Source organism: Candoia aspera, chromosome 8 (assembly GCF_035149785.1).
Source record: "Candoia aspera isolate rCanAsp1 chromosome 8, rCanAsp1.hap2, whole genome shotgun sequence".
NCBI classification, from domain to species: Eukaryota; Metazoa; Chordata; class Lepidosauria; order Squamata; family Boidae; genus Candoia; species Candoia aspera.
The window spans coordinates 41,679,680-41,968,037 of NC_086160.1; the positions used below are offsets into that span (position 1 = coordinate 41,679,680).

General features: G+C 38.7%; 7 protein-coding genes and 1 long non-coding RNA gene across 20 annotated transcripts; 5 read left to right on the forward strand and 3 right to left on the reverse strand.

The window, feature by feature from the left end:
* Positions 1-17,397: 17,397 nt before the first annotated feature.
* Positions 17,398-36,806, forward strand: SETD7 (SET domain containing 7, histone lysine methyltransferase). Its single transcript, XM_063310170.1, has 8 exons — positions 17,398-17,742; positions 24,612-24,741; positions 25,999-26,200; positions 28,458-28,647; positions 30,242-30,323; positions 31,311-31,428; positions 33,758-33,915; positions 34,614-36,806. Exons 1-8 carry the CDS (start codon positions 17,703-17,705, stop codon positions 34,792-34,794), a joined length of 1,101 nt encoding a protein of 366 aa, XP_063166240.1. The 5' UTR covers positions 17,398-17,702; the 3' UTR covers positions 34,795-36,806.
* A 12,352-nt stretch (positions 36,807-49,158) lies between these two features.
* Positions 49,159-210,618, forward strand: LOC134502095 (uncharacterized). 2 transcript variants are annotated; one of them, XM_063310257.1, is made up of 7 exons: positions 49,159-49,349; positions 52,223-52,282; positions 53,174-53,308; positions 54,847-54,999; positions 55,972-56,032; positions 56,147-56,280; positions 210,609-210,618. In XM_063310257.1, the coding sequence occupies exons 1-6, from the start codon at positions 49,161-49,163 to the stop codon at positions 56,248-56,250; spliced, it is 702 nt and encodes a 233-aa protein (XP_063166327.1). In that variant the 5' UTR covers positions 49,159-49,160; the 3' UTR covers positions 56,251-56,280; positions 210,609-210,618. The 2 variants fall into 2 exon arrangements, with proteins under 2 accessions (XP_063166327.1, XP_063166329.1); XM_063310259.1 differs by having other exon boundaries at positions 54,853-54,999.
* On the reverse strand, positions 63,468-71,236 carry RAB33B (RAB33B, member RAS oncogene family). The gene is made up of 3 exons (XM_063310260.1): positions 70,868-71,236; positions 64,377-68,583; positions 63,468-64,032 (listed from the first exon to the last, which is right to left on the reverse strand). The coding sequence occupies exons 1-2, from the start codon at positions 71,105-71,107 to the stop codon at positions 68,143-68,145; spliced, it is 681 nt and encodes a 226-aa protein (XP_063166330.1). The 5' UTR covers positions 71,108-71,236; the 3' UTR covers positions 63,468-64,032; positions 64,377-68,142.
* Positions 74,235-123,425, reverse strand: NAA15 (N-alpha-acetyltransferase 15, NatA auxiliary subunit). The gene is made up of 20 exons (XM_063310538.1): positions 123,042-123,425; positions 114,398-114,482; positions 113,136-113,240; positions 110,771-110,928; positions 108,322-108,456; positions 107,749-107,902; positions 105,287-105,406; positions 99,833-99,928; positions 99,461-99,567; positions 95,290-95,362; positions 94,495-94,664; positions 93,915-94,067; positions 92,669-92,797; positions 87,390-87,603; positions 85,088-85,281; positions 80,706-80,814; positions 79,717-79,815; positions 78,465-78,608; positions 75,899-75,996; positions 74,235-75,662 (listed from the first exon to the last, which is right to left on the reverse strand). The coding sequence occupies exons 1-20, from the start codon at positions 123,093-123,095 to the stop codon at positions 75,462-75,464; spliced, it is 2,598 nt and encodes an 865-aa protein (XP_063166608.1). The 5' UTR covers positions 123,096-123,425; the 3' UTR covers positions 74,235-75,461.
* On the forward strand, positions 125,101-217,495 carry NDUFC1 (NADH:ubiquinone oxidoreductase subunit C1). 4 transcript variants are annotated; one of them, XM_063310265.1, is made up of 4 exons: positions 125,101-125,226; positions 126,214-126,317; positions 127,717-127,801; positions 129,467-129,620. In XM_063310265.1, the coding sequence occupies exons 1-3, from the start codon at positions 125,166-125,168 to the stop codon at positions 127,780-127,782; spliced, it is 231 nt and encodes a 76-aa protein (XP_063166335.1). In that variant the 5' UTR covers positions 125,101-125,165; the 3' UTR covers positions 127,783-127,801; positions 129,467-129,620. The 4 variants fall into 4 exon arrangements, with proteins under 4 accessions (XP_063166335.1, XP_063166331.1, XP_063166334.1 ...); XM_063310261.1 differs by having other exon boundaries at positions 127,717-127,797; XM_063310264.1 differs by having other exon boundaries at positions 127,717-127,792.
* Positions 144,911-183,626, forward strand: ELF2 (E74 like ETS transcription factor 2). Of its 7 annotated transcripts, none has more exons than XM_063310662.1 (9): positions 144,911-145,206; positions 155,484-155,707; positions 156,516-156,681; positions 176,280-176,393; positions 177,429-177,599; positions 178,100-178,189; positions 180,315-180,507; positions 180,798-181,139; positions 181,913-183,626. In XM_063310662.1, exons 2-9 carry the CDS (start codon positions 155,633-155,635, stop codon positions 182,538-182,540), a joined length of 1,779 nt encoding a protein of 592 aa, XP_063166732.1. In that variant the 5' UTR covers positions 144,911-145,206; positions 155,484-155,632; the 3' UTR covers positions 182,541-183,626. The 7 variants fall into 7 exon arrangements, with proteins under 7 accessions (XP_063166732.1, XP_063166733.1, XP_063166731.1 ...); XM_063310663.1 differs by having other exon boundaries at positions 177,462-177,599; XM_063310661.1 differs by having other exon boundaries at positions 144,914-145,206; positions 177,426-177,599.
* Positions 160,132-161,445, forward strand: LOC134502345 (uncharacterized). Its single transcript, XR_010068440.1, has 2 exons — positions 160,132-161,147; positions 161,262-161,445. It is a non-coding gene; the product is annotated as an uncharacterized LOC134502345 (long non-coding RNA).
* NOCT (nocturnin) lies at positions 187,663-200,311 on the reverse strand. 3 transcript variants are annotated; one of them, XM_063310256.1, is made up of 4 exons: positions 200,129-200,304; positions 199,813-199,926; positions 190,181-190,450; positions 187,663-189,036 (listed from the first exon to the last, which is right to left on the reverse strand). In XM_063310256.1, exons 3-4 carry the CDS (start codon positions 190,440-190,442, stop codon positions 188,186-188,188), a joined length of 1,113 nt encoding a protein of 370 aa, XP_063166326.1. In that variant the 5' UTR covers positions 190,443-190,450; positions 199,813-199,926; positions 200,129-200,304; the 3' UTR covers positions 187,663-188,185. The 3 variants fall into 3 exon arrangements, with proteins under 3 accessions (XP_063166326.1, XP_063166324.1, XP_063166325.1); XM_063310254.1 differs by having other exon boundaries at positions 199,813-200,311; XM_063310255.1 differs by lacking the exons at positions 199,813-199,926; positions 200,129-200,304 and adding an exon at positions 191,433-191,560.
* Positions 217,496-288,358: the final 70,863 nt, after the last annotated feature.

Below are 288,358 nucleotides of genomic sequence, written 5' to 3' on the forward strand. Positions count from 1 at the left end.
CCTTTTACTTCTTAGCCTAATATGTCTAAGCATATAATTCTATATGTTTGGGAGGGCTAAGAGTGCAAGATCCATAACCTGTATTTCTCTGGCATGCTCATTGAAACTATTTTAAGATAATTCTTTTTCTGTGCCAGCTTCTCAGCTGTGTTATAAGCTCTGCTCCATTTCAGTGGTTCTAGCAGGCCACTAAATTGGCTTCAAGGAGGAGCTGGGATGGGCATCTGTCAGGAATGGTTCAATGGATTCCTGCAATGAGCAAGAGTTGAACTCACTGACCTATAAGATGCCCTCTAACTTCTATGATTCTAAGGAGGTCTTTTTCCCCTTCCAAAGATATGTGAATAGCATTTAACCTGATTTTTCCTCATCACCATTTTTTCTGTAGCAAATGTATGCATGCTTCATCAGAAGTAAATCCCTCTTAATTCAACAGTATTTACTCTCAAATTAAGACTGAATAGGATTACAGCCTTTAAATTGGAGAAAACCACAGGACATACAATGCTGACTCTGTCCCACTGATAGGGTCTGTTAATGCAGTATGTTTCTCCATGAAGCAGCTTGCTCCAGCAGAACCACGCATTACACAGTTCACTGAAGCAGCCACTAGGACAGGATCCTTTGTGCATCACTTCCATTAGTTCTGCCTCAGACTGTACCTATAATTGTGTAAATGGTACTTTCAGCTATCTTAATTTAAAGCATCCTAAGAAGCATTCTTTCTTCTTTTGGAAGATTTCTTCTAACCACACATTCTTTCTAATCACACAGCAAAACACAGGATACAACGGTCTACAGCATGGGAAAGCAATTTTTTTATAATTAGTGGGAACTCATATGATAAAAGATCATCAGCCAAGTGACATAACAATGCTAACAGGGAAAAGGCAAGGCAAGACTTTCAGCCTGATTATTTCTTTTGTGGGTGGATTTTAGTCTCTGGGTGCATATGTAAGTGTGGGCATGCATGCCTGTTTAAATTTGTACACTATATTATGCCTACCACCTATTTGGTGTGCCTTATCTACTGAGTTTCCCCGGAACAAGTCAGTGAAGACCTACAGCAATTATTCATTGTTGTGCAGATGACTTTTAGTGGCATAACAGAAAAGGCTACGGTTCTGGTGCTGCACCATGGCTGGGGACCCTCGTCCAGCTTAAAGGCTTTGTGTTTCCCTCTTCCACTGATCTAGGCCCAGCCAGCCTTCTGTGGTGCTTATTTCTAAGAAAAAAGGCATTGGACTGATCTGTTAAATTATTAATAGTTTTCATAGCCTTTTTCATTTCATCTATATTTTCCTTTCTCTAGCTTTGTGTCCCTTCTTCTGTTTTTTCTTATTTTTGCCAGTCATCTAGTAAGTCTACACCCTTCCTACAACATTTTCTCTTGTACAGTATCATTGCCTACTAACACTCCCTTCTCTGTGAATAATACTCACCCTTCTGGTCTCTGCTGCCTTATAAAATTATTGCATGTTTAAAATCTAGAGACCTGCCAAGCATGTCAGCTTTATGACATGGAGCAAGGCTGCTGGGTTGCCTAGCAACCATTTCTCACTTCTCTGATGAGTCATTTGCCTGTTGCAAAGCCTTGCTGAGGTAAGCAGAATCAGTAAGGGAAAAACTGCAGCAGCAGTGGCTCTTCTTGGTTTGTTAATTATTGGCCCCAGTAAGAGGCTGGAAGTGCAGGATACCTGGGAACGAAGGACTCTGAAAAGGTGGTGGAGGAATAGAGAAGAATTCTGTCCAAGCCAATTTTCTAAGGAAGTAGGCTTTTTTGTACCATGATATTCTTCTGTCTGCTAGACTGAAAAATCTCATGTTCTCCAATGGCCTAGAAAATAGGTTTCCATTGGGCTGTCTTCAAATATTATTTCTGCACTGTGAGTTTTAATATGCTATTATATTTTGGAATTATCTTTTTCATGTGAATGACATTTTTACATGACAATAACAACAATCCATTTGTCAACTGCCCAGTGTCTTTTCAGAGTCAGGAAGTTCTAAAAATCCAATAAATTAATAAATAATAATAATTTTTAAAAGAAATTTTAAAAGAAAGCTAGATATTATACTTGGATTCTCATTCAAGGTGGAAAAAATACTGCCTCAGGGTAGTCCTCTTGCAGTTTACAAGTTTTCTCCATTCTTTCCCTTGCTTCTTTTCTTAAACCAAAGAAGTACAACATGAATTTTATTGCTTCCTTTGCAGTGACATATTTAGGAAGACAACCTTTAAAAAATAATGTAGCCTGAAATAGAGGGAAAATGCATAGGTAATTATGACCTTAATGTTAAGCTGTTGCTTAAGAATTTTCACAGAGGCAATTGTGACAAAGAGTAATAAGTTATTTACTGTATTTTCATTAGTACTCATTTAATTTATTTTTTCTTTTGTCTGGAAATAGTCTGTTCATGAAATAGGGCAGCTTCCAATAATCATTCATACATAACTTGTTAAATAGAGTTCCTCTATTCTTTTGTTCACTGTGTGTTTTAAAAAACAAATGAATCACAATAAACTTTGTCTGGTTGCTATTTCCTACTCCCATACTATTTAAGAAAGAAAAAGGCTATTTAAACAAAATATAATTTAGACCTACATACAGGTAGTCCTCGACTTATGACAGCAGTTGGGATCAGAATTTTGGTTGTTAAGCGATGTGGTCGTAAAGCTTTGTTCACTCAACTTTTTCATGAAGTATCTACATGACGTATCTATATTATTTTCCTATATTCTATGCTTTGCCCATTTTTTCAGGTGCATAAAATACACCCTTTCGAAGGGAAAAAACACAAATGAGTGCATTTGTGCAATTAGCCATTTTTCATCATTTAAAAAAGTGTAGGCTTTAGTGTGTATGTGAAGTTAAATAGTGGTTCTATTGTCAAATACTTTCTTCTCTGAATTTGAACTACTATCTTTTCCTGTCAACATCTTGTTTGCTTTTCAATTTATGCTAAAACATATTATTATACATTATTTTCATTATTAAATATTGACAAAATAACAAATGCCATTTCATTATGAATTAAAAACATTTATTCTAAACGCAAACTTTTTCAGTGAATTTCCTATTTGTTTCTGTACTTTGTAGTTTGCTCAGAACACTTAAAACAATTTAATGTTACTGCAGCAATTGGGCAATGATTACCACAAGAACTGGAACACATCAGGTTTGGCACTACTCTTGCAATGTTACCATATCCATCCTTTCATCTACTGGCATCTTACCTTTGGGCAATTGAAGCAATTTTCTTCCTGCTTTTCTTTCCAAAGTCTCAACAGAAACAAAAATCTGTTTTAGAATATGCGGCACTTCTGTTCTGCAGGGCTTGGACAACTCTCTCTTGGTAAGGGAACTTCTACCAAAGCCTTCCTTCCAGGTCCAGGGTTCCCCTTTCTCCCCACAGTTGCACAGACCCCATAGCACCAGACCCTCATTTCTCTGAGATTTGTAAAGACAGAATTGTTTTCCTACACATATGTGCCCCATACAAAAACTGTGTGGCTGGTTTTTTAATAGATAATTTAATAGCATCTGGGATAAAATTCCTTCCCTGTCTCTGACAGAACATTAGAATTGCTGTTGTACTCTTAGGGATACAGAAGAGGCATAATTAGCTTGGGCTGCTTTGCTTCTAGCCTACTGAGGAAACAATATCTAGGTATTTAAACAAATTAATTTGTTCCAATGGTTTGATTATCTATATACAATTTATGAAACTGGTGGTATTGGAAAATACTATGACTTTGGTTTTTTGATGGCTGATAACAAGCTGCTGTTCCTTATGGTGGTGAGTAAAAGCCTTAAGACCCTTCATAAAACCAAGCTGGGTTAGTGACCAAGTAACACCATAATCTGCATAAAGCAGAACAGGCAGTTAGTTGTCCATTAATTTCAGAGTGTGTAGATCTAGATTTTGTAAATGCTTGATGAACATGTTTATGTAAATATTAAACAAGAATGGGGCCAAGATGCACCCCTTGGCATTTATGATTGACGAGCTGTCCAGCACAGTTGTATCTAACTCAGTTTTATATTAGCATAGAGCTTATATATGTAACAACAAGCATTTGTCAGCGGTAGAATTCTTAAGGTTCTCCCATAAATAGTGTCTTGAAACATGAAGTAAGTTATATTCACTGTGCCTCTTAGCTAAGACTTCTCAAGGAATCATCACAATAAAAACTCAATACATGTTTTTTTTATTAGAGATACCAGCAGGTGGAGATGTTGCACACAGTTTTCTATGTTTCAGCAGGCAACTGTTCTCTCTCTGAAAGTATACCACATGGTATATGGTCTGACAAGTAAAGTAAAAATGTCAGGCCTACTAGCAACTTTGTGAGTCCCTCTTTTCTATAGTATATCTAAATTCCTAGATGACTTTCATAAGTTATAAGCACCACTTCATAAGCACAAATCATAATTTAAATGTCTTACAATTGTGATTCTGTAATCTAAAAACTATATAGTGTAGGCTTTGTGTTCACACAATTTTCTTAGTCATGTCACTTGCAAACATAATATTTGTACAACAGATTAAACTTATTTTTAATCTTATTTAGGATTGGTGTGTGTGTGTCTGTGCACGCACGCCTTAACATGTTGCATGAATACAGGCCAACAGATTAGTTTATGATTTGGTGCATTGAGTCAATGCACTTTATGATTCAATGCATATTTAGAAATTGGGTTAACCCAATTACCAAGTTGCATATGTTATATTAAAAGAACAAATTTCTCCCTGTAACCCAGTAGACAATTTCCATTTTTTTCACACTTACAGTTTTAATAGCTGTTTAAAAGTCCTTTCATTATTGTTAAGAGACTGGCAGATCACGAGATCTGCAGCAAAACCATTTTTTAAAAAAATCCTTGATCTATGTGGCCTAGATAAAACTTCAGAATTTGTAAATACTTTGGTCTATAAATCACATGCAATGCCATAGTTGGACTTAGTGTTTTGTGTTAGTGGCTACTTTTGTTTTCTTAGAAATGTATTACACAAAATTGTCTCCAGTGCTTTGTGGATTTGTTCTTTGGAGTAAGTTTTAGGCTACCTTCAACTGGGTCCACATATAATGTGTAGTATGCTGAACCAACTATACAGTAAATTCACATGCAGTGCCATAGTTGGACTTAGTGTTAAAGCTACCAGATCTAGGTTGCAAATATCTGGAGGATCTTCATTCACTCACTCACTCACTCACTCACTCACTCACTCACTCACTCACTCACTCAGTTTATATGGCCACCCATCCCTCAACAGTGACCCTGGACAGCTAACAATGTTGAAAGTTCAATAAGACAATCAAGAACAGTAAAAATATACATATAATGGCAGTCAAGGACCATAACAGTCATCAATTACACCCATCTCATGGGCCCATTAACCTCCACACCCAGAAAACAGCCCTGCTTTTAACACCTTAAGGAATGCCAGCAGAGTTAAGCCTGCCAGATCTCGGGGGATATGATGCTCCAAAAGGCAGGTATTGCAACTAATGAGAGTGTGGAGTTTTCTGTGTCTCTTTTCTGACATCTATTGGTTGTCCGGATCTTGCAGCTCAAATTTGGTAGCTCTACCTAGTGTGCCATTGGAATGCAGATCACAGATGAGGTTAGCTGTAATCACAACCTAAACCCACTGTTTGTACTGCCTGATCTGGTTTGGCCCTAGCTATTAATATAACTAAACAATAAGATAGGATGTGGGAGTGGCAGTGCTTCAACCACCACCACCACCACCAGCAGCACATCTCCTTTTCTTTGAAAATGATTTTTGGTGTTTCCAGAACATGGTCAATCTCTGCTTTAGAAAGAAAATATTTTGCTTTACAAGTTGTAGAATGGCAACCTTAATACTCACTGACATTCCAGAGGAGGTAATGGGGCATTTCTACAGAGAGGAGGAGAGGTAAGAAGCAATCAGATGTGGGGAAATGGACAGTTCCACCCAGCCAAGCCACACAAATATGGCTGAATATCAGGCAGTAAGAAAGGCCTGGCAAACTGCTGATTGTCTAGGTTATGGACTATGAGTAAGCTTTGTATTTAATGAATTAGCATGACATGTAACCATATTTATACTAACCTGGTTCACATTCTTGTATGGGTTTTGTCCTCAGGAGTAAGCTCTGGATTCTTGGCATCAAAAGACTATTCCCTTCTGTATGCCCCGTATTTCTATCCAAAGCATTGTTTTTGTCCAAGTGATGAGATATAACAAAAAATAGAACTTCTATACTTTTGTTAGATAAAAGAAGAAACTTTCACATCTGTAGGTAGTTATGTTAGCTGTAGCTGCTGAAATTTTGTTCTGTGCATTCAAGGTGCTGCTTCCTGCAGTTCTGTTTTCTTTATCCTAAAGTACAAGTGCTGGATCCAGAGCATCAAGCAAAGCACCATAAGCCTACTTCAAAGGTTATCAGCCAGCATTTGTTAAACAAGCAGATCAAATCATGTTCTCAGTGCAAGCTTGTAAGTTTATTAGTTCTTCAACCAGAAGCTAGGGTTAATCTTCTAGAAGTGACATAATTATCATAACCAGCCATTACAGCTGGTCATAGTCTTTCCAGGAATATTTGATAAATGAGTCAGTAAATGGATGAGTCATACTTGTCAATTACCAGATGCCCTTGTCAGCTTTGAGTAAAGTTTGAATTTGGAAAGGTATGTCTCCAAAATGTGAGGTTATACTGTATAGATAGAATATTCTGAACTACAAATCTTGTCTTATAATGAAAAAACAACAGCAGAATTCTTAAGGCATGTAAGAAAATGATTCTATGCATGTAAGAGAATGATTATTGCAAAAATGGTAAAAGAAAGGTATTATATAACATGTATACAAAGAAAAGATTCTTGTGAAGAATACAGTCAAAGAGAGCAAGAAACTGTTAAGATTAAACAAGCAGAGAAAGTGCACAGCAATATTGATGGAAATTAAAAATTGTTTTGAAATGGGTAAAGAGGGCTAAACCAAGAGACTCCACCAGAAAGTCATGTAGTGATATAAGATGATACTGAAGTGAGAAAATGATGGAAGATTTTAGGGAGCTGTGTGAGAATGATAGTAATATGACAAAGGATGGAATTGAAAGAAATACTGCAAATGTTAGTGTCCAATAACATTGCAAAAAAGTCATTAAAGCTGTGAAAACATTGAAGAATGTTCTAGGTATTGAAGTATAAAGTATAGATATTATTAGGATTATTATTAAAGCTGTACAACACCCAATTCCCAGTGACTCTGAGGGGTTCACAAAGTATGGTTTGATAATGGACAGGCTGTGAGAAGATTTTGGCTTTATTTTTATAAAATGAATAATGACACAGTGTAATATGTCATGTGTTGTTGTTCATTTCAGGTTGTATTTGTTGGCAGATGCTGGGAAAGCCTTTAGCCCAGGAGAGGTCAAAAAAGTCACACACCAAGCATTTCTATAAAAATAATTTATTTACAGAAAGCAAAAACAAAAGCAAAACATTTAAAGGACTTAGCCCCCTTTGGAGCAAGCCTTACTCGCTACATATCGGCAGTGAGAAAAAAAGGAAGTGAGAAGACAAGTCCGGGCAGCTCCTCCCCTCCCCCCAGGCTATTTGCATGAAGCACGTGAGAGGAGACAATCTAATACAACCCCTTCACCTGGCCAAAATGATTTGATACAACAGCAGTCTTAATCTATTAGTAGGAAAACCTCAACACTCCCCTTTTTACACTACAGATTAAGATGCAAACCAATCTTCTCTGACTTTATATGTCTTTCCATTCACATTACCATTATCTCCCCTTTGGTTTAACAGAAAGCTACCATTCTTCTTCCTGTGTTTTTCCAAACCTAGGTAATTGGTCACAACTCCAAGGCTTTTTTAATATGAAATGGCTTTTCATGCAGGCTTCAAAATCAAGCCTTTGTTTTTCTGTTGATGTGAATAGCAGCAAATCAACATAAATGCACAGATACATACAGCCTTGTTTGTCCTTCTTCATATATACACAGGGATCTGCTTTTCCTTTTTCAAAACCAAAATTCTGCAGTTTTTCATCTACTTTTTGGTTCCAGGATCTAGCAGCTTGTTTTAACCCATAGATTGACTTCTGCAGTTCACAGACTAGATTCTCCCCTTTTTCATAGCCAGGGGGTTGCTGCATGTATAATCTGTGGTCTAAATCACCATAGAGAAATGCAGTCTGAATGTCATAGTGGTTAACTGACATTCCTTTTAGTGCAGCAACTTTTAACAGTAATCTAATTGATTCACCTTTAGTAACTGGTGCAAAAGTCTTGTCAAAGTCTAAATCTTTCCTTTGAGTGAACCCTTTTGCAACCAACCTTGCTTTATATTTTTGGATTTTGCCATCAGCATCCCTTTTCAGTTTGAAAACCCACCTACAACCCAGACAGCGTTCATTGGGAGGTAGATTTACCAGTTTCCATGTTTTATTTTCTTTCAAGGATGCTAATTCCTGTTGCATGGCAGAATGCCAATTTTGTGCAATCTCAGGTGGTAAAGCATTCACTTGTTCTAAAGACTCAGGTTCTGTGAATATGTGAAAAGCCTTTACTGTTTCAGCCTGAAAACGTGATGGAGGAACGCCTTTATTACTCCTCTGAGATCTGCGAGGTAATACAGGGCTTAAATTTTGACTCCTATCACTTTCCTGAGAAGCATCTATCTCATCAGACAGATCTTCAGTTTGCTTTTCTGGTTTAATGTCCTCATCAGGCAAAAGATCACCATCAGCAAGTCCTTGCTGTTCTCTTGTGGTGGTCAGTTCAACTGGAGAGCTAGAATTTAATCTCCCCCAGTTTTGTTCAGCAAAAGAAGCGCTTTTGCTAATTATTAATTTCTCTCCCATTATGAACCTGTAGCTCCTCTGGCTTTGTTCATAGCCAACAAAGATGGCTTTCTTTGTTGTGGGGCCTCCTTTCCTTCTCTGCTGTTTTGGAATGTGAACCCATGCAGTGCTACCAAACACTCTAAGATGGCTTACCTTTGGTTTCACACCATAAAACAAATGGAATGGAGTGTCCTGAATCATAGAGTTATACAACCTGTTCTGAACATAAGTGGCAGTCGATATAGCCTCTCCCCAGAACTTAAAACATAATCGTGAATCTTTTAACATGCATTCCATCGCATTTTGCAAGGTTCTGCCCTTTCTTTCAGCAACACCATTTTGCTGTGGGGTGTACGGGTTAGAAAGAATTTGTTCTATCCCTTTTTCCACTAGGAACCTTCTGAATTTGTGAGAAAGGTATTCTCCTCCTCTATCACATTGGAGTGCAGATACAGGCCTAGGGAATTTTCCATTTGCCCATGTCACAAAACTTTTAAATTTCTCAAATGCCTCATCTTTATGTTTTAAGATGTAGATAAATGTGTATCTTGAGAAATCATCAATGATGGTCATTGCATACCTTGCTTGTCCAAGACTTGGAGCAAAAGGACCAATAATGTCAGAGTGTACAATTTCCAAAGGTCTAGTTGTAACTCTGTCACTGTGCTTACTCACAGGAGCTTTTAGTGTTTTGCATTCTTTGCAAACTACACAGTCTAAGTATTTATCACAGGATTTTATCTTTAGGTCAGCACACAGCTGTGGCATTTGTGCTATATACTTGAAATTAGCATGACCAAATCTCCTGTGCATCAGGTGTACACATTGGTCATGATATGGTGTGTTGCCAACTGCAGCCTTGCAGCTTGGCTTCCTTGCATTTTGCACAATGTACAAGGAGTCTTTTAACATACCAGTAGCACACAATTTCCCATTTTTACGTATCTCACAACCATTTTTCTTAAATGTTATGATATACCCTGTTGCAGCCAATTTTGCCACAGATAAAAGGTTTGATTGTAAATTTGGCACATACAACACACCTTTTACAGTTTCTCCTAAGCAGGATAAATACAAGTCACCTTGTCCCATAATTTTGGTCACAGACCCATCAGCCAAAGATACACTTTGTCTTTCAGTTTTAGACAGTGACACAAAACAGCTTTTACAATTACATAAATGACAACTGGCCCCAGAATCTAACACCCATACATCAGAATTACCCTTCTCAGCAACCTGTGCAATTCGGCTTGTCTGAAGAGCCTTCTTCTGTGTTGCCCTTGTGTTCTTCTGCTCTGTCTTTCTACTCTTGGGTCTCATGGCACAGTCTCTTTGCAAATGTCCAGCTGAACCACAAGTGAAGCATCGCTGGCTTGCTAGCGCTGTGGCCTCAGGTTCCTTTCCCTTCTTTTCCCTCATTTTCTGGTCTTGCAGCTTTCCTGAAGAGATGGGGGGGGATCTTTCCTCTCTCTTCTCCCATTCAGCGAGTAAGCGCTGTGTAACATACGATGGGGTGAGGTCTGTTTCAGGCATAGCCTCCAGGGTACAAATCAGTGTGTCCCATGTTGCATTCAGTGAGGACAGGAGGATATAGGATTTTGTGAGAGGTGTAAATTCCATTCCTCTCTCCTGCAACTCAATGAACAGCTGCTGAATATAATGCAGGTGCTCAGGAAGGCTTTCTCCTTCTGCAAGGTAGGCTCTGTACAGCTTTTTCATCAGAGTAACTTTACTCCCTGCTGTTGCCTTTACATATAAGTCTCTCAAAGCGTCCCAAAGTTGCTTTGCAGACTGCATGCCTCGCACGTGGACTAGCTGATTGTCCTCAACTCCCAAGATAATGGTGGCTCTAGCCCGCTCATCCTTTCTCAGCCATTCAGCACTGGGATTTTGGGGGGTTTGCTCACCAATTGGCAGCCAAAGATCCTCTCTGCGAAGATACATCTCCATCTTCAGGGCCCAATTCAAATAGTTGGTCTCTGATAGGCGCTCCAGAGGCATCGCTGAGGGCTGGGAGGTAGCCATGGCTTCTTCCTTCTTTTGCAAGTCACCTCAGCTAGCTTCTAAGTCCTGCAGACCGGCAGTTGCTGGAAAATCTCCAGGTGGCTCCAAAGAAAATCTTCACAGGTCTTTGCTACCTGCCTTTAAATTGTGCACGAGGTGTGGAGCTGACCTCTCTTTTCTCTCTGGGTTTTACTGCGTTGTTTACTGGGCCCATAACCTGTTGGCAGATGCTGGGAAAGCCTTTAGCCCAGGAGAGGTCAAAAAAGTCACACACCAAGCATTTCTATAAAAATAATTTATTTACAGAAAGCAAAAACAAAAGCAAAACATTTAAAGGACTTAGCCCCCTTTGGAGCAAGCCTTACTCGCTACATATCGGCAGTGAGAAAAAAAGGAAGTGAGAAGACAAGTCCGGGCAGCTCCTCCCCTCCCCCCAGGCTATTTGCATGAAGCACGTGAGAGGAGACAATCTAATACAACCCCTTCACCTGGCCAAAATGATTTGATACAACAGCAGTCTTAATCTATTAGTAGGAAAACCTCAACAGTATTTACCTAATTTTAAGACCTGCTAAGGACCAGATTATTTCTATTATGTCCTGATACGTAAAACCATAGAACTCAAAGAGGGTGTACTTTCTTTTTCACACGACTGTATAGTATATTATGCTGAGCCAAGACCAAACAGATCACATAGGTGCAAGATAAGTATCTCGAATCAGAAATCTATTTTTTAACCAACCCAAATGTGAAGCAGGATTAAATTAATAAGAGATGGTTTTTGGGAGCCAGGCCAATCCTTCTGCCCTCCCTAGTACTGTTATGGCAACAATATTTTCACAATATATCAGAGACTTTGCTTCTCATTTGCTGATATCAGTCTATTAATCCCATAAGTTGCACAGAATGTTTTGCCACTGAAATAAAAGCATCAGGAGTGAGCAGTAAAATCCCTTTCCTGTTAGCTCATAGCTGGAATAGCATATGAAATGCTGACATACGCAACAAATACACCATATCATTATGCTTACATATTTATTGCACTGCTGCTGGCAAAAGAGTACATCCAAATGGTCATTGTTATTCAGTCATTTCTGACTACTTATGATTTGAAGGACATCATTTTGAAAGGATTGTCTATTATAAACTGTTTCTTTAAGCTTTTGTAAGCTTCTATTTGTGTCATAAGTGACAGCATCTAGCCACTTTATTTTTATTTATTTATTTGTTTGTTTGTTTGTTTGATCAATTTATACACCTCCCCAGTTGCCAAAGTGACTCTAGATGACATTACAAAAAGCAAAAACAAAAACAAGAGAACCAGTAACAAAAATATTTGGGGGAGATGGGCAGTAATAAAATTTGAATAATAAATAAATAAATAAAAAACCATGTTGGGGAAAATGCCATAAGCACCTAGGATTAAAATATCTAAATCACTGTGCCCCAGGACCTGCTGAAAAAGGCACATTTTTAAGAGTTTCCTAAAAGACAGCAGGGTCAGGGCCATGTGGACTTCAGGGTAATACTGTTTCAAAGGACAGGGTAGCCATGGAGAAGGTACATCTCCAAGACCTACAAGATGACATTGTTTTAGCAATGGGACTTGGAGTATGCCAACCTATTACATCTAATATGAAGGGCAGCCACAACTGAAGTCCTGCAGCTATCCAGACTGTGAGCTGTGAATGGCTTCAGAGGTGACAACCAGAACCTTGAATTATACCTAGGATCTGACTGGTAACCAATGTGGCTTGTGGAATATTAAGTGTCACCCAGGTAAACCAAAGTATACCCATTATTATTTGCCCTGCCACATTCTGGACCAGCTGTAGCTTCCAAGTGGTCTTCAAGGTCACCCAGACTGCACTGCAAAAGTCCAAATGCAAGGTAACTATATCATGAGTGACCATGACAAGGGCCTCCCAGTCCAGGAAAGAGTATAATTGGCATAACACATGAATCTGTGCAAAGACCCTCCTGGCTATTGCTGCCACTTGTTCTTTGATCAAGAAACATGAATTTAAGGGAGTCTCCAAAATTACATGCCAGTTCTGCCTTGGGAATTGCAACCCCATCAATAACTAAAGCTGGAAAATTTCTGGAAATGGAGAGCCCTTGAATCCACAGTACTTGGGCTTGCTCAGCTTGAGCTCAAGTCTATTCCTCCACATCTGAACCCTAACAACTTCCATTCACCAGGAAGAGCCTCGACAGGATCACTTGGTCAGCCAGGATGGGGATATTCAACTTGGTACCATCTGCATATTGATGATACCTGATGCCATGCTGGCTGTGAAGGAATGTAGACTTGGCCTTGGGAGTGGGGAAGGAATGAGTGAACCATTAAGTGTGGGGGTGGGGTGGGGGGCTTTTAGAAAAGATTACTCAGTTTGAGAAAGGAAAGTATGAGAAAGAAAATCAAATAGCCCCACCTTGATTTTGTTTTATAGAAGATGGGGCAGACAGAAACTGACAGGCTTTCAAGATTCTATTGTTCTACCCTGCAACAGTAAAGAGCTTCTGTACCAAGCCTGTTTCTCAACCTTACCTACCTCAAAGGGCTGATGCTGGCAGAGGACTCACCTAGCGCACCTAGCAGCCTCGTGTCGATAATGAACAGGAGCAAGAGAAGCATCAAGATTCGAGGAAATCTGCAAAGCCTAGGCTTGATCTCTCTACCCCCCAAAAACAGATCCAATCTTGGCTTCTGTCACCTGTTTTTGCTTTTTCCAGGGATGAGATCTTTTTCTGATTCTTGCCTTCACATTATGTGTCAAAAATTAGTGCTTCCAGTAAGCAGTCTGGTTTTACTTTGTCTAATATTGAATTGTTTGCTGTTCTTATGGTTCGAAGTAGTCTCATCATTTTTCTCCAGCACCACAATTCGAAGACATCATTTTAATTTATTCAGTGTTCCTGATGGTGCACTTTCAGTCATATGTTATAACTGGGAAAACCATAGCCTTAACAAGGCATATCTTTGTTGACAGTATGATGTCTCTGCACTTTAATCCAAATTCTTGCATGAAAGCACCTAGAGCTGTCCCTAGAACTCTTAAGTGAAAAAGTAAAAAGAAAAGAATATTTTTTGCTAAATACTATCAAATCCCTCCTTTGAATAAGTTCAGACATAGGGCTTCCAGATCTGGGTTACCATAAGTGGATGAGTAGAGCAAAGAGATATAGAGAACTCTTCTTAATCACCACCTAGTAGTCATCTGGATTTTTGCAACCCAGATCTGGTGGCCCTAATCAAATTGGAAGCTCACTGACAGTATTTGATGTTGCAAAGCAGAGTCCTCAAAGCATGACTCTGTGCTGAAGCTGACTAAGAGATATATGATCAGTGCTGCTGTGATATCATAATGGGACAGAGAAATTTAAATGATAAATCTATCCAGGAATGCTCCTTTTAGCTTTTCAAGCCAGGGAGAGTCAGGTTCTAGTCTGCCTTGAGCCATGGAAGTTCATGGAGGTGACTTTGAGCAGTCGTTTTCTTTCAGCCCAGCCTACCTCACTGGGTTGCTGTTGCACTGTGGTTAATTATAAGCGCAGACTACATTTTAAATACAACCACTAAGCATCTGTCTGCTGAGGGGAAATACGTTATTTTGGTGTATTTTTAGTATAAAATATTTTTTCTAATGCCTTAGAAAGAAAGCATCAATAAAAATCATTGCGCTATTTGACTCATCCCATTTGTTCAAGTGCTGGGAAATTCCAGAGGGCAGCATTTATTTAGATTCAGTTTCTTTTGAAAGAATGTAATTCATACCTTATAAAAAATAAAACAGATGAAGACTCCCTTGAGTCAGGGTAGCCTCATGGCAACTGCAGGGACACATGCATTAAGGAACACGTGCATCCTTGTTTTTTTTCAATTTCCCAGTCTCACCTCAAGTCCTGACTTTCCTAGTGGTTTCTCATCCAAATACTGGCCAAGTCTGTTTAGTTTTTTCAAGATCACCCAAGGTCAGTTAGTGCTGTAACCTGCTTAGCCAAAGTTTATTAGCATTTGGTAATATCTGAATGTAGCTACAAATATACTACTACATTTGCAGAGACTTAATGACCCCATTTTGGTACCAAACAAGGAAAAGGAAAATCATGTTGGAAAATCAATGTTTTTTGTTCTTAATATTCAGTGATATAATGTGGGGAAGTTCTGGGGTGGAGCCAGTGACTGTCTATACTAATGCAACACAAGCAAAACTCTGTTTTCTTGATTGCTCAGTTTTATATTTGATAGGAAATCGTTGTACTACTGAAAAGAAAATGAAGTAATATTATTAACTGGCACCTAGAGGTTTCCTTGTATTCAGCATGTGTCATACCTGACTCCTTCAAGGGTATAACTGAAAACTGCTGGATAACTGAAGGATATCAGAAAAATATTTGCTGTGCATTCTTCTGAACCCAGGTATATGTTATGCATTAATTTTATTATTGTAGTTGTATGACTACCTATCAAGTAGCCTATTATTTCATGTGAACTGGCAAATTATGTTTGTAAATCATCATATCCAGTTTTGATTGGCAGGATAAGCCAACATAAAATTAAAGTTCTGAGAGTCAGGTAAACTGGCAAACTAATTTTTGCCTCAAACCAGGAATGAAGAAAGGGAGAATCACTGCATGTCATAGAGGAGGAAGGGAAACTCCATACTTCTGGCTTATGGGAGGCTCATAAAAATTGAGAATGGCCAGAGGAATGCTGCTACCATTTTAAAATTTTTCTGGAGGCAAATATCAGCAGGCAAATATCTAACAGCAAAACTTCCATTTTACAGACCAGTTGGGGAGAGGGATGTCCATTATTCCCAGTTGTCCGTTAAATCACAAATTATAAATTTGAGGCATATGTCATTTTCTTAATTATATCACTTGCATAACATGCAAATCACTGCAAATTACATAAATTGCATCATTTGCATAATGATGTCACTACACAAAAGACATAAATTAATGCAACTAACTTAACTTTATTGTACATGTAACTTCTTCTTTTCGACTACTTCATTATTTGCGGAGGAAGTCTGGACAAAAAAATTGTATCTGTTAAATTGCTAAATGGGAGTCACATTGGGATTTTATTATACTGGCAGTTCTTAACCTATTTGGTCAATTAATTGATTCAACATGTTATAGAGATCAGCTAGGACCTTTCTCTTTGTCCTTCTGGAGCACACTCAATCTAAGATTTTTAGTGCTGTTTTTCAAGTGCTGTGTCTCAAATGCTGGACTATAATTAGAGATAGGAATGGTGAAGGAAAAGGCAAGGGAATGGCTGTCCATACTTAAATGTTTCGGTTAAGACTACTATTTCTCTTTCCAACAGGATTAGGCTCCTTATGCAACTGATATAATTAAGAAAATGACATAAATTACCTCAAATTTATAATTTATGATTTAATGGACAACTGGGAATAATGGATATCGCTCTCCCCAACTGGTCTGTAAAATCGAAGTTTTGCTGTTAGATTTTGCCTGTCAGTAGTTATCAAACTTTATGGAAACAAGTCATGGTTTGCTTAATCACAGCATATTAAACCACAATACACTGACTTTACACATGCTTAGCCAAATCAAGCAAGCCATATTGGGTTTGCACAAGACTATAGTGTATAAATCCAGCCTATGTAGTTAATTTATAGTTCAGCTTGTTATGTGAACCAGGACCAATGGCTAATTGAGTGAATCATGGGTGAACATGCCCAATGAATAAGCCTTCTATTCTACAAGTTAAATGTGGCAGAACAGTTCAGATTTCATTCTGTTTGTTGGTATGTATGATTTAACAAATTAGTGAAGGCATTAAATATATCTGTTGGCACTCTTAATTATAGAACTATTTCCTGACAAACCTTTTATAGTACGATTGTACAATAGTTCCTTTTTCTATAATCTCTTTGCTAAACTTTGACTATTCTATTAAGACTTACCATCAGAGTTCTTAAATTACTGATTTACGTATTTATATAAAAGTTAATAACCAGGATACCTGATACAAATGTCATCATCAAAAATCCTACCTACTAGCTTGCATATAAACTTATACATCAGTGATTCACCAACACTGCTAAATGTCCCTATAGAAGAGAAGGGGGGGAGTTAGAAAGTGGGGGCAATAAGTATGTGTGACCCAGAGTTTATACCTGTAAACCTGACAGTTCCCCCGCCCCCAGCACACACTCATTGAATAGGGCTTATTTATTATTTATTGCATTGGGAGCTGGGGAGTTATAAGGAGTAAAACGAATGTCTTAAACCTTGCAGATACTTACGGCGCTCATTCCACTATTTAAAACCCTGAACCCCCTTCCAAAACTGCGCGCGTTCCAACGCGATCTGTGTATGCAATCCAGCCCGAGTTGGAAAGCTTTTCAAGTCCGCTACGTTCGTCGTTCTCCACGTTTGCTCATGGGACTCCACAAGGCGCACAAGGGCTTGATCGGAGAACTGAGTCGTCTTCGCGCCGGAAAAGACCCGGACAAGCGCGCCGGGAAAGCAATGGGCCCGGCGGCGTTGGGACTCAGGGTAGCCACGACATCGGTGGGAAGCTTCCGCTTTCGGGGCTGCGCGAGGAGCTGTCAGTCAGGGAACAGCCCCATCCCAGGGTGATGTCAGCGGATCAGCTGCTCTATAACAAAGCGGGGAGAAGCGGAGCGTGCGAGTGGCCCAGACCCTTGGGCACAGCGTGGTCTAAGGGGAGACTGCGTGAACCGGGCGGCTCTCTTCGGGCTGGGGGAGGCGGGAGCGTGGCTGGCTCCCGGCGCACCTAGCCACGCCAAGGCGCCGCAGCCAAGCAAGTGGCTGCTTTGCGATCGGCGAGCTGAGCCATGGATAGCGACGAGGAGACGCTGGAAGAGACCATCGAGGGTAATTGCGTCGATTGGGCCTGAGCCAGGGAGGGAGGAGTTATGCGAGTCGCTCGTGGGCGCCGTGCTGGGGGACGTTCAGAGCCCGAGGCGGGGAGAGTCTTAGGTGCTTCTCTGCACTCAAGTTCTGCACATCTCCACGTTGCGACTATGGAGGAAGGGCTCCTCCTCCTCCGAGAACTGAGGGAACAAACGGGGCCCTTTCTTTCCGCCTTGTAGCTTTCCGGGAGGTCCCCCTGATCGGGGTGTGCTTAAAAGATCAAAAAAGCGAACCGGAAGTTTCTATTCTTCTGTGGAATCGGTATTTAGAAGCTGGTTTGGGGCGCATGGCCCCGCTTGGACTGCACTTTGGGGGAAAGTCGCTTGGGGTGAAGAAGCCTGAAACAACCTTAAACAAAAGCGAAAGGGATCGCGGCTTCCGTCCGCAGGGACGACGGCGCTCCAAAGCTACTGCGGGCCTTTCGTCCTCCTTGTTCTCTTCCCGGGCAGAAGCGTGGCGTGGATGCGAGTGTAGAAGCGTTTCTGTGCGCTTAAAGCGTGCTACGTGGTTAGCCTGAAATCTGCTCGCTGAAATTTCCGCTACAGTCTGGTACTTCCCGCTCCAGAGCAATGTATTCTGAAGTTGAGAGTCCGAAGGGGTGTTCAGCCCTCCGAGTGGGTTTTAAAAATATATCGTTTGCACCTTTGTGCCTTAGTTTCTCGCTGCGCTGCTCTTACGAGGTTCAGAACAATACTTTTGTCAAAAATGTTTTCAGGGACCATGAAGGCTGTGAGAAATTTGATATAATTTGAGACTCTCATCATTTCATTATTGCTTGAATAATCTGGAGAAGTCAGAGATTGAAAAGTGTGGCTAAAATTGAAAATCTTGACATAATTTGAGTGCTGGGCTGCTTTAATTTCCTGCATTGCTGTTGTTTAAAGATACTGAAGTCCATGCCCCACAAACTTTCTCCAGTAATTTTTAATGTGAATGTATATTTCTGATGAAAAATATTAAAATGTGTAGTACTTGGTTAAAGTGAAGATTTGGTCTTAAAAATATTCTGAAACAACGGCATAGGGTTTTCACCCCAATCTTAAATATTCATTTTTTACTATTGCTGCTGGAAATTTCTAGCAAGATTTATAGAATTGGCACATGTTGAATTGGTTAATTCTGGTCTGTAAAATAATAGCTACATTGCAATCCTGGCACCATATAATTTGGAAACAATAACTGTTGTCAGGTGAAGATTCTGCCGTTTGAACTAATGTGAATTATGCTTGATTGCTGACTTAATGTTTAAAACCTGAAATATATTTCAAGTAGTAATTCATTAAATATGGAATTCTGTTCCTTGTTATATACAAATTGAGCTGTGTGAGCTTAGTTGTGGGCAGGATTATTTATTTGTTAGACTTAAATCCACACCAGTACTACACAATCATCATTTTCCTTCAAAATAAAGAAAAGTCAAACGTAATTGAGTAATTCGAATGTGGGGAGAGGGCTACTCTTTAAAATCAGTTCAGCTCATCTGTGTGTAATCTGTAAAAGAATGGCACATACACAGAGGAGAAACAGAGACAAGCTAGAGGAAATATTTTACTAGTACTGTGCAACTGAAAACTTAAACTGAGCTCTGATTCTCACTGAATCATTAGGGCACATCACTGCTTATTTTACTATTTATGCATTCATTCTAGCTTATATTAGGTAATTATAGTGTATACTAAGTTATAATGGGAGCTTATCAGTAGTTTTAATGAGTAAGGTCACCAAAGTAAACAGTCAAACCCATACGGTACAAATGTCATCAAGTTATGAATCCTCTTGGTATTGATGTATTACTAATACCATCAAGAAAGGCCCAAATAATTTTTTTAAAATTTTTGTTGGATTCTTAAATTCAACAGCTCAAATGGAGGAAAAAAAGAACTGTTAAAGCCACAGCCCATGTTTTGCCTTTTCTGAAAGTTAAATTCATACAAATATTGTTGCAAAGTTTAACTGGGAGCACGTACATACTTATGTAAACATATCCTTCCAATCTTCCAGCAAGCAATGAAGAAATAAACATAGTGAGCAAACCCTATTTTCAGCCTTTCTGGAGTAAAATGAAAGCTAATAAAATAATTAAAACACCTGTGTGCAAAATATTTAACTACAGTGTGCAACTGAGCAGAGATACACCCTTCCAATGACTGCAGACATGTGCAAAGAACTTCCTGCAAGAGGAGGTATGTTATGTGTCTGGGCATATCCAGCACAAGTACTCTGGGTGTGTGCAAAGCATGTCCTACAGGAGGAGGTTGTTACGTGTCCGGACACGCACAGAGCATACTGTCACTTGATAAAGGGGATGTTGGTTCCATGTCCTAGCACGTGAGGGCAGAAGCAGCAGCCTTTGTCAGGCAGCCAGGAAGCAGATTTGTTTGATCTAAAATTGACCCTTGAGCCTCCAAAATGAAAGGCTAGGAGAAGAAAGAGACACTGCAATCCTGAACCATAAGGACTTTTTGAGAATGTGCAGGATGAAATTACACTGCCTTTTCACTTTAGCTTCTACAATACAGCAAACAGTTAAGTATAAAGATTAAGAAAAAATAGTACTTCAGGTTAGTTCTGTACCCAATACCCTAATTTTATTTTATTTTGTATTAATTTTAGAAACTAAGATCTCAAGATATTAGTATGACATAGATTCTGAAAGTCTGTATCATAAACATCCATCGTTCTCTAATGGGTGGTCTACATGACCAAGAAAACAAGTTTATGGTTGCATTAAAACAGAGCTCATAAAATGCTTTTGTTGTAGACTTTCCAAACCTGAGTCTCTTTGGATCATCATAAATATTTCCAGAAAGTTGGATAAATTATATTTCGCATAGGATACTTTTGTTGAAATGGCAACCTTCATATATTGCATTGAGGAGGACATTAATCCACTTTTAATAATGTTAGTTACTGGGGCTGAATCGCCTATTAGTCTGAAAAGGCTGGTATGTCAAAATTGCTCCTGTCAACTATCACATGTTGGCATTCTCCCATTGAATTTTATAATAAAATATATTTACATACAAAGCAAAAGCAGTTTTATTTCTGTTTAGCAATGTCAGACTATTAAACAGATACAATTTAATCAAAGCAGAGTATTCAGATCAGGCTTCTTGGTCTGACTGGTTTTGCAAAGATGTTAAGAATTTAGGTGTAATGCAGTTAGTTTGTGACATTAACATGAGGCATAAAGGCAGGAACGTACATGACTGTTGAAGTATGAGGTTTTTTGTCTTATCCAATGAATTGTACCATTTCATAGCCAAGAAGACCTTTTTTGAGAATGGACACAACTAAATGGATATTACTTTTTTTTTTTTTGAGAAGTAGCCTTGTTAGAGGCAAAATAGTATTTGTGAACTTTCTCTTTTTTCCTTTAAAGAATGAAATATCAGACACACAATGTCAGGCTATGAATTACCAATTTTCACATAAATATTGATAGAATTTCAGATTCCTTTTGAGCATTCCTGCAGCAATTCTGACCTCTGTTATGTCACTTTTTTCTTTAGATTTCTTGGATGATCAAATCTTTGTAGCAGAGTATAATCTCAGTCACCAGTGGGTGGACTGATGCCTGACTTGGCTCTTGAATAGCCATGGGTATGCATCTGGTTGCCTGGATTTGAGAGGGATGTTTCTGGCTTTGAAAGAGAGGAATGTTTCTGGCTTTGAAAGAGGTAATAGTGGACCCTCCCTTGAAGAGGCCATCTCTTGATCCAGCAATGCTGGACAATTTTCACCAAATTTCTAAGCATCCTTTTAGGGAAGGTTGTTGCTATGATCTACACTTGAATGGCCAGTTCTAGTCAGTAGTCATGGGGGAAGAGTGTTGAGTCCATGGTTGTTTCAGTGCAGATTACCACAGAGCCTGGTCTTCTCCCCAATGTCATTTAAGATCTATTTGAAACTCTGGGAGTTTCAATTGGTTTGGGGAAAAGTATCATTGGTATGCTAATTATATTGAGCTGTACATCACCACTCAGGCCAGGCCAGGGATGCTGTGAAGGTGTTAAGTAGGTGACAGGGACTGGATGAGGAGAAACAAGTTCTGACTAAACCCTAGTAAGACAGAGTTGTTGTTCATCCATAAACATCTTGGCCTTCCTGAAACATTGGTTACAGCTGTGGCTCGGGATGAGGTCCACCTGGACTTGTGCCTAGGGTGGTCTTTTCCCAGCTTCAGCTGATATGGACTACTGCAATATCTTCTACTTTGAAGATAATATAGAAGTATGCACTGATTGGTAGTAGGCATTTGGTCCCAATTCAGAATTCTGGCTATTACCTGTGAAGCCCTACAGGACAAAGCACTGGGTTACCTTAGCAACTATCTTGTCCAAAAATTTTTGGACAAAGGCTTTTGCCCATCCATAATTGAGAGTGCCCTGGTTAGGATCCTGCCCTGATGTGAGGTGAGGTGGGCATGGGCCCCAGTAGGCCTTCTGAGTAGTGGCCCTGATTTTGTGGAATATAATGGCCCTGGAAGTACACTTAGCCATCTTGTTTGTGGCATTTAGGAAGCTTCTTAAAACCTTCATTTTTAAACAGGCCTTTAAGGATGTTGATAAGTGGAAGGAGGGTGGCCATCTTATTTTTTATTATTTTGTTATGATTATTGTTTGTACTTAGAGACGTTCAGCTTACATTCTCTGTATACTACCCAGAGTCATTAGATTGGTGTGGGATAGAAATTTTGTTAATACATAAATAACCAACTCATGAACTAGTGTATGCTTGTGTGTGACTACACATATGCATATATACATATACTTTTACATAGTACAAATTAACTGGCTACTATTAAATGGGCCATAGACATATTAAAAATGTATTTCAGTACATACATTACCAAGCCTAGACAGATTCATTCTCCTCTAGCTTAAGAGAACTGATCAGCTATTTCATTGATTCACTGATTCACTAATTCACTGATTGAGCATCAGTCTTTATATGGTTAAATGAAATTGGTTATCAGTTTACATATCTCTAATTAGTCATTGCTAAATTAAAAGGTTGGTGCATACATGAAATTCTTGTATTCAAACAACAAAAGCAAATTACAGTCACACATCTGTGGATTTTAACACATTTCCCTGGAACTGGAGGTCTTGGAGGATGGGGATTTCTTGCTTGTCTTGAGGTCACCTTCTCCTGAATGACACTGTTACACGAAAAATGATATATTTGAATATCCCATTCACCACATTTTCATATTGCTACAAACAGAATTCTGTTACTCAAGGAGAAAATATGCTGTTATGGGACTGTGTGTGTACACGATGTGTGCATTTTGACCTTTAGTCTTCTTATTAGAAGAGGTGAGATAAAACAGATACCTGCTTGTTTTGTTCAGCTTTACTTCTGTGCAGTTCGTTTCATTTGTACAATCTCTACATTTATTCACACTGAAAGAACTTTCCATAATCTCTAGCCTCCTTTGTTCTGATCAATCCAAGTATTGCCAGTGTTTCTACATCTTTTTCATATCCAATAATATTATGAATGTTGGAAGTTTAGCAAAATGTGATCATCCTTTGAATGTGCTCCTCAGTTAAAAGGCTGATTCCAAGCATTGAAGTAAAGTTATAAGATCAATAGTCCATGATCAAAATCTATAGAGAAGCTGTGGAAAAGTGTCAACTATAGTTAATGATGCAGTCTGATACAGCTCAGCTTTGTCTGAAAACTGACAGTAATAAAATCTGTGTTTTCTTGGGTAGCTGATGCAGTTCTCATTCTTGCAGATAACCAGGTAAGTGGCAGTATCTGCAGGCTGCTTTTTTTTTTAAAGCCAGTTCGTTTGATCTGAGTCAAAAATCTGAGGACAAATGTTTCAGATGATTAAATATTTTATTGTCAAGAAATAAAACATTGGAAACAATTTAACTTAAGAACTGCTGCAAGTGCATCATGAGATACAGTATAGGATACATTTGAATCAAAATACTTTTCTTGTATATCTAAAAACTTCTGGCTGCTATGGATTGAGTCAGAATCTCTGACTTTGTATGCCTAGGTGTGTAGAGAATGGAGCAAAATAAAACCTACAGCTCCATACAATGTATGCATCTAGTATGCATTACATTTGCTGCAATATTCCTGCTGTCAAAATGGTGTATGAATTTAGAATATAATGAAATAAACTATGAGTGGTGTTGACTCATCTGATTTGGTCATATTTATTTATCTCTCTGAGTCATGCTTCAAAATGTTTTCACTTTTTTACTTCATATATCAAAAACGTGCAGGTTTGTCCATGGGATAAAGAGTTTTTGGGAACATGCAGATATAAAATAACAAAGTTTTAAAATATAACTGCTTAATTTCTTTAGCACCCATGACCTATTATGGATGATTATGTGTTTGAGTTCTTTTATCTGTTCAGCATAAAGGTCATTTTACATCAGAGAACTGGATCAGTAGCACTTGTCTGGCAACTATGTTTGCACAGTTGATTCATTCTTAGATCTCTGCATGCATACAAGTAAAACTTCCCTAATAGAATGTGATCTCTCCAATAAAATGAATTTTGCAGAATGCTGTTTATTTGGTCCTTATGCAACTTTCATTCTCCACTCAGAACCATGTTTCAGGCTCTGAAAGAGGAGAGAAATTCATTATTTATTGGGGTCTTAAATAATAACTTAAGTGGATAAATACTAAATTTCCCTCAAGCAAGAGGGGGGCAATTTGCTAGAGGAATTTGAGTTAGTTTTTGGGACTGGAGAGAATCAGAGTCCACTGCCATTTCATGTAAGAAGAACATACTGTTTGTGTTAGTTCCTCTGGTTTTCAAAATAGTTTTTTTTTTATTATTATTTTTTTAGGAACACTTGATGATGATGATATGCCCCATGGGTTTTGTATAGTCACATATTCTTCCACAGACAGATTTGAAGGGAACTTTGTGCATGGAGAAAAGAATGGTCATGGAAAGTTCTTCTTCTTTGATGGAAGGTAGACATTACTGTGTCCATGGTTTCTTTCAGAAATTCAGAATTCATATTTAGCTATAGTGTATTTAGCCACAGTTTATTTGATATACCAAAATTAGTGGGCATGCATAACATACTAAACTAGTTGCCACGATTTACAAGCTACAATGATTGGGATCATACAACATGCTGAGCTATAAATAAAAAAATCAACAATATGGCTTGTTGATATATGAACCAGGCCTGGCTATTTATTTGTTGTACTGATTTTTTAAAATACAGTCAAGTATAATGACAAGTTACAAGCTCCATTGGCCTTATACCCTTATTTATCATTCTTTTAAAATTAATGTTTTCATAAAGTAACAAATTATTTGTACTTTAGAACATATGATTGGCACTGCATTCTTTGACTACTGTTCTATACATTGCTATATGGAACAAAATTAATTATTAAGTTCTTAGCAAAAGTAGACAAGTTATAAGTAGTAGATATGTTCTTAGTCTTCTCTAAGTTCTCTAGTTCATGTTCTTTGCTGTGAAGTCATTTCAATGCCTTAATAGTGTATTTATGATTTGCAGCCACAATTGTTGTAGTCTCTTTAAGATGATCGACCCAAACTGCTGAAACTGATAAATGGGACTAGGACTTAGTCCCTTCCCCTTTTGTCACATCTTTGCAATAGTTGTCCCATTCCTTTAATGGAAAACAGCAATACTATATCAATACAGAGTCCCCTTTTCAGGAGAGATGGGCGGTGATAGAAATTTGAAATATAAATAAATATAAATAAATAAATAAGGTTGGAAAGTATAAGATATATTACAAAGTACAGCCCTTCACCACACACGTTTTATCAGAAAAACAAGACAGATTTTTAAGAACATTCTTTAAATAAACTAAAATGGTGATTTATATCATAAAAAACAAAAACAAATTGGTCACAGTAAAATCTTGGACATGAATAGCCTGTCAGATAGGACAGGTTTTCCATTTATGCTGAAAGAAAGCCAAAGAAGAAAGAAGAAACATCTACAGGACTAATACTGCAGAACCATGGTGCAAGCACTAAGTAGTCCATCTTTCTTGTGGTCACTCAGTTTGTTGCCCACCTGAAGTATGAAGAGTGAGGTCTTTGAAGTGGATATTAAGAACATCTGTTGGAAGGAGGCCATATTTATGTGATCAGATCCTAAACAAATTTGGAAGGGCATCAAGATTTTTTTTCTGTAAATTAAGTAAAATAACATTTTTGCACTATTTGTTTTTCTTTGCCAGCACGCTAGAAGGCTTTTATGTTGATGATGGTCTGCAAGGCCAGGGAATATATACCTATGAGGATGGAGGGGCACTTCATGGCACTTACATTGATGGTGAACTGAATGGGCCAGCCCAGGAATATGATGCTGATGGGCGATTAATATTCAAAGGACAGTACAAAGATAATATTCGGCATGGATTTTGTTGGATTTACTATCCGGTAAGTTGGATAATTTTCTCAGATATTTCAGTATGTAACACTAATTGTTATACTGAGGAGTCTGCAGGGATCAAGGGAGGGCATCACATCAACACAGTGCAGGCTCTACCTCCTTTGTACATATGTGTGACGTAAAATGCATTACAAAAGGGGCAGATCTTACCACACAACAACACAATGCTGTTTTCATTATTTTAACTTCTTCACAGCTAAATGGAGATAGCTTGTTACATGCAAATTATTATTTATTTTATTTTATTATTTTATTTTATTATTACAGTTGTGTATTGACAAATCTGGAGTGACTCATGGAAGTTCACAACAAGAATAAATATGCGTAACAAAGTATACAAGTATACATGTATAATATACAACTAAAGCTAGAAAGAGTATCAAAGAGTAAAATAAGAAAAACAGAGATCAGTGAAGTTGTTCCTAGCAGCCTTTTAGAGTGACTCCAGGGTTATGTTGCAAGTAACACAACATAAATAGTGTTTGCTGCCATGTGTCAATGTTGTGTGTGTGACTAAATGCATGGACTACCTTGTATGGCTTGGATAGGGGTTTTAATAAATACTGTTGTGACCATCCTTACCAACTGTGTTGTAGAAGAATTACAGCAGAATTGCTCTTGTTTTCATAAATGAATAGCTCTATTCAGGATGTTCAAGCTAGTGACACTTTGCCTTGATAAATACTGAACTGGTTCTGTAGTGACTCTGTCCTTCCTGAATACACCCCTCCATTGGTAACAAAATGTTCTCAGTTAGGAAACTTGAAGAACAAAGCATGCTATTAGATTCCAATACTTTTTTCCTGACTTCCCTCAAAACAGGTTTGAAGGCAATGTTAAGCTATTGAAGAAGACCTAATAATAGCCTTTTGCACTCTGTTCTGAATAATCCTTAGGAAAGTAAGAAAAAAATATACCTTGCTTTGCAGCCGTAACTAGGGATGCAAATAGCTGTAATAGTAAAGTGTTTTATATGCAACATTCCTCACCATGACACCCTTTACATGTACTGGGACTACAGTTCCTAGATTTATTTGTCAACGTGGAAGTAGCATTTGCATCACATCTGAAGATTGCCAAACTGGAAAAAGCTGAAGGAGCATTTGGCAAAATTAATAAACTCAATTATTGCATAATCCTTTCTCAAAGTTATGCTAGCTGAGAAACACAGGATGGAGCATGTAACACGTGCCCACAGAAAGAACTTTCTGTCGTCTGAAGGTTGACATAAGTATATTTTAATAATTTGAAATTATGAGCTGTCCTAGGAAAACTCTCTTTTGAAAACCAAATAAACCCACCAGCAGAACTGTTCTGTTGGTTAAGATACACTGAGCTGAAAATAAGATAGAGAAAAACTGGGGAATGGGAGGAGCTGAGTTAGACTGCATCCAAATGAGAATAATGCCAATATAGGCTAATGATAGAGTTAGATCTGTTCTAATTGACAACGTATGAATTCCAATGAGAGCAAAATTTTAGTCCTTTGCATCCTAATCCACCGTTTCAGTCATAACCACCCTGAAGTTTAGATACAGCATAGTTTCAAAACTCAGTGTTGGCTTCTGACTGTTTGAATCAGTTAGGATTGAGCTGTTGGGTTTGGAACAGAACACAGTAAAATTTGATTATTTTTTCTCTTTTATGCATCTTGTAAATGGGACCTGTCACTCAAATAATTTTCAGAGCTAGACTGTTTGGGAATCCCTATTGAGAGAGCTTTCTTTTTCCATAGATATCACCTCTTTTAAATTTCTTTTTAAAATGTATATGCTGCCTTCCTCTTAACAGGACCAGCATTTTATATTAATAGGACTGAAATGGTGAGTGGGGAGGTGCAAAAAACAGGGTAACTGAGGTAGTAGGAAATGAAAGAATAAAGTTCTGATTGATACCTGTTAAGCCAAAATATTATCCAGATCAGGGTTTTTCACACTTTGTTCCATGGAACTCTAAGGTTCCATGAGAGATTAAGGACCATTAAAAAAAAAAGCTCATTCAGACAAAGCCAATTGCCTATCCCTAGAACTGTGCCTCTTGATCAGGGTACTGGGAATTTAATTCAATTTAATTTTTTAACAGTGACCATGGGTTGAAACAGTTTGAAAACCCCTGATCTCAATATTGAGATGAAGATATTGGTTAACAATAATCATTATTAAATTAAAAGATAGAGAACACATAGTATTTCCCCTTAAAATATATCCATAATTTTCAGAAACACTGTTATTGCTTCTTTTTCAGGATGGTGGGTATCTGGTTGGAGAAGTTAATGAAGAAGGAGAGATGACTGGAGAGAAGTTAGCCTATGTATACCCTGATGGGAAGATGGCATATTATGGGCACTTTATAGATGGTGAAATGATAGAAGCAAAACTGGCAAACATTATACTGGCAGAGGAAAAAAAACTACAATTTGATATACTACCAGGCAGTAAGTTTTCTTTGATGTACAGTGTTACATCTCACAATATGTAAATGTCTGCGTCCTCTTAAAGGTTTGAAAACTTTATTAAAGTATTGTATTTATAGGCTGCCTTTAACCCTATGAATTCAAGGCAAAATTCTTCCAGTGTCTAATTGGGTGTGTTTTACTTAGTAATGTAGTGACGTGAACCTACAGTATATTTAACATTAGTAATTAGGTTGGGTTCCTGTATTTTGAATGTGGATCCCCATTTACAAAAGCCAAATATATAAAAGAAAGAAAGGACTCTCAAAACCATATATAAGCTAGTGTTCCTAGTGTTTCTTTTTTCAGGCAAGCTAATGATTTGAATCTTCATATGGACAGTTTACAAAATAAATACAAATGTTGGAGTCCATACTTTCACTTACAGATTAAGAAATACAGCAGTATTTCTCAACCCTTTTTGAATTCTGGTTACCCTTCTAAATTTTGTCTGTTTTCTGGGGTCTACCGAACAGTCAACCTCCTGTCTTGCAGCCATGTGTTGAGCCCTTGCTTAGAATATTGCTTTTGAATTCCAGATTATAAACTCCCTTAATCCACTTCTGTGTATCTACTACATAGTAGTGGAAGGAACAGAGAAAAGAATAACAAAAAAAGAAAAAAAATATCCTGTGCTTTCGTTGGGCAGGTGGACATTGCTACTACCAAGGATTACCTTATCTAAAGCTATCTGGTATTCTTTCAGGGAGCACAGTTATGCAAACAGGCTAAAAAACACGAAGAAATGTAATCTGTTTGTTGAAAAAAATTAGATGTGATATGGTGGCTGCTGCTGATGCCTTTAGAACAAAATTTAGGTTGTAATTTATGCTTTGAAAGTAGGATATACTGTAACTCTGTAAGGTGATAGCATTCACAGACAGATCCATTTTTAGAATTTGGTTACCAAGGAAAATATTTCTTAATAGATTCTAGACATCTAATATTCTTAGCTGTCTGTTTGACATGTAATTTTTAAGTTTTTAGGATGTATGCCAAAATACTCCTGCTTAAGAATAAAGCACACAAAAATAGACAGTATTTTGTGTTCCACACTAATGTTATTAAAAAATTAAAGGGATAAATTGTTATTTCTTGGGTATGAAGTTCCATTGCGAGAAGTAAATTATCTTTCTTTGATGAATTACCTATGGAAGACTTGAAAAACTATTAGCATTTTAGGGGCTTGCAGCACATTTACTTGCTGAAAAACTGTTAGGGTAAGTCCCATCAACTTCAGTGATACATAAATATTGATTTAAAAAAGAATTTAATTATAGAAGGAAGGAAAATATGCATTTGTGCCATTTTAAAAAGAGACCCATTTGTAAAGTATATACAGATAGACCTCTTTTCAGAATTGATTAACAGTAAGTCAAGAAGCATTATTTTTAACTTGGGTGAAACTAAACTCCTGTAAGACTACTTACATGTGGAAAGAAAATTGAAAATGTTTATGCAAAATGCTGTATTAATTGATCTTAAAACAGCTATATTTTTTAAAATATTAAATTTTCCTAACACCTACTGGATGCATTTTATGCTATACATTATTTTCTGCACTGATTTATTATAGGCCCAGTTTACAGTTTTGATAAATCTACTTCATCCTGCATTTCTGCAAATCCACTTCTTCCTGACCCTTATGAATCAGAGAGGTAAAATACTTTATTATAGCTTTGCCTTTCTGTTGAAATATATGCAAAGAATATTGGGTTGGATTACACATGTCAGCACATAATTCAGCATCCATTTCCACCCCTGATACCACATTTGACATCAGTCTGGTCATGTGGTCCCCAGCTGTGCACTGAGCTGCCCAAGGCTGCCACAGTGAACTCACAAGGCTGCAGTGGGATCGTGAGCTGCTCGGTGGAGGTACTTCACAGTTTTGTTTAGGAGCACCATGAAAAAATTTCCGAGATACTCCGGGTGCTGTGAGCTGAGAAACGTTGGGAACCTCTGGCCTAGCCTGTTTTCCCTTGAGTTGGTTTTGCTTCCAGTCTGTTTACTGGTTTGAGTGTGGGGGGGACTGTTTACTGGGGTGGAGGGGCAGGCAGGGAGATCAAAAATTGATGATGTCAGTCATGACCACACAACCAAAGCACTGCTGCTTTTTACATGTGTGCAACACATACTAAAAATGGGTAGAAGTTTGATCACACTGTCAGAACTGTCACCTTGAATTTTTTTACCACCCCTGCAGATTTCCCTGACATTACAGCATAGTTTCATACAGTTATACTCAGAAATTTGTGCTGTGTATTAAATAGGACTAATTCCAAGGCAGGTTTCAAAGTATTGCAGTCGTGATTAACTTTAAAAACCTTTTTAAAATAAATTGTATATTTGTACCCATTTTTAATTATCCAAAGATCTCCAGAACTTAGGCTAATATGGAATGGGTAATGTTAGTCTTTTTAAAACATGTAATTGATGTGAATTACTAGCCTTTTCCTTTAAAAGTTTTTTAAACTATTTGTTTATTTTGACATATTCCAAAATTAACACTTAGCAATCTGAGTTTTGCTTCTAGATTCTCATGTGTGCTCTAATAAGATCTGTCCTAGAAACCTCAGTGTTTGAATGTATGAATGTATGAAGTTGTAAATAAGATGCTATTTTTATTCATTGCTTTAATTTAGGGTGTATGTAGAGGCATCTCTTATTTCCAATGCTGGAGAAGGTTTATTTACTAAAATAGCTGCTGAAGCTGGCACAGTTCTATCATTTTACAATGGCGTACGACTTACACATCAAGAGGTAAAGTACAAAGAAACCTTTTCATTGCTGTTTCTGAAACAACTTCCATATTGCTTATTAATATTACCATACCAGTTGCATAACTTTCATTATATAGAAGGATGGGATATACATGCATGCCTTTTATATTAATAGCTTTTGTGCTAATTCATATCTGCTATTTCAGATGTATAAAGATCTCCTAGTAGCCATACAGCATTTATTCTTGGAAATATCAAATCCTTCTTGGTTTCATGATGTAATTTCATTAAATACTAAGAATAAATTTATACTTTCTCTAGTGACAGAAAATGTGTAACTAGTCTGATTTTTTTTTTAGCTAGTTTGGTGTAGTGGTTAATGCCTCAGGCTAGAAACTGGGAAACCCTGAGTTCTAGTCCCGCCTTAGGCACAAAGCCAGTTGGGTGACCTTGGGCCAGTCACTCTCTCTCAGCCCTAGGAATGAGGCAATGGCAAACCACTTCTGAAAAACTTTGCCAAGAAAACTGCAAGGACTTGTCCAGGCAGTCACCAGGAGGCAACGATGTCTGCTTTTGCATAAAAAAAGTCTGCTTTTGCATAAAATTAATGAAGGAGAAATGTGAAATATTTATCTATCTATCTATCTATCTATCTATCTATCTATCTATCTATCTATCTATCTATCTATTTCAAATTTCTGTCACCGCCCATCTCCCCCCAAGGGAGGACTCTGGGTGGTTTACAAACAAAATAACCAATTAAAACCATAAAGCATAAATTACGATACAAAGCATCATTATCAATAAATAAATATAAGATCCTTGTGGCGAAAAGTTCTCATTCAATGGGGAGGTCACTACAGTACCAGCCACCCCCAGGAAGAGCTGTTGCCCTTCCCATCCCAAGTAAGGCGGCAGAACCAAGTTTTCAAACTCTTCCAGAAAGCCGGGAGCGAAGTTGCCTGCCTCACCTCTGGGGGCAGACTATTGCAAAGGGCGGGCGCCACTGCAGAGAAGGCTCGCCTCCTGGACCCCGCTAGATGGAATTCCTTCGCCAACAGGGTCCATAGCATGCCCTCTCTGCATGACCGGATGGGACGGGACGATGTAATGGGGATGAGACAGTCACTCAGGTACCCTGGTCCCATGCCATGTAGGGCTTTGAAGGTGATAACCAACACCTTGAATTGGACCCGGAAGCAAACTGGCACCCAGTGCAGATTGTGCAGGAGTGGTGTCTCATGTGCTGATCTTGAGGCACCAGTAACTACTCGTGCAGCCACATTCTGGACCAGTTGAAGCTTCCAGATACTCTTCAAGGGTAGCCCCATGTACAGCGCATTGCAATAGTCTATATGGGAGATGACAAAGGCATGAGTGACTGTCTGGAGGGCATCTCGAAAGGGCATAACTGACACACAACATGAAGTTGTGCAAAGGCCTTCCTGGCCATGACTGCCACCTGTTTTTCGAGCAGGAGTTGTGAATCCAGAAGGACCCCCAAGTTACGCTCTAGTTCTGAATGGGGCAGTGCAACCCCATCCAGAACTAAAGATGGCAATTTCCCAGATACAGAGGAGCCATCAACCCACAGCTACTCCATCTTACCAGGGTTCAGCTGAAGCCTGTTGTTCCCCATCCAGACCCCCACAGCCCCCAGGCAGACACTGCATCACTAACCTCACCCGGGATGGAGATATATAATTGAGTATCATCAGCATACTGAAGATACCTCATCCCAAGGTGACGGATGATCTCACCCAGCGGTTTCATGTAGATGTTGAATAGGAGAGGAGAGAGAACCAAACCCTGTGGTACCCCACAATGGAGGGGTTGAGGGTCAGATCTCTCATCCCCTATCACCACCGATTGGGACTGGCCCTGGAGGAAGGAGGTGAACCAGCGCAAAACCATGCCACCCACCCCCAAATCCCTCAGCTGTCCCAAAAGGATACCATGGTCAATGGTATTGAAAGCCGCTGAGAGGTCAAGAAGACCCAGGATGGATGTACTCTCCCCATCCCGCTCCTGCCAGAGATCATCCATAAGCACAACCAATGCAGTCTCTGTTCCGTATCCTGGCCTGAAACCTGACTGAAAGGGGTCTAGATAATCCGTTTCATCCAGAATCCAAAATGCGTGCCTAGGATTGCAGGTACAAAAATTTTCATGAACAGTTACATTGGAGTGGAAAAAAAAAAATCTACCCCCCCCCCCGACCCCACTTTCTTCTCTGACCTGATGTGGCATATTTGCTAAATAGTTTGTATATCAGTTACTTTCTAACAATATGTAACACAAAAAGTGCATGTCAGTTTTAATTTGATAAAAATAAATATTTGTCATAGCAGTACTGTTTTGAATGCCAGGTAGACAGCAGGGACTGGTCTTTGAATGGAAATACGATATCCCTTGATGATGAAACAGTCATAGATGTTCCAGAACCCTACAGCCGTGTAACCAAATACTGTGCCTCTTTGGGGCACAAGGCAAACCACTCATTCACCCCAAATTCTGTTTATGACTCGTAAGTATTTAACTTTTGCTTGTTGCTTGAACTGTCAGGATTATACATAGTAATGCACTGGCGGAGGGGGTGGTGTATACAGACCCTGAGGACGCAGCACTAAATCAAATACATGAAAAATTGCCTTAGTTAAAAATGGAACTAAGGAAAACATTTCTAGAAAAAGGTGCCAGCTTGATAGAATAGCCACCTTTAAATGAAACACAAGCATTAACCCAAATGCTAGCCCACTCTGTGTAACTTCATTGGTTTTACGTACTAGTTTTTTTATGGTTGATATCTGAAGGAATATTATGGGTAGCCTAGCATTGCAAAAGTGTTGTTATATAGCACAATACAGGAAGAGATCTATGCTAGACTCAAACAAGTTAATTGTACTTTACTGGGTTCCAGAGAATTGAGTTACTTATGTCTAGGGGAGTTTGCAACTTGCAGCTCTTGAACCAAAGTTCTCATTGGAATGGAGCAGACCTTTAAAACCAGGTTGTAATTAGTCATGGAAATCCTCTTTTAAATGAAACCCAGAAATATACTCTAAAATAAGCCTTTTAATGCTATTTCTTGTGTGTAAGCATAAAAGATCTTAAAGTAAGTGTAATACCTTAGTGATTTAGTGCATTATTGATTCAGATGTAGAAATAAATAGTTTGCATTTCTATTTTTGTTTTCTTGAAGCTGTATGCCTATTTATTTTCTAGGTTTGTTCACCCTCGCTTTGGACTGATTAAATGTATTCGCACAATTCGAGCGGTGGAGAAGGATGAAGAACTAACAGTGGCTTATGGATATGATCATGGTTCCACTGGACAAAATGGGCCAGAAGCACCAGAATGGTATCTGGCAGAACTAAAAGCCTTCCAGGCTTCCCTGAAAAAATGAAATGCAAGCAGTTTCCCTGTTCAGAAAATTGAATCTATGCACTATCTTTAAAACTGGAATTAGAACAGCCAATGGTTGATCAGGCTGTTGTTCTTCAACACTTTATCCTATATTAGAAAGAGTGGGAGATTTTTTTGTTTTTGTTCATTGCAGACTAATATAGTTTAGCCATTACCTTAAAATAATCTTTACATTTTAACTAATATTGCAAAATGATTTGTTTAATATGCTACACAAGGTAGTGTGATTTTTTTTTTTTTGGCAACTACTCTGTATCAGCAGCTGTCAAAATATAGAAGGAGAGCCTTTTTAAAACCAAGGTTTTATCCATATTGTGGTTTCACTGATACTGTGCAACTACATTTTGTATTTGTCATATCGTGATGATAATAGAACTGTGCTAGCGTTAGCATTCTAGAAAAACAGTATAGTTTCTATTCTTAAAGCTTTTCAGAATACTGCTTTAGGGTGTTTTCTGTTTTGGTGCACAAGAGACCTCTCTTTACATTATCATCTTCTTAGATAAAGACAGCACAAAAGTTTAAACTACAGTGTTACTAGTCAGTTTTTATGGCTCTGGGGATAAAAAAAAATGTGTCTGAAAGACCAGAGTTGCTTTAACTTTAATCATGATAATCACATTTGAATGACTTTAGTTGTGCATATGTGCATTTGCTGTTGACTGTTTTTGGCTTTTTACACAAATGCTGGAGAGCATAATTGCAGTCTGTGTAAAAGAAATGAATCAAGGATATACCAAGAAATTCCGTGTGTGCTAAATTTCTACCTTTTCCTACCTTTAAATGGTGACTTGCAGGATTATGAGAGCTACCAATATTTATCAAAGGCAGATTTCTGAAGAGTCAGGATAGTAACCAGAGGAATCCTATACCGCAACCTTTTAAAAAAATTTGCAGAGTAATTCATAGGGTTACAGGGGAAACTCAGAATTTCTACTCTGAAGCAAATTATATTTACGATTGTCAAACAGATTTATGGGAATTATGAAAGCACATTTTACTAATTCTAACAAATATTTAGTAAAACAATATCATTACAAAAAAGTAAACTTTCAGGGGTCTGGTAGCCAGTTACTGGCATTTTTTAAATAGATTTTCAAATAAGTGCAATACATATTTGCAGAAACTTTGTTCTGTAATGATTGTAATAGTAGAAGTGTGTATTTGCAATGTGCCTATTTATTTAAAAACAAACACCATTGAATTCAGTGGGACCTTCTTCAAATGTAGAGGATTTCATTGCTAGTTCTTATGTAGAAAAAGGACTCTGCATATGATCCTTATCAGCAGGCTGAGGATCAAGTTGAAGAGAATTTTCTTCAAGTTTTGGATTGGCTTTTCAATATAGTAAAATGTATAGATGAGAAATCAGCTACGCTTTGACTCTGAAACAGGGGTATCCACAGGAAGCATGTGTGTCAACAAAGTCAAGATGGTGGCTGCAACCAAGTGATTGAAGCTCTCCCTGGTTTTGATGTGTGATACACATAAAAAAGCAGCAGTGCTTCAGTTATGTACTGTAGTCATGGCCACCATTTTGACTTTTCTAACCTACCTGATACTCCTGCTCTGAAATGACACAATGCGCCTTATCCACAAACATTTAATTATACCTATTACTGTAGGGTCATGATACCAATACCTATTGATCTATTATTTAGGTCTATTGAAATTACTCAGTAGCCAATAATGTCCTTTCTGGAATTGCCTATTTTCAGTTTTATGATGAAGTATTTAGATGAGTATCTGACATGATAATGAATAATAATAATGTCTTACTGTTTTTCTTTCTAGTAGTAGACAAATATATCAATATATGCTGCCAACTTCAGGTAAAAACTCCAGCAGATTCTAGACTCTCCATGCTGATAGGCTATTTATTTTCTCTGGAATCAGTTATCATTTTTTGTTCAGCTGCCTTTCAGAGACTGGCAGTTTTTTTTTATAATGAACAGTATTAATACTCATCTTTTTAATAAAGAAGTTTCTTACCAGAGATTGCAGCATTTATTTAGGCTGAAATATACCAACATCGATTTTGTCTCCATGCAGTGCCATTGTAATATATTTTTAAAAAGTGTGCATAAGATAGTTAAGACACCTTAGAAACATCTGCTGATATAGTAGCAATGTCCCCCTTTTAGGGGGAGATGGGCGGTGATAGAAATGTGAATAATAAATGTAATTCTATAGACTAAAAGCAGTAGGAAACACTGCAATTCTCCTACCAGCTTGTTCCCTGACTGTTTTTAAGAAGTAGGAAGTTTACCGCTAACTGAACTAAACCTGTTTGCTGCAGATTGAACCACTATTCTTCCGTATGAAGTATTATTTTTCTGGTTTTTGAGAAACTTTTAGATACAGTATGTGATAACTGCAGTAAGTCTTTCTTCTACTGCTACCGGTTTGAATCTTTTGCCTAAAGCAATATTATTGTCTATGTAGGAGAGCTCTTTATCTTTAGATACGTGCAGTTTTCCTTTTCTTTCAACAAAATGCTGAGATTTACTAATGACTAGCAACATGTAGGCTAGAAACCAGGACACCATGAGTTCTAGTCCCACCTTAGGCATGAAGGCAGCTGGGTGACCTTGGGCCAGTCACTCTCTCTCAGCCCTAGGAAGCAGGCAATGGCAAACCACTTCCAAAATCTTACCAAATAAACTGCAGGGACCTATCCAGGCAGTTGAAAACTGACTCAAAGGCACCAAAAACAAACAAAAAGTGTCCAAGAAGGCAGAAGTGGTTTATTTAATATTTGCCTTTTAAAAGTAAAGAAGTAAGACAAAACACTTAAGTGCAACTTTATTCTGATATATTGTTTTGTGGCAGTAGGATCTTTTCCTAAATAGGAGGTAAAGATTTTGCATTGCTGATCTTTCTATGATTGTTACTACAATCTGTGTAGTCTAGTATTCTTCAGCAATGGCTGGTTAGAAACCTCTAAAAGTCAACAAAAAACAGTGAAAGTAAGGCCATTTACTCAAAATCTCCAAGGCTTCTAAACGCAAGTGTTTAATTTATCTGCAGCTGCTATACCTATTGATACATCAACCTTCCATGACAAAGTGTTTTAAGACTAGTTACAATCAAGGGGAGAAAGTGACCAAGGACTATGGCAGGGAAAAAGCCAGCTATCACTAAAAATATGATGAGAAGTCTATATGAGCAATTATATATTTTATGGAAAGGAAGCTTCTCTTTGCTTTCAACCAAAATTTGCTGTGGAAAAGCTTTAGAGATCCCAGGATTAATTAGATTTGTCGATATAGGCTCCAAAACTATTTTTCTTGTATTAATTTCTGATTCTCAGTAATAGTATATTTGAAAAATGGGAATAATTTTTTTTATTATTTTCAGCAATTCTTACAAAGTGACAATTGCTGTCATGACTGAACTTGTGAAAATTAATGTAAAAAAGCAAAGCTGGCGAGTCAATAGAAGTGCTTTGACAAACAAGTCAGTGGCTATGTAAATAAATTACAGTATAAAATAATCTTCCTCTTCTACAGATTTTTGACTGCTAAGTGAGCAGTAATTGAGTATACACTTTTTAAAAGGTCACTGTAGACCTTGCTTTGAGTAAGTTATACGTACAGTAGCTACCTCCACTTTCTGGAATGTCAGTGGCAATTAACAGAGACTTTGGTATTTTCTGAATTCAGTTGTAACTGGCAATACTATAGCACTATGCCAAGTAATTTCTGGAAATTACTGTGATGTGAGATCAATCATAGACATCTATTTATAGCAGTGAAGATGCCAAAATGAAGAAACACATATCATATGTCATGACACAAATTCTGCTGTTTCGTACTTGCATTGCAACATGTGCATATATGTAAGGAGTAGAGTTTATGTTGCAAAATGCGACACATGTTTAGTCACCTCACCAGCCCCCTGCAGATTTCTCTGAGACTAGATGTATATTTTTAGGAGAGAAAATAGAACATCTGAATAGTTGATTTAATATGGAATATTGAGGAAGGTATACCACAAGATAGATAGATAGATAGAGATGATAGAGATGATAATAAATCTATTTCCAGCTCCATCCCAAATCTTATGGTCCATATTTTTCTCTGTGCATAAATACAGGAATTACAGTTATTCCCTTGGTTAAAAAAAAATCATTTTTAGGTTTAGGAGCCTCTTTCTCAACACTTTACATGATCAGTTTCTATATCCCTTCTACTCTATGCAGTATCCTAGATTTAAATCCTTATGTGACTGTAGTATGTAAGTTCCAGCTTTGTAACTAACAGTAAAACAGTTTATTAATGCTAATTTAGTCTGAAGAATAGAATAGCTTCAAAACTGTTACATAAATTACACAAATTCTTTTTGCAGTAAAATTGCTCTTTTTTTAAACTGAAAATTAAAATATGCATGTTATAAAGACTGAAATTAGGGACTACAGTATTACCTATTTAGTGAAATAAGCAAGTCATAGTTTCATCAACAACGGTGTTTTCTGTTTCAATCTATGTGTAAAAAAAGATTCTAGTTGTATAGCAATTATTTTTATGGAAAATAGAAGATATAAAATATATTTAAAATTGAAAAAAAAACTTTTTTCCAAATTTTCAAAGGCAGTGATATAGGCCAAAACAAGTAGATGGAACATTTTAAACTACAGAGATTAAATAATGTCATCAACAAGGAAAAAATCAGACAGGTGAGAGAGATGATCTAGCTTTGGCATTTTGTTACTGAACGTATTTTATATGTATGGATTACATATGGGCATTGTATCATACGTCTAAGTGCCAGTGCCAAATAGTTATTGGTAAAGGCAAAATGCATTATAGGAACATCAGGATTTACAAACTCAGATCGCTTTACAGACTTCATGTATGGATTCATTTTTGAAAATATATAAATACTAATATGGCAGACATAAAATTCCTAGCATTTTTTTTGTTTTTGAAGTTTTTCATATCATATAGAGTGCATATGATGTTTGTGTTGTTGACATAAGTTAATTCATTTGTGGACATTAAGGTTACTTTTAAAATGAATATCTTATGATTTGGTAATATATGCCTATTGCTACAATTATCTGAGATTATGAGAATTTTTACAGAACTCATAAAATTTCTTTAAGCTACTCTGGCAACTCTATCAAGAAACAGATATGTAGATGTCTATAGTAGTAATAGTGTGAAATGTTAACATATCGCAGGATAATCGAGAGGGAAGTGGTCATTATTCAATAAACTTGCAATCCAAATATACATTTTATTTCTTCTACTAGTCAATTGAGAAATCAGAGTGAGAATTCACACCTAAAAATGCATGAAGGATAGTAGTAATTGGCATGCTAGCTTTTTACAAATACTTTTTCATCATTTTAAACCTGTGGAATGGTAGGTTATGATGTTGGATTAGGGCTGGGTAGACCCAACTTCAAAAACTGGGTCTGGACTGGGTTTTCAGCCCAATGTACCCCAGAGGGTGGCTGTGGGGATAACATGAAAGGAGAACCACCTTGAGCTCCTGAAGGTAAGTCAGGATAGAAACATAAACACATTTTAAAGAAAGGGTAACATAATAGTAATAATAATAATAAAGTTTATAATAATAAAGTTTACAATAATAATAATGAAATTTATATGCCACTAACTATCCTCATCAAATCCTATGACTTTTGTTAGCTTCCTTTTAATGTAGCTGACTGATATAGAGTGTCTAAACTTGTTTGTCAAATGTAAGGAAACACAGACAAGCAATTTTTAAAAATGGACATAATGAGTTAAATAACTTGGAACTCCTTACTTGAGCCATCTGTAAATATATAGCAACTGCACATGTTACCTTGGACCTCAGTGTTATATATCAGGTTTTGATTAAATTTCCCATTGAAGAGAGCTAAATTTAGAGTTTATTATTAAGGATTCAGTCCTTTATATGCTTATTCGAAGGCAAGTTTTACTGGCATAATTTTTACAGAACTGCATATAATTAAACTATATACGGTTCTGTGTTTGCCTCCATTCAGGTATTCTGAATGTTTGCACGTCTATCACTGAATGCAATGTAATCCTAGCTTCCTATGAGTTCTATTGATATATCAAGGGAATTTGAGTGAAAAGATAACGCCAGAGTTTGGGGCTTGTTTCAGTTATTAATAAACACATTTTCCAAGGTAAAAGAAACGCACACATGCATACATGCACAAACACACACACATTTAATCAGGTCACAAGGGATACATTGGGCCAGTTGTATACTTTATTAAACAATTGGACTGATTTGAAGCAACCCTGCACCATGTAAATCTTTTAGTGAAGTTCTTACCATGCAGTTTCTAGACCTACATTATGCTCCATTTAAAATAAATTTCTTAAGATCTCCGTAATCTGGAAAAGATTTCTTAATAATCAGTCAGAGGTAGTCTTTAAATGATTCTGGGAAAATACATGGCTGCTTTGAAGATTTGTACACAGATGCTATGTATGACCTCATGGGCTTCAAAGCACCTTTTCAGAATCAAATCTGCACAACTCTAATATTTAACTATAATATTCAAAACAAGGATTTCAAGTATTCCACAGAAATTAACTATTTCAAGCTACTTGGGATTTAGCTGTGAATGATCTTAGCCAAGTTTAAACTGTAACTACTGTGGCAATAATTTCAAGATAAAAGTAATAATAATGCACAAGATTTACAAGATCAGGTGATGAGTCAGAGGACCAAATCATTTCCTCATGCAAGAGACATTAATAAAAAGACAGTTTTCAAAATGCAATCTTACCATACGAAGTAATACTGTTATATCAGTATTCTATTTGTTCATAATGGGTCTACATATATTGTAGATAACCTTTAGAATAAATAGGAGTCAGGATGACTAAAGCTCAAGAAGGTATAAATGGGAACTTTGAGAAGATTCTGTGCATTCACAAAGTGTAATAAATGTTTCAGATTTCTATGTCAAGAGAATAATTATGGAAATTTTAAATGGACATTGATAACAGCACTTTCATATCCAAGAGTTCAGTCTGCAGTAATGCCTTCTTTTTTGTTCTAAAACAGTGTTTCTCAACCTCAGCAACTTTAAGACATGTGGACTTCAACTCCCAGAATTCCCCAGCCAGCCAATTCTGGAGTTGAAGTCCACATGTCTTAAAGTTGCTGACGTTGAGAAACACTGTTCTAAAATGTTTCATATCCTAAATGCAACCTTTATAGTACTGATGAAGCCAGGCAATTAACCCAAAAACTGTATGCCCAACATTTGCCACCTGTAGACTGTTTTATATGCAGCACAACACAGCCATTATTTGAGATTGTTGACAAATATAGTTTCCATGAATTGAGTAGTATTTGGGAACTAATTCATGGGAACTGATATGATCACTACCTTCATGAATGATAGCATGTTGACATCCATGTGTCATGCTTATGCTGTGTTGCTTGCAAGAGAGTGCACAATGGAATCCAATCCCAACAGGCAATCACAATTATTGTACACTGTGAACCACTGAAACTACAATGGATGGTAGTGAAATGAATCTGTCATTTTTACAAGACTTCGTACATGATCAACACTTTTGGAATGCATTATAATGGTTTCACCTTTTTAATGTAGATATTTGCTATTGTACATTATATTCTAATTCAGATTTCAACATGTTCATTATATTCTAATTCACATAGCTCTTGCAGTGATTTATAGTGATTCAAATTATTTAGTGTATAATCATCTATCTACTGTCCCACTGAGTTCAATGGAAGTTATTTGCAATTGAATCTTCCCAGACCTGTAGTCATACTCGTTTGAAATGCATATCTCAGCTTGAATGACTGCTAGTGATGCTAAATGGAAATCCTAGGTATTTAGTATAAAAATTTTGGAAGGCATCAACTGGTGAATCTGGTGTATTGTGAGTTTATTTATGTGAGAATTGCATCTATTTGTAGTGAAGGTACTGTGTTTCCCTTCAGTTTTATTCAGTCTGTTTTAAGATGGGCATACCATTTTTAAATTTCAAATTACAAAATTACACCCAGAATATTTGCATATACAATATAGAAATATTTAGCTATCATCTAGAAACAAGCTGCTACTTTTACATAACTGTCACATGGAAGTCTGTACAGTTTTCAGAGAGACCCCATATTTTAACTGAATATTTAATAAAATGGGCATATCATCATGTTTCATTTCAATTAAAGATCTGACTAGGTTTATCTTCGGAAATTTGTATTCTCTCCACTGTCTTTCCCTCTTTGGTACTTCCTGTGAAACTTCCATATTGTAACTTATGTAAGCTTCTTGCAGACAGCTACTTCCTTGAGTTAGAAAAAAATCCCCTTAGCCTAGTGGAGTGACCCATTTTGTTCTTCAGATGTGACTGTATGTTGTGTTGCACTAGGTCTGTGTATTTACAAACCATTCAACAATATGTTAAATATTACTCAGTGACCTCAAACTTCTACTTTACTAGGATGATGAGCCTTATTGACATCTATAGGTGTTACTTATGATTTCTAAAACTCTGGATAAAGTTTACATGAAACATAATTGCACTTTATTTATAGAGTTTGTTTTACTGTATACTGAACACACTGAACACACAGTGAAAGAAGTAGAAAAATGTTTCTGAGGGAAAAATCGCTTTATCCTGCATTATGAAAATAAAGCATTATGTGAATTACTTGCCTTGACACAATTTAGTTGCATTTCTTAAATTGTCCATGATAGTAAGCATTAAATTAATAACCTGGTTTATATCTGGTCAAACTTGGACACGGATGGAAAGCAAAAAAAGGCCCATGATAGTGAAAAACAGATTTTTCATGGTTTTTCAATCTCCAGTTCATTTCAATGTGTGTCTAATATTGTATTATTTTGTAACAGCTTTGCAGTTTCCTGCCCTTTTAAAATCCTTGTAAATTATTTATTTTATAAATTTATAAATTTATTCACCGCCCATCTCTCCCCTATTTATTAGCTGTGTGTTATTAGCAAATAACTGATTTTGAGCAAAATAAGGCTAGAAGACTTACACAGAATCTTCAGTTTTTTACAAGCTACTGGCAATGCATCATGCAGAACTAATTATATTAGGAAATTTAAAAGGGCAGAACCTCTACTGTATATACATTGTTTTACTTTTCTAACTATTGTTTTGTACTGTCGCTGTATGTGTCATTCATACATCTTTATACATGGTGGGGGGGAAACTGATAATGAGCACAAAGCTCATTGTTCATATGAATCCACCCAAGAAAAACTATTAATTTAAAATAGTGCAGTTATGATTATGAAAATATTTACCTTGACCTACATGGTGGGGAAAGAGATATTAAGTTAAACTGTCATGCTGGAAAAGTAGACTGACATGCATCCATGCTATGGTGAACTAGTCTAATGATGATGAGAGAGTTGCTAAATGATGCAGAGCTTATGAACTGAAATACGTTTCGGTCACTCAAAGCTGGCTAATACAAAATATAGTTTTCTTCTGTGCTGCCAGTTATGATCCACTGAGCATTCCAGTTCTGTTTTCTCCAAACACTGAACATGATTTCTGCAGCTTTGGTTTCATTTCCTGAGGAAGGAAATCATGGAGTGTTTATTGGTGATAGATAATATTAGCATTTATTTGCAAACGGACAGGCTAAGCAGCAGAAGGAGGGGTGCAGCATCAACAGCAGACCACTGAAGTTCACTGCTCTCCTATTTTAGTGAGATCACTAACGTCCTAAGAGGCAAATTCAGTTCTGTTTTGCTCTGTTTCTCAGATATAAATTTGCTATTTTTACAAATGTCTTAATTATCTAACCTTTGCCTGCATGATGTTATATCACTGGAGTTTTGTGGACAAAACGATTTACAAAACTGTTGCTAAAATAAATCTTAATCATAAACTCCACTGAACTATAACAGAGACAGAATCAGTTCGGCAAAATCCCCCAAATATCTACAGATAATGTAGTCAGCATAGCTGACACTTAACCAGGGCCAGACACTTATTCATGGTGAATTCTTCCGATCATAGGGTGGGAAAGGCCAAGCCCCTGACCAGAACAGGAATCCTCATACCATCCCAAACAAGGTCCCAGAAGATTCCCAGATGATGTGGCATACTATTGAGGTCAGCAGTTTTCTAGTCTTTTATCTTTTGTGATGCAAAGGATCCATCGGGGCAGGTGATCTTAATATGATTGGAGCCACTATATGGAACAGGTGGTAGGGAGGCCAATAACTCTCCCAACCCCCAATTTCTAAAAAGAACACCATGGAATGCAAACTGGAGAAGCAGAGGTACTGCTCCAAACAAGATATTTTGTGGCTATACCTGCCTCTTGCCTCTGTTTCCAGCTTACCTGCTATGGGAAGCTAAGCTAGTAAGCCAGCCACAGGCTATGGCCACAGACAGTGGTTAAGGCTTTAGCTTCAACCTCATCATAGCTCTGTCCCCATATCTGCACATAGTTGCACATCACACTCTCAAATTGCATCCTGCATAGTTGAGGCTACCCCATCCTCCATTTATACCTTTCTCATTTTTTCCCACTACTTTTATCAGAATAGCTATACAGTATGTTTAACTATACCAGTGGCTTCTACTATTTCCAGAAGGCAGCTCCTGCTCTCTCCCCTATTTATTAGCTGTGTGTTATTAGCTCCTGCTGCTACCAATCTCCAAGTTCCTTCTTCAGATAGCAAATATATTTTCACTACTCTTGACTCAAAACAGAGCTCACACTGCCAGTTTCAATTTTTGTGAAAATGTTTTCATGTCTTTAGCACTGCCATAATAGCTCTCTATACCAGTGTTTCTCTACCTTGGCCACCTTAAGCTGTGTGGACTTCAACTCCCAGAATTCCCCAGTGAGCATGGCTGGCTGGGGAATTCTGGGAGTTGAAGTCCACACATCTTAAAGATGCCAAGGTGGAGAAACACTGCTCTATACAGTTATTTCCCTCCAAATTATGGAAGAACATATACATCCATTCATCTTTATACTTTTACAAACCAGAGGTTCTTGAATCCTATGATGTGCAAATTACTTCTCATTTGTATTTCCACACCTCTTTTTTCTTCCCCTGCTTGTTATGTTTACATTAAACAACAAATTGCCAAAGGCCTGCATTTCCTGCATAAATGTCCTGCATGAATGTCCTGAATAAATGTTGCCTCAGGGCAAGATTTTGCATCCTAACTCTGATGGAAAACATCGCAATACAAACCATTTGCATGAAATGAGAAAAAATTGTATTTCTGGCTGAGTCTTTTAAAATATCAAGCTGAAATATTAAGATGTAATAAACATCGTTTTCCTGTATGTGACTCTAAAGCAGAGTTGGGCAGTCTTGTATTGTAAAATAAGTTTCAGAGCACAGCTTCCATTATCCTTTATCACTACAGTAGTTGTGCTGCCTAGAATGATGGGAGTTGTATGCCGACTTAACTGGAGGGCACAAGGATCAGGAAGGCCGTGTCTCTTCTCCACGTGCAAAATGTGAGAATTAATTCTTTGTGGGAAGCCCTGGTAGCTGTGCACTCAGCAACTGTGTTTGTATAGTTAAATAGCTATAGGCTGGGAGATGGAGAGTTACCAAATACTTCTTAACAGGTTAAACTCCAAACTGATACAGGGACTTGGTATTTCTTTTGTATTGCTTTTGTACTGCATGCAGTGGGTTAAATCCAGAGGTGAAAGGAAGGGCAGTACTACCTGTAAAAGGGAAGGGCAAGTAGACATGTTATGTGGGTGGAGCAAGGCCTTATTCTGATTGCAGGGAGAAAAGAGTGGGGCTCGGCTGCCAGAGCCAGTCCGTGGATAACCAAGTCATTCACCAGACTGCACCTGCTGGCCCAGGCTGGCGAACCTCACAAGCTTCGTTTGAGCAAGGAGGTTAAGCCTGGCTTAATGCCAGGCACACACACCACACTCCCACCCATTGGGTTTGGCTGTGTTTCTCTTTCTCTTTGACGGGCAGGACGTGCAAACACTGCCTGTTTTTCTCCAACTTCCTGCTCATTGCTCCTTCTCTTTATTGGCACAGAGTGGAGGAAAGGAGAACGTTCAGAGGTGAGTTCTGCTTTGAATATTGCCTACCACAAGCAAAAAGGTACTTGAGAGACTGAAAGTATCTTTCTCTGCTTTTCCAGCATTAAAATCTTTTGCCCTTTCCTTCTCACGTGCTTTTGTTTGATCTTTTTCCCTACACAGGTTCTGATTACCTGGTTATTTTAACCTTCCCAAATTGTTTTAGCAAATGTTCCATGGCTGACAGCAGAAGAATTATCTGACTACTTGGAAAGGTTTCACACACTAATGACATACAGCATCACAGGCATGGAATTGCAGCCATGGTTTTCCATGAGTGGGACATTCTGGAACAATAGAGTGCTAATAAGACGTGGACCATGAGAATGTAGACCCAGGACGCTCAGTCTGATAAGTGTGGATTGGACAAAGTCAATGACTGTGAATAAGTGGCAAGGAAGTTGCTTGCTGCTAGCCAGGTTTTAAAAAATAGGCCGTGATGGTAAAGCAGAGAAGAGTAAAAGACAGCCATGTTAAGAGGGCTTGTCATAGAAGCCACTTGATTATTGCTCTGGAAATTTCAAATAAATACTAAATATACTTTATAAAGAGGCACACAAAGCATAAGTGGAAATAAGATTCCAGGTTTTGTATATTATTTTTGCGTATATTTCTTTACTTCATTTTTATACATGAAACATTTGGATGGCTGCTCTTTGTGAGTAAATAAACAGCAGAAACAGAAGTTTTTGCAGTCGGCTCAGGAGTCAAGTAGCCAGGAGTCACAGGATTCCTTCTATGCTCACAACCATAATGTAGCCTATATGGACAAAAAGTCTACCCATCCTCATTTCTTAACCACTTTTGGAAGTAATTAATCTACAGATAGAGATTTCCTTTGCGGCAAAGATAAGATTCCTTTCAGTAAATTTAACCTTTTTTCTGGATTACAAAATTAAAAAGACACTTTAAGGATTGAATTCTTTGCAAAAAGCTTAACAAAGATGGTTTAAGAAAGTTTTAAATGGATAAAGGGAACAGTTACTTTTCTATTTTTATTTTTATTTTTGATGAAAGTGCTTTTGCATAAACTTGAACTAAACTAAAAACAAAGGGACCAGACCTTCCTGGGAATGCCTTGTGTTTACTATTAAAGAGTGCATGTAATTGGCGGATTTTACAGAACAAAAGATAAAGGTAATATGACCCAGGCTGTGATGCTTTGTTGCTAAAGTGATGCAGATTATGTTGTAACTTGACACTACAGAGTGCCATTAGAGACAGAAGTGTCAAAGGCACAGAAAGACAAAAGAAGGGGGAAATGGTGTGGGGGGGAAAGCTTGCCTTTTACTTTTCTGTTGTTTTAGACAGTTTCATTTTTGGATTATAATATCATAATGGCAACCACTAGAAAAGCCGCAAGAGAGGAGATTGTTAGAGCAAACTGCAGAGAGAACAATTACACCAGATTTGCTTCAGAAACTATTTGAACAATTGGGCAACACATTAGAAACTTTTGAAAAAAGAATGGATGAAAGAATTGTGAAGATGAAAGAAGAGACGAAAGAAGAAATTAAAAAGATGGAAAACTCTATAAAACATGTCTGGAGAAGTAAAACAAATTAATGACAAAGTGGAAATTTTAGACAGAAGTTATTGACAGTTGGAAAGAGAATTTGATAGCCTGGCTCTACTGGAATTGAGAGAGAAGGAATTTTGTTTTTCCTTGATTAGAGAAAAGTCAATATCTATGTTTATTGCTGACTGGAAACTCCTTATAGACTTTTTGCATGAAACAGAAGAAAACAAACTTATGATTTATGGCTCTGATGATTAGAAAAAGTAGATAATAGAAAAAGCTGTTTGTTTTGAAAGCAAAAAGTAAGAGATAATTTTGTAACTGTACTGATATTTGGGGCAAAGAAAATCAGAAGCTATTTCTTTTTGTTTCTTTTTATTCTCCTTTTGCACTTTTTGTCTTTTTCTTTTTTCTTTTCTTTATATTAGTTCTTGTTAGTTTTTAACTTCTTTTCAAAACTCTTAATAAAAAATTATACAGAAACCCCCCCCACAAAATGTCCATTAGCACTTCTTTAAACTTTAGCTGACACACTGACATTTCTAATGGTAACCTCATGATCTCGGAGAGATTTCGCTGGCCAGCATCCACCCTCCAGCTGGCATTCTCTGCTCCCCCAGAGATGTCAGTCAGTCCTAATCCTCACTGGAAGCTCGCAGAAGTGCTAATGGGCATTTTGCAGGCATTTTCTGTTCAGGACATTTACAGGGGCTGATTCTTTCAACAATCTCTGTGCTTCTTTCTGACTTGAATATATGTGTGTATTTGTATACAGTGGAATGGATCGCTACAGATATTTCATCTTCAACCAGAGAAACATGGTGGTATTGGGGCTATTCCAGATAGTTTGTGCTACAGTTTGTACCATCAGTGGATTAATAGAAGGTGCTTTCAGAAAGGAATCAGCATTGAGTAAATCTAAGATACCCATTTGGGCTGGAGTGGTAAGTTACATTTTCAATCCTCCCTCCCAGAATTTATTAAGAACTTGTGGTCAGTTCCAGGGAACTTGCTGTTTCTTACTCCACATTCAAGCAAATAAGCCCTAGATTTCATAGTAAGGTGTATAGCTAAGTACATAGTGTTTCAAATGACAATTATAAAGAAGAAAGTTTCAGTTATAATTTTTCCACTTGCTTTAGAATGGCAGGTTGTTGCTTTCTAGGCTCCATGATGTACTAGTTGATTTGTAGGGTTTCTTATATAATACATATATCATAGATATATAATAAACATCTTGCTCAGTGGGTTTCTGGGGTTTCTGAACATTGGATGTTTCTACCAGCATCTCACTGATAACCTTGCTGTCTAGACTACTTAATTCACCCATCTAATATATGCAACTATTTGCCTTGGTAGCAGTTGATACAAAGAAAGAATGCAAATGTATGAAAAGCTCTACTGAATCCAGCTATAGGACCATCTAGTCCAGCATTCTGTGTCATACAGTGGCCAACTGAATACATTTGGGGAGCTTGCACAGGACAGTGAATGATCCCGTCCAGTACTGCTTGCCAACAATCAGGATTTAAGCCATGTTGCTTATGATACAGGGGGGAGTAAACAATGATAAAAAATAGTAGCTAATGATGGCCTGATCCTCCATGAGTCCCAATTGTCTGCTATTAGCACAACTCTGACAGCAAGTTCTAACGTGGGGTGTGGTATCTGCCATATTTCAGCTGTTGGAACTGCCTATTTAAATAACCTTCTAGTTTTGATTTCTGAGTCCTATATGAAATTTGACCTCTGAATGAGCATAGAGAAACTGATTCTTTAAAAAAGTGTTAGTTCTTGGGATCAGCAGAAGATAATTTAATTTAATTCAATATAATTTAACCTTAATGGGGATTGATTTGTGGGAATTTGTGTTTGAGCTCACTGCCTACCTCTGGCCTGGTCTTGAAATATTTCCTTGTCTCCATTTAGCTCATCATTTTTTCCAGCTCTCTAAATGTCAAAGGGCAGTTTAAAATTAGGACAGGAGAGTAACAAAACTTGCTGCAGTTTGTCACTAGTATCTGATTTTTTTAAATAGTATCTTGTATATAAATTCTTGGTTTTTGTTTTTCTTTGAGATGTATTTTGTTGCCACCTCCTGAACAATGTTGTGAACTTCTGTCCAAAGTTCTTCCAGGACCCTATCTACTAAATCCAGCCCCTTAAATCTATTCTTCACCTCCACTGCATATTCACTGAGTTAGAGCCAGACATCCTGAAGAGTGAGGTTGATTGGGTCTTAAGAAGCATTGCTAATAACAAGGCAGCAGGAGATGAAGGTATCCCAGCTGAACTGTTTAAAAACTTCTCTTAGTGGTTTGGGGATACCAAGTCATCTTGTCTGCCTCCTGAGGAATCTGTATAATGACCAAGCGGCAATGGTAAGAACAGACCACGGAACAACGGACTGGTTTAAGATTGAGAAAGGAGTGTGGCGGGGTTGTATATTCTCACCCTACCTATTCAACTTGTACACAGAACACATCATGCAACGTGCTGGGCTGGATGAATCCAAGGCTGGGGTTAAGATCACTGGAAGAAACATTAACAATCTCAGATATGCAGATGATACCACTTTGATGGCTGAAAGCGAGGAGGAACTGAGGAGCCTTATGATGAAGGTGAAAGAAGAAAGTGCAAAAGCTGGCTTGCAGTTAAACCTCAAAAAAACCAAGATTATGGCAACCAGCTTGATTGATAACTGGCAAATAGAGGGAGAAAATGTAGAGGCAGTGACAGACTTTGTATTTCTAGGTGCGAAGATTACTGCAGATACTGACTGCAGCCAGGAAATCAGAAGACATTTAATTCTTGAGAGGAGAGCAATGACAAATCTTGATAAAATAGTTAAGAGCAGAGACATCACACTGACAACAAAGGTCCACATAGTTAAAGCAATGGTATTCCCCGTAGTAACATATGGCTGTGAGAGCTGGACCATAAGGAAGATAGATGCTTTGGAACTGTGGTGTTGGAGGAAAATTCTGAGAGTGTCTTGGACTGCAAGAAGATCAAACCAGTCCATACTCCAGGAAATAAAGCCGGACTGCTCACTTGAGGGAATGATATTAAAGGCAAAACTGAAGTACTTTGGACACATAATGAGAGGACAGGATACCCTGGAGAAGACGCTGATGCTAGGGAGAATGGAAGGCAAAAGGAAGAGGGGCCGACCAAGGATGAGATGGATGGATGATATTCTAGAGGTGACAGATTTGACCTTGGGGGAGCTGAGGGTGACGACAACCAACAGGAAGCTCTGGCATGGGCTGTTCCATGAAGTCATGAAGAGTCAGAAATGACTGAACGAATAAACAACAAACATCCTGTATATAAAACTAAAGTCTCTTTTGAGTCAAGCTGGACTCCTAGAGACTTCATAAACATGTCCATGAAGTTTTCTTGGCAACAGTAAGGAAATGATTTTTGTTACCTTATCCCACAGATGTTTTTTTCAGCTTCCAGTCCAGTCTGCAGCCCTCCCATCCAACCAGACGACTAACCAGACATGACCCTCCTTAACTTCCAAGCCCAATCAGCCAACAGGGCTATAGATAATTCTAAATATGGAGATTGGCTGTAGTTCCCTGTGTGGATAAAGTAGCTTCCATGGGTGAGGAAGAGCTTTGAGGGTCTGCTAAGTAAGAAAATTAGGACTTTTCATTACAGTATAAGAGTGTCTCTGGTTGACGTACTGTATATCTTTGTGGAACTAAAGATTCTGACTTTATGTGTGCTAAAATTAACCATAGTACAACTTTATATTCATGATTTTTCACTTTGTCCGTCTGCCCCCCTCCCCCCTTCTGTTTCATAGTTTATGAGCATTCCTGGAATTATGGCTTTATATTCATCTCAAAAAAAGAATCCAGTTCTGGTGAGTTTCTATACTGTTTATTTGTTTAAGAGCAGATTTCAAAAGACAATGAATTTAATGTGTTATAATTTCAATAATAATGTTATTTATTTATTTATTTGTTTGTTTGTTTATTTATTTTTCACATTTATATGGTCGCCCATCTCATACAAGGTGACTGTGGGCAGTATACAACGATGAGATAAAAACAATGAATACATAAGAACAATCATTATAAAAAGTAAAATTATTTAAAATATTATTGCAAAATTATAAAATCACTATAAAACATACCAACCCCAAAGAGAGAGCAAGAATGTCAGTCATAGTGGAGCCATCTAAGAATGTCTCCTGTTCCCAAAGACCCCCAGGCCTCACAACTCAACCACTTCCTAAACAATAGCAGGGAAGGAGCAAGCCTAATTTCAGGGGGGAGAATGGTCCACAAGGAGGGGCTCACAGCAGAGAAATAATAATAATAATAATGATGATGATAATAATAATAATAATAATAATAATTTATTAAACTTGTATGCCACCCAACTCTCAACGATTCTGGGTGGTTCACAACCATCAACGCAAGAAATTACAATCAAATCAATACAGTGTAAAAGATAAAGATAAGAGATAGCATGCCTGATGAAGTGATGGGTCACCCTCTCCCTTGCCAAAGGCCTGGGTGAGCAGCCATTTAGCTTTTATTTTTACCATGTGTTTTAGTGGTTTACATTCCCTAAACAACTTTCTATTTGATTCCTTCAGTGCACTTCACAGAGAATCAAATTCATCCATATCGTGGCCGGTTCATTTTCAGATATTCAGATATGGTGTGAAGAAACATTTCATTTGTCTTCCTTGAGGAAAATAAATAAATCAAATCAATTTTTTTTGTTTTCTGTATCCCTTGTATAGGTGAATGCCATGATAACTGCGTCTGTATTTACCTGTTTCACCACTTTAACTGTAATAATTTATGCTTCTATGACATTAGAGTATGGTGAAAAATATGAGGGGTTCAGTGATGTGTCCTCTAATCACCCAGCCATCGTAAGTAGTATACTTTGTGTCAAATATTCTCCATTAAAGTCCTGTTCTTTCACAAACATTGCACATTATTCTAGTTCATGCTCCTAGTGCCAATCTGAGTACAAAAGTTATAGTCCAGTCTTACTCTGGTTCCTTTAGATTATTAGGACTATTGGTCCTGTAATCACCACCAGTGCATGATAGACGCTGAACTCTAACCTATTTGGAAGGCATCGGTTTGAAAGATCTCCTTTAAACTCTGTGGTGTACAATGCAAATCCAAGGATTAGCATCATCCTATGCTACCAAATGGTATAAAATAGTTATAATGTGGTTTTCTCCACTATTAATTGCATAAGAAATAAGAAGAAAGCAGTATCTAATTGCCTCTATCCATCAAGAGTGATCTAGAAAGCATTAAATGTAAAGCTTGCAGGATGTGAATTCTGAAAATTCAGGTACATAGAGCACAACTGAAAGCAATGCATCTATGTAGTCTAGTGACCAAATATATATGATGTGAATTTTAAGTTCTATGTCATTGTAGATCACTTTCTTATTTGTTTGATTTATATCCCCATATTCATTAGGAGCTCAAGGCAGCATCCATAGGTCTCCCTCTACCTATTTTCTCTTGAACTATCTTTGCACAGTGGCACTTTGGATCAGTGTCCTAGCATTAGGTCTTGCAATTTTGACAAGCTTCTTTTTCCCTTGGAAAAAGAAGACCGTTCGTGTTAAGTATCATGCTAATTACACTTTTATAACTTATATTAATTACACTTTATATTCTGAAAGCTGTTTTTTTGTGGTTGGTTTGGGGCAGAAAATATTTGTGTGTATGCAATAACGTGTGTGTGTGTGTGGGTGGGTGGGTGTGAGAAGAGATTTTGAAAACAAAACATTTCTAAGATTTACATTTAAGTTAGAGGTGGAAGAAAATGGAGAAGAGAAGAGTGAAAAGGAGAGAAAGGACAAAGACACCCTTCCCATTCATTGTTGTGAAAAGAAAAGCTAAGTAGCTTTGTAACATCATTAGCTTTTCATTAACTATAACACAAAGTTCTGTAAGCCATAGCAGTAATTTACCATATGTACTTCCATAATTCTCTCACAAATTGTATGCTGGTACATCATAATTTCTAAAGTTACTGTGATGATCTGTTACCATTTTAAAAAAATATTATATTGCTGAAAATAGCATCATAGAAGTGTAGAGTTGGAAGGGACCTCAGAGGTCATCTAATCCAAACCCCTGCACACTGCAGGACTCACTATCCTATCCAACCTGTTTGAAAACCTGTAGTAGTTTTACTATATTTTTTTAAAAAGCAACTAAGAATTTCAGGTATATCTATTCCAATCATTCTGCAGCTTTCACACCATCAGTGGAAAAGATTCCCCCTCTCCACACATTCCCAAATCTACCCAAGAGTGCTGAGAAACCTCTGAGAGTTTGAGGAAGGAACATGAAGATGTCCCAGTGCATAAATAAACATCCAGTTGCATTGTTTGCTTTTATTTTGATAAAACATATATGTGCATTTCTGTATTTTGAGCTGCAGGTATTGGTGCTGGGTAAACTGGTTCAAGGAGCTAACATTACAATGATGATTTCATCAATTTTTAGTATATTTATTGTACTGATGATTGTGTATGTCAGCTGCCGAAGTCTTCCATGTTGTTCGTGCTATGACAGTATCACTGGACTTGTAAGTAGCAACAACATCAAGCACAGTGTGTTCAATCATGAATGCATCACATTGTAACACCACTCAAATTAAACAATTGTGGATGTCAATCAGTCCCTAGATGGAAATAGCTTGCATCCCTATAAATTATTGTAGACTTTCCAAGGAATGGGTTATTCATATATAAAACGTGGGATTTGTTTTCCTTTGCATGCTCTAGATATACTTTTCTTGGGCTACTTATGTATAGAAAAAAACTAACTACAATTCTGAATTCAAGGTTTGATGATTAAAAAGGCTTAATTCAATTTCAAGGATGCCTTTTTGTGGGATATATGCAGTTTCCTATAAATACGGGAGTGTGTACATGATTCAAAAGATATTGCCTATTGTTTCATTATTCATCCCTCTTCTGGAAGGGATTCTTTTGCGCAGCTTGTTACCAGGTTATTCATGTGAATGATTTAGAAAAATGCTCTTTTGAATAATTGCATTAGTATGCTATCTATAAAGTAGTTAAATATGATATGATACATAAAATTGATGTCTGTTGTATGATAGTTAAATATATGCAACATCACCATCACATTTTAGGACTGTGTACAACAAAAGTAGCAATGGTATAACTAAATACATATATTTAAAATGCCTGTGCAAATAAGAACATCTTTCCCTGAAAAGCTTTTAAACAAAAGTTCCACATGCTCTTACAATATATTCCAAAACCCAAGTGCTACCACAGAACATTTCTTCACATTGACTAATTTTATTAGGCACCATGTTTAAGATCTTCAAAGATTAGCAATAGCTTCCAAATATGTGATTCCTATGTTGCTATTTTATTTTGAACCTTAGTTTTATTACAGAAGTATAACCACTTTTTGTTAAGTGAAGTGTGCAATATAATGAAATCCTAGGTTTGTGTCTAAATTCTGGTTATCAGTTTGATCCTCATGCAAGCCTGCTTTAGTATTTTCACATTCTCATTCTTAGGAGCAACTAAAAAGTAATGAAGACCAGTTACAAACTACAGAATTAGTCTGCCTTTCACCTGGTATGTAGGGTCTTCTCATTTTTAGAACTTCATTGTTAAATTATATTAAATATGCAAGAAATGTTTGAGCTTTGCTATATGTGACATGTTTATTATATCCAATTTCCATTATAGATCAAGAGGACAAAATTTTTAATTCTCCAGTAAAACTTGCACAACTAAATGCAGAAACAGATAATGAAATAAGTGAACCTCCTCCATACATCAGGCTCACTTAGAAACAAATGCGAGAAGGATGTCATGTAAGAGACCCTTGATAGTTTTTAAAAATTATTAAATCTATGTAAATAAATAAATACATAAACAGTTTAAAGAAGTTGAAAAACTACTGACTTTCTTGAACAGATCCTGAAAATAGAGGCATTAACATTATTGTTTATCCATCCACACATCCGTCCACACATCTGTCCACATATACACATTCAAATATATGAATGAATGTAGTTTCATGATTATGTACAAAAATATTTTACTACAAAAATAAATAAAAATTATATTTAAATACCTTGAATTAGAAATACAGATAGTGTGAAGATGTCTCCCAGATATATTCCTTTTCTATATTGAAAATTGGGTGCATAACCAGAAAGCAGATTCTATGGTAAGCTTAATTTCCTTTTCAGCAGAGAAAGCTACAAAAGAGGGAAGCTGTCATGAGTAAGGATGGCGAGCAGGGGGCTCCCATCTAGGCTGTAAAGCGCATGCGTAGTACTGAGGAATTAAGTAGCCATTCAAAGAGACACAGATCGGGCCCGCCTTAGCCTTTGGGGTTTATGTGTCTGGGTTTTTCCCACGCTTCTTCAGTTTGTTAGGATTTTCTGTCATGTAGCAGTAATAAAACACTAGAGACATATTCTTGTCTCAGCATGGTTCCTGGCTGTTAGGACAGAAGCAGTACCATGCCCTGAGACCATCCTGGTTATATCACCAGTTTTCCAGATCAGCATCTGGATTTTATTCTTGTACAGAATTCAAGAGATTAGTTTATTGCACTCATGACCTCGTGACCTCCCGTCTGGATTACTGCAATGCGCTTTACATGGGGCTGCCTTTGAAGAGCATTCAGAAGCTTCAGCTGGTACAGAATGCAGCTGCATGGGTAGTGAGTGGAGTCGGATATTCGACACACGTAACACTACTGCTATGGGAGCTGTATTGGTTGCTGGTGTGCTTCCTGGTGCAATTCAAGGTGCTGGTTGTCACCTTTAAAGCCCTTCATGGCTTGGGACCGGGTTGCCTAAGGGACCACCTTCTCCCAGTTGTTTCTACCTGTCCAATTCGATCTGGTAGATTGGGCATGCTACGGATCCTGTCAGCTAAAGAATGTCAGTTGGCGGGGACTAGAAGTCATGCCTTTTCAGCCGTAGTGCCTGCTCTCTGGAATATTCTCCCCTCAGAGATTAGGATGTCCCCAACCCTGTTGGACCTTCATAAGGCCATGAAGACCTGGTTATGTGCCTGGTCCTGGTCCCGTTTCTTGGTTGTATTAACATCTTACATTGTTTACTTGGCAGCCATGTATATTTATTTTTTATTGTAATTGTTTTATTGTTTTATGGTTTTTATTGTTGTAAGCTACCCAGAGTCACTGGTTGAGATGGGTGGCTATAGAAATTGAATAAATAAATAAATAAATAAAATGTTTTAAACTTGGTTTAAGAAAACTACTGTGTATCTCATATTCACTTCTACTGACTTCTAAAAAGCTAATTTCCAAACCAGAGAAAAAGTTTTCATGTAACCTTATGTACTATCACTGAGGACAAATTAAATTCTTCTGGTAACTAGATAGGTTAGTGCTTTATTGTGAAGTTTTAAAGGCAAGAGGGTACCAAGAAAAAAGTTCTGCTGTGTGAATGGTTTCCAATCACATAAAGTTGGGTTTCCAGGTTTTTCTTCCCTTTTGTGTTTAATTCTTTGGATGAAACATGACTGTCATATATATTTAAAATAAAAGGGACTACCATTAAAAGTGGTGTCCTCCTCCATATACCCTTTTGGCACATATTCTTTATCTGCTGAACACCGGAAGGCTTTTTTAGATATCACACATATCTAAGTCACATCTGCATCCAATGAGACCAACCCTTCCAATTTCAGTTTTTCTGAATATATATCTAATATTACATGAGTGTTATTGTCCTTGTATGAAATTAGACTGACACAGTATCTATGGTGATATCATCTATAACTGACACACCAAGGTTGCTATCAAAAATTTTGCTTTACATAGTTCATTTTTATTTCCATTTCTCTTACTGTTAACATAGGTAACTTGTTGTAAAAGCTTAATTTGTTGAGAAATACTTAACTTCTCTGGCAATTTATTTAATTCTTCTTTCCTCTTTATCTCATCCAAAATTGCTTGTGTTTTCTCTTGCCTCTTCTTTTTTAGTTCACTGTTATTTATTTATTTATTTGATTTTTATCCTGCCTTTATTATTTTTATAAACAACTCAGCGCGGCGAACATACCTAATACTCCTTCCTCCTCCTATTTTCCCCACAACAACAACCCTGTGAGGTGAGTTGGGCTGAGAGAGTGTGACTGGCCCAAGGTCACCCAGCTGGCTTTTGTGCCTAAGGCAGGACTAGAACTCTCAGTCTCCTGGTTTCTAGCCCAGCACCTTAACCACTAGACCAAACTGGCTCTGATAAAGCTTTAATTGCATCCCAAACCATTCTTAAATCAGTACCTTTGTTTAAATTATTTTCAAAAAGTTCTTTTAATTTCTTTTTACAATCCTCCTCTATTGCTTCTTTCTGTAACATTTCAGTTAGTCTCCATATAAAAGAACTGGATTTCCTTTTATAAACGAAACTCACAGGATTATGATCTGAAAAAGCCTTTGGTACTATCTCAACTTTAGAAACCTTAGTAGCCAAATTCTTTGAAATCCATATACTGTATATCTATTCTTGAAAAGGATCTATGTCTTTCAGAAAAGCAGTGTACTCCCTTGAATTGCCATTTTTCTGTCTCCATGTGTCCTCAAGCCCTAAACTGTCCATCAAATCAAAGAAAACTTTTGGTAATTTGCCTTGAGTGATTTTAATATTTTTCTCAGAAGTTCTGTCCAGTTGCGGGGAGATCACTCCATTCCAGTCTCTCATCAAATACCAATATTTCATAAGAGAAAAGAAAGTCTATAAGTCTCCCCATAAGTCCTTTATGAAACAGTCCTTTATCCTCATTTGGGGCATAAATTCCCAATATCAGAGTCCCATGCACCCCAACAAATCTACCATGGTCATCAGTTAATACAAGTTCTGGTTTTAGTTGGGGATTTACATAAAAAACAACTCAATGTCTTTTTTCAGTTCCTGCTGAAATAAATTATTCACCCAAATTTTTATTAATTAAATATTTTATGTCCTTTTTTTAAAATGTGTATTTTGTAGGCAAATTATATCTTGTTTTAATTTTTTCAAATAAGAAACTTTTTCTTTTGAGGAGCATTTGCTCCATCTATATTCCACATATTAAGCATTTCTAATCCATAATCAAGCCAAAATTTAGAAAAGTCGATACCTGTATACTGTATGAACAGATACCTATTCATCATCGGTACAATTTTGTACCGATGATGAACATATAATTGCTAAAATGTATAAACTTTTGTTGAAATTTGAAATGGAAGAACAGGTTAAATAATGTATGATTAAGTGGGCTAATTAAGTGTATGATTTGGTTGTAATATACAGATGGATCAGTGGGAAAATATGTGGTCAAAGGGTTGAAATTTACATTTTGTCATGATCTTAAACAGAATTTTTATAAAATGATGTATCATGGTACATGATGCCAGAGAAATTATCTAGAAATGCATAAAGGCATTTCAAATGTATGTTGGAAATATGAACAACATGAAGAGACATTTTATCACGCTTGGTGGACATGTAAAAAAGCTAAAAAAAATTGGATTCAAATACACACATTGATACAGAGGATTTAAAGATTAATATTCAATTGAAGCTAGAACTTTTCCTTTTAGGACTGATGGATACACAGTTAGAAAAGAGTCATGGAAGATTATTTCAGTATATGATTACTGTGGCAAGATTATTATATGCACAAAGATGGAAAGTTTCAGCACTACCCACCATGGAGGAACAGTTGATGAAATGGACAGAACTTGCTGTGGTGGCCAAACTAACTACTTTGATTCGAGGCAGGTCATTATTGGCATTTATGAAGAACTGGAAACCCCTTATGAACTTTTTGCATAAAAAAGAAAATGATTTTGTGACTTATGGTTTTGATGATTAGAAATAGGTTATAGAAAGAAGGGAATTATGATGTAATCTTAGAGAGAGAGGTTTGATTAAAATTGTATGTATAACTGCTGAGGAAGATTGGAAGCGACTTTATATATTTTTTTCATGTTTTCTGTTCTTTTATTTTCTTGTTCTATCTCCTTTTTTCTTTGTCTCTTCTTTTCTTTTCTTTTCCTTTCCTTTTTTTTCTTTTTCATTTACTAGATTTTTTCTTTGAATGTATTTATTATATATGCAAAATCTTTTAATAAAAACTTTTTTTAAAAAAAAGAAATCTCTGTTTGAAAGTAAAAATCACACCTTCTAATTGATCCCATCAAAATGGCATATTTTTCTCTTCTAATCTATCAGTCAAAAAAGAATACTCTTTTCCCTTATGTAAGATTCTAATAGGAATTTCTTTAAGAACAATTACTGAACAATTACTGTATTATCAACCTTCAGTCTTCTATTAAAATGCTGCTGCAAAATTTGATCTCTTGTCATCTTCCTGACAAAGTGCACCAAGACATTCCATGCAACATTTCTTATTCTTGCAAATATTGTATTTATTCTATATACGTTATCAGTTTCTGCCTCTTCTAGTGAATAAAACATTCTAAGTGTCCCCTCCTGCATCTAGAATCCAGAATACATTCTACTTCATATTCCTCTTTTCCATCCACTAGAACCTGGTGGGGTGGGGTAGGAACTGGTGCAGAATGCAAGAGACAGGGTGGCTGTTGTCAAACAAGGAGCAGCCAGTGGAACACTGGATGAACCTTCATTGAGGCAGGAAACTGTAAACAGAAGCCACTGATCTAAATTGATGTATAACAGGGAAAAAGCCAATAAACTTAGAGTTCTGTGCTGGTCTATGACCATAATCAACAAATCCATTTATTCATTCCACTTAAGAGTCTAGCTTAAGTGGAAGGGAGGCAAAAATTGAGTGGAAACCCAAACCAAATCCCCCACAGCAATCTTGGTGCCTATGTGCATCTGCTGCACACTTGTACCCACCCTTGGCCAAATCTGTTTCTTGAAGTGGACCTGGAGGCAAGATTGGGGTTGGTAGCTATAGACTAGGAATGCAGCAAGTTGTTATAGGCAAATTCTGCAAGAGGCAGCCATTTGGTTGACAGGTAGTCCTCGGGTTATGACTAATTGGGACCGGAATTACATAAAGCACATCACATGACCACATCACTTAGTGATGGCAATCCTGGCAGTCACCATTGCCATTGTTAACCAAATCCCACTGGTCATTAGGTGAGGACCCACCAAGCCATTTCTTGATCCCTTCCAGCCCTGAGCCTTGGTAAGGTAAGGAACTGACTCCTCTTGAATTCCTCCCACCTGCCTATCTCTGTTCTGTTTCAAGACCAGAGTAGAGGGAGATGGCCAGGCTTGCATGACAGCACATCTGGCAGTAGGAACTAGATATTAGTCCCTCGCTTGTTACTCTGGCATAACAAGAGCAGATGGAACAGCAGTCCATGCTGATTGTTACCAGCCAGCCAACTTGTATAAAAACCACCCAAAGATTATTTTTAAAACATTTTAGAATTTTTTTTTTAAATCCTCATAGGATAGAACTGGTGCATTTCAAATCAGAATCTCCTGCACCCCTTGTTCCATGGTTCTCAGCACTGAGATTATTTTTAGTTAGAAATAAACCTCTTGAGGTTCTTAGCTAAGCCACAGAAATCAAAGTCACTAATCTCTAATTCTTTTCAATTGGTGCCTGCTTAGAAGTTAAAACAGGCATTGACCTCTGTCACAAAAGCAGGGCATAAAGCCCTTAGAAGAAGAAAAACCTACCCAGCCAGTACAAATTATACTCTTCACTATTAACCCTTTTTTGTTGTTATACTTGATGAAGAATTGTCAACATTTCTGTGCAGTAAAAAATTGTGGAAAAAATAATCAATGAAATGAAAACCCTTGCTCTACAATCAGAACAGAAAATGTATTCTGAAAAGCTCACAGCAGGCCAAGAAAAATCACATGCTGTATGTACACACACAGCTTCAGTCAGCAAATACATGCTCACCAGCATAAGATGAGCAGCTCACTAACATGCAAAGCAATATAGTCTTAAATTCTGTTATTTTAACCTGTACTCTGAAAACTCAACTCAAAGTCAAATGATGCACTACTGAGCACCTCCAAGCCTCAACCTGCCACCAGCTCCAGGGCTGCCACTGTTGTGCTGGCCGCCAAACTGTTGATCAGCATGCTGGGTATTCCTTTGTGGCCCACAAGCTTTTTCAATTTATCGTGTGGCCCTTCCCCATCTACAAATTTTAAAGGCCTAGTCTAAATGTAGAGCAGCAGAGATGTAATTGATTCTTGCTGCTTTATACTGAATAGGCTGGAAAGTCTGATTTTTAAAAAAAAACCCAATTAAGGGTTTGAAACAACTAAGTTTTCTTCCAAGCATAAAACAAAGCCCTTAAAACACACATATCATTCACAGGTTGAAAGATCTAAGACAGTCGTTTCAAGGATGGGAGGTTCAAGATAAAAACATTTTGTCTATCTTTAACCTCTAATATTTACTAGTAGAGTACCCATGTCTGTTTGTTTGCAATAAAATGCAGTGAAAAAGGAAACCACGGCAGAGGAATTTTATTTGCCAGCATTTATTCATTTAAAATACTGTACTTAGTTTGACAGATGACAATCCTTCATTTGAAGGGGAAGGTAAAGCAAATTATGTTAAAGAAAAAACTGAAAACATTTTAGATTAACAACCGAATCTGTATGGTAATCCTATCAAAATAAATGGTGCTGAAACAATGTTATAAAGCTGAACTTTATGAAGTATTATGATACTGTTATTTATACTAGTTCAAAGTAACAATTTCAGAGGTTCTTGCTATTAAATGAATGACATTCTTACATTCTACAATTTTTTAAAAAAATGATTATGCATATGAAGAAAGCAGGTAAATTCTCTAAAGGAAAGTGTAATCCCATTTGAAAAATATTTTTAAGAACATTTCATTAAATAATTGAGGATACAGCTTTTAAAAAATATTATTCCTGGATGGTATGTAAATCAAAACTATAATTAAGGCTTAAAGTGATTATCTCAAAAATCCCTTATTTCAAGCAGAAAAAGTATTTCATATTTGTTATGCAAATAAACAGTACACAAAGACTGAAAAAAAAAAAATCTAAAAATCGTGAACACAATCCATTTACACATTTGGCCATGCAAATGAATTGTATTTTTTGTACTTTATTCTATTTAAGGTGCAATCAATATATTTCCTAATCCGAAATGCTACATTTTTATACATTAGTATATTAACTTGCAATAGAATACATATAATTTGACAATTACCTAATAGTATAATAATTACATTTAACTTCTGCAGTTATCTTAATATGACTATAGAAGGTAAACACTTTTAAAGACAATTTTCATTTTTCAGGAACAACACACAGTACAAGCAAGCGATAATTAGGCCATTGCTCTTTTAAGCATTAATGAGTAACACTGATATTATTTCCTTTCATTAAAATCCCATAATCCCATGGCTTATTTTCCCAAAACATAAATCTAACCCAAAACTGAACACACAGGACAAGTGGAACATCAGTTCTATGAAGTTGAAGAATGATACCCATTTAAACATATTGAAGAAACAGGAATGAACCTCTATGCAATTCACTTACGCATGAACTAATTAATAAAAATGTTAAAAAATATTAATAAAAATAAAATCCTAACTAATTAATCACCAAGGGACGCGGTGGCGCTGCGGGTTAAACCTCTGAGCTGCTGAGCTTGCCGATCGGAAGGTTGGCGGTTCAAATCCACGTGACGGGGTGAGCTCCCGTTGCTAGTCCCAGCTCCTGCCAACCTAGCAGTTCGAAAACATGCAAATGTGAGTAGATTAATAGGTACCGCTTTGGCAGGCAGGTAACGGCGTTCCGTGTAGTCATGCCGGCCACATGACCACGGAACTGTCTACGGACTAATGACGACTCTTCAGCTTTGAAACGGAGATGAGCACCGCCCCCGAGAGTTGGACATGACTGGACTTAATGTCAAGGGAAACCTTTACCTTTACCTAATCACCAACATTTTGGTTAAAAAGATACTCCTACCCCTTGAGCCTAATTTCTAATGCTGTACTTGTAAAAAGTTCAGACAATAAGCACTACTCCAATTATTGTTAGCTGCTTTGGCTTTCCTCTTGAATTAAAAAAAAAAATACAGATGCAAAATGAAATACAATGGTTTTCCCAAGAGTTAAATACAGTGTATTAGTGGGGCATCATAAAAAAACAAACAGTAAGATCCAATGGTATGTTTCTGCAGAGAGCAGCAGTGTCTACTGAAGGCGTTCGGATGGATTGGACCTTTCACCTTTGCCCAACATGTCCTGCAGAAGATATGACAAGGCTATTGAAAGTATAGGAGCAGCTGCAGAAGCAACTGCCTGGGCATTGCTGGATTTCATCCAAAAGAGAGTATATGCCTTTTTCCCAGAACAGTTTTATGGCTGCACAAATATATACAGAAGTAAGTCTAGCTAACCAGTTAAAAATCATACAAATGGCTACTTTTAACAGAAAGGTGTGTGTATATAGTGATGGCCTATATAAAAATCTAGAGCTCCACTTGAGCAATGAACTGAAGGTAGGCACCATGATCTCTGCCTGCCAAAAGCAAAGACCTTAAAGTTGTGCAACTTACGCAATGATCATAAGATGGCCTGCTCCTCTCTTCAATCTTTGCTATGAAGAGTGCTTATCTGCAAAACCATCAAGCCAATCATCTGTCATATGCTGGATCCTAGCCACTTAAAATTAAGAATGTAAAGGTTTAAAGAGCCCTTTCAGCTATTATTAAACACTAATTTTACATACACAGAATAGCTTTCTTTTTTCCCTGCCATTTTATAGTATCCAACTATATATGCTGTCCCCTCCATATTTTAACTGCTAAAGGATATAAGCAGCGGTATCTTTGTACAATGTTCCTATTTCAACTATTTTAAAACAAATTGAAGGAAACCACTAAGCAATATTGGCTAGCATTTGTTTATCTGTGATTCATTAATGTGCCATGGATTCTGCAGTATAAAATCCTTCAATTTGGAAGTCTATCTTGACTTCCATTTTCCATCTCCAAAGCAAGTCTCATGTTTTGGCTTATTAGGAAGCTGTACACAGTATGACTACCACTAGTAATACTGCAAAAATCTTTTCAAAAAACAGTGTAATAAATAGACAAATGATAGTGACTTAAGGCTTTTTCAATATGCGGATTGTGAAGATTACGCACCTTTCTCTTCATTCTTCTAGCTCCCAGTTTTGCCCCACAAAATGTATAGAAAAGGCAAAAGGTCCAGCAAAGCAAAGTAGAATGATTGAATTAAACCCTTTGTCGCACCTGATGGAATCACTACTAGTGACTGCACCTCCAGAGCAACGTAACCATCTTACAAATGTAGAATACAAGCCAATAAACTACAATTTTAAGTATTATTTCCAATAATACGCAGTAGATTCACATTCTTTTCCTCTTATCATGTAAAATATAACAATTGTATGGAACAATATGGGAATAAACATCACTTCTGTCTCTTGTTCAGACATACAGTCAGAACCAGAAATATTGGAACAAGGATAACTGTTTTGGCACTTGGCCTCTGTACACCACAACATTGAAGTTGAAAGGAAACACACCCAGATGGGAGCGAAGTCAGGACTTTCAGTGTCATTCAAGAGGTTTGACAAAAGTGGGGCACTAACCATTCAGGAAGCACAGCCAGTGGCATTCACCCCCCCCCCATCGTTGGTGGCGCATAAAAATGGAACAAATGGCTGACAAGCAGTGTGTGGCCAGGTGTGGCCTGTTTCCTGGGTACCCCATGACCAATCAAGCAGATAAAAGGCCTGGAGGTGGTTCTGAGTGTTACTTTTGCATTTGGTAGCTGTTCACTGGAACTCTCAACATGAGGTCCAAAGAGGTGTCCATGAGAGTGAAGGAGGCCATCATTAGGCTGAGAAAACAAAATAAACCCATCAGAGAGAAAGCAAAAACATTGGGAATACAAGAGTTTGGAACATCCTGAAAAAGAAGGAACTAACTGGCAAGCTCAGCAACAGCAAAAGGCCTGGAAGACCATGGAAGACAACTAAAGGGGATGACCGCAGAATTTTGTTCATGGTGAAGAGGAACCCTTTCACAACATCTAGCCAGGTCGAGAATGCTCTTGAGGAGGTAGGCATGTCATTGTCAACATCTACAGTCAAGAGACAGCTTTATGAATGTAAATACAGAGGCTTCACAACAAGGTGCAAACCACTGTAACGCTCAAGAACAGAAAGGCCAGATTAGACTTGGCCAGCAAACACCTAAAAAAGCCTGCCCAGTTCTGGAATAAGATTCTTTGGACTGATGAAACCAAGATTAACTTGCACCAGAATGATGGGAAGAGAAAAGTATGGGGAAGGAAAGGAACAGCTCATGATCCAAAGCATACCACATCATCTGTCAAACATGGTGGAGGCAGTGTTCTGGCATGGGCTGCCAATGGAACTGGGTCACTGGTGTTTATTGATGACCTGACTGCTGGTAAAAGCAGCAGGATGAACTCTGAAGTGTATAGGGCTATACTTTCTGCTCAGATTCAGTCGAATGCTGCCAAACTGATAGGACGCTGCTTCATCTTGCAGATGGATAATGACCCAAAACATACAGCAAAAGCTACCCAAGAGTTTCTCAAGGCAAAGAAGTGGCATGTTCTTCAATGGCCAAGTCAGTCCCCTGCTCTCAACCCAATAGAGCATGCTTTTCACTTACTGAAGACAAGACTGAAGGCAGAAAGACCCACAAACAAGCAGCATCTGAAGGCAGCTGCAGTAAAAGCCTGGCAAGGCATTTCAAGGGAGGAAACTCAGCATTTGGTCATGTCCATGGGTTCCAGACTTCAGGCAGTCATTGCCTGCAAAGGATTTTCATCCAGGTATTAAAGGCAATTCTTGTTTGTAATGGTGTTGGTTTGTTCCATTACTTATGAGCCACCAACGATGGGTGTGTGTGTATGCCATTGGCTGTACTTCCTGAATGGTTAGTGCCCCACTTTTGTCAAACCCCTTGAATGACAGCTGAAAGTCCTGACTCTGCTCCCATCTGGGTATGTTTCCTTTCAACTTCAATGTGGTGGTGTACAGAGGCCAAATGCCAAAACAGTTATCCTTGTTCCAATATTTCTGGTCCTGACTGTATACAGAACTGAAAACCTTAAAAACATTCAATAAAAGCAATACAACAGATCAAAATGAAAAAATGTAACTGTGTACATAATTTATTTCTAAAATTAATGAACTTAAAAATTTAAATGGAAAGTGATGAAGGGAAGAGGTTTCTAACCCTCCATTCATATTGAACCTTTCTTCCATTGCACTGATAAAATCATGAAGTGCACTTTCATAAATCCAAATAACTAGGATTATAATTTTATATTGAGTTTTGGGCTTCTATAGAAAGATAGTAATCTCAAATTGAACAGTAAAGGCAGAGATTTGACTTAACACACTTTTTAATATCTATACTGTAATGAAGAAACCTCTCAAAACTAAGAGACCAATCTTCTGTAACACAATATATTTTTACAGATTAAAAATTTCCTTAAAAATAATCTATTTTTCAGCTAAACCTTTTCATTTAGATGCCACAGTTTACTAAGTGCACATACAAAATCTCTAAATGGGAAAATATTGAATAAAGTGCCCAGAAGGTAATTCCTATTAAATCAAACACTGCACATTCTTAAAGCACTGGCAAAGAGAATAACACAACTTTAAATACAAAAATACTGCAAGTTAACACCAACATGTCATAGTAGGTTTTGATGCTGGTTCCAAGTGAACTGTATTATCTGGTAACTGACAAAGCATGAGTGGCTTGTGGCTCTTTAGCTTATGAGCCAGTGTCATAAATATGGCTTCCACATGATCACTGTCATTTGGGGTTTTAGCAGAAGTTTCAAACAGCGGCATACCATGAGTGTCAGCAAATTTCTGAGCCATGTCTGTAGGCACCTGAATTGCATTCCTCAGATCGCATTTGTTTCCAACCAAAATCCGGGGTATATCACTGGTGAGCAAGTGTTGTTTGCACTCTTCAATCCACAGTGGCAAACTCTGAAAGCTGGCAATATTTGTCATATCATATACAAACACAACTGCATGTACGTTCCTGTAATAATGCTGCACCATGCTCTTCCTAAATCGTTCCTGTCCTGCTGTATCCCAGAGCTGGATCTAGAGGTTGGAAATGAAGGAAAGGGCATAAGACAATAAAACAAACAAACAAACAAACAAATGCAAGCTTCAAAAGGACAACACATTATGGTATATTTATACAGCAGTACCTGCCTAAATAAAAATAACATATTTTCACGATAATTTATTTTAAATGCCCTTCTTTAGTTTTTAATGTTTTTCTAAAGGTCTGGAGTGATGAAGCTGTCTAGATTTCTGGAAAGAAGCTGTTCTACAGGACATTTATTTATTTCTCAAATTTTTGCTACTGTCCATCTCCCGCCTCCCCCAAGAGGGACTCTGGGTGGTTTACAATAAGTTAATCAATTAAACATTAAAAATAGTAATCATAAATAATGCATAAAATATAATACAATAGAAAAATAGAAAAACAAAAATCCAGATGGCTACAAAAGATCGTAAAAATGAGGGGAGCACTACTCTAAGGTGCCAGCCATCCCCAGGAATGGCCACCCCCTTCCCCACCCCAAGCATGGTGGCAGACCCAGGTCTTCAGGGACTTCCAGAAGGTCAGGATGGATGGGGCTTGCTTCTGGACCAGCTGTAGCTTCCTGTGGCACAGGAAACTTCAGCATCCCAGTCTAAGATAGGCCCATTGAATGGGTAGTATCTAATTGCAAGGACCAGAATATAAAGCAAATCAAAGCCAAATTAAAGATCAAAACTAACATTCTGAATTTTACCCAGAAGTCTGTCTGTAGCCAATGCAGAGCTTGCAGCACTGGGTTTATATTAGAATTGCAACTTCTTCCTGACAACAAACAACCTGCTGCATTTTGGACCAACTAGAGTTTTGAGTAGTTTTCAAGGCAATTCCATTAGAGCGCATTTCAGTAATTTAACCAGGAATTGACAAGGCCACTGTTGCTAGAGCCTTCTTTTCTAAGAACGGGTACAACTGGCACATCAGCCAAAGCTCAACAAAAGCACCCCTTTCCTGGTCTTGTTTATCCAACACCAAGTTGCAGATGTGCTTCTTCTGGGGGAGAGCTACCCCTTTCAGTGTTACTACTGGAGAGTGTGCAATATGGTTTCTGCAAATTAACAACTCCTGGTTACTCCTCTGTGGCATGGCTCATGGGTAGATCGCCCTCAACCCACTACCCCTGACTAGAACTCTTCTCTCAGAAAGGAGTACAAATGCTGCAAACACTGCACACAGCTCCCAAACCTCAGATATTTTGACAACTTATCTCTGGGAGTTGGGATTTTCTCCACTCACAAGTATAAAAGCTGCAAAAAGAAATCGAATACATAATAGCTGAAGAACAAAGAAAGGTGTTTTTGCCCAGTACTCTGCCTAATATCAAAAAGCTGAGTAGATCTCATCACACCCAAATATCCTTCTAGGTGACAAAAGAAAAAAACAAATCTCAGGAAGATTGTTTGTTTGGCAGTTTCACAGTAACAGCTGTTGGTTGGTACTCTCTCACATTTTACGTTTTACGATTGTTTTTAATTTATTTAATTTGTTTTTAATGGCTTTTGTTATTATTTTTGTTGTTTATGTATTTATATATTTTTGGGGGGGGTTGTTTTTTAACTCCGTGAGCCACCCAGGGTCAGCTATATGAGATGGGCAGCTATATAAATTAAATAAATAAAAAACAAATAAAACATAATACATTTTAAAAATTGGAAATTACTGATTTATTTACATCTTTGACTTAAGTTGTAATTGCAACAAGTTGTCTTTTGAAAAGAAACACTTTTCTTAGGCTTGGCTGTAGGTCCTTATACATTCCCTTTTATCCAGTAATTCGACTCGTAGCTGCTTTGTGCATTCTTGGGGCAAATACAGTGGTAGACAATAGAAAAGGAGTCCCACAGATTATGGTAACTTTAGGGTGCTATCAGTGAAAACAGACTGAGAGCCACTGCACTAGATGATTTTGCCCATGTCACCGTATCAGTTTTCGCTTCCCAGTAATACAAAATTTCTCATCTCTGTTGAAGAAAGCACAACATTCTTCATGGAAAAAGGTGAGAACACCATTAGAACCAGTTGCCTTTATTTTTCCATCATATGACATAAACTTGTGTCATCCCTACATAGCACAATAAGGGCTATCAGTGGAATCATTGACTCCCATTTCAAGGTTTATGATCTTCGTCACCCTGAGCCAAACCGGGGGTCCCCGGACCACCGGAACTTTTCCAACTCCAAGTCTCATCAGCCCTACCGAACCCGGCCGACGGCGAGGCAGGACGGGGACCGTAGTCCACCGAGAGAGAAACAGAGGCGGCCACAGCATTTGCTCACCTTGATTCTCTCCTCGTCGATGTCGACGGCTCGCTCGCGGAAGTCTACCCCGATGGTCGCTTCCGTGCGCTCGGGAAAGCGCCCCGCGCAGAAGCGGTACGTGAGGCACGTTTTCCCCACGTTGGAGTCCCCGATCACGATGATCTTGAAGATGCGGGAGCGCGCGGGCGGCAAGGACCCGGGGCCCGCGTGGCTGCTCGACAGACTCAGCTCCAGCGATGACTCCACGTCGGCCGCCATCGGCGGACACTGCCTCCTCCCTCTGCAAGGTCCTCAGGCCCGCCCGGCAGAGGAGGAAGGCGGGCGGCGAGAGAAACTCGGCCCGTGGTTCAAAGCTTCCCTCTCCGCCCACGGCCGGACGAGGTCGCCGCCAACACCGCCATCCGTACAGCCGCGCAAGGGCGGGAGTGCAGGGGCGGCCCGCACCGGGCCACTACGCTCCTGGCAAGGACAACAATCGGCGTAAGAGCGGCGTCCCTTTCCCCCTCCTTACTGGAAAAACGAGCGCGATTCAGCCTAAGATACCGCGAGAAGTGGGGGATGGGGTTGAGATGCCCTTCGCCCGGAAGATGGTGGCGTTGTGGCGATCCGGGGTAAATGCCTGGCGGAGAGATGCGGGTTGCAGAGAGGTTTGGCTCCCTTCTCCCATCTGCTGCTATAGAGCAGCATTGCTACCCGTGTGCTGTTGAGCTCGAGCGCCGCCAGAAAGAGAAAGCGTTAACTTTGGGGAGGTAATATATGGGTAGAAGGAAATAAATCAATACTTCAGTAGTATTTAGGCGTAGGTTCAGGTGACCTTGGAGAGGTGACTAATGCTAAGGGACTGTATTTTTAGTAGGCAGTGGTTCGTAGTGGTTACATCTAGCCTCGAAATCAGTTGTGGCCAGCAGCGACTGCAATGCCTTCGTGGCTTTTCGGCAAATACCGAAATCACAAAATTAATCCACAAAATTTACTGTGAAAAGTATTATACAGAATTTAACACAGTATGTAGCCTATTGCACACCAACACCGGATCTGTGATAGACTCATGGTAGCACAAAGGTCTGGCAATTTACTATCAAGGACCCTAATCAGCCCTTACAACAGCCTTTCTCAACCTTTTGATCCTGGAGGAACCCTTGAAATATTTTTCAGGCCTCTGGGAACCCCTGCACATCCAGGCTCAAATATAGGCTGGAAGTTACAAAATTGTATTTGTTTCATATGTAGGCCTGTATATAAGCATTAACAGTGTTCTTAAACAAAAAATAAGGAATGAAACTTACCTCTTTAATGTGAAGTTGCCCGAATTCAAAATAATTTTTTAAATAAACCATGATCTCCCAGGGAACCCGTGACTCTTGCAGAACCCTGGCATTCCAGAGAACCCTAGTTGAGAAACCCTGCCTAATAGTGATGTATTAGTCCTTGAGCAGGAACAGTTTTCCTCCTCATTCCACTTTTCTTTCACTGCAGAAAGAGCGAAAAAAAGAGCCTTCCTTCCAAACAGAGCATGTAACTTTAATGTAAAATAGTAAATCCTTAAATAAAAAATGGACTTCCTTCGTTAAGCTCAAGTCCTGGTGACTTACTGAACATGCTTACGTTGTTTTCTTGGCAACATCATGCTTTGCCATTTCTTTCTGGGATGCTCTTCTCAATACAGAATTTACAGTACTTCACAGGGATATTCTGATGGTCTTTATTGGAACCAGCTCTGACCCTGCGTAGCTTTCTGAGATCAGCCAAGATTGGTTAAGTACTGCCACCTGGCTGGACAGTAAACCTGTTTCACTACTCAAATCTTAAAAAGTGTAACAATCCAAAATCTTAATCTTTTAATCATGATTTGCACATAGCCACAATGACAATATTTGTACTTATCAGAGCCGTAGTGCAGGAATCTAAAACTTAAAAAGGATTTTATACTTGAGCACCAAAACCTTCCACTACAACTTTAACACATCCATTCTTATCAGTTGTATATGAAAAAAAGTTAACTTTTAAACTAGGGTTTATTTTCCCTATGAAAGTGACTAAATATCATACAAGTGTTATCAAGAACGGAATTCTTCCTATATATACCATATTTATCTGACGAGATAACTTTGAATTTAATTCAACCCCCTGCTTCCCAGGAATATTAGATAATAACACAAGATGATCATGTCGTTTTAAATTACTTTGGGAAATCTAGTCTTCCTTTCAAATAAATAATAGTATTACAAACATTCAGTATTTGTTTGTGCAGTCATGGAAAGAAATATAGCATAATTTTTCATCTGCCCCTTTTCTTTCTGCAGTTTTAGAAAAAAATGTTATGAAGCCTTAAGGACTATTAAAAAAATCTAAGGCATTTATAGTGGATAGTTTGAAACTCATTGATAAATTTGTCTGTCTTGATGAAATTGCAGGCTATAAAAAGTCTAGGCTATAATACACCCCACTGTTCTTAGTATAAAGAAAATGACAACTTGAAAAGAGTTATTACAGAATTTCTGATATCTGATCATTTTTTGGTTACTAACTACCATTGGAGGAAGAAAAAGAAAGGCTTCAGATTAACTCTGATGTAAAACCTCACCTGTTGTCAGAATGGTTTTTAGCTAAAAAAATGCAGAATGGTTGCAGTGTAGTTTCATGGCCACAGGCAGTATTTGTTACTGTGCAATAACAGTTAAGAACAAAATTGTATCACCAACCAATCATAATAATAAAGTTACCAAGATTTTTGAATGGATAGGCTTTACCTTTGAATCTCATTTTGTATTAATGCAGTTAATACAGCATCTTTTGGCTAATCACAGAAAAGATTTTCTCAGATATAATGGGCCCATGAAAATGAGGGAGTGATTAATCCCAGGGTCCACACAATTTTTGTTAGATGCACATATATCAAAAGATGAAGGTTCTAGAATGATCAGTCAATACTTATCTTTTAAATTGTTCTTATCACAGAAAGAGTAATGATATCTCTAAAGAGATGTACAACAATGAAAACCACAAAGTGTTAGCTGTTCTTTTTTTTCAGACTGGCAGTAGTTTTAAACACTTCCTACACTATACTTTAGATTTCTGATTGCAAATTTGATAATCTGTATAAATTCTTGTTACCCTTGTAGGGATATATTTCACCGAGGTATTTATTACTAATTTGAGCACCCATGATTGCCAAGTTGCAAGTTATTGTTCACAACGGCAGCCATTGTGGTTAGCTTTATCGGAGAAGGAGCGCAAGAAGGGGAGTAGTGTCTCCAAACACTGTCGCATTATGCATTGTGGGATTTCACCAACACTAATATAAATCTTTTATGATAATAATATATTACACTGAACTTGTACTACATCTCCTGACAGCAGTTTTCAAATTCTATAATCACACAACTCTTTTTCAAAACATTTTATTGCATTATATTTGGTACCTTATGTTTGACAAAGGAAATTACATCTGTAACTGCAGGGATAAGAAGCTGGTCTGTTATTGAAAAAAAAATCTTGGGCCCGTTAAAAGTTACAAAGTCATGTGCTTGCCTGAAACAACTGAGCAAGAAATATATTCTTAGAAATGTAGGGCTTCAAGTATTACAAACTTGTGACACTGTGGAAAAGTTCCAGAGGTATCTAAACTGCAGCACTTTTTTTTTCCTGCATAACGTGAACAAGGCCTGCTGAGGTTTTAAACAATTAGTCTCTCAATCAGTCAAATTGGTAGTCAGGAGTTCCTCTCTTAAAAATTTCAAGCCATAGTTAAATTCTTTTATATTTTCACTGTACGTGAAAACTACATGCTGTCTTTCTAATGAGTTGGTGCCACATCACAGTGCATAATTTCATTTGTTCTTGCATTACAGTTTTTTTAAAAATTAGCCAACAATGTTGTCATGCTCATCTCCTAAACAGCAATTTATTTATTTTTTCAAAACTGAATTAAAAGAAAATATATTCTAACCAGTTCCTTCATTTAAAAACTGTGGTGCAAGAACACCAAACTGATCACGTGCAGTGAATTTCGGAGACACAACAAGCTTATTGAACACCTTATGTTTCGTTATTTTGCTTCATATTTTAAGTCCCAGTCTCTACAACAACATGAAATATGTGTTGCAGGTTTGCTTGCAAATATTGATTCACATTGCATACTTCGAAAGGGTAGAATCATCTCTGTATCAAAATCAGTCAGATGCTAAAGCCCCAACAACTTTTTGTGCTCAGTGAAAAGAATCCAGTGCTAAAACAGCATTTCTGCTGTCTGAGATACTTATCTCAACAAGACAAATTTAAAGTAATATTTCTGCCACACACCTGCTCCAATGGGGTGTTAAGCCTTCAGATTCCATATAAATTAGTTTAAAAATGGGGTATGTAGATAAGGGTACTTTTCAATTTTAGCAGTGCTTAGCTTTTCTTTAATTTTCTTTAATTGAGCCATCTATTTCCAGCAATATGTTACTTTATATTATATACTTTCGTCAGCAGGATAAAAAAAGTAAAACTTTGAAGGCAACTTTTTTTTTCTTCTTCCATTCTCTGTAGGTTAGAACAATTCAGCAGGTGCGTGACAAAAATATTATACACCAGATACAGTCCAAAATCATTCCACTCCTTTTAAAGTTCATATTTCATTGGCCAGTTCTTCAGTTTCTGCAGATATATCTCCATTAACTGTGATCTTCATATCCTCTTCATATCCAGGGGGCATAAAAGCCAAAGCATATGGGAAAAGCTTATGACAATTTGCTCTGTACATTTCAGCTGCTTCTTTACAGTCTCCAAGGCTACCATCATTCAATGCTTCCAATACTTCCATGCATGTCTAAAGGAAGAAAAATGTGTGTTTTAAAAGATCCTGTATTTCAACAATTGAAATAATTGCTAGTTCTGTTTTCATAAAGATGTTTTTGCATACTGTTATCTAAGGCTTAGATAACATTGTGCTCCCTAGAAAATTACTAAATGTTTACTAGTTCTCTGGGCTATTTTATTTGAAATTTGAAAAAGCTGAAGCTGAAAGCAAGATAATAAATAATTGTTTATATCAAACAAATTTACCTGAAGATTTCTGTTTGCTAGAGATTCATCAAGTGAAGTTGCCAGTTCCACAGCTCTTTTCTGGCTTGTAGGATCCAAATAGTACACCATTTTGGCAGCTAAAAGCAGAAACAAAAATACCCGTCCACACACACATTTAGATAAGTATAATATTGAAACAGTATGTATTGAATTTACTTTTACATTCAGCTATTCTAAGCCTTCTGCAAGAAAAGCTCTCCTTTGTCCATGTTCTCACCAACTATAGACTCTTAAGCATGTAGTCATTCCTCAAAGCAAACCTGTTTAAGATCAAAATAGGAATCACATTACTTGACCTTACACAAGAAAAGGAGTGCTGACTAATTTTTTATTTCACCTCTATCTATAAAGGCTTAAGCTTAGATAATAAATGTCCTTTTCTGAGAAGGACTTTAATTTGTTGCAGCTCCCATTGCTAGAGCGGAGGCAGAGAGTGTTTGTTCAACTACCACCTCCATGTTATTCCAGGAGATACTCCAACCATCCAGAGCAGATTTAGAGTGCAGGGTGCTGCAGCATTAAGGAAGAACAGATCAAGAATGACTCTCACTTTTGCCAGCAAAACTATCCTGTGAACAGAGCCCCACTGAAAATACTTTGGGATAATACACAATACTCACCCTTCCACATAATGCATATATCATCATGATAGATTACAAACCAAAATGTAGCTGTTTTATTAGTCTTGGGCACCAAATTCTCTTAGCAGTTTACAATAAATACATAAAACCAAGATTTAAAACACATTTACAATATTTAATTAAATGCCTAGTCAAACAGATGCATTTTTATGGCCTCTTACAGCTGAAGAAGAGATCAATACCATCAACATGAAGTACTTCCAAAAACATGGACTGGTTACAGAGAAGGCTGAACCAGTGGTGTTCCTGGGGGTGGGGGGCAAGATGGTAGGACTAGCAGAATGATCAGTACCCCATCTGTTTTGTATGTGCACGTGACATGGACTTGTCAGAAAGCACATGGAAGCTCTGTGTTGCTGCAAACTTCAAATAACCTCAATGACCAGAATGGCAAATTATATAGAATGAGACATTATCTCAGGTAATCTAAAATCAAGTCTGTACAGGGCTTCAAGACAGCAGTTTGGAAAATGTTCTGAGCAGAAAACTGTAGGGTTACAAGATCTGGGCTGTAAAAAATCCAAGCAATCACTAGATGGCCGCAAAGAGATAAAAGTTTTGCGTAGCTCTTTATGGCCATCTAGTGATTGTGATTTTGCAGCTCAATCTGGTCCTATCTTATCTCAAAAGCTGGAAAAAGGTTCTATACACATGCAAAACCTACACAGAAGCTTCTCAGGGCTTTGGCAAATGCTTAGAACCCTTTTCTGATTTTTTGCAAGAATACAAGGATGCCTTGCACCATCTCCTTGCTTTGATGAAAAGAAGGAGATGGTCATTCTTGCACTAAGAATCTCTTTCCTGTGATAAATTTAAATCACCTTGCACAAGCCAATGTATACCTCTACTTAAAAAATAATAAATCACTTTGTATATTATCAGAAATGCAAATTGACAGAAATCGATTTCATTTATAACATGACTGTGAAATGATGTCTAATTTATTATTAGTACTACATAGCTGGGAGCACAAAGCACAGTTGCTCACTGTTTCTTTGGTAATGAGTATATTTTCAACCTCCACTAATTACAAAAATGTCACATAATTTGTTACTCTGAGCTTCATTTATGGGTTTCTTACAGCCTCTTTGGAAAGTTAACTATGAGGAAAGATGATTACAAATGATTTAATGGAAGTATTGTTTTTAATACTTCAACTGAAACTTCACATTTCTGACTTCAGAATACCTCTCTCAGTATCCAGCTGTGTTCAAATTATTAAGGGTACCTATTGCATTATAAGATCTTGCTAACTATTTTCATTCTATTTTTGCCAAACCTATGTGTGTTGTATCATTTGACTGGCTACTTCTCAAAAACAGGTCTTTAATTTTACTGTTTTTGCATCAAGTTATAATGCTACATGTCTTTTATGATTTTGAAGAATCAATACATTTCAATTCTAATATTACAAATAAATATGTGAACTAAACACTGGGTAATTTCTTTGCAGAGAAATATGTTTAAATTTGAGACAGCATTCAAACATCTGATTCTTCATTTGCACCTGAAAGAATACTTACTGAACAGAATATTAATATGATACTAATTAAAAGTAACAAAAGAGCCAGCATGGTCCTGGATTAGGAGTGGAGAAACCCAGGTTTTAGCCCTCCCTCAGGCATGGAAGCCAGCAGACCTTGGGCCAGTCACTCCTTCTCCAGCCCAAATCAGTGTCAGGCTCTGCAACAAACCTTCAGATAAGCGAAACCCCTCATTACATCACACCCTGATAGCACTGCTATCAGAACTAGATGAGCACAGTACAAAAACAAGCACACCCTGCAACCATGTGGGACAGACACTAGGAAGAACAACAACTGATTAAAAAACTGGTGTGTAGGATGAGGGCAAATCATCCTAAAAATCCCAAGGCAGACTTAAATACAGAGTAAAGTACATACCAGACAATCTGTGTGGTAGTGAATCATAGTGCTGTTTAAGGAAAGTTTCATTGAAGTTCTTTGGATTAGTTGCCCCAAAAAGTCGGTTCATTTCTTGATTCAACACCGTCCTGACTGTTTCTGGTAGATCTTTACTTTCAGAAACTATAATATTACGAACATAGAATTAATTTCAGGAGAATCTATTAGGCTTTAATAGCTTAAGATTTGGTACGTTAAGCTGAACAAACTTCAGATTGTTTTGTGGTGTCTAACAGAATACAAGAAACCTATTTACTCCATTATTAAGTAGGCTGGTTTTATTTTTATCATTAAAAATAATGATATCAACAAAGAACTAGCTTATAATGAGGCAGATCATTCATCTAGCTAGCCCAGTATTGTTTATTCTAAAAGGCACTGGCTCCCCTGAATGTTATGTTTGCTTGCAACTCAAGATACCTTAAAACAGAAGACAGCAAGGAATGGACATGGTGCCTTCTGAATGATAAGCACAGGCTTTATTGTTCAGCAATGGTTCCACACCCAGCAAAAATATACCAACTTACCTACATAATTTTAAATTCAGATACCATTTGATTTCTGTATAATTTGTTGCTGAATACAAATTTCATAGGGATTGTGATAGATGTTTTTGTAATTTGTAAATGCTGGTAAGAACTGCATGTTTAGTGAGGACAAAAAATATTTATACATAACTGAGCAAAGAAACTGGATTTGAGAGAACTCTGACAAACATTTGGGATTAGTTAGATTCTTTTAAATCGAGATCTCAAAAGGTGTAGTAAAGAGCTTTCCAGCAATCTATCCTTGCAACTAAGCTCAGTCCAATTGTTCTTTCTGTTAATATTCCTGTATTTTATCAAATACTCTGGTTCAGTAAACTGCTAAGCACTGTGTAAACTGTATTTATTAAATGAATTTGCAGATATAAAATTGAATTATTTTTTAAAATTACTACTTAGTACTTCATTTAAAGGATAAATTGAGTAATAGAGGCAATAGAAATATACATAGCACTATTTTTAAACTGAGTTTGTTACACTAAGTTATACAGTCATACACATTTCTAACTGCCTAAAGTATATTTTATCACACTATGCAAATCCTCCTGTCATTTTAAATAACTCAATAATTAGTAAAAAAACCCCATATGTATCTGAATAAATTCATTATTCATTTCCTCATTAGCAACAGATGATTACATCTGTCCCAGATGTTGACTGCTAGATCACAAAAGATAGATTCATACCACTGCTGAAGAGGTGTATCATACACTCATGAAGCCATGGATGACTAGGATCAATAGCAAATGCTCTCTTCACAGACTGTAGCATAAGAAGAAATTTTTCTGTATGAGACAAAATTACAAAATATTCTCTGTAATCAGGAATACAAACAGAACATCCAATTATGTTTTACAGTGTAAATACAATTTGAAATTATAATCGTTAGAATAAACACACACATCCTGAATGTGTTGTCAGTGCAAATCATATATCTCGTAGCTGGTGAAATATGGGCAATTGTAGGTTGGCTTACAACGTTGTCTCTGCACAGGTCTTGGCTTGCACAGAATAAGGTAAACATGCATATGGTAAAAGTGGACTTTGCTTATGGCATACTGGCCAAAACGTACCTAAACTGACAGGTACCCTCTTAGTATTACCACCGAATACTGCTTGTGGCACAGCTTTAACCAAGACAAGGTTAAGGGGATTCTTTACTCAGATACACAGCACCCACCAATATCTCAGGTGGAGTCAATAAAACTATATTTAAATGTAAAATCATTATCATTAAATGTTTTGAAAATTAACAAGATCTTAAAGAATCTATCAAATGTTACAAGAACTTAGGTGTTATTTGGCTAGTCAGACCCTAATTTTCCTATTCGATTTTCCTATTTTGATTTTTTACTTGTGAGAGTTGCTGACATCTGCTTAAGCTGTGGTGATTAATATATACAAAATAATACTTAAACAGTAATATAAGAAAAAATACTGCAGATTTTATTTAATTACCATAATATTTTTAAATTGAAGATAATTTTTAAATAGTTGGGAAAGGTTTGATACTGTACACATACACATTTATATTCTACTAATTCAAGGCAAACCAAAAAAGTACGGCGTAAAGAAAATGGGTAGATACATATTCTTTCCAAGTTCTGCATGAATCTCTTTAGAAAGATGAAAACACACCACTGTTCATTCTTATGCTACAGTATTTTCCATTTACCTTTCCTGAAGTAAATTTCAAAGGCAAAAAGATGGGTTTCTATTTTGTTCTTCACCAAATTCTTCAATGGAGTTAAAAACTTAATAGCTTCTTCCAAAGGTGCTTCAACCTAAAAACGGGGGTGGGGGGTGGGGGTGGTGTTTCGCAAAAATTAAAAAAAAATCAAGGAGATCAAAATACCTATTGGATATGAATGGTCATTCTATCTATCTATCAATCAATCAAAAAAAACTAGAGCCTCTTAGTTCTTAAAGTTCTTAATACCTAATGTCACCAAGTTGAAGACACACACAGAGTCATGACCCAAATCTAGTCCTTCTTCCTTGTTAAGTGATAGCTGCCATTCATTGCTATTGGGGAAAAGTAGTGTGGTGGGAGAAAATGTGTAAATCCTTTAGAACTATCTTTGACCCTGCAGTACACTGACTTACAATGGGACCAGAGTTTTGTTTTATTTTATTTTATTAATCAAATTTATCACCGCCCATCTCCTACAAAAGGGACTCTGGGCAGTTTACAATAAAACATAAGTAAAAAGCATATAAAACTATAAAATAATATAATGCATAATAAAATATATAAATATAGTGGGAACCCGATGGCTAAAAGTTCTCTATAATTCGCAAGCAGAGCAGGGTCCTTCTAAGAGACTAGCCATCCCCAGCAATTTAACTCCTACTACCAAATAGATCAGGTGAAACAAAGAACACATAAAATACAATGTACTGTATCATGTCTTTATTGAATACCTTGAGCCAACATGCACTATGTATTGGGAAAAAAATTATAAAACCCCAAGATAATCAACTCTTTTAAGGGTGTAAGTTGTGTCAAATGTTCCAATCAGTGAGCTGACATCTGACATCAGGTGTGAATTTGAGAGGCCCTTATTTAAAAAAAAAAAGTTGGTTGCTACCATCACGTCTACTCTTCAGTGGAAGCAAATCATGACCTAATCAAAAGAGTTTTTGTTTCTCATAAGACTGGAAAGTATATTATCAGGCAGATAATTGAGGAAAATGAATTCCATTATATGCTAAAGATCACCTGGATGATCTAGCAGGCTAGAGGACAATTCTCTGTGGACAGATGAGATGAGAGAGGACCTTTGGACATTAATAAGAAACTTTATGTTTGCAGAAAATGAAAAAGGGCATTCCAATAAAACTCATCCTGGTAGTGAAGCACAGCAGAGGGAATATCACTGTTTGGAGCTGCTTTGGAATCTCAGGATCTGGACAGTTCATAGTAATCAAGGGAACAACAGATTCTGGAACTGTACCAGCAAATTCGATCTTAGGATATCCATCTGTGAGCCAAAGTTTAAACATATGTGGCTTGTGTAACCTGACAATGATCCTAAACACACATGTGAATCTATGGCACAATGGCTGAGGTGAGACTAATTTCACATTTTAGAATAGCCAAATAAAAATCCCAACCTTCACCCAACTAAAATTGGGGCAACAGTTCATGCAAGACATTCCCAAAGGATCAACAGGTTGAAGCAGTTCATGACCCAAACACCTTTAAATAGATGGGCAGGATTGATGAAAAGGTACTGGAAACGGTTGAAGTCATTCTGCTAAAGGAGGTGACACCAATTACAAAATTACCATACATTTTGTAATAAAGGCAGTGAATGTTAGCTTAATAAAAACACGACACAGCACAGTATTTTGTGTTTTGTTTGTTTAACCAGAATCTTTTTAACTATTAACTCTTAGATGAAGTTCACATCACAAGTTAGAATATGGCACAATTACAGAACCTTTTAAAGGGTTTACAAACTTTCACCACTATAAGGTGCTGTTTAATTCTTATGTTGTGGTGAGAGAAAAATCTAGTCTCCTGATACTGTTCTTCAATTACAGGGGTTTCTACAGGTGAGGAGATTTATAATATATACTACTTCTATATTTTATAATTTATATGCATTGTCCATATACTGTAAAAACATTTGTGCTTATTTCACCAGCAGATGATAGCTGTAGGAATACTGCTTATTTTATAAAAATTAAGAAAATCACAAAGGTGTTACAGTACTATGTTCATATCCCAGGGGAGAACCAGAGTTTGGTTGGGAAAGTGTTAGCTGCTTGAGTAATCAGACAATGAACATCTACCTTGCCAGTTCACAGTGAGGCCATTAATACAAAACTGAAAAAAGTCTGTGTCTTAAACTGAAAGAGGTAGGAAAGTGAAAGGAATCCTGTTGAGATTTCTATTCTCCTTCAACTGTCTTAAGTTTTTTTTAAAACGTGGCCCCCACCCTGTGGAACAGCTTTACCCTCACCCCTGATATTCAGCAAGCCCCCACCCTTCTAGTCTTCCAGAAGGCTGGCTCTTCTCCCAAGCATTACGGTGAAGCTGGAGCCCTGTGATTGTGATGGTTTATGTACTGGGGAATGTTGTTTTAGGGTGTTATTTTTTTTATATGTTGGTTTTTACTACTTCTTTAATGTTTTTATTGTTCTTGTTCTGAGCTGCCCAGAGTAATGATACATAAAATGGGCAGCCATATAAGATTCATAAATAAATAAATTAGTTAGCTGCCAAGAGCTTGATAGGTGTTGTCAAAGTTCTCACTTGGTTGTAATAATTCAACACATTGGTATCTTTCTTCTTCCATGTTATTTCAAAAAAAGCAAAATCTGACTCAGAAGTTTGATTATTACATTATTTTCACTCCCATATCAAATATATATATATATATATATTTCAAATTTCTGTCACCGCCCATCTCCCCCCAAAGGGGGACTGGGCAGTTTACAACAAAATAAACAATTTAAAATCATAAAACTAAATTTACAATGCAAACTATCATTATAAATAGATAGATATAAGATCCATTGTGGCAAAAAGCTCTCATTCAATGGGGAGGGCACTACAGTGCCAACCACACCCAGGAAGAGCCGTTGCCCTTCCCATCCCAGGCAAGGCAGCAGAACCAGGTTTTCAAACTCTTCTGGAAGGCTGGGAGCGAAGTTACCTGCCTCACCTCTGGGGTCAGACTATTCCAAAGGGCGGGTGCCACTGCAGAGAAGGCTCGCCTCCTGGGCCCTGCTAGATGAAATTCCTTTGTTGATGGGGTCCATAGCATGCCATCTCTGCATGACTGGGTGAGACAGGATGATATGATGGGGATGAGACGGTCCCTCAAGTACCCTGGACCCATGCCATGTAGGGCTTTAAAGGTGATAACCAAAACCTTGAATTGAACCTGGAAGCAGACCTGCACCCAGTGCAGCTCGCGGAGTGGTGTCACATGTGCCAATCTAGAGGCACCAATAACTACCCGCATGGCCGCATTCTGGACCAATTGAAGCTTCCGGATACTCTTCAAGGGTAGCCCCATGTAGAGCGCATTGCAATAGTCTATATGGGAGATGACCAGAGCATGAGTGACTGTTTGGTGGGCCTCTCACTCCAGGAAAGGGCGTATTATAGTAAGAAGCCTCTAGCTTCAAATGTTTCACCATACTATCAAATATTGATCTGTCTTTGGAAGCTAACATTCTAGTGCAGGATTATCGATCTCCAAGATCAGTGTCTTTTTTCTAAACAAGAAAAATTTCTTAACTCTCCAGAATTAAGTATGTGATTACAAATTTCTTCCTGATATCGTTGTTTTAAAAATAAGCAAGTTTTTTAAAAAGTTGCATAAATCTAATGATTCTTCTAACAATTCAAATAAATGATTCTGCTTGAACCATTATTCAAGGAAGCTCAATTACAGTAGTTTCTGTTACATATATCATGCTATAAGAAGGTAAGTATACCTTCTTTTTTGTTTTGTTTTCAGGGTTTCCTAGGTCCCACATAGTCCCTCATTTCTGCCTCAATATAAAGATACAAAAAACTACAAAGGACAAACTTTGTGGCCTATTCTTATACTGGCCTTACTTTTCTATATAAATATTCAGAACTGCCACTCCTCAGTTAATGATCTAACTTATTAAGTATCTCAATAATACCAGAAAACTATATCAGGTTCTGTAAGATCTGTGACATGCCTTGTTGCAAAAGTATGTGTCCAGATGTGGACTGAAATCATTATTTCTAGCTGAGTGGCCAAGCAAAGGATTATTGAATAGTCACTCTCAAAGTGATATACTACAAAATATTTTTAATACAGTGAAACCTCAATTTAGCAGATATTAACAGAACAAATTTCTACAGCAATGTACAGCATTTGCCTCAACACGTCATTTGCATAATGAAGTCATTATGTAAATGATGTACTGGAAATCACTGCAATGATATACTTTCATATTTAACAGACATCTGTGAATAATCCACAATTACAGCATTAAAATGAGATTTCAATGGAGTTCTGTAGAAATGTATGTGAAGCCATTTAACATACTGTAATTTGGTACCTTTGCCAATTTCTCAGGAATAAGCTCTTCTTTTGGCCCTCCAATCTCTTCATCATCATCATCTTTTTTCTTTTTCTGGTTTCGTTGCTGCTTCTCTTTTTCAGCATTCTTTTTCTCCTCTTCTAGTTGAGCTTTTTTCTGAGCTCTCCTCTGCTTATTACGTAGCTTCTTTAACTCTTTATCAGACATATTTGCTTTATAAGAAAAACACATTTGATTGTATATTAAAAAATCCACTTTTTATCTAGTTTTCAAATTTTGCATCTATTAAGTTTTCTAGTCCAAGTCTTTCAAGCTCAAAATTAAGTGACTTGAAAGTACATGTAACAAACTACCTAATTGTTTTATAATAACTTTATTAAATTTTAAAACAAAGAGATAAAATCTAGCAGACACTAATAAAGGAGAACAGAAGTGCAGGAAAAAAAGGACAGAAATAGAAAAAGGAATAACTCCTGACTTCTTTTACAATAGATATAAGTAAAACTTACATTAAACTCTTACTCTAAGGTTACAACATAGCACCCATTTTTTCTATTGTCAATTACCTAATTTGATCTTCTCCAAAGTACTTGTACTGTTACCCTTTAGTATCAGCCTTTTTGAGGGAGGGGGTGGTTCTGCCTGTCTTGAAGGAGGCAGAAGTACACACCTTTCTCAAGAAGCCATTATAGGACTCAACAGTCCTGGGCAATGTTTTACCTTTCCTTTTAAGGTTGTTAAAAGTCCCTGGATTATCTAGACCTCTTCAGTCAGGTTTAAGTACTGAGGCAGCATTTGATTGTGCTTGTTCATGATCTCTGGAAGAGTCATGACAAGGGTGGTGCAACCTTCATCTTACTTCCCAAGAGGACCGGAGGGGGGCATTGTGTTATAGTGGTTCTCCTCCTATCTCTGTGATTAGTTCCAGGCAGGTTTTTTTGGGGGGGTGGTGTTACAGCTTGAGCCGAAGGCCTCAGATGTGTGGAGTTCCATGGAGCACTTGACCCTCCTATTTAACATTTACATGATACCTGTGGGTGAGGTTATCAATGTTTCGGGTCAGGTTTCATGAGTATGATGATGATACTCAGTTATATAATCTGACCCAAGCCAACCAGCTGATATCAAGGTCTTGCCCCAGTGTGCGGAAGCTGTGGAGGTCTGGATAGGAGGTAAGACTCTGGTAAGATCAAGTGGCTGTGAATATTTGGACACCAAGTCCCAGAGATTTTCAATTTTTAGTCCTGAATGGGGCTGTGTTTCCTTATTAGAGACTGGTGCACAATTTGGGTTTTCTTCTGGACTTGCAGCTCCTATTCAAGGAGCAGGTAGCAGCTGTAGCCAGGATAGTGTTTGCACAGATTCATCTTGTATACCAGGTGTGCCTGTTTCTGGACTGGTAGTGAGTAGACAGTTACTCACACTTGATCAATTCACTTGTGGATTATTGCAATATATTCTACATGGGGTTTCTCTTGAAGACCATTTGGAAGCTGCAACTGGTCCAGAATGCAATAGCCCAAGCATATATGCTACAATATGCCTATATAACACATCTATTTCATGAGCTGTACTGATTACCAGTTGGCTTCCAGGTGCAATTCAAGATGCTTATATTACTTATAAAGCCTTTCATGGCATAGCTATCTGGGGCACCATTTGTAGTTTTTGCCTATCCTATACAACTGGATAAAGATGGCATGCTTTGGGTCTTGACTCTGATTAAACAGCATAATCTGATGGGACACAGGAAGACAGCCTTCTCTGTCACAAAGAAGGAACAGCAACCCCCCCCCCACCCGCGAAGATTTGTATGGCCCCTACCCTGACCTCATTTAAAAGGCCCCTAAAAACCTGGCTCTTCGTCCAGGCCTTGGGATAGGATACATGGCAAGCCTCTTAAAGAAATATTTTATGTCCAGATTATGTGTTTTATTGCTCTTTCTGGGCATTTAAAAACATTTTACATTGTTCTGAATCTGTTTTTAATACTGTATGAATTCCAGGGTCATTATGAAGTTGGATGACTTTAGAAATTTGATAAATTTATCAAAGTGCCTCCATTTTTATACTTTATGCTTTCACATCAACCAAAGTGCCATTCATCTTTATGAATTTTTGCTCTGAGCTGACCAGTATATTGTACTGTAATTCCTAAAAATGTTAAACATATACAGTTTTTGACAGATTGTAGCTATTTGAAAAATAGTGAAGTATACATTTGTTAATTTTAGGACAACTGCATCCAACAATTTTGCCTCTTAAAACAGCAAAGAAAAGTTACATAGCACACATACAAAACAGGCTGTATGTTTTATACCTGTATCAGTTTCATGTTCTTTATTTTCATCCGTCAGAGGGTTATCATGGAGCTTCAAGTATATTTCTATGGCAATTCTTGCAGCTTTAAAATAAAATGGGTGCTGTCGAAGTACATCTTCTAGTTTTAACAAGTCTACATATGACCGAAGTGTAATTTTCCTCATACAGTATGTGTGGAAGTCAAACTGGTCATCTGTGATTTCTACAAAATGCTAACACAATATGTAATTATCTAGCAAGCATCCAATATTACAATGATACAAACTTATTTTAGAAATGACTGAGGTTCTAAAACTGACCTCAGCACTATGAGGAGAAATGCTGCTAATACAAGCAACACATAAGAAACAGTATCCCAAGTTTAGCATTTAAGACAGACAACAATTTAACATCAAATGCAGTCCTGTCAGGTAACATGGCAGAACAGAAGTCTCTGCCTGAGGATCATGACAGTGATGTCATGGTGGCAAAGACTAGGTTTTAAAAATTGGAATGACAGTTATGACTGGGTACAGGTAGTCCTTGCTTACTGACCATTCATTCAGTGACAGTTTGAAGTTATGACGGTACTGAAAATCTTTACAGCCCATTTGTGGCCATTTACGACCTTTGCAGCATCCCTCAATATGATCACCATTACAGTCGTATGCATTGTCCTGTGCCCAATCTACGTTTTTTTCTTTTCCCCCCCTTGCAGAGCAGTTTGATTAGAGAGAAAGGGATTGCAAGAAAGTAAGCTGTTTGCTTTTCTACACATTGAAAGCAATGTAACTGCGCCAGCAGCTGGGAGCCGCAGGTGCTACACAAACAGCTTACCGTACTCTCTTGTAATCTTTTTCTCTCCATTCTCTCAGCTCGGGAGGGGGGGGGGAAGGGAAAAAGGAAAAAAGCAAGTGATTTTTGTAGGCAGTCTTTCCTTTGCCTGACCCTTTCCCACTGCCTGCACGATCATACTTATTTATTTATTAATCACATTTATATGTCTGCCCATTTCACAAAAAGTGACTTTGGGTGGCGTACAACAATTGAATACATGCAAGTATATGCAAATACAAATACATAAAAACAGTCATTATAAAAATACAAAAATCCATTATTAAAAATGAAATATTAAATATTTCATTAAAATATTATAAAAAATTTAAAATATACAAACCACATGGAGAGAGTAAAAATATCAACCACATTGGAGCCATCTAAGAGTGTCTGCAGTTCCCTGGGACCCCCAGGCCTGGTGACATAACCAGGTCTTGAGGGACTTCTGGAACGATAGCAGGGATGGAGCTAACCTAACTTCGATGGGGGGGGGGGGGGGGAGAATGTTCCATAAGGCGGTGCCACACAGAGAAGGCCCACCTCCTGGGACCCACTAAATAAAAGTCCCTGGTGGATCGTACCCACAACATGCCTTCTCTGCCAGATCTAATGGAATGGGCTGATGTTATCACTCTTGATTTGTAGAAGACCAAAGAGCTTACTCTCTTGAAATTTCTTTCTCTCCAATCTCTCTGCTCTGCAGGGGGTGGAGTGTGTCAGGCAAAGGAGATTGCTTATAGAAATCATTTGCTTTTTTTCTTCCCACCCCCCTCGCAGAGCAGAGAGTTTGTTGAGAATTTCAAGAGAGATTTCAAGAGAGTACTATAAGCTGTTTGCATAGTCCACCCACAGCTCCCAGCCCCTGGATGTGGTGTGATCGCATTCCTTTCAATGTGTACAAGACAGTGGGCAGGCACTCAAGCAGTCCAAAGGGCGGGGGGGGGGGGGGGAGGCGGTTAGGAGGCAAACAACTGAAAGTGTGAAACTGACTAGTCTTGTCTCTTTTCAGTTGCAAAGCACAATCATGATCACTTTGCTTAACAGCAGAGATGCCAGTCCCAATTAGGGTTGTTAAATGAGGACTACCTACCTGTATGAACATACGCAGAAAAACTAATAGCCTGCAAAGGACATTAAACCTGGCTTCTATATCACCATCCAAACAAAACTCCTCACTTTTTAGTATGGGAGTTAGCAGAAGTTACTACGTGAACCTCTGATGTTTGGACAGCTCTTTATGACTACCAAGAACAATCTATCACCTCACTACATTATAAAGCACTGAAATCATGGACACTTTCCCTGCACATACAGTCAGGACCAGAAATATTGGAACAAGGATAACTGTTTTGGCATGTGGCTTCTGAACACCACCACACTGAAGCTGAAAGGAAACACACCCAGATGGGAGCAAAGTCAGGACTTTCAGCTGTCATTCAAGGGGTTTGACAAAAGTGGGGCACTAACCATTCAGGAAGTACAGCCAGTGGCATACAAAGACGCCCATCGGTGGCTCATAAGTAATGGAATAAACCAACACCATTACAAACATAAGGATTGCCTTTAATACCTGGATGAAAATCCTTTGCAGGCAATGACTGCCTGAAGTCTGGAACCCATGGACATGACCAAATGCTGAGTTTCCTCCCTTGAAATGCCTTGCCAGGCTTTTACTGCAGCTGCCTTCAGATGCTGCTTGTTTGTGGGTCTTTCTGCCTTCAGTCTTGTCTTCAGTAAGTGAAAAGCATGCTCTATTGGGTTGAGAGCAGGGGACTGACTTGGCCATTGAAGAACATGCCACTTCTTTGCCTTGAGAAACTCTTGGGTAGCTTTTGCTGTATGTTTTGGGTCATTATCCATCTGCAAGATGAAGCAGCGTCCTATCAGTTTGGCAGCATTCGACTGAATCTGAGCAGAAAGTATAGCCCTATACACTTCAGAGTTCATCCTGCTGCTTTTACCAGCAGTCAGGTCATCAATAAACACCAGTGACTCAGTTCCATTGGCAGCCCATGCCAGAACACTGCCTCCACCATGTTTGACAGATGATGTGGTATGCTTTGGATCATGAGCTGTTCCTTTCTTTCTCCATACTTTTCTCTTCCCATCATTCTGGTGCAAGTTAATCTTGGTTTCATCAGTCCGAAGAATCTTATTCTAGAACTGGGCAGGCTTTTTTAGGTGTTTGCTGGCCAAGTCTAATCTGGCCTTTCTGTTCTTGAGCGTTACAGTGGTTTGCACCTTGTTGTGAAGCCTCTGTATTTACATTCATAAAGCTGTCTCTTGACTGTAGATGTTGACAATGACATGCCTACCTCCTCAAGAGCATTCTCGACCTGGCTAGATGTTGTGAAAGGGTTCCTCTTCACCATGAGCAAAATTCTGCGGTCATCCCCTTTAGTTGTCTTCCATGGTCTTCCAGGCCTTTTGCTGTTGCTGAGCTTGCCAGTTAATTCCTTCTTTTTCAGGATGTTCCAAACTCTTGTATTCCCAATGTTTTTGCTGTCTCTCTGATGGGTTTATTTTGTTTTCTCAGCCTAATGATGGCCTCCTTCACTCGCATGGACACCTCTTTGGACCTCATGTTGAGAGTTCCAGTGAACAGCTACCAAATGCAAAAGTAACACTCAGAACCACCTCCAGGCCTTTTATCTGCTTGATTGGTCATGGGGTACCCAGGAAACAGGCCGCTCCTGGCCATGCAGCCGCTTGTCAGCCATTTGTTCCATTACTTATGAGTCACCAACGATGGGTGTGTGTGTATGCCACTGGCTGTACTTCCTGAATGGTTAGTGCCCCACTTTTGTCAAACCCCTTGAATGACATTGAAAGTCCTGACTTCGCTCCCATCTGGGTGTGTTTCCTTTCATCTTCAGTGTGGTGGTGTAGAGAGGCCAAATGCCAAAACAGTTATCCTTGTTGCAATATTTCTGGTTTTTATTTCCTGTAGTTCTTTTGTGAAATAGGTAGGCCTGAAGGACATAAAACTGTTGATGGCCACAGTTCAGTGCTATGGTTAGAAATTATGAATATACACAATTATAAAAATAAGCTGGGGATATAGGAAGCATTTCTGGTGGCAACTGTAAAGTAAGGAGCAGTCTTACCAGTTTGCCTTCTGGTAAATGAGATCTTTATTACTGGCCACACTATAACCATGACAATTATTTTGTGAACACACAAAAAACCCACCATGAGAGCAATTTTTAGAAGCATGAATGATGTTTTCAAAATGTTATATGGCCCTAAAAGTTTAGGAACTTCAGAAAAGGGTACTTGCGTGGCCAAAGAAATGACACCAATGTGTCAATAGTTTTGAAATCCATTTAATTGGGACAGTTAATCTCTCTCAGGTCCACTTTCTTCACCTGGTTGTTGTAGGGAAAAATGGGACGTGGAGAAACTAAATACATAATTTTAAGCTCCTGAATGAAGGCAGGATGTACACTGAATTAATAACTGCATCTCAAAGAAAAACTAAGAGTTCCTCTGGCAACCATTCCTACTGGAAATACTTTCACAGTCTATTCTTAAAGTTAATGATGCTTCAGAAACACATGTTTGCCAAAGGCAATTTCTGGGATATATAACTAAAGTGTGGTTTGGGGAGGATTATTTTTCAGTGTATTTGCAGTATGCTACTGGAAAGAAAAGCGTCAGACTTTATGTGAAGTATGGCCCACCACACATTTACACAATTTCATAAACTTCAGTCTACATCCAATGCTGCCTTTATAATGCATGGCAAAATATAACATGTAGGAACAAAAATTATGGTAGGGGCAGGTTAGGTAGGAATGTGTTTAAAATAAAAAGCAGTGTGTCAATGTAAAGGTAAGATCAAACTAGTTTGGGAAACGGAAACAAACATGGAAGATTAATTTGTTCCTTTTTCTCTTGGTTAAAATCTCTTCTACCTTATGGGTTTGCTAACAGTAACTTGCCATTGCATTTGATCTGAGAAACTATAGTTAGTATCTTGGTTCCAATTCATGTCTAAAGTGGATATGTAAAATATAGTTTAGAAATAAAGCACACAGTCTGCTAAGTCAGATATCATGGCAAGCTATAGTTTCCTAAATCACAAAGTGGACAAAGAAAGGTATGTGACAGGGAAAGAGTAAGGGTACATTAAGCTTTAGAATTCTCAAATATCATAAAACATGGTTTTATGCTATGTCTGAACTGAGCTGTGCATGTCACAATGTGTAACTTTAAAGTTACATGTAGTTTTTCTTATGTTACTTTAAATAGGAAAACAAAGAAATATGTCATCTTACAAAGAATATATATATTCTTTGTATAAATATAAAGATCTTCCCATTATTAAATAACAATATGAATGAAAAGAAAAATGTACCATGCAACACCTACAAGCCCTTATAACCAAAATACTAATACTTTCTCAAACCTTATCCTTGAAAAATAAGAAGTATTAATGTGAAGTCATTAAATACATACTCTCTCAATTTCATGGCATTTTTTAAGTGCTTCTCCAAATTTATTCATCGTTTTATAAGCTTGGGCATATTCTGTCTGGAACCACATACACTGCATTTCATTCAAGTTTTCCACTGCTGATGTTCCTTCCTAGAAAGAAAAAAAATTAGAAATGTCAGGCATGACCCTTTGCCACAACCATTTGCTTATATAAAAAAGGAAACTCAGAAGATTAGGAGTTATTTTTATTCTGAAGTTTATTTTTTAATAACGATCAGCTCTTAGAGCAAGAAAAATATGCTACTATGAACCAGCTATTTTTCATCAATACAAATGGAGCCATATAGATCCAAATGCAAAAGACTCCGAAGTGTATGTGTTCCATTCTATTTTAGCAGCTGGGAGGAGAGGAAGTACAATATAAAGACATACATTGATGGGGTAAGAACTGGTGGTAACTGACCAAGAATGTTGCTTTGTGAAAATGAAACATGTAACAGCTGTTAAAAAACTCCAATTCCATACTGGAATAGAAAATAGAAAGGCAAATAACATAATGTCACACGCAACCAAAACTCAGAAGTGACTGCAGCAACCTCTTAAGTGAAAAAATTACATCTGGGATTCTTTAGCTTAGGAAAACATAAGGGGAAAATGATAGTTATAATATGATCCAAGAACCCAAAAAATGGATTAGTCTCTCCCAGATCCTGGACCATGTGGAAAAGTCACAAGAGGTAAGAAAATTACTTTTTTTTTTTTTTTTTTCAAAGCATGGAAGATATGATATGCGTTATCACAAGTTGTATTGATATGTAAGTAGCCTGAATGACTTTAAACGTGGATTAAACAAGCTCATGGAGATAAAATGCTATGTATGAAGTCATCAGGAGTCAAGCTCAGTCCGAAGAAAGACTTCTGCCTTTTTTAATCTCTAGTATGAGAAACATACACTTCTCAGTACTTACTGCTGAGGAATAAGAGCAGAAGGCTTTTAAGGGGTTCATGTTTTGCCTGTGTACTTCCATAGGCATTTAATTGACTGCTGTAGAAACAGAAGTTGGGACTAGATAGCCCTTTGGCTCTTATATTAAACTAAAATAATGTTGGACAAACTAGGACAGCCCTCTTCATGCTTATCTCATGTTTTATCATCCAAAAAGCACTTTAAAAGGCAATGACTGAATAATACACAGTATTTCCCAAGCAATGGTTAACATTCTAATTGCCATGTATAATACTAAAAAGTATAATGAGCTAAACAAACCCGTGTAAATTTAGAACACATTTCTTCAGCTTCTTTTATCAAGTTGGCTTTTAACATGTACTTCGCACATTTAGAGTTGATAAACCTATCTGCTGTGTCCAGTGCCTGAGCCTCATCCATCCACCTTGCAGCTTCTTTTATGTTTCCAGCATGCTTAAATGACAGAAGAGAAGGTAGTTAGATACATAACATTAACTACAGTTTGGCACATCATTATTTGGTATGTTATAAGAATGCCAGGATAAGATAAGAAAGATAAAGGTGACAATATTATGTTGTCCCCTAAATTAATCTTTCAAAAATTAACCATGGAAACATAAAGCGTATTTACTCAAAAGCAAGTCCGATATTTTAACATGATTTACTCCCAAGCAAATGTACATAAATTGCAACCTAAATAATTTAAGAAATATTTTCTTTATAATTTTGTGATTCTTTAAAAATTCTGTCTAAATTCTCTAAAATGGAAAGGAAAATCTAAAACAAAACAAAAAAAAATACAATATACAGTTGGCCAATACAACAAAGCCCCACAAAGACAGCTGGTGTCCAACACAGTGCTATAACAATGAAAAGTTACCTTATAGATTTTAGCTTTCACAAGGAACAGTTCTATCAACGTGGGTGTGCTTTCTATTGCAGCATTTATATAGTCTAGAGCTATGGATGGCTGTCCAACTTTGTCATAATGCTGTGCCAAGTAGTACTGGACCCAGAGTAAAGTTGTTGGAGGTTCTTCTTTACCATCATCTATTTAGACAAAATGTTACACAGTTTTTTTTTTACTTAGCTATATAAATGAACAGTGGCATTACTTGTGATCACTAATCAGGTATTTTGGTGAGGATGGATTAACTGGCAAAGGTGATTAGATAGAGTTAAACTAGACATACCCCATTTTCTCTTTTAAGAATATAAATGCTGCATATTTCTGCTGCCTTTATATTTCAGGAAAAGCATAGATCAAAACTTGTTTTAATAATGATTTGGGAAAACACCTCTGGGCTGCACCTATCACAATAAAATGAAAAAGAAGGCCAGATCCAAGCATACACAATAGCTACAATACTTATTTAAATCACTGCAATGTTTGACCATATGAGTGATTAGCTCATCTTCTGCTAAAATGATATTGACAATCCAAACTTGCCCCAACCATCTTATACAAAGCTAGCAGTTAGAACATATCCTGAGTTCAAGTTAACCCTGCGCCTGGATATGTCTTCAACTTATGGGAATGAGTAATGGAAATGGGAAGACCAAAATTACACATTATAACTGCAAGAACTGCTGGATGATCCACATCTGCATGACTATTTTCTTCATAAAATACTGATTACTGTCAATAAGAATACCACAGTGCTGTAGTACTCACCATTTGGATTAAATAGCCTGCAACTTTTCAGGGAAGTTTCATAACCCACCACCAGTTCCTCTATGATTGCCACCTATGTATAAAAAACAAATGTATAAATTTAAGTTCAATGGATTATAGAAAACAAACATTTTATTCATCAGAAGTATAAAAACAATTACGATTCTTAAGGTATCTGTGTCACAGTGTTACGGGGGTCATTTTTGAATGGAGGTGTATTATGAAGCAAAGGTAGCAATGGACACAGTAACATCTGCCCAGAGTCCCCCTGGTGGGAGGAGATGGGCGGTGACAAATTTGATAGACAGACAGACAGACAGACAAACACACGACAGTGGAGGCTTTTAAACTTTTTTTTTTAAACTATATACCGAAGGTATTTACAACAGGGTGAATAACACAGTGCTCCTGTCAGGTTACTTCTCACGTCTCCCTACCAGCAACTTTCCCCCCATACTTCTCCTGCTCCTTTTTCTCTCCATCTCCCTCCTTCCTTTTTGGGCTTCAGAAGTGAGAGAAAAGAAAAAGGAAATGACTGGGATTACTGGAGTGTTGTCATCGTTGCTTGACTTTCTTCCCAGCTCAGCCGAAACACTGTCTGCTTCTGCGTTAGGGGAAGATCCTCTTTCCAGGTCTTCTGCCCTGTTTTCCCCCAAAACCAGGAGTTCCATTCTGGCAGCCGATCCCCTTCTCTGCCCTTTCCGGGACCTAGGGTGAAGCTGCCACCTGCAACCAGCTGGTTCCATTCTAGCCTTCCAGGGTCTGGGGTGGAGTTTTTCCCTCTGGGTCTTCTCCTCACTCCGAACAGGAACTGACACTTACCCTGTACACCTCTCTTCACTCTCTTCTCCAGCCTTTTCTCTCCAGTGTCTCCTTCCACTCCAGCAGCAAACTTTCACTCTCCACTCCTTCTCTCTCTCTCCCCAATTTTGGGTTACTCTGGCAGCATGTACCGCAGCTATAAAGGAGGTGGGTGTCCCCCCAGGCTCTAGTCCCCAACGCTTATATATCTCAGTCTACCAAGGGGACTGCTCACTCAGAATCCCCCCACACCAGCCCTGGCTAGCAGCCAGGTCAGCTCATCAGGCCTCATGGCAGCGCAGCTGCCCTTCAAGGCCACAACTGAGCTGGCCCTTTTTCTCCTTTTCCTTCACTCCATGTCTGGCTCCCACCAGCAAAACCACAGCCATGATAGGCCTCAAAATCCATAACCTACAATCTGTTCATATTTTGCATATATATCAGTCAGTCAGCAATTACAGGTAGTCCTAGTTTAGTGATTACAATGGGTTCCAATGGCTTCGTTGTTAAGTGAAATGGTCACTAAGTGAACATGTGACAGAGAGAGAGAGAGAGACTGAAAATCACTGGTTGTTGCCTTCTCATTCAGATAAAGTTCTCTCATACAATGTCCTGTACCCGACTATTTTTCCCTTCTTTTTTTGCCCTCTGGCAGGGCAGGGAGATTGCTTAAACAATCTATCTCTTCCTGAACTTCTCTAAAAGTGCTAACCCCAAGTTAACAAGCTTAGCTCTGTGATCTTAATTAGTGATTAAAACCAGCTGGCAGCTGCTGCCTGAACTGACCAGACCTTAATCAGTTTCACACTGAAGTCTTTTGTTGTCCTATGTGCATGCATTGGTCGGAAAATGAATTATTACCATTTATTTCCATTGTATTTGCAAACACTCACTATCGGAGCCAGTTGCTAAATGAGGACTACCTGTACTCTTACTGGAGGATCACATTCTATCCTTCTTCGATAGCAGATTAGAATTAGCCTTGTTGCCATAGCCATAGTTCTGTTCTCTTGTCTACACTCACATTTCTTTAAATTCTCTTGCTTTTAAGCTAACACTGACATAGGTACCTCTGGGTGCTGATCATTTTTCTAGAAAATACATAACAGGAAGTTATTTTGTACTTCATTAACTTATCTTTTGTTTTAAGATAACTTAAGCACTAGTAGAGAGGTTTAACTTGGCACGTGGGAGTTATAAACCTAGGGAAGCATCCCCTTGCCCCCCAGCTTTGAAAAACTAATCTTTTCATAGAGAATCAACTTTTTGTTCCAGAAAAATATTCAGGTCTCATTTTTTACTTCCCTATAAATCCTAAGTTTTATACAGAGCACAGTTATCTCTCAGGGTCTTCATAATACAAATACATTAAATATGTTTCTTTATTAAAGCCTGGAATCTGTAGCCAACTACTTTAAAGTCATCTGGTAAAGCTCAAACCACATAGACAGAAAAGAGATTTCTACCTAGGAAGCATTACAGAACTCCAAACATTTACTCATGCACATACATACAGTCAGGACCAGAAATATTGAAACAAGGATAACTATTTTGGCATGTGGCTTCTGAACACCACCACACTGAAGCTGAAAGGAAACACACCCAGATGGGAGCAAAGTCAGGACTTTCAGCTGTCATTCAAGGGGTTTGACAAAAGTGGGGCACTAACCATTCAGGAAGTACAGCCAGTGGCATACAAAGACGCCCATCGTTGGTGGCTCATAAGTAATGGAATAAACCAACACCATTACAAACATAAGGATTGCCTTTAATACCTGGATGAAAATCCTTTGCAGGCAATGACTGCCTGAAGTCTGGAACCCATGGACATAACCAAATGCTGAGTTTCCTCCCTCGAGATGCTTTGCCAGGCCTTGACTGTAGTTGCCTTCAGCTGCTGCTTGTTTGTGGGTCTTTCTGCCTTCAGTCTTGTCTTCAGTAAGTGAAAAGCATGCTCTATTGGGTTGAGAGCAGGGGACTGACTTGGCCATTGAAGACATGTCACTTCTTTGCCTTGAGAAACTCTTGGGTAGCTTTTGCTGTATGTTTTGGGTCATTATCCATCTGCAAGATGAAGCAGCGTCCTATCAGTTTGGCAGCATTCGGCTGAATCTGAGCAGAAAGTATAGCCCTATACACTTCAGAATTCATCCTGCTGCTTTTACCAGCAGTCAGGTCATCAATAAACACCAGTGACCCGGTTCCGTTGGCAGCCATACCTGCCCATGCCAGAACACCACCTCCACCATGTTTGACAGATGATGTGGTATGCTTTGGATCATGAGCTGTTCCTTTCCTTCTCCATACTTTTCTCTTCCCATCATTCTGGTGCAAGTTAATCTTGGTTTCGTCAGTCCAAAGAATCTTATTCCAGAACTGGGCAGGCTTTTTTAGGTGTTTGCTGGCCAAGTATAATCTGGCCTTTCTGTTCTTGAGTGTTACAGTGGTTTGCACCTTGTTGTGAAGCCTCTGTATTTACATTCATAAAGCTGTCTCTTGACTGTAGAGGTTGACAATGACATGCCTACCTCCTCAAGAGTGTTCTCGACCTGGCTAGATGTTGTGAAAGGGTTCCTCTTCACCATGAGCAGAATTCTGCGGTCATCCCTTTAATTGTCTTCCGTGGTCTTTCAGGCCTTTTGCTGTTGCTGAGCTTGCCAGTTAATTCCTTCTTTTTCAGGATGTTCCAGACTGTTGTACTGGCCACTCCCAATGTTTTTGCTGTCTCTCTGATGGGTTTATTTTGTTTTCTCAGCCTAATGATGGCCTCCTTCACTCGGCTGGACACCTCTTTGGACCTCATGTTGAGAGTTCCAGTGAACAGCTACCAAATGCAAAAGTAACACTCAGAACCACCTCCAGGCCTTTTATCTGCTTGATTGGTCATGGGGTACCCAGGAAACAGGCCACACCTGGCCACACACTGCTTGTCAGCCATTTGTTCCATTTTTATGCGCCACCAACGATGGGGGGGGTGAATGCCACTGGCTGTACTTCCTGAATGGTTAGTACCCCACTTTTGCCAAACCCCTTGAATGACACTGAAAGTCCTGACTTCGCTCCCATCTGGGTGTGTTTCCTTTCATCTTCAGTGTGGTGGTGTAGAGAGGCCAAATGCCAAAACTGTTATCCTTGTTCCACTATTTCTGTTCCTGACTGTAGCTGCCTTCATCCCATGCAAATTTAGACCCATAGCCAGATCCCTGAAAACTTAAGATTTACAAAGGTCAAAACTATAAATTGGTATGCAGAAATATTCATTGGCCCATTGCATGAATATCTTCATTACAAAAATAATTATAATTGGCACACTATTTGATTGAAAATCCTATTAGAAAACAGTCCAAATCTTTAAAATACATGCACAAACCTTTTCTTTATCTTTGTATAGTGACCGTAATGTATTGAATACTGGTGGGCAGCCTTTGCTGAAATTCATCCTCAGAAATTTGTCCAAGCATTCCTTAAATTTGTCACCTAAAGAAAAATATGCATGAATTCTGCTGCAAACCTGTTTTTCAAACCAAACAAATGCTACTTTTCTCCAATCAGATGTGTTGAATTACAATTCCATCATACCTGGCTAGTATGGCTAATGGCATGCCTGGTACGCTGTAACATCTATGGCAGGCTAAGCAATTTCTCACATTTTAAAAAGGAAGATAATGAGAAAAGACTTAACACGAAAACAAACCTCTCTGTCTCTTTTACAGATAGTTTTAAGTATCCAAACAAAACTCACCAGATAAGAAGTTTAACGGCAGTCGTCTTGGAACTAGTCCCCTTGGGTATTTAGTCCAGGCTTCCTCATAGATCTTGAACCTCTCTAACATATTAGCTAGGAGAACAAAATCATGTTTTTATAGACTCATATGCTATCTAATCTGCCAATCAAATCTTACATTAACTGCCATGGATTTTAAAATGTAATTTAATTTAGCTAAACATCAAAGGGACAATTCCAGAGTGCCCTTCAGTATGACCAGCACAAAAATGATTAACATTATGTTTTTTAAGCAGCAGCTCCTCAGGCCAAATTATAAGCAGAATTTTGAAAGGTGGTTCCCGTAAGACATTAGGCTTTTAGAAAATAAGATTAGTTAATGAGACATAAATTTAACAAAAGCCCTGATTATCTGCTAGTTCTGGCTATGGTTTTTTAAAGCTGAATGTTTAGCATGGTTTTACTGGAATTATTTCCAGATAGAATAGCGGGGTAACCAAAACTGTATCTGATTGATGCACTTAAAGATTTTGTTTTTAACTTAAAAGTTGTTGACCCTATTTCACTGGAAGTGTTCTGACCTCAATTGAATTAATCTAAACTCTAAATGACAGCCTGGATCACTTTCTGGTATACAGTAAGGTAAGAACAGGATTTTCAATTTCACCCATTTTGCACACATTTAGCACACTGAAGTCAAAATAAGTTGCAATGCAAGAATTACTCTTGTGAATCCTTCTTAAGTAATGTCACTATCCCTCTATAAGTACTGATGATTGTATAAGTTTATATATTATGTAACAGGTTTAGATTAATAATAGACTAATAAAAACAAAATAATGGGAGTGATGATTCCAGGAAGCATTTTGTTATATTTTTATGCTATAGAGAAGCTGGACTTCACTGAGCAATTCATAAGCTAGAGCTTAAAACTATCAAATATAGCCACATAATGTGAACACCTGAAAAAATTGACACTACTACAGATAAATTAAAAGTAAAACCAGTACCAAGAGACTTCAGCAGTACAAAAATCTAAAATGTATTAACAGAGTTTTAAAAACTGAAAAATTACAAAGCCTGGTACAATAAAGTTATTAACTTTATGACAAAATATAGTATTCCCTGGAGTACACTGCATACTTCAGGCAATTCATCGCTAGCAGAAGCTCTTATCTTGTTTGGGCTAAACTCAGCATTAGGCACCAGGACTTCCGTTTGCTCTTCTTCCTCCCTCCCATGGGCAACCCCCAATTCTTGGAAGCTGACTGCAATGTAAGGGTTAGGGTCAGTCAGTCAGGGCTTCACTAGGCAGCATGGTGGGCAGTATGCAAACAGAATCCTCCATCTATACCTGTTTCCGAGACTTGGGGAAACACATTCAATTTGAATCAATTGTCTCAGCAATATCCTAGTAAGCGAAACACTGTTCTTATGGAACACAGATGCAGCACCTCCCTACCTACTTCCACTGGCTTGCCCACCCTAGCTTTCCTACCTCCTCTACACAGGTCTCTGTTATACAAGCCAAGCCACCTTTCCCTCTCTCTTTTTAAAATTGTATGTATGTATGTTTGTGTATGTAAATGTAACAACCAGAAGATATGATAAAGTACAACCAAAAGTTTAGCAGTGCTAATAAAATCAGAAAAGAATATGCAGAATAATGAATAAGTGAGTGACATTTGTAGAAACTAAAAGTATATCCATGAAATGTTAATACACAACTAGCTCAATCCTTTAACATATTATTAAATCTAACCATCTATTGCTCCATCTTCTCAGTTTTAGTATATGTTATTTAGATACAATATTTATATAAAATGCTTAGTTTCTTAATATTCTATTATGGGCCTTAGGGTATTAAATGTAGATAAAAGAAAAGGAAAAAAGTGGATATTCTATCAGTATTAATTACAGTTTCAAATGTTAATGTTACAAGCATTATAATTATTTGTATTTTCTTCAGAATTAAATATAATGAATATATAGTGAAACAAAAAAATGAAGGAAGAGCCTACATCAAGGTAATTTGTTTTACAATAATAGTTTTGGTCTAAAGGTAAATTACTTGTTATTAGCTTTCTCATCCATGATCAAAACAAATCATGAATGGTCTGTTTTATTTTGGATTCCCCTTGCACTACAGAGGAGCAAGAACTGGTTCATTCAGGGTGGCAACCACTGCCCAAGGCCTCAGAGAAGACACAGCTGCTGGAAGGTGAAATACCCCTAAATGTTTTAGTCTCTTTTGTTTTGTTTTGACCAGCTGGCCTGCCAAAGCCAAATCTATTTCCCGCCATCATTGTGACAGCTGACCCTGTTTCCATAAATGAAAGATGTAACATGTCAGTCAGAACTTTTAAAAGGGTATCTTTTAGATGGAATGCTTCAGTCCAGCATCAAAGCAGAGAAAACTGTCAGGAATTCTTAGTATCTTGCCACATGTAAGCAATGAAGCTGGTGAGGTAAGAACCCATGGTTTCTGGGCTAGAGAGAACTGTTCTGGGAACATAGTTCATGTGCCTCCCAAGGCATCCTGTTTGGGAAAGGCAGGACCCCCCCTCCATTTAAATGTGAGGATAAAAAAAGATTTCACTTCTGTGCACTGTAGGGGGCAAATCCTGTGGATATATAGCTTCATCTTTGTCTGAATAGACACTAATCTAGCTGAGTTATCTCTGAAAGCCTTCTGCCAGTAAACCAAAACTGAACAAGGAGACTGGTGAACTAACATACTCAGCTGAGACTAGTATGAAACTAAATACCATCTTCCAATCATTCTGGTATATCCACTGGGATGGCAACCAACTCTCACTTTGGCTATGACTTCCCAGTACTCCACCTCTCATCAGCAGATGAGGTGAGGTGAGGCTTACACAACACCTCTTCATCCTCTCCAGCTTATCCCGACACTTGCACAGAAATATACAAACTGCTTTATAGAAACACATCCGTATATTCTACTACTAGCAGGTGTGGTCCTTGCCATCATGTCACCCTGAAGTGGCTCTAAGGGGCAACCTTTAGTGGTATTGCTCCCTTCAGGGTTTCTGCCACCAGAGGCATCATTGTCCAAGCCAGGCTGTCTCAACTGAAGTGTTCTCCAACAGACAGACAAAGGCTGGATACCAAACACTCCCAAGAGCACTCAGAGGGTTCTCAGCTGGCAAGCAATGAGTCTTCACTTCAGGGCCAAGCAGGCTGCAATCTAAGTGGTGGAGGAATACGGAATAGCTGCAGAACAGTGATTCTTAAAGGGTGGTCCTAGGGCTCTTGGGGGTCTCCCAAGACCCTTTCAGCAAAATCAAAATTATTTGTCGGCCTATGTTGAAAAATTATACAATATTAAAATCTCATCAAACAATCATGAGAAGTGGCAGTAGCAGCAAATACATTAATTTTAATGTTTAATACGGTAAATATAGATAAATATAACCCATATAAACAAAAACTCTTTTGGGGTCCTCCATAATTTTAAAAGTGGGAAGGGGCTCAGAGAAAAACGTTTAAGAAACACTGCAGTAGAACATCAGGAAAAATTAGAATAGAGCAAGTTTGGTCTAGCGGTTAAGGCTCCAGGCTAAAAACCAGGAGACTGAGAGTTCTAGTCCCACCTGAGGCATGAAAGCCGGCTGGGTGACCTTGCACCAGTCCCCCTCTCTCAGGCCAACTCACCTCACAGGGTTGTTGTTGTGGGGAAAACAGGAGGAGGAAGGAACATTAGGTATGTTCGCCACCTTGAGTTATGTATACAAATAAAAAAGGCGGGATAAAAAAATCTTTAAAAAAATTATCTCACCTATTCCTTTGATGTTTCATACTGCTGTTGCTGCTTTATTTTATCAGCCTATATCTGGAAATCTATGACTAAATATAATTTATTATAATCTAAAAGCTTTTGAAAAATTCACTATTGCAAAAATAACTGTAAGGAATGTGTAAAATGGTTCATGCACAAACCGTTTCATACACAGAATAATTTTAGGTGATCCATGCACAAATGTACGTATATGTGCACGTGTAGTCTGGTTATGGAATGTAATGGGGCTGTATTGGTCTTGGTAAGAACAAAAGCACAGCTATTCTGATAGGATGCTTTGGGTGGGGTAGAAGTGGGAAACCACCAAAGAGGTTGATGTTGGTAGCGGAGGGGAGGGGAGAAGAGGGAAGTGTTGGTTGGGTCGACGGGTATGCCGCACCTGGACATTAGTAGTGGTTGAGGGGATACAGGAGAAGGAGCTACGCTTGATCTTAGTCAAAAGGCCAAGAATATCTAAATATAGTCTGAAAAACACTTCTTACCATTTTTTACTTTTCCTCTCCTTTCTCCTCTTTTGTGCAAATTGCTCAGCTATCTTTATCCCAATTCTTTCCCCCCTGTAATATTGTTACTGAATTGTAACCTCTAACTGGTCATTTGATCTGATCTGATTTTCAGGAGGAGGAGTTGGAAACATGGAGGTGGTAGGTAGGCCAGTGGGAGTTCCTGTGGGAAGAGGGAACGTGTACTAACCTTATCTATTGCTTGCCTTGTAAAATCACTCTGAGATCCCTTTGAGTTTTGCTTTAGCCAAAACTAAGAGCAAAAAGACTTCTGGATTTTGTCTGGGCTGAACTGTGGCTAACCTGAAATGGCTCAGCAGAACTTCCGGAACAGAACATGTTTGTTTCAAGACTGAACTAATTTCTTCACATCCTCAGCAATCATATACCAGAACCAGTTTTAAAAATTCTTAAATTTGAACAAAGTGATGCATCATCAGGAAAAATTTAATATCTATATCCATAATAGTGGTACTGTTTTACTGAGGTATTTTCCAGCTAGAATAGCCTTTGATTCAAACTCAACTCCTGGTGAGTAAAAGGGCAACATACTTGGGTTGGTGCTCATTTTCATGGCTATTTACAAGGACTAGGCTGTCCGCCGTTGAAGTAAATAGTTGACATTAATTTTGTGCCAACCTTTGAATTTTTTGGAATAACGAAATATACAGAAAACACAGAAATATGTATTAATTTACTTTACTGAAATTCAAAATAAATGTAAATGTTTAGGGTAGCCTTCATAAAACAAATTCATTTTCCAACAGTAAAATAATTCTGTATTCGTATTATGAGTGCAGAGGGGTTGGGGGAGGCTGTACAAATCCTTTAAAAAAAGTGTTTTGGAACACAGAGAGCACATACAACTGCACCTCTTTTCATCATAAAAGTAGCCATATCTTTTCCAAGCTCGTAAGACTGTATCAGAATCTGCTCCACATTGCTCTCATCACACAGGTACGTATGTATTCCAATTCATATGAACCTCACCCATCATATTCAACATTCTTTCAAACTGCATAGTTGTTCAAATTGTGAACTCAAGATAATAACACATTTTCTGAATTTTTCCAAATTCTTAATTTTTACATATAAAAATGCAGGGCTATATAATTCACACCTATATTAATCAAAGCATATCATTACCTGGTTTAAGTGCTTTTTCTAAACCTTTATAATAAGCCCAATTTTCAGGATTTCTTTCTTGCAATCCTCTATAAATTTCAGCTGCCTCTTCCAGCCTGCAGAGTTGTAACAGAAGTTCTCCTGTTAAAGATGCAGAGTTATCAATCAACCATGATAGGGTTTTGTCAATGAAATCTATGTTCTAATTTCAATTTGCCCCAAGTATCTCCTTATTTAAGAAAAAACTAAGTTTGCATACATAGTTTTGTTGTTGTTTACTCGTTTAGTCGCTTCCGACTCTTCGTGACTTCATGGACCAGCCCACGCCAGAGCTTCCTGTCGGTCGTCAACACCCCCAGCTCCCCCAGGGACGGGTCTGTCACCTCTAGAATATCATCCATCCACCTTGCCCTTGGTCGGCCCCTCTTCCTTTTGCCCTCCACTCTCCCTAGCATCAGCATCTTCTCCAGGGTGTCCTGTCTTCAATATGTGGCCAAAGTATTTCAGTTTTGCCTTTAATATCGTTCCCTCAAGTGAGCAGTCTGGCTTTATTTCCTGGAGGATGGACTGGTTTGATCTTCTTGCAGCCCAAGGCACTCTCAGAATTTTCCTCCAACACCACAGTTCAAAAGCATCTATCTTCCTTCTCTCAGCCTTCCTTATGGTCCAGCTCTCGCAGCCATATGTTTACTTGCTTTAAACTATAGCATGAATCCAAGAAAAAATTTACTTGGACACACCAGTTGTCTCTTCCAGGAAAAAGAACAGATTGATGCACTTACTGAAACGCCATCTAATTGTAAAATATTTTAATGGAATAAAAACAAATAACTCATTCTTACAATTCAAAGCATTACAGCCAGTACAAAAGCCAGCGCAGTGTAGTGGTTATGGGGGCATCCAAGATCAAGTCCAGCCTCAGCCATGAAGCTCACTCTCTGAGCTGGCCATTCTCTTTCAGTCTAACCTACCTCACAGGGTTGTTGTATGGTAAAATAGGAGAAGCATTATGTATGCCACCTTGAGCTCTTGAATGAAACACACAATGTAAATCTAACAAATAAGCTAACAAATAAATAAATATTGGTGTTTTCTTTTAAAAAAGCCAAAACTTTGGTTTAATGGCTGCCATTTCACTGAGGTTTCCAAAAACTTTAACACAGTGGTTGGGATGCTTTACAGTTATATATTCACTATGGTATCTAGTTGAGTAACATTTAGCTAGATTTGTTGGATTTAGCTATACAAACTGTGATCAGTTCTCTCCTCAAGGGGCATCTACTAGATGAAATAGGAACAAATCAATTTTCACCAATTTCCTGTTCTTCTATAACTGTATAGACAAAATGTGTCCAAATTTAACTGTTTTGGTACCAGAATCTGTTAAAGAACTCCAGAATGTTTCATTTTTCCTCCAGGCCATTCTAAATTGACTATTCTGGGAGTTGTTTAAATGTTAATCCTCCGCTGCTGAAAAAGGACTAGATCACCCCTACTAATCAAAACAGCCAGGAATGTGTAGTCCAGAGAAAAAAACAGAATGTTCTGAAATTCTCTGGAACACTCCATTCCTGGAATGGCAGATTTTTGACATTTCTATTTGACACCTTCATGAAAAGCTATTAGAGGGGTAGGAAACTAAAGGGTCTAATAAACCTTGATCTAGTCAACGAATACAGAAAAGCACAATTTGTTGGTCAGAAAACCACACTTAGTTTGGTTCTCTGACCAAACTAAATGGTTTTCTGGAGCATGAGCAGAGCTAAGACAAAACTGAATTTAATTATTCACTATAATTTCCCATTTTTGTCACTTTAAAAATTACAACTTGGTAGCAACTTTGGCAGAGCTCTGAGTGCGCCTCCACATAAAATGGAAGATACCTTCATTTTGAGGAACACAAAGTCTGCAGAAATTTACCTTAAATAAATGAGTTTTATTCAATTCTTCCACAGCTATAGCAACTATTAAGGGAAAAAAAATCAACTTTGGGCAATGATAGTGAAAGCCATGTTGCAAGCATGTAATTTTCCTGTGCCTGTCAATGTGTACCAGGAAATACAAGAACTAATACTGGGGTTATGAGGGTTAGGGAAACTAAGAAAATAGACGGCTTTGGTAAGTCAAACTGAAGGCTCAAAAATGATGTCTTGTTCAATTTTCAGAATATGTACAGGTAAACATATTTTACTCAGGTTTGAACTACGCTATATTACATTATAAAATTTAAACCTGAGACTGGTGTTTACCAGCCTCATTCCTTCTAGTTATCAAACTATAAATAATTTGTCAGAACATTTGACAAATTATTTCTATTACCTATAGAAAAACATATAATATTATCAGTAGCACTTTGAACTTCCAGATTATAAAGTGAATTGGCAGTGATTTTATTGCTCAGACATTTAAATCAATCATACAACAAAAAACATTTTTATTTGTAAAAACATTTAAATGCAAGAGAATTTTAATGGCCCAGTTACCTTTAGTTTCTTCAACAGCTAACTTGTCACAGATCTGCTTTTCATAGGTTCCAAGATGATCCAAAGCTTCTTTATAAAGTCCTGCTTCCCGGAGAACTTGATTCTGATACAATAGCAACTCACTATACTCATAGTCTACTTTATCAGGAGATGTCTACAAAGGCAAAAAAAAAATTGTACTACTCATAATTTTAATTTCAGCAACACAAATAAGAAAAAAACTCATATATTAGCTTCAATCCAACAGGGGATATCTATATTACGTGGAAGCATATACTGTATGTGGATTGCGAGATCTGATCCCCATCTACACAACATTCCTGCTTCTTCTTGAATGGTAACTGGTAAAGTAAAAGCATCTGACACCATCCTTCATTTTTTACAGTTATGCAGATGTATTAATACAGCCTAAAGCTATATACAACATTCCTAGATCAGGACTAACTTTTTGTTTGATTATAATCTGCCTACATTACTTGGAATAGATGGTATACAAATGTCTGTAAAACCCCCCCCATAAATTTACAGTTTTGATCAACAACTCATTAAGTTACACATAAATCTATGTAATACCTGCTGGGTCTTCCTAAATTCCTCCAAAATCTTTGCTGCCATTTCATAGTCTTCTAGCAGGTGATAAGCTATAGCATAGCCAATCCATGATGCTCTCTGCGCAGGTCTAAGCTGAAGTAACTGATACCTAGTTTCCTGTATAACAATAATAAATAACAAATTAATATTCTAGCCTTCTGTATTAATTACTGAATTCCACAATATCTAGCAGGAAATCCATACTGCTGCTGTTATACTTTAACAGGTTGCATCAGATAAAGAAATCAATGCCTTCTAACTTCACTAATTATGTTTCAATATTTTTAAATCAGAAAGTGAGATAAAATATGTTTAAATTATTGACAAGAAGGCACAGAGCCATTTTGCATCCTGATTCTGTGATTTAGAAAACAGCTTGTTTTGACTGAGATAAAACCACAGATTATTCAATTAAATTCAGGATCTGAGTCGAAAACAATCAGAATTCAAAAATTTGGAGACACAAACAAAGAGAATAAGGAGATGAAGCCTTCTTTAAAAATGGAACATACTTATGCTTTTATTTTTGACAGAACTACAGGATATTTTAAGGCAAAGTTACATGTCTGTTGCTGTAATAGGCTAGGCTTATCCAACTGCTAATCAATATGTACTTATGGTTTTGTATATGGCAATTTTTATAGTTTCGGATCACTTTAGAGCTAGATACCTGTTTTTTGAGTTGGGGACAGAATTAAGATTCCCATTTGCAGGTGAAAGGTAATTTAACACATATACCCTCCACAAATTATTACAGGTAATTCTTGACTTATGACACCAATTGGGACCAGAATTTCCATCACTAAGCAATGCGGTCATAAAGCGTAAATGCATCGAATAGTGACGGCAATCCCCACAGTCCTGATTGCCATCATTAACTGAATCCCACAGTTGTTAGGTGAGGCAAACTACTTCCCTGCTGACTTGGTTGTGGGAAGCCAGCAGGAAGTGCAAGTCCTAGGTGGCTTGCAAGCAGGCTGGCAGGCAAGTAAGTGGCTCCTGCCAGGTGGGGGAGGGCATGAGGGGGGGTGCGGGGAAGGGTGTGTAACGGTAGGGGAGTGCACAACGACCAGAGACGGTGCACAAAGTTGCAAGGGAGGGTATGCAAGGGTGCGAAGGGGTACATGAGAAGCATGGTATAGGTCAGGGAAAGTGTGTGAGGGGTGAGAGGTGTGGGTCAGGGAGGGTGAAGGGGGTGCACAAGGATGCAACACGGGTCAGAGAGGGTGCATGGGGGTGCGAGAGAGGCGAGGCAAGGGTTGGGGAGGATGAGTGGCTGATGTGAGTGCAGAGGGGTTGGGGGAGGCTGTGCAGGTGGGAGAGACTTAGCCCAGTGACTTGCAACCTTCTCTGCCGGTTTTCCCACTGACTTTCTGGGGAAGCCAGCATGGAAGGTTGTAAATGGCGATCATGTGATTGCAGGGCACTGCAACTGTTCATAAGTGTGAACCAGTTGCCAAGCGCCCAGATTGCAATCATGTGACCATGGGGTTGATGGAACAGCCAGAACTCCGAGGACCGGTCATAACCACCTGTCATGAGTGCCGTTGAGCTGAAGTCATCAGCGCAATGGCACACATGACAATAGCAAGGAAAGAGGTGAAGGGGCTCAAGATAAGTAGCCATCAACCCACAACGACTAACGGCCAACAAACAATAACTAAACGGATCACGGAGCACACCCAAGCCATCAGCGCCAATACAACGGAGATCGCCCAGCTGACAGCAATCACCGGATGAATAGAAAACCCGATGATGGGCGATCCCGGAACGCCAGCGGGGCCTCACAACCCCTCACCCACCGGCAGGGCAACGTATTGGACAAAGGGGGGTGACGTGACCGCGAGTGAGGGGGCGCTGACCGGCGCGGGGTATTTAAACCCCGCACCGGCGCGCTCCTGTCACTCTCAGCTTTTTTCTTCCGACGCTGTAACTGCGCTGTGAATAAATCAGAGCCTGATCCACGAACCAGTGTCTGAGTATTATTCAGAGGCAGGCAGCGCATGACACCACCATTAATTCAGCACCATTGTAACTTTAAACAGCCGCTGAACATATGGTCGTAGGTTGACGACTACCTGTATTACAATCAGACCCCTTGACAAACTATTCTCTGGGATGAGAACATATTCTCATTTAATGGAGAAGCAGAAGTTAAAACAGGCATTTCTGTGACAAAGTTCTACTTTTTTGCAGCATGCTGAATTATGCAGAAAATTAATAATAACCAAATCTCATTCTGAGCACTATAACAGGGTCCTGCTTTGCCTCACTAAATCAAGAATTCTACCAAAAAATTGCCTCCTGATTATTTAAATAATAGTCACATTTTGTGAGATGGGCGGCTATATGAGCATGAGGAATGAATGAACGAGAAAAGCCATTTTTTATGAAACTTATAAAACATTATTGAGGTTTGCTCTTCACTCACCCTGTAACCTTCTAGATCCCTCATTTGAATTTGTAGCAGTGAAAGGTCCCTCAAGATTTGGAGATTGTCCTTATCCCATTTCAGTGCATTTCTATAACATTTGATGGCTTCATCATATTTCTTGTCTGATCTCTGAAGAAGACCATAGACATGCCAGCCTGGAAACTCAGTTAAGGATGTGAGTCGTGGAGCAAATGAGAACAGAAGTGACTGAACCCATTTCAGTAAGAACAGAACAGAACAGAACAGAACAGAACAGAACAGAACAGAACAGAACAGAACAGAACAGAACAGAACAACTACAAAACTTACTACAAAATGTATTGGAAGAAGTCTTACCTACTATACATAAATGAGTTAGTATACCACAAAATACTATCAAAATGTCAACGTCAATATAATTATGAATCAAATCTTATCAAAATATCATCAAAATGTATTTATTTAAGCCACTGTTAAATACAAATAGCTAAGTGGACTAAACTTTTACAGGCAGTCCTTGCTGAACCACCATTTGTTTAGCGACTGTTTAAATTATGTTATGACAGTGCTGAATGAGGGAGACTTACGACTGTTCCTCATAGTTGCGGCTGTTGCAGCATCCCTGTGGTCATGTGACCGTGATTTGGGTGCTTGGCAACTGTCTCGCAGTTACAATGGTTGCAGTGTCCTGAGGTCACGGGATCACCGTTCGCGGTCTTCACTGCTGGCTTCCAACAACCAAAGTCAATGGGGAGGCCAGCAGGATGTCTCAAATAGCGATCACATGACCACAGGATGCTGCAACCATGCAGGATTTGCCTAACAATGGCAACTGGAACTGCCATAACTGCTGTCGTAAGTCAGCAGTCATGTGACATCACACTTTACGACCACGTCACTTAGCGACATAGTTCCTGGACCCAATTACTTTCGTTAAGTGAGGACTACCTGTATAAGATCTGTACTGATCAGAATTACCTAAATATTGTAATTATAAACACAAAGCTGTGAAGTGAAACAATGTATTAGTGATTAAACATCTTAGTGACTAAAAACAATTTTCACTGTTTGTTCCAAACGAAGCATGTAGTATGACTCATCAAATATTTCACAGAAACTGTTTAGAATGTACATAAGGAAAAATTCAGCATTCTTTAGCATCTACAGAGTTAATATGGGTTGGTTTTCCTGCAAATACCTTTTCTCTTTTAAGTTTTGTGAGAGCCTAAGTTAGCTGATAAATGTATATCTACCAAAGAAGTGTTAGACTAAAGGAAGAATTATGTTGAAGAATTTTGCTCTTATCTACAAATTCTGAGGTTTGAAAACAGTTCATTTTTAACCACTGGGAAAATGTTCCTAAAAATTAAAATTATACAGGCATAGGCCTCTTAATGGGAAGACCCAATAAAATACTCAAAAGTTATTAATACTTAATAGCTCTACTTAACCAGCAGATAATTGTTTTTAGGAAAAACTAAAAAAAGAATAAAGAAACTATTAGTAGAATATTAGGGATAGTTTAGCAGAATAAATGGAAGAAAGAACAAAGAGAGGAAAGAACGGAGCAAAGGATCATTATCAGAAGACAAATGGGAAGCAGTGTGGTTTAGGGACAGGTGAAATCCCACCCATGGAACTGGGCCAGGACAGCAGTTGTAAAGCAAGAAGGAAATGTCTGCATACCAACAACAACATTTTGGGAGAGAAAGAAAATTATTCAAAATGATTTCTACATGAATCAAGACTTTACTCTATGTGTGAGTAAAAGAAGATGCAGAGAAGAGATCAGAAGGAAGCATTCTAGCCCTAGGGTAAATGTTCTGAGGAAAATTGCCCAGGAATTGTTACAGCTCCTACCAGCTCCTTCTCTAACACCATTTAGAATATTTCTAGCCACTCAGAGTCGTTGGGAGTTGGGTGGGATACAAGTTTAGTAAATCATCATCATCATCATCATGCATACATCAGCATATGTTCTTTTTGTAACAGATCTTTTTGTACTTTTTAAATTGTGTCTATGCATCCTAACTCCATATCCAATAACATACAAACCAAAGTAGAAAATTTCATTGAGTTTTTTCTGAAGGAAAAGATAGTGGCATGACAGGATAAAAGCAAGTAATTGTCCAGAACAAGACAGGACTAGGAATGTAATCTCTTCATATGCTTGCTTTCCTATCTGTATCAATAATGTGGTTGTCATCTGCAGTGTGATCGAGCAGCTCCTCTCCCTAACAATCACTTTCACATTTCTACAGGAGTACAAGTATTGTAATTCTTCACTATAAAAAGAAGAGTTAAGTAGCACTTTACATGCTACAGCATAGTCATATTTACATGCTTTCTTTTGCAAATTTAATCTATAACTTGAAAAGGATACAGACATGACTCTTCAAATCATTTCTTAGCCCCCTACGAACCAGTTCATATGCCTCATCTTTTTTACCTAAGCAATTTAATGTCAGTCCTTTCATAGCCAAGGTTTCTAAGACAAAAACATAAATATAAAATGATAATTTATATATGCATTCTACTTAGAAATCACTATCAGCAGATTTTAAATTTTAAGCTATTAAGTATCTATTAAATGTGGAAATAGGAAATATGTTTTGTTTCCTTAGTTAAAAAGCAAAATCTTGTTCGTTAGAAAATGTTTTCAACTTCTGTTAAAATAAATTATTCTTTAAACAGACCTACTTAGATTCCAAAAAGGGTAGCTAATTTAAATGATGTATATTCATTAAATAAGATGTATGATAGACCAATCAAAACTTTTGATATCATAGTGAGAGTTTGCATTATCAAACCACTAAACATAAATACCATATTTTATGAAATTATACAGCATATCTAAATTATATTTCCTCTTTCAAGCCTGACCTGCAATTTTAAATGGAACTTTTATGTGCAGGACCTGCAGGTCAAATCTCATATAATAGAAAAAAATTGTGATTTGCTGTCTCAAGTTATTCTCCTTTGTCTAAAAACAAAGGTGAACTAGGGTAGAAAAACATTATTACTAAATGATTTATCCTCTGTAGATAATGAAATGTTGAAATCAATTTGCTTTAGGAAATCAGTGCATGAAGTAAATCACTTTCTCTACTGGCTCAAGAAAAACTGTTCCACAGAAGAGCTAGAGTGGTTTGATTTTCCAGGATGAAACGAGGCATAAAAGCAGCAGACCTTTGTCCCAAATGCAAGACTTGGCAATCAAAATAAACAGAAGATGAATTAAGATTGGGTTATGGTCAGTAAACCTAGAAGACCCATTTAAAATCAGAAACCGCATGCTTTTATTTTTAATACTATCATATCTAGCACGGCTCCATGTCTGGAAGTTTATAAACTTAAAAGTAACCCATTGCTTGTTATTCTTCCTCAAAATCAGACGATCTTTTAGAATAAGTCATTTATATTTAGGTGTGTTTTGATGGCTGGCATAATTTTGGTGGTGGTGGTATATGGTACTGTGCTATATTGTTTTTATTAAATGTTTAAATTCAATGACAGTATAGACATACTAAAATAGCGTTTATGATTACTGAACATTCAGGATAAAATACAGCAGCAGTATTATATCAGTTTCAGAATTTAATTTAGCAACCATTCTAAGCATTATGCAGAAATCTGAACACTTACCCCCATGTTCTGCAAATTTTGGATTAGAAAGTATTTGTTTGCAAAATTTCAGACCGTTCCGGTACTGTTTGTGTTCATAGCACCTCTGTAAGGAGACAAAAGTCCAAACACTATAAATTCATATCAGGTTACAAATATAAAACATATGTAGATTCATCAATATACCTACTTAATCATGTCTAGCTATTATTTCTAATGCAGTACACTAGTAATCAAGAACACAATACTAAATAAATAAATGATGACAAAAAAGTGTCATTCCCTGGAAACTATTTGCCACAGTAATTCTCGCTACACCAATTCTTTGAGTGCAATCATTTATGCTAACAAAACTAATCAGAACTTTAGTTTATTAAAAAAAATGCAGCTTTCATTTTCTTGAAATTCTAGAATAACCAAATTTGCAAGTAGTTAAATTATAATGGTGTTACCTATATACAGCCTAGTTTAAGAACTTTGGAATGAAGTGAGGAAGAGATTAATCATTGCCAGGATCATAAATCAATTCTTTCTCCTCTATGAGATTTCTGCATCTCTTTACCTTATGTGGAAGAGGTACAATTGAGTAAAAATATCAGACTAGAATGCCCTTTGTTTTATTAAAATTAAATAGAATCTTCCTAATAATGATTTAAATAATTAACAGTCTTCTTGAGTAATTAAAGTCACAATTTAAATCAATTTGGTTAACACCAATTATACTCAATGGGAAAAAAATAATGTACTTTGATTTTTCCTTAAGTTTTTTCCATAATTATACCTATCACTGCTGACTGAACTTGAAATGCTAGAACCTGGAATAACCTGAATGAGGTTAAGAGATTTCAAAATTCTTTTGGCTACACCACTATGCCGTGATTCTATCAATGACTCTTGAAGGGTGTGCCCTAAAGTGTCCTGCTAAGCTGGAATAACAATAGCATGTTTTCAAATATACACTCAAGATGAAAAACAAAAAAACAAAAACAAAACAAAACACACTGAGGTACACATTAGACAAACCATATAAAAAATAAAGCACCACAACAGGATTATTTTTATAAGCCACTGACTAATTTAATTTGCTGTCCAAATGGCAGTTTTAACATACTAATTCACAACATTTAGGACATCAGGCATTGTATACTTACATAACAATATAAAGAACAAAATAATGTATGACTAGGGGTATATTATAAATTGGATCCAGAAAATCCATGTATTTGCCATCCCTTCCTGACTCACAAAGGCTGTCCTTTGGTGGATCCAGCTGAATGGGATGCACTGTGATAGGGGCTGAAGCAGGATTTTCTTACCTATATTGGTTAATCACCAATCTTGATTTCAATAAAAAACCCAATAATCAAAAAGGTATTTCTGAAAAATATTTTCCAGAAATTAAGGACAATGGCATTTGTTATATACAGCATGCCTTCACTCACTAGGATCAACAATATAGTTACAGCTCAACTTCAGGTAAAAAGAAGAAAGTAAGGAAAACATAAGAATAGAGGAAGACAAAGGAGAAACACAAGACAAAAACAAATATGTATATAATAGAAAAGGCAAAGTTGAGTCTAGATCTGATTTTAGCTGATCTTCTGATGTAATGACAGGAATACCAGGCAATAAAAATAGTCAGAGTAAAGGCACCCTCAAGTTGAGCTTGACTCCTGCTAACTACTGTATGTGGATACAGTCATGCAGTTTTCTTGCCAAGAGTACAGAAGTGGTTTGCCACTGCCTTCTTCTTGTATATTTTTTGACTCTGCAGTCTAACCTACAGTCCTGATATTCCCTTGTGGTCTCCCAACCATACCCTAACCAGGCCTGACTCTGCTTATCTTTCTGGCCCAAAGGCAGCCAGGGGTCAGCACCTGTTGCAATAGTCAATAGAAACACAGGAGTAAATTCCCTTCTGTAAAGTGAATACTAATTTAAACTATTTTGAACAATATATGCTGCAACCCCATCCATGACTGATAGTAAACCCTATTCAATAATAAAACTTAGAAGTTTGTATTCCTAGCACTATTCTGCACAAAAAGCAGACTCTGATTTTAAAATAATTTGTTAAAGCAAACTTGCTATATTATGTAATTAATAAGTAGGTAAAACACTTACACAAACTTGCCCCAAAGATCAAATATAATTTCAATTATCTGTACCTAAGTTTCTATAATATTCATGTAAAAAATTTTATTCTGCTGACAGCAGGTCCTCTTACTTTTCAAAATCATTTAAGAGGCAGACTTTTTAAAACACGCAATGAAAGCAGATAAATTAAAATCTTTATTCAGAAGACTAGACCCATATGGTACAGATCAGATGGGTGTTTATAAAATATTTGCTAAGCATCTGGGAGGGGGAAACGTGTATGCTCTAAGCTCTTATCAACTTACTCTTCTCTGAACATAATCATTATCCCATTAATTTTGTAAGTTCTTAAAAGTGTGCCAATAATATCCCTATAGATCTAATGAGCATCTAAAGCCAAACTACTGAGCTTTGATGACAGTTACATCTTTTCTACAGACTTTTTCACTTGAAGACACTACATGATATTAAAGCATTACAATTCAACATTGATTTCTGCATTAGAAGAGGATAAAAGTACTTCTGAGAAGTCTTCCTAACAAGGAATAATCAATAATATATTCTGAAGACCATCAGTCTGAATATGTTGTAAAAGCCCTCAACTTTGTTCAGAAGAATCAATTCTTTGAACCCTCTTGTATATCTTTCAGTAGCACTGTCTGAATTTTCCAAATGTCAAGCTTATACAACAATATTATGCTATTATGCTAAAGATACAGGTAGTCCTTGGATTATGATGGCAACTGGGACTGAGATTTTTGTCACTAAGTGATGCGGTTGTAAAGTGTGATGTCATGCAACTGCATTGCTTAGCAACAGCAATCCTGCAGTCCAGTTGCCGTCATAACCCCAGGACCACGCGGGTCATTAAGCAGGAAGAGGTGAGAACTCCCAGGCAAGCAGGCTGGTAGGTGCCCGTGTGTGTTTGCTGCTGGCCTTTTCTGCCTCAGAAAAGACAGGTAAGTAATGCCACGTTTGAGAACAGATTTAAAATTACATACAAATAAGCCATGCCAAAATATTATTTAGCAGTCAATGTTCAACATGTATTCAATGGGATTGCAAGCATGGGAAAAGTTGAATAGACTTCCCACTGTAGATAGCTGCACTGAATGTGTGATGTCTGCAAGGAGACCTTATAAAAGCTATGATAGCAAGTGGCACAAGTTAATTATTCATTACATTTATATACAACCATAATTAAAAAAACCAACTCTTAGTAGCTCTGTAGAGCAGTAGTTTCCAAAATTTTTTGATTCTGCAACCTTATTGGCAAAAAATATTTGAGCATGCAACCCAATATACATATATTGTATATGTAAAATTATTTTATTTATTTATTTATCGAATTTCTATGGCCGCCCATCTCACACAAAGTGATTCTGGGCGGCTTACAATAAAGCGAACAATTAAAATATTATATAAAAGCCATTTAAAACAAATATAAATAAAAAACAAAGTGACAGAAGGGAACACATTAGAATATTATACACGATGCAGCCAATTATATTATGTACCACTGTACCAACATGTACATTGTAAAACATATCCCCAAAATATTTGTTTTGTATATTTTGTACACAGTATTAAATATTGTATAGCTTAATTTCTTACTTTTTTAAAATATAAAAATAAATATAAATGAACATTCTAGTATTTTCTTCTCACACCCCAATGGATCACCTTGCACAGCTCTGCTGTGTGTGCACCCCACTTTGGAGACCACTGCTCTACAGTACTCAGATGTTGGGCATTCCAGATGTATACCTTTTTTCTTTTAATTCCTACTATTAAGCTTCACTCTGAAGCAGGAGGAAATTGGACTCTTCATACAAACTGTAGCATCACACTGTTCTTTGTATTAAAAGCAGTGTTTAATTTATGTTCAAAACAAGAAAAAAATCCCAACATTCATTGCAGCAATTCTGGTAAACAGAGAATAATTTAAATGTAGAGTATTAATTTACATATTAATTTTTTGAATTTATGGAAAATGTGACTTTGGATCTAGGTATTATAAAATCTGTTCGTTCCACAAGTCAGGGTCAGTTTAGTGATTGCAAATAGTCATGGTTTTCATTATACAGTAGCAGTATTTAATACCTGTGAGCTGAACATGATTGTTTCAAAATTAACTTTATCTTACTAAATTTAGTTAATTTAACAGTTAAATGAATACAGATCAGTGCTATATTATATTCCACTTATGTTTCCTATGACCAGGAAATATTAAAGGCCATCATTCCCCTGATATAGCAACTCAGCTTAAGTTTATTCAAGTTTTTTAGTCCAGTCCAAATTTCAGGTCAATGACAGCTATCCTTTGATATAGCAGGTAACAAATTAATTCGTGGGATTTACTGAAACATGCTACTTGGCCAAAATATATAAAAGGTGGGCAAAAATATTAATAACAATAATAATGGAAACAAGCTAGTTGTTGTAAAACATTTTATTTTATTTTAATTTATTTAATTTGATTTTATGCTGAATTAAATGACTCTAGGCAGCTTACAAATGAAAAAAAAAAAGGAAAAAAAAATCAAATAACACAGCAGAGTGGAATGCTGACTCAGTATCACAAAAAGCCATAGGGGCTCCATAACCATCCTATCCCAAGGTCTATGCCCAACAGAACAAATTTACAAAGAAATCCTACTATATAATACTGACACTATCATGGAAACTGTTACATTCCTGTTTAATATTCTTAATAAGTTCAGTTCTCTTTATTTCCTCTTCTTATAAAGGTAAACAATTTGGAATTATTCTTCTCTTTCCAGATGATTTCTCTCAACAACCCAGAGTCATGAACCAAAGTAATGCTTGCGATTCCAGCCTGTTTAAATAAAAGCAAACTGTAATCTTCACTTTGTGTGCAGTGCTGAACTAACCACAGATACAGCTTTCTGGGTCGCTTTATTGCTCCTGCAACAGCATCAACTGATTTGCATGCACCAGCACACCAAGACATAATTCTAAAGAAATCTGGATTATTGTGACGTCCAAATCACTGACAATCAAAGAAAATAACATTTCAAAATTTATAGATACAATTGTGCTTTTATTATTTTTCTTCTTAAAAACTGGTCCACTTTAACATTTAATCTAGCAGCCTGTTGTGCTGACACATTTACAAAACCAAAATTAATTGAACTGGTACAATATGTAACAATATACAAAAGGAGTGGGACTTCTCATCACAGGTATGTCCCTTCTCCTCATGTATGGTCCATATCTGGTGTAGGCACTTCTGCTGCCAGTGGAATTTTATCACTGAATTCAACATAGGCACTTTTATGGTTTCACTTAGAGACTGCTTTGTTTCGTGGCCAAGTTGCTGATCTCAATTGGGGTCCCTAAATGAGAACTTGAAAACTGAAAGGTGTATTAAAGCCAAAACAGGTAAACATAGGAACATAGTCTCTCCTATTGGTGAGGTCACCCAACAATAAATGGTAAAGGGAAGTTATTGATAATCTTTACTTAATGGTAAAGTTTCCAATGTTCACAAATCTTTTGTTTTTATCCTAATCGCAGAAAATCCTCCATCAGAAATCAAACAAGACTCTATTCTACCTTATATAAAATTTACTGTATCAAAAGCAGATATATCCCAAAAGTAATGTTTGGTCTAGAGGTTAAGGTGCTAGGCTAGAAACCAGGAGTCTGTGAGTTCTAGTCCCACCTTAGGCATGAAAGCCGGCTGGGTGACCTTGGGCCAGTCACCCTCTCTCAGCCCAACTCACTTCACAGGGTTGTTGTTGTGGGAAAAATAGGAGGAGGAAGGAGTATTAGGTATGATGACCGCCTTAAGTTATTTATAAAAATAATAAAGGTGGGATAAAAATTAAATAAATAAATAAATGCACCTACTATATGCAATATTTACAATGAAAATGGGGTGAAGATTGACTACAGTAACATGTATACCGAATACATAAGCATGTGTGCACATGCAGACATACACAAATAGTCTTTCAAATGCCTGAAGGTGAGATAAACATATTACAAATGAAAATAGGTGGAGAAAAAAATCTGGGGTTTTTGCCTACATATTCTAAAGTATGCTATTTCACATGTCTAATACCTAAAGCATTTTCTACTTCACAGAATTTTAAAGGTATATGTATACATGCTTTTCCTTTCATTATACATTTTGAACTGATAAAAGTTTTACAGATAGTACCACTATGTTCAGTTGTCAAAATGAACAAAACAACTGTCTTAACTTCATATTTTACAAAGTATGAAAGTTCTATAAACTTAAGGTAAGTCATTAGACATGTTTAGCATTTTCCACAGGAAAATGAGACAGTTATCTGAGAAAGTCCATTACATGTGCTTAATAAATGTAGTTTAAATGCCTGTTTATTTGCATAATAATATTAAAACGTAGAAAATCAGGTTGGGACAAGTAAGCAACACTGAAACAAGTCCCTTATCTTAAGCCTGACTGCTCCAAAAGCATTCTCCCCACTTCTACATTATGGTGATAATTATTTTGTACAGGACTTTTACTATGAATCTATGCATTTCTTAGGATAGAATTCAGCCTGGAATTGGTTCCTAATTCCACCTGAACAAATTGCTACAAAAATAATGTCAGGAATTCTGATTTATCAGAATATCAGAATTTTACTCCCATGTGCATACAATCCATTTGGTCCCATTTGATTTGTCTTACACATACTCGGATCAACAAAAAGACTTAAGTATAGCTTAGTATTATATCCAAACAAACTGACATTCATAATGCAACAATGAATCCTGATTTAAAGCTGATGATCCCAGCTTATTTGGGTACAATATATCAACTGGGATATAATACTATGTGATCACTGATTTCTGTTTATTCATTTGTGCAAAGGATACAGATTATACACATGGCAGAATTCTATGTTTACCAAAACTAAGTAAATAAGGCCGCATATAAAAGCCTGAATGGCACTAAGAACATTCCGAAGTAATTTGCTTTAAGCAAACTTGGCAAAACAGAATACAAGGATAAATAAAACTCCTACTTCACATACACATATTACATTCAATATTCTAATATTCAACCTTTGTCAGATGTGGATGCAGCTAAAAAAAATATTTTCCTTATCAATTTTACATTGTCATAATGTATCACAAGGATCTTCCTGCAGACTACTGTGTGACATTCATGCAAATAAACCATTGATCCCAGAAATATAAAAGCTGAACATTAAGGAAATATAGGCACAGTGCATGTTCAAGTATCTTCCAGTGAACACAACTGAACAAACAACTGCTCTATGGCTGAATTATTCCCTGTATAATTTATTATTTCCACAAAGTCGCCTACTTTTCAGCTATTTGTCAACGATACAGCTTCTCTTTCTGAATGTTCCTTTACTATAGATTGTTCCAGACAAGTGTTAACAGATGTAAGAGGACATTAATAGCCTCATCATTTCTGTGCAATCCCAATTACTCATTCTGTAGTCCACAGTTGTCATATCATTCCAAATGACTGCAATATTTTTGATATAACATCCCCTCAAGAACAAATAATGTAGGTTTTTTTAAAATAGATGGCCATTAGATATCTAACACAGGCTTGGGTTACACAGTGTAATGTGACATATCTGTTTTGGTTTAATGTTACACAAACAATCACCATGATTTGTCCACTAAGCCACAATTTGAAAATCCTGGCACAATATTGCATACATTATACAAATGTTCAAGACAGAAATCTATCTTCTTTAAATTTAAGTAGATAAAATAGCAAACATAACAAGTTTACAAAGTGCTGGGTTTCAAATAATTTAATTTCATCTATCTTTAAAAAAATTGTACTGATGAATTTTCTAGATCATTTTGTAAATTCACTAATATTACATTAGGCAAATTTATTTTAGATCAGCGCAATGTACCAAAACTACATTTTTAAAAGGTAACACACATATATGATCTATTCCACTAGCACACAGAACAGTTGATTTATCAAGCTGGTTTCATATTATGAGACACAGATACTATTATTTATTGTTCAAATTATTCTCAAAGTTTTAAAGAACAGCACAAATTGCAGTATGCTTGAAATAACCTTTGATAACTGAAAGGCTGTTTTCAAAGCGATCAGACCAAAGAAAAAGTAAGATAACAGCGCTCTGACTTTTAACTCTCTCCTTTAAATAAAAGAACCCAAAAAACTATCTTTTTCATAATCTGCCTCTCACTGGACAAACGTTCTTTTGCTCTGTCCTCCCTATTGTTTCGCCCACCAAAGACGTGTCTATTACTTGCTTTTAAAACCATTCTCAGTAACCAAATCCCTTCTAAGCTGGCCCTGGGGCGTGATGAAGTAAAGAATGCCCAACACATTCTACTGGCAGTTCTGGAACAAGAAACGCTGACATGGGCGAGAGATCCTTTTAAAGTCCAAGTTGCATTTGTCAGCAGAGCTGAAACCAAACGAAAGCGGGAGACATTGTTTCTGACCCGGGAGTTGCTGACAAGCATCCCCCTGGGGCCCCAGTTTCATGGAAAACTCCGTCTGGCGGATAGGTAGGCTTAGACGAGGGCTTCTTTCACTCACCAGGATGCGCTTGAACAGCGCATTTTCCTTCGGCGGGAGGCTCACTGACGGCATTGTCTCTGCTACTGCTGTCGCTGCCGCTGCCGCCGCCGCCGCCCTTCTTGCTACGACCGGGCCGGTGAACCCGCTCCCTTCTACCGCTGCTTGATCACCACCCCTACCGCCGCCTCTCAGGAGGGATTCCACGCCAGGGCGTCGCTACTACCAGTACTGCCGTCGTTTGCTACGGCGACTCCCCCTTCTACTGTGCGCGGCTCCCCTAGCCGCCGGGATGCCTGTGCCCGGTTACCCCTGCTCCGCAGCGAGCCCCAGGCGGCGGCCGGTTCACGTGGTAACTGAGCAGGCCAGAAAGAAGAGGCGCCGCCAAAATGGCCGCCAGTGCGGGCTTCCCCAGCCGGGTCACCAGTAGTTGCGCGCATGCGCATGACCCCATTTTTTCCTCTTCCTCTCTTTTCTCCATAGATTGAATGGCAGCTGCACGGGAAGTCGGGAAATGGGATCAGCCTTACTCACTCTTGCTGCGTCTTGGGGAAGGGTTGCGCCTGCGCGCTTACCCAGCTCCGAAGCTACGGAAGTCTCTGGGGTGGGTAGCAGCGCTGTTGAATTTCTTCAAGATTATAGAGTTGCACGTGCGTAAGACTTGGCTCATTCTTACAAAAGGAAACCGAAGGACTAACATTATTGGAGCTATGGTGATTGTTGGATTTGTCCTGGGGAGAGAATATTGCAACTTAAAGCTGTATTATATTATAAACATATGTACAATATAAGTAAATAACTGCATGATGAGTAAACAGCCATTCATCACAGTCGCCCACCTGATGCCTGTAAGAAGCTCAGAAAGCAGCACATAAGGAAAACAGTCCCCTGTTATGTCTTTAATACCTGGCATTTAATATCATTCTACATTTAAAGCTACAGATCTCCACTGTCACAATATCTATGAATCTAGATGTTAGTTACTTGAAAAAAACAATAGTTGTCATTCACCATATCCTGTAGCACGAAATTCCGATTAAGTGTTGGGTCGGGAAAAAAGATTTGGCGTGAAGATTTTCTGCTCCTTCTTCATCTCCTAGATAAAAGAATCAACTTCCATACCTATACATGATTTTTTAGCACTAATTACAACAATTTTGTATTATTGTCAGAAAACTGGAAGAACCAGCTGTAAGGCAGCATTCCTGGAACCTCTGAGGTATCAAATTGGAGTTCAGCATTACTATGATTATGAAATAACATATGAGTTCCAAAATGATTGGCACTTTTCAAACTGTAAGGAACCACCCGGTGCTGGAGAAGATTGTAATCTTGTGACTATGACGAACTTCTTCTCTATCTTTTTCATTACAAATCATGAGAAGACCAGTTTTATATCTGTTCTGCTGTGCTCAGTAATACTTTTAGAGAAGCGCATTACTACTGTTTGAAACTTCATATTTATTCAGAAGTCAACTTAAGGATTACTCTTAGGTAAATGTGTGCATATATATAAGTTACAGGATAGAGGTAACACGACAATCCTTTAAGTATTAAATGCTGTTGAACTCAATGGGAGGACGTTCTGAATGTACATGCAGATACCTTAAAAAACCCATACTTACCCTGGACTAAATAGATTTGTACTGATATTAAAAATCTGATTTTCGGATACCTCAACTTTCATGCTTTTAATGAATGTTTTAAATGTAATGCGAAGTTTTCATTATGAAAAAATGTGGTTAGGATAACATATTTATTATGACACTATTTCCTAATTACCACAATCCACTTTAACAGATGAATTTAGGAGAGTTCTGCCACAGCAGTGATTTCAGGGAAAGTTTGAAGATGTTGCTCCAGTTGTGTATATTTTAGTTCCCGGAAAGAAGATAGCATAAAAAAACACAGCAGAACATCGCATCAAACAAACAAACAAACATACACCCAAACCCGAGATTTTCTCTAATTTGGTGTGGTGGTGATGAGTTTCCTTTACAGCAGACTAACTTGTTAGCCGAGTTGCCAATAGATGACGCTCTTCGTGCCCCAAGCCTTTTCCTTAGATCTTTTTAATAGCCGCCCCTCCCGCTCTTGGATTGGTGCATTTGTCTCATCGCTTAGCTCGAGGAGAGAAAAAGTAACATGGCGGCAACCTTGCGGGCCGCGAAGCGGTTTTTGCAGATTTCCAGCAAGGTGACGCCAAGTGAGTTGCCTGGCCTTGGGTGGGACTTTTTTTCTTTTCGGAATCTTGGCGATTCAGAGGAAAACATTACGTTTGCATGAGCTATTTTCTGTTGCCGTACCGTTGTTGAGTGAATGTGTGAGTGTTATACCCTAGATTCTGAACGTATAACCTTCAGCTTCAGTTGCCTTTCCCTCTTGACCTTTTTGATGAGCCCTCTGCGCATACAATGATTTGCCGTCCCCCGTGTAATCAGGTTAGGGCAGCGAGTTGGGTGACGGTGTATCAGCGGCATCTGTATATGGGAGTAATGGGCATGTGATAGTCCCTTTACTGCACCTTTGTTACGTTCCTCCTTTTTTCTTCTGTCGAAAGCCTGATGGAACTCGGATCTTGAATTTTGTGTAAGATGCCTGTTTTTAGGGCTGTGCACTGATCGGGATTGGAGGGGGATTGGAAGAGGAAAAGGTCTTATCCCTGGCACTTCCTTAAACAATTTTTTTTTCCTGGATCATACATGAGCATAGGCAACCCCCCCCCCTCATTTTCTTTAACGAGTGAGTACTTAGTAAAAAGGAGGGGCATACATCTGTATAAAAACAAAATATTTTAATTTAAAAAGTCATTGCTTCATGTTTGTTACAGATTTATTAGGTTTATATGTTGTCCTTTATGAAAAACTATATTTTTCTTCTGAGACAAGAAATGAATTGATCTTTAACAAAATACTAATTTCATCTAATAAGTGCTATACTTATTCGCAATGATGACACTTCAGCAGCTGAAATTGTTTCCTATTTATATCTTGTCCTGTCTATTTTATGAAAATATAACCTGGGACACAAATAACATAACCTGGGATACAAATAATAAGTCAAACCGTAATGTGGCTTATTTGTTTTTGGTTTAACAGGGAAAAGTATACCCAGTTCATAACTGAAGAATTATTCTCCAAAGGTATTTCACATTCATTTCAGAACTAATGTATTTGAAACTTCTTTATTTTAGCATTGTCTCGTTCAGCATTCCAAGCAGGAAGGAATGATTCAAATAATCCTAACTGGATAAAAGTTGGCCTGACTCTTTCTTCAACGGTCCTATTATGGGTTATGGTAAGAATAATCTGTGTGTGATTAACAATATTTGTAAAGTACCCTTTAATCAATTATTTTTCTCCATCTTTTCCTGATTTTTAATCATTTGAGCACTTATAACCCATTTTCCATAGTTGCCCTTATATATGAACATGAATGTACCTCAAGGAGTTATACTAGATGAACTTCCTAGTTGGTGGGATGCCACCAACAGACAACAGTATGTTGGCTTGCAAATTAGTCTCTAGATTAAAGATCCTAGCTTTCATAGAACTGTGGAAGAAGCTTGGTTCAAAGTTTAGTTGTGCTTGTGGCACACTAGCCAATATGTACCAAAACTGACTGGTACTATCCTTACTTGTTATCAGGGAATGTTGCATGCGGCTTGGATAGGAATGAAGCTGATAACCTTCTCTACACCTTCTCTCTGTTCCTAAAAAGCATTAAACATATAGGCTGGAAACATGTTTAGTTCTCTTTTAAAATATAGAAATGAATGAACTATCTTCTTGCTGCAGGTTTCCAAACTGGAAGGTACTGTTAGAATTGTTTCCAAAGGTTTTTTTTTCCCATAGAAACAGCTCCATCTACAGTGAACTCAGGGGCTACAATAGCCTTGGCTTGATTCCACTAGAGAATCCACTAAAGCAGGGATAGGAAAATTTTTGTGACCTAGACTCAGTGTTTTTAGGTAACTGAAATCTATAGGGGTGGGATGATAATGCAAAATGAGTAAGATTGCATCATTCATGGCCAGGCCAACATTCTCTTTGGATGGAAGAGATTCTTATTTTAGCATTTACACTCCAGTTTCACATGATTCTCATCTTAAAATGAGAGGCAATGTGATGTAATGAAGATGTTGGACTGGCACAAAATAGCTGGCCCAGTTACACTTAGAATAGGTTCCAGAAGTGCAAAAAGAAGTCTTGGAATCTGCCAGTTGCCTACTCCTGTATTTGACTGACAAGCAATGTGCCCTCTGAAAAGAACTAAGTTCAGTGGCCAAGGGTAGCTATTGACTGGGTTTGTATATGATATTAAGCCACAGTTTTAAAACTACATTTTGATGAATTAGCTGGGGACACTGTTGGCTTACACATTATGTTTTTTGTTCTGGCTTAGTGCAAACATGTTATGGGTTAACATGATATATAAACCTAGTGAAAAGCTGGAAATTGGCAAGATTGAATAATTTGAAACTAATATAATCTTTGAAAGGACATGTGAAATTATTTGAATGCTGTCATTTTGTCAAATCATAATTATGGAAACTAGTATTCTCCTAAATAAAATAAATGTATTTTAAATATATACTTAATAAATTGTGGTCAAGCCATTATAATGAAATAATAGAAGCTCATAAGATCATTCTAAGCATTTGTGTCCCATGCATTTATCTATGTTTATCTCTTAGCTCATCAGGCATCATAATTATGAATTGGCAGAATATGAAAGGAGAAAAACAGAGCAAGGTTCTTAAAACCAATCTGGTATGGTGAGTATGTAAATAAAGCTATATACTCTTTTTCTGGTATTGATTGATTTTTTTTCCTATCTTGTAAGATTTAAAGATCCTTTTGAACTCTTGTGTTCCTTTATATCAATTTTCTCCATCACCATAATATAGGCCTCTGAGAAATTCAGGGCTCTATGCTCCATATGTGAGTGATGGTCTTCACTCCATTTTCTTTCAGTGCACGTTGGTTTTCAAATTCTGGGTCTTGCAAACTGAAAATGCAATTGCTTTGGGTTCAGACCACACAATAAACTCTGTCACTGCTCAAGGAGTAACATGACAGGGTAGAGATGGTGATGCATGCACGTTTGTTAAACCTGTATAGAAGCTTAGTATGTCATAGAAATACAGCAAAGGTATTTTCACTTCCATTTTAGGATAATCATGATTAGCACTATGTTTGGATTTAGACAATGGTTAGTCTTAAATACTGATAATTGAAGAAATCCACCTTCAAACCATGAAACTGGCTTGTTGCGACCAACAGTGACTGAGATTGAACGTAGTTATGGTTTTGATATGGTAAACTTTGATTAACTGAAACTGATGGCAGATACTTCTGGGGAACTCACAACTGTAGTGGAGAGAAGCTGGCTCATTTTCATAAAGAGAAAGCATCATGATATCTGAACTCAATCTATATGTATATTTTTGGTTAGCATTCAGAATTCTTGTTTCTCATAAATGGCAGAATAGAAAGGGGAGAGGGAAAGTAGATTTCTCAGCACTAGTAATTGTTAAGTAATGGTAGTAAGGTATATTCTTGGCTTTGGTTTGGATCATCATCTACTGATTTCTTGAGTAACATTTCTAAGAGCATAAGAAAGAACAGCTATAACAGCACAATAGTCGCCTAGACTTGAAAGTGGGACCCTGCAAATGCCAGCTTTCATAACAGTGTTTGCACAAGTCTCTGTACAAACAGTTATTTGTACTAAAAACTGCTTGACATTTATTTAGCACAGTTTCTCTGCAGAATGCTGATACTAACATTGTGAATAGTAGCAGATTGTGAATGAGGTAGCACTGCCTTGTTTAATATTAAACTGTGTTGCTATAACAGTTATACTAATCCTGGGAATAATTGGCTCATTGTTTTCCTATTAGTTAGCTTCCTGATTTTAGATTGGAATAATTTCAGCCTACACTATAACCAGTTTGGTGTAGTGGTTAAGGCACCAGGCTAGAAACTGGGAGTTTCTTGTCCTGCCTTAGGCACAAAGCCAGCTGGGTGACGGGCCAATCACTCTCTCAGCCATAGGAAACAGGCAATGGCAAACCACTTCTGAAATCTTGCCAAGAAAACCTCAGGGACTAGTCCAGGCTGTTGCCAGGAGTCAAAAACTGACTCAAAGGTGGACACACACACTAACCATTTCTAATACCACAGATAAGTCAGTTAAAATTATGGCGTGTCTGATTAACAGTAATAATTGTAAAATATATACTGTATTGTCACCATGACAAAAGAGAGAGTTTACAAAGGTTTTTCAGGAGCTAGGTAATTCCCATCCTATAATTTCACTCAAAATCTTTAAGACTGTCATTTCTTTATGGGTGGGTCGTACAGATAGATATGACTTTGAACCTACTGTATTGTGGGATATATCATTCCTAATATGTTTTAATCTTTTAATCTTTTTTCTAGGTAGAAGCTATCATCTTATAGCTGATGCATATTCTGCAGTGAAATTATCAAAGCTGGATCTATTCCTAATCTTCATGAATAATTTTATAACTATTCATAACTATAACTAATTTTCGTGAAATAAAACACTGACTAGTATGGAAAGTAACTAAAATATTTGTTTCATTTGGCCTCTTCCAAGAGCTCTGATAAAGTATTCAGATTATATGAAACTTTTCACAGAAAATTGCTGGGTGACTTTCAGCCAGTCTCTCTCTCTCAGCCCAACCCACCTCACAGGGCTGTTGTGGGGAAAATAGGAGGCAGAAGTATTATGTATGTTCACTGTCTTAAGTTGTATATAAAAAAGGTGGGATAAAAATATAAACAACAAGTCTACTCAGAATTAAGACCCATTGAATCTAACATGATTACTGCCAGACAAGTGCTTGGGGAAAAATTAAAGAATACTTTTTTTGAGGAAGTGCATATAAGTATTTGTGGTCTTCCTCTGCGTTTTTAAATTACTGCCCTAATTACTGATTATTTACTAAACGTTAATGTTGAGGATAAGAATAAGAAAATGTTAATGCTATTATTTTTTACTCTTTAGTGAAAAAAGGAGCACAGAACTTTCCAAATTGTTTTGATCTTGAAATGGTTGCTCTGGATTTAAAATTAACTGTTTTAACGTTACTGAAAATATCCCCATGCTATTCCAACTATACAGATGTAGCCCAAGCTCAAAATGGCCTTGTAAGCTTGGAAGACCTGCTTTGAAGTTGAAACACTTTGCATTTTTATTACTGAAATACTAGTGTAGTGACCAAAAATATGAAATAGAAATCTAGGGTTCATACTTTATTTATTCATTAACTTGAATCAGAGATTTTTTGAATAATATTTTTTTCTCTATATGTTACTTCTTAGTGAACTAAAAATTCATTTTCCTTGTTAAATATCCTTATAGTTTGGTCAGTCTCTGAACATATTCTCTTTTTTAAAATAATTTTATTGAAGTTTTAGATAAACATAATACAAACTAATACAAACTAAACTGGAAAAAAAAAAGAGAAATAGAAGAAAAATTCATAAGGTGCAGAACAAAGAAAAAAAAGGAGAGAAAATGAAAAATGGAACAAAGACAATAATAAAACCCTTTTTTAAAGTTCCAAATAAAAAAACTCTTCTCCCCATAGCGTAACTTTGATCTATATAAATCCAGAAATCATAATCTTTTCAGTCCTCGTTCAGCAAAAAGTCAATTAGGAGTTACCAGAAATATCAAACAAATAGTTTATCCCTGGTCAAATATTCCAACTTCATATTCCTTCTCTTTGCTCTACACAATCTTGACCTTTAAATCATTCCCATGATATTGCAGGATTGATCTTTCATTGGCTCTTAACATATTCTCATCATGACTCAGGCATATCTCCAAAATGTACTGGTGCCGCATACATCAGAATAGTTCTAGAATTAATTGGTTAGGAGTATGAAATCGCCGGCACTGTCTTAGAAAGAATGCTGCTGAAAGGGTTGAGCAGCAGAGAAGGGAACTGTAGAATTTGGCCAGTTCCACTGTTTCACAGAACAAACTTTGCTGCTCAAATTGATATTTTTCTTTCCCAGATTCTGTGCATAAGAAAGGTCCCTCCCTTTCTCAGCACACAGCATAGAATGCAATACTGTATGTTTCAATCTCTTCCTTTGGCACTGATCACCTGATGACAGGTACAGAGTCAGGAAGCATAATGATCACTGAGGGCAGGATGAGAGTGGGCAAAACTTGGAAGAAGAGATTATAAGCAGATATGGAAAAAAAAGCCGAATGCTTATTCAGTAATATAGCCTAGTATCCCTACTAACGCTTGAGCCCTTCGATCTCTATCGTCGTGTTGAAGCTCTGCAGTACAGTCTTATGCATTCTTACTTGAAAGTCCTGTTGTATGTAATGAAGCTCGCTCCTAGAAAGGTGCTTAGGATTTAATCTTATGAACATCAATACTGCATAAAACATTATTTATTTGATATTTTACGTTTCACTTCCCATTCTTAGAAAGGGATTTACAATCACTTCAACTGTAAAGTGTTTACAATTGGTTAAAACAGTGCAATGTCATTAAAATATCTTCAATTTTAGAAAGTAAAGCAGAGGACAAGAAGTCAAAACCACGCATGCAGTATTAACACAGGGAAGGTCTAGGTGAAGTTCAAGTCTTTAACAGGTGCCTAAAACATGTGCATGTAGTCCTCGTTTAGCAACCACAATTTGGGAATAGCAACTCAGTTAAGCAAAGCAGATCCTAAGTGAAACCATGACTGTGCTTACGATCTTACTTCAGCTTTCCTTTGCTTTACAAACCTGCGAAAGTCATAAATGTGAGGATGGGTCATAAAGTTACTTTATCATCACTGTTATAACTGAACGGACATTAAATGAGGCAATCACTAAACAAGGACTACCTGTAATTAGAGGTGCCTCATAAATGCCAGGAGGGAGAACATTTTAGACCGAAAGGACCATAACTGGGAAAACATGACTGAGTAATTGCAATATGGCACTCTAGTTCACAACCCATACTGGAGACTCCCCAAACTTCCTTAGTAATTGATCTGTAATGGTAAAGGTGGTTTGTCAGTTATCCCAGATGTTTAATGCTTTATACATAAAACATTGAATTTGGTTTGGTAGTTCATTGGCAGCCAGTGGAGTTGCTTCAGCTCAAGTGTACGATATGCAAGATGAAGATATGTATCACTCAGCAATTTGCTACTTGCATTCTGTTCCAGCAGCAGCTTCCTGGCCAAGCGCAAGGGCAGCCTCGTAAGTGCAATACAAAAAGCCGAACATGAGATTAAGAGCCACTTTGGTGTAGAGGTCAAAAGCACCAGGCTAGAAACCAGGAGACCATGAATTCTAGTTTCTGCCTTCAATCAATCACGTTTATTACCAATCAATCACGTTTATTACAGCCCTAAGGCCAGACACAATAAAACTATACATAATAATCTTACATTAATACATATATGTATGTAAAAACAAAAGCAATCAATGTACTATGATCCAAAATTTGTTTAAAATAAAAATACTAAATGAATTAAAATAAAATACTATGTTAAAAATTTCAAATCTAAGTGATGGTGTGGTGTATTGTGCAGATGGTAGCGCAAAACTGGGCAACCTGGGAGGATATTTTCGGGTCCTTGTCTGAAAGAAGTAGCATTAGGTAGAAGTCACTCTCCCTACCTGGAAATTTCTTCAGTAATGGATATATAAGGCTCTGTCTAGAGTCCTTATATAGGGAACAATATAATAGCATATGGCTTAGGTTTCTACTGAACCGTCTCCACGAGGACATAGCCGAAGGTGCATGGGAGTACCCTTAAAACATCCAAAAAGGATTGCTGAGGGCAATGCGTCCAGCCTGGCTAAAGTAAAAGCTTTATGAAACTTCAAAATTATGATAGATGATAGATAAGCTGGAACGAAGCCTTCCGGAAGCAATTGGCGGATATTGGGGTATAGCACCTTACTTAAATTTATTTGTAGATCTATATCCCAGATCCATTGTTTCAGGGCGGTTCTAGCGTTATCATATCCTAATGAGCACAGACTCTGCACAGACCCTGAGAAGTTGGATTATAAATTATCCTAGCAGGAATGTATATCCCAGTGTAGATGGATTTTGCTGTTGTCATTAAATTGAAATTTTGGCAAATGCTGTTGAAGATATTTTGTCTTGTCCACACAATGGCTTGATCGATTGATTATTCACATTTCTATCATCGCCCATCTCCCCCCAAAAGGGGACTCTGGGCAGTTTACAATAAAATTCACCTTAAAACCACAACATCATAAAATCACCAAGTCAATACCTACAATACTAAAATAATAAATATTGCAGAGAAATCCACATGACAGGAAAGTATATCAGGACTCCTGCTTAGGTGTCAGATTATCTTCCTTTACCATGAGTTGAGGACTGGCTTTATGACCTACCCAATCAGAAATGCTGTAGAAATCACTTGATTGATCTCCCCTGAAGTTAACAGCCATCACTTTCAGGTTCACAATCTAGCTGTATCTCCATTACGTGATCTTGACAGCTTTTGTATACAATCTTCACAATGTTGCTGCTGATTCCCTAGCCTCCTCCCTGGCTTACCCAAACCACAATGCTCCAAGAATGCCAATGGCGTTGAAGTGATCCACACACTACCAGCCACCTCAAAGCTCCCACTGTTGCAGCTGCTGCCCTGGGCAAGGACACCTGGAGAGAGGTGGGCCTGCCCTGTGCTCTCTCAAGAGCCATTACCTAGGCATTGTTTTTCATGCCACTGGCTCGTGGAAGCCCCAAATTCAATCCCTAAAAAAGAAAGTCAGAAGAAGTGAAGCTGCCATATTAAAAAAATTTTTCGCACGGTTAGAGGTAATTGTATTCTTGGTAGACTAAAAGTATTTGAGGCCAAAATAATATCACAGCTGTCCTATGGCTTCCAAATATACAGTATGCATATAAGAATCTAGAACCATTAGAAGCTGTAAGGCTTTAAGCAACCTCTTTTTGGTTCCTCACTGGTTCCTAACTCAACGCTTAGGGCTGAAGCTGGAATAGTTCCAATTAAAACTCATGCCCAAATAGCACATGCTAGTTATTGGCTCAAACTAATTTTCAACCCAGGTTGTCTGGTTTCTTTCACTCTTCAAGACGATTCCAGACTTCTTGGCAAAAATTACGTGGTGCTACCCTAAGCCATTGTGGATTCTCCCCCAATATATTGATTCCAATGAAATTTGATCAGGCCAAAGCATCTTTCAAGCAACATGCCAGAGCTATGGCCCTGCAAAATGATCTTAGCCAGGCTCCACCATATATTAATTCAGTGCACCCACACAAAAGTGTTGCTCTTGCATATTACCTGTACAATATTGTCCCCCAAAACACCAGAAGATCTACTAATCTTGCTTGCTGTAATGTGCTCCTCTCTGCACTCTTTGAGGGAAGTTTCTATAATATACCAAAAGAGATGTGGCTCTGTCCTTGTGGATAGGGGAAAATTGAAACTCTGGGTCATGTGTTGCTGCATTGCCTTTTTTATAGAAATCTATGAGAAATGTATATTTCCCCATGTATAACACAATATTTCCTTAGTCTCTTGCTAGCTGACCAGGTGGCAGGGATTTCAGCCAAAGTAGCCCAGTTCTGTGTCAGAGCTATGATTAAACGTAAACAACTCCTTCAAGTGAGGTGATGCTGAGCGTTTACTAGGCTTCCATAACTGTAGAGTTATCCAACAAACCCTAGCAGGGCTTCAGCAAGTATTAGACTTAATATAAATTAGCATAGCCTTACATTCTTGTAGTGTTCTACAAATTCTAGCATTATTTATGTCCTTTTATAGTTATTTGTCTTAGTAATTTTACCTTAATGTTTTTATCTTTACCTTACTTTATTCTATCAATACGACTTTTTATTTCTGTTTTAGCCTAATTGTTATGTTATTAGTTATATGCTGCTGGTCTGTGGTTGAAATAAAAATTGGTTGATTGATTGAATAGTAATACCAATAGAAGAGAATATATGTAGCTCAGGGTTGAACTGTGGAGTTCTTGGTGCTCTCTGAGCTTGGAGTGCAAATTCAGAGTGAAAAATAATAGTACAGAGTATAGTAGTTGTCTTAGTAATAGTAATAGTAATTGTCATAGTAATAGTATAGAGATAGCAATAGAACAGAACATAGGAAGCACTCGCATATCACTTTTATATGAGTGTTTTTACAAAATAAAACATCTCCCCAACCCTTATAGGGAGATATAAAGAAACCACCTGTCCAGGGTCCAGTGCTTTTGTGTCTCTCTTAAGTCTGGGTCAATCTAATTGGGCATGATTTAAAAAAGAACCTGTGACAGCTTCTTAATTACTATGCTGAAAATTCTTACTCCAAGGCCCTGTTCTTCAGAAGTATTGCAATTGTGTGAGATCTATAGATGCAGAAATGCATGGAGAAGGGTCCTTTAGAATGGAAGATGTGAAGAAATTACCAGGTGTTTAGTTCTCTTAAAAAGGTATAGCCCAGCATATCATTTCCTTCAGATCACAGTAGAGAGACATTCCAGGAATTTTGTAGAATTGTTTTGTAATACATGAAAATACATTGCATAGTTCAGGGCTTGAAACTGCAGTCTTGGAACTGAACCAATGCCTAGTGAGTTCAATGGGACTTCTCAGTAATTGTGTATAGGATTGTAGCATCCATTCAGCTTGCTGTTGGTCTGCCTTCTGTCCTCATCATGCTTGTACTGGGAAATTTGTTTTGAAATCTTTCTGTCCCTTTACTTTTGCCTTTTCAGAATTAAAAAAAGAAAAAGTAAATGTCCTTCCAAACCCATTGAAATAGTGAGATTTCTTCAATCAGACTTTTCCAGTGCCAAGAAATAACTCTTTTTAAATGCATCCTATAAAAGATAATTTGGCATGTATAAAGGCACTGCTGTTTCATGTTATTGCACTTGTAGTTGACCATCCAATAAACAGTACTGGACATTAATTTTGCTTGCCAATCTGTCCTTTGTGTGAACAAATTAGTTTGCTGAACATTTATTATATGTCTTGTAGAGATACAATAAAGTACTTAGATTCAATGGTATGTATTCAAGTTATTTAAAAACCCAACTATAGCTTATTTACCTATTATTATCTACTAAAATTATAACTATAGTGATATGAGGTAAACTCTGAAGTTATGGATTTATTTATTTACTTTCGCCTGTATATTGGGGAGGAATTTAAAACCAGTAAAATACCTATTTCTGAATACAAACTTGTATCTGTTGGAAACCTCATTCATCTGTATGGCTACATGAAATAAATTAGTAATAAGAATTAAGAATGGAGTCATCCTTCAGCCTGACAGTTGGTTGTTTCTTTAAGAAGCTTTACGCTTTTTGTCTGAAACTGTCTGAACTTTTTTCTGGAAAGGAAGCTTGCTTATGAAGTTGCTATCCAAATTTCAATCTGTTCTTTCATTCTGGCAGTGATGCTAGCCAGGTGTTGCGTGCACAGTGGTTACCACAGGTCCTTATTGGTGGACTACCCTGCTTCGATATTACGTGCCCGCACAAAAGAAAACACAGTTTTATCATTCTTTCTATCACTTGGGCTAGAAGGGAAAACTGGAAGAACTCTTGTCAATTTCACCTGTTTTTCTTTTTAAGGGTCCATCATCAGAATCCATTGGTTAACTTGTTTAAAAGGAAAGCTCCTCTGTTTCCCCAGTCTACTGGGAGCGGGGGTCACTTCAGAAGGCAGCAAGCAGGATAAAATTATTGAAGAGGGCAGCAACCTGTGGCTGGAAGGTAGGGAGTATTCTTGCCACAGTGCACAGTAGCCAGTTGGAGTGGAGACATTATCTACAACAAAATGAAGCACAGTTTGTAGCAGCAGAAGTTAGAAAACATTTACCTTGACAAAGAGGAAAAAAAAGGAAGGAAGCACGGAAGGAAGACTGGAAGAGCCCAGTGGCCTTGTTCGTTTATTAATGCATCCCATCTTCACATTGGTTTGTTCCACAGATTTATTTCTAACATTGTCAACTATCAAAACTTGTCAGGCAATTCATGTTGCTGTATACATTCCCTTAAATCTTGTTTACATGCATGTTATATATTCAAAACATACATAATCTGATAGAAAACAAATCCTCCAGTTTTGTAGTTTGAAGTAAGCATTTCTATTATGTTTCAGAGATCTTTAATTTATAGAATGGCATCAAGCAATACCGTCATTTTCACATGATTATGGAGAGAACATATAAACAATGCTTATTTGTTTCCTGAGTTATATCTACAAAGGACAGAATTGTGCAGGCAGTGGCTTTCCTGTAACATTCTATAGAAGCAAAAGTTGGACTTTGAAGGAGCAGGATTAGGAAGAATATTAATGATTTTGAACATTGGTGCTGGAGAAGACTCCTGAGCACCCTATGAATATCCCAGAAAACAAACAAATGGATCATAAACTAAATCAGTTCAGAATTCTGACAAAGATTGGCATTTTTATGCTTATACATTTCTTGGAGAATTTAACAAATTAAGTCAAAATTAAAATTCTCACTTCAGGTGTTGAGGTTTCCCCCCCCCTCTTCTCTTTCCTGCTGCCCAGGTTCACATGTTGGTCTTTATACATGCACACAATTAAGTTGTGCAGTGTTTTGAATTTGATTTTTAAAAAATTCTTTGCAACATATAGAATTGAAAACTTAGCACCCGTCTGCAACATCTTAAAGCAGCTTTGTCTTTTCCCAGGATTGTGTGGTAGCTGTGGAGAGCAGGCCCCGCACCCCACCTGTTCTGAAGCAGATTTGGAAGATCAAATCTAAAGCGCTGTACATCCCTACAAATCATGTTCTGCCATTGAACTACAGCAACTCCCCTATTTCACAAAGAGGCACTGACAAGTGCAACATGGACACTTATACAAGCTTTGAGTCACCTAACCCTAACCCTTTCTTTCCTCTGTGCCTAAATAGCTACCATACTGAAACCCTTTGAACTGAAGGCTTGGTTGCTATCGCATCATCATCTATTATTATTGCCCAGCTATGAACAAGCCTGGCAACAAAGAACCTATCCTCCTCCTCCAAGTTCTTTGAATGATCTTGCCAAATGCCTTAGCAAAAAACCAGTTTTGTTCCTTTACATCATATGGTCTGACTGAATCTTGGGACTTGCTTGAACCAGGTCACAATGACTTGTTAAGAAACCATTGTTAAAATTCTTCTGTATTAAAATTATGTGACTCAATCCAATTTGTGTCCTTTATACATCCCTTATCAGATAGAAGTAGATGGGCCTGCTTTGCTTTTCAGCAAGATTGCTGTGGAGTTGGAAAGATAGCTTGATGTTAATGAGGTACTAGTGAAAGGAGTCTGTTGTTAGGGCTTTTAGATACTTGGGCAGGGTTTTTTTTTTTTGCAACTCTTTTCCTTGTACTTTTGTTGCTAAGTGGTGAACAGGATTAGAGCAAGGTGGCAAACAAGAATTAAAACAGGATACAAATTCAGATGTAATGTCAAATCATAGCTAACTCAGCCAAGATTCATAAATTGAAGAGAGTCTGAACAGTCTTATGAGTCTTATTTGTTCACTCCAAACTAGAGTTAGAGTGGATGTATAAACAAGTCATAGTTTAACAATATGTTCAAAATGGTTGTATTTTTGGCAATGTATTTTTAGGCAAGTTTCATCCCATGATTCATCCCATTCACACATGCCTGATTTGATAAATTTCTGCCTAAATTCAGTTGTAAGATGGGACACAAAGGCAGAAAACTATCCCCAAGTTTACAATTCTATAACTCATTGAAATATGTTGAATACACAGCATTGTTAAGCGGTATTTCTGATATAAAATCATGCTTTTCTCATCAATGGCCTAAGAATCTTGACTAGCTTTATGAATATTTATGAATCTGAAGATTTGGATGTTGCCTGTACATCAACCACACTTTTCAGTCTCAACAACCTAAGTGAATATACCTTCAATTTGACTGAATTCAGTTCTATTAAAAATGCAGACAATTCAATATTCATATCTAGAGATAAAGGTTTTATTATGTTTTAGTAAAAAAGCAATGCATATACACACATACATATATACATACATACAAAAGTCTACATACCCCTGTTAAAATGCCAGGTTTTTGAGATGTAAAAAAATCAGACCAAGATAAATCACTTCAGAATTTTTTCCACCTTTAATATAACATATAAGCTGTACAATTCAATTGAAAAAGAAAAAAATCTTTTAGGACAAAAAAAAAAAAAAAACTAGAATAACGTGGTTGCATAAATGTACACCTCCTCTTATAAGTAGGGATGTGGCTGTGTTCAGAATTAACCAATCACATTCAAACTGATGTTAAATAGTGTCAGTACACACCTGCCATCAATTAAAGTGACCCTGATCAAGCCCACATAAAGTTTGGCTGTTCTAGTAGGATTTTTCTGACATTTACTCAGTTGCCTCTTACAGCAAAAGTCATGGTCTGCAAAGAGCTTACAAAGCATCTCACTGTTGGAAGGTATCAGTCAGGAGAAAGGTACAAAAACATTTCCAAGGCATTGGATATACCATGGAACACAGTGAAGACAGTCATCAACAAGAGGAGAAAATATGGCACAACAGTAACATTACCAAAAACTAGATGTCCCTCAAAAATTGATGAAAAATCAAGAAAACTGGTCTGAGAGGCTGCCAAGAGGCCTACAGCAACGATAAAGGAGCTGCAGGAATTTCTGGAAAGTACTGGTTGTGCACTGCATGTGACAACAGTCTCCCGTATTCTTCATATGTCTGGGCTGCGGGGTAGGGTGGCAAGATGGAAGCCTTTTCTTACAAAGAAAAACATCCAAGCCCAGCCACATTTTGCAAAAACCTACATCAAGTCTGACAAAAGTATGTGGGAAAATATGTTATGGTCTGATGAGACCAAGGTTGAATTTTTTGGCCATAATTCCAAAAAGTATGGTGCCAAAACAACACTGCACATCACCAAAAGTAGACCATACCCACAGGGAAGCCTGGTGGTGGCCGCATTATGCTTTGGGGCTGCTTTTCTTCAGCCAGAACTGGGGCTTTAGTCAAGGTGGAGGGAACGATGAACAGTTCCAAATATCAGACAATTTTGACACAAAACCCTCAGGCCTTCAAGTGAAACATGAAGTTCATAAGCATGTCATGTTCATCATCCATAGTGCTTGCTTTTTAAACATAGCCATCATACTTTAGCCAATGTAAATATTTTCTTCCAGTAGGCATGTTTCTGGGAGATATGCTTGTGGGCTTATGAGAGGAAGGATCTACCTTTCCTACACATAAAAAAATAGCGATTAAAGCTTTTGGTAAGTTGAATAACTTGTTTTATAATATATTTAAAACTGGGGCATAAAATATTTCAGCTTAATAATTTACAACTTTTTGAATGTCAATGCCTATCCCAACACTTCGCCCAAGTTTGAGTGGAGGGGAATGAACATGCCTTTATTTTCATTGGAAGAAGTGTAAAACATATACCGAAAAAAATACAGTGCATTTGAAGTTGCATTTTTATCTATTTCCTAGGGACTTATTTTTTTAAATTGGATATTCTATAAAAGAGTCAGGATACAACATATTAGTGGTTGGGGCAAAACAGGCAGTAATAAGGCATATGATGACTTGCTGTCTCTCTGTTAAAGACAGGTAGACCAATCACTGTTAATATCTCACCAGATGGCAGCATCTGGATAACTCTGGGCTTGGAAGCTAAGTAGTATTGGAACTGGTTGGTTCTTGAATAAGAAATCACCAGATAATTCCAGGGCTATAAACTAGATTGGGAAGTTAATATATACAAATATAGAGAGCCAGTTTGGTGTAATGGTTAAGGTGCTGGCCTAGAAACCAGGAGACTGTGAATTCGAGGCCTGCCTTAGACATGAAAACCAGCTGGGTGACTTTGGGCCAGTCACTTTCTCAGCCCAACCCATCTCACAGGCTTGTTCTTGTGGGGAAAATAGGACTATTAGTATGTTCACTGCCTTGAGTTATATATTTAAAAAAGTCAGAATGAAAGTCTAATAATAATAGCCCCAAGGCCATTTCTGTAATATTGCTAGGAAAACTGCATGCATCTGTGCATATAGCCATCAGGAGTTAAGCTTCTTTACATATTGTTGTTGACTAAGTCACAGTTGGTCCAGGACTAGATTAAGGCCAACTAATGCCTAAGCAGTGGTGCTCCTTGATGGAAGCAAAACTCTCATACCATGAGATGGAAACAAATGTGATATCTGACAACACTTTCAAACCAAGCTTTTAAACTTTAGTCATTCACCATGGCAAAGAAAACTTTTTTTTAACAATGCAGATTAAAGTGGAACATGGCAAATAAGGACAATTACAAAAAATAGACTAAAGTCAAGTGTGGCAGTGAAAGAGTTAAGGGCATGATAGCTAGGGCAAAAAACTCTGGATGCCCACCTTCCCTGGTGCCCTCACATGTGCTTATTTTGCTTAATGGTTAATCCAGGACTGAATTGGTCATATATTTACATAACATGCTAAGGCACATCAAACAAACTGCATTTTCACTTGGCATGATAAAATGTGGGAGATCTGCTAGCTGATCTAGCTATATTCTTAGTAATTATTGCTTGATGATTTTGCCATGGCATTCCCAAATGTTTATTAAGAGTATTCATCCCTACTAAATAGCATATCAGCTGTTCCCATCAGATTCCAGAAAAAGAGAGAGAGAGAGATGGAGAGTGGCTTTGAACTTCATGAAAGGTTGGTTTCATTTTTCTCACTCTTTTCTCCTCTGCTACAAAATATTCACAATACTGCTGTTATAGATTAGTTTTCTCCAGCTTGTTTGCAACCTCCGTCAGCAACAACAGTGATCAGAGAGAGGAATTGCATTCCAAAACACTAGAGGGCACCAAGTTGGAAAAGGCTGTTTTATACATGTACTAACAGTCTTTGATGAGAAATGAAATGCCACTTTCTCTAAGTTCTGACAATTCTTTCACTCAAGATATTAAAATCTACACCAATTTCCTAAGCAGTAGCTCTCCTTTGAAGACATTTCCACACATAATCTTAAAGCAAATTCCCAAAGTTCCCTAGTTGTGTTGGGATTACAATATCAAAAACTCTTTTATGCATGCTGGTTGAGAATGTTGGGAATTGTAGTCCCAACAGATGTAAACAACACAACTCATACTGTATAGTACTCAAAGCTTCCCTCAATATGACAAAATCCTGAAAATATGTCTCTGGCTTCCTAGCAGTGAACACATTACAAATTAAATAACACATGACTCTTTGATCTTTCAACGAGGCCTAAATTCTGTTGCTTGAAGTTACCGCCTTGCTCTGTCTAAGGTAGAGTCAGCTCCCATTAAGGTTATCCCAATGAGCTCAGAGTCCTTCTCAGAGTAAAGAGAAAGATTTGCATCTTTGCAGAAGTGAGCTTTTCCAGTCTGAAAGCCAGAGTGATAAAGGTGCAAGGCAAACTCATAGCAATAAAGTAGCAAGCTGAGATAAATTCTAAATCAGGTGTCAACAAAAAAGTAAGCCAGCAGGACTAGCAGAATTGAAAATCCAACATAGAAAAGCAAAGGGTGAAAGAAGCTGTGAGATATAGGCTTTGTTGTACAAAATCTGCTAGCCAACTTTTGCCTACAAGCTTTTCATTAATCCCCCTCCTCTTTTCCACACAATATTTGTATATCATTCTTTTTCTTTTTCATCAAAGGAAATAGTTTCTGCATCAGGGCACTAAATCAAGAACTTCAGGGCTGATGGAAGCTACCAAATAAAACTCATACAAGCTAGCAATAGATCTGACATTCAACAATAGAGACAAGAATGCTTTATGTTTTTTTTTTCAGTGGGGAAGAATGACTTTATTTTAAAAGGAATATACTGCTTTGAGGGAATGTTCAGTATAGTACACAGAGATTTCTTACTATCTTTTATAGACCTCAATTGTTATAATTCCATTATCCTCATTACTTTATCTCCCTTCTAAGAGACCTCAAGCTATTTTTTATATGTGAGGCTCCTGTTAAAGAGATAGGTAAAGTCTGAAAAATAAGGGGCAAAATCCTTGATCCGGCATGAGACAATTTTCTCTATTTGTTTTCACTTTTGATTTGACCTTAGCAGTTCCAGTTTTAAAGGAGTGTTCTTGGTCTTCTTCTGACACAAGTCTTGGCATACAAGTAATGCCTCATTCACAATCCTGCTGATGTTACAACCAAGGCTAACATCTGCTGAGCTCCAATTGGCTGGTTGAGGCTGCTGTAGACATGTCCCCTTCCCTCAGAGCATTGTGCTCTATACCTATTTTGGCTTCAACTGCAGGAGAAACTGGACATTCGGTTTCTAAGAAGTATCCGCCTGTGTAATGCCTGGGCCATGCTTTGCAAAGTGCTGTTCACGTGTTTTGTGAGCTCCTTACATACACTGGTATATCAATCTTCTGGAAGACAATGACTAGTTTTATTGATACATGCTCAGCATTCTTTCAGAAGACCAACAGACCTGTCTGTATTAAAAAAAAAAGGGCTGCTAGTTAAATTGAGAAAGAGAGATGTTGATGGTACTCTCCCAGATCAATGCATTAAAGATTGCCTACTCTAACAGTATTGCACATGATCCATGGGATACTTCCAAGTCCTGCTTACGATGGCCACATACCACCTGCCCTGCCATGGTCTTGCAGCACTTACCAATTAGAAATACTGTATTTGAAAGTTGGGGTGAAATTGACAATAGTTCTGTCAGTTTCCCCTTCTAGCCCAAGTGAGGGAAAGCTGATCAACTTCTGTCCAAAAATATCCCAGCTGACAGTTCCTGGGGTGGAGGATGTGCTGGGATGAAGTGGGAGAGTGCTCTGTCAATTCATTGCGCAAGCTGCGCCTCCATGCTTTACCCTGCAACACTCCAGTGACTTGTCAGTTGGGTAGTATTTGGACAATGGTGTGCTTGTACGGCAGAAGACTGGTAGACACATATTTAGAAACAGCCTGACAGATTACCAAGCATCTTGAAAGCTAGCTAGAGCCTCCATCCCAGGCACCCACCCATACTCACCCTGCCACAGTTTAAGGAGAGTGATTGGTTAGTGACACTGGGAAGGAAGGTGGGGAAATACCAGGGAATTTACCAACTCTGTCCTTAATTTGTCCAAGAACAAAATCACTTGCAAGCCTCACTACTGAGGCAGAGTAGGGCAGTGTGTCAAGGCAGTGCAAATTATGTCACCGTATTATTTGACAATTGAAAAAATAGAGGAACAGCCCACAGTGAGTGGGTGTGTCATAGGCACATAGCCACTTTATCTTAGCCCAACATACCTCACTGAGCTGTGAGAATAATGTGAAGGATGAGCTCGCACATCTTCTTGTGCTCAAGGCTGCTAAAGTCCCGATGACCACTAAATGCAGCAAAGTTGCAGAAAAAAAATAATCCTCTGCTGCCATCCAGTGGTCGCCCAGATTTTTGTGGCCCAGATGCTACCTTGGAGAAAGACAGCACAGAAATACAAGAAAAGCCCTGGATGGGACTTGCCTAAAGAGCCGAGAAAGAAAAGTATCAGCTCTTTACCACTGCTAAACTGACCTGACCTCCAGAAATGTTACTGCTATAGTACTCCTTCTCCTCCTCGTGTCCTTCCTCTGTAGCAACCGGCGGAGAGAAACTGCCGAATCTTTCAGCTTCAATTCCTCGGCATGTAGCAAAATAATTCGGGATATTAGCTGCCATACCCCAGCAGTAGTGGAAGAGCAGGAGCAGCGGCTTCTTTCTGCGACGGAGAGCGCGGCTCTCGTGAGCTCATGCCCGCTCAGCGAAGGCGCTTCAGGTGCGCGAGCATGTGCAGAAAGGGAGATCGGGGGCCGGAGTCGCGTAATTCTCTTGGCAGCGAGCGGCAGGGCGGCGGGTGAATGAGGAAAGCAAAAAGGCCAGCCTGCCTGCCTGCCTCCTCTATCGCATGGGCCCAGCTCCCTCCCCAGTGTCTCCTCCCCCGCGTTGGGCGGCTGCTACTCTCGCCACTGCTGTTAGCGAGCAGCCCTCCCTTGTCTTTCTCATCCCCGCCCGGAGCTGGTTCTCTCCCGGCTGTTGCTACCGGCTGTTTGCCTCCCGCTGCTGCTTGGCCTGCTGCGAGAGGGCGAACGACAGGACGCTTCGCTTTGACACATAAACAAGGTAAGGGGGTGGGGGGGGAGACGGAACAGGGGAGGCGCTCCCTTACGGCGTCCCGGTCCGCGCCGTCGGAGGCGACACCCCGAGCCTTTTGGCCCAGAGAGAAATGGCAGCGGCTGTCTGGGGCTGAAGCCGGCCTTGGCAGCAGCGGCAGGGAGAGACGAGTCCTCGCTTAGTTTTTTCCCCCTTCCGAGGGCCCGTGAATGAGAATCGGGCGAGGAGGGGTCGTCCCTCCCGTCAACAGGAATCGCCGCGGGGAGGGAGAGCCGAGATCCATCTCACCCCCCGCCCCATTTCCCCCTTCGTCCGTTGGCGAGCGTGTGATCTGGGCGACCGAAACGGCCGGGAGAGGTTGGGCTCAGGCTGGGAAGTCCCAGCGGGGTGGGGGGCGGTATCTCAGATAGGGAGTGGGGGGGGGGGAATCCAGCTTTCCTTGTATTTATCGGTTTATATGTGTGTTGGTGTGTATGTACGTTATGGGAGCCGCCAGTGATTAAGGGAGACTGACATCAACTGCCCCTGGAAAGTCCCCCCTCCCCGGTCCGCCGAACTGTAATTTTCCTTCTTTCTTAGTTAAATGATTGTGCAACTTGTACACAAGAATGTGGTGTGTGTAGCGGGGGAAAGACAGGGACGGGCAGGGAAATCTGACTGAGCTAGCAGTAGGTTTCACCAAGCGAAGGTTTGCCTGTCAGGTTTTTATTTGGGTAGAAGGGAAGAGGAGTCTCTTCGCTCCCCGGCCCTGGCCTTTAATCGAAATACTTAACGAAATTTGCAAATAATGAAGGGAGAACAGAACATCTGAAGGAATTGTCTGAAAGCCGCAAAGGGGAATCTTTGAAAATACCTTCTCATCCACCCCGCACCCTCTTCCCACCCCGGTGGAGGCTTGGCTTTGTTGATGATCTTGGAAAGGGAAGTGCAAATGGGTAAGCGAGGCCCTGGTTGCCGGGAAATGAAGCCGCTTCAGCCCGTCCCCTTGTCAATTGGGAGGACATTTCTTGCCTCCTAGCTCTCCCCCCTCAAGCCTTTACTTTCGGTTTCTCGTATTATTTCCCGGATGAGCACTGCATACGCACGTACTTGAGAGAGCCTTGTTAGACTGCTAAAAATCGTGTTCCTTCGTGGTTGTGACAGGGCTCCTCATCCCCCCCCCCCCGTTACATGACAAAACAATATCGGAACGTTTGAATCTGCGTGGCCTACAAATATTTGCGACGTCTAATAAGATTGGCTATACAAGAAAGTTGTAACTGCATCCCGACCATTTGTCTTTATTGCTGACTTATTTCTCCAGAGCGTTTTTAGTCCTGGATTTTTTTATGTTTGGGGAATCTGAATGGGATGGCTCTTCTAACTGCATTAGTAAAAAAATAAAAAAAGAAAAGGAACCAGTTGCTGATTGTTTCTGAAAGGGAGATTATCCTTTTACATTTCTGTATTGTTAGTTTTATAACCTGCCATCTCTATAGAATCTCAAGGCATTTACCTGAAGATCTTCCTTCATGTTATCCCAGCAAGAACCCTGTGAGGTAGATTGAGCTGAGAGAGGAGGAGTGGCCTAAAGTCTACCTGTAAGTTTCCATGACTTAGTCTAATCTGGACTTGAACCAGGGTCTCCCCGGTTCTAGTTGAAAACCTAAACCATTTGACTGCACTTACCCTTGTTTTGTTTGCATGATCTGTGCATCTGAAATACCTAGTAATGGTGGGGCCAATTGTGGCTGAGCAGGTACATAAGCAAAAAGTCAATACATGCTTTTCTCTCAAAATATTAGTAATGAAATACACTATAAAGATTAATTCTATTTATATTCATTTATATTTGATTATATTTATATTTTGAGAGAAAATGAGAATTTTAAGATAGCTAGAGAATCAGTATGTTATAATGATTAAGATAATGGACTATGATGAGGGAGACCCTCAAATCCACCCTCACCTATAGAAATTTTCAGGGTTTTTAAGGTCAATCTTTCTCTCTCTGCACAATCTACTTGATAGAGTTATTCTTACGGAAAAACATCTGAAAAGTGAGCGTTACCTTGCAATACTGTTAAATATAGTTATTATGCCTAATTTGGCATTATCTATAGAGTTTTATTTTTTCAAGTATTTTAGAACATTAAAACAATGTTTTTCCAGCATTTTCAACAGTGTTGGTTGTTAGTATACGTACAAAACTACATTGGGTCATTTACTGGGTGATTTATTAAAATCAAAGCATGTAGAAAAACTGTTTTGGAAATGTTTTGGAAATTTTTCTGTCAACCAACCAGTCTCATACAGAGTTGGGTGGCATATAAATTTAATTAATTATTGATATCATGCATATGATTTGTGTGCTTGCGCTTTTTCCCTCTTGATCTTCTATTAAAATAAAATTAATGGCATATGTTTTCTGTATATTGTCTTACATAGGTATGTGACAAATTATTAAAATGTTAAAAATTATTTTGTAGTACCTTAAGTAGTTAGCTATAACAGAACCCTCTGTTTCCCAAGTATGGTCAATATTATGGTGGTAGAAGGGTGTTTGTATATGTTATATGTTTGTGTGCGTGAAAGTGACCTTTTGGATGGTGTCTAATGTAGAAGAAAAAGCAGAAGCAGGAGAATCTTGTACCTGTATCTATCCTGTAATTGTACTGAAATGTTCTTTTTTCAAGATTGCTTCAAATTAATGAAGCAATCAAATTAATTAAACCAAAAAGATTAAACCTTTGGCCCCTCCCAGATTTATACTTTGTTTCATTTATATATCAAGCAAGACTTATTATTGCTTCATTAATTTGAAGCAATCTTGAAAAAAGAAGGGGAATCAGTATAATTTTAAAATTTTAAAAATTAAGGGGAATCGGTATAATTTTATATTGTACCATCCTATCACTTCTCTTGCTTATCTCACATGACTTTTCCTGTATATGCAGGATAGCTGTTTTTAGGGGAGAAGTTCTTTTCATGTAAATCACAAGTATAGCTTTATTTTGTTTGGTAACCTAGTATATGTCTAGTGGTTAAGGTGCTGGGCTAGAAACCAGGAGTCTGTGAGTTCTAGTCCTGCCTTAGGCATGAAAGCCGGCTGGGTGAGTTTGGGCCAGTCACTCTCTCTCAGCCCAGCTCACCTTACAGCGTTGTTGTTGTGGGGGAAATAGGAGGAGGAAGGAGTAATAGGTATGTTCGCCACCTTGAATTATTTATAAAAATAATAAAAGTGGGATTAAAATTAATTAATTAATTGAATGAATGAATGAATGAATGAATAAATAAATAAATAAATATGGCATTTCATTTAGAAATGACTTATTTGGGAACTATGAGTCAATGAAGAAACTTCTGAAAAGTCAGTAACATTAAACTCACATGTTTATATATAATCTTAAGGACATGAAATGCTATGTGAGTACTTTTAAGTTTTCACATTGAAAATACTGTAATAAGTCTTGCTTGATATATAAATGAAACAAAGTATAAATCTGGGAGGGGCCAAAGGTTTAATCTTTTTGGTTTAATTAATATCAGTGGGTTCTGAAAGCTCTTTAACTTTGGATAGATTGTGCTTTAGCTTTTATTTAGTTCATGTTTGTAGCAAACCCCACATTTAGTGGGATGCAATCTCTGTATCATTTTGTTAGTAATACATATTATCAGAAACAAAGAAGGTTGCTTTTACATAAATGTCCATGTAAGTTGCCTAACCATGACTTTTACTGGATGTCAAATGGGGCAAAAAAGGAATTGAAAATAGACACACCAATCTTTGTGGTAAATAAAATAAAAGGCTGTATTTTTGCCTTGTCCTTAAAAGTGTAGAACTTGACAGTGTTTTGCAGAAATAGAAGAAAAAACTATAGAGGGAAAACATTGAAATAAAACATCTCTAAAATGTAATTATTATAACAATATGGCTTACTTTTCCCACCTTTTCTTCAACCATGTGTATATATTTTCCTTTTAGGATAATATTCATTACATATGATGAAATGAACTCAAACCCACAAGTTATGCCATAATAAAATTACAGTTTTAATACTAAAAATGTTTCTTCCTGGGCTCAAGTGGAGCTCAGGATAGGCATACATGGATTTGTATTGTAAGAAGTCAAAGGACTCTTCCCCCCCCCCCCCCCATAATATAGGCTTGCCCTCTGAAAATAATACTGTCCTTTCATATAAAAATATTCCTTTTGCTCCACATATGGGCCATATTTTATTTTCTTCTCATTTTTAGTGTCAGCTTGCTACTACTAAACAAAAGTTAACTTTGAAAATCCTATGCATGTATTTAAGTTTCAGTGTTGTGGTTGGATCATTATTTGATCAGACTCCATCTAAGATTGTCAGTGATAGGTATCCACTAGGATGGTCCAGTTAGAGACAAAGGAATTACTTCACTTTTAATTTACTGAAATCTGTTGGGAAATAAATAATTAGAATATTGATCTCAAGCAATTCTGACTGAATCTGGCTGAACATGTCACAGAGTCCATTTGCAGGCCTATGAGATGACCATAATGGTAGAAATCAAATCCTTTTTTGTCATGATGCATTAATTGAATCACATCCAATTTTATTGTTCTGGATGGTAAAGGGTGTTAATAGCTCCTAAATAATCTCTGTTGTAGGATGATCCATTAGTTGTAGTAATTGCTTGAATCATTTCATCCTCAAAAATATTTAAAAACTACTTGATTCTGTGAAGGATGCAAGATGGAACTTCGACTTCTTTCTCCCAATAGGTGAAAAAGCCATAAAAGAAAATGGGTGAGGTTAATAGCTTGTGTAATAAATGTCTCCCTGAATCAAGTAGTTCCCTTTGCCTTTTGTGAAGATGGTGATTTGCTCTATTCTTAAGAAAACTACCATTATACAAGGAAGGAGTTTATCAGCTTTGAACCTGTCTGTGATCACTCCCATTTCTTATTAATGGGAAATGAGCTTAATAGCCTTTATAGTTAATTGAAGGTATTTTAGCATAATGTACCATGGTGTGATAATTTTAATCTGGTTTGGGGGCAAGTTATGGATGTTCTTTATCTTAATATAGACATGATAATGCACCAGTATGATTGACCTAGATGTATTACTTGAATAGAGAATTGAAGGTAACATAGAGATTAACATTTTTTTTCCAGTTCCTAGTGGAGTAATGGGTCTTGATTTCTGATAATTTCTGTCTTTTCTGTGGATCACTACAAATGCTGAATCATGTTTTCTATCTTTTGGAAGCCTGAAAATAAGTTATTATTACAGTAATATAGTGACAGTTCTGTATTTCAGTGGTCGATTTAGAACAGTGCACAGATTTTTGTATTAAAAAGCTGTGAACAGTGGTTGGGTGAATAAGATTGGCTTTCAGTCTGGGTAAATCAGAGATGAAAGTAGTACTTTCTAGGAAGGGTATATTTTCTGTGATTGATTGGAGTTTTAATTCCCAGTGGAACAGGCTTAGAGTCTGGTCTACAAAGAATTGGACCCATTCCTCCTGGTTGCTGCAATTAGTTAATTATCATTAGGTTGAGTTTGAATCCTGGTTGACCGTATGGACGAATGCTCACTCTCTTGACCTGTGTTTAATAATTATTGCTCTTCAAAGACATTCTAGTAATCTTTGATTCTGTTCACATTATCCATTGTCGTTCTCTCGTTTAACTTTTCTCAGCTTTCAAGCTTTTTTTTTTCCTTCTGGTCTATCATCCACCCAAAATATGTGACATTCTGTTTGTTGTTCACTGCCTTAAGAGAGCAATTACCCTTTATTTGGTCTGGGATTGATTGGTTCTTTTTGTAGTCTGTAGTACTCTTAACAACCAAACTGCATGCCCATAATTTGAAGGTATATATTTTTTTCAGTGTTCAGTTTTCACAGGTGTACATTATGAATGGAAATACTATTACTGTTACCATTCTGATCTTTATTGTCATTGAATTGTCTCTGTTATTTGTGATTTTGTATAAGTTTGACACTGCTTTCTTCCATAGAATATCTACCACCTTCACTTTTTTTGCTGTTGGCTTTAAGTTCATTAAGTGTGCAGGCAGGTTGATATTACATTACCTTTTTTTCTTTTCAGTATTTAACATTAACTCAGATTTTTCACAATTAGTTTTACTTGCGTAATGGTTTTTTCTAAATCTTCTTTACTTGCAGCTAACAGAATAGTGCTTGTCTGTATATCTCAATTGTTACTGTTTCTACTTCTTATTTTGATTCCAGCTGATATCTCTTGCAGTCTTGCCATTCTTAAAATGCATTTGCTGTATAAGTTAAACAGATGTGGGAATATATATATCCTTGTCTTACTTGCTTCACTATTCCGAAATACTCTGTTTCTCCAAACTCATTTTTTCCATAGCTTGTTCATTATAAAGGTTCCTCAAGAATAATCAGGTGTTATGGCATACCCATTACTCTTAATATTGTATGTTCTACGTTCTGGTGTAATCTACACGAGGTCCTTCTTGTAGTCAATGAAGCAAAGGTAAAGCTGCTTTTTGTATTTTCTTGGTTTCTGTATTATCTATCTTATGATAGCTATCTGATTTTATGTCTAACTCTCTTTTCTGAAACCTGTCTTCAGTTGGCATTTTTCTACATATGGTTGTATTAATCTTTGCAAGATCTTGAGCAAAATGTTGCTTGTGTGAGGAATTAGTGCAATGGTTCAGTAAGTGTACATTCCTTCAGTGTCAGTATATTCTCTGGTCTTATTTTTAGGCTATATAACCATGTTTCATATTTATTGACATAGGGCAGCCTCTTCTCCTGCAGCTTTGTAACAATTCAGTAGTTGGTATTTCATCTGTTCTAGGTGCTTTCCTAATACTTTATGCAGAATACTATTTCCATCTTCCTTTAACTTCATTTTTGATTGAGATTTCCTTATATTTTCCCCCTTATTCTGTCTTGCTTGACACAGGATGTATGCACGCATGCATGCATTGTACAACCTAATTGTTTCCTAGGGGTTTCATCCTTTGATTTTTCCTTGCTCTCATGATAGCCTGCTTTGAAAAGAAATTGGATCTTCTTTATAATTCTGGGGTTCTTTTGTTTGTTTGGTTTTTATAACATTCAGGTTCCTTTTAAAGTACTTAAGCTTGCTAAGTATTCCTTAGGCTGATCTTCTATTTTGACTGTACATTCTCCAGGTCATATCTTGTTGGCATACATACTCTCTTTAATTATCTTAGCTTAACCTATATATTTAATAGCAATAATTCATGGTCTGTTTCACAACCTGTACCAGGATGTGTCCTAGTTCACCACATTTGACAATTCCATCTTCTGTTTTATATTGGTGTAGTCAGTTTTATTCTGAGGTTATTCATCTGCTAATGTCCAAATACAGAGTTGAATAACATGCTTAATGCCTTTTTGAGAAAGGGGGTGATACCGTATGCCTTGAAGAAGGCGATGGTGTGCCCAGTTCTCAACAGGCCATCCTTGGACCCAATAGCTTTAGACAACTTTTGTCCAATCTCCAACCTTCCCTTTTTAGGGAAGTTAAGAGAGTGGTTGGCACTCAGCTACAGAGGGCCCTGGATGAAGTGGATTATCTGGACCCTTTGCAGTCTGGGTTCAAGCCAGGGTACAATACCAAGACAACACTGGTTGTGCTTGCAGATGACTTCTGGAGGGCTCGGGATGGGGTGGTGCAACCATTCTGGCCCTCCTAGATCTCTCAGTGGCTTTCAATACTGTGGTATCCTTCTATGGTATCCTACCATGCCAGCTTCTGGGGTTGGGAGTGGAAGGCAGACTCCCACCAGGCAGATGATATTGTCACAGTGCTGACTGAGTGCTTGGAGGCTGTGAAGGTCTGGATGAGGAGGAACCAACTTTGACTCAATCCTGACAAGACAGAGTGGCTTTTGGCTTTTGGCTTTCTGGGGTCCAGGGATATGCCATCTTTTGTTACCTTTTGTTTTTATATTATTTATCTTTTAATATTGATTCTTACATTTTTATACTCATTGTTTTATGTGCTGATTTTATCGGATTGTTGTATGCCACCCAGAATCGCTTTTGGTGAGATGGGTGGCCATACAAATTTGATTAATATAAATAAATCTTAAATTCTTGATGCGGTGGATCTTGTCTTTACTTTGGAGCAGTTGGTGATGGGTTCTTTAGTTCTTTATTATGGTCAGATCACTTTCAGGTCATCTTGAGGCACCATTGGTGCTACTGACTTTTCCCTGTACATAGGTCTGGAGTGTTTTTAGCATCATTGAGGAGTTCTGAGAGATGACATGGATATGCCTGGAGTGACATTGGTATAAGATAAGTTATTATGATTGAACACAAATTCAGACCTACACTGTGTTCATGGATTGACGTCTGTTGTCCTTGTTTAGGGATCCCTGCTTCCTGTTAGGGAGCAGTAAGTCAGAAGAACTTCCCACTGGCTTCTATAACTTTTTTGCTAATCACTTTGGAGACAAAATTCCATGTGCTTGGAATTAGATGTTGGCTGGGCAGAATTCAGTAAATTGCCAGGGAGCTGAACCCCTAAATTCTGAGGAAGTAGATGGGTTTCTCTCTGACATTTGTTCTTCTCTGACTAATTTGAGCTAATTCTGAGGGATGACGAATTACATTAGGGTGGTAGGAAATCCCTTGGAGAGAAGGGATGATAGCCTTGAAAGAGGAGATGGCATGCCCCCTCTTCAAAATGCCACCCTGGCCAGTCATTATGGAGAACTGTTGTCCCATCACCAGTCTTCCCTTTTTATTGAAAGGTGTTGAGAATATAGTGGGACAGCAGTTATAGAGGGCCCTGAACAAAGCAGATTATCTCCTTTCTGGCCCAGGCATAAGATGGAAGCTGTAATAATTCTTGTGGATTTCCTGCAGCAGGCCTGGTTTAATCTCTCAGTAGTGTTCAATACAATCAGTCATGATATCCTTTTTGGCCCCCTGGAATGCTTGGGGTTAGAGGGAGGGACTATTCTTCAGTGATTCCACTCCTTCCATAGAGGCTTCAGAGCCAGAAGTATACTTTTCACACATTATAGGAGTTGTTCTGAACGTTGTAGCATTCTGTCAGACTGGACGCTAGCATCCTCAGGGTCCTGTTTACCAATAGCATTTTAGCAGTGGTGGTCATGGCAAAAGGATGACAGGACAGCTGTGTTTCCACTGGTATTAACAACAGGAAAACAACCATCCTGATTATTGTTTGAATAGCACATGCTTTTAGTATTACTACAGTTTCGTGTATATGTCTGTGTGCCCTGAAGTCAGTCTTGACTCCTGGTGACTGCCTGGGCAAGTTCATTCAGTTTTCTTCGCAACATTTTCAGAAGTGGTTCGCCTAAGGCAGAGAGAGTGACTGGCCCAAGATACCCAGCTGGCTTTGTGCCTAAGGCAGGACTAGAGTTCACCATCTCCTCATTTCTAGTCTGGGGCCTTTAATCACTACACCAAAGTGGCTCCCTATTCTGTTTCCTAGGAGGGATTTAAAACTTTTCCCTCTGCTGTGTTCTTATATGCATATAATGTGTGAACGGTACCTTAGACATTCAGCCCAACAGAATTATATTTGGTGCTGATGCAGTCAGAATATGATGGGACTAGGGTTATAGTCCTTTATTGTTCCCTTTATGTCTTGTAGTTCGTTAGTAAAGTTATCTAATCTTATAGTTGGTATTAGAGTATTTTTATGAGAGAAATCATGAATTGAGCCACCTCAGCTTATATATAAAAATATAGCTACATCAAATGCTTGAGTTCACAAGCAATGAATACTAATATTTTAAAATTTATTTAAATACCTCTAGGTTACTTTTTGACCTTATTTCATCTTAACAGTTTATAGTTAATTACTTTTGAATAGTAATGTAACTTTTGAAGGACGTTTTAATATTTAAATATTTAAATAAAGTGCATTCATTTGTGGATGACGTGCAAACTTAAAAAACAGATCTGATAGCAAACCAATAATTTTTCAGGTACAGGTAGTCCTCATTTAGCTATAGCCTCATTGAGCAGCTGTTCACAGTTACAGTTGTGTCCAATCCTCCCAGTGATAACCTTTGCAGGTCCGTAAAGCCAAGGAAAGCTTAGGTAAGATCATAAACACAGTCACAGTTTCACTTAGCAACTGCTTCCCTTAATGACCAAGTTGCTGGTCCCAACTGTGGTCACTAAATGAGGACTACCTGTATCGCAAATTACACCATTTAGTATTGCTGTATTTTAATGTAACACTGTATACTTTTTAGAAACTTTCACATATAAACCACAGAATAACCAATGCTTATGTTTTCTCTCAGGATCTCTTATTCCAGTACCGAGAAATTGAAATTTGGAAATATTCCACCTGGTTTGTGGACTTCTCATACTTTACACTCTCAGCATTGCAGTTCTGGAAAACATTTATCTATTTTGCTATTAGCCTTGTAATACATCCAAGGAATGTACAATGACATCAGCAATAGTTCACAATGGAAGTTCAAGTCTGGAATTTGACAGCAATGGAGTACAGATTCAAGGCAAGGTCAGAAAATGGGAGAAGCCGTATGTTCTTCATGTAAATTCAAAATATATTTTTGGAAGGCAAGATTTTGGAAAGAAGAAAAAAATTCAAATGCATGGATAGTAATAGTTAAGATGTTGGGCTAGGACTGGTGGACTACCCTCAGTCATGGACAGTCACTATCTCTTAGTCCAGCTAACCTCACAGGTTTCCTTCTGAAGGGGAAAAAATGGAAGACAAAGTACTCTGTATGCTGCCTTGAATTTCCTGGGGAAAGGTGGGATATAAATCTAAAAAATAATGTAATGGAAAGGCAAAAATCTTGAATAAATTTAATTATCTCACTGAAATCAAAGAATTCTCTCTCAGCCCAACACACCTTGCAGGGGTGTTGTGGGGAAAATAGGAGGTAGGAGTATTGGGTATATTCACCACCTTGAGTTGACCAAACATATATTTAAAAAGGTGGGATAAAAATCTATTAATAATTATTATAAAAAATTAACTCTGTAAATTTGAACCATAACATTATTTTTTTCTATTCTGATTATTCTTTCAGTACTGTACCTTGTCAGCTCCAAGGTTGTGAAAATAATATGCTATTATATGCAAAAATTATATAATGTTTTTCCAAGACTTGGTGCACATCTGATGGGAAGTTAATAATGCTTGTGTGTTTTATTTTCATAGCTGATATATCCTCTCAAATTCATACTATATATCTAGATATGTTTGTAAAACTGTATTAAACACACAGCGTTACAAGCAGAAAATATTGTTTGGATTAGGATGGTGAAATTATATCCATCTTTCTCACTATGTTCTACAGGAGAATGAACCAGTTTCTGAATATCCAGCAGTGATTGTAGAGCCAGTACCATGTGCCAGAGTAGAACAAGGATATGCTGCACAGATTTTTGTTTATGATGATGAAACTTACCTGCTACAAGATGTTGCAGAAGAACAAGAAATCGAGACTGAAACTGTGAAGACAGGTAGACCTTTAAATACTTTGCCACAACTGAAAGCCTTACTTGGTCTGTTTCACTAACATTTTAATTACAGATTGAAATTTGCCCTGTTCCATTTAGTAGGAGCAATAAATAAAAACAAACAAAACCCTGTAAAATCTAACATTTAATAAGTTCATTGTTATCCATGATGCACCACATGCCAGCTCAATTATTTCCTGGGTAATTTTTCAGTTTGTATTCCAAAATATAGATAGCTTCTGCTGAGATAGTTGCTGTTTTCGTTTTAGTAATAAAAACTATACTTGATAGCATTTTGCTAAAACTAAATACATAGTCAAACCTAATTTTATTGGATGTGGACTTAGATTTTTGAAATTATTCTGGTGTTTTATTATAATGCTACTTACTATATATTCCTAAATAGCATGAAAGGAAAACATGAAATATTACCTTTTTTTAACAATAAGTGATAGTCTGCAATTTCATAAAGAAAAGCTGTAATTTCAAGAGTTGCTGTCTAGTAAGAAAAGCTGTCATTTCAAGAGTTGCTGTTTATTCAGGTTTTGCTCTGTGTAAGCAAGCCTTAAATGAATGTATTAGTGAACTAAAGGTATTGCTTTAAGCATGTCATTGTTACTCATGGTTCAAATAAGCTATGATTGAGTGTACATCTTGCAAGAAGTCATAAACTATGGTATACAGTATAGACAAACAGTAGCTAGGTTCTCATTGCACACTAAGTCATACAACACAGTACAGTACTTAAAACTAATCAAATGATATTACAGTAAATATCCTACAGATCCTTTAAATCTGAAAATGTGTCAATTTATGTCATTTGCTCAATTATATCACTGACATATATGGCATCCTTTGTTCTAAAACCATGATATAAAGGACAAACCCTCAGTTTAATGGACAATAGTCTCTTAAATGGAGGTGAAGTCTGGACAAAAACTCTGTTGTATCTGAGCTCTGTTAAACTGAGATCCATTAAGCTGAGGTTTTACAGTACACTTAAGGAGATGTGTATATGCACTCTGTGAATTGGTTAAAGGATTTTTTATCTTTACTAGTCTCAGTAACTTTAGCATGAATAGCTGGTGAGAACATACAATAAACCCTTCATTAAATGTACTTCACATATGATGGATATTTTTGTTAATTCTCCCCAAGTTAACAGATTAATGTCAGGTTTTATTGCAAACAATGCAATTTATGTAATTTACATTAGTTACAGCAATTTTGTAGTTATGCAAATGCCATAAGCTGATAGAAAATATGTAAATTCAGATTGAACAGACATTTAGATTTATAGTAACTCTCCCTCCCCTCCCCATGGCATGTTAAATTGAGGCTGTACTGAATTTTATGCAGAACATTCTGATACAATTTATGGAATTTTATTTTCTGTGTTTCTAGTTAAGATATATAAAGAGATTGCTTTATTTATAAGAGGTTTGCCTGGCTTGTAAAGCAAATATTGTGATTTAATATGGTGAGATTATATATTGACATTCATGTGATTTGGATCTGTGCTAATACAATATATATTTTAAAAAGCTTCTTTTAAAGCCTGGCAATAATCTTTTAAGTCTAAAAAGTCAAAAATAGTCTTTTTTAGACTATACTTCCAGATTTCAATTAAATAGGTGATATGAAAAATTATTTGTGAAAGATCAAACAAGTTCAATATTCCTCTTTATACATATTCTGTAATTTAGAATATAAGCCCCAAAAGGTCTGTCAATGAATTTCTACTTTTTTAAGGAGACCTGTGATTAAGTAATTAGAGCTTAAGCTTCAACAAAAAGAGCTTTGGATTTTAAGATAGTAAGAGTTAAAATAAGTGGTGTCAATTCCTTAGTGTAAGATTTTGTATGAATAATCTTATAAATTAGATATTCAAGGCAGCCTTTGGGCTTCTCACATATCGTTACCCTGTGTCACATTACAAACTGCTTATGAAACAGGAAGCAGTATTGATAGGCAAAGATTATTTAAAGAAAAAGGACCAAAAATCCTATGGGATATGAACAGAATTTTTGCGGGGTGATGCTGGGCAGTTGGTTTGTATATGATTAAAATGTTAAAAAGTATATTTATCTTACTAAATCTCTGATCTGCATTTATGCAAATTTAGTGTTGAAGGTAAGTATGGATGTTTCTTTTTCTAACATAGGCTTTCTAAAAATAATACTTCAGTGTCAAACTATAGTACTTTAGTGTAATGAATTATGGGTAGTCCTCGTTTAGCAACCACAATTGGGACTGGCAACTCAGTCGCTAAGTGACGCAGTCGCTAAGTGGAAAATCATGTGACAACCGTGCTTATGATTTTACTTCAGCTTTCCTTTTTCCCTACTCCCACCACCCTTTGGAATGCTCACCCCAGTGCTGGGATAATTAGCAAGAAGGGAATTAATGTTTGTATTTACATTCATTGGAGAGGAAGGGTTTACAAGAGAGTAAGCAGGCCCACAATGGGAAATACACATAGAAATGAATGCACTAGCACTGGCTGTTTGTCTAGTGTCCATGGCTTCCAGCCCTGAGCTACTTAGGAGGCAAACAAAAGTTGAAAGTTGAAAGTGATTAAAGTCTTGTCAGTTACAGGCAGCAGCTGCCAGCCAGCTATTTAAACTCACAGAGCTCAGCAGCACTTGGGCTAGCACCTTTTGGGGAAGCACTGCACTACAGAGAAAAACAGCTCAGGAAGAGATTGCTTGTTTAAGCAATCTCTCCACTCTATGAGGGGTAAAAAAGAAAAGTCAGACACAGGACAACACATACTAATTGACTGTAATGGCAAACTCATGACAGAGAGAGAGAGATGCTGCGAAGGTTGTAAATGTGTGCCTTGGTTGCAAAGTTACTTTTTCAGCACCACTGTAACTTTGATCGGTTGCTGCACAAGGCAGTCGGTAAGCAAGGTCTTCCTGTATTTAGCAGCACCCCCCCCCCAAAGATTTGTTGCTGTTACAACTTTGACAGTAAATAGAATGTCAGCCTTTAAGATATAAAGTAAGTTTAGATTTTAGATAAAAGCAACTGTTTATATTAACAATGGTATCTTTTAGTTGGCTGAGAATCAAGTATATATGAAAAATATGCTAGTATTTCAATTAAGACAGAAACTTAGAATATCAGCCTGAGATTCTTTGAACAGCATTCTTGTAAATATAAGTGCAGGGATTAATGCTATTGACTTCCAGCTCTATAAACATTTTTCTTTTCTTTAGTATACGAATTCTTAAAGTTTGCAGTACATGATCCCTTAGAATAACAAATGGAACAATAAATGAATTTATTTATTTATTTATTAAATTTCTTTGCTGCCCATCTCGCATATGACGACTCTCAGCGGCTTACAAATAGTAAAAATAGCAAATCACTAAAACAGTACAATATAAATACCTAAAAATACAAATACATATACAAAATATACAATATACAATATAAAATTCCAGATGGGAAAATCTTAACCTTGGCACCCTCACGGGGCCAACCACCCCCATGAATAACTGTCTCCCCTCCCATCCCAGACCAGGTGGCATAACCAAGGTTTTACTCCCTTCTGAAAGGCCGGGAGAGTGGGGGTATGTATTTACAGCATGTAACCTCATCATAAATAAAACTAAATAAATAAGTAAATATAAAAGTGCTATAATTAATAGATAGTTTTGACAGACGGCTAGACTCCTGTTTTAGTACTTTGTGCTATGAGTGAAAACAAAATTTGTAGAAGTGTACTCATCTTTCTCTTTATTTAGTGAGTTGGATCCAGAGTTCCTATATAAGATAATTCTTTTTATTGATTTCTCCTTCCTCTTATTCTGGAGAAAAGAGAGATCTCCTGAAACTGTAGAGGCAGTAGTACAAGGAAAGTGGTACAGGCCCCTGGATGAAGATGAATTGTCTCCTACTTTGTTCCAATGGGGAGTTTCTACTGCACCTCAGTTCCTTCATCAAAGCAAGAAGCCATCTCTTCAGAATAGGGACAAGATGGATCCAGCCCACTATACCGTACCATGAACAGTGTGTTCTAAGAATATACATCTGAAATATTTCTCTTACTTTCTGTGTAAACAATTTATTCAGGACTGAAACTTTCTTCCTAAGATGACATAATATAGAATATTATTTTTTAAACACAGCTTTAACAAGAAAAAATATGGTTTGATGTTTGAGGCACTTCAGATGGAATGCACTTGTTGGGGTTTCTACTAATTCTTCCAGAATTTGTTATTTTCAGGACACCAAGGACAGGTTTTTTTTTTAGTTGATGATAGCATTAAATATTTGTTTACTTTTCTGTGTTCTTTATATCGCATCAGAAATCCTCCCTGTGGCACAAGTAGTCTTCCTTTAACTTTAAAATATTGTTGCCACAGAGAGGTAGAAGATCTTGATGAAACATGGATATTTAAACAGATCCTCCTTGATTTCCCTTATGGGAGGGGAAAAACTGCTCTGGAAAAGTGTTGGTATGTATATTTTCTTCCTAGTTGTATATATAATCACATATATTTAGAAAAACTATTCCCATTAGTAAAAAGCGCTCAGGTATACTCTAAAGCAAGTTTCTTTTTTTTTTCCAGACTGCTTACTACTTAAAACTACTATTATGGGAAACAAATCCTGTAACTTCTCCAAACTTGCATTTGCTTATGAACGATATAAATTTAGCATTCTTCTGGATTTTTCAACTTGTTAAAAATAATTATATTTATACTGTATGTAAATTATTTTTCTGAACATTAAATTTTATTTCAAATCTTAAAAGATGTGTTGTAAAAGAGTAATATGGTAAGATTACTATTTTATCATATTGATGTTTAATGTTCTTCCTAATCTATAGAAAACTGAATATGCTTTAAAATTTGTTATTAAGGAAATGGTGAATCTCTCTAAATGTATCATTTAATCTGAGTTTTATTTCTCGCACTTAGATCTGACAAGTAGCTTTAACAAGGAATTCTTATTCCACAGCAGTGAAAAAATGATGTACTTTCTTTTCTTTTCTTCTTCTTATGCACATATAGGTGAATTCGCACATAATGCTAACACTATGTTTTAGCAACCTGGCTTACCTTGTGTGAGCTCAGAAGCTAAGCAGGTTCTGGTCTGGTTAGTCTGGATGGAGAACCTGTAGTTAGGGCTGTAGCCTAGACTGGGAAGTGGAAAAGGCATCCTATTAGAAATCAGTAACAAACCACTTCTGTATTGTTGCTGAGAAAACCACATGGATATGCCCATCTAGTCACCATGCTTGATTTGAAAGAGAAGACCCATACAAGAGTTTTTGCAAAGCACTGAGCTTGAGTATGCCTTTCTCTTTTTCCTATACAATTTAGCAGGAAAAAAAAAAGTCAAAATTCGGCTGCACTTGTTGGTTCTTGCTGTCATTATGAGTGAATAGGAAGCTTATTTAAAATAAAAGTAGGCAGTATCTCAACAAGTCAACTATGAACTCTGGGATTGTTTAGTTAGGTTGTTTAGTACTCTAATTTTAAATCATGCTTCCTAATTTATATGTATTGAGAAAGAAATGCTGAAAAAAAATTCTAGTTTATTCCTTTCAGCAGCATCTGCAACAAATGAGGCCATCACACAAATGCTATTAAGTAGGTGTCCCAATATCTGACACAAGTAGGTAAATTGTGGCATCGTGCAAATGTGATGTTGTCTTTTGCTGCCCTTGCCTCTCTATAGACACACCCTTTCCTTGTATACAGAAGTGAGTGCAGTGGAGAAAATACTCAAGCTCATTGCTTTACATGGGCCTAAGTACTGTGTTTTAAAAGTTACACGCAAACAGGCCAGCAACTAGGGTCTGTGTCACCCGGGGCAAACATGGATTCCTCGCCCATTTTGGCACCCCCCCAGTGCCCATTTTGGTGCCCCGCCAACACGGTGCCCAGGGCACATGCCCTGCTTGTCCCCCCCAGTTGCGGCCCTGCACGCACAGTTATAGAGTAGCAAAGGCAACTCCAGCAATACAATACTTTGATTTAAGCGTTTAGTAGGTATTGAACTTTGTACAGAAGTGAAACAGTTGAAATAAAAATTGCCTTTAAAAACATCTAAGTCAGCTTTATAAATTAAAGCTGCAATTCAATAAACATTTAACTGGGAATAAGTCCCATTGAAGTAGATCTGCATGGGATTCAAAACCATTTTTATTGTGAACATCTGATTAAAGTTTCTTCTAGCTCAATTGTGTGGAATAATATGCATGTTCGCATATTGTTTTAAGTCTCACTGTACTCACTGGGAAACATATGAACAGATATATGGAAGTGTGGACACATTTTGGTGACTGTCACTGATTTCAGAGGATTCCAAGTTGAGTAAAAGCAGCTGTCTTCCCTTCTGTCTGCAACTGCTTTTTCAGACAGCACCCTTTTAATATAAGTAATTGAGTAATGCTTAGTAGTAAAATTCTACAAAGGAAATATTTCATGGAAGAGCTTTGTTAATCCTTGTAAGACTTGTGGCATTACTAATATTAAATTAAAAATGCATTAAACCAAATATAACTTTGGAGGAATGTTAAACCAGAAATTGGAAGAGTCAGCAGTAGGAAAGCTTGTTTGGGTATCTTTTCAACCTGTGTATACTATATTGTTTGCAGTATCGTATGTTGCTGAGCTGTATCAGTGGCTGAATTTTAGACACAACAAATCTACAATAGTTCTTAAGTGTAACTCCATATTATTTCACTTTGGCTACCAGTTGCATATTATAGGTAAAAGCTGCATGTGGGAAAATGTGCACATTATTTGTATGACATCCATTCAGATTGCCTGCTGATGTAGACAAAAACTCAGCAGCAGTGACTTAAACTGTTGCCAACAATGGAGGGATTAAACAGAAGTGGGAGAAATCTACTTGAAAATAAGTTGAATAACATCTTTACCCACTTTGAAAGTTGCTTGTTGCACTTGACAGTATATAGTACTGTACTGCACATGTATTCTTCCTCCGTATGAGTAGCAACATTTGCCCACATCACGCACGAAGAAAACATCGCTTATGGAGAAAGATTTCCATCTTGTCGCAAGCTTGCAAAACTGGGACTCACTAAGACAAAATAGTGCACAGTACTAATGGTGAATGTAACTCTTAGTTCACAGCAGTGCAGCACTTTACAGAACTCGACTGTTTCAGGGTGCCTATGACTGCGCCGAATACCGGATTCCAGAACTCCAGACAATGTAGGGTGCAAGCTTGAACAACTGCCGACGATGTGAGTCGAGCGCCGCCTTGCAAAGGGATGCTAAGGAGCAGGAGGCGACAGTGGCAAAGAAGCTGTGCTTCACGCCGAAGAAAAAATGAAAAGTTGGCCCTTCATCTACGGCCACGTCTTCCTCCTCCTCCCATTCTCGAAGATGCGAAAAGCTAAGGAGAAGCGAGTAGCTGCGTGCGCTTCGCTCCGCCGGACCTCCTGAAATGGAAATCTCAGACGGGCAGCCTCGGAAGCAGGTGGATCCCTTCCCGCGGCGGTGAGCGGAGGACGCCGACAGGCTGGCGGATCCTCGAATCCCCTCCTTCGCCAGCCTGACCCGCCGCGCTCGTTCCCCGCTTCTGGCTCTGGAGGGGAGGGCGCGAGCTCAGCGCCCGCCCGACACTTCCTGTCTGCTAGGCTGGCGGCGGAAGGATCGCGTGCGCCCTGCTTGAGAGGAAGCTCTTCTCCGCGGCCCCTGCTTGCCGCTCCACGCGGGAGGGCGAGAGGAGAGCCGAGCGCAGGCTTCTGCGTGGCTGGCCGGGCGCGAGAACGAGCGTGCAGAGGAGGATCCAGCCGAGCGAGGCCCCGCTGACTCTGGTGTGTCGGCGGAAGCGTGCGCACGTCGTTCAGCGGGGCTGCGCGCGCGCGCCCGAGCGCCAGGAAGCCCCTGCGGGTCAATGCGAAGCCGCCGCCGCCGCTGCTCGCTCCAGCGGCATAAACATGGCGACTTCCCTGCATGAGGGGCCCACGAATCAGCTCGATCTGCTCATCCGCGCCGGTAAGCGGCGACGTGGTCTGGCGGGGCTCTCCAGCGGGGAGGATGGCATGAAAGAAAGAGAGGAGAAGCAAAGGGTGGGCCAGGCGGAGAGGGAGGTGCGCACGCTGCTCGCGGCTCTTCCCGGGGGCGGCACTGGCGCTGGAGTAATGGAGGGAGGACGAATCCAGGAAGTGATCACCTTGGCGTGCTGTCCGCGTTAGCAACCTGACCGCGCTGCGCCCGCAATGTGGGGCTTGCGTCCGTGCGTGTTTGTGGCGGGCGCCGCCTCTGTTGGGGCAAAGGAAGGGAGCGTGTGCCGTTGCCGCTGCTCCTCTTGCGCCTGAACCAGGAAGAGCCGCGCTTGCAATTCCGCGCCCGCCATCCGCGCCAGGCTGCTCAGAAATGGAAACGCGCCTTTCTAGCAGCGCCTCTTGGGCGGCAGCCTTATCGCCCTCCCCCTCCTCCCGTGTGTGACTAGGAGCTGCTGCGAGCGGGCTCAGGGACTTCGAAGTCGCCTCTTCTGTGGGTCCTGCCTGCCTGCTAAACTTTTGTTTCTCAATGGGGAGGGTATGGGAACCTCCTGAGGCCATGGGATGTCAGGGGACGCAGGTGGCGATGCCGGGAGTCCGGCGCTCTCGGGGGTGCGAACAGGGTGCGCTTATCTGTATCAAGGAGACAGAATCCATTTCCCCCCTTCTCCCCCCACCCCATAGCGGAAGCGCGGAGCTCCCTCAGGAGCCCCTGTGCACTGGGTGAGGGGAGGGAGAGACGGGCCTGTCGACCAATCGTCTGTCAAGGATGTTCGAATTCTGAATGCTGAAATCTGTGTTGGGCGGGGCTATTCCCCTTCAGGTCAATAGGCATGGAGAAAGAATTGAGTGGCAGCTCTCTGTGCGCTGACAATGCAAGCTCGGAATTGGAGGGAAGAGGAAGGATTGTAAATACGGAAGTGAGGGCGGGGCTCGTGTGAGTGAAGCGGAATAAAGGCAGAGAATTGAAGTGGGTTTCTAGCTATCATAATTTTTCTGTATGCAGATTAAAATATCTGTAGCTCTGTATCGTATCTTGGTCCATCCTTGATGAGTTTTTTTTAATATTGCGGTTTTTGTTCAATAGAGAATAAACTTTAATGACTGTTATTCCATTACTTTCTGATTCCTTTTAAATTTTTGAAGAGTGTTCTTTGAAGCCCTATTAGGGTTTTCTGATTGTATCCCCATGTATATCTATTAACTGTTGATATTAGGCATTCTTTTCTTGCCTGTTCTTTTTTGGGGTTGTTTATGAGCTTCTAACAGAGCAAAGAACTTCTGAGGAGCGCTGTCTCTTTGTAATCCTTTCAAGCGTTAAAGAGATAGTTTTTCTATTGCTTTTAAAACAGCAGTGTAAAGGGAATAGTTAGGTGCTTTGTGCCTAGGGCTTGCACATTACTGCCTCCTGCCTTGATATCCTGGCAGAAACAGGGAGCATTGCTTGCCTCTGTCATTTTTAGGAATGATGTATAATGCCAATGCCCCCTCCCCATAAAAAAATTTATCTGTGCACAGCAACGCCACTTACTGGAATAGAGAGCAGTATTAAATACCTGCTGTGTTTCAGTTTGACTGTGTTCCTCTAGGGATGATTTAATTCATTGGTTGATTTGCTGTGATGTCATTAAAAGTTTATAAATACTCTGCTAGAGGGAAGGGATATGTTAATACATACACTTAAGAGCTAGAGGGCAAGGAGAGCCAGCGTAGTATGGTAGCTAAGGTATTAAATTAGGTTCAAGTCCACTCCAAGCCATGGAAATTCACTTGTTGACTTTGGGCCACTCATTCTCTCTCAGCTTTGACTATTGCACAGGGTTGATTTTGAGTGGATAAAATGAAGGGAGACCCCCACTTTAGCTATCTCAAGTCCTGGATAAAAGGTGGCATATAAATCTTAATAATAGCAATAGCAGCTTTGGAGTAATGTTTGCCCAAAGTATAAGTGTAGAGTCCCATGTGCTGTTAAAGAGAAAAGGTAGATCTGTGTCTAAAACCAAGTTGGTAGAAAAGAGACTCTGGTTTTTCATGGAAAGAATATAAGAAGTAGGTGGAAGAAGGAACAAAAAAGAAGAGTAATTGACAAAAGGAGAAGAAAGAGAGCCAAGGAGAAATATCACATATTAAACAACAACAACAACAACAACAACAACAGGGTAACTGATTGGTTTGGGGAAGGTGTAGACTATTGCTACAAAATGATGGTGCCAGAAGCAGGTAGTAAAACTGAATTTTAATACTGATTTCAAAAATTACTCATTCATTTAAGTGTTTGTTTATTTACTAATTATTCCACTTATATGCTGTTTCATTTCCAAAGCCTTTGGAATTTACGGTTTTAAATTTATTAATATTCATGAGCAAGAAGCAAATTTGATTAAAATGCTATTTTAATGGAATTTATGTTTTCTTGCTTATGATTCTTAGGATTTTAAAGCTGTGATCATAATTATTTTAGAAGAGTTATTTCCTGTTTAAAATGTGTGTGATTGAAATGAATTTCTTCATTTTCATGAGAAGCAAGTAATTTATTTATTTATTTTATTTTTCAAATTTATAGAGCTTCCCAATCTGGGCAGCGTACAAAGAACTAAAAACAATAAATACATTAAAAATATTAAAACCCAACTAAAACAAAGAGTAAAAGACAAAGGGATGTTAAAAATAAGGGAGCTACCTCACTAGTTCATCTGGGATCCCCAGGCCTGCTGGCAAGTAATGTTATTATTAATCTCAGTTTTTCTCTTTGTTTAATTTCCACAATTGCATCTCCTATATGATGCATATGGAACAGTGAATGCAAACACCCAGTTCTAACTTTATGCAAAGCAGATAGTGAATTAGACAGAACTGCATCCTTGTGGTCTTTAAAAAGCTCATGGTTGGGGAAGATATAGTTGGGAAGGGGGATCTTGTACTAAGCCAATGTGTTTAATATATTTTAGAATGGAATTGGAACTTCTGTTGTAGTGTTCCTTACAAGCATTCTTGACCTGAGCTACTGTATCACATTTTTTAAAATTAATATATTTATTTATTTAACTTTTTTTTAACCCAACCCAATTCACAGACTTGGGGTGACATACAACAGAGTAAACATAAAGAATAAAAACAGAAATACATACAGCTAATAGAAATCCTTGAATTGGCTCCAGAAACTTTGGTTAAAAGCACAGTAGAATTGGGTTACTTTCACAGTTTTACAAAGGTCAGGAAAGAAGGGAATGCTTAAACCTCCAGAGGGAGGAAGTTGCAAAATACAGGGGGCTGCAGCAGAAAGGCCTGCTACCTAGTCCATGTTCCCCTTACCTTATGTATGGATTACCATATTTTTTTGCCTGCTTATGTTTTCAGTAACTATTCTTTTGTCTTCTTCCCCCAGTAAAATCCCTCTTGTCTGCGTCTTATAAAAATAGCATTTAGGACACACATAACAATTACAAATACTGCCTTCTGCTAGGGAGTGGGACTTGAACATACCTCCTGAGCCCTGCTGCAGTATCTATGTGTAATGATCAGCTGCTCGATGCCCTTCCTTTCTGCATTGGAGACACTGACCCCTTGCGTAGCGCCGATCTCTCTCCTCATCCCAGGCTCTATAGCCTGGCCGGGTAGCAGTCGCAGCACTTCAGGGTCCCCTCATGGTGGCTGGTGGTTTTTCAGGTCTTCTGGTTTGCATGAAGGTATGCTGAGCGTGCTCAGCCTTGCCGGCCAGACAGATCCATTCATACAATGACTCTGGGTCGTCCCTACACAATGCCCACCGTAGGACATCCTGGTTGAGTCCCTCTTTAAACCGTTCTATTAAGGTTGACTGAGACCAGTCGGGGATTTTCCCAGCTAAAGCCTTAAACTCCAGGGCGTAATCAGCTACAGACAGTTGGCCCTGGGTAAGATCCTTCAGCTCCTTCTTAGCTCTTGCCTTGGCCAGAGGATCCCCATCAAACTTGACAGAAAAGTCTCTCACCCCCACTCCTGTTGGAGCGGAATCAGCAGCTGCTTGAGTGGTTGGGCCCCAGGTTACAGTAGCTCTCCCTCTTCGGGGTGGGGACACTTGTGGTTGAGCCCTGCGGGGTGGAGATTCATCCCGGAGCTGTATCCGGGCCCGCTCCATTGGCGGTCTGGATGGGAGGATGGGGATGGTTGCGTGAAGCTGGGATCTCCTCCGTGCCTCCCCTGCCCCCCCCAATGACAGACAGGTTTCTTAGCATGTACTCCATCGATTCTATTTTGGCCTCCATCACTCTTAGTCTTTCGGGGGTTTGAGATTCCTCCCTCCCTCACGTGTTAGGCTGTCTCTCTGTTGATACCGTGGTAGATTCTACGTCTGGGCTCAGTGGGAACCAATACTTCCAGGACTCCTGGGACGATCCTGGCTGGGATTCTCCCACTTCATCCCAGGTGATCAACTCTGCGGGCGATTCGCTAGGTGCCGGTTGCTCTGGTTCTCCCACATCGTCAGATTCCTCCACCTCAGGACTGGAACTCAATTCCTCCTGGAAATCTGAAGGTTCTAGGATGAGGCTCAGTTCTCCGCTCTTGACCGTCGACTCGGGCATCGAGCTAGCCATCTCCTCAAGTCCCCTGGTTGTGAGCTTGGACTTGGCCATCATTAACTATTTTCCCTCACAAGAAACTAATCTTGGTAGGAGCTAACGGTACAACTTTGGGGATTTCTCAGCTTTATGTAATGATTGCCTATTCTAAAACACTATCAGACTCATGAGCAGGAATTCAAAGTTATCTGATTTATTAAAGAATAGTATGCAGGATCACAGAAAAAGCTGAGAATAAAAGTGCGCCAAATGCAAACTAAAAACCCTCGGTGCAAATGAGATCCCTCCCCCCATAGATTCTTCCCAAGTTCACAATCCCAGGTGCTCCTAGCGGTTTCTGATGGTCTGTGAGAAAAGTCCTTGAACAGAGAACATAACCCAAACACATTCCATTGTAATGAACACAGATACAGAGCTTGGCACAAGGTTTCACAGCAGCTCCCTCCCAAACAAACGTGCGTCAGCACCATGGCATGTGAAATGTTACGATGTATACTGTACATTGAAACAGTGAACATGACACTATGTGGGGCAACTTGCTAGGAAAGGAAAACTATTTTATGTTATCACCACAGGATGAAGAATAGATTGAACACTGCTCTATAGTAATGCTTTTTTGTATATCAGATAGACATGTTTCATAGTAGAATTATTTAGAAGTTTTATATTCAGATACAGTTTTTAAAGGTTTTTTGATAATTAAAACCGTGTGTGTATATACATATACATATACATGTACATATACATATACATGTATCTCAAGTGTTGCCACAGTGGCAAAAATGAGAATAGGACTCAGTAGAAGAAATAAAAGAAAATAGATTTTTTCCCCTAAAATATCATGACTAATATATTCTTCTAAGACATCATTAAAAACTTATAATACTATACAGTAAGACATTTCATATCCATTTTCTAACAAAACATGTATCTATTAAACTTTAAAGGTAACTGGATAACATAATTGGAGTCATTAAAAAAAGGAAAAAGAGAGAGAGTATGGGTAAAAAACAATGCATTAAGACAATACAGGTAGTCTGCGTTTAGTGACTAGTTATGGCAGTCTAGGTCTGTAAAGCAAAGAAAAGTAAAATCGTGACGTTTCATATAGTGACTGCTTCACTTAATTACTGAGTTGCCGGTCCCAATTGTGGTCGCTAAACAAGAACTACCTGTAATGTGAGTTGTATATAGATTATATGTCAAGTTAAAATATAAAGTCTAAAACCCTAATTTTGGATGTGGTACAATTTTATGTATTGTACCACATCCAATTTAGATTACAATTTCATACAATTCCATGTATGAAATTGTAATCTAAAAAAGAATTTCAAATAGATTTGAATTCTACATCAAATCTACTTTATCTAGATATCAAAGCACATTTCCACAATTTGATTAGTCATTCTTCCACAGAGGGGATCAAAGATCTTTTCTGATAAAAAGCATATAAAATCCTTGCAGTTGTATACCATTGCCAATTCAGTATATTTTGAATGTATGTTTAGATTAATGAAATTTAATAAAAATATCTCAAGATTACAGCTTTCAAAATTTATTCTGTGATGGATTATTTTCCAGTACTGTTGAGCTTTATAATATTGCTGTCACATGTGGAAAAAGGATCCAGTCTGCTCATTACATTTTCACAATTTTTTGGAAAAAGTAATACTAATTTTGGCAATCAAGACTGGAGTGATATATCAGTGGTAAAACATACCAGTTCTCCCTGAGTATAATACTCGAGGTAAATCTAAATTGAAATTCCCACTGTTCCATCTCTGTAACTATTTTCAAATTTTGCATCCATTTCATCATATAGTCTTTGACTCGTTCTGGTTCTGAGTCATATTTCACTAATACATTATAAATTGTGCCTGACAAAGTTCAGGATTATGTGTTACAAGACTTTCAAATTCAGTCAGATTTCTTGCTTTGTTATTGAATGTTTGTTTCTATGAAGATGAAAGCATTAAGAAATTTGCTCAGTGGAGAGACAACAACTTGTTCAGATTCCAGGACTTGATTGTTAATAGGACAAAGTTTAGGTCTTTCAATCCCTGACTACACAATGCTCGTTTACTTTTAATTGGTTCCAGTACTTTCAAATAAACTGTACAGCAACAAAAGAATTATGGAAACAAGGGGGAATATTGGGGAAAAATTAAATTGGGTATTGCTGGATTCATGTTATGTTGTGGGAGTGTTGTATTATGTCAGAAATAGCAATGGGAATAAAAGTATCAGAGTTTTAAAAACATTTATTTTAATGGCTTGCCTGTAAGTAATCAAATAGATGATACTTGTGCTTTGTTGTTCTGCTTCTTTAAGTATACAAGTCCTGCTGTATGGTGTGTGGTATTAGTCATTTATTATTAGTAATTCTTTCAGTGCTACAGATTCCTAGTTAAATTTTAAAGGATATAGACACTGTATTAAACATATACAGTATGGTATAATTCATGGAATGTCTATGGACAGCAATTTAAATATATGATGGCAATAATATGGATATGTGTGTTTGTACATTGTCACCGAGGAACAGCTTATGATAGGGCTGAATAGTGATTAATGGATATATGTGAGTGGTGGGTTAGTTTCTGGGAAAAGAACCGTCAACTTTGGGCTATTCACATTTAATCAGTTTTGATCTCTACTAAAATGAACGTTGCAGGCTTAAATTGCTGACAGCATTTTCAGATTGCTGGACTTAATTGCATAGTTTGTATTTTTATATGAATTACAACAATTATTTCTTATAGATTCTGTTTATATTAAAATATAGAAGCAGGAATGTCATTTCAAGTTTTTTTAAAATTGTGTTTTCTCTTTGAATTTAATTCTTATTGTAATAGAATAATGCTTTCTAAAAAAAATTCATCTTGTTTAAAAATACATTATGAAGATTATATTGATATGAATTATTAGAGTACTTGTATTGGAAATGCATTCTTTGTACTTTTTCTTGTTTGTAAACTGCAGCTACAATTCTCTTGCTGCTAATTATACTGCAGTTAATTGTTAGGCTACTATAATTAACATGTTGCTGATGAAGTGTAAATATTAATCCTAAGATTAAAGTCTAGCATAGTAGCTAAGAGCTGACCTACAGTTTGGTAGTTTATTTTTCAGGTACCATTTGTCTTGAATTTGTGGCCTAAAGCAGGCTACTGTCTTTCAGCCTTGGTCCCCTGTGGTCAGTTGAGGGATAACAATGGTTTACCTCATAAGTCTTGAATAGATTATTGAAATCATATATAACTCTAAGCAGTATTATTTTGTTTAATACACATCATTAATACATGCTTAATTAAAAAATAATTTAGGGCTGGACTAAAATGCCCTCCCCATTTAATTTCTCTGCTCTTCCCTCTTCATTTTACTGTAAATTCATTCATTCATTCATTCACTGAGTCAATTTGTAGGGCTGCCCATCTCAAATTCCTGACAATACTTAAAAACAAGATAAAAACCACACAACAGAATTATAAATAATGTATATAGCAGCCAAGAATAATCAACCCACAACAACAATTAACACAGCCATGATGTGGGCTCAGCCACACAGGGTCACAAGCTCAACAAGAGCACCAGGGTTTCAAGACCTTACAAAAGACCAGCAGGGTCAGATTTCCAGCAGGGGAATGATCTTCCAGAGGGTGGGTGCCATGACAGAAAAGGCTCTCCTGCTGGGTCCTGTCAGATGACACTCCCTAGCAGATGGGACCTGGAGCATGGCCCTCTTGCCTGTGATGTAAACCAGAATGTGGGGTTGAGAAATCTTCAGCTCTTGGCAGTTCCCTTTTCTTTTCTTTTCTTTAGCTAGGAGAAGCAATGCTACAGAGTTTCTGGAGAAAAATATTAACTCCCAGTATTCCATGGGATCTCTGTAAGCAAAAATATTGGCTTCTAGGTGAAAAGTTGTACGTAAATGAGTTTAAGTCCTTCCTCCATTTTCCAGAGGTTGTTTTCTTTCATCATTTGTCCATATAAATATAATGAAATTAAATATGGTGGCACTTAGATTATTATATTTTTGTATAATAAGCTCTTTGAACAAGTTTTGTATTTCCAAATCCATCTGTTCTAACAAGCATGGTTAAAATGAACCTGGCAGAGCAATGATTGAACCCGTTCTTCATCTTTCCTTATTCTGGTCCTCTGTGGTGAGTCAACAAGAAAGATTTGAACATGTGTGATTATTTCATGGCAATCATTTAGCTCTCATTTTGAGTAATAAAAAGAAAATCTACTTTTTTCTGCTTGTTAGGCATTAAAATAAATGTTTCAGGAGGTTTCTTGTGGTAAAGCAGTAATGCATTTGTGCTTTGAGTTCTTTTGGTTTACTTACTAATTCTTATCAGTTCTTTTTCATAAATTTTGCCATTTGACACATTTGTGCAGATTTCTTTATGTAGAATTTAGTTGTGTTGGTAACTGGGATAAGCAGAATAATCTAGCTTAACATTTTCAAAAAGTTATTTATAAATATCAGTTTGGTAATGCTGTCTAGAATAGTGAACACCCTCCAGAATTCATAGTGGTAGGCTTTGGAAGAGTGTACTGAGAAGTTTTTCTTGAAAGCATTATGCTTTTTTTTCTAGGAACTAACTCCAGAATTGGTTCATCCTCCCTTCGGTTAAGGATGACTGCTTTTCATTCCCCCATAGGCTCTTTTATATTATTATTTATAGCTAACAGAAAGCTCCACTGAAAACTATAAAGCTTAATTTTAACAGATGTGTGCAGTTTGTATTATTAGTAAGTTATTTCTAGCTGCTACTTATCTTAGAGATAAACCTCTTGAAACAATATCTGAGATAGTAATCATAATGTGTGCTGAAAGCTATCTCATTCTAAAATACTTGAAAAGAATGGCAGGTTTGCATGCATATAGCTCTGTTCTTTTCCACTTTTTGTATGATTATTTGCCTTCATCTTCACTGTTGTCACTGGGTAGCTTGCTTTGAAACCTTGCTCTTTGGTAATGATAATGCCTGATATGGTAAGCTGCTTTTGAAAAACTGGGTTATTTTATGAAATACTCTTCCATGATTCCTTATGAGACACATTTCTTTCATTATTTGGATCTGAAGAGTCAAAAAGTAAAAGATTTTTCCCTGTCTAGTATTCCATTTAGAATATTGTAGTTAACAGAATAGATCTTTTGAAGTTCCAGCAATGAAGCACCAGTTGAATTCTCAATAGTTTCCCAGCACTGCCGATAAGTGATCCAGCTTACTCTAAAGATATCTTTAGATGCTGACAGCCCAGCTGGAAGGGTTTAGCTTTGAATAGATTTCCATAAATGGAAAGACCAACTGGAGAGAGAAAGAGAATATGAATGTGTTTGTATACACCTTCTTGTATATAGATAATATGCAGCAGGTGGTACTATGAACTGCTGATTTTAACAGTCTCCACTAATATAAGACCAACATTGTCTATATGTGGTTTTTTATGTATTAGTTCTTCATTATCACAGTATTTCTTAAAATAAGATGTTTTTAGTGATGTGGGAGCAAAAACACCAAGTAGCCATCGACTATTCCCACTCTTAATTAAGCAAACAAAAAGTTATACTGTAAATACTGAGGCAAATTAATCTTGGAGAAAAGGACTTGCTTTACCTCCTAGTGAAAAATTGGTCTTAAAATAATATTGAAGGTACATGTTACAAATTTCTAATTTTAGATTAGATTGGTCCTCATATTTTTATAAACAGAAATTAAACTGGCTAGAAAGTTATTATAGGAAAACCTTTCTGTAATATGGAATGGGTTACTACTCATAAGTTAGAGTACAATATTTCATTAAATAAAGAAAATTCCACTTTGCATTTTAAGGAATGGAATGGAATAAAGGAGACTGAGTGGAATAAATCTGGTGGGGGGAATAGAAGATGTAAGAGCACAGGGGATCCCCCCCCCAGAAAAGAAACAGAGTGGGGAAGTGCTGCATTGATTATTCCCATCTCTCCATTTGTGCAGATAATTCAAAGTCAACACCTTTGCATTTTATGCACTTGAAATTAGATTGGTCCTCATATTTTTATAAACAGAAATTAAACTGGCTAGAAAGTTAATATAGGAAAACATTTCTGTAATGTGGAATGGGTTACTTCTCATAATCTAAACTTTAACTAGGTTATTAAAATGGATATATTTGATATTAAGAGTTTAGTATCAGCCTGATTAATTTACTTAGGAGTGTGAGCAGTACAGAAGATAAAGGTTAGGAATGTTCTTAAGTTGGCTTTTTTGAAATAATGATTAAACATAATGATGTAAATAGGCAATTAGAAATCCAAAACTTCTTATAGATGGCCTTTTAAATGCCAATGTGTATGGCTCTCGGGATAGATTGAACCGTCTATACTTTTTTTTAAATTTGACACCACCAATGTTATGATTTAGTACTCCACATAGTATGTTATACACTACTGGAGCATCTTCTTCTTGGACTATTTCTATAAATGTATGTTCTTGTAATGGATTGAATGTTGGACATACAGTTGATTGCAAAATTTAAGCACCCCAATCAAATAGTATATGTTTGTAACATGCATAGGTTATGGCAGCTTTTGTTTTTTAGGGATTCATTAAAGCATACAATTTGACCAGGTATGGCTAAACTTTTGCATACAATTGTACAGTATGCTAACCACTTTTTTTGCTTGTTCAAACATTCTGAAGGAGACAAAATGAAGTAAGGTTTCCCCAGACAATGAACTTTCTGCATAGTGTGCATTTTTGTCTAATTTTCTGGAACTCAGTAAACTAGGTTTATAGAGTGCCCAAATCCATCATGTGCTTGGCTTGGTTTTGGCTTAATATGATAACTTAACCACTGTGGTTTTTAGATTTTGAGGTTGTAAAAGAGGTTGTAAAAATAAAGTAATAAATTCTCATCTCAAAAATGAGAATATATATCTAATATAAATTTTGTTCAAAACCATGTGTATAAATAATATTATATGCTTTGAGGCATACAGAATGTGTGGCTCACAATATCTGTCAAAGAAATGTCCTTGTTTTTTACAGTGGAAGCATCTGTTCATGGCAGCAGTGTGCACTGTTCAGATAAGACAATTGAAGCAGCAGAAGCCTTGCTTCATATGGAGTCTCCAACCTGCTTAAGAGATGCCAGAAGTCCAGGTATGTCCACCATACAAATTAAGTATCCTTACCCTTTTTAAATTTGCTTTTTACTATATAGCTACCCCCTGGGTAATATTTAGTAATAAGCTTTTTCCAGACCCTAGAGCTTTCTTAATTCTGGGAAGGAAATATTAATCAGTTAGTATTTAATTATGCCTTTCTGCTCATAGGGCATGAATAGTTTTCTTCCTAAAAACTGGTCTACAAATTATACCCTGCATATGGTATGTAGGGTTACACAGTACAGTGTTACATTACTGTGTGAAAAGAATGTTGTATGTAGAGAATTACTGTATAGAATTATAGCTGTTATTTGGAGCAGATACTGCACATAAGCTGTTTCCAGGGATATTCCATGTAATAAGTAGCTGTTTAGATTGATTTGTACATCAATTAATAAACCCATCTCGGGTTTTTTTTTTTAACTGATGCCAATAGAAAGCAATGTTTTCAGGTATCTTGGTTTTAATTTTCTTTCATTTTGTATCGTCAGGTTAAAATTATTCATATTCATTGCAAATTTCATTGTTATCTTAACATGCATTTTGTGGTTTGGATCTAGTGATAGTGACAAAATTTATAAAATTGAAGGAAATGGTATGCTAATGAGGAACAAACTAAACGACTTCTAAGGATTAGCTGCGATTGAAATTTTTAATCAAGAATTGGGGTTCATTTCAATAGGAAATCTTAGTTTTCTCCATTTATAAAATGAATATCACATAGAACTTTACAGAAACTAGTTATTTCCAGAGTGTAATCTGTACAAACATTCAAGTACTGGAAACAATTACTCTTTTGTTTAAAAAATACAGATCTGTTGTGTCATATAATAAAGGCAGCACTACAGTATTTGATGTATTCTAGCAACTGAATCCAGATGAATGATGAGAAGGCTTTATTTTTTATTTGGCTCCTTTTGGGAATGTTTCCAATATTTAAAATAGATTTAGCTTATTTGTAACTTGAAAAATCTGGATTTTTTAAAATATGCAAACCTTACCATACCTATTTATTTGCTTTCCTTAGTAGAAGTTTTTGTTCCGCCTTGTGTGTCAACTCCAGAGTTCATCCATGCTGCAATGAGACCAGACGTAATTACAGAAACTGTTGTGGAGGTATCTACTGAGGAATCTGAACCAATGGATACATCTCCTTCACGAACATCTCCAGAAATCCATGAGCCCATGAAAAAAAAGAAAGGTACTTTGTGTATGTGGGTATATGTGTGGGACAACTAAAAATAGCAACAAGAAGAAGAAGAAAGCAGCAGAACATTTCACAGCATATTTTCTTTTGTATGATCATTTGCCTAGAAAGGCTATTCAGACAGATATTTTTACTTAGGTAGTAGGTGTTCCACTGATTAGTATTTGGTTGGAACAGGTTAAAGATTGAGTTGCAAATAAACAGTTGAAAATGCATACTTAGAAAATAAATACTTTCAAGTTGAGCCTTGATTAAATGAATATATCACTTAACTTTATCTTGATGTGGCAGACATGGTTATAGATATGGTTGCAGTCTACTATTTTCCTACTCTGCTGCAGTGTTCTGGATTACAAGTAGGACGTATTAACCTTCTGCATCAATATGTGGAAAGCTGCATAAGATCAGCCTTAATGATTTATTTGGGTTAAACTGGAGGTGAGAAATATTATTTTTTTATGACTGTTTCAACTCTAACAAACTGTTCCCTGCAGCTGGCCGTAAGCCAAAATCTCAAGTGCCCTCAGCTATTTCCAGTGCATCTCCAGACTTGGGTATAAAAAAGAAGCCTAGAGAGGGCAAAGGTAATGTTTTAATTATGTTTTATTTTAAATATTGTGAAATATTTAGCAAAAAATAATATCCCCATAACATGAATGCCTAACAGTACTGGTTAATTACAGTCAGTCTTTTTAGAGCTTTGAAGCTTTTTTCCCCCTAACCAGTGAGAATATTTAAAATTGTTTGCTCCTAGAGTTTTGCTTTCTGGCATACATTTCTGCCTGTATGTAGTGTGGGCAATGTGATTTTTTTTTTCAGCTGAAGTTTGATTCTTCTGCTGAAGGTTTGCAGTAGCATTTTGCATATCTGCAGAGTATTTATTACTGTTAGTTTAATGTCCTGACTTTTCTTCAGGAGCACAAGATAGTGTACATAGCATCTCCTTTCCCACTTTTACCCCACCTCAACAAGATAGGTTAGGCTGAGAGAGAATGGCTCAAAGTCACTTAGGGACTTCCATGTCTGAGGGTGGATTGGAACCTGGGTCTTTCCAGTTCTAGTCCAAAATCTTAACCATTAGATCACATTGGTTCTCCACAAAGGCTTTCCTGCAGGCTCCTTTTCACTCTAGCAGGATGAGATTGTTTCAAGATCTGTTATATGGAGAGGCTTACCTCCTTGTATAGTCATTATAAAACTTGGGTTGAGATTGCAAATTAGGGATGTTAAAGCTCTTCTCCCCTTCTCTCCCAATCTTGATATAGTTACATATATACATATATAACATATATACATATATAACAACTATTTCCTTACTGCTGTTAGTTATATGCCCTGGAGAGTGACAATATCTAGCCAGTCTTGTCTAATCTTGAAAAGCTAAGTAGGACTGGACCTACTTAGTATTTGAATGGGAGACTACCAGGAAATATGAGGACTGTAAGAACAGAATGAGAAGTAAAAAAAAAATACAGCAGAAGGCAGACCTCTTCTGCACTTTGTCAGGAAAATGACAGGCACCTGTCCACGGACTCACCAGTCTGACTGGAATAAGTCCTCACTTTTGCTTAGTAGTTTCAGAGAGATCACTGGTGAGGTCATTTTGAGCACCTGTGGGAGTCTACATGCTGGCCTTTTGGTGTTGCATGCAGCTTACTGGTTGCACATCTGTGTATTAGCCTTATTCAATTGCTCATTGGTATTTACTTCATTTCATCAAATATTTCTCTCTAATAAAGTTGTTTAAGGTTGTAATATTTATTTCTTGGTGTTTTTTGATGGTTGGACAAAGTTATGGGTGACACATTCCCTTAGTAGGTGAGAGAAAGACATTACTGGCTAGAAAATTTCTGGTTTGCACTTGCAAACTCTGGTGCAAAATAATACTTTGATAATGGGTCTTTATATAGCATGTTTATTAATTATAAATGGTTTGCATGTGTAGATATGTGGTAGTGTGTTATATATTCCATTTATTTGCATGGACCTTTATATTGTCCCAGCGGAAGCTGGATTCTCAGGTAGCCGGCTCAGGTCAACTCAGCCTTCCATCCTTCCGAGGTCGGTAAAAGGAGCACCCAGCTTGCTGGGGAAGGTGATGACTGGGGAAGGCAATGGCAAACCACCCTGATATAGTCTGCAAATAAAACGTCGCAAAAGCAGCATCCCCCCAGAGGGTCAGACATGACTCAGTGCTTGCACAGGGGACCTTTCACTTTTTACTTATATTGTCTAATAACATTGGTTAATTAGAGAAAAACCTGCTTTATATCCCGTCCTGCCCCCATCACTGCCCCCAAATTCATAGCGGCTTTTAAGGCACACATGTTTTTAGCTATTTCTTAATATATCCATTTATTTATGTAGAAAAGGTATTTGAAATAAAATTAGTTATTAGTCTAGAAAGGCTCTTGACCTGTGGACACCCGGTGGATATTTCTGGTGTACCATGCTCTTTATTGTTTGACCTAAACTGAACATTTTAAATAAATAAAACAAAACTGTCTATAGTATTAGTTGTCTCCCTCAAAAATTTGGTTTCTGCCCATTTTGAAAATGTATTTAATATATGTCTAACTTGCATAAAAATATTATGTAACATAGTAATTAAATGTTATTCCAATAGTTAGCCATGATAGTTTGCATGATTTTGTTTGCTTGGAGGTAATTAACTCTGTGATTTGCCTGAAATATATGTTTTTATTGTAGGAAATACAACCTATTTGTGGGAATTCCTTCTGGATCTACTTCAAGACAAAAATACTTGCCCTCGATATATCAAATGGACTCAGCGAGAAAAGGGCATTTTTAAACTTGTGGACTCAAAAGCAGTTTCCAAGCTGTGGGGAAAACACAAGAACAAGCCTGACATGAACTATGAGACAATGGGAAGAGCCTTGAGGTAAAGAAAAAAAATGAGATGAAAAATATTGAAATCGTTTGTTTTAAAATAATATGGGCATGTTTTTCTACAGCCTCTTTTAATGCTTTTAAACTAACCTTGCTCCAATTTTTTCTTTCCTAAGAGAAACATTCTTTACTTCATTTGTCTTCTAAAATTAAGTACTGATGTGTAATTTTAGGTAGAGAACATGGAGATTTTGCCTCCATGAACAAAGTAACTTGAAGGTTAGAAATGTAAAGGAAATAGTTTGTTTAAACTAATGTTATACACTTTTGTACTTCTTGCAGATACTATTATCAAAGAGGAATTCTGGCAAAAGTTGAAGGACAAAGGCTAGTATATCAGTTCAAGGAAATGCCCAAAAATATTGTTGTTATTGATGACAAAAGTGAGTGTGGCAGTGAAGATATATCAATGTCCACTGATGAGAAATCATTGGAACGTGTATCGCTGTCTGCAGAAAACCTTTTAAAAACAGCGAGTTCTGCTCGTGCAGGAAAAAACACTTCTCAGTTGACCTGCACAAGATCAGAGAAGTCTGTTGCCAGAGTGAGTATCTCCTCACCTGGGCATGAAATGTCATCTTGTTCTCCCACCACAACTACCGTTTCAGCAACAACTGCTCCCAGGTTAGTGCTGTATGATTTACATATTGAGTGGTCTAGGTCAATGTTTCTCAACCTCACCAACTTTAAGATGCGTGGACTTCAGCTCCCAGAATTCCCCAGCCAGTTGAAGTCCACGCATCTTACAGTTGCTGTTGTTCAGAAACACTGATCTAGGTCAAGCACCATATGGTATGCAAAATCAGGCAAAAATTAAATTTAAATTCATTTATATTTTTTTAAAAAACTAGATATAATACATCATTATTGCCTGGGATATTTTCATATTTTTTTGGCTTCTGTGATATTGTTAAAAATTCTTGTAGCAACCTTTGGAGGACTACGGGCCTGTACCTAAAGATTTCAGGAGCCATATGCAGTCCCGGGCCTCAGGCAGGGTTCTCTTGAAAAGGTGGTCTGTTATTTTGTAGCTTTCTTGCCTTTTTGTTTCCAGATGGTTTTACTGTTGCTTTACCAGGGATTTGTCAACTTAAAATAAACAGTTGTTGAGGTAATCTAAAACAGCAGTGTTTTGTTATGCTTTGTTCTATTATTTATTAGATTTATATCCCACCTTTATTTTAGTAGCAATAAGGAGAGATAAATTAAGTCCTGAAACTTCAAAGAATCAAGTTTGGGATTGCGGTAGGGGAAGACACTTCTGTTTTCACATCAGATTTATAAACGGTGATAATTGTTTCTTCTTAATTAAAAAGGACTGTTTGTGACATGGATACATACTTTGAATAAACACATGTTTGCTCTTAATGCAGTGTTTATCTTCATCTGTTTGACAGAACTGTTCGGGTGGCTATGCAAGTGCCTGTTGTAATGACATCTCTGGGACAGAAAATATCGACAGTTGCAGTGCAGTCAGTCAATGCAGGGTCACCACTGATTACCAGCACAAGCCCAACAACAGCAACAACCCCAAAGGTAGTTATCCAGACAATCCCTACAGTGATGCCATCATCTGCTGAAAATGGAGAGAAAATCACAATGCAGCCTACAAAAATAATCACCATCCCTGCTACACAACTTGCACAATGCCAGTTGCAAACAAAAACTGGTTTGCCAGGGACAGGAAGCATTAACATAGTTGGAACACCTCTGGCTGTGAGAGCACTTACTCCAGTATCTTTAGCCCATGGGACACCAGTGATGAGATTATCAATGCCTGCCCAGCAGGCAAGTAGCCATACTCCACCCAGAGTAATTAGTGCAGTTATAAAAAGTCCAGAAGTCAAATCTGAAGCAGTAGCTTTAAAGCAAGAACGGGAGATTAAGACCCTGCAACTAGTACAAGAAGAGAAACCAGCTGATGGAACCAAAACAGTTACTCATGTTGTCGTCGTTAGTACACCCTCAGCTATTGCCCTCCCTGTACAAGTAAAAACAGAAGGAATAGTAACATGTGAGAAATGAAAAAGGGCAGCTGTGAACATTAATTACATAGACCATTGTGGAATTAAGCAAACTGACAATATTTAGGAAGCCAGGGAATTGGACACAATCAAGAAGTGAAAGAACTGATTTTTAAAAAATTGTTAATAGTTATGCATATATTAGAAACTTACTGGAAGCAAAATAATGTCCCATGTTTCAGTGGGAATTGAACTAGATCTACACACTGACACAATTGCCTCTTGTAAATCGGGGTTAAGCTGATGAAGAAAGAAAATTCCTGGAACCGAAGGGAATAGCGGGTGAGCGCCCAAGAGTCTCACTGCATTACCAGGTTACACTAAGACATGGAACACTAAACTGGTTCTATGAGGGGTTCTTGGCTTATGTAGATGGAGGGGACATCTAGGAAGAGGCTCACTGTTACACAAGACACATTTGATGCATTTGAATATGCATACCAGCAATTACTACTGTGTACTCACAGTGTTCAACTGGTGCTATGTGAAAAACTCTGCTACTAGGTATTCTTGAATGTGAATAAAGGAAAGGATTAGAGCGCTTCTACAAGAAGTTGAAGACTTAGAGAATTTTTTGTCCCATGCAGCTTAAGCAGATTTTAAAACAAAAGCCTTAGACTGATTTTCAGTTACCTTTGTTGAAATAAGCTAATGGCTTGTTTGTGTAAAGCATTTTTTTATTAAAACAATTTTTAAAAAAATCTTATACCTAGCACAGTATTGTTATAGAATTACATGTAACATATTTTGTATGGTAGTCAAGTCTGTTGGTTTCTTAATTGTGGTCAAAGTGGCCAGAGGTGGTTTGGCCTTTTGCTCCTTGGATCACCCACTTCGCCTGGACATCTGTGCATACATTTCAATTTCAGCTTTTACTCTGTCACTTGAAAGGTCACGCTTGGCATGAACTCTTGTCAGATTAAAAGCCTGTATATTTTTTAGTTGAAGTTAGAGGAAAGTACCAGTGTTCAGAATGAACTATAATAGTTTGTATATTCAACATTTAAAGTATATTCTATTTTGTTGTACTCTTGTTTCAAAGTGTATTCAAGTAGGTTTTACTGAAATACAGATATAAAATTTAAAATTGGTGTCTCTTTTTTCCAAGCCTTAATATGCCCTCTGGTGTTCATTCAGATCAACTTCAGTTCTCAAAACTTAGTTTCAGAAATAACACAGAACCTGAAAATATACCAGAGAATTAAGTGAATTATCTCAGTTATTCTACCGAAAATAGCAGTAATACCTAGTTGATAAAAGAGTGGAAACTACATGTATAATAGTTTAAATTACTAACAGCAGGAATTAGGTGACTGGAATTGTCTTTACGCTTGTGTTATATTGTCTTACATTTTCCAAATGAATTAGAGTAGCAATAGCCAGCTTCATAGGAGGTGAATGGGATTAAAGATTCCTGGGAGGGGAGGGGAGAGACATGAAGGTAACAACTTTGTCAAATTGAAAGAAGGCAGAATGCCTTCTGGTTTACATCTTGCAACCAGTTTTGACGATGATAAATTAATGAAGTTTCCTTCTTTGTCATCCTGGCAGGTTAAGTTTAGAAAGGAAAACCAAAACAATTCTCTCACTGTGGGCTCTGCAGTGCTTTGGATTTTAAGGGAAACATTTGGAGTGTATGGGTGTGAACATAGCACCTGCCTGCAACTCCTTAAACCAGGCATGCCTTTCCTGGGACTGTGTGACAACTGCAATTGTTTCCGCTTTTGAATCTGAAGTACTGCACATGCCTGTTTTCCTTTTGGATTCTGGATTGAATGATGCCAAAGAAGTCACTAGTTTGGGAGCATTCTGTTTAAGGCTAGACAAGAAGCAGATGGCTACCTAACTGCCTTTGAAATATTTAATTGGCTATCTGAACATACTACATATTTTGAGCTTGCTTTCCCAGTGAAAATAGCATCCATTCAAACTATTCTGTCAGTGTAATCTCCAAGATTTACTTATCCAAATCCATATTTAGTGCTTTAGAATGTTGTAAGCTCTCATACATTTTAGAAACCGGAGTCAGGCTAAAACCTATGAAGAATACTGCCAGCAAGACCTGCGTTGGAAAAATAAAGCCTAAATTTCATTTCAGGCAAATGTTTTACTAAGACAGGCCCACATTGTAACTTTAGGGAAACTGAAGTAATTTATAACTGGTAGGGTGAAACCAAATTGGGAGCTTTGTGGAAGTTTGCTTTCCCAAATGTTTGTATTTTGCAGGGCAGCATTTGTAGGGTTGGTCCAAAATGCAGCAAAGTCTGTCTTGGCAAGGAAAAGCTTTTCATATGAGACCAAGTGGCTGCCTACCCCAGAGGAGTGGAAGCCTGAGGCTGGCTACTAACTGAGCCATGTCCAGGAGGAAAGAGCCAGCTCGCCTGGCTCCTCTCCCTTCAGTTCAGGTTATTAGGTGGGACAGCAAGGCCAAGAGTGAAGTGCTGGTATGTGGGTCTCCACACAGTTTATTTGTGCCCTGTTGTTCTTTTGAGATGGGGAATGGAGAAAAGGGCAAGGACTACAACTTTTCCAGGCATAGTTGGCAGGCCATTGTAACACTGGTATTTCAGACACTGGCTGTGATACATTTCACAAGACTGATTTGTCCTGCAACTCCCAGCACATGGATTTTAGCCAAGCAGTTGAAAACTCCTGGCATGTTGAAAACTGTATAAGCAGCGTTTGGTATGAACATTAGGGAACCTCAGCAACTTACCCACCATTCAGCTGCTAGCTTGCCAATGCTGATCAAAATAGTTGTTATAAAAATTCCTTTTTATTATAATGTTTATTGTAAAGGTATGATACAATTTCTTTTATTATTTTTATATGTTCTGAAGAAACATTTCAGAACAATGTTTGGATTGGAGATTTACTTGGTTTAAAAATAGGTGGCTATCATGATGTTGCTTAAGGACATCAACATTTCCCTCTCCTATTGGAGAAGTACGTGGGGGAAATATCTCCTGATCTTGCAGAGTTAGGTATGGTTGAAAATGAGGTAACGCTTGATGGAAAGTGTGGGAAAGTGAACAAAGCTGGAACTCTTACAGCTTGATCCCAGACCATACATATACGACAATGCTGGAATTAACTGCAGTGTTTGTGGTCTTGGGTTTAAAGCTCTCTTTTGGCAAGGGGACTTTAAAGGCTTGGTTGATACACTATTTTTGCAGCAGAATTGTCCTGAAAAATCCAAGGTAAGGGGGATTTGAAAGAGGTTTTATGCTTTCTTTTACTGAAAAAATGAAATCCATGAAAATGAAGTTGAACTTTTAAACTTAAGAATTGCCCTGCATTATTTTTAAATGGGAGTACTTTGATATATACTTACAATAACTATTCTGAAGAATATTGGACTGTATTTATCTCTGTTATTGTATTCTGGCCATCTGCAGTCCTTTACATGTGACAGTTCTGTAAATAAGATGTCTTCACTTCTAGTGCTCTCCATTTCATCTTGCTTTCTTTTAGGGTGGTAAAGTAATGATTGTCATTTTGCAAAGTTAATTATTTGGGATACAATTATCATTTATGGTAATACATGCCTTGAAAGAGCTTTCTGCTGTAATTTTAAATGTCTCATGAAACACTACTTGAAAGGACAATACGGTCTAAATACAAACAAGGATGACATCACTTATTGTACTAGTGTTGTGCATAAGATTTCCCAGTCTTCCTTCATGCTGTACTACAAAATACTTAGTAAAATCTAAGCATTCTTAGTCACTGGAGATGGGGTCAACAAGAAAGGGTAAGTTCCATCTCTTCAGGCAGCAAGGCAAAGCTTGTCATCTTGTTGGAGGAAAGCCCTTCCACTCCAGTTTTATGCGTTGCCTTGTAGAGGAAGCACTCACTTTCCATCAGTTCCATTTGGGGAGCTAAAGATCAGTGCTCTTCTGGTAATGTGAAAAAACCTTCCAGCACAGCAAACCAGCAGGAGGCTGCAAGCAAGAGGGCTGCTTGGGCTGGGACAATGGCTTAGAAGATGGGGAAAGAGCCCTATCAAGACTCCAGGGTTGGTGGGACATGAAGATAAGCAGCTTTGAGCCTGCCCACAAATGAAGGGCTGAAGGCCACAGAACTCCTGTCCCTCCATCTTGATAGGCTACATGTTGTATGATACAAACTAGCAATCTTCTGACAGCTTGAAAAAAACATTCTCTTCCACCCTATATTGGTAAGAAGGAATGCTGAGTGTTAACTTCCAGAAGACTGCAGCCTGTTACAGCGAGGTCACTGCCAAAACAGGGAGGCAAGATGGCAGGACGACAGAATGTGGACAAAGGCCTCAAGACACTATCACCCCACCTACAGCTTGGTCATAATTCAGCAGCCAGTGTATTTACAGAACTCTGAAATGCAGAGTCTCATTCCTAGGGACCCCTTGCTGAAATAGTTAAAAGGGGAATGGGTGGAACCAATCAAGCCCAAAGCATATCCAACAGTACTATAATTAAATTGTATCTCTTACTGAAGAAATCATGGATTGGCTAGAAATGCGAAGCGTTTTCATAGATTAACAGTCCTAATTTTCTAAATCAGTGGTTCTTGAGGGAGAAGTGATACAGGATGGGACAGGATATTGAAGAGACTCCATGGCACCCATACTGGGAATCGGGGGCTCTTCCATCCTTACCAAACTTAGTGGTGTGAACAAATAATCTCAGAGATGCCTGTAGAGGACAAGCACCTAAGAAAGCAAATCCACAAACTTAACTGCAGCAGCAAACATGGGTCAGGCATCTTTATGAACTGCCTGTAGTGTGCAGACAGATACGTGGCCTGTGGCTCATACACTGGAAGATACTGTAGATCATTAGACAATGTCACAATTTCCTTCTCAGGAAGAAGCTGTTTGGAGAGGCAATAGAGAGGTCTTTGCCTATAGCCCCAAAGGAGGAGGAATGTGGATACAAGATGTCATCTTTTTGAACTAGAAAATGAAATTCCAGCCTCTTTAAATTGGAAGCATATACTGGGACAACCAAAGCATTCATCTAATAGCCAGGTGGAGGCAAGAACCAAATAAATGCTTCTTAGCATGACACTATTATCTTCCATAGGTGAACAACTGTAGAAATTCTGATACGCTTTGAACATACCTTCAAAAGCAATATGCATTTCAGAGGTTAACACTCGTTCAGTTTATTCAAGAAGGCACAATTCAAGACAACCTCAGAAAAAAAATAACTCAGGCTCATATTAACCTTTACACTGAACAAAATTTGGTCATTCAGTCCAGTATGGGAGGGAGGAATCCTGGATATTCATCTGCTTGATTGACTGATGATGGACAGAACAATGATGTTACACACAGTGCAACTGTTTTATCTTACAACCCAAGATCTTAGATATGGGGGGGAAAACCCTTATTACAATTAGAGCTGAATAATAACAACAGCAGTGCTTCTCTCCACAAAACAGAAAACATAGCATAAGCAGTCAGCCAAACATTTGTTTGTGGTTTTTGTCATAGCATGGAGTTAATAAGAAGAAAAGTCTTTCAAGGCTACAGGAGTATAGATTATTAGTTCTCCATTCATAAATATTTCTCCCATCCCACCCCCAGAAGTCTTTAGAAGTCCATGGTAAAAGGTCATTGCCTGCACAAACACAGTACATTAAAACACCCCCCATCCCCCTTTATATTTCACCTAATTTTAAAAACTTATCTGGATTTTCATTAAAGGTGAAGTCACATACTAAAGATAGATGGTCTGAAGGGTAATTGAAAGATGGTAGCCTGTTGGGTCCAATTTGCTCCTCAGTTAAAAGGCTGAGGGCAGCATCTACTTTTAAGGCATGTTGCGAATACCAGATGTAATCAAGTGTATGCCTGCACTCTCCAGAAGGACGGATCTTCCATGTGGTATATGGAGGTTCTGTCAGCCCATCTGTACTCAGCAGTTTATAAGCACTGTTTAGGTTCAGACTAGAATCAGCGAATTGCTTATACACCTCTTCCGTAGGCTCAGCATTGAAATCACCACAGACAATAAGAGGGATCTCTGCCTCCTGGGTGATCTGTTTTAGATTCTCCAGAAGATCAGCACCTTGAGCAGATCGAAACCTCTCCCAGCCATTGCGAGCTTTCAAGTGGGTGACAGCAATACAGAACAGTTTCCCGGTTTCATTGCATTTCAAGGTCTGAACTATAGCCACTTGATTGGTTTTGAGCTTCATTGCTGTCAACCTGATGTTGGTGCTATTAATTAGAGTGAACCTGTCCTTAAGGAAGAACAAGGCACAGCCATCTGGGCCATTGTTGCATTCCACATCTAAACATGGAGAACATGGTTTAGGAAAAAAATCACATTGGTAGCCTAGCCGGCTGAGTAATGGCTGAAAGGTATCAAAATAGTGGTCCACTTCTTGTAGACAGAGGATATCTGGCTGATAGGCAAGGATCTCTTCTAGAATGAGACACTTCCTTTCTTCCCACCTCAAGGCTTCCATGGGGCATTGAACAAAGTTGTCCTTGCCTTCCCCAAGAGCTGAAATGAAGAAAATATATCAGTTAAGAAGACTTCCTTTAGGAAATATTTTCCTCCCAATAAAATATGTAAAAACAAGAAACCCAGTCCACATTCTTTATGGAACTTTCTAGAAAAATATACCAATAGTTTCAGTAAAAGATATTTATCAGTCAACCAGTTCTAAAGAGTTGCATGACTGAATTAATCTCCCCTGCTCAAATCTATTCATGAGTGACATACTTTGACTAATACAGTCTTGCTCAGAATCTAATTATCTTGGATAACCATTTTGCAATTCCAATTTTGTTTTGCTTAGTAAATTCAAAATTGAGCCTAAAGATGATTATTCTTCCCTATTTATGCATCCAGTTTAATTTCCAAAACTACATTCATATGTTTCTATATCATGGGACTGAAGCTCATATAATGACACAGAGTAAAACCATTAGATTGCAATTGTCACCTTGAGAATGTTACTTGATTTATGCCTCCAAACATAAATCCTTAAAAAGAAACAGCATGCCAGGTTTGATGGTACTTGGAGTTTCATGTTAGCCAAGGAAAAATTCAAGCTGACAACTCCACTGAATTCTTGCAAACAAAAAGGTTAAAAAACAGCAATTTAGTTCACTTATAAAGGATACCCTAAGGTAAAAATACATATGAGTCAGAATATTTTAATTGGCTATTTTAATGTTAGGGTGTGCATGTCTGTCCACTTTTTACATTCTACTTTTTAAAATATTTTGAATTTTAAGATACTTTCTTATATCGGCAATTAATTTCATATTTAGATAATGAACTTAGAATATATAAAAATTATTTCTGTGAGTTATCTACATTTTAAATATTTGCTCCGAGTGATGATCCTAGCACTCAGTGCTTGTTAGCGGCATGATAAAATAAAATTTCTTATCCATTGCTATGTGCTTTTTGATTGATCATACTGATTAAAAATTCAGAGAATTATAGGCCAATATCTTGTGCTCCATATTGAAGAAGGCATTTCTAAAAACTCTCAGGGGAACTGTTTAAAATTGCCTCTCTTTTGATCCACTGGCAGCTCGCTCCCATCAGCTAAATGAAAGCTTATGCACAAAGCCTACTAGATTTACTTTTCATTCTACAAGGCTCAAGCACAATTTCTCAATTAAGGTTGTACCTTGTGCAAGTATGTTCCACTGCATGACTCTAATGGGCTGATTATTTCTGACAAAGCTGCTCCTCAAGTCCACAAAATCCCTCTGGAGCCGGGCTGGACGGTTCTGAAGAACAATCTGGCATTCTTCAAGCAGATCTTTGGGATCTATAGGATCCAGAAACTCAGGATCTGTTTGTTCCAAGTACTCCTGGTGTTTAGTAATGACACTGCTACTCAAAGTCTTTGCCAGTGCACTATACAGCCTGCTTGTACTGTTGCCCATGGAATACCCTGAAAAGGAAGGAAGGAAGGAAAGAGAACTTCAGTCCTGAAGTCAAGCACAAGCAATTCCCATTTTTAACTTGTTAACTTCTTCTCCTGGGTCAAAACAAATTAATTCATCATTAGAGTTCACATACAATCTGACAGCCTTACAGCGCTGGTAGCTTCCAGATATAATGAACTTCAGTTTTCAAAATTTGCAACCAGTGAATTCCAGGTTGCAGAAGGATACTATAGGCAAGTACAATTGACAGCATATTTTTCAACATGAGGTTAACAATGCAATATGCATTTCCCCTCTTAAATACTGCAAATCTAAGTTCCCCTTTTTAACATATTTCACTTAGTCATTTTTATGACCCCCATAAACAAAGCTTTGGTTCCTCAGAATCAGCCTGTGTAACAGGATCTCAACAAAATTCTGAGAACTGCAGCTTTTTCATTTATTGGACTCATATCTGAGGGTGACCTATCATATTCTAAACATTTTCTACCAAGTTGTATAGTACAACTAGTTAAGCCAATAGCAGTAACTACTAAATCTGAGACAGAGTAATCCAACAGGACTGCTTCTTGCTAAACAACCTGTTCTACAGAATCTCTCACATGCCACATGGCGGAACACGGAACTTTACTTCTCAGTTTCACAAGAAGGACAAATTGGTCATAAATATTCTGCTCTATTTACCAGCAAATACATGTTATAATCACAAATCAATCTAAAGCCCATTCACTTCTACTTCTTATATTCATAAAAGATAAAAAGGATGTTTCTGTGACTTATATTAAAGAAATAGTTGGGTCTACAAAATCTTTTTCCCGATATCAGCAATACTCTGCAAAAAAACATGAGATCTGAGTTTCAGAAATGTTTAATTTCTGTTCATCTTTACAAACTTGTAGTTATTCAAATTGCATTTCTCCTGGAAAGCAGGCTTTCTAATAACTAAAAGATTATGTTTTACTAAGTTGCTAATTAAACAAAATTTACCTGATAAATCAGATGGATACATCAGCACGAATAGTAAACAACTCTAATGGAGAATTGCACACAGAATTGCCAGCCTCCTAAGTCACGTGTGAGCACTTCCTGTACCACTGGCCCACAAGAGACACCTAGTGGTCTTTTATATAACTTTTTCCACTGAAACAGCATTTTTTTTAAAAAAATCCACTATCACCATTGGCTCATGGAAAAACTAAATTTATCCTGCTTTTGGTGATAACTCACCATGTGTTGCTCTTTAATTGCACCCTGACTGAACTTATTGGAACAGCTGTTTCCCTCAACCTAATGATAGGGCTTGCTTCATTTATATTCTACTAAAACCCTTGTGTGTTTGTAACCTTCAGTTGGGTGAAATGGTGCATCATATGGCAACAGTTTTTGAAGCAAGGTACCTCCAAGTCAGCTGTATGCAGCTTTAACTCAGTTTAAAGGCTGGCAAGGTGGGGCTGGTTGAGGGGGTGCCGACGGTTGAGCCTTCTTCCTCCCTGGAGGGAGGGGGCCCTTGGGGACATGCTGGGATGGGGAGTGGGGGTGCAGCTTTCCTCATGGTCCATGGCTCCCTTTGTTCCCTTTCATCCCAGCAAAGCGGCAGGCAGCTCTGTGGGTCAGCCAAGGAGGAGGAGTGATTTCCAATGATCCCTGGCAGCTTCCCACAAGCAAAGTCAATGGGGAAGCCAGCAGGAAGTCAGAGGTTGCTCATTCTCCCACTGCTTTTTTGCCCACCTGTTGTCATTCTGTTTCTCTGTTTAGGTAAGGAAATCTCTCTCAAAGGATGACCCAATAGGTCATGGATTGTCTAGCGTCCACTAAAGCAGTGTTTCTCAACCTTGGCAACTTGAAGGTGTCTGGACTTCAACTGCCAGAATTCCCCAGCCAGCATCTCCACTAAAGTGATCCCAGTGTTTCCCTCCACCTTGATACTTCAGCCTATAACTTGGCTATATGAGATAAAGAGGTCAGTGCCTTTTCTTTTTAAAATAAGCTATTTTTCCTTCACCCACATAACTCCTTTGAATGCTGTGGCACTCTCTCTCTTTTGCAATGGAAGAGAGAAGTCTCATCACATATCATGCCAAGCCATGGTTTTCATCATCATGATTTACTGGATAAAACAGTTGGTTCACGAAAGTTCCTGAATCATAAGTCATGCTTTAAAAACCACAAGGACTGGATTTAAGACAAATAAATCATATTAGCACAATGTGTGAACCTAGTGTGAACTAGCTGAATTTTGCATTAACCTTTCTTCAAAAGAATTGCATTGGTTAGCTTGCTCTTTGTCTAATACCAACAAAATATTCTTGATTTATGTGACTCTCATCCAAATGCCTTAATGAGTCCATTTATACAATCAGTCTCTACCATGCTGTTTCATACTTGGTTCAGTGAATAAGCAATGATTCTCTTACCAGTGTCCTCTCAACTAAATTCCTAGAAGTTCTTCATGGCTTGGCTGAGATGACATATTAGGGAGAACTGAAAGTAAGTCATGAACAGCAACACACCTAAAACTGGAATGTGTGCTTTGAAGCATGTCCTGAGGTAACTTCAACAGTTTCAGAAATGTGAAATGACTTTAGTTGGACTAGGAACAAAGGGAACACTAAAAAAAAGTTTGTTGTTTTCTTTTTCTTTCTTTCTTTCTTTCTTTCTTTTTCTTTCTTTCTTTCCAAAGAGCTTAACATCCTATTACAACTGGTTAAATTAAAAACTGTAATAGTACCCTGGAGCAATCCAGTTTTAGATTATAAATCTCATATATGAGCTGAGGGATAGGTGGACTATGTACTTGATTGGTTTTATTCTGAAAAAAAATCGAAGGGTCTATTAAGTTTCCTAGATTTAGGGCTCCTCCAAGTCATCATTACAGCTGTATGCAGCTTTAACTCAGTTTAAAGGCATTGCAATCAAAACCACCGCTTCAAATTGTATCTTCATTTTAATTGTGAAATAAATTTGATGTATTGAATCAGTTTGATTCAATGGATTTCTGCACATGTGCATGAAACCTTTTATTTTAGCACCAATTAGAATCACCAATTCAAATCAAATTACTTTGACCATTTAAATTAAGTCACACATTTAAATCAAATTGATTCTGAATTAAATCACAAATTTGAATTGGATCTTAGCTTATTTGCATACTTCTTTTCAACATAATTATACTTTCTGGGATTAAACCAAATACACTATTCTGGATTAACAGAAATCTATAAATGTAGGTGTAATTTAATGGTACAATATGCAAAATAACTTTCTAAATTTACTGCTCAGAGCCATTTTTTTTTTAGTAGAGCAGCAGAGAAATGCCAGTAATAAATAAATGAACATGCAGCTACAGGAGTATACATTGTACAAGAATGCCTTATTATTAAAACCTTTACTGTTTTTCCAGAGAAAGTTCAATCTGTTGTAAATTATTTTAAATGTTACAACAGTTAGGCTGATCAAAATCCATACTGGTGCAAAACCTTTATGAAGTTTTCTGGTTCTGAAACAATCTTACCATTGTACTTTATTGCATAGAATATTCGAAGAATGGTTACATAATTTAACATACATTTTTCATAAATATGTGCACGATCTCTCTCCCACTCCATGCAATTGATAGTTGCATATGGTATATATAACCAGAATAGAAAACTTCTGAATTTACCTGCATATTTAATATTAGACAGGGGTTGTGGGAGCACCTTCAAAGCCTTATTCTACGTATGCCTGCGATTGTTATTTTGAAGACAAATCATTAACTAGAAAAGACCATTCATGCTGCATAGCTATTTTAACCTGTAATTATGCTTCTTTGTCCTGTTCCTGTCCTATTATTTTGTGAACAATTTGGAGGTATTTAGGCTTTTTGATAGCAACAATACCAACATCAGAAACAGGATTTCTGAAGCTACCACCCTACGTAACTGTACAGCTGTCCTGCCTCTCCTCCCCACCTACAATTCTAGACAGCAATCTGTTGTTACCATGTCAAGCCTGTTTTGCTAAATTATTTGGAGATGCTGCAATATACTGGTTATTTCTAATGCCAGGATAATCTTGAGGCTGATTTTGTCTGCTTCTTGTCTGATAAAGCAGATCACAGTCCTCAGCAAAATGATATCAATTGTTAAACTCCTGCAGCTGCATTGCAACACTATGCAGCAGCAAAATCTTAACATCAAAAAGCAGAGTTCTTATTCTAAAAACATGTACATTCTCTGATGGACCAGACAGCAGAAGACATCTAAGTACTGTAAATTCTTGAACAGCTAGATATCTCAGCTGTAAAACATTTTTTCCTAAACAAGATGCTTCATTACATTAGATATTTTATAAATTATATCCTAACAGCCTATTCCTTCAGATGTAATTTATCAGTAATTTGCACATCATTCATTTTTTATATTGAACTGTAAATCTTTCACAAAGGTCTAAAATATGCAGACCTTAGGAAATAGTGGTATGAAAGTCCACTAGCTGCTTCTGTCTAACCTTGATGCAAATGAACATTGCTGCTTCCAGCAGAATAAGTGTTGCTTAATTGTGCCTATCAAAGTTACAGCAAGTTACTCAATAATACTTATGCAATGATAGTAGATTGTTCAACCCTGACAATTAATATCCACAGAACCAGTCAGACATTGCCAGCAACTACTAGGCCCTTCTGCACACAGGGCAGTTCTAGCAATTTGTATTTAGAACATAAGCTCAATGAAGCTTGCTTTGGATTAGAATGTGACCAATCAATAATTGGGCTATTGTGACTGCAACATGCTGATGTAACAGGTGTAAGCTCTGATATTCATTTGTAAGATCTCATGTGTGCTATCAATTTTTGCATAAAAATTTGGACAAGTGCTGTTGAACATCTTTTATAAATTCAGGTTATTGCTGGTATTTTTGCAGACTGTTAAGCCAGCTTCTTTAACCAAAATTTGCTGTGTTTACATAATATACTAAGTTGTTAATAATGGTTTGCAGTAACTAGGTGGATTCAGTTTCCTAAACCAAAACCATATCTTAGAATAAAGGATACAAATATGTCATGGTGTATCCAAAGGGAACTCTCTGCTATTATACATACATACATATATAGCCACTGGGTGTAGTGATTTACCAGTTTGGGGTGTGGTATCATCAGTAATCCATGTGCTCATCATCTCTTGAATTGACTATTGTTATGCACTCTGTACAGGGCTGCCTCTGAACAGTACTTGGAAGCTGCAATTGATACAGAATGGCGCAACCTGCCTCTTAATGGACAAGAGCTGCCAGTGTAACATAATGCCTGCATGAGGGTTCTGCATCAGCTTTTAACAGGCTTCCAAATTCAATTCAAAATGCTCATTTCAACCCATGAAGTGCTTTATGGCTTTGTGCTTAGATATCTGCAGGACTGTCTTCTTTGGATAGAACCAATCCATCTGCTCCTTTGTTCTAAATGGGGATGTCAAGAATATTCCTCCACCACCCCCATCAGGGGCAAGAGTATGATTTTTTTAAGGACATACTTAGGAATAACTTAGTTCTGGATATCTAAATGGAGCCCTCCTTTACAGTTTTCCAGGGGGCAGTACAGACCGAACTCTTTCATAGAGTATTTATCAGTTGAAAAATATTGGGAGTTGCTTATTGGAAGTTGGGTTTCTTTTTTTGTGGAGGTGTGAGCTTATGGTATTACGTTTTTATGGTTCTTAAGGAGTTTGTGTAAATTGCTGAGTCTACAGCATTTTTAATATCTCTGACTTCATGTAAAAAAAGATACCTAAAATACAGAAAGCTCAGCATTTTAAACTTCATGTTGCTAGATATTTAACAGGACACCTTTTTTGCATAATGTTCACATATTGGCTTATTATTTTGTCTGCCCTACTCCCATATAGCATCCAACCATTAAAAACTCATCTCAAAACATTAAATTAGTAATTTACTATATGATATCCTGAATCAGCATATTTAATCCATCTATTTATCCATCTACTCCAGTACTAGGCTGACCATATTTTCTTAAGACAAAAACGGGACATTGGGATGGCAAAACGGGGCAGGGCTGGGCGACGGGCTGGATCGGCAGGCAGGAACGTCTCTGGTTTTCTCGGGCTGGGAATCTTCGGATTCCTTCGTTTGCGAGAGGCAAGGCTGTGCTGGAGAGTCTAGTGAACGGTTGTCCCCGACAAGCCGTTCCTCCTCCGGCTGTGCTTTTACGTTCTTTTCTTCCCGCTGTTTTAAGGCAGGAGCCAATCGGCTCGCCCTCTGATCACCGCCTATCAGCTGATCCTGTTTTTTTTTTCTTTTTAGGCTTCCTGCCAGGTTGAACTCTGTTGCTTTTTTCCCTGATGAGCTCCCCACCTTCCACTCAAAGTCAGACTGCATTCTGACAGGTTCGCAGGAACTTTCAAATTTTTGAGTAAGGTTTTTAAGAAAATGGGACAAAACGGACATTTATATTAAAACGATGGGACGGTCTGGAAATGTTGAAAAAACGGGACTGTCCCATTCAAAATGGGACGTATGGTCAGCCTATCCAGTAGTGACTGAAGTTGCTTTCCAGGATTCAGGCAGAGCATCAGGTACTTGGTGACCTGATCTTTGCTAAACTGGAGATGCCAATGACTGGAATCTTCTGCCTGCCAAACATGGAGTATATCAGTTATTCTGGACAAGACTTTTAACAACACAAGGATACATTGTGATTAATAACTCAGGGTAGAAGATAAAAAAATTCTTTGACCCACAGTTCTGTAACCATATATTCCAGAAGCAGTTCCAAGAAATGTAGATAGGATGGTCCTGTAGGTAAAAAGTATCAGGGCTGCAGCTTCAGGCAAGCCTTCTTCCCTCTTATACCATAGGTGGAAAAGACAAATTCCTAAGAATAATTTGTTATCTTGCCATCTGAGCGCGGATGAGAAGACAATGACCAACGCACATTATACCATTAAACCAGGGATCTGTGGTCCCAGGGATCCCTTTTTGGCAGACACAGTTCTCACTCAGTTCGCTTCCTCATCCTGCTCCCTGTAACTTTCTTTCAACCTTCCCACCACCAAAAAGTTGCTGATTCCTGGACTTTCCTAGTTTCACATGTTACCAATAGGCTGGAAAGAGAGAGCATAGCTATATAAGGTAAAGTCATCTTTTGCCTAAAGTGACCACTTGACAAAAGTTTATAGAGATACATTATATACTGATAGTTGCCGAAGCCTCAAGCAGGTTAAAAAGAGCTAAAGTTCTTTCTGTTTGAATTAGACTTTACTAAATTGGGCAGTAAAGAGAGACAGATCTTTAGTGTTCATACATGCAACAATCCCAGAAGAGCTAAAGTAGTGGGGCTTACTTCTGAATAGACATATTAATCTGAAAGCGTTAAAAACAATTTCACTTTTTTTTTTCCAGACAAAGTGGTTTGTGGGGTTTGTTTGCAAATTTTTAGGACAGGTGTACAACAATGTTTCAAACCTGAGACCTCAGTTTGAAGATCAAAATACTTTTAAAATATCAAAACTTTTGAATGTGAAGCAATTGTTTCAAACTTGAAACAACTATTTTAATTTCAACATGGATAGTTAAATATTAAATACATGATGGGAGAAGAATCATACTATTCATAAATAATTTTAAAATGAAATCAAATTTAGTTTTTATCCTTGTCCCATCTACTATTTGGAGGATGGCTCACAGCACCCAAAAGTCAGGTCTGGCCCTCCACCAGCAATAAGGCATATACTCTCTGCTTAAGGTAAGGAAGAGTAGAAATTAATAAATAGTCTTGCTTCTCATAACCTAGTACCCTTCAGTTGTCCTAGAACAGCAGCATATGGAATTCTTAGCCAGCAAATAGTTCAATAAACCTGGAGGATGCCAGACTGGGTAAGACTGAGCTGGACAAACAAGTCAGAGGCTGATAACAGCTGGCAGTAACTTCTGTATGTGTCATTTCAACCATGTTATCAAGTTTACATCTCAAGGGAGAAAGAGCTAGTGAGCTACATAAGCTATTGCTTGCTAATCTTTTACACAGATCATGATTGAGCTAAGAAAAATAGCAAGAAAAGTGAGATGCAGATAAGGATTAAGGGATTTTCATTGCATTTAATAGAGTAACCACAGAACATAGTCATACCACCTTCAAAGAAAAGGTCATATACTTTCTAGTTTATGTATTGTACCAAAGTATGGTTTTGTCTAATTGTTGTTTGTTAAACATATTACAATTGGTTGGATAAACATTGCACTGAGCTATAAATCATGGTTTATAATAGCTGGATTAATACAGTATCTTACACAAAAGCTAAATTAACCTAATTATGGCTACACACAATCTGTGAACCCATCTTTTGTGATTTAGTGACTTTCAAGGTAAGTCAAATTGCTTTGCTCAAACTTAGTAGTTATAATTTACATAACACTGGATATGTCCACTAACTCAGCTGACAAATTACAATAGACATGGAGACATAATTTATCAATACATTACATATTACAAACACAGTTTTATTTAAATCCTTGCATAGCTGGGATAAACAAAGTAGCCTTATATTTTACATATTTATCTCAGTCAGGTCAGATATGCATCACATATCTGCATAATTTGAAAATGAAACATTATGAGTCACTAATAAGCATTTTCATAGAGGAAGCACATAGAACAGCATACTGTACTACATGCTATGGCCTTGTCCATTTTTCTCTCATACTCTAATACCTATTAGATAATTAAAAGAAACTTTAGCATACTTACAGGACAGGGCTACTACAGATATTTTAAATCCCAGGAACAATTCATAGAAGTAATCTAGGAAATCAAGCCTCTCTTTCAAGGAAACAGTGATGCCTGAAGTTACGGTGATACTAGATACCTAACGCATGTCATTCATTGACTTTTTTCATTTGTCTTTCCTAGCCAGGAAAAACAGCTTTTAATTACACCAGCAGCCAATTTATATATTTCATGGTTCTCAATTTTTATTGGATCTATCCATAGATGCCTCACATTTGTACATCCATATTCAACCAGCAACTTTGGATCCACCCAGGTTCATCTGGCAGCCAAAGGCAGAGAAGACATCAACCAAATACACCCATCCCGAATGTCACTGTAATGACAGGATCTCCGAAACTTGACTTCCCATTGCAACTTGGGGAAAATCCTTTCTATGTAGTCTCCGATAGAACCCATAAAACGGAACATCACCACTCAAGGCTGCTGTGAGGATTAGCAAGAGCATGCAGGCAAGTCTCTCGCCCCAACCCTCGGAACAGCGACTTCCTTCTCCTCCCTCGGGGTGGGGGCGGGGGCATGGAACTCGGACCCCCGAACCCCGACATTCCAGCCCCGGAACCTTCAGCCCCGAAGGTTCTGAACACTCACCAGCTTGGGACGTGGCGGCTCCCGAACTGCCTGGGGCAGAGCAACCGCAGCGCGGAACTCCGGAGGTAGCAGAGGAAGAGGCGAGGAGCGCAGAGTGGGCGAGGGCTCTCTTCACTGGCGCAGGTGATCGGAGCAGCAGGGTCGAGGAAGAGGCAGAAGAAGGAGTGCAGCAGAGGTTAGACAGGGCCGAACACAAGGACCTAATAGAGCTTTGATACATAATAACGCTATGTACGGCGCGCGAGACAGATGAAGGGATGTTTTAAAAAAATAAAAATTAAAAAAAGCTCCGCAACGGGAGCGGTCTGCAGCTGACCTGCTCTATGGCAATGCCGACTCCTTCCTGTCTTTCAGAGCCCACAGAAGGAGCATGAATTGGGAAAAGAGCCTCGGCTGCCTGCTCCAGAGAGAAAAAGATACTAGCCCAGGAGAAGTCCACGGAAACTGCGGCTAATTGCTGAGAACGGGAACACGAGCATCCGAAGTAAACCTCACCCCTCCTGCCGGCATTGACGCAACCGCAGCTTCCAAGAGTAAGGTAAGAGCGGGGGAGTAAGGCACCGACACATTTCTCCTCTCGCTTCCTCATTTAGACGAATGGAAGGCGTTCGGCGCTAATGTAAACGGGAAGTGCACGCAAGGCTAAAATGCCGACTTCCACGCGAGGAAACAAATACAGAAAGATTAACTGGGCTAGATACGTATTGTGCGTGTTTTTTCTCCCCCCCGGAAAAATGGTATGTTCTAATCTTGGCACCGAAGTCCCCAAAAGGTCTGTTGATGACGTCACAATGAACGTTGACTCGGGTGGGAGCGGGGTTGTTGGCCGGAACCTCCCCCTGTTTTCGCGTTCGTGGGAAGGAAGGGGGCGTTGGCTGCCGGCTGATAGAGCGTCACGCGGTGTCTGGGTTTGCCCTTTTATCTCATTCATTCTTCGACTCTTATTTTGTGGAGGAAGCTGGTCTTGGTGGAACAAGCTAATGAAAGCTTTCGATTTCCCGTTCGCAGTGCGAAAACGTTTGAGAAGAGCGCTGGGGATGAGACCAGAAGTTCTGTATATCTTACTAATATGTCCAATCTTTTAAAAAAAGTAACAACCGTACTACTACTTTAGGAACAAACCTTAGATTTCTTTGGGCCTGGTTTTTTTTTAATCTGGGAGTCTCAAGATACCTTGGGCCTACAAATCCCAGAATCTCCAACCATTTGGCATTTGAGAATTGCAGTCCCAACATATTAGGAGGACAGCAATTGGGGATGACTATTTTAGAAAAAAATACCCAGCTAGAAGAACATGCCTCAAACATGCTAGAAATCTCAGCTACAAAAACAACTTCATGCATAGCAAGAAAGACACAATCAAATATGGTACCTGGGTTGGCTGTTGGAAAGATGGACTTGTGAAGCAGTTTCTGGTCTAAGGTGATTGTTGAAAGGACAGAGCAGCTGGCTTTGTACAACATACTACACTAAAATGTGGGGTGCTTTATGGCTCTGTGTTGTTTAAACCCAGGCAGTTGAGTTAATTCAGTAAGACTATGACTCACTATTTGTACTGAGAGTCAAACCAGATATAACCTTGAAAATCTGGGATTAAGGCCATCTTCCCATCCTGGTGCCTTCCTAATGTGAGAAACTACAGTGTTTATTATACCTAATCAGCTGCTGGGAGGGTAGCAAATATATTGGGAGGGAAGGAATGAGGAAGATTGAATTAAGGTCTCTTTCCTCCTTACAAATCAGCAAACACAGATGACTGGGGTGTGATGTTTTGAAAGAAGATTGTTTTCCATGTTACTACTGAATTACTTTTCAAGTGGAATGTCAGATTCCAAGTCAGATTTTCTTCATCTTGTGACTCTGTGTTTTTTAATCCAAATTTCGTTTTATTTTAAAATGTGGTTTGTCTGATTAATTTAGTCACTGTGGTTTGTACAATTTAACAAGTGTAAACCCAGTCCCCTTCCCTGAACTGCTTGAGGATTTGCCCCAGGAGAAAGGGAAAATTGGGTGAAGGAGGAAGAGATTGAGTTGCTCCCTAGTGGAGAATGGAGGAAGAGCAGCGCCTCCCTGGAATGAGAGTTCAAAGAGGATACCCTTAGCTGTCACTAACCCCACTGGTAAGAACCCATGTTTGGTTCATTGGGTGGATTGTTTAAATGAATAAGACGGATAGGAGTTGGTCTGTTACTCCTATTGCCCTGTTACTGGATATTTTGTGGCTGGGATTGGGAAAAGATTAACCCAATTAATTATTGGGTTGACTATATAATCATTAGTTGAGAGAGAGAGATTTGATTGCAGAGGGGGAAAAATAGAGGGGAGGATAATAGTAATTATGGGCAGGGGGAAATGTAGCAGGAGCTGGAGGGTAAGCCATTCCAGGGAAAGAGAGATTAGATGTGTTGTAACCGGGTTCTGAGGGACTTTTCCATCAGTTCATTTTAATGTATGTATTTCTTCCTCATGACAATGGGATTAAGTGGAGCTGCCAAACTCTGCAGGGAGGAGTGGCCCATTACTTAATATTACATTGACTTGTACGGCATTTATATGTACTGTAAATTCTGTAAACTGCCTAGAATCAATCTAGTTTTAGGTGATAGATAAATCTCATTAAAAACTCAGTGGAGTTCAGAATTACAGCATTCTAATGAAGCTGATTGGTGAAAAGTCCCTGATAAAGTGCTTCATCACATACTACTTGGTTGATATACAGAATCTGCTGATACAAGAGATGGCAATGCCAATTTTAATGGCTTTAAAAGGGGATTACTTAACCATTGTATAGAAGTCTACCAATGGCTACAAGTCATGCTGGCTATATAACTACATCCTAGATTTGAGTTACTACATCTCTGAATATCAGTGGCTAAGGTAATATAGTAATAGCGATTTGCTTTTAAGTCACGATGCTGGACTAGAAGGGTCTGCTGCAACTGGGATCTTCTAGAACTCTTAAATGAAGTTAAAACTAGGTTTATACTGGTCCCAGCTCTAGTAGTGTAGAACCACAGATGATTGTTGCAGTATGAGTGACAATGCAGATAGAATTAGTATATTGAAAAGTGAATCCTTAGCTTAAGACTTAAAGACAAGCTATAATAGTTTGGGTTTTAAACAGTAGCATCACTGTAATGTGAACAATGGTTGTTTGAATTGCTCAATCTGCTTTTCCTTTTTATTTTTTGTAAACTGCTCTGTGATCAGAATTATTACTTGCTTAAACTTCTTCTAACCTAAATGTAAATGAGAGAGTGGTCTGGATGTATTTAATCATGAGAAGATACTGACCCTACTGTTTATATTGTCTACACAGATGGCATCCAGTTGAATTATATGAATTACAGGTTACTGAGTTTAAAAAAGGGCTGTGAATTTTTGCCTCACAGGGCAACTAAGGGGTGTGCTGGGGCCACAGTTGAAAAGCTGGGGTGGGCCATGGCCAAAGAACCTAAATTTAATTTAATTTTAAATAAGATATGGTAGAATAACACTAAAATATAGTAATATCAATAATTTATTAATCTTCTCTTTTGATTATATTAAAAATATCCTATTCACTCTGAAGGGGCTTCTGAGGCATGTCCAAGGTTTTCAGGTAGTGCAAGTTTGAACTTTTGATTTAAACAACCACTGGTTTTCTTGAATTACATTTTAATTTATAGTGCAGTCTAAGGAACATAAGGACTTATTAGGTCACAGATCCCACAGAGTAAGCCTTATTGTTTGTAGAATTGAGCTGCATTGTTAAACTGCTGTTGTTAGAAACTTCTTTGTTTCCAGATGATTCATTTCTTGAGCAATGGTTCAGTTCCAGGAAAGGAACAACGCAGAGCCTTGCTGTTCAGAATCTTTGTAACTCCAAGCTGAGAAAATGAATCATACACAGAAACCAAAACTGGGAGGATGAGACTATGGTTCTTATTTTTAGTGATTTCACTAATTCTACTCTGTAATTTTAATCAATTATATCATGAAATGAGTAAAAGTTTTAAATTGTTAGGAACATTATGCTAGCCAGAAAGAGCAGCAATACAGATTAACAGAAGATTGCAAGCTATTGGATATGAGACTTCCCTCCGTCCCTCAGAAGGTTTAACTGGGAAAAAAATGTCTTTTTCATGGATTAATTTGTGTTATGAAACAGTGGAGGTTCAAATAGCTCCATTTTGAAAAGACCATTTTGATAATAAATGACCAGATTTTTCACTTTCATTTGTCAAGCTGAATTGGCTTGATTAAACCTATGTTTCAAATGCTGTGCCTGTTCTTGCTGCATTGGTTAATCTGGTTTCATTTTTAATTCATGACTTTTTAATATTGTGACTTCTACATTGTTCATTTTTTAAAATTGTAAAGTAAATTGATTTATAGATCTTGTGTATTATATGTATTAAAAATATGGAATCCAAACATGTAAAATTTATTTCACAGTATGGTTCTAATTGTTATGCTTAGGTACTGTAATAGAGTGTGTCTGTATATGTGTATACATGCATACACACACACTTCATTCCATCATGCTATTCCTCAGTAAGGTGAGCAATCTTATACAAAACAGAAAAGAAGAAATAATGGGCCCTAAAGTAGGTCACTCATTTTTGTATTCAGTCTACATTCATTCTTGGCTTAACTCTTCTTCAGATACACATTTCTTAAGTACCCCATTCCCAATGCATTTAACTTACCTGACATTTCTAATTCTGCAAACTATTCAGGTTCCAGCCAACAACACCACAGTGTCTGTGTAGAAAAGTACTTGTATATACATCCCCAGCCATCACACCTGTAACATCACCACAAGTATTCCTTGTGCATTTATTCATAAATACATTAAACAACAAAGGAAACATTATACATCCTTGTCTTACCTCCTGCTGAATGTTGAACTATTAACAAAGCGTTCCATTTATTGTCACAGATGCTCTATTTCCATTATATACTACCTTTATCCCATTCAACAACCTACCTTCAACTCCATACAACACATTCCATAATTCATGACTACTAGTTATTTTCTTGTAAATCAAGAAATGTACAATATATTTTCTTTCTCATTCTCACATTTCTCAGTGTCCTATGAAGAGCAAAGATCTAGTTGGCACATTTTCTAACTTGCATAAAGCTACTACACTTCCCAAATGTTGTTCCTTGTCATCTCTTGTATCATTTTGATTAGAATTCTGCCAAACCTTTTCCCAACCACATTTTACAAATACTTATGTCAGTATTCCCACAATCACTTTTATTTTTAATTCTATTAGTTTTACTTAAAGATCTTTGTTTAACTGTTTTCACCTACATCCCAATGTTTTATTTCTATAAAAATGGTGTTTTCTTTTCCTGTTTAATCTTAATTCTACCTTGCTCTCTTTGACTATATTCTTTGAAACTATCTTTTACTCCTTTTATTAATTATACATTTTCTCTAATCATTTTTACAACAAACATTCTGCTGTATTTTTTCTAATCCATTGCATCTTTTACATAATCATTCTAGCAAATGATTTTCCATACTTTCTATTAATATACAGTAACTCCAGAAATTTCTGTGACATTCCATAACATTCTCTTCACACTCTCCCATCCACTTTCCATTCATTTTGTTGGGAGATTATCTTCTAACACTCTTGGGAAAAACTGGAGTTTTTAGAATGACTGAAGAAAGAGAATGTATTAGTACTGAATGAAACATTCTCTTTCTTCAGTCATTCTAAAAACTCCAGTTTTTCCCAAGATCTGCTTCTGACACTGTTTGTTTGTTTATGTATTTTAAAAAAAGTTTTATATGGCAGCCCAACTCTAATAACTGTTAGGATACAGACTGAGTTGGAGTTGAAATACTAGATGAGCTGGCTAGAACAGAATGCCCTCAGACATTGCAGGCACTGATGCACCTTTGTCTGAAAATAGATGGGCACCTGCAACAACGACAAACCCGACGTCCTGTTAATTCAGGGCTCAGCACCACACCACACAATTGGAAGTCCTCAGAGGAACCCATGCAATTAGCAGCTCGATCCTGCCTTACTCTGGAAGAGAAAGAATATAGACAGTGGGAGGGCTTATGTTTATATTGTGCTGGTCCAGGGCACATGGCCTTCAATTGTCCTGTTAAGTCTTGATCGAACAAGTCGGGAAATGGGAATTGCCCAACCTAAGGGGGCACTTAGGTTGGGTAAAGCTGGCGACAAGCCCGAATTCAATACCTCATTTAATATCTCCTGAGCACTTGGTGGTATCAGTGATCCTTAAAATTAAACAGTCTCCGTTGATTACAATCCAGGCAATGGTAGACTTGGGGGCTTCCACAAGTTTCATGGATACGAAATTTGCTAAAAGGTGGAAAATTCCCCAAAACTGAGTTGATGGAGACAATTGACTGTAGACCTCTATGCTCCAGTCCATGGTCACTGAACGCTTAACTATGAGGATTAGAGATCATTTTGAGTGGATTGAATTCTTTGTAGTGGATAACGCCTTGCTTCCTGTTGGTCCTGGGATTGGATTGGCTGAGAATTCATGAACCTTGCATCACTTGGTCCCATGGAAATATTGAATTTCTTAGCCCACAGTGTACTCAGCATGTAGTCAGAAGCTTGTCTGCCAGTGATGTCACTATGATGGAGTCAAGAATTCCTATACATTACCAGGAATACGAGGATGTCTTCAATGAGAAGGAAGCGGAATGGATTCCTCCCCTTCGGAGGTACAATTGTTGTATTGACCTCATACCTGGCACCATACTACCTGTGGGAAGAATCTGTACACTCTCTGAACCTGACAGGTTGGCGCTTCGGACGTTCTTGGACACTAACTTACAGAAAGGATTTATCAGACCCTCCTCTTCACCTGTTGCAGCTCCTGTAAAAAGGTAAAGGTAAAGGTTTCCCTTGACGTAAAGTCCAGTCGTGTCCGACTCTAGGGGGCGGTGCTCATCTCCGTTTCAAAGCCTTGGAGCCGGCGTTGTCCATAGGACACTTCCGGGTCATGTGGCCAGCATGACTCACGGAACGCCGTTACCTTCCGCCGAAGCGGTACCAATTAATCTACTCACATTTGCATGTTTTCGAACTGCTTGGTGTGCAGAAGCTGGGACGAGCAACGGGAGCTCACCCCGCCGCGCGGTTTCGAACCGCCGACCTTCCGATCGACAGCTCAGCGGTTTAACCCGCAGCGCCACCGCGTCCCGCAGCTCCTGTACTCTTTGTAAAAAAGAAAACAGGAGAATTACGGCTCTGTTGCGATTATTGAAAACTTAACAATATTACCATCAAGAATAGGTATCCCCTGCCACTGATTTTGGAGTTGCTGGAAAAAGTTCGGGGTGCTCAAATATTCACTAAATTGGACCTGAGAGGGGCTTATAATCTAATCCGAATTAGACGAGATGAATGGAAGATGGCATTTCGCACATGTTATGGTCATTTCGAGTTCACTGTGATGCCATTCAGCCTGACAAATGCTCCTGCAGTATTCATGCAATTCATGCATGAGATATTCTGAGACCCTTTGGATCAATTCTTGATCATTTACCTAGATGATATTCTGATTTATCCTACCTCTCAGAAATAACATAGTCAGCATGTACGCATAGTATTGCAATGGCTTCATGAAAACCAACTTTATGCTAAAATAGAAAAATGCCAATATGATCAAATGATCATAGACTTTTTAGGACACCGAATTTCTGCCAACAGTATAGAGATGGAACCAGACAAAGTACAGGCAATACAGTCTTGGCAACCACCACACAGAGCAAAGGATATACAACGTCTATTGGGATTTGTGAATTATTATAGAAATTTCATACCATGGTTTGCAGAAATTACAATCCGCTGATCAATTTATTACAGAAACTGTCAACTTTCCATTGGGGAGAAGTGGAAAGTCGTGGGTTCGAGGTGTTAAAAGAAGCCTTCATGTCCAAACCCATATTAGACATCCAAATCCCATTCAACTGTTTGTAGTTGAGACTGATGCTTTGGATGTAGCTGTTGGTGCAGTGCTGCTTCAAAAGGACCTTCAAACTAATCAGCTGTGTCCATGTGCTTATTATTCTAGGAAATTGGTGATAGCTGAACAAGCCTATACTATATGGGATAAAGAGCTATTGGCTATTAAAGTAGCCTTTTAAGTATGGAGACACCATCTAGAAGGAGCCCGACATATCATTGAAGTTAGGACAGACCATCATAGTTTAGAACATCTTAAAACAGCAAGAAAGCTCAAAGACAAATTTGATGGTCCCTATTCTTTTATCGCTTCGATTTTTGAGTAACATATATTCCAAGGGGCCAAAACCAACAGGCGGACACCCTCTCAAGGAAACCAGAGTATGATAGATCAGCAACTACTTCCATGCTTAAATCTGTAATTCCCTTGGAAAGATTTGAGGCTGTACAACCAACAGGAGACTTAATGCAACAATTGCAGAATCAGCAACAATTAGATCCTTTTGTAATAAAAAAGAAAAGGGAAATGGGCCATATGTGTCATGAGTACTGATGGTGAGCAGGAGGGGGCCCCTATCCAGGGGGGAAAATGCATGTGTAGTTTAGAGACTTTGAGCTGTAATTCAAAGAAACCCAGAACAGACCCGCCTTGAGTTTTGGGGTTTATCTGTCTGAGTTTTCCCACACTTCTTCAGTTCGGTAGGATTTTCTGTCTACAATAGCAGTAATAAAACACTAGAGACTTTCTCCTCATCTTGGCGTGGTCTTTGCTTAGTCAGGACAATATGCCTGCAGACCAAGCAAAACAATGGAGTTGTAATCATGAGATATTATGCTTCAGGAGCTGTTATTATGTACCAATGGGTGAATTGAGAGAATGAATTGTGAAGTTTTGTCACGACAATCCAACAGCAGGACATTTTGGATTTTTCAAAACCCTTAACCTGATATCTGGAGAATTCTGGTGGCCACGCATCTTTAATGATAAATGATATGTGGCCTCTTGTGCAGAGTGTCACAGAGTGAAAAGTCAACCAAGAAAGCCTGCAGGACTTTTATTACCATTACCTACACCAGAATGTCCTTGGGAAGCCATCTTGGTGGACTTCATCACAGAACTTCCTAGATCCAACAGAGCCACAGCTATATTCGTGGTTGTAGACACACTAACCAAAATGGCGCATTTCATTGCTTGCTCAGGATTACCTACCTCACAAGAAACAGCGAGACTATATATTAAGAACAGTTTTCAGATACTTGGATTAGCCAAGAGAGTGATAACAGATCAGGGTTATCAATTTACTGCCAGGTTCTGGAGGGAGCTACTAAAAAACTTAAAAATTCAAGGTCATCTGTCATTCTCGCATCATCTACAATCAGATGGTGAAATAGAGTAAATACAATCTTAGAGCAATATTTGCATTGTTATGTTAATTATCAACAGGACAATTGGGCGGATCTGCTCGCAGTAGCAGAGTTTGCTTATAACAACTCACAGCATACCTCGACCAGAATGACACCATTTATAGCCAATTACGGATTCCATCCCAGAGCATTTCCATTAGATGCGCCCAACTCTCCGGTTCCTGCATCGGATCACTTCATTCAAGAACTCCAAGCATGTCACCAGGTTCTTCATGAGCAATTGGACAAGGCCAAAGATTATAAACAATATGCTGACCACCAAAAGGAAGGTGCACAACTATCTATTGGGGATTTGGTTTGGCTTTCCACTAAGCACATAGTATCATCACGTCCCATCAAAAAAATTAGATCATTGTCACATAGGACCTTTTCCGATTGAGGCTATTATTAACCCAGTAGCATTTCGTCAAACTCTTCCAAAAAATATGCAAGTACACCCAGTTTTTCACTGTTCTTTGCTGATCCCTGTGGCTCCTGACAGTCCATTGTGGTCTATTAAAGCAGCACCACCTCTGGTTATAGTGCAAGGCTAAAAAGAATATGAAGTGATGAGTATCCTTGATTCACGTTTTCATCGCAGAAAACTGCAATATCTAATTGTTTGGAAGGGTTACGGACTGGAGGAGAACTCATGGGAAGATTCATATTATGTACATGCACCCATGAAGATCCGGCAGTTTCACATACACTACCTGCTCAAACCTGGGCCTCGACTAAGGAGAAAAGGGGGTTCTGGGGGGGGGGGAAATAGTGTTAGGGTAGAGACTGAGTCAGAGGAGGAAGAGTACAGCCTGGAAAAACTGCCAAGCCAAGCTGAGGAAAAAACTGAGGAAGGTTTGCAATTGAAAAGAAGCCTTGGGTGGGAAGAAACAGAACAGCTGATGGGGCCAGGCAGTGAATCAGTTTTGCCACCGCCAATCAGCGCTCGAGAGTTGTGCGCAGCAAGGAGGGCCAAGCAACGAAAAGCCTGATTGGCTCTCCATTGGCAACCATGTGATTTGGCAGCCTATAAAAGGCGTAGGAAGGCATAGAAGGGTGCCGGAGACAACCACTCCTATTTGCAGCCATTTGAACCTGCCTCAGCACTTCCTGAGCTGTCTCTAGAATTGGAAAAGGCTTGTAATCTTGACAACTCTGATCTTCCTGTGGTGCCTATGGTCCTTCCACCCATCTTAACCAACCCAATTCCTGTAACTGAATTTCCGTTAGAGGTTTCTGCCTCAGGAACCACTGCCACTCTCTTGTCTTCAGAATCCTTCTCCACTCCCACCACTTCAACACTGCCCGTCTCTGACATCTCTGTTTAACTGTCAACCAGGAAGTCAGCTCTGTTTTACTTACCTCATAACTTTCCGTCTCCGCTCTGTAATGCCTCCACACAGTCTTGTCTTGTCCTCATCTACCGGAGTTCTCTGCCTTAGCCTTCCATGCTGCATCTCTTCACTTGGAACCACTTGATTTCATTGCCTCAGAGTTAACGGCTCCCTTCCAATCTTCAACCAATTGGTAACTCAGCACTGTGTAATCCATTAATTTAACCCTATATTGTATTCTACCTGTGCTGTCTATGATTTCATTTGTTTCTACTTGAGTTTGAGAATCAATTTTACCTCAGCTTTTGTTGCCTTGTCATTGGTAGACTATTCCTTTGTTTTAGTCTGAATTGTTGAATGATATATATAGCTCTCTAAATTGAACGAATACTTTGCAGGTTATTTCTCATAGATCACTCAGTTATTGAGTAATTTGTTTAATAAAGAATTATATTAAATTTGGAGTTAAACAGAACAATAAAACAACTTTGACAGGCTTAGAACAAATCAAAGAACAAAAATACAAATACAAAACCCTCCACGGTACCAGCTAAAAACAAAATGCTACCAAGTAATGTTCTGCTTGATATTCAAAATCTCTCATCACTTTATTTTTGCTTCTTTCATTTTTTTTCATTTCATTTGTTAATTCATGGTTTTTACTTACAGGTAGTCCTCACTTAACAACCATTCATTTAGTGATGGTTTGGACTTACGACAGTGCTGGAAAAAATGACTTACAACTTGTCCTCATACTTACAACCATAAGGAATAAGGAATCTTATCCTAAGCATGCTCGTGCTACTTAGTACAAGTCAGGATTTCTCATCTAGAGGGTATCTTGCAAGACAACATACTCTGGTCCATAACCCACCAACCAAGAGGTACATATGCTATAGTGAGACATGTTTGGATTATATTGTTACTATTATATTCTGCTTTTCCTTCAAGACATCAAAATTGTATTCTCAGATTCCTCTGATCAAAGGGTTCACAGAACCCCTTATCGGAGCATCTTCCATCACTTCCTTATCAATGGGATAGACTCTCCGTCGCCAGATGGGAGGGGGTGTTGGGTTGGAGTGTGAATTGCATTATTATGGCTATAGATTTATGATGGTTCACATCAAGGCCAGCCAGTAGAGATACACCAGCAACACCACCTGGATGGGAAGAGGGGTGACATACTTTCATGGGAAAGGAAGGCAATCAAGGGAAGGTAGTTTTAAATGTATGTTTTAGTGGGAATTCTCCATTCGCAGCTTTACCTCTGTCCTAGCCATTTTGTTTCATTAAACAGTTAAAGGATCCTGGTCTCCTGACTGTCGTTGTGTGAATGCTTGAATGGTCTAGTGCTGACATGTATATTGTCTAGCTACATGTGGCTGGCAAAACCAAGGAAGCAAGAATGACATGGATTTCACTAAGGTATTTTTAATGCTAGTCTGGGTAATTACAGAATCTTCAAAATCTTGAGTAAATTCCCAACCTCAGTTATAGTGAATTAAAGTGGAATCTCTTCTCACTTGTGTCTTCTCAGATACTGCAAAGACCTTGTTCCCTGCTTTCCCACAATCTCTGACGTGTATTTGGTTCAGTGTCCTATTTTATCATCACTGTACAAGTGAGGTATAGTGACAGTGATTTGCCCAAAGGCACCAAAGTGAGATTTATTCGTATTTATTCCAGTTACAGTATATCCCATCTTTCCATTCAGCTGAACACCCATTGACATTCAGCACTGAGAATTGATGTTGAGTGGAATTTTGAACCTGGATCTTGTCCATGCTAATCTAGCACCATAACCACTACATCACTGGCTCTCTGGTAATATGCATGAACCACTGGAAACCATTATGCACATTATTTATGATACATGTAAAAATTATTTATACATTACATCTGGTTTTAATTAAAAGAAGATGAGCTATAACACCAGTATCATCTTTGTGCGCTGCACAAAAGTTCCATTGGTATTCTTAGAAGATAAAATTGACATGGGTATTCTTAGAGAATAAATAGTTAAATTCTTAGCTTGAAAGTGTACCTACATAACTCACAAAGGTAAAGGTTGGATTGGTAAAGGGTATTCTGGAAATATCTCTGGTTTGCCTTCAGGTTATGTAGTGAAGGAGATGGGGAAATTCCCAGAGGTTCAGGTACAAAAGAGTTAATCCATCAAAACCAAACTGGGCAATTTAGATAGTGGCAGAGACCAGCAAAGCCCAGAAAACTCAAATTCTGAGCAACCAATCAGAAGCAGGAAGGTTTTTTAATTTATTTTTTTCCTCTCTCTGGTGAGTTTTAAAGGGGAAATGGCAAATTTCACTTTGCCGTTGTCTTCTGCTTTCTATCACCGGAGATGTCTGGCTTCCCAGTCTGCCTCCCACCAGAGAAGAAACAAACCCCAAACTGCTTAAAGTTTATTAAAAACTGGGGCCTGCCACAATGCCAGTTCTGTTTGGATCCTTACACTATATATTATTAAACAGGCTTAGGTGTTCCAGGACTCCCAAAATGAAACTATGATTAATAACCAATCAATTTATAACTAATATGTGAGACTAGTCATACAAAGGAAATCAATAAACAGTTGACAATTTATGAGGAATAGAGCACAGGTAATATTTAAAACTGCCATACAAAGTAGTCCAATAAGCAGTAAATAAACTCTGAGAATTCAGAACTTTGTTCAGTTCAGTGTGAGAGAGGTGAAGAGTTTAGAGAATTGCATATTTGTTTCAATGAGAAAAGCGGAAAGTTCAGAAAAAATGATTTAAATTAAATTTGCTGGAGCAGACGCCGATGCCGATGCCAACTGCTGCTCTAAGGGGAAGACTCCTGGGTCCCCCCCCCCCGCTTTCACCTGATTGGGGGCTTTGGAGGGGACTTCTGACTCCCCGGCCCTCATACCTCATGGGTTGGGGTTGGATGGAGCACCCTGGACGGAGCGGCGAGGGGCAGCGGACCTGGGCGAGCTCCGGCAGTGTGAAGCGACGCGGCAAGTCCCGGAGGTTTGGCAGCGCAGCAGATTGGCGGCACATGGGACTCGGGGGAGGCTCGAGTGGTGTGAGGAGCGTTGGGGTGACCCCTGGGGATGCTGGATGGTGGCTTGCGGTGGCCTGGAGGCATCGGGGAGCGGCCTGACGGTGCGGTGAATCGGTGTTGCGGGCCAGCTGACCGGCCTCAGTGGACCAGCCTGATGGGGCAGTTTGGCATCACGGCAGACGGCTCAGTGGTTGTGACGGCCCAACTTTGGAGGGCCAGCCCAGCAGAGCAGTTTGGTGGTGCAGCAGACCTGCAGATCCACCTTGGAGGTCCAGCCTGGCAGAGCGGGTGAGTGGTGCAGCATCCCAGCAGTGCAGCGAGCTGGCAAATGAGCCTGGAGGCCCGGTTTGGTGGAGCAGATCAACTACCAGCTAGATAGCGAATTGACTGGCCAACCAGGGAGAGCCTGGGATAGACCTAGGGTATAGGCCTTGGCGTTGCAGGCCCAGGGACGTGGAGGGAGCTGGGTAAGAAGATCTGGGCCATCCCCTCCCTACCTGCCTGGAAGCGGTGGAGAGCTGTTGGGGCCTCTCCAGTGTGAATGAGGACTCCCTCCTGGGGTGAGAGATGAGGGGGGGAGTCAGGAAGTGTCTGATGGTGTGGGAGAACACTCACCTCCTGAGTGAGAGGCAGGAGGTGATGGGGAGTGAATGAGATGCCCCTGGCCGACTGGTGAGAGAGGCTGAACAGAGAGCAGTGTGATTGAAGAATGAATGGGTGGATGATGGCTGGGCCCAGATGGCGCCGAGAGCACAAGTTGGTGCACCAGAGGGCTTGCAATTACCCTGTGGGTAACTGTGTATGTGTGAGGGTGTGTGAGTGGATGGAGGGACCTCTACTCTAAGCGGGAGACTCAGAAAGTGCTGGAATGGGGCTAGGTGGATTTGGAGTCTCTGGGGGCTGCAGGGCGGGCCATACTATTGAGGTGGTGATGGGTAGGGGACGTTATGGTGGGAGCTGGAGGGCGGGCCATCTTCAGGAAAGACAACCCCGGTGTTTGTTACCGGTGGCGTGTTCTGGCCCTCTGTGCTCAGACCCAGGCCCTGGTCAGCAGACCCATAGGGGCCCTGGTCTTTGGCAGTTGCTACTTAACGCCAGGTCTGTTAACAACAAAGCCCCCCTCATAAGTGACTTGATCACTGAGGAGGGGGCAGACCTGGCACGTATTACTGAAACCTGGCTGGGCCCTGAAGGGGGGGGTGCCCCTTTCGGAAATGTGCCCAACTGGGTTTACAGTATGGCACCAGCCGAGACTCCAGGGCAGTGGGGGAGGGGTGGCAGTTGTCATCTGGGAGTCTCTGGTGGCCTTCAGGGGCCCTGCCCCACAAGTGGCCAGTTGTGAGACCCTGTTTTTCAAGTTGGGTGCACGAGAGCAGTTGGGAGTGTTGCTGCTGTACCAGCCTCCCTGCTGCATGGCAACCTCCCTGCCTGAGTTGCTGGAGGCCATCTCAGGGTTGGCAGTGGAGTTCCCCAGGCTTCTGGTTCTGGGGGACTTCAACCTGCCTTCCCTGGTGCGGGCCTCTGATGCAGCTCGGGAATTCATGGCTACCATGGCAGCTATGGGCCTGACTCAGATTATTCGTGACCCAACTCGACACAGTGGCCTCACCCCGGATTTAGTTTTCTTGTCGGAGCAGTGGCAATGTGGCCTGAGGGGAGAGTTACATCTATCCCCATTGTCATGGTCAGATCACGCCCTGGTGGCCTTGAGATTCTCTTATGCCACCCCCCTCCGCAGAGAGGCAGGACCCATTCGATTGGTCCACCCCTGGCGACTGATGGACCCAGTAGGGTTTCAGAGGGAGCTGGGGGTTATACCTGGGGATCTGCTGCACGGTCCAGCGGAGGCCCTGGCCACCACCTGTAATAGGGAGGCGGCTGGTGCCTTGGACAGGATCGCACCTGTACGACCTCTTTTGCCTCGTCATACTCGATGCTCCCTGTGGTTTACGGAGGAGCGGAGGGTTTTGAAGAGGACTAAGAGACGTCTAGAGCGCCGCTGGAGGAAGACAAAGACCGAATCCGAACGAACACTGGTTAGAGCCTCTATTAAGGCCTACCTGGTGGCGATAAAAGTGGCGAAGCGTCAATACTTCTCCGCTCTTATTGCGTTTACAGAATGCCGCCCAACGGTCCTATTTAAAATCACTCAATCCCTTTTGGGGAAGGTGGGTGCAGTGACCCACCTACAGGGCCATGCAGAGGAGTTTTCGGAGCATCTGCAAGACAAAATCACTCGGATCCGCTCTACGCTAGACTCCAAGCGTGAGGCAGGGTCTGTGGAGATACCAAGGGATTGTACTTACCATGTTATCTGGGAACAGTTTGATCCTGTTGGACCCAAGGAAGTAGACAGGATCCTCCAGACAGTAAATGCCACCACTTGCCAATTAGATCCACGTCCCTCCTGGCTGGTGAAAGCAGCTCGGGAGGTGACATGTGGTTGGGTCCAGGTGATGGTTAATACATCCTTGAGGGAGGGGGTGTTTCCAGCTGCCTTTAAGGAGGTGCTGCTACAACCCCTCCTCAAGAAACCATTGTTGGACCCTACTGTACTAGATAATTTCTGTCCAGTCTGCCACCTCCCCTTTTTGGGGAAAGTGGTTGAGAAAGTGGTGGCATTACAACTCCAGAGGATTCTGGAGGAAACGGATTATCTAGACCCCTTTCAGTCAGGTTTCAGGCCAGGATATGGGACAGAAATGGCATTGGTCGCACTTATGGATGATCTCTGGCGGGAGCGGGATGGGGGTAGTGCATCCATCCTGGCTCTTTTTGACCTCTCAGCGGCTTTCGATACCATCGACCATGGTATCCTTTTGGGTCGGCTCAGGGAATTGGGGGTGGGCGGTGTAGTTTTGCGCTGGTTCACCTCCTTCCTCCAGGGCCGGTCCCAGTCGGTGGTGATGGGGGAGAGATCCGACCCTCGACCTCTCCTTTGTGGGGTGCTGCAGGGCTCGGTCCTCTCTCCTCTCCTATTTAACATCTACATGAAACCGCTGGGCGAGATCATCCATCACCATGGGATGAGGTTGTATATCTCCATCTCCCTCCCTCCATCCCGGGTGAGGTAAGTGATGCTGTGACTGCCCTCTCTCGGTGTCTGGGGGCTGTAGGGGTCTGAATGGGGAGCAACAGGCTTCAGCTGAACCCTGGTAAGATGGAGTGGCTGTGGGTTAAGGGTTCCTCCATATCCAGGACTTTGTCATCTTTAGTTCTGGATGGAGTTGCACTGCCCCAGACAGACCTGGTATGTAACCTGGGGGTCCTCATGGACTCACTGCTCCTGCTGGAAGAGCAGGTGGCAGCCATGGCCAGTAGGGCCTTTGCACAGCTTCCTGTTGTGCACCAGTTGCTCCCTTTCCTGAATCGGGAAGCCCTTCGGACAGTCACTCATGCCCTTGTTATCTTCCATATAGACTACTGCAATGCGCTCTACTTGGGGCTACCCTTGAAGAGTATCCGGAAGCTTCAGCTGGTCCAGAATGTGGCCGCGCAGGCTATTTTTGGCGCCCCTAGAAAGGAGCACATAACACCTTTGCTACGTGAGCTGCATTGGATACCAGTTTGCTTCCAGGTCCAATTCAAGGTGTTGGTTATCACCTTTAAAGCCCTCATGGCATGGGACCGGGTTACCTGAGGGACCACCTCTTCCCTGTATCATCAGCCCGTCCCACCCGCTCATGCAGAGAGGGCATGCTGCAGACCCCGTCAATAAGAGAATTCCATCTGGCGGGGTCCAGGAGGCGGGCCTTCTTGGCAGTAGCACCCGCCCTTTGGAACATCTTGCCCCCGGAGGTAAGATTAGCCCCATCGCTTTTAGCCTTCTGGAGGAAGTTGAAGACCTGGCTCTGCCATCGGGCTTGGGGCAGGGAGGAGAATCAACATACTTGGGGTTGGCTGGTGCCTTGAAGTGCCCCTCCTACATGATGGTTGAAGAGTTCATAGCCACCTGGATTTTATGAGCTGGGGTAGTTAAGAAATTGTTTTGGTTTTAATGGGATTTTATTGGAATTTTATCGTGTATTTATTTGAGTTTTTATTGTATATTTATTCTGTGTTGTAAACCGCCCAGAGTCCCTCTGGTCAGAGGAGAGGGGCAGTGACAAATTGGATTGATTGATTGATTGATTGATAAATAAATAAATAAATAAATAAATAAATAAATAAAAGCATGGAATCTGGAGAATTACACATTCAGTTCAATGTGAGATTGCCCTGGAGTTTAGAAACTCAGTGGAAAGGTGGCCTGGAGTCTGGAAAGTTGCATATTGAATTCAAAGAGTTCAGAGAGTAGCAGGGAAATGGAAGTTTAAAGAAGTGATTAGAAATTAAAAGAAGGTTTCTGGATTGAAGCAGGGGGTGAGGGGGGAGAATCACTTTTCCTTTGCAGCTTGTGCACAGAGTTCTGGACTGTGAATGTCTGTGTTAGGTGGATTCTTCAACAGTTGGAAGGGTAGGAAGATAAGGAGTTCATATCAGTAATTGCTTTGCTAGTCCTTTTTGGCTGGGTTTGCTCAATGTGCTCCTTGACTACCTGCAACCATGGTTCTCCCATAATTAAGGAGTCAGTTCAAGAGCATGGATATACTACTCCTTAATTTAATTCTGGATCCAGCTGATCAGATGAAACCAGCTGATTCTTCCAGGCTGTGAAACCCAACTCACCCTGGTTGCTTCAGGGCCAAGAAGGTTATGCTTTCAAAGTAACCTACATTTCAACCTTTAATGGACTGGTCCTAGCTATCTTTGTTCAAAAATAATGTCAGTGATTTCACCTGAATTTCTTTCAAACATACTTCATTAGGCCTACATCCTTAAAGAAAAAGTTTCAAATTGTTTTGTCATAGAGCTATCTGGGAAATAGAAATTGAAATTTAGAACAACTAATGATCTCTATCACATTCCATCCAGTAATGCACCTGACATGCAGCAAAACCTTGGATCTTTTCTGCCTCCGTTAATATTTAATAATGCTCCTCTTTTAGAAAAATAAATCAATTAAGATTAATTAAATAAGGGTTTTGGATTTGAAGGCAAAAACATGCTTCCAAGTGCCCTGGGCACACAGACAGCACTTGTCTAAAGCACCTTAAACCAAATGTGTCTTATTCCAGGATTGTGCTGCACCTGCAGAAGATGGTCTTACGATCTCAGGAAAAGACATAGCAGGATTAATAAGTTGTACATGAATGCTACGTGAGCATTTTGCACAGTACAGTATGAAACACATTTTTACCTTTGAATGTGATGGCTTGCACAACCACTTTAATAATTATCCATGAGAATACATAAACGCCATGAGGATAAGCAAATATTCACCTGTCCATCCCAGGTGGATTTTTAAAAAATGTTCATTTTTAGCATTAAGACAACTTATTTGTTCAAATGTACGTGTGTGTGTGTGTGTGTGTATGTTTTTTCATGAGATGGAAGCCTGCTTTAGATGGAGACTTTCACGTAGAAATAATTTCCTTGACCCTGCATATTAATCATGCTGATAACTCCTGAGACTTGGTAGTAGCTGCCCTGACCCATGGTAAATATTTTATCTATTACTGTAGTTCGAGAAATCCTAAAAATCTTGAAGATATTTGACTACTTTGACATTCCCTTTCAATTAATTAATTTTCTTTTTCTGAAGTTATGAATTACTGTTTTGTGGTTTCTTCAGCATAATATTGAATTTGGTAACAGATTCTGTTATAAGTTTTGAAAGCTCTGGGTGAGATGCATTAAGTAGCTTCTGCTTCCTGACTGTATCTATTAGTTTTTGCTCTTGGTTGGAGTAATATAACTGGCCACCAGCACAAGAATTTGGCTTGGTTTAGGATGCTCACAGTTTCCCAGTTGAAACTATGGTTGAGTCTGTCCATGTGTTGTGAGATTAAGGAGTTTTCATCTTGTCTTCTGACTGCCAGTTGATGTTCGTGGATACGCTCTGCTCGTCTTCTGCCTGTTGTATGCACTGCAGCAACCCTGAACACCAGAAAAAGGAAACAGATCATTTGTACAGCATCTTTCAGCAAAATTGATACCCCCTCAACTTTATCAAAAAGTGCCTTATCACTCAACCCACTACAACCCAACCAACAGAAGTATGAAAAGGATAACACTGCCATACATCAGAAACATTTCAGAAACTATCAACAGACTGTTACAACCACACGGCATCACTGTAGCACATAAATCAACTAAAACTCTTCAAAACATCTTAAGCAACCCAAAAGACCCTGTAGCCCAAGAAGAAAAAACAGGAGTTATCTACGACATACAATGTAAGGACTGTAACAGCCACTATGTAGGATAGACAGGCAGAAGATGAGCAGAGCGTATCCACGAACATCAACTGGCAGTCAGAAGACAAGATGATAACTCCTTAATCTCACAACACATGGAGAGACTTAACCATACTTTCAACTGGGAAACTGAGCATCCTAAACCAAGCCAAATCCAAAAATGCTAGAGAATTCCTAGAAGCTTGGCACTCAGACAAAGCAGCCATCAACAGACACGTAGAGATAAACAACACTTACATACCATTCAAAAGACACAATAGAAAAGCCAAAAGACCAGTACACTCCCTTGCCAGCAATCAACACCCAGATAGGCAAAAATCAACACTAGGATTAACACCAGATGAACCATCAAACAGCACAATATACCCTAATCAAGGAACTATTAACTCAGGCAATCAACCAAGCAGCAAACAACAGCCCAATCAAAGAACTCCCAAGGAGAGAACAACACCCCTACCAACACAAGCAGGGCAAGCTATGGTATATAAACTGAGAGCAAGGCCCACTCCCTTTTCGCACTGAAGATGTTGCCTAGTCTGGCAATGAAACGTCTGCAAGAAAACAACAAGGCTCAGAGAGCACCAAGAACTCCACAGTTCAACCCTGAGCTACAAATATTCACTTCAATTGGTACTGAATGGACTGGCATGAAAAGGGAGGCTGCATACCAAAGAAGGGGGAGCGCATTGGTTTCATTGGGCTGTTTAACTGGGAGAAAGTGCGGGAACTTCTATTCGCAACTTTTTCTCTGTACTGCACACTACACTCCATTAAAGAGATTTCTACTTAATCACGTATGAATCGAATTTAATGGTAAGCTAAGTAGGCAGTCATCACAGTAAGACTTATTCTGCCAAACATCAGATTTCAGATAAATTCTTGTCTTATGTTGGTGATATATATTTTTTTATTTCAAAAGGCTGAGCTGGGCTCTAGGGGAGTTGCTACAGAGGCAAGTTGACTGAAGATATTAAGATAGTGGGAAATGTTCATGCAAGTGATCCCATATTGTTAGAGTTCTTAACAAAAAAGCTTGGTAAAAAGTCAAATAAAACAATGGTTTTTAGAAAATTTAATTTTAATATACTAAGAGAAGTAGTAAGGAATTTACTAAGAAAACCTAGAAGTCAGAAGTAGTGTAGCTGGTTGAGACTTCTTGAAAATGAAATTAAGGATAATGCAGTCTCAAACAGTAGTCATAAGGAAGAAAATAAAAATACATCTAGAGGAGCTAATGGGGTTGGACTGACAATTTGTGAAGTTGCTGAGACTAAAGAAGGATGCTTACTGGAAATGACGGAAAGGGCTAATGACCAATGAGATTTATTTATTTATAAAATTTATATGGCTGCCCATCTTAAATACATAACTCTGGGAAGCTGACAAAGTAGTTCTCAAGAAAAAAAGATGTAAAGTCCCCTTTTAACAAAACAGAATATATAGTTAAAAATAATTCAGTACAAAAACCAAGGCACCACATAACAAGCTCACAATACAAACGAACATATATTTGCTCCTCTAACATCCTGTTCCAGTGGCTGGGGTTGGGGGTTTTCATGGCCCTCCAGAAGGTAAAGGATTCTCCCTCCTGAGAGTCCCTCCGATTGGGGCCCTCTGAGGGATTCTCAGGAGGGAGGCTGTTCCAGGGGATAGGCACCGCGACAGAGAAGGCACATCTCCTGCCTCACAAGAGACACTGTTTCATAGAGGAGAGCTGGACCATTCCCACCCTGTTGGATCTGGAAGGATGGGCTGAGACCCTTGGAGATAGGCACTCCCTCTCTTCAAGAAACAATAACAACAACCCAGGATTCTAGTAATTATTAACCTGGGAATAAGTTACAGCAGATAATAAAATAGATCATTTTAAGCATCATGAAGAAAATGCCATGATTGCCAAGAGTCAGCATTGCTTTGTCAAAAATAGGGACAAAAAAAAAAGGAAATCTTTGACAAGGTAACTAGTGAACACAAGGAACATTGTGAATATAATCATTCTTGATTTTAACAAAGCTTTTAACAAGGTTTTGCAAGGCAGTGACATACTATTAAGCCTAGTTGGAATGGTGGGCCCACAACTGGCTGGCAGCTGGTGGCACTCAAAGAATCATGAATGGCTCTACACTAAGTTGCAGAGCAGTAACTAGTGAGATTCCAAAAGGGTCTGTCTTGGGGCTAGTATTGTTCAACATTTTTATTATGACCTGGATACTGGGATTTATGGGTTGCTTATCAGATCTGTGAACAACACAAAATCGAGTGGTCTTCCCAACACCAAGAACAAAATTGCAGTCTAAACTGGATAGACTGAATGACTGGACTGAGAGGAGCAAAATGTCCTTCCACAGGATAAGATATTACAATTATGGAGGAAAAGTATAAGGCACACATACAGGATGGGGTTTTCATAATGTGGAAATAGTACATCAGAGGACTTGAGTGTGGTCATTGACAACAAGCTGAAATGAACAAGCAGTGTGAGACTAGAAGAGGTAACACAAATCTGGACTGCATTCGAAGCAGCATTTTATCAAAGATGTCTGAAGGTCTTATTCCCTTCTACTCTGCATTGTGTATAATTTTGGGTACTACATTTTCAAGCATGTTGACAAGTTAAAAAATTGTTCAGAGAGTGGTGAAGGAGAAACAGCAGCCGCCTCCTCTTAGGCAGGAAATGAGTATTTTCTGACTCAGTGCCTGCTGAGTTTAAAGGCTACACTGACAAGGGAGGAAGGGTGGGAGGGGTGATGGTGGATTTAAGTTGATGGTAGAGAGAAAGCTAAAGGCCAACAAAATGCAGCAGGACTTCTCTAATCAAGTCTGTAAAAACTCCCCCATCCTTCAGCGCAGCCTGGCTTTGAACCAGCTCACTACTGAGACTGAGCCATTTCCTCAAGATGAAATGGGAGGAAGGAAAGAAACCAGATACTATAAAGGGGAGGGGGGTGCCTAAACACTCTCAGCTGAATCTGGCAAACCTTATGTGTCTGTTGGGGGCAGAACAAGAATAAATGCCATAAACTGTTATTGGTAAGACAGTTTATCTCTGCAGTTGGGCATTATGATCTGAGTTAATGTTTTGAGTGAATGAACTTCACATGAGTCTGTTTTTGTTTTAATGCAGTTTCTCTGATGGCTTAAAGGACAGGAATGAATACATTTAATCAATCTCTTCTTCTCCTTTGGGTTGTTCAGGGTTTGCTTTTCTGGTTCCAGCAACCACTAGTTAGCTCTCTACCTAAAGGGGTCACCACCATCCACAGGAGGGCAGCAAATATGATTCTAAGACTTGAGGACATGCTCCATAAGGAATAGGTGAACGAATTTGTGATGTCCGATCTAGGGGAAAAAAAAAGACCGAGGGGACATCATGACATCATCTTCCCTGTGGCACCCCATATAAAAGGGTGCCATAGGGAAGATGGTCAGGAAGCATTTTCCATTTCCACAGAAACAAAGACCAGAAATAATGGGTGTTAGATGCAGCTATCTAGATTCCATTTAAATATAAGGAAAAACTTACTGATGGTAAGATCTGTGCAGCAGTGTCTGTCTATACAGGTTGTGGGTTCTTTGTCTCTGGAGATTATTAAAAAGAGGTTAGACTTCCTGAAATTCTGAAATTCTTTTGCTTTTCCTTTACAGTAGGATTTTTAATATTCACTGAAATTTTATCCTAAAGCAGTCTGATCTAAACACAATACAGAATCTTATGGTTAATCCAATAAACCAGATAAAAGCATCCAGTGTAAGCCTAATAAATGAAAACTTCTACTGGGCATATGTATATGATACATTTGATGATGATCACCTTCCTACCAAGCAATCAAGTGAAATTAGTTTCTTTTCTGTTGGCTACATTTGAAATTGTTATGAATTTTGAAGAAAATGGGGGAAACTGAAAACCAGATTAAAAACCTTGCATTTCCGCCCTAGTGTACTCTGACTGGAAGTAATAATTATAGTTGGTTTGCATGACATAGCTGCTAAAAGAGACCTTGAATGGTGCCACTTGTGGAATGGAGGCAAGGGGCACTACTGCAAGTCCTTGAGTAAATATAGGCCCATGTATTTCTGTTCAGTCTTCATGCTGGAGGTACACATAATTGGTGACCTTTTAGAATGTAGCCTCCTGACTGATTTACCTTTTAGGAAGAGAGAATGCTTGGGGTACATCCTAGCATTTAATACCTACAGTTCTTAGAGAACTGAAGTATCTTGGATGAGTCTGTGAAGGCATTAAGCAACATAAAAAAGAAGTCAACCTTTCTTCCCTTTCAGCTTCAAGATCTGACCATGCAGTAAGATTTCTTAAGTTAGGGAGTGATGGAACTCAAATTGGAACTTGCTGCCCAGAGCCATTGGAGTTGGGCAGCTGATTAATTTAAATAAATAATAATAATAAAATTATTCCAAATTCCTTGTTTGTTTGGAAATGATTAATAAGGACTTGAAAAGTCATGCTCTTAGTGTACAAGTGATTTCAGATATTGGATTTCCATTTATAACCCTCTGATATAGATATCCCCCCAGATGTGTTTAAGGCTTTTCCATTTTTTTTTCCTGTTGGTGAAAGTTTGTTCAGGAGAGAGTTATAGACTAGGTGCACGATGTCTTTTCTTTAGTTCAGAGCTAGCCATTTGGAACCATCCAGTGATTACGGAACAATATCCTGCAGAGTCAAGATGCTGTTTATCAGGGTGTTGGAAGCTCCAGCCAATTGAATTCTACCATCAGACAGGAGGAGCTGTTTCCATCAGGGGAAAGGTAAAAGTCAATGTTGCATACATTGGAGAAAACTTTGATATATATGACTTCTGTAGAGGCATGAACTCTTGCATATTGTCCTGGAGAAATTCAGTAATAGTGATTGATGTAAGACTTCAACTATTATGCTCCCATGGTTGCCACTGAATAGAAATCCTGTGCTCAGTTACTCAGTTTACTCTCATGTTTGTGCAGTGCCATTGCATTGAGAGAAACGGTACCCATCCAGCAGGGTTCTGTAAAGCTTCAGATCTGATCTCCAAAGAAGAGTTTTAGAGTGCAAACTATTTGCAATATCTTAAAGCATCTGTGCCTTTTCCTGGGATTGTGTGGCTCTGTGCAATTCTAGGGAAAGGCACAATTGTTTTAAGATATTGCAGACAGGTGCTCTGTTCACACTCAAACATGAAACATGTTTTGGAGATTGAATTGGTGCTGCACAGCCCTTTAATGAAAATAATAACTCAATTTATCCTCATGCCTTACATCCAGATATAGCATCTCCTGAAGCTTCAGAGTAACTGCAACCTACCCCACCATTATAGGAACTGAATTCTGTCTGCTGGCTGCATTATATCATAGCTGAAGTGATCAAGTGCTGATGAATTTAACAATGATTACATTGGAAGAACTAAGAAATGTGTTCCTGGAAATGGGTTCTAAGGTTCTTAAAAAACCTTGAATACTGCTGTTCCTTTGTCTTAATAAATGTTTTACTTAGTTGTTGAAAAGAAATTCAGCATGCCTTTCAGTAAAGGTAATAATTACAGTAAAATAATTCAATGTTTTCTAGTTGGTTTACTTTGACAATTATCAGTACATGTCCTCAGGCAGTTTTGCTGGCTTGTTGATCATTAATAACCATGGTCACTTCTGATCCTGTCTTTACTGGAAGAACCAGTAGTGACTGTCAAAAACTAGTGAATTACAAGGACTTTGCATCCTACTGTATCTGCTTGCCCTCCAGCCCATGAGCTTTGGCCAAACCAGCTCCCTTTTCTTGGAACATTTCCTTCTTTCTTGAATGGTCACATTTCATTGCTTCCTGTACAAAGAACATGTGAGTGTTTCCCCTTGACTTCACTAGGTTTTTATTGTGTTATCTAAACCATGGGTTTGTTCATTTGTTTAAGGTGACTCTTTCCAGAATAGCATAGGGTAACTGAATGAATGCAAATGTCGTTTGCTGCAAGACAAAAATTTTAGGAGAGCAGTGTAACAATATTTTTAAAATTAAGCTGCAGTTATGATTAACCAAGAATAAAGCTGGCTTCAGTATTATTTGTGAGGCGTATATGATGTCATGGGATTTGGTAAACTGACACAATTGTTTATTTTGAGAGAGTGCTAAAACTGTTCTATGGGTGTGTGTGTGCATAACCTCAGAGAAACTATGAATTATCAACATGCAAAATTAAACCCCAATATTTTAATGTTTAAAACAGCAGACTTCAGTAACAACATATACATTAAATAAAACAACAGAAAAGCCAGATAAAGCCATCAATCAACACTAAACATTGCTTGAATAAAGAGATACAGTATGTTTTCATTTATAACTGGAGTAATGTTTCAGCATGAAGTTAAAATTGGAGAGACATTCCTGTAATAGGAAAAAAAAGAAAGGCCTGTCTTGGGTTACCAACCACCTCATGTCAGAATGTTGCAGGGACATTTCTGGAAATGAGTTTGGTACTTACATCATTAATATATGTGTTCCCATACTGTTTAAGGTTTAAAAATTAAATACTTGGTTTTGAATGCTAAAACATCCAATGAAGCTCTTTCAAGTTTGCTGTACATTATCCCATCTACCTTTACCCAACTGTTAACTAGCTGTTGCATTTTGCACCAAGTATAGTTTCCACAATATCTCTGGGGATAGGCCAGCACGAGAGAGTCTAGCAGGAGTGTTCTACTTTTTGCCATGAATTCTTGCTAAATTTTGTGAATAATTCAGTGGCTGTCTTTTCAGGATTTACTGAACTGCCATCACAATTCAGCCTAGTGTGCTGTAGGAATCCAGCTGCTGTGGTTAGTTTAGAATTCAATGTGTTATGCAAATTCAGATTATTTGAGTAATAGTATAAATCAGTTAACTATGGGAAAATGTCATATGAATGTACAAATATATAGGCTGTGTTCTAAATAAATTCTTGTTCTCTAAGAGGACATTTGGCTTCAGTGTGTTATTCAGCAGCTTACTCTGCCACTGTTGAACTCCACAATTTGTCAAAATTAGTCTTCCAGTTTCCCAGGTTTCTTTCCTTGTAAGAGGTAACTGTTTTCTATTCCATTCTTGAGGTACTTTAGAAAACTTTTGGTTGGGGCATAAAAACATTACCATTTTAAGATTGGGCAAATGGAATTTTTGGGTTTTTTTCCTGGCAATAAATCATCCCACTAATTTGCCTCCTCCTCGGCTGAGGAGAAGCTTCATGAGAAGTACATTCATGGAATTTAATGAAATGTGGGAAACCAGGGAAATTGTGGGTAGAGATAACTGTACAGAAAAGGCCACCTCATAGTTAAGTACAAAATCCTTGAACACTACCAATAAAAACTGATCTTTTAAAATTTAAAATAAAGTGAATATATTTTTAAAACTGAAAATATTTTTTTAAAAAGCAAAAAAACAAACCTCAGGAGCCTTATGAAAGTTTATAGGTGGTACAGAGTGAGAACTTACTGCTTAAGGAATACAAAGTAAAACAATTCCATTGAATTTGTTCATGTTGTTAATTTGAACCCTAACCCTAATATCCTATTGCACCAATTCAGCTCAATCCACTCTTTTCATTTCCTGAATTCTTTTTTGTAATTGAACATTCAGGTTTTCATCACTAGATGTCACTCTCTGAACACAGAAAACATGCTGATGAACCGGTTGCATCTTTCTCCCCCAGCCCCTTTTTCTTCAATTACCACTGAAGAAGGCTCTCTCTCCTTTCTCACCCCCACATTTGTGAGGGATGTTAGTTTTTGCTTTCGTAAATTGAAATATTTTGAAGACTGTTGGGGAGAGGAATAACAAAGACTGAGAGCTTCCTTTTGTACCAGCCTCTTGGCAGTCTTGAATTAAACAGGCATATTTTGCTGGATTTCAAAACAACATTGCTGATTATTCTTTTTTCCTGTCTGCAGTGTGCAGGTGGTGGGGCTGATTGTATTTTAATCTTTTTCCCTCTAGGGGCAAAGACCAAAACAAAGCTGCATACCTGCATGAAAAACAGTGATACAATTTCTATTTTCTTGATTTTGATCTTCTCCCACTCTCATAGAAAAGATTTTGTATGGATCATTTAATTAAGGCAGGGGTACAGATATACAATGCAAATACATAAGCTGAGCGTAGTCTTCCTGGAAGAGAGCAATGAGTCCTACATTTTTAACAGAAACTCAGTCGGGCCTTTTTGTTCTTGCTGTGGTGTAAGCAGTAAACATTTGTTCCATAGTGTCAGAGCATTTTAACTGCCCTTCTTAATAATACTGGGTGGGACATACACAAGCACTTCAATGCTATCATTTTGCTATCTTTACTTGGGCACCGGCATATTGTCGTTGATGCTCCTTTAAATATCATACTTGCTTAACATTATGCTGAAAATGGGGGAAGAAGCTGGAAAAGAGGCTTTCTGGGAGTCTTAAATTTCAGCTTGATGCATGTCTCTTGCATCATTCTGGAGCAGCAAAGGGATGTAATTCTTGTGCTGTTTAAATACATTGGGATGACAACTCCTAGAACAGCTTTTGGCATGCTAAATAGGAATTTTAGAAACTGTAATCCCAACACACCTGGAAAGCACCAGATTTGGAGAAGATTGATTGAACTATAATGTACTATATAGATTGGCATGGTTTTGGTACCATGGTCACAGTGCTTATTAACAGAATAGCTGTAGTGCGTGGCCACTCCAAAGATACCCATTTACCAGAAGACAAACTGAAGTGGTTGCTCCATGCTGAACCGCTTCATGCTATTTTACTATCTAAGCTTAACTTCAACTTTTTTTTTTAGATGGGCACAATTCCAAATTGTGCTTCAGCCACTAACTGTTTTTGTTTGCCAAGATTGCCTGTGGCATTTGTAGTGCCTATGGTCACTCTTGTACATAAAGATGATGCTGGAGACTGGTGCTTTGTTTCACAAAATGACAGCTTCTCAGTTAATTGCTTTTCCTTTTCATAAAAGAATCTGAAAAAAGATAATGTCAGTTGTGGGAGGAAGCTAGGTAGGTACCAACACAGAGACTGTTTACCTCCTCCTGAAGATTCTTCTCTGACTTCTGTGACCACTCTCCATTCCCTATTCTGCCAAAATTTAAGGTGAGAGACTTTTGCTTCAACTGCTGACAAATCTGGCAAGAGAACCCATGAAAGAGTTGGATATAAAAAACTACGTTACATCATTTTAGTTATCCAGAAACTGTTAAAATAAACATGTATTTTATGAATACCTGAATAATCTTAAGATTTCTTTTTAAAATCCCCTCTATCTGCATGAACTTGCCATATTTCTGTACTAAAAGAGTGAATTTGGCATCCACTAGGACTCTGGATTTTAAGCATCTAAATTCTTCTAGTTTTCTTTCAAGTGTCAAAAGGAATGCATTTTACCCTAACAAAATATTTAAAATAGCATGCAACAGTATATTTGAAGAGATAGTATAGCTAAAATAAATGTATGTCATTTTACTTTATCATTAGTATTTTATGAATAGCTTTGCTGATACAAATATGAGCCTGAGATGGCAATTTATATATGAGAGTAAGCCCTATTGAAAAAAAAAAGGGCTATATTCTGGAATTAACAAGTGTAGAATTGCATTAATTTCTGTTGCTATTTTAAGAGACATTTTTGTTGTCTCAGACCTTTTCATTCTGTGTTTCGTTCATTCTATGATAGTTTTTCACTATTAATGTTAAACCTGAAGCCACTTACCTATGTCTTTATTGTTTATTCGTTCAGTCGCTTCAGACTCTTCGTGACTTCATGGACCAGCCCACGCCAGAGCTTCCTGTCGGTCGTCTTCTGATGGTATACCGACATATCTCTGGTTGTACTGATCCATTTAGTTTTCGTGGCAAGAATACTGGGGTGGGTTGCCATTACATTCCCCAGGGATCGCATTTAGTCTGACCTCTCTGTCATGACCTTCCCGTCTTGGGTGGCCCTTCACAGTTTAGCTCATGGCGTCATTGAGGTGCTCAAGCTCCAGCACCACAACAAGGTAACGATCCTTATGAAAATTATAGTTTAATATACATTGAGCTTGCAGGGAGAAAGACTGAAAATCTCAAACTTCCTTTCCCCAGAGGTCCTCTGGTTATACATACTCTAGCTACATCTTCTGGCCTTGTGATAGCTGTCTGGTAGTTATTGTTGTCACCACTTATTTTAATCCCAGTCTGTAAGAAAAATGAGGCTCCAACAATATGTACTGCTCTTCTGGTAAATAAAAGGGTAAAAATGATAATAAAAGGGTAAAAAAAGAAAAATAATATATATTTTATAGTGCAATCTCTGGCCTTGTAGAACAGAGGCATGTAACTATGGAATTTCAGCCCTTTCTGGGGAGATAGACCAATTTCACAAGAGACAAACAAAATCAAATTTTATTTTAAAAACCCGAAAAGATAAAATATAATAAATGTTCTATAAGGATATATTGGAAATAAAGCTTACATTTTAAAAAAAAATCTTTATTTTTTCTAACAAAACAATCTTTAATCAATTTTAAAAGAATATTAAAAGAAATAAATACAAACTAAAGATACAAAGGAAAAAGGGAAAAATTGAGTTTTTGAAAATTTTTGATACTGAAAATATCCACATGCACAGCAAAGAGATTGCATAAAAGGGTGTGATTGCATGGAATTCCTGATATTGCACACAGAGATAAAATCAAGAATATTGGATTTAAGCACACACAATAAAGCAAATCAAATTTCTGATGCAGATTCTAGGATAAAATACTTGCCTATTTCTATAGAAATAAATTAGATTGTTGAAATTTTACCTTCCTTTTCACTTTACCTGGTTTTTAATTTTTCCTGGAAATTCAAATAAGTCAATTCTGAGGTTATATGTTTGTATGAAAAAAATGTAAAAGCAGTTTTGATTTCTTTTCCCATTTATATATATTTTATTATATATAATAAAAAATATTATTTAGTTGTTAATGTTCTGAGAAAGACTGATTCCTTGTAATGGGAGGTTAGGATACATACAGGGTGAAAATATTAGATCTGAAATGTAAAAGGCCTATTTTTCTCTTGGAAAGAAAAATTCTGATGAAATGATACCATTTACAGAGTTAGTACTGTTCAGGATTAAACTTTCCCTGTGGGACGTATTTACCTTCAATGGATAAACAGAAATTCTATCCAGCTTCTTTAAAACATTACAGTTCTTTAAGACTTCTGTAATAATGAGCAACTGAAATTTTGAACATGGGCTACATGGAAATAATTCCTTAACAGCAATCAACTCTCCTGCAGTCCCTTTTTATGTTCTTTTACCTTGTTTATAAAACTTTATCATGTAGACAAAACTAATTTGTGGCCAAGAAAGAACATTCAATCTACTTTACTTCTCAGGCTTTCTGACATAATTTGTCCTCTACATTAAGGCAGACTCCAAAGTAAGTGAGATTTTAGCTTTCCTGTACCAAGGCAGAAATGAAAAGATGGTGGTGATGGGGAGAATGTCTTCTTAATTGTTATTTATTAGCATTTGATTCAGATCTTCTAGTAAAACCATATTCAGATCTTCCAAAACCTATTCATCTACTCATGTGATTAATAGGTTTTGGAACCTATTCATCATGTGAATAGCAGTGAAAAGTGCATTTTGTAACGGCACATCTGTGATATCATTAAAGGGTAGATATTTCAATGTTCAGTGCAAGTGAAAGTACTGAGCAGGCCTGTATAGCATACACAGGTTGACTTTCATATGAACCTAAATCCTGATAATGCAGAATTCAGGCTGTCTCTCATGTGGAAGCCAATGAGCCTGCAGTTGTATGTGTGGAGACCTTCACAATATTGATAAGCTTGTTATCACTTGCCCTGCAAGAATAACACTGTTGTTACAAGGGAAGTGGGGCTCTTCACTACTCACATGGTCAGTATTACAAGTTTACATGCACCTGAATAGGGCTAGGGTAGTGTGCTTTGTGTTAAGTGGCATATTGTTCAACTTCTTGTTTCAACACTTTAAAAACCACAATGCATAATTATATATTTAAAAACTCCAGTATTGTCTCTACCACAAAGTACACTGAAGTTAAATACACTGAACATTACTTTACAGAAAAGTAATAGGAAATGAGCATTACTTTCAAAATAAAGTTACTTTAACGGGGTAACATATCAGACAATGATGAATAACCGATTCAAATAGTTGTGTTCCACAATTTGGCCTAAATTAGTAGTGACGCAGACATAGATTTACCTTGTCAAAACAGATTCTGACTAGACAAACACTGTGTTCCCTGAAGAATTTCCATTAGGAATTAGATTATACTGTACTGTATGATCTTTCTTCCCATTGAAAATATTTTAGGAATGAACAAGTAGCATGCATTTTGGGAACTAACTTACTGCAAAAGCAGTACAATTTAGAGTTAACCTTTCCCAATTGCCTATGATCTAGCATTCTGTGTTGTCAACCAGATACTTTCTGGAAGTTCACCGTTATGGACAGAAGAGAGGTATTTAAGGCACAAGGCCTGTGATTTTGAATGTTATAAACCTCCAAACTAGTAGCTATGAATAAGCAGTTCTCCATGATGTTCTGCCGCTTGTGGCCATCACCTGATCTTATGACAATGAATTTCACATTTTAACTGCAATGTTATTGTGGAACACTTATTGTGAATGCAGTTAATTAAAGTTAAGAAAAGTTGCATAAAACTGTTTTATAAGAGCTTCGCTTTATGAAAGGATTCCATAAACGTTATGACCCTATCTCATGCCAGTGAAGTTTATTTCACTGGTGAAATATACTCCCATGACCAATTTCCCACCCACCCAATTAACTTTTTCCAGTTGTGTTACAAGTTGACATCTATAAACAACAAAGGCTCAAGTTTCATTTTTTCACTTCCTGTGAAGTATTAGTTTCTCTGCACTTTATAGTTCATATTACATGTGGACTATTTGGCATTCCTATTTCTTGTAAAGAATTGTATTTGTAGAGAAACCATGATATGGGAATACAATTTTCTGTGCTTTACCCCAGAGATATAATGAAACAACAACAAATACACTATTAATATAATTCTGTGAATGGATTTTCTGAGCTTGTAAGATAATGCAATAATAAAATGTACTATGGAGGTGTTTATGTTGCCAAAAGGGGGGCTTATGAAAAATACAGGACATCAGTGTTCATAAAAATCAATTGTACATGCTATGGGGAAAAATGTTACACATACATACACACATATAGATGCTGGTTACATGAATCACTGAAATAATAAATGAAAATGGGATTATTTGATTCTTTTTTTTAACATCTAAGGGCTAAATTACATGATATGTTAAATATGTAACATGCAGGGGTTTTTTCTTTGTTTTAAGTTAATATATTGGATTTTCCACCCATACCTTTTTTTAAAATCTACAAAGGGAAAGGACATTTTGTGAAACAACTGGCAGAGACAGTTTAAACTAATACCACGGCATTTGTGGTAGTTTTGATTAGAATTTGTTCCCATATGTTGATACTAGTATTTGATGTATTTTCACTTAATGTTAACACTTTGTTTCAGGAAAATGATTGCATTGCCGAATCAAATCCATAAGCCAATTAAACTGGAATATTTATATTGAAGCTAAATTTCTCCAAGATCCTAACCAAATATTCCACTGATTTAATTGGAATACCCTTGCAAGTCAGATTTCCTTGCAGTATTTGGATGGGCGTTAGGCAGGCAGGATGGATGAAGAATCTCTAAAAATCAATATAAAATGAATTGCAAGGGCTTGGGGCCCATGTTCTTAGCAGAAAAGCAAACTGCCCATCATGAACATCACTTTCTTTTCTACCTAAAGGCACTTTTCAAATTGTCAGTGTGGAATATGTGCATGGCAGGGAATGTAATTTTCCAAAACACATGAAACTTTTCACTCTAATGACCTGTTTTATATAGCCTCCTCTGATATAAGCTGTTAAACCTTCACTTCTAACTACAGTATATTAGGCCACATGAGATACACCTTGGATATAAAAACCTCAGTGTTCTGTGTAAAATTCTTGCTTCTCAATTGCTGCCTTAGAGACACCTGATCAGTTTTTAAAAAAAAAGAACTAAAATGTTTATTATCAGTTTCATAATGAAAGCATGATTGTAGTAATAAATCTAGCCAAGTAAAGTGCAAATAGAATAATTTAAAGTAGCTATAGAATAATATGCTTGCATGAAAAAGTTTCAGGTTTAATTTCCAGCATTTCCTGAGGGGGCTGGGAAAGAAATCTGCTTAAAATCCTGGAGGGCTATTCTAGGTCAGTGATGATAATTGGTGCATTTCATACAAAGCATTAAACCATAATTTGCTTTACACATAGTTTGTTGAACAAGCCATAGCAGCTTGCTGCACACATAATACCAGCTGCAAACATAAACCATGACTGGGTTAATATAGCATGTCAAACAAAAAACAAAGAAATCATATTATGTGGGAATCCTGGATGGTGAGAGTAATACATGCTTTTAGTATCACTGTATGGTGTGTGTGTGCGCGTGTGCATGTGTGCCTTCAGTCTTGTCTTGACTCCTTGTGACTATCTGGAGAAGTCCATGCAGTTTCCTTTGCAACAGTTTTGGAAGTGGTTTGCCATTGCTTTCTTCCCAGGGCTGAGTTTTTGACTGGCCCAAAGTTACTGTTATGTGCCAAAGGCAGGACTGGAATCCAGTCTCAAGCCTGGTGCCTTTAACCACTACACCAAACTAGCTCTCATTACTTTACAATGCAATCTTCAATTATATTGAAAAAATCAACAATTAAATCTGTATTTGACTGTTGTTTTACACAACGTGCCTTCTTTCCGAAGAGTTAAAATTTACCTTGATACCACTGGCTAACCTTTCATCCCTTTCCACCTTCTTCATGCAGCTGATCCACTTTGCAAGGATTCATTTTGTAACATCTTATTTTTGAGGGACTTCAGTGTCAATTTTTGTTTCTTAACGCTGTTGCTCATATGGTATTTAATATAGCTGAATATCCTGTTATGTTTGTAACACAATGAAATGCCATGCTTACAAGAAAAGCAAAGTAGCTAACTTTGAAAGGTTATGTTTGTTGTGTCATCTGTTTATAGTGTGAGCATACACCACAATATAGTGTTTTATTTGCATAAGCTTTTTCTAACTTTGCCATGCATATGCACAAGTGCAGAATCACAGGAGTGTATTTCATCAGTGCTCACTAGACTGGACCCCCCCCACCCCCAATTCTATTCTAGGGCTTTACAGTATTTCAGATTCTATATCCAAAATGTGCTTTGGAAGAAGCATGAGCATAGCACCTGTTGCATTGCTGTGACCCAGCCCAGCAGAGTTGAGTCATTAGTTTTTTTGGATTCAAAAGCAATGACCATACCAGTATGAGTACTTGAGGCTTTATTCCAAGGCAGTATCAGAAAATAACATAATAAGACAAATAAAAACCTTATCCCATTCTTCCAGTCAGAGAACCCCAAAAAGATGACAGTGGATGGACCCTTCAAAGCCAGGAAATATGCAGCAACCTCCTAGTTAGGTATGCACTGAAGTTCCATCTCATGGGGCTTTCTGACTAGCTTACAAAGGCTCTGAACCACGATTCCTGATACATATTCCCAATGGTCTAATCTCACAGGAGTTTCCCAAGGACAAGTCTATCTTATCTTGTGCTTGTAACGTTTTCTCTAGTTTTGCCAAGAATGAGACCATCAAGGTTAAGGACTATTTGTTTATAAGAAGTGGCAATGAGATCATGTCAAAGTTTAGGAAAATCTGTTTCCAAGGTTTTTGGACTGATTATGAGAAAGAACACCCTATTCTACCTGTGGTGTCCCACCAAGGACAAGGCAAAGCTAAGTATACTCAGGTATAACCCTTTAGTAACTGAAATGAATGCTTGCTTAATTCTGTATTACATACTCAAACATTATGTAGGAATATAAAGTTCTATGTACCATGTACCCAAGGGTATGAAGTAAACAATACTATCCAAATGTTCCTTGCCAATCTTCTGGTAAAACCACCAGCACTACACCTGTCTGCAATGCCTTAAAGCACTTGGACCTTTTCTCAGGGAAAGGCACAGCTGCTCTAAGGGTTGTAGTCTCTAGATGCTATGTTTTAATTTTCATGCCTTCCAAAGCACTCTGTGGAAATGAAACCCAGGGCATTGCACAACTCTCTTCTGTATCACTGCTATGCACAAGATGTTGTTTTACATGCTGTCTACATTTTTTTTTAAAATTTTTGGCCATAGTATACTGTATATTACCTTTGAGTTCTTGAAAAGCACCCTTTTGGGTACTGAACAGTGGTTGTAGCCCAACATTCCTATAGGGGAAAATAAATCTTGGTGAAAATATAATTTCCTTTTCTCTAATTCTACTGCAAACTTAGAAGTGGTTGCTTAGGAGAAAACTACAGTGCATGTTTGGTAACAAAACTTGTAGGGTTTTACCAATGGATTTTATTCTTCATTTAAAATGGCTTCAGTAAAGATGGAATGGTCATTCTACCTCAATCAACACATCTGAATCACTAGCACATATGCATAAGCCAAAGTTGAGAGCAATGCAATGCAGCCATGCAACCAGAACAGAATGGTGGTTTTCACACTTGTCACATCATTTGTGAACTCAGGTATTATGCATGGTAAACTATGGTTTATATAACTTTATGTGTTACGGAGATTGCTGGTGAAGAAGAGGGGGGCCTTTCCAGGGGGAAAAGCGCATGCGCAGTACTGAATCTCTTTGGCTCCCACTCAAGAGGTCCAGAAAAGAACCACCTTAGCTTTCTGGGCTTTTCTGGTAGGGTTTGCTGGTGCCTTTTCAGTTTAGCAGGATTTTGTCTTGTAGAGTAGAACAATAAACACTCTTCTGGTCCCAGTGTGGTTCTTCGCTCTATATCCTGACATCACGTGTGAGTGAGATGGCTTTATTGCCCATAACAAAAACTCTTTTGACTATTCTATTATTAGTAATTTTGATTGTTGATTTAATTGTTGAACTTTTTAATTGTTAGTTTTTATGATTGTTTTTTATTGTATACCTCCCAGACTCATGATCTGTGAGATGGGGGGCTGTGTAAATATTGTGTGTGTGTGTACTGTATGTATACACACACACACACACACACACACACACATATATATACACACACGAGAGCCAGTTTGGTCTAGTGGTTAAAGTGCTGGGCTAGAAACCAGGAGACTGTGAGTTCTTGTCCCTCCTTAGGCATGAAAGCCGGCTGGGTGACCTTGGGCCAGTCCCTCTCTCTTTCAGCCCAACTCACCTCACAGGATAGAAAATAAATAAAATAATTTATTTTATTTATTTATTTTTTATTCACATTTCTATCACTGCCCATCTCCCCCTAAAAGGGGGACTCTGGGCGGTTTACAATAAAATTCACCTTAAAACCTAACATCATAAAATCACCAATATTAAAATAATAAAAATATAAATATAAAATCCAAGTGGGAGATTTCCATTCTGTCGGGAGAACTCTACCTCACCAGCCACCCCCAGGAAGAGCTATTGCCCTTCCCATCCCAGGCAAGGCGGCAAAACCAGGTCTTCAAGCCCCCCCGGAAGGTCGGGAGCGAAGGGGCCTGCCTCACCTCAGGGGGTAGAATGTTCCACAGGGCGGGCGCCACTGCAGAGAAGGCCCACCTCCTGGACCCCGCCAGATGAAATTCTCTTACAGACGGGGTCCGCAACATGCCCTCTCTGCATGATCGGGTGGGACGGGTTGATGTTATAGGGATGAGACAATCCCTCAGGTAGCCTGGCCTCATGCCATGTAGGGCTTTAAAGGTGATAACCAACACCTTGAATTGGACCCAGAAGCAAACTGGAACCCAATGCAGCTCACGCAGTAGAGGTGTTACATGTGCTGATCTTGGAGCACTCATCACTGTTTGCACAGCTGCATTTTGGACCAACTGAAGCTTCCGGATACTCTTCAAGGGTAGCCCCATGTAAAGCGCATTGCAGTAGTCTATATGGGAGATGACCAGGGCATGATTGACTGTCCAGGGGCATCTTGATGCAGGAAAGGGCGTAACTGGCGCACAACCTGAAGTTGTGCAAAGGCCCTCCTAGCCACGACTGCCACCTGCTCTTCAAGCAGGAGTTGTGAGTCCAGGAGGACCCCTAAGTTACTCATGGGTTCTGAATGGGACAGTGCAACCCCATCCAGAACTATAGATGACAACTTCCCGGATACCAAGGAGCCATCAATCCACAGCCACTCCATCTTACCAGGGTTCAGCTGAAGCCTGTTTCTCCCCATCCAGGCCCCCACAGCCCCCAGACACTGAGAAAGGGCATTGACCGCATCACTTACTTCACCCGGGATGGAGATATATATCTGAGTATCATCAGCAGACTGATGGTACCTCATCCTGTGGTGATGGATGACCTCACCCAGCGGTTTCATGTAGATGTTAAATAGGGGAGGGGAGAGAACCAAACCCTGCAGCACCCCGCAAAGCAGGGGTTGAGGGTCGGATCTCTCATCTCCTATCGCCACCGACTGGGACCGGCCCTGGAGGAAGGAGGTGAACCAGCGCAGAACCACGCCGCCCACTCCCAACTCCCTGAGTCATCCCAGAAGAATACCATGGCTGATAGTATTGAAAGCTGCTGAGAGATCAAGGAGAGCGAGGATGGATGCACTGCCTCCATCCTGTTCCTGCCAGAGATCATCCATGAGACTGGAGGAAAGTTGTCCAGGACAGTAGGGTCCAGCGATGGCTTTTTGAGGAGGGGGTGTACCAGTGCCTCTTTAAAGGCAAGCGGAACCACTCCCTCCCTCAAAGATGCATTAACCATTACCTGGACCCAACCACATGTCACCTCCCGGGCTGCTTTCACAAGCCAGGAAGGGCATGGGTCTAGATGACACATGGTGGCATTTACAATCTGGAGGATCCTGTCTACTTCCTTGGGTCCAACAATATCCCCAGACTCTGCCCCATGCTTAGAGTCCAACTTGGACCGAATCTGAGTGATTTTACCCTACACAGGTACATTTACATTTGCAGATGCTCAGCAAATTCCTCTGCATGGCCCTGTAGGTGGGAGACAGAGCCCCCCCTACCTAATAACGATTGCATAATTTTAAACAGGGCCATTGGGCAGCATTCTGCGGATGCAATAAGAGTGGAGAAATATTGATGTTTCACCTCTCTTACCGCCACAAGGTAGGCCTTAATAGCGGCTGTAGCTTGTGTTCGGTGAGATTCAGTCTTTGTTTTCCTCCAGCGGTGCTCTAGGCATCTCTTCACCCTCTTCAAAACCCGCAGTTCCTCCGTAAACCATGGGGAGTGCCAGGTTTGAGTGGGCAAGAGAGGCTGCACAGGCACGATCCAAGGCCCCAGCCGCTTCTCTATTCCAGGTTGCAGCCAGGACCTCCACTGGACCGTGCAGTAGATTCCTGGGTATAACCCCCAGCTCCTTCTGAAACCTCACTGGGTCCATCAGTCGCCAGGGGCAGACCAATTGAATGGGTCCTGCCTCCCTGCGGAGGGGGACAGCACAAGAGAATCTCAGGGCCACCAGGGTGTGGTCTGACCATGACAATGGGGATAGATCTACCTCTCCCCTCAGATCACATTGCCACTGCTCCGACAAGAAAACCAAGTCCGGAGTGAGGCCACTGACTCGAGTTGGGTCCCGAATGATCTGAGACAGGCCCATGGCTGCCATGGTAGCCATGAACTCCTGAGCTGCATCTGAGGCACGCCCCAGGGAAGGTAGGTTAAAGTCCCCCAAGACCATAAGCCTGGGGAACTCCACCACCAACCCTGAGATGGCCTCAAGCAGCTCAGGCAGGGAGGTTGCCACGCAGCAGGGAGGCTGGTACAGCAGCAACACTCCCAACTGTTCTTGGGTGGCCAACTTGAGAAACAGGGTCTCACAACTGGCTACTTGTGGAGCAGCGCCCCTGAAGGCTACTAGAGATTCTCAGATGACAACTGCCACCCCAGCTCCCCTGCCCCGGGCACATTTCTGAAAGGGCTACCCCCCCTTCCTGACCCAGCCAGGTCTTGGTGATACATGCCAGGTCTGCCCCCTCCTGCGATCAAGTCACTTATAAGGGGGGCTTTGTTGTTGACTGACCTGGCATTCAGAAGCAATAGCTGGAGACCAGGGCCCTCAGGGATCTGCTGACCAGGACCTGGGTATGAACCTGGAGGGCCGGAACACGCTACCAGTGACAGACACCGGGAGCGTCTTCCCCAGAAATGGCCTGCCCTCCAGTTCCCGTTGTAACATCCCCGGCCCGTCACCACCTCAATAGTGAAACCCGCCCTACAACCCCCAGAGTTGCCAGGCCCAGTTGCCTCCACTCTCGAACCACCAGCCACCCTGGGATAATGCAAGGGTCTTCTCCCCCATGCACACATCCTCCCACACTCAGTCAACCTCAGGCGGAGGCAGGCCCTCCAGCGCACCAGCTCCTGCTCTCGGTGCTGTTGGAGCCTACCCCCCCCATCCACTCACTCACTGTTTCCACCCCACCACCACTCTCACTGGTCACAGGGGGGCACCCCACCCATTCCTACCCACCTCCTGTCTCTCACTCAGGGGTGGGTACTCTTACACACCCCATTCAATCTTGAGCTCTCTCCATGTACTTTCACCCCCGGAGGTAAGTCCACACTCACTCTGAGGGGCCCACCAAACCACTCTGCCGCTTCTAACAAAAGGGCATTCCCCAGACCCCCAGACACAGAGCCCGAGAACCCCGACAATCCCCAGTCCACCGATGTCTATGAGTGTTCCACCAGAGTCCTGCCAGAGATCACAAGATCCACCCAGGGGCCCGCGGTCCTCTGGTCCACACCATGGGACTCCACCTCCAAGGCCTCCAGTCTTCTGCCACCTTGTGCAGGCCGTCCAGATCTGCCAGGGTCTCTCAGGTCTGGCAGGGTCCACCCAGGCCTACCGAAGATCTCCTGCGGTCAACCTGGGTCCACCGCTGTCCCAAGGAAGCCATGTCCACCATTTCCCATAAAGGGAAACCACCCCAGGGCCTGCCCCGTTTTCTCCAGAATCTTGCACACACTGCCGCGTTCTATCAGGCATCCGCCAGGGCCTCCGAGTCCAACCAGGCATCCAGGGTCCACCTGGGTCCGCAGAGGTCTCCCTGAATCCATGGGAGGCTCCCTCATCCATGGAGGCTCCACAGTCAGTGGCTGCCCCAAAGGTCCACCGTGTTCCTCCAATGCCAGCTGCAGGCGTCAAGGCCAGAGAACAGCTGCCCCAAAGGTCCACCGCGTTCCTCCGCTCTGCTCCGCCGCGCTCTGCTGCTCCACCGGGGGGGGGGCTCCTGCTGCCTCCAATGCCGGCTGCAGGCGTCAAGGCCAGAGAACAGCCGCCCCAAGGGTCCACCACATTCTACAGCAGCCCCAAAGGTCTGCCGCGTTCTTCTGCTCCGCTCCACCATGCTCTGCTGCTCCACCTGGGTGGGGGGGCTCCCACTGCCTCCAATGCTGACTGCAGGCGTCAAGGCCAGAGAACCCAAAATTTCAACAGAGTCTGTCTGTCCTCCCCAAGCCACCCATGAGGGAGGGGGCTGGTAACAAGGCCCACGGGGCTCTCAGCGACCCGAATCCCCCGCCAGGAGCCGCAATCAGCGTCCACTTCCGGTTGCCATCTTGGATTTATTTAAATTAATTAATACACACAGATACATACACACAGAGATACATACCTATTGCGGCTTATTCCATCAACCATAGGTAAAAAATAATGGCTTACAAAAGATATGGAAATATAATCACTGCAAAGTCTGTAGACATCATAACAAATGTTTAAAAGTTGCATATATAATCTGGAGAAAAGCATAATACCAAGCATTGTAGTCTGGGGAATGTTTCACATTCATGTGAATTTTTTTTTATGTGTGTGTCAGAAGCACCTACCAAGGCGCTTCTGTACTGAAAGGATTTGCTGGTGACATCACCGTTGCCCAGGGGATGCCTGAGGGGGCTCCTTTCATGTCCCTGTTATTTTCCCATGGAAGTGGTACCTATTTATCTACTTGCATTTGCATGCTTTCGAACTGCTAGGTTAGCAGGAGCTGGGACATGTGAATAAGCCAGATGCTTTAAAACTAAGATAAAACACTAACAGGTTTAGCCTAGGTTTTACCTTTGAGATTCTTCAGTCTGGACTTAATTAGCTATGATCCTTGGAATTTGTACTGCATAATATCTAAGAAAGAAGAGGATTTTTTTAAAAAAATATTTTTTATTTTACCTTCAGGAAAGATTTAAATGAGTAATTACAAAATATAAATTATAAGACAGATAAAAGCAACCAAGTGGTTTATAGTTATAACATCCATTTGTATTGCTGCATATCAAAATAAGCAAGAGGGGTAACCTCCCTGCCATGTATTCTAAAGCATAAAATGCTTCTCCATAAGAAGAAGATGTTTAAAATTTGAGCCTGAATAATTGCCTTTGCTATGGATCTTTGCAGCTAGGAAAGGTATAAGTCATCTGCTTACTATATTAGTTCAGATAAGAATGGTAACAGGAAATATTGGCTCTAATCTTTTTTGGCTTCATTTCTTTTCTTGGAATTTGTTCAGAAATTTGAGATTTGGGTCCTTGTTCTCCTCCAAATCTATCCAGTCTCCTCTGATGGTCATTATCCTGCTTGAGAAAAGTGGGAAAGGGAATAAGGAGACAATTTAAAGCCACCTAGCAATTATAGTAATGATGGGAGAATAAGGTCACTGGTGGTTGGGATGTTGCCCATTTGGAGCTTGGTTCTAAGTTCCTTTGACTTTCCAGATGTCATTTCCAGCATTCCTTACCATTGGCCATGTTAGCGGGAGCTGCACTTCAGCAAAATTCAGACAATGAGAATTTCTTCTTTCAGGATATGGGATAGATACAGATACGACATGTGAAGATAATCTTCAAGGTCCCTACCTAAACAAAGTTTTAGTTCTTTCTAAAATGCTCAAATTCTTTCTTTACTTGTGTTGGCAGTTTGAAAACTGATTGTTCTATATCCAACAAAATCTAGGACACAGTTTCAAAAGCACAGATTTTTCTGCATGCAAAAGCAATAATGGAAAATGATGCTTTGAAAATGATTGTGATACAGACATGCATTTATGCAGTCAAAAGAGAAGCTTTGTCAAATCCTATTGAAATCAGGCTGGAACTACATAATTGTTCAACTGACTTAAAATTCTGGATGTTGTGAATGATATAATTATGAAGTAAATTAAACATAATTTACTAAGCTCAACCTGGTAGAAAAGCAAAATACATTTTATGAATGCTGTGAACTATTTTACTTGGGAAATGTATGGAAACTCTCACTTGAAGCTGATTCAAGGACTAGTTCACAGAAGACTTAAGCATGTTTGCCAAGTCCAGGTACAAGATGGATATTTGAAAACATACATAAATAGTGATTGGTAAACGATACGTCTGTCCTGCATTTTCAAAAAGATAAACACTCAACACACAAATATGTATTCACAATAGACTAGTGGAGTTTATTTTTGAAATGGCCTTCAGTCATGGCTGCTAGCCATATGGGTTTGTTTTTTTTGTGCCTTTAATCAGTCTTAACTCCTGGACAAGTCCCTGCAGTTTTCTTAGCAAGATTTCAGAAGTGCTTTGCCACTGCCTCCTTCCTAGGGCTGAGAGAGGGTGGCTGGCTCAAGGTCACCGAGCTGACTTTGTGCCCAAGGCGAGGCTAGAACTCATGGTTTCTGGCCTGATGCCTTAACCACTACACCAAACTGGCTCTAAATAACACTGGACAACAAAAATTCCTCATGGGATAAGCCTCTGGCTACTTGGAAAAAAATGTTCTGAATGGCTGTTTCTATGTTCTTATAAAAATTGAAAGAAAAATAGCTAAGTTCTTCTCTGTGACACTTAGCTTTGCCAACAGAGGATTTGCTAATGGCCAAGATGTATTTTGAGCAGAGATTTATTATCACCTTCCCAGTCAATTAAAATTCCTGATATTACTAAGGCAGAATTCAATCAAGGTTAATTGGGGCTTCTGAAAACAGCTTTTCCAAAGGGAAATAACTCTGGGATGTAGATCCTTGGGGTAGGAGTGATTTGTCAGCTTTAAATAACTTTCAGAACAGCATATTGCTGGCACAAATAGAATCCTTCAGACTTTAAATGCCTGTTGTTTTTGTGTTGAATTTATTCCTATTATAATTTGTCACAATGACTTTGTTGTTCTTTTTCTATCTTCTTCCCAAAAGGAACCCTCCCCCCCGCCAAAAAAAAAAACAACAACCACAGAAAAGAGGACATTGAACCATCATGGCTTTTCAGTTATTCCATAAGATTCAGTAATTTGGAATGAAATCAATGTGATATAATATCTGTCATTCCAGCAGCATTTAGGTTGATATGTAGGGCTTTTCCCTCTCTAATTCCACTTTCAAGAGGATTGATTACATTTTAGAAAACTAATCTATGAATGGGGAACCTTTGGCTCTCCAGATGTTGCTGAAGCCCTATCCCATGCAAGATGCTAGGAATTCAGCATCATCTGGAGGCCACAAATTCTTCCCCCAGCTTAGTCAAACTAAATCATCTGGAGCATGTTGGCAGGCTTCATGGAAATTGTAGCTGGACATGTATAGAGGGAACATGGTTAGAGAAGGCTGATTGCTAACAAGGAAAAAGAAATAAAGAAAATGCAAATGGTAAGCTATTAAAATGTCATTCACATTTGCCACTATTTTTGTGTGTGTGTGTGTGTGTGGTGTCAAGGTCCACTGTAACACACTTGATGGAGCTGAGAAAACACCAGGGACCATATCACAAATTGCAGGCCATGTAGCCATCCACTCACAAAGCAGTCTTAAGGAAAGATGAATAATCATCTCAGCAGTTCGTTTTGTCAGAATCTGCAAGCTATTGTTTACTATGTGGGGACTAATAACCCACTGCCAACAAGAAATTAAAAAAATGAAGAAAAACAATAAGGGGAAAACCTGAACTGCTTGAGGGTTCAATTTACTTCTCACAGCAGTAGCTGTACATACATTGCCAGCTGACGATGACTTTTTCCTAAATGCTGCTTTCTGCACTTTTCAAGGGTGAATTATCTTTTTGCTTTATGTTTGAACTGTGTGCACATTTTTTAAAATTAAAAAAGAACCAAAACCAATATATAAATGTAGTCTTTGGATGCAAATGCTATAATGTTGCAAGAGAGAAAGAAAGATGTTGTTTTCCAAGAAGATAGAAGAGGATGTTTAGTGTTTAGAATTGAATATGTAATTAAATAATGACGGTAGAAAGAGACTTCAGTAGATAATTTCTAATTAATTCTCTATATTCCTCATAGAAAAGAATCATAGTTCTGAGACAAAAGAAGCTGGCAATTCTTGAAGGAGAGACTAACCTAGCAGTGATGTGCTATATGAGATGTGGTGCATGTTGAAAGACAAGCAATTCAATCTGTAGTTTCATTGGGGACATGCTCATGAATGGGAGTAGGAGGAATATTGTGCAGCATTTGAAATCCATGGTGGCAATATTTTTTTTTAAGAAGCACATCTGTAAGGTTTAGTGCTAAGGAAAATGCTGGCAAGGAGAACAAAAAACGCAGACCCAAACCCAAACCACCAAGGTTTATTCTTATATTGAATTGCATTGCAAGAGGCTTCAGAACTGTGATCCTGTACAACTTTACATGTAAAGCCTTCCTCAGATTGCACTTGACTCCTATTGATTATGTGGGAATACGCAGATAGTTTTCTTGACAATTGTAAATTACCTTCTCTGATTTTTAAAAATTCCTGGCCTATACTACTGCTTGGGATTTCCAAACGGCCTCATCTGTAAATTAACTAAGTTTTTATTTTATTTTATTTGATATTTTATTTAGTTTTATGAAATCAGCCAGGTTCAAATAGGTGCTGCCACTTAGCTGAGCTACAGGCCTTTACCAGGGATAGGGTAGTTCTGATTGAACATAGTGAAATTTATATATGAATGAAGATAGTTCTGGAAAAAAGGCAGAACAGGCTTTATCTTCTTTGTACAACTATGAGAAAGTAAGGAACAGTAGGAATTATTCTAGTTGCTCAGGAAAGGACTCCTGTTCTTATATGCATCGCAAAAATAATGAAAACTATAAATAGTTCCAGATTTCATGCTCACCTGAGAGCCTGAAGATGCTTTTTATTTATTTCTTCTTCCATGCACAGTACATGTAAATTAACTAAGTTTTTATTTTATTTTATTTGATATTTTATTTAGTTTTATGAAATCAGCCAGGTTCAAATAGGTGCTGCCACTTAGCTGAGCTACAGGCCTTTACCAGGGATAGGGTAGTTCTGATTGAACATAGTGAAATTTATATATGAATGAAGATAGTTCTGGAAAAAAGGCAGAACAGGCTTTATCTTCTTTGTACAACTATGAGAAAGTAAGGAACAGTAGGAATTATTCTAGTTGCTCAGGAAAGGACTCCTGTTCTTATATGCATCGCAAAAATAATGAAAACTATAAATAGTTCCAGATTTCATGCTCACCTGAGAGCCTGAAGATGCTTTTTATTTATTTCTTCTTCCATGCACAGTACCACTTTAAAAGCTTGCATGTGAAAACATTTTATGGGGTGAAGGCTGATACATTTGACTTGGCGAATCCATCTAACTATAAAACATGAAGTAGGCTTTGTGAATACTGCATAGGACAGGCACAGCTACAAAAGAGTAGATAATTTGGTGCTGGAACCCAGAGTATGATTTAGAAAACCTGTGTATTGTGTGAATCCAGATGTTAAAATGAATAGAATAAATCATGATGCATTTAACTTTGGGGAAGCATGTTGCATAAACTAATGTTAAAGGTATTTGGTGAACTTCAAGGCAGAATGATGACCTGAAACTGATTCTCACTAATCTAGTCTGATACTCTAATTATATAAAAGATTTATGGCTTATTCTAAATCATCCATTATATAGGAAGAAAGAAAAACATAGTATATCACAATCACCTTATCTGGTAATCATTTTGTAAGGATGGAAAAAAGATAACGGATCTTATTTAAAAAAAATAAAATAAAACAAAATAATGTTGGCCTCTAGGCAATAGAAATACAAGAGTCAAATACAGAATATGCAGTTTTTAGGGCAAGGGTGTAATAGTGTTTCTCAACCTTGGCAACTTTAAGATGTGTGGACTTCAACTCCCAGAATTCCCCAGCCAGCCATGCTGGGGGCTTCTGGGAGTTAAAGTACACACATCTTAAAGTTGCCAAGGTTGAGAAACTTTTGTGTATAATAACTTTATGGCCGAGAGCTACACTTGTTTTTTGAATATAGAGCTGGGATTACACTCCAAAAATGGGGCAGGATCAAGATAAAAAATAATGTTTTGTGATGGAATATCTGAGCATGTAGAATGGTAACCTCCCCCTCTGAAGCTCTCTGGGTTTTCACATGCTAGCCCTGCCTCCTACTTTGGGGTAGGTAAAGGTAAAGGTTTCCCTTGACGTAAAGTCCAGTCGTGTCCGACTCTAGGGGGCGGTGCTCATCTCCGTTTCTAAGCCTTGGAGCCGGCGTTGTCATAGACACTTCCGGGTCATGTGGCCAGCATGACGACACGGAACGCCGTTACCTTCCCGCCGAAGTGGTACCTATTGATCTACTCACATTTGCATGTTTTCGAACTGCTAGGTGAGCAGGAGCTGGGACTAGCAACGGGAGCTCACCCTGCCGCGCGGTTTCGAACCGCCGACCTTCTGATCGGCAGCTCAGCGGTTTAACCCGCAGCGCCACCGCGTCCCCTACTTTGGGGTAGTGGCTCAATAATTCCCATTGCTACCATCTGTCTTCCAAGGGTGTCTTACTTGCATCCTCTCCTTAACACCGATATGTGAGAAACAAAGGGTCATCCCAACCTGTACTGCCTTTCTGGTGGTTAAAAGGTCCAAAAGTAAAAACAGGAGAATAATTTCAATAATGGTATTTCCTGACCATATAGCATAGAGGGATGTGACTAGAGATTTCATCCTTTCCTCCCCTCTTTGGATGAACATAATATCACCAGATAAAATCAAACTATATCTTAAAAAGATAAACCAAAGAAGCCCCATTTAACTTTAACATGCATATATTGAGCACTGTAGAAAAGGAGATACAGAATTGCTCTGAGTCAGCAACTAAACTGAAAGCCCTAAATACAAAAATACAAAAGAACATAGAAAAGGAGTGCTTCAGGTAGAGCACAAGATAGTGTTGGTCTGCTAACATTAAAAAGTTCTCTATAAAGAGATAGGAATAGGATTCAAATTTTATAAGTTGGATTCAAGGCTGATGTAAAACCCAATTTTCTACATTTCTATAGCAAAATAAGACCATAAGACTTGATTTAGCCCAAGTACAATTAAAACAGAAATTAAAGACCTAACACAACTTCTGGCTAGAATGGTTACCACTTCTTTCCCCCTAAAGTATCAGGCTTTCTGAAGCAACTGCATTCTATGTTTCCTTTGCTGGATTTCCTTTTTTCTAAACTTTAATTTGAGACTACTGGGAGATGCTACTCTTGTGCTTTTCATCCTTGATTCTCAGATTCTTCCTTGGTTCTGTTTGTGAGTTTTAGCTTTATCGTTTCAAGAGCTCAAACTGGACTATCGCTCAATGTCTAATCATAAACAGCCATGACTCCTTGTGGAAATGTTTCCTATGTGTCTTAGCCTGTGAGGAAGCATACTATGTATCTGTGCTGGCAGTTTTGCAGATACAGTCACAACAGTTTTGTTTAATTTTAATTAACATTAATTAAACATAGATAATATGAACATCTTGTGTATTTAAGACCTGTTGCATGTTATAATTCAGCAGCAACTTTGAACAGAATTGTGACCCAAAGCTGTGTCTGTGAGGCTCAGGCTGTGCATTGTGCTGTAATGGAATGAACTCTGTGTGGGAGTATGCATTGAAATGTGGGAATGCATATTAAAAAGTAGTAAACAGACACAAGGCTCTACCTGCTGGCAGCACAATTATGATTTTGCTCTCTGAAGGCTTCTTTGCTATACAACTTCCTCTGCTATAAAGAGAGCAAGCTGATGGAATTTTTTTTCTTAAGACAGTAAACAGAAACTCCTCTGTACCTCCATATAAAAGCGAACTGCACAGTTCCCAAACCATCATTACCATGCAGACACTTGTAAAATTCCCCCTCTGGCATACTTGCAGTGAGTGCGTAGCAATGATCTGTTGTATCAAAGACAATACTTGTAATTCTTTATAAGCTTATTTTCAAAGTGTTGTGAAGAATTGTCACTAGATGGCACAAAAGGTTTTTGCAAAAATCCTTCGGAACTCATGTTAAATCTGAAGATGCTTCTTGCTTGAAGACCTTCGAAGAAGAGAAAGACCTTGATTATCAATCCCACATGCCCAAATGATTTCATAATGCATTCCATAGACAAGGATGTTGCAGTTCTCCCTTTCACCTCCTTCAAGAATAAGAGCTGACATTTGATAATTAACTTGTATTGAATATACTGCCTATAAAAAAATCTATATAAAGTTAAACAGTTGAATTGCAAGGGATTATAAATATACAAACAGAAGCCTTGGAGTTATGTTTACAGGGCACTGCTTTCTTCCCAATAGAGAAATGTGGAATTATTGTGATTTCACATTAAGGTCAAAGACAATGTTTGTAAAAGACTAGCCTCATTTTGTGAGTTCTTTAATGAGGACATAAACACTATTTTACTTCTAATGACTGCAGTGTATAGAACAATCTTACAACTAAACTATTGCAGTGGAGATCCTTTCCTCTCTGACATTTTATTTCCCTGTAATAACACGAAAGACTCATGGTTATAAAAGAATGACTCTCCTACAACAGAGTAGCTATGAATCTGCTACTTCTCTCTGCTCCTTTTTCTTTGACCTGTCTCTTGATCTTGGGGAAGATGGTTTGGGCCCTTATTATTTTGAAGCCTCCATACAGGAACATTAGCGAAACATGGAAATATTCAGGATTAGTGTGATGGCCCTCCAAAATATTTTACATTATGTGTGGGCTGGTTCAAAAGGGCTAATACTGCAGCTGATTATTTGATACAACAAAAAGTTGCCTCTATCTGACCATTTCTCCAATACCAATTACAACATTTTCTTGGGTGAGAATCCTTCACAGGTAGGACATTTTAAAATGAAATACAGCCCCAATACTTGCAGTCTTTTGCACATGGTCTGTATTTCATTGATAGTGAATGCAATTTTCAATGTCTTCTAGATATGGGCAGGTTCGAATGTCAAATTATTTTAATTAGATTTGCATAATCCCATCTCTGGTGTTTAATAAATGACAGGCATTACTGAGTGTCTAAATCAATCCATCTAGAGTTATGATTCTAGACTTTGATTTTGCCTATGGAGGTGTCAGCCTAGCGAGGTAATCCAGAGAGGAAGCATGACCAGATAGACCAATTCCACCTTATAGTAAGGCTACATTAACAGAACCTTGCAAGTCTGAAAGTACATTTCTCCCCCCTCGCCCTTACAGCCCAAGAAACTAGGGAGGGTCCCTTCTGAGACCCTCTTCTTTTTGAATCTTCAAATTTATTAGTTTTATTAAGTAAAAAGTTTGAACATAAACTTACATATGAACACAATAACACATTACAATACTATTACTTATAGAAAAACCAAAAAGAGGAAGAGAAAAGAAAGGAGAAAAAGAGGAAGAGAAGAAAAAAAAGAAAAGAAAAAAAAAAAGAAAGAAAGATGAAAAAAAAGAAAAAAACAGTTTAAAAAGCAGGATTTCCAATTATCTAAGCAGTGGATCATAATGTCTTAACATTTTATCTTCTTTTCTTAATCCTCTAGTATAACATGAATATTTCTATTAAAATTATATAACTAATATAATTAATATTTACATTTTACATATCCATTGAAACTTTTTGCATCAATTCAACATATTTGAAAAAGGGCTTCCAATCATTTTTGAACACGATATTTTTATCGTTTAATTGATCAGTGAGTCTTGCCATCTGTGCTAAGTCCAGGGATTTAATTGTCCATTCTTCGACTGATGGGACATGTTCTTCTTTCCATTTTGAAGTGCAGATGGTCCGGGCCACGGTGATCAAATATATTAGAAGTTTTCCATGTTTTTTTTCTAAGCCTTTGTCCATAAAGCCCAGTAAATATAACTCCGGTGTTTTAACAATATGTACTGCCAACATTTTACAGATGGTGTTATGCATAGATGCCCAAAATTTCTTAGCTTTTGCACAAGTCCACCACGTATGGTATAAAGTTCCTATTTCCTTTTTGCATTTCCAGCAGATATTTGAAGTATTTTTGAACATTTTAGATAGTCTATCTGGAGTTATGTACCACCTACACATCATTTTGTAAAAAATTTCTTTCAAATTATAACTGAGTGTAAATTTTAACCCCTTTTTTCCCCAATAATCATATTCAATATCATGTCCAAAATTTTTCTCCCATTTAGTCATACAGTCCTTAATTTGTAAATTTACCATTCTCATTTGTAATAATGTTTTATACATTTTAGAGATCATGTGGTCATTATTGGCATAGACTTGATTATCCCACCAGGATGGTTCTTTTATAAATTTGTAGTTTTTCGTATCTACTTTATATTGTTCTTTTAATTGGATATACATAAACCAGTGGCATACATATCCCTCTTTTTCCAATTCTTCTCTAGTTTTCATTATACACTTAGTCCCCTCAAACTTTAATAAATCTGAGTATTTTAACCAATTATGGTTTTCTATCTTTTCTTGCCTTGCGAAAGCTTCTTGAGGGGAAATCCATAGAGGTAGACTTGATGTTAATATGGGCTTGTATTTTTCTCAGATTCTAAAAATATACTATCTGATACAATGATTATTAAATGCTTTATTTACTTTAAATTTATTATACCATAAAAACCCATGCCATCCAAATTTTAAATCATGTCCTTCTAAATTTAGCAGTTTATAATTCTTTAGAGTAATCCATTCCTTTAGCCATAATAGACCACATGCCTCATAATATAGCCTAAAATCAGGTAGGTCCAAACCTCCTCTTTCTTTGGCATCCTGTAATAATTTAAATTTTATTCTTGGTTTTTCCCCTTGCCAGATAAACTTTGAAAGATCTTTTTGCCATGTTTTGAAGGTTTTATCTGTTAATAATATTGGAATGGTTTGGAATAGGAATAGCATTCTAGGCAAAATGTTCATTTTGATTGTGGAAATACATCCCATAAGTGATAGACTTAAGTTTTCCCATCTCGATAGGTCTTGTTTGATTTCCTTCCATATTTTTACATAGTTATTTTGAAATAGGTCACTTGTCTTGGCTGTAATTTCAATCCCTAAGTATTTAACCTTTTTAACATTATTAGATCCTGATTTATATTCTAACATAATCTGGTCGTTTTGTGACATATTTAAATTTATCATTTCTGTTTTCTGTTTATTTATTTTAAAACCAGCTAATTCTCCATATTCTTGTAATTTCTTTAATAAATAATCAATTGATGTTTGCAGATTTTGCAGAGTAATAACTAAATCATCTGCAAAGGCTCTTAATTTGTATATTTCTTGTTTTATCTTTATTCCATCTATCTGATAATCTTTTCTGGTATCTTCTGTTAGTACTTCAAGTACCAATATGAATAATAGGGAGGATAACGGACAACCTTGTCTCATTCCTTTTTCTATTAAACATTCTTGTGTTATATCTTCATTTACTACAATTCTGGCTTTTTGAAATGTATAAATTGATTTTACTAACTGCCTTTATAAATGTATCACCAAAATCCATAATTTCTAAGGTCTTAAACATAAAATTCCAATTTAGGTTGTCGAAGGCTTTTTCGGCATCTAAGAACAGCAACATAATCTGTTTTTCGTTATGGGTTTGAGCATACTCTATTATATTTTAAACAGTCCTTATATTGTCTTTTATGTATCTTTGAGGTAAAAAGCCATTTTGGTCATGATTAATTATTTTTTGGACTATACATTTTTTAATCTCTCAGTTAAGATTAAAGTGAATATTTTATAATCATTATTTAGTAGAGAAATGGGTCTATAATTTTTACATAATGTCGGGTCTTGTTTTTCTTTTGGAATTAATATAATATTTGCCTCAGTCCAGGAGTCAGGTATTGCATTTCCTGTCAAAATTGAGTTTAATAGGTCTTTGAGTGGTGGTAGGATTTAGTCTTGGAAGCATTTATAGTAGCCTGCTGAAAATACATCTGGTCCTGGTACTTTGCCTATTTTCAATTTTTTAATTGCATCTATAATTTCTTGAGTTGTGATAGGGTTATTTATTGCTTTTTGATCTTTAGATAATTTCTTTAAATTATGTTTTAATAGATAATTTTCAATTTTATCAATTGGGACTTCTTGTTTCTTATATAATGTATAAAGAAATTGTAAAATGCCTTTTTAATTTTTTCATTATCAACTAGATCTGTCTCATTTTATTGAATTTTTGTAATAATTTCCCCCCCCCATCTTTTCTTAGTTTATATGCTAGCCATTTACCAGCTTTATTGGCATGTTCAAAGTTTCTTTGTTTAATATACCTCAATTTCCTTTCAATTTCATCTGTTGTATTTTTACTTGTAGAATTTTTATTTGATGATTTATACCCACATCTGATGGTTTTGCTTGGAGGTCTTTTTCTTTTATCTTAATTTGATCTAGAACTGTTTGGAGTTTTTGCTGTGTTTTTCTTTTTATGCATCTGTTTAAGTACATAAAATACCTTTGCATATAAGCCTTGCTGTTATCCCATACTGTTCCAATATTTACTTTGTTATTTAAGTTCCATTCAAAAAATTCGGTTAGTTTCTTTTTACAATCTTCCAGAAATTCTTTATTTCTCAGCAAAGTTTCATTTAGTCTCCATCTATAATTTTTTGGATGAAGTTTTATAACCAATTGAACTGGATTATGATCGGAAAAAGTTTTGGGGAGAATTGTTACATCTAAAATTTTGTTTGCCAGATTTATTGATAGCCATATCATGTTGATCCTGGAGAAGGATTTGAATCTTTCTGAATAAAATGTATAATCTCTTGCTGTGCCATTTTTGTGTCTCCAGGCATCTACAATGGCCGAATTTTCTGTAATATCAAAAAATGATTGGGGTAATTTTCCCTGATTATTTTTAATTTATTGTTCTGATTTCCTTTCAATAATGGGTAGAGTAACCCTGTTCCAATCCTCCATCATGATCCAGTTGTTATATGGCAGTTCAGAGAGTTCATTTAACAAGTTTTGGTAAAAATTTTTCTGATTATCGTTGGAGGCATACTCTGACCAATATTACTTTGGAATTTTGTAATTCTATTTCTATTATTATATATCTCCTGTTTTTGTCAGCATTTATTAATTTAAGGTTTAGATGGGACTTCACATATATTACAATTACATTTATTTTTTTTTCATTTGTGGCTATATATTCATTTTCTAGTTTTTTATTTTTCAGATATTTAATATCTTTTTCCCCAATATGGGTTTCTTGAATGCATATAATATAAGTAATGGAATTTTTTTTTCTTTTGGCTGGAGTATTAGCTCCATTTATATTCCAAGAAAGACATTTTAGTTCATTCATTAGAAAGAAGTACTGCGAATTCTTTGGAATTTAAGACTAATTCCTCTGTACTCTGTTCTTCTGTATTCAAAAGTTTCCCCTTGCTTTCTTTACTTTCCAACCTATCTCTTCTATCTTTATCTTGTTCCAGATCTTTCTTATATTTTTTAAGGAATACTTGAGCTTTGGGGATAGTATTCAGTTTATATCTGTGTTGCTGAAATGTAACACTAACTCCCTCTAATGTTTCCCATCTGAAAGGAATTTTATTTCTTTTTAGAACCTCTGTAAGAAAGGAATATTCTTTTCCTTTTTTTCAGCATTCTCAATGGTATTTCCTTCAATATCATATCTTCTCCTTCAATCTTAATTTCTTTCCCATAAGAAGCCTCTATTATCAATTCTTTTGTCTTTCTTCTAGAGAATTCAATTATTATATCTCTTGGTTTCTGCTGGGTTTTAGCATATTTCGAATTAACTCTAAACATTTTTTCTATATCTTTTTCTAACCTCTCTTCCTCCCATTCAATTAAGTTTGCAAGCATTTGTACTACTGTTTCTCAAATTTCTACCTCTTTCCTTTCAGTTACTCCCCTGAGTCTGACACAATATTCTTTTTCTTTTAACTCTAACACAGTTAACTGGTCTAATTCATTATCTTTCTCTGTTTCTAATTTCTCTACTTTCTCTTACATCTTGAATTTCTGCTTTCATTCTTTTATCCATTGTCTCTAGCTTTAAATCTAATATTTTTTCAAATCCATCTATTTTCTCCTCCAACAATTGTGTTAGGTTTTGAGTAATATTTTGAATTGTTTTTGTTGTGAAGTCCTCAAACTTGACTTCCAGCCATTCTCCTTCCCCAGCCTCTGAACCTCTCCTGTTCTGTCTCCTTGTATTATATGTATTTATAAAACAATGTATAATATTTATATCAAAATAGACAATTCAGGATAGACTTATATATAACCTCAGTACCATACAATATGGCGATTGAAATTAATTAGTTAAATTAGTTCCTTTTCAAATGAAGACTTGTAATGGAAATTGTTCCTCCAGAAGTGTAAAGTTTTTTTCCTCCGCTCAGAAGGTTTCTTTCTTTTGTCTTTTCTTTAATAAGAAGTTATTATTTCTTTTAGGAGAAATGAAGGGGCAGCAGAAGTGCCTAGAATACTAGGCAACTCACGCGGCTGCTACTGATTTTGCCTCCAGGCTTCTCAGCTGCTTTCTCGCTGTGGCGAAAGTGAAAGTGGTAGAAGAGAAAGTAAAGCTTTCACCTGCTGCTCCGAAGCTGCTGGAGTTTTTCGCCGGCAGTGCTCTTTCTCAGCATTGCCTCCGTGGTCTGCCCGTCACTCCAACTCCGCAAGACCACCTGCCATTCCGTGTTGTAGTTGTTAGCTCTCTCGAGCTCCTACAATGCCCGACCTGCCGCCATTCCCCTTCACCGGAAACCCCTTCTGAGACCCTCTTCTGTATGTGTTTGCCATGCCCACATTCCTTCTGAGGGCTAAGCTGCCTCTTGTCCAACTGTTGCCCTGGCTGTGTTTCTTCCCCCTGTCTCCCAAGGCCATTCCAACATACCATTCCAGGAGGCTAACTAAGGAAAGGATTAGGATAGCAAGACCAATACAGTTTCACACTTCTGACCTCTAACATAAGAATGGGTCAGAAAACATCTTGCCAGGCATGTATAACAAAGAAGTAAAACCAAAAAGGCTCATTACAAAAGAATACATTGTGTGGGTATGGGTGGAGGCAGTGCCTAACTCCTGGTTAGCTACATCCTCTGTCAGAGATTCAGCAAGCAAAGTGTGCTTGGAAAGACAAAATCAGGAATGAAGCAGCTTCAGACCGACAAGAGGAGGCAGGATGAGAAATAAAGTGGGAACACAGAGGAAATCACTGAATATTCTATCTCTCAGTATCACTTGTGGTCAATAGGTTGTGAGATGTTGAAGAGTCAGTACAACTGAAGCTGCATTTCTAACACCCCTACTCATTGGCCCCTGCATTGATCCATAACCCCCATAATCTGTCAAAGGGTTCTGTGTCAATCTCTGAGCAGAGGTTTTGCAAATCTATCTCTCCTTGTTAGAAGTATTTCTCTCTCTCTCTCTCAAACAAATTTATAAGGCTGCCCAACTCACACACGGTAACCCTGGGTGGCTTACAGAATTTAAAACCAGAAAAACACAATACACACCCCATGGCTGCAGCAAACACATTCATATCAGCCACTTGATTGGTTCTGAAGCAACCTAGGGTCTCCAGGCATGCTGACAAAACCATGTCTTCAGGGTCTTCTAGAAAAGGAGCAAGGAGGAGGCCAATTTTATCTCTGGGAGAATGATATTCCAAAGGGAGGGAGCCACCACAGAGAAGGCCCTTTTCCTTGGCCCCACTAGATGTGCTTCCCTAGCTGAAGGGACCCGCAACATACCCTAATTAGGTAATTATCCTAATTTCTTGTGTATCCTGCACAGTGTGATACTTTATGTATTTTGTTCTGGATTTACTGTTCTGCGTTTCAGAGAGCTGTATAGTTCCCTGGTTCCCTGTTAATAGTTTATGTAGCCAGAATCCCTTGTGCTGTAGATACATACTTTGCTTCTATGGATGACAGAGCAACAACTAAGTATTTCCTGTTTGCCTAACTGATTGTTCATTTTCATAGAAGAATATCAGCTCAGTTGTGGACTTAGTCTTTTTTGTCTTATGCCTAATCTGCAGAATACAGCCTAAATATTTTGGGTTGTTGGCTGGTAATCTGAGTTCTGGGGTACAGTACCCGTAGGTTACTTGTCTGCTCTCTGGATTCCACCAGTCCCTTTTGGTTGTACTCAACTTTCTAGCAAGAAGTCTGGCTCTTATATCATTATCTGGTCTCATAAATATATGTAGGAGGTTTCCAATTGCAGCCCTGTATAGTATCTGTCAGTCTCACTGCAATTTGCTTCAGGAAGTCTGTTTCCATTGGTATACTGTTCTTATTGGCATCAGTCAGCCTCAGACACCGAAGAAGATCTTTTCTCTTCTGTTTCTGGTTAAAAAGTAGCTTCCATTCTTCTCTCTTTCTAACTGGATGCCAAGAGAGAGCCCTTTTGCCTTTATTTCTTTGCTGAGGTTCTTTACAATCTTTAGCCGGGTACTGGATAAGTAAATAATTCACACAGGTCTGTTGTGTTCCAGTCACAACATGGAGCATAGGTTCAACTTTAATAAAGCCTTTCCTGACAACATCTGGTTAAATTTCTCATTCCAGGCTCAAACTTTGCTTTAGGCTGTACAGATTCTTCCGAAGCTTACACACTTAATCTTAATTTCTTGGTTTCTCATAGCTAGGTAACTGCTGCATATTGTCTTTTAGGATTTCTTCATGCAAGAATTCAGTCTTTATGTCAAGGTGTACTACTTGCATGTTCCCTGCTGCTACTATGTTGACCAGTTTTCTTATTAAAGTACACTTCATCACTGATGCGAAAGTCTCAACATAGTCTTCACAGTACTTTTATGTCTTTTTCCTTAACAACTGGTCCAGCATTATTGTATTGGACATCCCCTTGTGCATCATATATGAAAATCTATTTGCATCCCACATTTTCAGAACCCCCTCAAAGAAAAATTCTGGAGCACTGAGGCATTGCCACTTTTGATCAACCCACATCCATTACAGCTACAGAGCTTAACCAAAGACTACACACAGAAATAGAGTTTAAACACCATCCACATTCATCATCTATAGCCAGCAAAATACAAACTCAGGATTACAGGCACTACTTAAATACGTACATATTTATTTTCATATGTATACTGCCCTACATTAAAAATATCCTGGCTTGTATAATAATAATAAAGCATTAATTACTCCAGTAAAACCTAGACAAGAAATTCACAGCCAGAATTTAGTGTTCAGATTAGTCTGTGTGCAGTTTTGGGAAGGTCAAATCTGAGAATAACCTAGGCTATTTTAGCTGGTCTCTAGCCAGCCATGTTCCCTGTTTTCTTACCTTTTACCTCATGCTTGCCTCCCTCTCCCTTTGTATTGTTTTATATTTTGTTTAGTCAAAGATCCTCAGGGAATGTTCAGGTTAGTAATGTCAGTTTTTCCCTTCAAGCCTTCCCTTCATAGAAAAGTCTAGTAAATAAAATTAAGCAGGTTCTGCCATAAAAGAAGAAAAATTGTAGCCTAGAATAATTCCATCACTCTGAGTTAAATCTGTATTCCTCTTTTCCTCCTTCTCTGCTCTCTTCCTATTCCTTCCCATTCTTTCCAATTCCTATCTTAGCTTTTGCTTCTAATCAAGAATTACATTTTTTAATTTTAATATGCTAAACTAAAGAAAAGAAAGAAAAGTACAGACATGCAACACAACACGACTTCAGAATGGAAAAGCATACAAATAATTATTTTTCTTTTAAAACAAAGCCCCAACATTTTGTTACAAACAAAACTCCAAAAGCACTAGCAGTATTTAAAAGTCTTCTTTGGCATTTGTTAAAAAAGTGATGGGTAGATAGTGATAGATCCAGAGTTATGTTAACATCCTTGATGTCAGCCCCAAACACAGCAATAAGACAAAAAGCATCCATATGAGTTAATATTCTGACTGTGGATAAATTTTATTGAACTTCATTTGAGGCATCGAGTATACATGAAGCATTTTTGTTGTAAACTTAATTTTAAGATCATAGCAAATGAAATTCATGTTGTTTAATGCAACCTTAAATATTCAAGCTTGTTATCTCAAAAGTTATGCAAATAAATATTATCAACTTTATTAACTTCCACTATATTTGGGAGGTTTTGGCTTAGTAAAAATTCTTCAAGAACCTCTAACCACTGTAGATCTTCAGAGGCAGCAATCACATCTAGACCAAATAAAATAAATAACAAGTTCTTAAGTTAAATAAATTGCACTGTGAGCTTCTAATTCTGCAAAGGTTTTAAAAATTGCTTCCTCAGTTACTTTAAGGCTATAGGAACTCAGTTAATTATATATAAGCGAATTGTACAATATGAGCCACATTCTTGTTTCAAAGCTACAGTCCATTGTCTAATTGTAAATTTACTGTGTTATAAGAAAAATCTATTTATTTATTTATCAAATTTCATCACCTCCCATCTCCTCCCAAAAGAGGGATTCTGGGCAGTTTACAATAAAGCTAAAAAGAATTAAAATACAATAAAAACAAGATATATTACATAACATATAAATATAAGTATAAAATATAGAATAGCATCCAAGATGGCAATTAAAAGTTCTGATTCAGATTCATAAATACATGTGAACCACTTTAAAGTGCTAGCCACCCCCAGGATTGACTACCTCCCTTCCGAACCCAAGCAAGATGGCAGAGCCAGGTTTTAACTTTTTCTGGAAGGCCAGGAGAGAGGGGCCTGCCTCACCTCTGGGGGAAGAATGTTCCAAAGGGTGGGGGCCATGGCAGAGAAGGCCCGCTTCCTGGACCCCTCCAATTGTCATCCTCTCATGGACGGGGTCCATAACATGCTCTCTTTGCATGACGGAAGAAAAATCTCTTTGTCTTTTACTCTTTTAAGATGTGGGAAGTACATGTTCTTCTCTTCTTGTATAGCTGTGTTGAAAAGAATGTCCGTAAAACATGGAAGAAGGCATTGTCAAGCCACTTTTGTCCATGAAGACACAGTGGTTGAGCTTGCAAAACCTAATAGCAGAGTAGTTTGTCTCAGTTGTCTTTTTTTCTTTTTCATATTTCAAAATCCCTACGCATTCAGTGCAGTATGACCCCACTTACCAAACAGAATTTTAGAAAATTGGGGTGTTTTTAACTAATAGGTAAATAGTTGAAACTGTAAGAATTGCAAAAGTGAATGCATTTTAAGGAAGCATTTAGTTGGAATGCAATCCTAGACACATTTACTTGGAATTAACTTCTATTGAAATTGGTGGATTTATTTCAGTGCTTAATATATATGCCCACCTGCCCAGAGAAAAAACAACAAAAGTACTGTAACTAAGGTAGTAGAAGGTATCTCAAGGAGCTAGAAAGGGTGGCAGGAAGCAGTCCCAGATTTTTGCCTCCTGGTAAGTGACTGGCTGTTTTATAAACTGGCAAGAAGTTCCCCTGTCTATGGTAACTATTTTTGAGAATGTACCCACATGATGTGCTCATTATTCCAAATGTGTCTGGTGGCCACAGAAGGTTGCTTACTCCTCAACTTCTCCTCAAGAGAGATTGAAGGTGATTTAATTAATTTGACAGAATATGTGACAGTTTACTATTTCCTGTTTGTATAGTAACAGTTTACATGGTAAATATGAACAAATATCAATATGTTCATTGATCTTCAGGGAACACAACCCTGTTCTGTTTAGAGTACACAACTTTAATAAAACAGTGTTGACTTCATACATTTCACATCATTTCTTTTTTTAAAAAATAAATGTCTCACTTTTATACCCTTCTCCCTTTCATTTCTACTGTGTTCCTATACTTTCATCCTGATTCATCATTTAATATTGACAGATGTTTCACTTGAGCTTAATATCTAGTTCAGACTTTCTGCAGCCTAGAGGAATCTTTATAGTTGAATTATTACACCTAATTTCTTCTCTTTGTTTTACATATTTTCAGCATATATTTTATTGACAGTTTCTTATAATTGGTGAGACTGTACTCTGTGGAATAACCCCCACCCATATTGCTGCAGGCATTACAGTTTGTGTGTGACACTACTTTTTCTACTACCTGATATTAGAACTGATGGATGCTTTAGAACCTTTTTGAGACTGGCACACAATTCATTCCCAAAACTATACAAGATGTTCTGGTAAACAATTTCATTATTTTTTACTTCTCTGTGGAGGCAAACATTTCTGCAGAACAAATATTGTGCTGAAAATTTGAGGAACAAAAAGCTGAAGGCTATTTCTCTTTATAACATGAGAAATCCAACTTTCGGCACTATAATACATGTTGTAAATAAATTGCTTGTCAAAAATATTTGTTTGGGTACTTTGTGGCAGAATTTATAGACAATGGTATGCTTGATGAATCCAACTTACCATTAGCTGTGATGCTAATACATATATTCAGTTTAATTGTACTGACTTTAGTGTGTGTGTGTGCCTTCAAGTCAGCTTTTCACTCCTGGCAACTGCCTGGACTAGTCCCTGCAGTTTTCTTGGCAAAGTTTTTCAGAAGTGGTTTGCCCTTGCCTGCTTCCTAGGGCTGAGAGAGTGACTGGCCAAGGTCAGCTGGCTGGCCATGCCTGACATAGGACTAGAACACACAGTCTCTTGGTTTCTAGCCTGGTGCCTTAACCACTACACCAAACTGACTGATTCTAGGGTCACTGATAAAAGTAGGCAACACCCTGATGTTCAAATTCAGGACCTCTTTTGTTCTTTACAAATCAAGCTTTGTTTTTGTCTTATGAATCATGATATGATTGGAATGAATAAAAATATGCATTTGGACATCATGGTAAGCTTTCATTTTCTTTATTATAGTAATTAGCTACTTGTGAAAGGAGGAGGAGCTATTGGAAATAAACAGACAGCTTGCAATTTATGGTAAGCCAGGATTCTTCCAAGAGAAAGTAACGGAACAACATATAATCCATAATGTATATAGATCCTCATAGATGTCTTGGTGATTGTCCAATGCCAACTTGACTTGTCTTGCAGTAAATCCCATTGAACTGAGTAGAACTGAACATTTAACATAAGCAGACTTTTTATTTAAATGTACATGTTTTATTAAAGAAGGACTGAGAGAGTGTCTTGCCCAAAGTCACCCAGCTGGCTTCCACATTAAGCACCTTAACCCAGTGTTTCTCAACCTTGGCAACTTTAAGAGATATGGACTTCAACTCCCAGAATTCCCATGCTGGCTGGGGAATTCTGGGAGTTGAAGTCCACACCTCTTAAAGTTGCCAAGGTTGAGAAACACTGCCTTAACTATTAGATCAAACTAAGTATAAGTGCCATTAATCAGGTGTTGTGAATTACCTATGATAACAACTCTATCAGGACTTACAATCTAGTAAAATGTTTACACAGTAAATATAAAGGCATTTTGCAGGATAAATTGATTTAGTTCATTATGTAGATTTTCAGTTTTCTCGTTCAGTCTTAAAGTGATTAAATTATATACAGTATTTACTGAATTTATCAGGTTGGTGAAACATGGCTAGACATGCCACTTATAACTTACACCATCATCATGTTTAGAGAATATAAGGCATTTTAACTTCTTTTCATTGTTATCAAGGTTCATTGGACTCCAATAGTGATGGAATTTTAAGCACAATTTAATGAGAAATTCACAGGATTTTAACCTCTTTCTGAAATATTTTGGCCTATATCTATTCCTGTGAACATATTTTTCTTATCAATGCTTATAAAATAATGGCAACATTGCTTTATTTTATTAACATTGAATGACCTATCTGAATATAGGTAGTGTAATAGAATATATTTTGGGGATTTTTTCATTGTAATACGGTGGCTGTCTCAAAAGTCCTTTCTCCTCACACTTTCTTTCTCTACTTCTTTTGTATGATCACTATACTTCTGTTATGAAATAAATTCCATTGCTTGTTAAAAATAAAAAAAAAGTTCAGGATGTTGTCTATACAGATTTATCTGAGAGTAAATCAAATTAAATAAGTCAATATATTTCTGTAAGATGCTATTTGATGTGTAACTGTGATCTATCCCCCCATCCCTGATTGTTGTATAAACAGTCTTGTATCTAAATTCTTGAAGATAAACAGAACATGATGCCTTGAACTCACAAAACCAAAAACAAACAAGAAAACATAGCTTTTCCCCCTTCCTTTGTTTTTGTTTCAGAAATGCTGCATGGCATGCTGCAACTACTCTGCAACCACTAATGAACAGAACACATCGACTATATACTACTAAAACTCTCATGCCTGTTTGTTTATAATCTTCAATTATCATATGGCAATAATTTTTGAAGCAAGGTACCTCAAATGGGCTAACTTACAGAATGTGTCCAAAATCAGGGACCCATGACTCTTGTGGGATTGAAATTTGGCAAAGTTGTGGCCACTTAAGCGTCACAGTGCCTTCCAACTATACTTCCCAGAAACCTGTAGGGAAGGGAAAATGGGAGGGGTGTATCCCTGCCCTCTTTCCTATATCTGTCTGGCCCCTGTGCCCAATCAGCTGCTGGCAAGGCCCGATGGGCAAGTGGTGATTGGCTGCTTTGGAATTGAGACCAAAATTTGAAACCTCTTAATGGTGGTGGGTGGTGAGAGAAAGACAAGGGAGTGACTTGGATGCCTGCTAGTGAGGTTGGGTTGTCTGGAGGTTGCTGGTGGTTGCTGGTGGTTGACAGGTGAGCCTGCTTCCTTCCTGGAGGGAGAAGGCCCTTGGGGACATGCCAGGATGGGCAGCAGGGGTATACATTTCCTTGCAGTTCTCAGCTCCCTTTGTTCCCCCTCACCCCAGCAAAATGGCAGGCAGTTCCTCAAGTCAGTTGAGGAGGAGGTGGAGTGATTTCCAATGCTCCCTGCCAGCTTTCCACAAGCAAAGTCAATGGGCAAGCCAGTGGGAAGTCAGAGGTTGCTCTCGCTCCCACTGCTTTTTTGCCCACCTGTGGTCATTTTGTTTCTCTGTTTTGGTAAGACTGTAAGTCTTTCTGTCTCTCAAACTTCTAAATTCTAAGATTGATTCAAGCTGTTTTGCCTAGTGTCAGATCTATTTAGACATGAACATGCTATGAGAACAGTTTTTTGATGGGGGATCAACAGGGCTTGCTAAGAACTGCTTGTGAGAATCAAGCCTGCCTCTGACTCAGAAATCAAAACCCCTTCTGAGTCAGAGGAGGAAATAGAAACTTACCAGACTGAAACCAGGAAACCGAAACTAGAAGATGAGTCAGCAGCGTGGGAAGAACCTAAGGCGCTGATTGGCCAAGATTTGGTGGAGGATTTGAATCCTCTAATCAGTGCATGCCAATGATGGGCAGAAAAGTGCGTGAAGGAGAAGGCAGCCTGATTGGCTGCAGAAGGGTCCAGGCACACGAAGGATCAGCATAAAAGGCAGACGTGCGAAGAGCAAGCTGCTGGAGACAACCAATCCTACAAGTCTGCAGCATCTGTAGAAGAGTCTTTACAAGTGTCAGAGACAGCATCTGTTGCCAAAGAGGAATCAGCGCCTCTGCTCTCCACTGAAAAGGACTCGAATCCTATTCCTGCTGCTATTGAGGATCCTCTTATTGCTGAGCCCAGCAACCTTAGTCTTGCATCCAGCCTTGGCTCTCCGCATTCATCTTGTGTGCGTTCCAGCTGCACTTCTTGCCCTGTTTTGGGATTTCATCTGAGTCCAGTGTTTCCAGTTCAGCCTACTGGTACATCCAGCCTGCAGTTCCACCCCTAGACTTTGGTGCAGCCTTGCAATGTTTCCAGATTGTCGGTTAGTTTCCATTCTTCTGTGCAGCTTCAGTGTGCCTTCAATCTTCAGCCTCACAGTGAATCTTTGGTCCAGTCTAACTGTGCTTCGGTTATTTGACCTTGCTCAGGAGTTTCACATCTATCTTGTTCTGAAACCAAATTGCTGCCTAGTCCAGGGCTTTCAGCCAAGTCCAGCCTTGTTCTGAGTCCTCAGCTTGGCTCTGAGTTCCAAGTTCTGAGAATCCAGCCTAGTTCAGGGTTTCCAGACAAGTCAAGCCTTGCTTCAAGTTCCCCACCTCGCTCCAAGTTCCTAGCCCAGAGAATCCAGTCTAGTCCAGAGCTTCCAGTCGAGTCCAGCCTTGCTCCGAGTCCTCAGCCTTGCTTTGAGTCCATAGTCCATAGTATTCATCCTAGTCCAGTGCCTCCAGCTGAGTCTAGTCTTGTTCCAAGTTTTCAGCCTTGCTCCAAGTTCCTAGTACAGAATGTTCAGCTTAGTCCAGTGCATCCAGCCGAGTCTAGCCTTGCTTCGAGTTCTCAGACTTGTTCCAAGTCTCCAGTTCCAAGTCTCCAGTCCAGCCCGAGTCATCAAGTCCAGTCCAGTCCGGCCACTAGAACCCAGACGTATCCAGGGGGTTCTACCCAACCTTGCCCAGCGTTCCGGTGCCATCCTAGTTTGAGTGGTGTTCCAGTTCAAGGTTATTCAACTTCAGTTCCAGTAGTGTCTCATGCTCCAGCTTCTCTCAGCCTTCCAGCCTCCGTTGGAGAATCCTGCTCTGCCACCTTGCTGCAGTCTCTTCCTGCAATCTTGCTGGTTTTCTTGTTGCTGCCCAGTTGATCTTGATTGAACTCAGTTCTTTCTTGATTCTAAGGACTTATTTACTGTAAATAGTTATTTAATAAAGAGTATTTTTCATATTTGCCTGGCCGCCTCTAGTCTGAACAGGACACTGCTAGCCAATCAACATTTGTCTTTTTGGCCAATAGTGGAGCACAGATAACCAACAGCTCATCAGTCTTATTTGTTTCACTCTCTCAGATCTCTGCCAAAACAACATCCCTTCGCCCTCAAGAAAGAAAGGTGGTGGCAGGGGAATAAATTTCTAGCATTTTGGTGCTTATCTTGGTACTGTACATGGTTTCCAAAATTCCTAATGCCAGATTGCAGGCAGTTCTTCATTTGTACTCTTAGCTTATTCCAGCATGTTGCTATAATGGGAGCCAAAAGATGAAAGGTAGGGGTGAGCCCAAAATCCCTTTCAGTGACAACACAGACTGTCCCTCCAAGCACAAACAGTGAGATTGCTGTTTTTGAAGCAGCATTTATTGCTTTGAAACAACATCTTCCCATCCACAGATACAACACCCCTGGCATTGGGATATATCAGAATTGTTCACAATTGCAAGCTTCTGGTTATGCCTTCACCTGATTAATGGAGGTGCATCTTGTATGATACTCAGAGTGTCCCTTTGTCTGAAAGAGTTATCTATGATTATTCTGGGCTATTCTTTATTGTATGCTATTTTCCTCTAAATACCATAGAAATAAATTTGAAGTCCAAAGTTCATTACTTTCAGCTTTCAAACTGATATTGTTTTTAACAAAGAAAAAGAAGTCAAGAAGTCTTGTTACAGTACAGAGGAAAAGAACCATGCTGCAGTCTACCATATATTTCTCAAGAATTTATTTTGCAAGGCCTTGGCTAATAAAACAAATATAAGCCTGCTTCACAGAGAAAGGTATCAAATCTCAGAAGAAAGCATGATTTTGCAATCAGTAAGGAGGGATAAGAGTTTTCAGAGTTACACTCATACTTAGAACAACAACTTGTTTGTTTGTTTTCATGTGTGTGATATATAGTGGATAAGGAGAAAAAAAAGATGTGTGGCAACCCAAACTTCAATAATTGCAGATGATTATGCCATAACAGAACTAGAAGAAAATGCCAGGAAGATTGTTTAAACTCATAGCACAGAAGAACTCTCAAATACAATGTCTGAGCCAAAGAAATAATTTCACTATGTAATAATTGTATAGTAGTTGATGCATGCTGATTGGCCAAGAAGTGCCACTTCGAGCACAATAAGATGATAATCAATCATTTGACTTGCTTTTGTCTTGGCAAAGTTATTTAGATTTCAGCCAGCTGGTTAATAGCCTTAGGGCCACCTGCTTCACTGAAACAGAGAATTTCTTTCTTGCTACAAATGAAATCGGAGTATATTGATTTGTGTGATAATTTGGGCTTGGTGGTGATGATTAAATTAGGCCTCTTAGGCTCCAGCTGAAATTCAATTCAGATAAATGGTTATCCTTTTGAGTCCTACAAAACAACCTTGCATGCTGTCATCACTAATGCTCACAGTGTTGATTTTTTTTTTTTCACATTAACAAAGCACAGAATGTCTGGCTTCTTCTCAGTTTTGTCCTGGCTCTGGGCAATTGAAATCAGGATGATGAAAGTGTGCTTACAGGATAATCAGAAAGTACAGAACTTAACTAGCGCATCCAAATGTCTCCATGCTCTTCTGCCACTCCACAAGGCAGAATTTATGCTGAGGAGAAAAAAAAGTATTTTCACAATACCAAAGTCACAATATATTCTTTATGGTGAAGTGGTTTCCTTGGTCTATGTCCAGGAATTATTTCTAAGTTATTATGGAATATTATTGGATAGACACTGCACAGCCCTGTGACATGAATTATAAGCACAGTTCAGATATTCAGTTTCCTTCACATCTCTCTCTAATCTTATAAGAATGTTAGTAAGTGGAATAAAGTTACTGTTTTGTTTGCCAGTACAATCTCAAACAGATTGTGTAGCTGAAGTTTGGAAGTATAATTTTGGGAAGCTTGCCGAGGGATAGCCTTGGGCATTTCTCAGCCCCTTTCCACAAAAATTATGAACAACAAATGACAGATATTTGACCAAATAATCATATCACAGACATTATGATCAATTAATCTTACATAACCATTCAGCACCTTGGTTCAAAGTGAACACAACTTCACAAACCAACACAGATGAGCCTCTACTTATCCTCACATGGAGGAGAATAAACCACAGTGATAACCATAGAATAAATCAGAAAGAAAATGGTTAGATACTACTAGCTCTGGATCTTTCTTAAACTTGCATTGTTTTTAAAATTAATTCTGGAAGGGTTTTTTTAAGGAAAGCAGGCAATATTTTGAATTTATCCATCAATATTTTCCCTTTCTTTTTATGCTTCCTTTGCAGTCCAATTCACATTTTTGTTTTGTCTGTTGCCTGACAGGCATTGCTAGACTAAGAATGACGGATGTTGCTATTTCCACATCTAAGGAAAAAAACCTCTCCAAGATTCAATCTCAAGATTGTCATGATGAGAGAGGATGAATTTCCTGCCTCCACCTCATCACAATTTGCAGTACCAAAATGAATCAATTTCATATCATGTGGTATTTTTGTTGCAGCCTTTTGCCACAATTCACATCTCAAGTAAAGTAATAATATATTGTATCAAATGTCTTGCTAAGGCTACAAAGCAAACATCATTATACAGTACAGCATATTCACATTAATATGGCAAAAGTTGTGCGTGTGTGTGTGTGTGAGAGAGACAGAGAGAGAATGAGAGAGAGAGAGAGAGAGAAACTAGTGCCCAGATTGTTTTACTTTCTTTGAAAAATAAGACCCTTGTTTTTACATAAGCTGGATCAAAATATCCTTGTTTAATCAACACAAATCAAAACTACTCCAAATGAAAATGTTTATATTTTCTAGCCTTATTCTAGGATAAACAGAATGACTTTCTAAGTACAATGGTCCCCAATTTGCTCTACTGCTTGATGCTGAAAAAAGTCTAGATGTTCTAGTCCAAAGTTGCTGATTTGTGAAGATCTGTTTGGGCTGATAGAGTTTGAAAAATGCAACAGACTACAGAGAGATTCAGATTACGTGCTGAAAGCATTTTCCATCTTCCAGCTAAATGACATGATAAGCAGGAAATAAGAGTTCTGCCCATTTGAGTAACTTTTTTTTTGCAGTGCTTGAATCTGCCTCATGGCAAATGGCAGATTTGTGCATTTAGGAGAAAATGCCTTTGGTTAACATTGTGCATATGGTTTTGGCCATATGTATTTGCAGATACACGAAGTTCAGGTAAGAAGAGTTTACAAAAGATACTAGTGACTTTACAGCAGCCAACTATGAGGGTCATCATGGATTCCCTGCTTTGGCCAGGGGCAAAATGCAGTATGGTTTGACCATTCCTGGCCCCTACTTACCAGAAAGCTGATTCATTTTTGGGTCATCCCTATGTCTTGTGTAGTGGGAGTTCAGGTCTAGTTCATTCACACACTTGAAGAAGTGGTTCTCCTTACCACATCATCTCTGCTGTGATTAATAGAAAAGTGTCGCGTCACGCGACCAGCCCTTCGCCCTTCGGTCTATGGGATTCCCTGGGGGGGAATGAGCCAACGATTCCCTCGCGAGGGTGAGGTCGAAAAAACAACGGTAGGCACAGGATTCTTTTGTGGTGAGTGACGCTACATCTCAGGAGGTTGCTGGTACTGCCTCCTGGGCCACGCCCCCACCTCCTTTTATTCAGCAGTTCTATCAGGGCGGGGGAGTGAGTACAAAGAGAATAGGGAAATACAAGTCATGCCCTGAGGCTACGTGAGAGACATGCAATCTAGCTGTGCAGTAATGGAGTCAGGTACGTCACAATTCCACCTTTTTTATTTAATTTTGTTCCTCCCCCAGAGGGTCTGAGTCGGGGAGCCAGGGACTCTTCAGTCCAAGGAGACCCATCCCAGCGTCCTCTCTCGGGGGGTAGTGTGACCGGGGGTCCTTTTCCATTTCCGATTCACTATCGGAGGACCATTCCAAGAGTGGTGTTTTCTCCATACCTACAGCAGTGACCAGGTGTTGAACAGCAAGCTTTGTCTCGGATACCTCTGAGTCCAATGTATGAAGTCTCTGCTTTAAGAAGCGGAGAACGCGACCCAGCACACAGGGGCCTATGGTGCATACGAGAATCAATAACAGGAGGGGCCCCAACAGAGCGGACAACAGTGTGGTTAGCCATGGAGAAATGCTAAACATATTTTGATACCATGACATGGATTGTTGGCGCTCCAATTCCCTTGTTTTTAAACGGGAATTGAGCTCTTTCATAGAGTCCAATACTACTCCTGAGTTGTCGGCATAAAAACAGCAGTCTTCCTTTAGAGCAACACACAGACCCCCTTGTTTGAGGAACAGAAGGTCGAGACCCCTACGATTTTGCAAAACCACTTCGGATAGAGAGGTAAGGGAATCTTGTAGCGCCACAATAGATTGTTCGATGGCGCGAAGGTCAGTGTCAATGATAACGCTAAGGTGACGCAGGTTCTGATCATTGACAACAAGGGCTGACACACCAGTGGCGGCTCCAGCCGCACCTAAGCCCAGTAGGACTGATAAAGTTACAGCAGTCACTACTTCGCGCTTAGCCTTGAGGGGATAATGAGGGGGCTCTAAAATGGAGAGAAGTTCGTCAGGGGAATAGATAGAAATCTTGGGGAGTAGGAGCACCTGAATACAAAAGGCGTTAGTTTGTAACAAGGTATCACCATATACACATGCGGTGAGGCCAGAAGAACATGCCCAAACAGAGTTGTTCCCAGGGATAAAGTATTGCCCTGTCAATCGGGCAGAGATATTACCAGAGGTAGTGTAGAGTACACCGTAGCCACCATGGCCGGTGTGACCGTTGATGTTCAAGCGATTTTTTGGAAGATAGAGGGCACAGTGATCATGAGAAGAATTAAGGCAATATTGAATATAGTTAGCAGGAACACGGCCAAGGCAGCAGCCCTGCCCTATTATAGAGGTGATAGTCAACGTGGTGTTTTGCCAGCGGCAGGAGGCGGCTGAGGTAGAGTTTCGGATAGGGTCAGGAGAACCGACTGCTTCATAGAATGGTGGGGAGGAAGACAAGCAAAGCCAACATCGAGATGTGTTAGAAGCGGTGTGAACAAGGGAAAAGGAGGAGTTAAGAAGAGAGACAAGGGGGTTTTTTTGTTTGGTGAGGGGTTTAAGAAAGGTGGAGTGAATGTCGTCGGCATTGGGCCCAACAGGTGGGGACTGAGGGAGAGTGACCTGTCGTTGAATGTAGAATATGTTGCCGTAATGATACCCGGGCCATCCGGCATATATACGACCTCCCCATTTTACACCTGAGTCCCAGGCATTCCCCTGAGCTTTTCCTGCAGCAGTGAATTGTACAATAACCGGATTACATCTATTCCAACCCCCCTGTCCTGCCGCATTCTTTTTGGTTGCGGTGCACCTAATGTCCTTTCTCAACCGAGTGAGGGTGATGTAATCAGTCTTATATGGAGGGGTCCAGTAGATGTAGCCAGTGGAAACGCAGGACCAAGATTTGCAAAAGTAATCTGCTATGCCTCCGCAGTCGTGCACGTGATCAGGGCTGGTGTCATGTCCTGGGCACACATATAGGGGATACCTTTTAACGGTGGAGTGGCTGGGCTCTGGGAAGCCGTCCAGCCTCCTGTAGGCTGTCACTCCTAAAAGCATTTCTGAAAAGTCAAAATACAGGTTAGGGAAACAAGATATAATTGGGCTATAACAAAAGGAGGTATTCAGGATCTGTCCCAAGGCATCGCGGATTGTCCAGGTGATATTGTAAGGGCGATGCGATCCCTGGGCGTCAAATGCCAGTAGGCGTCGTCCCTGCCAACGGGCGGGCTCAGGAAGGGAGAGTAAAAATAAGGTGAGCGTAAGGCGAGATGAGGTGGCGAACCCCTTAATTAATTTTGTTATTTCACAGTGATATTGTCCTAGATCGGTCAACTGTACGTTGGTGATAGCAAGGGTAGTTTGGCGAAAGTGATAAGTGATGGAGTAGGAATCGCCATCTTGGAGAAGAGTGTTGTTGCGAAACCAGCGCCAGAAGGTGCCTTTTCTTTTGATGGGAGAGCGTTGAAGACATTCCATGGCGTTGGATGCTGAGCTGCGGCCAATGGTGGCAGGGTAGCGTAAACGATGGGTTCGAATGAGAGAGGTTGTTTTAGGGTTCGTTGTGAGGGGAGCAGAGATGGAAGAGAGATAACAGAGAAGGAGGGTCAAGAAGGTGCTTGTCAGGAGGCTGCCCATGATATGGCCGGATGCAGCGAGCAGGAACCCAGAGCACTCGATCAGGTAGTTGCACAGCAGCGTAGCCTTTTCCCCAGGTGACGAGTTGCGCAGGGCCTTTCCACTCAGGGCTGGGCAGTTGCCTAAAATAAACAAGGGGACGGGAAGAGGGAACTACTGGCTTGGAAAAGTGTCGAGATGCAGCCGTAGCAGGGGGGGTACCGGTAAGATTAAGGAAATTCAAGGTAAACAAGGTGAGATTAAGGATATTTTGTAACATCGGGAGGCTTGGGGGGCCTAAGGCCTTTTTCCCCGTTTGCCGATCAAGGGCATTCTTTAGGGTCTGGTTAGCCCTTTCCACAATAGCCTGACCTTGGCTGTTGAATGGTATACCGAATCTGTGAGTAATGGACCAGTTACGGCAAAACTCAGCAAAGGGAGTGCTGACGTAAGCGGGGCCATTGTCAGTTTTCAAAGTTTTGGGACATCCCGATGTGACGAAAGTGCGAATACAATGATTGATTACGTTTTTCGTGGCTTCTCCTCTTTGCAAAGTTGCCAGGATGAATCCCGAATAGGTATCCACAGATACATGGATATACTTCCAAGGTGCAAAAGAGGGATAATGAGTGACATCCATCTGCCATGTGTCACAAGCTTGGATACCCCTGGGATTAACTCCCTCAGGGATGCACTTTGCCTGCAAACTGCAGGTTGGACATTGTTGAAGAATGGCGGTAGCTTCTTGATATGTAATGCCAAATTGGCGCACCAAGGCTTTTTTATTTTGATGGAAATAAGCATGGCTGTCCCCTGCTGAAAGCGGCGGAGGAAGAGGGGAAGAGGCCATAATTTTGCAAGCCTCATCTGCCATGTGGTTGCCTTCGGACAGGAAACCGGGTAGCTGTTGGTGGCTTCTAATATGCGCTACAAACAAAGGGGATGTTCTGTCCTTCAGGAGAGTTTGAAGCTGCAAAAAAAGCGTCATGAGAGAGGGGGGGGTAACAGGGGAAATATATGCATCAAACATGGCCACAGCCATTTGAGTGACATACATACTATCTAATATAACATTCAAAGGCTGTTCTGGGAAAAGAGACAAGGCTAGCAAAAAGGCGGCTAACTCAGCCTGTTGGGCAGATGCTTGTGGGCCTGTTAGGCGTTTATGCCATTTGCAATTATTTTGCCATGTACAAGCCCCTATGGTTTTGGAGCCGTCTGTAAAAACAGTGAGGGCTTCCTTGAGTGGCTGCTGAACGAACGGCGAGGTTAGTGTAAAGGGTACTGTTCGCAACAGTTGCAATCGAGGATCAGGGGGAAGATGGCATGACACCTGGCCACACCAGTCCTCCAAGGCATCCTGCAGTGCAGTGGAGTTTTGTAGGAGGGGTTCCCATTGAGTAACCTTAAGGGGAATGTACAGGGTGGAAACATCCAGTCCCATTAGGGCTCTAATCCTCTTCCGGCCTTTCTCAACAAGAGAGGCCATTTGTGCTGCTCTGGTGATGATGGATGTCTTAGGTGTGTGTGGCAAGTGTAGCCATTCTAAAATATGTAGATGTTTGTTATCAGACGTTTGGACAATGATGGCAGTTAATAATTGATGTGTCGAAAGAATGGCAAGAGAGGGTGGTTTGTCAGTGAGCGCACGGTCCACCCATTGGGTCGTAAGGACGGCATTGACCTGTTGTAGGGCGTGCAATTGTTGTTCTGTAAGGTATACCTTGTCAGCTGGGTTTGTCAAACCCACTAGCGCTTGGAATAAAGGTGATAACATGGGTGTAGTTAAAGCAAGGTATGCGCGGGCCCAGTTAATGACCCCCAGACATTGTTGTAATTGGACCAAGGTGGTCGGCTGGGGAAGCGTGAGCATAGGTAGAAGTGGGGCAGCTGTGGAGGCTAAAACTTTGTGGCCTAGATATTGCATTGGATAACGAGACTGGACCTTTTCTGGTGCAACGTGCAACCCTGCCGTTGCTAGGGTGGCTAAAAGAATAGGAAAAGTTTTTTGAACTGTCCCTTTCGGGCCCTCAGCAGCGACTAAAATGTCATCCATATAATGATACACAAGAAAATGCGGAAATTGGGATCTATAGGGTTGCAATGCTTTATCGACAAAAAATTGGCACATTGTGGGTGAGTTCAACATGCCTTGTGGGAGGACCTTCCACTGGTACCGAGCAGTAGGCTTTGAATTGTTAAGTTCCGGTACCGTAAATGCGAAAATAATTCTGTCCTTTTGTGCCAAAGGTATGGAAAAAAAACAATCCTTGAGGTCTATTACAATAAGGTCGTGTCCTTCCGGAATCAAGTTGGGGTTGGGAAGTCCACACTGCAAAGGTCCCATGGGCTGAAGGATGGTGTTGATAGCCCTAAGATCCTGTAGGAGGCGCCATTTGCCAGACTTCTTTTTGATGACAAATACCGGAGTATTGTATGGGCTGGTGGAGGTTTCGATATGGCCTTCAATTAACTGCTGTTGGACCAAGATATGTAAGGCGTCCAGTTTCTCTTTGGTGAGTGGCCATTGATCAACCCATACCGGCACAGAGGTTTTGAGAGAGAGAGAGAGAGACCCTGAAGGGTCCTGTAAAGCCATTAGGGAAGTTGAATAAAAGCGTGGAACTGTGAAAGCAAGTCACGGCCCCATAGGTTACAGTGCAAAGGCAAGATATAAGGCTTTAGATAAGCAGTAATATGAGAATGAGCAGTCACAGCAGAAAGCCAATGAGAGCTGACCTTAGCGGCCTGTGCTCCGCCTACTCCTTGCACCGAGGAGGCTTCAGCGATAGGCCAGGAGGAGGGCCATTCAGCGGAACGAATGACAGAGACGTCGGCGCCGGTGTCAATCAAGCCTTCGAAAGAGCGACCATTTAGTGTGACAAGGAGGGTGGGTTTAGAGGTTTGGACTGGTTGCTGCAAGGCAAACAATGATGGCATATCAGGAGAAGGGAGAAGTATGAGCGTGGCGACAATTGTTCCTTTATTTAAGGAAAAGCACCTATCTCCCACTCCTGCCAGAGCAATTTGTGTCAAATCTGATGAATCATACAAATAGGGAGCAGCAACCATTCCCTCAAGCGTAAGCGAGGAGTTGGGAATAAGCAAAGCAGGGGTAAGAGGAGGGAGGGGTTTATGCAGCGTGACAACAAGAGGAAGGGAAAGGACAGCCCCCGGATCGTCATACAAAAGATCCTCTGCCAACTCCACAGGGAAGCTGGTGATGGGTAATTCAGCCTTTGGGGCGGGGTTAGCTGACAACCCCCGATCTAGTTTTCCGAAGGCTGGTGAGGGGAGGAGTTATTGCGACATTGCGAGGCCCAATGATAGCCTTTGCGGCACCTGGGACAAGGAGTTTTAGGTTTGGAGGGGGGGGGCGGCCCCCTTTGAGTGGAAGGGGGCGCCCCACCTCCCCCGGGTGCACGGCATTGATTCTTAAAGTGGCCCGGCTTCCCACAATTGAAGCAATTTCCATGACGAGTGATTGCGAGGGCTTCCGGGGAATGGAGCTGAGGGGAGGGGTTAGTAGAAGGCAGCGAGGTGGTAATGGCGGCAGCGAGAGCGCTCACTTTGTGAGAGGTGGTACCAACGATTCTGCAGAGTTGCAGGAAGTCTGCAAGCTTTACACCCGGTTGATTGACTGCGGGTTGCAGAATGGTCTGGCAGTCATGATTAGCGTTAGAGAAAGCAAGTTTCATTAGCAGCTCATGTTTAGCCGTGGCATTATCAATTTGTCGGTCTAAAGCAATCTGAAGGCGACTTATGAAGGAAGCATATGGTTCATTTGGTTCTTGCATTATTTTCAAAAACGTTTGGGTGGATTGAGAGTCAGAATCATCCACTCTTTTGAGAGCATTCATGGCGCACATGTGAATAATAGCAAAACAACGACGGGGGGAGTTCTGTTGCTGGACTAAGGTTGCGAATTGTCCCTTTCCTAATAATTGATTTGCGGTCACCCCTGCGGGAAGACCTCTTCTAATTTCTACTTCCACCCCTTTGTCGTATTCAGATTGCCACACAACGTATTGCGCCGGGGTCATAAGCATAGAAAAAAGCATTTTCCAATCATACAATAACATAACAGTGTTAGCAGTAACTAAAGAGTCTAAAACTCCCCTAGTAAAAGGAGAGTGCAAGCCGTAGGTGGTTACAGCATCTTTGATTTGTTTCAAAACCTTAAGTTCAATATTGTTATACAAATTTCCTCCCGCCGCCCCTAGGCCGATGGTCATGGGAAAGGCAGAGGGACTCTCCATTTCCAATGAGAGGGGGGAGGAGAGGAGTTCAGTGATGGCGCCTCCTAGGGGGTGGTGTTGAGGGGATCCGGGGGTTGGAGCTGAAGGGGGAGGAGGAACGGCTGGGTATGGAGGGGGTGGTGGTGAGGCAGCATCGAGATGGGCGGCAAGAGGGGGTGGGGTTTTTGGGCCGGGAGGAGAAGGGCAAGTTTCCGGAGAAGACGGGGGAGGGTAAAGAGTGTTGATGGCCGCCATAACAGCCTTCCAGGCAGTCAGAATAGGCACGGGTGCTCGTGGGGTATCATGAAAATATTTTCCTATCCTTTCCCAAGTGGATGCTTTGAGCGACCCCTCTGAAGGATAGACAGGGCAGTGTCTGTCCATGTACAGTAGGAGTTGAGTCACCGATTTTTTTGAAATGGGAAAGATGGTCGTACCGTTAGCCTTTTGACAAGAGTTAGCCTTCTTCACTAAATCATAAAGTTCGTCCCTATGAACTGACGAAACTTTGGAGAGTGGGGAGCCCATTACTTACGATTGCAGAGCCTTTTCCAGGTGCGTAGTAACGAGAGTGAAGGCAGTGCACCTCTAGACAGAGATCACACCGTGAGACCGAAGGGATCCCGGACGAGCCCCCAGTTGTCGCGTCACGCGACCAGCCCTTCGCCCTTCGGTCTATGGGATTCCCTGGGGGGGAATGAGCCAACGATTCCCTCGCGAGGGTGAGGTCGAAAAAACAACGGTAGGCACAGGATTCTTTTGTGGTGAGTGACGCTACATCTCAGGAGGTTGCTGGTACTGCCTCCTGGGCCACGCCCCCACCTCCTTTTATTCAGCAGTTCTATCAGGGCGGGGGAGTGAGTACAAAGAGAATAGGGAAATACAAGTCATGCCCTGAGGCTACGTGAGAGACATGCAATCTAGCTGTGCAGTAATGGAGTCAGGTACGTCACAGAAAAGGACCTCTGGTAAGTTGGTATGGAGATCTTTGCTGCTTTCGTGGGCAAGGAAACATAACAGAACAACTGAATTTAAAACAAAACATTATTCTCTTAATCCAAGTAGGTATATATAGAAGTTATCATACCCACAGAACACCATTCTAGGATAACAACCATTTTGCCTAATCCAATCTACTATGCAGAAATGGATAGTTTGCAACAGACTGGGTACAACAGTCCTTTAAAATCATATTGCAGAAATGTGTTGTTGTTTATTCGTTTAGTCGCTTCCGACTCTTCGTGACTTCATGGACCAGCCCACGCCAGAGCTTCCTGTCGGTCGTCAACACCCCCAGCTCCCCCAGGGACGAGTCCGTCACCTCTAGAATATCATCCATCCATCTTGCCCTTGGTCGGCCCCTCTTCCTTTTGCCTTCCACTCTCCCTAGCATCAGCATCTTCTCCAGGGTGTCCTGTCTTCTCATTGTGTGGCCAAAGTATTTCAGTTTTGCCTTTAATATCATTCCCTCAAGTGAGCAGTCTGGATTTATTTCCTGGAGGATGGACTGGTTTGATCTTCTTGCAGTCCAAGGCACTCTCAGAATTTTCCTCCAACACCACAGTTCAAAAGCATCGATCTTCCTTCGCTCAGCCTTCCTTATGGTCCAGCTCTCGCAGCCATATGTTACTACAGGGAACACCATTGCTTTAACTATGCGGGCCTTTGTTGTCAGTGTGATGTCTCTGCTCTTAACTATTTTATCGAGATTTGTCATTGCTCTTCTTCCAAGGATTAAGCGTCTTCTGATTTCCTGACTGCAGTCAGCATCTGCAGTAATCTTTGCACCTAGGAATACAAAGTCTTTCACTGCTTCTACATTTTCTCCCTCTATTTGCCAATTATCAATCAAGCTGGTTGCCATAATCTTGGTTTTTTTGAGGTTTAGCTGCAAACCAGCTTTTGCACTTTCTTCTTTCACCTTCATCATAAGGCTCCTCAGTTCCTCTTCACTTTCAGCCATCAAGGTGGTATCATCTGCATATCTGAGATTGTTAATGTTTCTTCCAGAGATTTTAACTCCAGCCTTGGATTCCTCAAGGCCAGCTTGTCGCATGATGTGTTCTGCATACAAGTTGAATAGGTAGGGTGAGAGTATACAGCCCTGCCGTACTCCTTTCCCAATCTTAAACCAGTCTGTTGTTCCGTGGTCTGTTCTTACTGTTGCTACTTGGTCGTTATACAGATTCTTCAGGAGGCATACAAGATGACTTGGTATCCCCATACCACTAAGAACTTGCCACAATTTGTTATGGTCCACACAGTCAAAGGCTTTAGAATAGTCAATAAAACAGAAATAGATGTTTTTCTGAAACTCCCTGGCTTTTTCCATTATCCAGCGGATATTGGCAATTTGGTCTCTAGTTCCTCTGCCTTTTCTAAACCCAGCTTGTACATCTGGCAATTCTCGCTCCATGAACTGCTGAAGTCTACCTTGCAGGATCTTGAGCATTACCTTACTGGCATGTGAAATGAGTGCCACTGTTCGATAGTTTGAACATTCTTTAGTGTTTCCCTTTTTTGGTATGGGGATATAAGTTGATTTTTTCCAGTCTGATGGCCATTCTTGTGTTTTCCAAATTTGCTGGCATATAGCATGCATTACCTTGACAGCATCATCTTGCAAGATTTTGAACAGTTCAGCTGGGATGCCGTCGTCTCCTGTTGCCTTGTTATTAGCAATGCTTCTTAAGGCCCACTCAACCTCACTCTTCAGGATGTCTGGCTCTAGCTCACCGACCACACCGTCAAAGCTATCCCCGATATTGTTATCCTTCCTATACAGGTTTTCTGTATATTCTTGCCACCTTTTCTTGATCTCTTCTTCTTCTGTTAGGTCCTTGCCATCTTTGTTTTTGATCATACCCATTTTTGCCTGGAATTTACCTCCAATGTTTCTAATTTTCTGGAAGAGGTCTCTTGTCCTTCCTATTCTATTGTCTTCTTCCACTTCCGCGCATTGCTTGTTTAAAAATAATTCCTTATCTCTTCTGGCTAACCTCTGGAATTTTGCATTTAATTGGGCATATCTCCCCCTATCACTGTTGCCTTTTGCTTTCCTTCTTTCTTGGGCTACTTCTAGTGTCTCAGCAGACAGCCATTTTGCCTTCTTGGTTTTCTCTTTCTTTGGGATGTATTTTGTTGCCGCCTCCTGAACAATGCTGCCAACTTCTGTCCAGAGTTCTTCCGGGACCCTATCTACTAAGTCCAGTCCCTTAAATCTATTCTTCACCTCCACTGCATATTCCTTAGGAATATTAGTGAGCTCATATCTAGCTGATCTGTGGGTCTTCCCTAATCTCTTTAGTCTGATCCTAAATTGTGCAAGAAGAAGTTCGTGATCTGAACTACAGTCAGCTCCAGGCCTTGTTTTTACTGACTGTACAGATGTCCGCCACCTTTGGCTGCAAAGGATGTAATCAATCTGATTTCGGTGTTGTCCATCTGGTGAAGTCCATGTATAAAGCCGTCTCTTAGGTTGTTGGAAGAGAGTGTTTGTTATGCAGAGTGAATTGTCTTGGCAAAATTCTATCAGCCTGTGTCCTGCTTCGTTTTGTTCTCCCAGGCCATACTTACCTGTAATTCGAGGTGTCATTTCACTGCCCACCTTAGCATTCCAGTCTCCTGTGATGAAAATAACATCTCTTTTAGGCGTGTTGTCCAGTAGGTGCTGCAGATCCTCATAGAACTGCTCTACTTCAGCTTCTTCAGCATTTGTGGTTGGGGCGTATATTTGGATCACTGTGATGTTAGATGGCTTGCCCTGAATTCGAATTGAGATCATTCTGTCGTTTTTTGGGTTGTATCCAAGCACTGCTTTAGCCACTTGACTATTAATTATGAAGGCTACTCCATTTCTTCTGTGGTCCTCTTGTCCGCAGTAGTAGATCTGGTGGTCATTTGATGTGAAGTGGCCCATTCCAGTCCATTTCAGTTCACTGATGCCCAGAATGTCTATCTTTAATCTTGACATCTCACCAATAACCACATCCAATTTGCCCTGGCTCATAGATCTTACATTCCAGGTTCCGATGGTGTGTTGATCCTTAGAACATCGGATTCGCCGTTCACCACCAGCACCGTCGGCCGCTAGCCGTCCTTCCGGCTTTGAGCTAGCTGCGTCATCACGTCTGGGGCTAGTTGAGCTCATCCTCTGTTCCTCCCCAGTAGCATTTTGACCATCTTCCGACCTGGGGGTCTCATCTTCCGATGGTATACCGACATATCTCTGGTTGTACTGATCCATTTAGTTTTCACGGCAAGAATACTGAGGTGGGTTGCCATTACCTTCCCCAGGGATCGCATTTAGTCTGACCTCTCTGTCATGACCTTCCCGTCTTGGGTGGCCCTTCACGGTTTAGCTCATGGCATCATTGAGGTGCTCAAGCTCCAGCACCACGACAAGGTAACGATCCTTTGCTGAAGTGCAGAAATGTGTGAGTCAGTTTATATGTACTGTAGCAGTTGTAATATGTTCTTAATGGAAATACATAAATGTTGCCTTAATAAAAAAGGAAAAATCTGGTTGAAATAAGTAAAACTGAGTTACATATTTAGATGAAGGGAATGATATCAAGGATCAAGTGGGGTTCCAAGCTGCACTGGAACCAATGTAAGAGTGGGGTGGAGAGATTTAATATTTGCCTAGCTGCTTCATTCCCTGGGGCTTAAAAGAAGAAATAATGTTTATTGGTAATAGTGGAAGTTTGGAAAAAAAATGTGATCCCCAAAGGATTAGGAAATTTTGAGACAAAGGGAGAAGAGTTTAACTCTTCCCATGCATGCTTTCCTAATAGTGGAGACCATCCCAGGAAAATCAGCTGTATGCAGTGTAATTAAAGTAATTACATTGCAGCTTAGGTGAAATGCCATACATGTAATTGCTAAAAGATCAGCAAGCATTAGTTCTTTCTTAAACACCAGCACTTCTTCCCTTTGTTGTAAAGTTAAATAATAGAAACAAATATATCTGGAACTAGAGTTCCAGAGATGTAGATTGGAAGATTATGTGACTTGTTAAGCTTTGTTGAGGATTTAAAAATTTCTGACAAATAAAAAAGGTTGTTGGTGAAAGTAGAGAATTGCTGTAGGAAAAATCTATTTTAGTTATTTAATTAGCTTATGTACATACTGTACATATATAAGTAGCCATAATGTTATTTTCTTTTGGGATATGCAACATCATGCAAAGTGAATAAAAGGTAAAAAACAGCAAACTAAGAAAATCAATGGCATGAGATATGGTAGGAAAGAGAAATACAGCTGAATCTTATTCACACCATCCCTGAAACCATTCACTATACTGTACAACCTTTATTGCATATTGCAACATTCAGTCAAAGCTCTAGGAGTACTTCCTCTTAGTTCTTGTTAACTCCTTAGAGATTTATGGGTCATAGCTTGGCCATTTCAGCCCTGTTCTTACCACATGTTCCAGGCAATCTGACCATTCTAGAATCTAGAGTTTAGTTCTCTGTGCCTACATGTTGTATGTACTGCTCTGAGAATCTGGCAATCAATGTTTCAGAAAAAGTATCTATCTCATTTAGTGAATGCAATTATTATTATATTATTATTATTATTATTATTATTATTATTAATTTATTAATCAAACATATCCTGCTCCAATCATGGCACTCAATGGCTCACAAAGTAAGAATATATAATAGAATATAAAACATAAATATGGAACAAATAAAACCCCAAAAGCCCTTCAGGAAGACTCTATCTCAGCTTTTTTCTGGAAGACAGGCAGTGTTGGAGACAGATGAATCCCCAAGGGAAGGTCATTCGAGATGGCTGGCCCTATTGGGGAAATACAATGCTTCCAGGCCTCACTTTCCCCTTTCCTCCCAGAAATGGGAAACACCCTGCTGTTTCTCCTGACATGAACTGAGTTATTGGATTGACCATAGTGAGAAGTGCAGTCCTGCAGGTAGCCAGGCCCCAAACAAAGAGGGCATTGTAGGTTAAAATTAGCCCTTTACATTGCACCTGGAAGTGATTAGGATGCCAATGCAGGGCTTGTAAATCAGGTGTAATATGTGCCCAATGGCCCACACCCATGAGCAAGCAGGCTACAGAATTTTGTATCAACTAAAGCTCCCAGGATGTCTTTACTGGTGGCTCCATGCAGAGAGGGTTGCAATAGCCTACTTGGGTGGTGACGAGGGTGTGAGCCGCTATAGTCAAGTTGTCTTGTCCCAAGGAAGACAAAAATGGCACACTAGCTGAAGCTGGGCAAATGCCTCCCTGACCATAGTCTCCACCTGTCTCTATCTACAGTATTTACTGCTTAGGTTGTATTATTTGCATTGAAACACTCCTAAATTAGAATATTCATGGCTATCAGAACTTGGAGCGATTTCGTTGGTGTTCATATGAAAAAAATCATATATTTTATGATTTCTGGCTTTGTGTGATATGTGAACCTAGTCATTTGTGGCTTAAAGAACCAGGGTTAAACCATGGCTTAGTGCAATGTGTGAATTCAGTCAGTAAACTAGAATGCAATTATCACATGCAATTGTCCAATAAAAACTTGTCTATAAAATGCAGATATTACTGAAAACTGTATTCATAAATCATACATTAAGGAGATTTGCTTGAAAATATGGGTATATTAGAGAAAATAGCTTTCAAATATTATATGAATATAATACAATCTTTTGTGGACTAAAAATAACTGTACTGACATACAGCAGAATAAACATGTAGTTGAAAAAGAAGGCTATCATTACTGAAAATGAAATAGATTTATCTGTTTATAGTCACTGGGGGGAAAGATAATTATAGACTGATGATACCCAGGCAAATTTCTAAATACTTCCGACCATGATTAATTTTGCTTGTTGCTGTGTTTGCTGTTTACTCTGATCCACTGCTTTTTTCATTTCACCTTTGCTATATCACCAGAAATGGAACCCAGCTCAGAGCTATACGATTATCTCAGCCAGAATCCCATTGATCTAATATAACTGCCAACCTCAGTCTCCTGGCCATTTGGGTCAAAGCCTCTTAGCCAGATTCCTGACAAATGCAATTTTATATATTGGGTTCTATCATATTCTCCCTTAAGCATCTCCTTTCTAGTTTTCTCATTTTGTATATGTGTCCAAACTTTTATAATTTTCTTGCTCAGAATACATTGTGTAGGATGATCTTTTTGTCTTTCTCCATTTCCTCCCAATTTTAGCAAATCCTTTAAGACAGTTAATCTAAATCCTTATACTTGTGTGTAATGAAGATTACTTTCCCCAGTGTACATAAAAAAAAAAACATGTTGTTAGCTGACAGTTTGTAAGTGCCTCCGTTTTCCCATAAGAAGTTGCTTTAATTATGTTATCACCCCAAAATTAGGTGGTAAGTAACCTTAGTCCTTTATCACCCAAGTGAAATTCTATAGCTAGATGTACAGTATTTCACTATTTCTAATTCTTTTTCAGAGATCACTGTGTGCAATATTGGTTGCCCTCTACTCAAGGATTTCATTTTATTGAAAATAATGCAACATAGATTTTTATTTCATGGATAAAGAAATGGTTTTGAATTTTTGGAAACACTTGTATGAAAGAGACAGTGATTTTTTGAAAAACATATGGAATATCTGTAATAATGGTGGGATGGGGGTAAGGAAGGTGAGAACTGACAGACTTGGCATTAGTTATAGAAGTCTTGGTTGAATTACTGGTGGAGGGTCTACAGTTTATTACTAACTAGAATATCTGTGTTATAATTTTATGCAGAACTTTGAATACTTCAAATGAAATGTAGATGCTGGAGGTTGGAGATACTGTGTTGGACTGGTTTCTCTTCTTCCTCAGTGGGCAGTTTCTGCTGTTGTTGTGGGATGGGAGAGATCAGTCAGACTGCAGCTTCTCTGTGGCATGCCACAGGTTTCAGTCTTCTCTCCACTCCTCTTCAACATCTACATGAAGCTACTGGGAAAGTTCTAAAAAAACATATGGAAGCCATAATTAGTTCAGAATGCAATGGTCCAGTTTTTTGCAAGTAGTCACCAACATACCTGTGTTCCAGGTTCTACACTGACGTCCTATTAGTTTCCATGCTAACAGTTCCGCACTTCAATGAGGTTAAAGATATGGGAGCCCACATATGTTGTTTTTCCTATCATAGCACCAATGTTTTTTTTTTAATTTAAATTTCAAATATTTTATATAATGCTAGTATAGTCCCACCAACTGAATCCTACCAGCTCTCTGAGCTGATGTTATTCCACCCATTACAAAATAAACTGATTCATTCTTGGAGAACTTACAATCAAATTCTTGTGCTAGTGTTAGCCCACATGTATGATGTTTCAACATATTGGTAACTGTTATATATGCTTCATAGTTACGCTGTTACTTTCATAGAAATTACAATTTACAACATGTAGGGAGTTTCTATTTTTCATTATATGCTCCTAAAGCTGTATCCATGTCGAAACCATACCAGAAACTGGAACTGAAATGGATTTAAAATATGGCATCATCTCAAAGAATCTGGAACTGCACAGAAATCACTAACAATAAACTTGTCAAAAGAGTGTATATTTGCAACTGGTCAGTTATTGGAATGATGTTGAATTTCAAGAGAAACTTTTTTATGGATTGTCCACATGATTTCTTCTTTACTGGGAACATTCCTATTACTAGGTGAATATATCATCTTTTGAACTATAGGTGACTTTTGTAAATAAATTTTAAGAAAGAGCTCTTCTACATCAATTAAAGGTCTTTCTAGCTTATCATATTACTGTATATACTTGTATATAAGCCCATCCATGGATAAGCGGATCTTTGTATTTTTAACCAAAATACCATGAAAAATGTCCCACCTATGGATAAGTCAGCCCTCAAATTGTTCATATGTTTTAATTTTCACAACTGGCTTACCTTAGATAAGCTGAACCCAATTTCTGGGGTGCATTTTGGCATGTAAAATTCTGCAATAATACACAGTGTTATTTGTTTCCAGACCCACAGGCAGAAAATGCACATGAGTCTTTTCTTGTTGCTTCCCTGCAACGTAGTTCAGTGGCACATCTGAACCTAAAATAGTTCCATATAGCCAAGAAGTTCTATTTTACATTAATTTATCAGATCTTTTAAAACTACTTTGTAAGCTAGTAGCAAATATTTCGAACAGTCCACACTTCCAGCTTAGCCCAGCAAGATCAAAGGCCACCCACCATTTCTGAAGGACAGGAAAACATAATGTTGTCCTTCATCCACCCCAGCCAAGCAGCTAATGGAACCTCTACCACTGTCTGTCTCCACATCAAAAGTAGCATTTTCCATCTGGTGCCAGATCAAACTATGCCATCTATTTTTCAAGCTGCACTTCAATTCCTTGTAAAAAAACCCTCCAGTCCAATTGGCTACTGACCTGAGATGAGAATACCACCCCCACTTCAGTCATTCATCACTGCCCTCACTGCTGTGTTTTTAAAAACAAGTTCAGCCGTGGAACAATAACAAGTTTTTTTTCAAGTTTATTATAAAAATGCAGGGATGGGCCTGTCTTTGTTTCGTTTTCTTTTTTTAACCATGGGAAATTGACAAGAATCCACCACTTTCCCTTCTAGCCTAAGTGACAAGAAAAAATGGCAAAGTTGTGCTGTTATTTTTGAAACTGAGGAGTGGTAAAGAAGCAGGGGACTCCACCAAACAGGAGATGTGATAAACACAGTCCAGACAGAACATCAAACTGTCACTGTAACCAAGTAAAGGAAGAGACTGAAATCCAGAAAGAGATTTCTTAAGATGGCTTCATTTCCAGCCAATTTATGTGAGAAAGACTGCAGTACAGAAAAGCCCTATATCTTATAGGTGTTGTTCCCTAAACTAATTATGCATTGCCTATGAACAACTAACAATTTATAGATGCAAATGCCACCCCCCAACAAAACCAAACCAAACCAAACCAAACCAAACCAAACCAAACCAAACCAAACCAAACCAAACCAAACCAAACCAAACCAAACCAAACCAAACCAAACCTCAAATGGATTGGTCTAATTTTTTTTTTCTGGAGAGCTAAGATACATAACCAAACAATAGCATTTGTTTTTATCCTTATTGTCAAAATGCAGTGGGAAATTTGTGGTTTGGATATGAAAGGTAATTCATCTGCACTGATTGAAATGATCACTTATGTTGAACAAAACCATTTTAAATTGAATAAATGGTTCTTTTATATTCTGTTAGCATACACTGATGACCTGAACACAGGGTACAAAAAGGAACTTGGGTTTCAGGCTTTTCTCAGAAAGGTGTTCTGTGATGGATTAATGGAATATCATAAATTATCAGATAAATAAGTAGCATAATTGTTCTTATTTATCACTAGGCTAACTCAACTGATTCTTCTGTCATGCTTTCACTGAAGCCACTCCTGAGTATTCAACATGTAACAAATGCAGCAAAAGGTCATTTCAACAATTTTTAGCCATAATAGCATAATGATTATCTTTTAATTGAAAAAATGTAAACGAGACACACATGAGGTAATTGAAATGACCCTTCGGTCTGGAACACAATGTATGGGCAGATCATGATGTGTCCTTTTCCTACAGCAGAGAACAACACAATTTTAACATTTCCTTTGTAAAACACACAGATACAACACACACAGATACACACACACTTCATATTTTGTTTTAAACAGAAACTAGACAGTTCTTTTGTAAGCCCAAAGAAGGAAATGTTGGTCTAAAGCAGGAAAGGCAACAGGCATCCATTCCAAGAAACTCAAGATTACACCATCAAGATGCACTGGCAACATGATTTTTTCAGCTTTTTAAAAAAATAAAAGCTGCAATAGGCATAGAACCTTTCTGCCATGGTTCATGAACGTATTTTGTCTTAACTCTCCCCACAAGCCCCACAAAACTAAACAGAGGCCAATATTTTTGCTTCTGCCTTCCTTAATGATATCACTGTTTGATCCTTGGAAAACCTGCATAGGTGCATGTGCTGGAGACCTGAAAGGAGATAGGGCATGATCTAAATCTGATGGATCTAAATCTAATGCATCCTAAATCTTTCCCTGTCCAGCTCCTGCCATATCCCTGATCTAGATCAATGCTTAAATGAAGCAATTGCAGTGAAACAAGATGGGAAAGATTCATATTATTTCTCCAAATATTTCTTTTCATATAACACAACTGTTTTTATGTTATCATGCCTGGCTCTCTTGTCATATCTAACTTGAGAGCTAGAATTCTTGGAGGACTTCTAGATGAAGCTGCTGTTTTGAATCTGCTGCTGAGATGACCCTCCTGGTGATCTGTTGATAGGATCCCTGGAAATGTGAACTCAGCTTGCTGTTCTGTGAAGTTCCAATAAGTACTGTTTTTAGTGAAGGGGGAAAAGTAATTTCAAGTTAATGTATACCAACCTTGAAATGAGAAACGAACACTACCTTTAGCTTCAGTTTCTGTGATCCTTATGTGCTATCTTATTCAGATAAAGGATCACTGAAGCACAACTATTCAGAATCAATAGTTTGGAAGTAATAGTTTACCCAAGCATTAATTAGCTGAGTTTGCTGTGTTCAACCATTGGTCACAAAAGGCAAGCACTTATTGGTTGGCTGTTCTCTGTAAGCTCCTAGATTTGCTAATTATGTACTGTAAATATGCCCAACTTTGTAGCCCCTTAGTACAAAAATAAATAAATAAATCTGAAAATGTTCAAAACAGCCTGGATGAATTTCAGATAAGCTTTAATATAGTTTTGGAAATATTAGGCTATGGAAAGGCTGAATAACTAGAAGTGACTTTATGGTGTCGTATAGGGTAGACCCACATTCAGATTCTTGCTCAGCTTTACCTAGAGTGTCAGAGAACTATGAATTCCATTTTCAGGTCCTTTGAGGAAGAGTGAAAGTTCAATTTAACAAATGAATATAATAAGCTTCTTAATCTATGTAAACTCATGTATCCATCATGTACCCAGAGGAACCCATCTGATCTTTCACTTTTTATTAAAAGTAATCTTGATGAACTCAGAACTTCCATACCTGTCTCTCTGTGGGTAAAGTTGGCAGATATGGACTTATTGAAAATGACATTTCTTGTCAAAATAATATTTAAAGGCC

Coding starts and splice junctions, on each gene's coding strand:
- LOC134502095 (XM_063310257.1), top strand. CDS start 49,161: ATGTGTGTATTTGTATACAGTGGAATGGATCGCTACAGATATTTCATC. Junction 53,309..54,846: donor CCTCTAATCACCCAGCCATC/GTAAGTAGTATA, acceptor CTGTATTTTGAG/CTGCAGGTATTGGTGCTGGG. Junction 56,033..56,146: donor ATTAGTCTGCCTTTCACCTG/GTATGTAGGGTC, acceptor TTTCCATTATAG/ATCAAGAGGACAAAATTTTT.
- NOCT (XM_063310254.1), bottom strand. CDS start 200,032: ATGTATCAAAGCTCTATTAGGTCCTTGTGTTCGGCCCTGTCTAACCTC. Junction 190,451..199,812: donor AGCCGCCACGTCCCAAGCTG/GTGAGTGTTCAG, acceptor CTTCCTTTTCAG/GGTATTCCATGGGCAACAGT. Junction 189,037..190,180: donor GTGGAACATACTTGCACAAG/GTACAACCTTAA, acceptor TCTTCATTTCAG/CTCTTGGGGAAGGCAAGGAC.
- RAB33B (XM_063310260.1), bottom strand. CDS start 71,107: ATGGCGGCCGACGTGGAGTCATCGCTGGAGCTGAGTCTGTCGAGCAGC. Junction 68,584..70,867: donor TCGACGAGGAGAGAATCAAG/GTGAGCAAATGC, acceptor TCCAACCTCTAG/ATCCAGCTCTGGGATACAGC.
- SETD7 (XM_063310170.1), top strand. CDS start 17,703: ATGGATAGCGACGAGGAGACGCTGGAAGAGACCATCGAGG. Junction 28,648..30,241: donor ATTTGATATACTACCAGGCA/GTAAGTTTTCTT, acceptor GATTTATTATAG/GCCCAGTTTACAGTTTTGAT. Junction 30,324..31,310: donor GACCCTTATGAATCAGAGAG/GTAAAATACTTT, acceptor GCTTTAATTTAG/GGTGTATGTAGAGGCATCTC.
- ELF2 (XM_063310661.1), top strand. CDS start 155,633: ATGACATCAGCAATAGTTCACAATGGAAGTTCAAGTCTGGAATTTGAC. Junction 155,708..156,515: donor GAGTACAGATTCAAGGCAAG/GTCAGAAAATGG, acceptor TATGTTCTACAG/GAGAATGAACCAGTTTCTGA. Junction 156,682..176,279: donor GACTGAAACTGTGAAGACAG/GTAGACCTTTAA, acceptor TGTTTTTTACAG/TGGAAGCATCTGTTCATGGC.
- NDUFC1 (XM_063310265.1), top strand. CDS start 125,166: ATGGCGGCAACCTTGCGGGCCGCGAAGCGGTTTTTGCAGATTTCCAGC. Junction 125,227..126,213: donor TTCCAGCAAGGTGACGCCAA/GTGAGTTGCCTG, acceptor TCTTTATTTTAG/CATTGTCTCGTTCAGCATTC. Junction 126,318..127,716: donor CGGTCCTATTATGGGTTATG/GTAAGAATAATC, acceptor TTTATCTCTTAG/CTCATCAGGCATCATAATTA.
- NAA15 (XM_063310538.1), bottom strand. CDS start 123,095: ATGCCGTCAGTGAGCCTCCCGCCGAAGGAAAATGCGCTGTTCAAGCGC. Junction 110,929..113,135: donor TGATTTGAAGAGTCATGTCT/GTATCCTTTTCA, acceptor CTGAGTTTCCAG/GCTGGCATGTCTATGGTCTT. Junction 79,816..80,705: donor TGAAATTTACTTCAGGAAAG/GTAAATGGAAAA, acceptor TGTCTCATACAG/AAAAATTTCTTCTTATGCTA.